This window comes from Staurois parvus, unplaced genomic scaffold, assembly GCF_062004578.1.
Source record: "Staurois parvus isolate SC_StPar_1 unplaced genomic scaffold, SC_StPar_1.0 ptg000087l, whole genome shotgun sequence".
Taxonomy (NCBI): Eukaryota; Metazoa; Chordata; class Amphibia; order Anura; family Ranidae; genus Staurois; species Staurois parvus.
The window spans coordinates 6,587,207-6,875,564 of record NW_028317883.1 but is presented as its reverse complement, the minus strand read 5'-3'; the positions used below and the strand labels follow the sequence as shown (position 1 = coordinate 6,875,564).

The 288,358-nt window shown below is 42.3% G+C and overlaps 1 protein-coding gene, 1 long non-coding RNA gene and 1 pseudogene across 2 annotated transcripts; 1 reads left to right on the top strand and 2 right to left on the bottom strand.

Annotated features, from left to right (window-relative positions):
• Positions 1-38,009: 38,009 nt before the first annotated feature.
• On the bottom strand, positions 38,010-38,103 carry LOC149468411 (U6 spliceosomal RNA; annotated as a pseudogene).
• A 101,622-nt stretch (positions 38,104-139,725) lies between these two features.
• On the bottom strand, positions 139,726-244,609 carry LOC149468410 (alpha-2-macroglobulin-like protein 1). The gene is made up of 4 exons (XM_089670231.1): positions 243,991-244,609; positions 160,830-160,904; positions 159,450-159,612; positions 139,726-139,882 (listed from the first exon to the last, which is right to left on the bottom strand). The coding sequence occupies exons 1-4, from the start codon at positions 244,090-244,092 to the stop codon at positions 139,803-139,805; spliced, it is 420 nt and encodes a 139-aa protein (XP_089526357.1). The 5' UTR covers positions 244,093-244,609; the 3' UTR covers positions 139,726-139,802.
• Positions 244,610-258,198: 13,589 nt separating this feature from the next.
• Positions 258,199-264,923, top strand: LOC149468409 (uncharacterized). The gene is made up of 2 exons (XR_016311723.1): positions 258,199-258,488; positions 264,434-264,923. It is a non-coding gene; the product is annotated as an uncharacterized LOC149468409 (long non-coding RNA).
• The last annotated feature ends 23,435 nt before the right edge of the window (positions 264,924-288,358 follow it).

Below are 288,358 nucleotides of genomic sequence, written 5' to 3'. Positions count from 1 at the left end.
AGATATGGTTTGGGTGCTGCCTGTGAATGCTGCCAGCAGCCAGGCATGTATGATGTGTTTAGAAAAATGGGTTATAGCAGTAATAAAACCAAAAGCAATCATTTATTATATTGCAGCTTACATATTCTTAGATATACTGGCAGTATTAGTTTTATTTTTTAGGCTTTATTTTCTTTGTTTTTACCTTGTTATCCAGCCAGAAGGTTTACAGCTTTTTTTCAACAGAACAAGCTACATCTGCAGATGTAGCAGTAGGAGGCAAACCATTTACCACTAAGAGGGGTACTTACAGAGATCAGCTTTTATTCATTTATGTAAAACCTTTATCCCAAAAGGAAAAAAAACTGTTGCTGTAACTGCTTTAAAAACATAAGCTGGAGTGTGGCTTCAATTTTTTAGTATACCAAAATCTGATTGTGCATCTATCACTCTTTCAAGCCCCCCTAATTAACAATGCTGTTGTCCAAAGTTTTCTTTGTTGCATCCAAAATGTAAGCACCCTAAGAACCTGGCTGCCCAGAGCCTGTCCTCATCCTGTAGTCACACAAATACTCATTGATGGTCTACTGCTGCAAGTGCAGCTACTGAAGCATAGTCAACGACAAGTTCCAGCGCAGTATATATATAAAATATCTCACAGTTGGCTGGCACCTTGTGTTGCTGCATTTAAATGAACCCTTACTTGGTATGAACTCTTAAAGAGGCAGCAAAATATTTTGGCCTGTACAGTGCATTCTGGATATCAGGGTAGCTAACAAGGAAATGTGTCACCACCAATTTCAGGATGCATGCCAGGCAAGCGAAGTGTGTGAACTTTACCTGCCGAAGAAAGTACAGCATGTTGGTGCCCAGTCACTGATCACTTTCTTTGACACAGGATGACATGGGATCAGCTACCTCTCTGCCTTCCCCTGAAGAGCTGCCAGAATATTTCACATGGTATGGCTCTTATTGACAAGGCATTCCAGCTGCTATACAGAATGCCAGCATTTTTCTTGGGCCATTGCCGTTTTGGGGGGAAGGGGCTGGTGGGTTTGAGGAGTCATTAAATGAGGCCTGTACGAAGGAGGGGATAGAGGTGGCTGTCACCATCATCAAGGTGCGGGACCATTAGTGCCAATGTTATGCCCCGCTCTTCTCAGCTGCCAGTAAATTTACCCAATGGACTGTTGAGGAGATGCAACATCCCTGCCTACATTTTCTAGACCAATGGGGGTTTATTTACTAAAGCTGGAGAGTCCAATATCAGACTCCCTTCTGCATAGAAACCAATCAGCTTCTAACCTCAGCTTGTTCAATGAAGCTTTGGCAATGAAACCTGGAAGCTGATTGGTTTCTATGCAGAAGGGAGTCTGATTTTGGACTCTCTAGCTTTAGTAAATAAACCCCATGGTGTCTGCAGTCATGTGGACCATAGTAGGTGTCTATTTTGCATCTTCTGGTGTGCAAGAAGTTGTTGCCCACCAATAATTGCCATGCCAAGAAGTTGGATGACAGTGTGGAAAAACTGCTGGCTTTACAGCTGCTGATATTTCGCAGGGTGTAAGACCTGTGCCACTAACTGTGTGGTCTAGCAACAGAAAGACATTACCTTCCACATGTTGATGGAAGGTAAGGATGACCTCCTGGGCAAAAAAATGGCAGCTGTGTATTTACCACTGGGGTTCAGCACAGGCCATAAACCCACTGAACTAGGAGCAGCTGTAAACCCAGTAATTTTGCCATGCTGGCATTAAGCTGCTAGGTATGAGAACGATTGATAAACAACATGTTCTTCCATCCCAGCAGCTGCTAAACAGACACCTGGCTGGTCAAGAATGCTATTAGAGATGGTGGGAGGGAGTTGGGAGACTTACGGTGAGATTCCGGCCTATGCTATGCCCTACCTAGCCTGGCCCCATGCTGACCATTTTCCCTGTCACCTTCTCACCAAGCTGCTTGGCGATAGTTTTGTAGCCCAGTCCAGCCTTGTGTAGGTCTACAATCTTGTCCCTGACATCCTTGGACAGCTCTTTGATCTTTGCCATTGTGGAGAGTTTGGAATCTGATTGTTTGATTGCTCCTGTGGACAGGTGTCTTTTATACAGGTAACAAAATGAGATTATCAGCACTCCCTTTAAGAGACTGCTTCTAATCTCAGCTTGTTATCTGTATGAAAGACACCTGGTAGCCAGAAATCCTGCTGAATGATAGGGGATCAAAAACTTATTTCCCCTATGAACATGCAATTCAGTGCAAAATTTGTTAGACATGCATTTCTTTTGAATTTTTTGTTGCTATTCTGTCTCTCAGTGTTACAATACACCCACCATTCAATTTTTAGACTGATCATTTCTTTGTGAGTGGGCAAACATTTAAAATCAGCAGGGGATCAAATACTTATTTCCTTCACTGTAAAGGAAACCTCTCAAACCCTTTCTCAGACTTCCCTCCCTATCACTTGAAGCTGCAAAGGTTGTAGCAGATGCAAACTGAGAATCTTTTGAAGGAGAGGAATGAGAAGGAAGAATGCAGGTCTTTTGCAGCCAACTAGGTTCATTGATGTGCTGTTCCCACTGAGCTTTGTGGTGAACAATCATTTGTCTACTCATACAAGTGGTGCTCAAAAGAATGGCAGATTTGTCAAGCTTAATGCACTGCAGGCAGAGGCTGCAAACCAGTACGGCACTCTCAGCAAGCCTCTACAGTGCTCTCAGGAGCAGTTGTGTGAAAAAGTATCACACGCCACTGTTGTGCCTCTCCCCCACCTTCCTTCTGTACAATTTCTGGAACTCAGGTATGAATAGCCATCTCATTTTCCTCACCCTCCTCATAGCTTGAGCCCACTTGTCAGTAAGCTGCATCTGCATGAACATGATTGGCAATTGCTGCTCCCTGCCTGTTGCTCCTATACTCCTGGTGTTCTAATCGTCAACCTCTGATAACAACATTCTTGAGCATCTTCCTGCATCTAGTTACTGATTCTGTGTTGAAAAAATTCAGATGTCTCTTCTATGCTAGTTTGTAGAGAAAACGACAAAAGAAGCTGCATTTGTAGCTGCCAGGGAAAACACGTTGCTCTGTGTCTGGGAGGGGAAGGATGAGGAAGTCTTGGTTAGTCACTCCACGATCTCCTCTGAGTACACTGGTTGCTAGAAGGAAAAGACAAACATACTTTGCATATGTATATGCATATGAAGAACCTACTTGCCCCCTAATAACTGCACATAAAGAACCTCTGCCTCTCCCTTTAGGCTTTCAAAACAATATGAATACAGGGGATTGCTTAAAGAGGAACTTCAATCACTCCTCAGAAAAAATACAAGCAGCATCTATAAATTGCGATGATGTGAATTAGTTACTTGGTTTTCTTAATGTTTCTATCTGCAATGTAAAAACAGCTTGTTACTCCACTGGACATGTATGTGTTGGTGGCCATTTTAACTGGGGGTAGCTGAAGTCAGTTCCCTCAGTTTCTGAAGAATTCTTGTTGCTTCTCTGCTGTCCACAATATGAGTCTACACATGCACAATAGATAGCAAGTCTGTGCATGCGCAGTACAGCAGCACACAGTGAGTCCGTGCATGCACATTATACATCAGAGTCCATCCTCAGCCAGTCTCTGCCTATCCCTGCCCATCTCTGCCTGTCCTCTGCCCTCTTACAGTTCTTCTCTGCCCTCATTCAGCTATTCTTTACCCACCTTCAGCTCACAATAAAAAAAAAAGCCTGAAGACTAACAGGAGAAAATATCCCAGGAGTCAATAGGAGCAGATGTTTGACGTCACTCACCTAAAGGGAGGAAGCAGGAAGTGGACAGCAACTGCAGAGAAAAAAGGTATTTGCCGCTAGAAATTTTCATTCTTGTCATCCTTTTCATTTTTAAAGAGGGGGAGACAATGCTGTTTGAAGGAAGTTAAAAAAAAGACTGAAGCGCCACTTTAACATTACTAGCAGCTTTGGCAATAAGGGGTATTAGAATTTTTGGAACATTCAACAATGTGGTGATTTGGCATACTAAACTGTACCACACTAGTATGCGATGATCTGCAGCAGAAAAAACTTTGAACAGAAGAAGTTCATGCTGCTGATACCAATTTAAAAAAAAACCCTAGTAAAATAAAGATTTTCAATCTTTTTTTTATTGAGTTTTATGTAACAAAGAAAGCCCCCTTTAATGGGGGGGGGGGGGGTAAAGAGAAAAACAGTCACTTGGGTATAATCAACAATAGTAATACAACAGATTGTCATAGTAAAACATTTGGCTTAAGCAAGCTCTGTCTATCGTCTTTCTTGCACCAGCAGTCTATAGGAAATCAAAACACAAGAAATGTGAAGTTTGACATCATCACCATAAGAGGGGAAAAAAGGAAAAAGAGAAGTAAATGTAGACAAAGTCCTAGGATCACACTATACCCTTTCGAGATATCAGATCCATGGCTGCCAGGTTTGTTGACTTTCAGCTGTGTGTTGTTATGGGTACATGAAAGTTTTTTCGTTAATCATTTTCAAATTAAATTTTTGCATAATGTAATCAAACAATATCACCAACTGGTTTCAACACCTAGCAATAGTGATTCTAGCTGCATAAATATTATAATATACCAATTTTGTTTTAGGTATTTGGAAGTCTTGATGTCCAATTTTAGGTGTTCTTGGAATATCTACCTTGGTTACCATATGTTTTAAGGTGAAGGTTCTAATCTAGAATCTGCTCTTTTTGGGGTATTGCCACCAAATATGGAACATAGTTCCTGCCTGACCACAGCACCTAAAACAAGAAGGGGAAGCTTGTGAACATATTTTGTCAACTTTGATAGGAAACATATACTACCAAAACAATGTGTTGGATTTTATCAGATGTGGAGGGACACTTTTGCCAAATTATTGGCCACTGTCTGTCATTTTTCAAGATCAACAGTAGATCCCAAGTCCCATTCCCAGTGGGTCATAAAGAGAAATTTGTGCACTGGAGTGATTAAGAGCTCATAGAGAGTGAATATGTAACCTTTAATAGGTGTGGTAGCCCTGCGGGAAAGCTCGAAAGATGTGAGTGTGAGCAGGTGAGTGGCCTGTTTCAATTTAGCCCACAAGAAGTACATAAATTGATGACAGTGAAACATTTCATTAGGGATATGTTTAACTTAGTTTGAAAATGCTTAAAGGGATATGACTCATTTCCATACAGAAGATTCCTTATCCACAGCAATCCCTTATTTTCCCACCATTGAAATAAATTTGCTTGGAGTCCTGGAGGAAATTCCTCATTGTTGAATAGAGAAGCAAGAGCTGTATGTGGGGAGGGTAACCTTTTGGTATGTCTAATGTACATCTATCCAAGACAGCAAGTGGTATAGGAAAGTGACAGGCATAAGATGGAAGGTCTCAACTTGCTATGAAGCCATATCAATGTCTTTATTGGAATTCTGTAGCAAGATAATTCTCTTATTTCTACCCATTGGAGTATTTCCCACAAATTACCAGGGCTAGATGTGCTATTAGTGTGACATGTTGCCCTCCATTGATCTTTGGTGTGTACGATGTGGATTTATTGATTTTAGGTTTTGTTGTTCCAGATAAGCAAAGGATTTTGAATTGAATGAGTGAGTTTTAGAACTAGTCCAGGAATTACCAAGGGTAACATCATTAAATAATATAGGATTCTGGGGAGTGGGTTCATTTTGACGGCATGTATTCTGCCAAACCACAATAGGGGCATGATAGGCCATTTTTGAAGATCAGCCACAGTAAAATCATTATAAAGTAAAATATACCTCCTTAAAAAAAAAAAAGCCTAAAAAAGCCTAGCCATAAACACTAAACCTTGACCTTAAAACACCAAACCCTAATGCTATTTTTTTGAACCTAACTAAAAGTAAAATAGAAATGGGAAAACACTAAATAACAGAAATATAGAAACAAAAAACTGCAAGGGGAGCAGCAGCTGAGCAGCAACTGAAATTGACACACAAAAAGCACTGCTGGGTCTATGCACTATAAACACAAAGGGGGTGCACAATAGTATGCATTCCACTACACTGCAATTCACAGTAATGCAGCACAGTATATCAAAGTGGCTATAAAGGGTATGCACTGTGTATACCACCACACTGCTATTCACTGTAATGTAGCATGATACAGTACTGTGTAATGCACTCTATACCTCTGAATTTAGCATTGTATAGCAGCAATTATCTGCTAGCCATTAATCTGAAATCCTCCTGCGCTATGAGAATGGAACTCCTAAACCTCTTCTCTAGCTGCCAGCACTCAGAACTGATACCAAAAAAACAGTGTGAATAAATTATAAGTGAATAGTGCAGCGCTCAAAACAACTACAACTCAATATAATAAAAATGACAAAAATATCAATAGTGATATAAATAATAGTGCCAACCCTTAATAAAAATAAAAAATATAAAATATAAAGTGCCAAACCATGACCATAAACATAGTGTACACACAGTTAAATATAATAAATGACACTCCAAAAACAATGTCCAATGAGGAAAAACTTTAGCAGTGCTCACACAGTGCCACAAAAATAAATCAACATTTGTGTATAAATTGGGGACAATGTCCTTTTAGTGAAAAAATAATCATGCGGTGTGCAACTGTGATATTGAATGAAAACGTGACTGTGCAAACTCCTTCCGAAAATGGCTAGATTGCCCCCTCACCTCCTCCTACTGACCCCGAAGGGCCAACAGGCTTGCAGGATCACCCTGGATCCTTAGTTTGAAAAGGCCAGCAGCTTCCTTCCTTCCCTGGATCTCCTCTGCAGGGTTCCAAAAGCCCCTATTCAGTCAGGGCAGTCCTGAAGGGTAATAGCTCACCAATCCAGTGAGCCAAAGAAAACTCTCTAAGTGTAGTGTTAAATCAACTTAATTTATTTCCAAAAGAGTAAAAAAGGTTAACACTCACATTGCAGACAATCTTCCCTCCTCACTGATGTGTGGGTGTACTGCATGTGAATGGGACCTCTTGGGTGTGGCAAAATGGCGTCTCACGCCGGAAATGCGTCACCACGCACCGGAACTACGGACTCGCGTACCTACGCGTTACATCACCGTCTGCTCGTGACTTCATCTGGGTGAAGTCATCCAGATGAAGTCACGAGCAGACGGTGACGTAACGCGTAGGTACGCGAGTCCGTAGTTCCGGTGCGTGGTGACGCATTTCCGGCGTGAGACGCCATTTTGCCACACCCAAGAGGTCCCATTCACATGCAGTACACCCACACATCAGTGAGGAGGGAAGATTGTCTGCAATGTGAGTGTTAACCTTTTTTACTCTTTTGGAAATAAATTAAGTTGATTTAACACTACACTTAGAGAGTTTTCTTTGGCTCACTGGATTGGTGAGCTATTACCCTTCAGGACTGCCCTGACTGAATAGGGGCTTTTGGAACCCTGCAGAGGAGATCCAGGGAAGGAAGGAAGCTGCTGGCCTTTTCAAACTAAGGATCCAGGGTGATCCTGCAAGCCTGTTGGCCCTTCGGGGTCAGTAGGAGGAGGTGAGGGGGCAATCTAGCCATTTTCGGAAGGAGTTTGCACAGTCACGTTTTCATTCAATATCACAGTTGCACACCGCATGATTATTTTTTCACTAAAAGGACATTGTCCCCAATTTATACACAAATGTTGATTTATTTTTGTGGCACTGTGTGAGCACTGCTAAAGTTTTTCCTCATTGGACATTGTTTTTGGAGTGTCATTTATTATATTTAACTGTGTGTACACTATGTTTATGGTCATGGTTTGGCACTTTATATTTTATATTTTTTATTTTTATTAAGGGTTGGCACTATTATTTATATCACCATTGATATTTTTGTCATTTTTATTATATTGAGTTGTAGTTGTTTTGAGCGCTGCACTATTCACTTATAATCTGCTAGCCATTGCCATCTAGTCTAATTCTCCTCACACAAAGGAGGAAATCCTGCTGGGAATCATGACTTTTACAGGGAGGGGGCTGGAACTTATGAAAATCCCCATTATCAGGTCAGGAAGTGCACTGTCCATTGCTACAGCAGTGAATGGCCACTTCATTTCACATTTTCACCACACTGTGAACAACTTGCATTCAGGTTGAACTCATGTTCAACCCAAACCCCAAGCTCATCAATAATATCTATTTTTTATGACTCTCTGGTTACATAGTTAGTCTGGCTGAAAAAAAGTCCATCTAGTTCAGCCATAAAAAAAAAAGTTATAATCCTATACACACAGTTGATCCAGAGGAAGAAAAAAAACCCTGCAAAGCATGATCCAATTTACTCCTGCAGGGAAAAAAATCCTTCCTGAACCCCCAAGAGGCAGTCAGATATTCCCTGGGTTAACTTTACCTATCAATGTTAGAGTTTTATTGCCTTTGATGCAGTATTGTATAAAATCTTCATTTTTCAAATACATATTTCTTACAAGGTACATCCATGATACCAATTATTTCAACGTATTCTAGGCTTTCTTCACAGAAAGCCCAACATTAGCTGCTGTGTTTGCCCAAATAAAAAGAAAATCCAGATGGTGCTGTGTTTACAGAGCGCAGAGAGAGATATATGTGTACTTCCTCTGCATGTGAATCAATGAAGGTCTGTTTAAAGGGAAGCAAGTGGTATACAAAGTATGTCCAGAAAATGATGAGAATGAAGTCCCTATGCTCGAGAAGGACTCTGTGAAGGGAAAAGCTGGCCAAGGTCACTTGGGATGGGATGCCAGGTATGTTAGAACACTTATCAGTTGCATTCCAGCCTTGTCAGAGTCAGGACATTCTTTTTTGTTACACCGTGTTCAAGTGCCTTGTATTAAGAAAAATGCAAGCGAGTTTGGAATGGCAGTACACAGTACAATTTTGTGTGAAATTGCATAAAAGTACATTTGAAAATGGTGAGGAAAACTTATGGAGAAGCTGCGCTTTCATCTGCACAAGTGTACCGATAGCACAAGGCCTTCAAGGAAAGTGTTGAAGATGAACAAGGACCAGGAAACCCCTCTTCATCTAAAATGGTACAGAATGTGGATGTAGTGAGGTCTGTTCTTAACCATGACTGATGTCTCCCTATCAGAATGTTTGCAGAGGAAACCGGAATCAATTGTTCATTATTTATTTATTTATTTCAGGTACTTATATAGCGCCGTCAATTTTACGCAGCGCTTTACATATATATTGTACATTCACATCAGTCCCTAATCCTCAAGAGGCGACCAATCTAAGGTCTCTAACTCACATTCATACATAAACATACTAGGGCCAATTTAGACAGGGGCCAATTCACCTACCAGCATGTCTTTGGAGTGTGGGAGGAAATCGGAGTACCCGGAGTAAACCCACGCAGGCACAGGAAGAACATGCAAACTCCAGGTAGATGGTGCCGTGGCTGGGATTCGAACCAACGACCCTAGTACTGACAGGCGGAAGTGATCATAAAATCATAACATAGGATTTGAACATGATAAAACTGTGCGCAAAACTTGTTCCAAAGAACTTGTCACCTGATCAGAAGGAACACTGTCAACTTATTTGCCAAGACCTGTTGGCCCGTTTGGAAAAAGAGCCTGAATTTTTGAGTCGAGTGATCAACTTGGATCCTTCATCATGACAACGTACCGAGTCACAATGCTGTCAGAGAGTTTTTGGCTGAAAAACGCATCACAGTGCTTTCCCATCCACCCTACAACCAAGATTTGGCCCCTTGAAACTTTTTCATATTTCCAAAGATTAAGAAGGGTTTGAAAGGACACCATTTTGGTAGTGGGGATAATGTCCAAAGAGCCACTATGCAGGCTCTGAACACCATCCCACTTGAAAACTTCCAGCAATGCTATGAAGAATGGAAAAATCACTGGGAGTGTTGTGTAAACATACAAGGTGCATGTTTTGAAGGAGACAATGTTTAATTGTAAATTTTTTCATTAAAGGAATTTTTAAAATATCATTCTCATTACTTTCTGGAAAGACTTTGTATATGGAATAATCAGAAGAAAATCCTTCATATTAATGGCCAATTCACAACTAAATTGCACAGGAATGATCTCGAAATGTGCTAAAGTCACAATGGACCATAGCAAAGGTAGTGCATGCGCTACTTTTAAAAAATGCACTGCATTGGATCCCAATAACTGACTCTCTCTTTATTGGTTGTCAGCAACTGACATATTTAGCCTATAGAAGCACATGTATTTCAATTGAAAATTAGCTCAGAACGTTTATTATTGAATCATTTATTTCAAGAAGGGTGAAAAAGTGTTCATGTTTTGTAAGCCTTTGTGGCAGGGAAGGTGACCAGATGTAAATTACATTTGGTCTACTAGAAATGGAATCCAAGCTATGACTACTATTAGATTAGCATCATATGGTAAAGATCATTTACTGATAGGCATCCACCTTTTATTAAAGTGTATGCCTAGCCAAAGCTTTTTCTTATTTTTTGATAGAGCAAGGAAGGATTAGAACCCCTGTTAGGTTCTTCTGCTATCCATAGCACCTTTAAAGAAATGTATCCTCACTTCCTGTCCTACTGACAATGAGCTATCAGAGAGGATGTTAGAGTAAATGTTCAACCGCAACACAAACACACTGTCAGATTTAGATGCCAAAGAAAGCTTTAAAAAAGTGTGTCAATTAAAGAAATGTTTACCCTAAAAATTACTGCACTCTGAAGGCAACATACACTGCATCTATTACTAGCTATTGTACCATCTGAGGCTGTTAGTTACTGTATTTATGCAATATACAGTATATAAAAGTTATTAATGGAATTATCTAGGCATCCTGTGTTACATTCAATAACATTTGTATGTTATATTACCAGAGGACATATGTATTTATTTATTTATCTGTTTTAAGTCACTATTTGAATCTGAATATTTTTATCTCATAATATAATATTTGCTTTTCCATTTGATGTTCACTAAACATAGCTCTAAATACATTTTTGTTTAAACTGACACTAACAACTTGTTCCAGGGATCTTTATTGCCATAACTCATTACCTAGCTGGCACCACAACTAACAGTTTCACTCAGTGTCCTCTTCATTCTGCCAAGTATAGTTGTCTGACTATGATTGCGTCTGTGTTTTCAGCTAACAGATAGATGTAATTAAAAGCTACTGTTTATGTTTTAGTCCTTTAACATCAGCTTTTTTGACACAAGACTAAAAAAGTGCTTCTGCTTTTTAAAAGCCAGTCTACACTCCCCATGATTCAAACACAGATTATTGAGGTTGCATGGAAACAAAATATTATAAATCAGAGGCATAACTAGAACCTTCAGGGCCCAGGTACAAGAAATCATGAAGGGCCTCCCTGTTCCCCCCAGCCAGGGCCCTTCCCTCCAAGCCCAATGGCGAAATGTCAGGCCCCATCTCGAGTGCAACCTTTGCAACCCTGGTAGCTCTGCCACTTGTGTCAGTAGTTTTTTATTTTTGCTATTTTATTTTTTTATAAACATACCTCTGATATTCCACCTTTGAGACAAAGAAAGGAGATTAGGGACACAGCCCGCAACCTTAATCTCTGCAGTCTCAACAACACAGAATGAATGGACAGGAATAGCTCTGTACAGAGCTTCCTGTTCATTCACAAGCTGAAGCATAGTAAACACAGTTTGCTATGCTTCATTTATGAATGGAATGAGTCAGTGATCAGTACAGATTACTGACTCTGTCCATTCAGAGAAAAAGGGGTCATTAAATTACATATTTGCAGGCCTTTTCCCGCACTCTCCATCCTGACACATTTCCTGGCAGGGGAGGGAGGAACCCAGAAAAGCTGCAGGGGATAAGGGGAGCCAGGAGAGATCACAGGGCCTGGAGACAGCAGAAAGAAGGTGGATAGGAGGGGTGGTGGGGGTGGCATATAGAGGACCCAAGCCCCTTCATTTCCCTCCTTCAGCTGCTGAATGCCTGTGGGAGAGAGAGAAGGAAAAGGGGCATTCACCAGCTCTATGAGGAAAATGGAAGGGATAGGGTACTCTCTACGCTGCCCCCACCGCCCCTTCTATCCAGGTGTACAGGGGAGCCACACAAGCCCCCTGGAGCATGGGACTGGGTATCAATTGTGTTGATAGAGTTCAATATTTCTACGAAAAAATCTCTCAGAATCCTTTAGGGAGTTAAAGCTGAACTGAAAGCTGGAGAAAAGGCTAGACCCACAGTGAGACCCCCGCCACACTGTAAATGCTCATTTTGTCAAGGGAAGTGGTTGTCAACTTACAAGCTAAAGGGGGCCTCAAATGCAGCCCCTGACATGATAATGTTCAATGTATATAATGCTTAAGAGGACTGTTAGAAATTGCAGACCTAATAGAGGAAATGAGAGTCAGAGTGTAGACATGCTACATTTTTGGGTGAAGATATAAAAAACTGGGAACATGTTACATGAAGCTAGTAGAGATCAATACTATTACCCTAATCAATGTTCTCACTACAGACTGAGGTCTGTACATCATATACTAAAGAGACACATGTTGGAGACCAGGGGTCTAGGGGGATAGGAATAAGGTAAGACACTTACCTTATTTCTCACTCTTACAGTATTCCTTTTCTCTTTAAGAATGATATTCTTTCTTTTTTGCTGTTTGACTGGTGGCAGGCCTGCAATGTCATAACATGCAATGGAGGGCCAGTGATCCCTCATGATACATGAGAATGCCAAAGGCCCACCCACATCCTGATAGCATCAGAGAGTGGAAGAAAAGGTCAGGATTCTGGGGTAATGAACCACATATTGTGTTTATTCCTATCCCCTAGCCTAGACAAAACATACATTTAAACCTTGCAGTGCAGAGGGGGTGGGTCATTACAAGGGTTACATGTTTCCAGTCCAGAGAAAGTTTTAGGAAAGCATGCAAAACACATTAACTTGTTCAAGGAAGATAAAAATCAGCAGTCATGCATAGCCAGTAGAAATCAGGGGCGGACTGACCATTTGGAAACTCGAACACTGCCCGAGGGCCCGGGGTCAGTAGGGGGCCCCATGAGATGCTCCTGGTACCTTTTTCATAGGCTTTTTTGAGTTTGGGCAAGGACACAGGGGCCCCATCAGTTGTCAGTCCGCCGCTGGTAGAAATCATGCATTTAAAGAAAAATCAAATAAACCATGTTCATGCTTCAAAAGCCAGTACAGAAATGCAATTAATCTATGATTAAACAATAAATATAAACTGAAGACTGGGTAGACATAAGCACAATTTATAATATTTCGAATTCCTTTTTTTCCTTATTTTGTGAGCTTCATCACACTTTATTTTCACGCTAGACTTCTATGGGGCTAAAAGTAGTTTTGAGAGAGAGCATTTCATTTTTTGGATTATTGACTGTGTAGAATGGATATGCACAATGTGAACCTCCTATACCTTTATAAAGCTAGACTTGTCAGCACTTCAGCCAAAGACCAGGCATAAAAAGGTGTTTTTATTTTTCACCATTTTTATTGATCATAGGCTATGTGCCTCTCCTTTCCACCTCAGAGGCTCACAATGCAAAAAAAAAAGTTTTTTGGCTTTCACTCCAACTTTTAGCTCTGCCATATATCCCTGCCATCACACAAATGAATTGACATCAGCTTTTCAATGCATTTTGGGATGCTGGTGGAGCAATGACGCATATGTGAATTTGGGGGAAAAAGTTGCAACATCTACAGTATACAGCATGCATCTGAGGGATCTACAAAAGATTATTTTGTGAATAGTAAATGCTTGTGGTGTCTACACTTGGGTTATGTTAGTTCAAAATATATGGGAGCCAAAAGTATTTCTTTTGCAGAGAACTTTTTGGGAGTAGAAACATTAAAGCATATCTATTGTATAGCAGCTTACAAGGCCTTAGACGCGAACATTACACTCATTTCCTTTCTTGAATAATTTTTTTCCTTTTTTTCACTTGGTGATTTTGCCAATAACATACTCCCAGTTCTAGTATGACAACACATTTTCACTGTTTTGTACTGGGACAACAAAAAAAAGATATTATTGTGGAAACCCGCCCTTCTCCTATTACCCATAGCATAGAGGATTATGGTTCTGTAGTACTCAGAGCTAATTAACAACATTATCAGCACAGGCAGAGTGCACATGAGTCAGCTCATAAGATTTTTTCCAAGATCAATGGGTATTTTTGTAAACCTACAGTATCAAACAGATATAACACAAGGCTGTCAATGGTACATTTAACAGAACAAAAGGAACCACATAAAAGAAGTACATTGTTAGATTTTAGATGCGTTTTAAGCAGGGGCGAACTGACAACTCATGGGGCCCCTGGGAAATAGGGGATCATGGGGCCCCTTTATCCTTGCCCAAACTCAAAAAAGTCTATGAAAAAAAAATAAAACCTCTCTAGCAATACACACCAAACTGAACATGTGCAGAGTGTCTCCACACAATATGTCTTATCAGGAGATAACGGGGGGGCACTGGAAGAAGGGGAGTATCAGAGAAGTCAGGATCAAACAGCGTTTTTACACAGTGCAGAGGATTAACCCCTTAGGTTCCACAGTGAGTATAAAAGCAAGCTTTACTGTATATACAGACTGATTTTACAGTTGTGGGTTTAGTAAAACTTCAATTCTGTTCCTATATTCAACACTGCACACTGACCCAAGTGTAAATAATTTATACATTGGAAGTATTTATGATAGTTTCCTGATCATAGCAGTAATTAAATGCTGTTGATAATAATGAGGATTATTATAATAAGAAATAATAGCAAATCTTCTCTTCAGAGAGCAGTGCTTTGTGAGTATAAACCGTGTTTTGACTTTCTATAAGATTTGGAGGTAGTTACATTTGATGATGTCTGCCTAGGGACAAGTTGTTGCAAAACTACATATTGCTCATCACCCTTGTTTAATGCAGCTGGAGCAGCATTGCACTGTGCACAATGAATAGTTGTTAAACATGTTTAAACTAATTTGTGAATAATCTGTCACTGGGCCTACTGTGCTGGCTAATGCTGTGCACTGTGGCTATCAAGCTAAAGGCAGGGATAGTGGAGTGAGTGGAAAGGGGAAAAGTGATAAGGCCGCTTAGTAATAGGGTAAGTTAAAGCAAAAATTGAATATAGATATATAAATGTACTTTTAATCATTCATTATTCACATTACTTTTGTGGGCTGAAAACAAAAAAACAACTGCCCCATATCTTTTTTAATTTTTTTTACACATAAGTATAATAAAGTTGTTAAATTATATTGTGCATGTTTAAAAAATGTAATTCAGTATTATACTTGTTTATGTTAGGCAAGTGAAACAGTTAGGGGGAGATTTACTAAAACGGTAGCACTCAGAATCCGGTGCAGCTCTGCATGGTAGCCAATCAGCTTCTATCTTCAGCTGTTAAAGCAAATAAACTTTGGCAATAAAACCTTTAAGCTGATTGGTTTCCATGCAGAATTGCACCAATTTTGCACTCTCCAGTTTAGTAAAAATAAATATCATACTTGTTGAGTCCATAATGGCTTACCAAAATACGCAAAGCTGGTCATAAATGATTCATCTTTTTTCATTCAACCAGGGAGCTGAACAAATAAAATGAACATATTCCTCCATCTACACAAGCGAGATGGATGGAGCAACCCCCCTCTATCAGAACATACTGTTGTTTATTTACTAAACCTAGAGAGTGCAAAATCAGGCTCACTTCTACAGAGAAACCAATCAGCTTCTAACCACAGCTTGTTCAATTAACCTTTGGAAAAAAAACCTGGAAGCTGGTTTCTGTGCAGAAGTGAACCTGACTTTGCACTCTCCAGCTTTAGTAAATAAACCCCTGTGTTCTGACAGCAGGACTTTCCTCTATCAGAATACACGGATTAGTAGCTGCATCCACTGATCAACAATCACTTTCCAACATCCCTTTTAGATTGACACCCGTTGAACAGGAACGGCTACACATTGATCAAAAAATAACAAACATGCCCAAACCTCTTCTTCTTGGGTCTCCCCGCTGGCTCTCCGACACCTCCCCCTGCTAAATTCCCCCAAGCCGCTTGCTATGGGGACACTCATGCTTGATCACTCCCAAGCCTTAATCCGTGTGTGACAGAAGTGGGATCCAGTGGCTCCTGCAGATGTCTCTGAACCAATGAGGAGGGAGAGAGCTGGGAGAGCCTCTGCTCTTGTGAACATCGCTGGATCAAGATCAGGCTCAGATAAGTGGGGGGGGGGGGCTGAGGGGGGAGCACACAAAAGTTTTTATTACCTTCATGCATGAGGAGGTCATGATGAGATTTGAGGACTATTCCGTGGTTTAACCACCACCCGCCAGCCATATAAGTTAATGACGGGTGCAAGGTGGTTCTCTCGTTCTGGGAGGACGTCATATGACATTCTCCCATTCTAACCGCGCATGTGCAGCTCCGGGGGCGCGCGGCGATTGGTGGTGCGCTGTGTCCCTCAGACACAGTGGATCACCGATCAACGCAAAGAGCCGAAGATGTCGGCTCGGTCATGTGATCAGCTGTGTCCAATCACAGCTGATCTCATGTAAATAGGGAAATGCCAGTTATCTGCATTTCTCTCCTTAAGAGCTGTCACGCTGACGGCTCGAGAGGAGAGCCGGTAATTGGCATCCCTCAGAGGGGACATGTGCACTATTCATGAGGGCACTGATGATCAGTGTGCCCTGATGATCAGTGTAGCCCCAGCAGTGCCATCTGTCAGTGCCTATTTCAATGGTAACTGATTATCAAGATAATTTGGTAAATATGTTTAACTATTTCATTCTATATATTTTGGGATGTCTTGCTTCTATGGTCTGCTTTTGATCATGTGATAGCATTATTAAGGTCAGGACTACGATGTTTACTTTATTTTGTTGGTGATTTACTAATATGTTGTGAATCACATAGAAACTACCTTTAACATGTTTCACATTTTAGACGAGGTTGTGGGGTTGATATGTTGTGTTTACACAAGGGTGGCTTTTAACTGTTTCCCGCCTGCCAATTGCCTATAGACGGCAGTAGGAAAGCAGCGCTAATGCGGGTAAAATACTGTACCTGTATGTGAGCCCACATCGGAGGTTCCTGCGCAGCTCACAGAGTGCACACCCAGGACCCAGGTGATCCGTGTGTCACCCAGACACATCAGATCACATGACTGCTGTGTCCAGGTGGTCACCTGGTATTGTTCCATGAGATTGTTGTGTCCAACAACAGTACCAAGTGAACGTAAAGGTTGGTTCTCTCTGAGAGCATAGAGAAGCAATGCTGCAGCCTCAATGTCTTCCAGTATACTTCCCCAGTGTTATCATAACAAAAATGCAGCTTGCCCCTGTCACCTATCCCAGTGCTCACAAAAACACTGCCATACACCATACCAATGTCCTGATCACTGCCATTCCAGCATCCTGATCACCAACATACGCCAACCCAGCACTTTGATCACCACCATGTGTCATACCAGCATCCTGATCACCACCATACGCCATACCAGCGCCATGATCACAACCATACACAATACCAGTGCCCTGATCACCACCATAACCCATACCAGTATACTGATCACAGCCATAGCCCATACCAGCGTTCCCAGTGTTCTGATCACCTCAAATGACATACCAGCATCCTGATCACAGCCATACCTCATACCTGCGTCTTGATCACCGCCATACCGCATACCAGCATTCGGATCACTCTGTATGCCATACCAGTGTCCAGATCACCATCATACACCATACCAATATTCAGATCACCGCCATACCCTATACCAGCATCCTCATCAATGCTATACCTCATATTAGCGTCGTGATCACCGCCATACCAGCATCCTGACCATCGCCATACCTCATGCCAATGTCCTGATCACTGCCATACCTCATACCAACGTCCTGATCACTGCCATACCTCATACCAGCGTTTGGCATTTTAGGGTCTCAACTGATCAATTTTCATATATATATCCCATAGTGTGTAGACTCTATAACTTTCACACATATTAAATAATATCCACTGTTTTGGGTTAATCTAACTAAAACAAAGTAGCATAATACATTTTAGGCTCCATTTATGAAGAACGATTATTTATTTGCAAAATTTAAAAAAAAAACTAGGCAAAAAAAAAATTTTTCTTCAAAATTTCCAGTATTTTTTCATTTATATATCAAAAAATAAAAAACCCAGTGGTGATCAAATACCACAAAAAGAAATCTGTATCTGTGTGAAAAAAAATACAAATTTCATCTGGGTACAATGTTGCATGACAGCGCAATTGTCATTTAAAATGCGACAGTGCTGAAAGCTGAAAATTGGGCTGGATTGGAAGGGGGTGAAAGTGTCCAGACTTGAAGTGGTTAAAAGGTAAAGAAACTTTCTGAGATTTGTTACCCTTTTGTCCCCAACCCCCCTGTGCTACGCACCCTCATGACCCAATGCTGCATGCTTGCTAACTACTGAGACCAGGAATGTTTACATCCAGGGGCGGACTGACCATTTGGAAACCCGGGCACTGCCCGAGGGCCCGGGGTCAGTAGGGGGCCCTATGCGATGCCCCTGGTACCTTTTTCATAGGCTTTCTTCAGTTTGGGCAAGGACACAGGGGCCCCATGATCCCCTATTGCCCGGGGCCCCATGAGTTGTCAGTCCGCCCCTGTTTACATCCTTAGGTCATACTTCTTCACGCAATGTATGTTTGTGTTCTGTAGAACTCCAGGGACTTTCATGGGTCCAGGAAACAAATTGAATCCTTTGGAAGAAATCCAGTAGCCAACAACAATAAAAATAGTCCTCCTACTTCTCACAATCATTCCCATACTCAAATAACATCATCTTCATTATTTTTTAAAATTGCTGTTGCCCGCATTTTCCAGTCATCTTTTGCCCAGGAATTATTTGTCATACAATGCAGTGACGATGGAATAAGCATGTTCCTCCTGTAAAAAGTTCATAAATTTGTTTCAACAGGGAGAAAAAATTATATGATTCATGCCTGAATGGAACACAGATTGAGTCAAATATATATTGATGGTGGACTGGGTTTTGAAAAGTTTGCCCATCTCTGAAATAAAGAAAAAGAACAAACAACATAGTTGAATGTGAATGCACCAAGGAGGTGACCTTCAGACAATTGCATAACTCCAGAGTAAGCTGAAGTTGATTTTATACTTGTTATATGTAGATACCAATATGACCTCTCCAAACGTCCTGAAGGTACAAATATCTAGTTTCATTTATTTTTCCAGTGCTTCGTTTTTTCATAGTTACAGTCTGACTCCAGGTGCTTAGTTTCAAGTTTCCTAACAACCTTTGAACCTTGAAATTGTACGAAGTGTGAGCACCTGATCTTTCCACAGGAATTAAAGAAGCATATATTAACACTGGTAATCACCTTGCTTTGTACATTCCACAGCTTTAATATATTTAGTAAAATAGATGAAAATATACGTTTCACTTCTACCTGAATTTTGAGTTCCTGTAACATGGATTAAAGTGGTTGTAAAGGCAGAATTTTTTTTACCTAATGCGTTCTATGCATTAAGGTAAAAAAAAAACTTCTGCATGCAGTTTCCCCCACCCAGCCCCGCTAAATAATTACGTGAGCCCGATCACAATCCAGTGATGTACACAAGAGCAAAGTCTCTCCTCTCTCTCTCTCACGCGCCTCATTAGCTCGCGCCGCTGTCAATTGCAGCCAGTAAGTGGCGGTGGGGCGGAACCGTGCTCTGTGTTTCAGTGGACACACAGAGCTGGCTCAGGAGCAACTGGATCAACTCTGGGTATAGGGTTATAACTTTTTTTTTCTTTTTAATGGTTGAACTGGATGGACTTTTTGTTGGGAATGCAACAGCATGTACTATATAGTATTGTGTGTTAATATCACTTGACCAGTAGATGGCACTGTACACTAAGGTTACCAGTTGTGCATATGTGTAAAACTTGTTGGTTCTCTCTCTTCCTATTCCTCTCTTCCTCTCTTCAAAACCAAGATGTCTGCTGAAATGTGTTCTGTATGTTTGCAACGTAAGCCACACAAGTAAAACAGAGCTCTGCCTCATCACAAGCTACCAGTGTCTTCTCTAATACATAACCAACTCTTTTGTCTTTTTTTAGCCAGACTAACTATATAACTATGTAAGGAGCGAGCCCGCATGAGTGCCCCATAGCAATTGGCTTGCTATAGGGCACTCAGCAGGGGGGAAAGAGGAGGATTGGGGCTGCTATGTGCAAAACCATTGCACACAACAGGTAACTTATTTTTTTTACCTTTTACCAATTACTGTAGCGGTAAATAGAAATGTTTGTAAACTTGAACTACTTGGAATGACTGGCTCTATTGTTTATATAAAATGTTCTGAATAGCAGTGGCTCCAAAAGTTCTACAGCAACATATACGTCCTCTCTATATATATATAGTATGGTATCACTCCTGGTCTATATATACTGTATAACTGACAGCAGGCCATTGAATGACAAATCACTGAAATTTTGTAATCAGGAAGTGGTTATTATTTTGATCAATGTGTCAGAACTGCTTTGAAGAGTATTTATATTTAATGAAGCCTTCCAGCATACAATATATAGAATCCAACTAAACTATAAAAATCAGGATGCTATCATTGAACACAAGGGAAAGGGGGATATAAAGTCACCATTTTCCCCCTCAGCTTCTTGCTTGTTCCCAGATAATATGTAAAAATGAATATTTTGTATTCCAAACCAATCCTGATCTGTCACATTATTAGGACACAAATGAACATTTATACCAGTGACAAGGGGGTACGTAGCCTGTGAACCACAAGAGATAGCCTGCATACATCACTCATTTTTGGCTGCTCGAAAAATTTGGCAATAAAAAATGAAACTGAAAGCCCAGGCAAATATAAATTACACATATTGATGTAGTTCTTTGTGAAATAATACAACATTAAATATATTTTATTTTTCATAAAAGCAGTTTTGTACTTAAATTTGACCTGGTATCAGCCTTTTGCAATGCCCTATATAGCAAAGCTTAGAATGGTAGAGGGGAACGCAACTTAAGGAGTCAGTAAGTTCTGCTGCAATGCTTGTGTTTTAAGAAAAGATATGATGATTGAGAGAGAAGAGTAACAGAGATGAGCTCATCAGACTTCTGCTTCTCTTTTATGTCTCCTTTCATAGGTTAGGGAGAAGACCTGTAAGTGTTACTTATAGTGGAAAAAAAACTAGTACTAACTATTCCTAAAAACATTCTCTCCCCCAAATCTACGTATCATTCATAGCCAGTGTGAAAAAAAAAATCTGTGTACTTACCTTTTTTTAATCTGGTCCGGTCCAGTCCAGTCACGTGATCCTACTGCTTTGGCTCTCCAGTGTAAAAAAGTACTCGACAACCGATGTGAATTTTGGGAGCCATGACGTTACCGGTAGGCTCCCATGACCCAGCCATTTTCAACACTCCCTCCTCTCCCCTGCAGCAGCTGGTCACTAACACAGGGGAGCTGAAAATGAAGCCAGAAATTATCACGTGACCGTACCAGACTGAATTAAAAATGGTATGCACACAGATCTTTTTTTCACAGGGCATGGAGGATACGTAGGATTGGGAGGAGAGAATGTTTTTAAGAATAGTTAGTACTAGGGTTTTCTTCCACTTCAGCAGATTAGCCCCTTCGCATCTAAGGGTAAAAAATCTTAATTCCTAAGCACAATTTTGCAACTTTGACATTTGTTCGTAAAACCGTACATATCACCACAACTATTTTGTGCATCCAGGTAGATAATAACTTATTTTTATCAGGACAAATTGGGCTTTCATTTGGTGGTGAATGGTAATGAATATTTCCTGAGTTTTTTTTTATTATGAAAGAAAAACTGGCCCAAAATAATAAAATAGATATATTTTTTAACTGTAGCTGTATATTTCTTGCTACTACCATAACCTACCACCAAAGTACAACCCAAAATTGCTGATGATCGCAGCAATACCACATATGTGTATGTTAGTTGTTGTTTGTACCCATAGTACGGCCCAGAAACAATAGTGCTTTTGCTTTTTTTTATCGTGCCTAAACTTACACTAACTGGTACAGATACTAATTTTTATTAAAAAAAACTGACCCTGACCCTTACCTTTGACCTTGACCTTGACCCAAACACTAACCCTGGAACTGACCTAGATCAAACCTTGATCTAGGTAATTTTAAAATTTTGTTATTATTATTTTTTTACACACACTTTTTTTTCTCTCTGAAAGGACAGAGAGAGATACAATGTATCTTTCTCCTCCATTCAGAGAAAACACAGGGGGCGGGCTTCAAAGTAATTGATCACTGTGATAGCCAATTCCGGATCCCAATCATTACCAGGGGACCCTAGGCACCGTGCAGCGTGCTCTCAGCACAAAGACAGGTACACAAATATGCAGCCCAGCGGAAAAAAGGCCCGGTTTAGTGGGGACGCGTATTTGCGTACGATCGGTATGAAGGGGTTAAGATCAGGTCTTCTGCCAAGTCAGATTGAGTTGTGCTTTGTGGAATAGCCATGTAAATCTTAAGAGTGGATGGATAGAAATACAAATCCTTTGGCATATATGTATGCAGTTTATCTGTTTTTGTGTGTATTTTTTCTCAACAGATCCAAATCTTACCTTACCCCTTATATCACACTACATTATGTGAAAGAAACAGACAAATAAAAATAGGCTGGCATTTCAAGGACCCATGCCTCTGTTTTAAATGATTTATTTTGTTCAACTGCTTTTTTATGTGGTCACCACCTCCTCCCTGGCAGTAGGCCCTGCATACGGTTCCCTCTGCAAATGAATTATGTTTCTGACTCTCCTTGGTGAACTTTCAATTGTTGTCTAGAGAAATCTCTGAGACCACATTAAAAAAAGAAAAGAAAACCTCTTTCCAAGGTACACAAAGAAGAGCCTCCAGGGGCAGGGAGATAATTAATCTCACTTTGGCCTGGGTACTTTTAATTAAATGCCGCTGTATATTCTTTAAAACTAAATCAAAGGCACAGACGAAACTTTTTTTTTCAAAGCTCTGCAAAGAAGGACAGTGAAAAATGAAAGAAAATGGCAAAATAAAAAAAAGAGGATCTGCGTGAAATATTAAGTCTCTTTTCTGCTAGCTCGAGCTTCCTACAGTGATGGTTTGGAAACACGCAGTACAACCAGACGTGCTCTTAATGCAGGTCATTTGAAGGTCACTGATGCCTTGTGAATAAAGGTGTTGCATACTCAACCCACTTCTCTGCAATATTTCCAATGACATCTACTCTTAATTGTTTGCTCCGTACATTTATCTTAAGGGAACCCAGGCATGTAGCTTACCTACTGCTTTCTTTCACTTTATTTGCTAAATGTTTGTATTCCAGGAGTGAAATGGAGTCAACCTGTAATAGTTCATTTACACCATAGTATGCATCAATTTTACTCTTATCAATAGCTTGAAAGATTCTTCGTACTCGTTCACACCAGCTGGGGTGCACTATGCTCTGTATATTGTGCCCCCACTTGTGTGTATTGCATATGGTTGGAGTGATGCATTGTTGCAACGTCCTTTATATAGTACACAGTCTTCAGTAACTCAACATGAATGATGTGTGTGAAATTTTGTACCTGCTAAAGAATTTGTAACTCTGTTCGACCAATCTTATGGTCTAGGCTTTACTGTAAGTTAGTATAACCAGTTCCTGGGTCTCCTTGCGGATTACAGTACACTTAAAAGTGGATTCCAAGCAGGTATTAGAACATTTCAAGGGGTTTTTAAAACATATTTTTGAGGTATAGCTCTAAACTTACCTATATCTTCTTTGAAATCAGCCTCCTGTAATCTCTTCCACAGCAAAGCCTTACACTATGGATGGTAGGATCAATACTTGGAGCCAGCCATGTGCCAACAAGGAAAGAGCAGAGTGATGATCTTATGAGTTTGCTGTTGTGCCTTAACTAGTGAACATCAATTTACAGTTTGCAAAGAGATGTGAAGTGTTCAGGATCAGACTGTGTTTTCTGCCTGGAGTATCTGGAACATTGGTTGTACAAAATGACAAATCATTTGACAGGTAAAACTGTTCATGTTCAGTCTTTCATATTTTACCTTTGAACAAAGCAATCCAGTTCAGGAACCGCCTTAGCGTATGACTTGACAATTACAGTGACCCTGATATGGTCATCCCCATATTCTCCCCTTCTGTACAAACTGGCTCATTATGCTGTCACTCCTACTCCAGTTGATCGAGGTGAGGTAGAGGTGTACACTCTAGCAGTTTTTTTTTTTTTACAGTGATGAAGTGTTACAATTTCTGTTAGGTTCTTATTTCTGGCTGTTACCCCATATGAGAGATGTTCTCCCACTTTCTGTTCCTGTGATGCCCACACTGGAAATGGTTGTCACTAGTACATGAAGGGAGAAACAGCGATAAAAGCATTGTCAGAAATTCTAACCCTCCCCTTGTACCCAGGTGCCTACATGTTTTTTCTGCTTTGTCTCAGGGATTAACTTTTAAGAGATGTGGTATGCACGTGTCATTTTCTGCATTTCTGAGAGATAATAAATTCAGGAGAAGATCAGACCTTGTGGTCAGATGGTCATGGGAAGTGAGCAGTGAGGACCATACATGTAAGATGTGATCAATAGTGTATCCATGGAATGACTCCAGAGTGGAACTATGGCATGGGTCAGAGGACTGAGTTGCTATATTTCATCCTGTGGGGACACTAATGCATTGGAAGGTATTAGCAGCACAGCACTGACAGTATAAATTTCTTTCTGTAACACGACCTGTCCTCGATTAACTCTGAAAATTTAATGCAAGACAAGAAATGTTATACAGGAACTCAACAGGCCTTTCCAGTCAGGATAACCAATGAAACATTATACTCTTATCAATGTAGATACGTGAAGAACAGAAACTACAAATGGCCAAGGAGTACCTTATGAGGTGAATCCGTTTACACAGATATGAAACTACAGTCAAGAAATGAGAGTACAGTTAAGAAACAAAACGTAAGAATGAAACTGTTTGCTTACATATCCAGAAATGGAGGGATTGTACAAAATGGTTGCCAGATAAAAAGATATATCTCCTTACAAGTACATTTATATAAGGAAGGGAACATGGGAGAGTGTTCTGTAACTAAATGTTCCATTGAATTATCATCTGTTCTGCTGGAAATACTTAAACACAGCCACAGTCTTGTACAGCATGTCAGGGCTGGGCTCCTGCTACTTAACAAGCAGCTCTTTTCTTTCAGTGCTCAGAAGCTGCTCAGTTGTTGATTATTTACCAGCCACTCATTGTCTCCACAGTGACTCACCTGGATACCAATACCTGCCTCATTAGTCTAGCCTACAGCCAGCCATTTTTGCTATTTTAGCAGCTTAGCTCATTTCCTCCTTGCCCTCGGGTGGTCTGTGGTCCCCAGTGTGTTCCTGCCTCTGTTCTTGTGTACAACTCGGTCTGGCACATCATTTTTGCATGAAGAGTGGAGTGTGAAGCTCATCATTTAGCACATCATCATCAGTATCATTACGAATTTTGGACTTTTTTTGTATTTGAATTTTCGTTCATCCTTTGTGCACTTTAAGTGTGGCACCATTTATTATTATTATATATGATACTTTATTATATATAACTTATTTTTCACTTTTTGCACGAGATATTCCCCATGAGGGAATATATGCATGACACTGTATATGTATTGAGTTTTTTTGGGGATTGAGTTTATATTGTATTATGTTTTATTAGATATTAATCAGTGCTGCACTTATATATTTTTAACTCGGTCTGGCTGACTTCTCTTGTGATTCCCATTCCTGGTTTTTGGCTCCTGACTATGCTGACTTCTGGTTTATTGACTCTGGCTTGTCTGATAACCCGCTCTGGCATCCAAACCCTTGCTTTTTTTTTTACTACGTTGCTGTACTGTTATATTTTCTATTTCATTAGGTGTGATTTTAACTGCACTTTCTGTCTCAGCCTGGTTCATGGTTCCTGACACAGCATCAAAGAATGGAAGGGTGATGATTATGTTACCACAAATTCATGTACTTGTCTGGACCGGGTACTTGATTTTGGCACTATACTTTTTTATTTGTCTCGTATTGTATATCTTCTGAGTAAGACTGGTGCTCTGCTCTTATCACCACTATGGTGCAAATGCAGTTCGATTTGTCCCAAGTCTCTTCTGAGGGAAACTGGCACATTAAGCTTGCTATTGTATTTGGAGCATTGACTTTAAAATTTTGCATGGCTCTTCCACTCTAACCTTCATATGGCACTTTGGAGCAATGCTGGTATGACTGTCACACACCTCTTTCTTGGGGAAATTGGTGCTCTAATCCTCCTATCACAATTTGGTATGATGCTGTTCTAACCATTGTATGCATCTCTGAGGAGAACTGGAGCTACAATTTTGAGCTATGCTGCTCTAACTGGCATACACATCTCTGAGGAGAATTGGCGTTGGCTCTTCATTATGGAGTGATGCTGCTATAACTAGCATACTGTATGCATCTCTGAGGAGAACTGGCATTTCTTCTTTTGGAGAAAATCTATCAAGGTAACATCTTCCATGGAGGCTTACCAAATTGCAGTACTAGAGTCATTAGCATCCTTATTTGAAGAATTTCTTCAAAAGAATATTATCAACTCCAATAGTAGTGAAATTATTCCTATTGATGATATTCCTGAGTCTCAAGCCTAATAAAAGACTTCCTAATATATTGTCAACTTAACAAATTGGAAGGAAAAAATGTTAAAGAAAATATTGAAAATCCTTTTTTTTTTCTTACACACTGGTTCTAGTCAGTATCCCTGATCATCGCCACTCCAGTCATATGATGATGCTGTGCTGCACTGGTGACAGCATGTAAAAAATATATACTGTATTTAATTTTTTCATTTTCCAAAAAATTGTGACAAAAAAATGACAACATAAAAAAACTTGCCATGCTTCTTACTAATAACTTTGTGGTGTCTACTTTTCTAAAAGGAGTCATTTGGGGGTATTTGTACTGTCCTGACATTATAGGACTCAAAAATAAGATAGGCCATCAGTACATCAAGACTGATCAATTTTAAAATATATACAGTATATACTATAGGTTGTTGACTGTATACTTTCACGTAGACTAAATAATATACACTGATTTGGGTTATATTTACCAAAGAAATATAGCATAATACATTTTTTCCTACTGTTATGAGAAAGATTATTTATTTGCAAAATTGAATAACAGAAACTAAGAAAAATTTGCTTTTTTACAATTTATGGTATTTTTTCATTTATAAAGCAAAAAACCCAGTGATGATTAAATAAATTAAATTAAGAAAGCATCATCTGTCAAAAAAAATGATATAAGCACAAGGGTTAAAGTGTCTAGTATTGAAGTAGTTAAACAAGCATACAGAATGAGGGTTCAGACTTCACTGTCTACACAACTTCCAAAGTCCATGACATAATAATGGATATGGTATACTAGATCCTACAGCTGGCTTAAAATTGCCAGCAACAGGATTGCAAAATAACTACTCACTTGGTGCTACTGCATCACTCAATTACTAGATAAAACGTGGCAGAAACTAGCTAGTTAGCAAGGACAAAGAAATGGGGTGACATCATTGGATTAGGCAAGTCTTCCCACTGCTCACTTAGCAATTCTGACAATGGCAAGTTACTGCCAGGGACAGAAGTAGTAGTGTGTCTGGGGCCTATGTGGTAAATCTAGAATCAGGATAATGGTATCAGAACATGCTTTAAAAACAGTATGTATTCAACTGCTCTCAATAATACCTGACACCCCAGTAACACCAAACCTTGCCCTGGCACTCCTCCACATAGGAATTGACAAATTCCCCAGGGATTCTCGCACTATTATTATTCATACATTGGCAGCTGCTAAGACCAACCTTACTTAATTATGGAATTCTACCAAAATTCCCTCCCTTTCTTCTCGTGTCAGACCTTAACTTCCAATGCAATATGAAAAGAAGAACAGCCCTCAATAATTCTTCCTACCACAAGTTCAAACACTAATGGTCTCGATGGCTACAAAACCCTAACTGCATCGTAAAAGACTGAAAACTAACTCTATAATATTTAGATCCTTTGCCCACGACTGGTGCATCCCCCCCTCTATCCCCCCCTTCCCTTCCTCCCCCCTTTCTCCCTGCCCTCACCTCTTATCCATGTTCTTTATCCTCTCTATATAACATCACCTCCCTCGTACGGTTCACACCTAACCAAGCATACCTCTCAGGTCAATGCAACTCAGATATATAAAATCCCCAGCCAAATGGTGGGGAATTTACTTCACACATTGTATTGTGATACCTGACTGTGAACTGTATTTAGTACCATGTTTTACTATCGTACGCTGTCTTTACACTGAAATCTTTCAATAAAAATATTGAAATATAAAAACAGTATGTACCTCCCTTCCTTCTATACTCATGGCTTCACTTTAATCTGGCCATCTATGTTTCAGCCTGATTGTAGTTAGGTTGAAAAGAAAAATTCATTGCGTTTTACGAAAATTAAATAAATATTGGGGGAAAAAAACACCTTGCACCCTCAAAACTAAACCTGCTACTCATTGAAAGGCGAAAACCCAATGTGGTCCAGTTTGCACAAAGCAGCCCCAATCCTCTTCTTTATAGGCCTCCCACCAATGGTCCTTGCCCATCCCATCCCCCCTGTCGAGTGCCTCCAATAGCAAGCCTTGTTCTATGGGGGCATTCAAGCAGGCTAGGTCCCGTGCCGCGCTCCTGTGAATGGACATCATCCATTCACACACAGAGTGTGGTTTAGCTCCACCCCTGCTCTCTCCTTATTGGTTCATTGGCTGTGATTGACAGCAGGAAGAGCCAATTGCTCCCTAAATACCTTGTGGTGTCCACTTTTCAAAAAGGGGTCATTTGGGGGTATTTGTTCTGTTCTGACATTTTAGGGCCTCAAGAAATTAGGCCATCAGTATATCAGGACTGAAAATTTTTTAAATATATACTGTATATACCATAGGTTGTAGAATGTATACTGGGTTGATCACATGATGTGGTAAAAGACCAATCATAGCAGCCTTTTACCACATGATCAGCTGTGCTAAAGAAATGTAGTATAATACATTTTGTCCTAAATTTATTAAGAAAGATTATTTATTTGCAAAATGTTATAACAGAAACGAAGAAAAATGTGCCTTTTTTTATTTTTCGGTATTTCTTTGTTTATACAGCAAAAAAAACCCAGTGCTGATTAAATAAATTTAATTAAGAAAGCTCTATCTGTCTCAGAGCAGGAGGGGGGTGAAAGTGTCCAGTATTTCACACTAAAAAGATTACAAACTAATTAAATAATTAAGTAAATAATTACACCATCTAATTGACAATGACAATAACACTGCCACTAACTGATACTAACTAAGACTGACACTCAGGAGACAAGATCAAGTCCTAATCTGAGTAATCCTTATTTTTTTCAACCTTTACATGTGTACCCATCTTTGATCTTTGTGGATCCATTCCGACCTCAATCTCTCTGTGCACCAAAAGAGAGTTGGTCTTAATTAGCTCCAGTTTTGCAAAAGACAAACTGTCATTATTTTATTTTGAATTTGGCACAATCAATGCGATAAAATGAAAAAGTGTTTCAAATAAGAACTAGCTGAATATCTACGGTTTATAGATAGGAAGAAACATAGCGCAAGTGGTTATTGAATTTGGCGCAATGCTTAGACAAAGGTTATTAACTCCGGAGACTGGACTGATGCGGGTGTGTATGTTAACCCGTTGCAACCCACCCTATAGCCAGATGGCGGCCAGGCGAACAGCTTGTCCCTCCGGGTGGGCGCCATATGGCATCCTTTCCAAAGCGTGCAGGGCAGCGATGCAGTGCGATCTGTCTCCGGTCGTGTACCTCGGACACGGCCGTTGACAGATCTGTGCACCGGCCCCGTTGCCAGTACCATTTGACCTGCTGTGACCAATCACAGCAGGTCACATGACAGTTGTATACAATGGATGGCTTCCTTTCATGCCATCCATTGTACACATGTGTGTCTAGCTGTGAATGGTCACAGCGATCACATGCACAAGCTGGGCCAATCACAGCCCATCTGTGTCATGTGATTAGCTGTGGCCAAATCACAGCTAATCACAAAAAAAAACCCTGAATGAATCCATTTCATTCAGGTGAATGCTTGCTTATAGCAAAGTAATTTGCTATAAGCAAATTGTGTACAAAAAACAATACTGATCACTTCCCCAAAGTAGTACAATGTTACTATGGTAACATTATACTACTTTGGTCATAGTGAAATATGAAAAAAAAATCTTAAAAAGAAAAAAATTTAATAAAAAATTAAAAGTAATAAAAAATGTTGAAAAAAATGTAAAACAGATTATCAAATTTTTCTTTTTTCGTACTGTCACCAGTCAGTGTTCCTGATCACCGACATGCCAGTTATATGATGATGCTGTACTGCACTCGTGACAGTATGTAAAAAATTAATTTAATTTAATTTCTTCATTTTCAGAAAAATTATGTCAAAAAAGTTACAACTTCAAAAAACTTGCCATGCCTCTTATGAAATACGTCAGACTGTCTACTCTGAAAAAAGGGGTCATTTGGGGATATCTGTACTGTTCTGACATTCTTGGACCTTAAGAAATTAGATTGGCTGTCAGTACTTTAGGATTGATCAATTTTCAGATATATCCCATAGTTTGTGAACTCTATAACTTTCCTACAGACTGAATAATAAATACTGATTTGGGTTATTTTCATCAAAGAAATGTAGCAAAATACATCTTGGCCTAAATTTATGAAGAACAATTATTTATTTTCAGACTTTTATAACAGAAACAAAGAAAAACATGTTTTTTTTCAAAGTTTTCGGTCTTTTTTTGTTAATTTAGCAAAAAATAAAAACCCCAGTGGTGATTAAATACCACCAAAAGAAAGCTTTAGTCGTGTGAAGAAAATGATAAAATTTTAGTTTGGGTACAGTGTTGCATGAATTAATCAGTATTCGGCATCCCAAATTACTACAAATTATATATAAACCAAACTTGTGTAAGAATCAAATAATTCAAAAAAGTCACACTTTCACACTTGAAAGTTAATAATAATATTATAAACCTTTTTTGTGTCAGTCTATGCGTATAACATAATAAATAATGTCCAAAAATCAATCCTCTGTGTCCAACTTCAGTGTTCCCATAAATCCAGATCAGGTGAGTACCTCAAAAAAATATAAAACTAAAATAGTGTACTACCTCAAAAACATTGGTATATACTTTACCACTTTATACTTACAATAAATTATTGTAAAGTATATGCTTTACAATAAGTATATACTTAAAACAAATACGTGCAAAACAAGATTCAAAAACGTGAGTAACGTGTGAATCGTGAGATCACTCTGTGCACACTATAAGATAAATAATGAATCAATGTGGCAAACAGTGTGCACTCATAAACCAAAATTAAACCAAAAAAAAAAAATATATATATATATATATATATATATACCAAAAATAAAATAAATAAATAGTTCAGCTAAATGAAAAGAAAATAAAAAATATACAAAATAAAAAATAAAAAAATAAATGAATTATATAAAAGGTGAACACTCCGTGAGCACTCCTATAGGGCAAAAATGCATACAATTACCCTCTCAAGTGTAATTTCAAGCCTTAACAGAGAACACTCAGTTGTTGTAGTTACTTCTCAGACTCCTCCAGAATGCTGTGTATGGGGTTCCAATCTTTTAAGGGAAGCACTTATCACTCCATCACCCTCATGCAATAAGAGAGAAAAGACCATGTAGCACAATATAGTGGATAAATAAACATTTAATATACATGCTTACATTAGGGATAGTAAAAACCGGTAATCAGTTCCCATGACTTAGCCTGAGCAGCTTCCAGGAACACGATTTTACAATAGTCAAAATGGCTGCTCCGCCACTTCCGGTTTGCCGAATTACGTCAGATGTCACGTCCACTGACGCGTTTCGTCACTTCCAGACTTCTAAAGGGATACAGAGGTCTGGACGGCAGTCCTCTTATCGTGACCTGCCTCATTGGCAGGAAGTCAGAAACGCCATGTTCTTTAAGGGCATACTGGACACACAGGCGCACGGCGCTGCATACATCTTCAACAACTCTTATAAATAATAACTACGGCAACAATATAGGACCATGTTCTTAATAATAATACCTAGTCACCACGGATATTATTACATTCTGGTAACGGTGACAAGAGCCTGCATTTTGGGGACACATTCCATCAACATAAGACAATTACACAAACAATAAATAAATAAATATATGAATACACGAAGCATGATAAACATAATACCCCCATATATACATTAATTATATAATACTTATTATTACCTACACATCCTAAACCAATATTATATATAAACAATATCCTCTCTAAATCACCCCTAAATGAGTTATGGAATTCCTTAAAGTGTCTGAATAAACTGTTGTCTGTTTTGCCCTTCCTAATGTTGGCTACATGTTCTCTTAGCCTTTCATAAAGGGGTGTTTTAGTCCTTCCTACATATTGGAGCTTGCAAGGACATTCCATCAGATATGTAACATACTTAGTAGAACATGTGATACATTTCTTTATCATGAATTCCTCTCCTGTAGTGTAAGATCTCAATTTAAAAATTACTCTTTTGTCTATGCCAGTAGTTCTGCATATTCTAAAATTTTTACAGGGGTAAAATCCTTTAAAATCAAACATTTGAAATTTATTCTTACTGGGAGGTGAGATGACACCTTTTACTAGGGTATTTCTTAAATTCTTCATTTTCCTGTATGTAAAAGATGGTTTATCTGGTAAAACAGAACCCAAAATTGTATCCTTCTTAATAATCGGCCAATACCTTTTAAAGATCGTCTCCAAATCTTTATATTGACAGTTATAACGTGAAATAAAAGCAAATTCCATTTTCTTATTTTTTTGTACTTTTTCTACACAATTTACCTTAATTTTTCCAAATAATTCTGGCTGATTTCGTATCTAATTTTTTCTAAAGTTTTGGGGTCATATGCCTTTTGAACAAACCTTTCTTTAATAAGATCAGACTGTTCAATGTAATCTACTAATCTTGAACAGTTCCTCATAATCCTAGTGAACTGTCCTTTTGGTATACCCTGGATCCATTGTGGATGGTGACAGCTATTAGAGATATACCAATTTCTGTCTGTTTCTTTAAAAAACGTTTTGGAAAATAATTTATTTTCATGCTTAAAAATATTTAAATCCAAGAAATTTACCAATTTCATACTGATACTATGAGTAAATCCAAGATCATACTCATTCTTTTCTATATGCTTTAAAAAATATATCTAAAGTTTCCGCAGTACCTTCCCAGATCATCAAGATGTCATCTATAAATCTTTTCCACAGTCTTAGACCCTTCCAATTCCTACCAAAGATCTCTTTATGCTCCCATTTTGCTAGAAAAATATTGGCTAAGCTGGGCACAGATTTTGCGCCCATTGCTACGCCCTTTCTTTGTTCATAATAATTACCTTTATACCAAAAGTAATTTTTATTCATACTAAACTCTAGCAATTGTAAAATAAATTTCCTTTGTTTAATTTGCAGATTGGTATATTCCATTAAAGCCCATTTAATGGCTTTAATACCATCGTTATGTCTAATGCTGGTATACATTGAATTCACATCTATCATCACTAGATAGATTTCCTGTGGAACCACTATATCCTCGATGAGATTAATAACATTCTGGCTGTCCTTCAAGTAGGAAGGCATTTCTTTAACTACCGGCTGTAGAAAGAAGTCCACATATTCTCCCACCCTGGAGTGTAAGGACTCTATTCCATTGATAATTGGTCTTCTAGGGGGTCTAGTTAGACTCCTATGAATTTTTGGTAAAATATACATATAAGGCACTTAACAATGTAAGGGGATAAGATATTTTGCTTCCTTTTCATTTAAAATTTTATATTGCGTAGCTCTTTCTATCAATTTTAGGAGCTGTTTTTTGTACGTACCATGTGGGGTTCTTCAAGGTAGGTTGGGTTCTTGATTTTAAGTGATAGGGATACGTATGTCAAAATTTTGAAGAACCCCACATGTACATACAAAAAACAGCTCCTAAAAGTGATAGAAAGAGCTAAGCAAGGTATTAATAAGAGTGCAAAGTAGACTTGGTTAGCAACATTGAGGGAGGAATTGTATTTTAAGAAAGCAAATTTATATAGGGTGAATGCTTGCTGGGATTTGGTTTAATGCCACAGTCACTCCAATGCACGACTATGTCTCAAGATCTCTGGTGTCATCAGTCTGCCACGGTTGTATTGATCGGGGCCTGATGCTTTGTGTAGTCAGAGGAGCAAGTGAGTCTAGTGTGGATGAAAGCAAACTGTTGTAGACAGAAGTGGCCAGGTCAGGGCAGGACAGGGGAGAGATTCTGTCATAGAGTTGGTCAGTTGCAGAGTGGAAAAGAGAAGGGTTAAAGTTGTGAAGGTTTCTGCAGGTAATTGTTTGCTGCTTGGAGGGATAGGTGTTTGAAGATGAGGATACTGTGAAAGTTATGACATTGTGATCAGAGAGAGGAAAGGGGGCATTTGTGAGGTTGTAGGGAGTGCAAAGATGGGAGAAAACAAGTTCTAATGTATTCCCATTGTGTGAGTGGAGGACTGTGTTCATTGTGTTAAGGCAAAAAGCTGAGGTTAGGTTGAAGAGTTGGGATGTAGCTGGGTTGTTCACATTGATGGGGATTTTAAAACCTCGAAGAATGATAGTGGGTATTTCAGAGGAGAGAAAGTAGAGTAGCCAGGCAGAGAAGCCCTCAAGAAAGCGCAACACCAGTCCAGGAGGATGATAAATCACTGCAATCCTCAGAGAAATGGGAGAAAACAGTTGAATGCAGTGAGTCTCGAAAGAAGAGAAGGATTGAGAGGAAGGGGTAGAGAGGACCTGAAAGGTGCTCAGTGGGGATAGAAGCAAACCAACTCCACCTCCTTTCTGACCACTGGGTCTAGGTGAGTGAGTCCAGTGGTGACTTCCATGGGAAAGTGCTGCGGAAGAAGCAGAATCTGATGCTTTAAGCCAGTTTTCTGTAATTGCTGGTAAGTTATGGGAGTGGGAGACAAAAAGGTAATGAACAGAGGTGAGCTTATTACAGATAGAGCGGGCATTCCAGAGTGCACATGAAAAGGGAAGGTGTTTTTTAGGAGCATGGGGATTGAGACTAAATTGAGTGGATTGCGGCTCCTGGAAGAAGGAGGGTACCTAGTGTGGGGGTGAGATACTGGAGGACCAGGTTTTGGGGAGGTATTTTCAGAGGATAGGAGAAGAAGGAAGGTGAGGAAAGTAACCTGGGAGCAGGATGTACACGAGTGTACATGCCTTCCTGTCCTGGTGTTTGAGTCAGCAGGTGAGTTAAGTATTAGCAGGAGGTGATGAGAGCAGTAGTAGGGAGACGGTAGAATTGAGGGTGATATGTATAAGCTTTGGGGTGGAGCAGAAGGGTAAAGAAATTAAATTTTGAGAACAGAAGATAGTAATATGAAAAGGAGGAATAGAGGGGGCATATTAAAAGTAGATGGAGTGGGAATCAGACTTGTAGGAGATGTTTCCCAGGGTGTTTTGCTTGCAGTCCATCCAGAGTGCAGTAGAACTCTTTGTTGTATCTCTTCTTGCTGCTTTAGTTAAACTACTGTGTTCAACTACTGTTTCACACTCCACCAGAAAAAGCACTCACCCAGGAAAATGCCCCATCTTTGACTTTGACCCCCCCAGTCTGTGACCTCCCCCATAAACTGGTCTAAATTTATAGGGAAATGATCAAATGAGCAATTCTTCTCCGCCCCCCCCCCTTAGGAACTGATAAGGAACACATGAAAGTGTGGGGGGGGGGATTGGTCAAAGACAGAGCAGCCACAGACACAGGCCAGCATCATAAAAGATGAATGATTCTCTGATCACAGGCAAAAGGAAGTGAGAATCAATCACCACAAACAGACAAAAAGATATAGACTAATTATCCTGAGTTTTTCAGAAAGTCAGTGCATAACAGTGAGACAGTGTAAGGTGGAGATGAGACAGCAGCATTTACCCTAAGTTTGTAGAAAGTCAATGCGTAGCAGTGAAAGAGTTTAAGGTGGAGATGAGACAGCAGCATTTACCTATGAAAAAGCAGAGAGGACATGATCAGAGGGCTGTATTCAACTGCTGTTTCACACCAAAAGAAAATGCACTCATGCAGGAAAATGCCCCATCTGTGACTGTACCCCCCGTATTGAACAACTGGGGAACAAAGTGTATAACACCAGTTAACCCTTGAGGTTATTAAATGAGGAGTGAGAAAAAGGTGAAGCAGCCAGTTCATGAAGGAGAGTGCTGGTGACCGGTGATGGAGGTTCTGAAGGTAGGAGTGGCTTGGTACCTCACTGAGCACCTGGGTCTCTATCTTATAAATGGAACAAAGCAGAAAATAATCCTCCTAGGGACTAGGCCTGGCACTACGCGTATGAAAGGAATTGACAATTAAGTGCCTTCTGGGTTAACCATAAGGAGCAATTGCAAAGAGCTGGTGGAAGACAATCAGCGCTTAGTGCTGTTCCCTTCAAAATATAGTCAGTGTTGGGACAGATGTCACTAGCTAGGTAAAGCATGTTATCCTTATGTGGGGTCCTGGTGAAGTCGTTTGCACTTGCTTTGGCCTGTGTCTTCACTGGAGAGATATTTCCATCACTTGCTTACAGAATGTGCTGTTCAACATCAAAATACAAGGCAATAAAAACATGACAAAAACTCTATTCTTTCTCCAAACAATGCAATATAAAATATAAAGTTTTGGTTGGCATTTGGCTTTAATACATTTTTAAATGAAGCTGAACCTCAATTCTTTAGTAGCTGCAAACGAAAAAATCCATTTAACTGCCTTTGCAAACCCACTGACTTCTTTGTAAAAGTACCAGTGACATCATGGTTACATAAAGTTTCATACTGCAGGGATCTGAAAGGAATACACAAAGCTTATGAGGATCCATGTGAGAATAAAGTTGGCTCTTGAATTTAGACAATATTAGTTTAGTCCAGATGTCAGCTTTAATACCTGACTGGGTTAAACAAGGTGCTCAGTCCGAGGCGAATATATACCACTAAAAGTATAATTTTAGAAAGTAACCTGTCACAGAATTATTTGAGTTGCCATTAAAAACTTCTGGTCCTCAGAGCTGTCATCCTTACCTTTACTTCACTGCTTAATGAGATACTGACCTGGAACTCAGTAGCGCTTGATGGGCGTGTGTCTTTTTTTAACCTTACTAATCATGTAACTAAGAAATGAGTTGTGAAATGTGTACATGCTTGCTCTTGGACAATGACACAGTCCGTATGCACTTTCAAAAGTGGCCTTTATGACTCCTAGATTCCCTTTCGGTTTGGTTTTCGTATCTAAAAATACAATTGTACAGATAAATCTGCAAGAAAATCATTTGAACTAAACCCTGACCAGTTATTTAAAAAATTATGCATATTCATGATTGAATTAATGCTTGCTTAGTCTAGGAAGCTGAACAAGAGTGTTTACCTTTTTCCTCATTCTCACATCAGCCAGAACTCTTCCTCGATCCTGCTTCAGGCGGGAAGTGGACATGCTTTAACATTATTATGTGCAATGTGGGACCATCAGTGGCTTCTGACTTTTTTCCTACTTTACTTATCTGCATACTTTTTCTAAATAGGTGTCTATTTGTTTTGGGTTGTAACTTTTAGCTCAGGTTATAAAGGCTTCACGATCTCTGTAGGTACCAAAGGCTCTAGCCTCTACACCACAACCGACTGCAAGAAATTGGGCGCTAGCATTATCCACAAGGAAAGTTTCTTCTGCACAGACTTTAGTTCCATAAAGCGTGTATTGAGTTTTACCGAGAACAAAAAAATTACAAATCAGCAATTCACAAACAAATTCCAGGTACAAAAGATAGATGTACACTGAATGTGTATGTAAAGTAATGGACATAAAAGTATACAGTGGCACACTCAAATATTGAAAAACAAAAAAAAACATTGCATATAGAGAAGGTAACCATACAAAAAAATATGGAACACTTTAAGAATTTGACCAGGGGCCATGCTAATCTTCTCTGTAATGTTCCAATTTTAGTATATGTGCTGCTGAAGCAAGCACTTCTGGCACAGACTTTCCTTTGTTGATATGGAGTCCTTCCTTCAGCTTATGCTGTTGGCCTTTGATTTAAAAGTTTAATCATTCCCACATGAGTGTGACCCCTTTCTAACTCCTTTACATTATTTCCAACTCAAACTCTAAAAGACACTGTATGGCATAGGTCTAATATGTCAAAAGGTCAAGCTATTGGTGAACCTTATTTACATAGACAGTTTGGTTGCATAAAGACACCGATCCATCCAGTTCACCCTGTATGTGTGTGTATGTGTTTATGCTATTATCATTTCCGATTTCCCTGAATATTGTGTTCGCTAAGATGCCCATCTAAAAGTTTTTCTAAGTTATTCATACTTCCCACATACACCACCAACTATGGAAAGGAGTTCCACATTCTTACCGCTCTGACAATAAAGAATCCCTTGCACAGTTTAAGGTCAAACTACTTCCCATGCAACTTCATTGAGTGGCCACGTGTCTTGTTAAGCGGCCTAAGATGGAGTTTCCTCCCTATGCTAGAATCACCATTAAGATATTTGTATATCATTATCATATCTCCTCTTAACTGTCTCTTCTCCAGGGAGAATAAGTTAAATGTTTGTAGTCATTCCTCGTAACCAAGGCCTTTCAGCGCCCTTATTGGCTTTGTTGTCCTTCTCTGGACTCTTTTCAGTTCCAACAAATCCTTCCTGAGGACTGGTGACCAGAACTAGACAGCATACTAAAGATGTGGCTGGACCAGAGTTTTGTACAGTGGTAGAAATATAGTTTTATCTCTTGAATAAATATTGTTTTTAATGTACACTTATAGTGTGCTAGCTTTGCTTGCTACAGCCTGGCATTGCAAGCTATTGCTGAGCCTATGATCTACTTGGACCCCACTTATTTTTTTCATCATGGATTCCCTCAAATGTTCTCCTCCTAGCAAGTAACTTGCTTTCATATTTTTAACCCCCAAGTGTATTACCTTACATTTTTCAACATTAAACCTCATTTGTCATTTAGTCATTCATCCCTTTATTTTATTGAGGTCTTCTTGTAAAGTTTCTACATCCTGCTGTGATTTGCCCTGCTTAGCTTTGTATTATCAGCAAACACTGGGATTTAACTATTTACACCATCCTCTATATCATTTATGAATAAACTAAATAGAATTTGATCCAGAACAGAGTTTTGGGGTACCCTGCTCACAACTCCAAATCATTCTGAGTACTCGCTATTTATCACCACCCTTTGGACATGCCACTGCAACCAGTTTTCTATCCAGGTACATATGACATGTGACAATCTAATTCCTGAAATGCTCACAGCATAGCACTATAGTGGAGATTCGCACAGCCATTTGCATTCAAGCGTGTTCTGACTTGCACTTGCCTGGGTTGCAGACCAGTTGTCTTTAACCACCTCAATTCTGAGCACTTTTACTCCCTTCATGACCAGACCAAATTTCAGTGCTCTCACACTTTGAATGACAATTACTCATTAGTCATGCTACACTGTACCCAAATGAAATTTGTATTATATTTTTTTAGATAGATAGAGCTTTCTTTTGGATGTATTTAATCACCGCTGGGTTTCTTTATTTTTGTGGTATAAGGAAAAAAAAATTTAAAAAAACACTTTTTTTTTAGTTTCTATTATAACATTTTGCAAATTAGTCATTTTTCCTCAAAAAATTAAACCAAAATGTATACTGCTACATAACTTTGGTAAATATAAACAAAATCCGTGTATATTATTTAGTTTGTGTGAAAGGTATAGAGTCTACAAGCTATGCTACATTTCATTGAACATTTATCAATCCTGATGTACTGACTGCATATCTCATTTCCTGAGGCCCTAAAATGTGAGGCCCTAAAATGTCAGGACAGTAAAAATACCCCCAAAATTACTCTTTTTTTGGAATGTAGACAGTCTAAGGTATTTAGTAGGAGGCATAGCGAGTTTTTTTACATTGTACTTTTTCCCACAATTCTTTGGAAAATGAAGAATTTTTTTTTTTTTTCACAAAATTGTCATATTAAGTTACTTCTCACACATACCATATGCATACAGTACTTGCAATTACACCACAAAACACATTCTGCTACTCCTCCTGAGTATGGTGATGCCACATGTGTGAGACTTTTTTACAGCCTAGCCACATAGGGAGGCCCAACATCCAAGAAGCACTTTTAGGTGTTCTAGGGGCATGAATTGCACGTCTAATTTCTTGACTACTTATCACATTTTTGAAGGCCCTGGAGCACCATGACAATGAAAACACCGAAAAAATGATCACGTTTTGGAAAACAAATACCCCAATGTATTTTCTATAAGGCATAATGAGTCTTTTGACCATGTCATTTTTTTACACAATTTTTTGGAAAATGTGGAAAGAAAATGAAAAATTTTTTTTTTTTTTACAAAAAGATATTTCTAACACATAGCATGTACACACCGAGAATTACACCCCAAAATACATTTTGCTTCTCCTTATGAGTATGGCGATACCACATGTGTAATCTTTTACAGCCTGGCCGCATACAGAGGCCCAACATACAAGGAACACCTTCAGGCGTTCTAGGGGTATAAACCACATCTAATTTCCTGTCTACCTATCACATTTTTGAAGGCCCTGGAGAACCAGGACAATTGAATTACCCACAAAATGAACACATATTGGAAAGGAAACACCCATCTCTGGTTTTAGTAGTATAGTTGTCAGCAGAGGATAAATGGGACTGGTGTCTCACTTGGTCAGTACAAAGGATTGGTCAAGGCAACAAGAAGGCACGTGGTCCATACAGTAAAGGCAGCAGGCTGATATGTAGGAGGCAAGCAGGAACATGGTCCATGAACAGTGCAGGGTCCAGGCAGCAGGCAGAGGCATGGTTGGCCAGAGTCAGGTGACAGCAGGAAGAAACATCAGGCTGGTTGGGACATAGGGGCAGAGGCTTCTTCCCACCCAAATCTCTTTGAAGCCTCCAGTCTCCTGACCCTAATCTGGGACTTAGAAAACCCAGACCAAAAACAGAGCAGAGCAAAATATCAATTCAGGTGGCAAGCAAAAAGCACATCCAATTTACAGGCCAAGGTCAGTTCACATGGAAGGCAAAAATGTGGTTGATAATTCAGTCAGCAAGCAGAGGCATCATCTATGAACAGTCCAGGGTCAATTCAGGCAGAAGGCAGAGACATTTTTGAATAACAGTCCAGGGTAAGCTCAGACAGCAGGCAGAGGCATGGTAGTACAGGGAAATAGCAGATAGCGGATACTAGAAAAATATGTTCACTTCACTTATACTTCACTAATAGTGCGTGATGTATGATAGATCCAGAGGCACTCTCCAATATAGAGGCCTGGCTGGGAGGGAGATTGGGGATAGTAGTATTGGGTGTCATGGCAAATTCTGTTACTGGAATATAAACATTTTAAGGGGGTTTGTGGGCTGTTTGGGTAGGAGGGAGGATATCGGTGAAATGTCTTTCATAAAGTCTGCTTACTGAATCAGAACAAATTTGTTGAGGGACATGGCTATCCAGATAGAGAAGGACTGTAACAATGTCCTCTTGGATTTCAGGTAGGATAGGGATCTTTGTGTACACTTAAATAAGATGACATAAGAATTGTACAGGGCTAACTGAAATAAGTAGATGGATACCTCTGTATACCAATAGATTGATCTCCTGGTGCTAAATAGGGCTGTAACATCTGGGCATTCATATCCGCTCCCCATGAACTGGTAATAGTCGTGCATGCACTTGAGTTTTTGGACAGGACCTTGTCTTGCATGATGTTCCACCAAGGTGTCATCATGGTTTGAGAAAAGAAGATAGACATCTCTGTTATCTCTCCACTTCAGGGCTAGTATCTCTTCATTTCACAAACTGACTGTCTCACCACTTTGGGTTGGTGGAATAGTGGGAGACTTGTGTAGAAATTATAGCTGTTCCATAAGTTGCCCCCTTATAGGTAGACCATCCAGGGGGGTCAAACTGACTGTCCTTTCCTTCATAAATTTTGAAGTTATATGTATATCCTGTGACCCTGCCGCATATCTTGTAGAACCTTACCCCATATTTGGCCCATTTATTAGGGATGTACTGTTTAATGCCCAGCCTTCCACTGAAATGAATGATGACTTATCCACAGAAATATTTTTGTCGTGAGTAAACATATCTAAAAACCTGAGGGAAAAAAAATGAATGAGTGGCCAAATTTTGAACAGCTTGTCGTAATTAGGATAATTCCAAGGAGGGCAATGGGTTTTATCGTTGAAGTGTAAAAACCTCATTATCATCTCAGAGTGTTCTGGGCATACAAGGCAAATAGACTGGTATGTGATGTATGAGCTGAGAGGACCAGAAGGCATTGATTTTATTTTTTGTCAGTCCCATATTTAATGTAATTGCAAGAAAAACTTTGAATTCCTCCATGGTGAAAGGTTACCACACAAACAGATGGGCATATGATGAATTGGGATTGTTGGCAATGTATTAGTTGGCATACAGATTACAGTGCTCCACAATACAATTCAGCAAATCATCGTCAAAAAATACAGCAAAAAAATAAATTGGCATAACATTTTCCATTTCTATTTGAGGACCTGACTGCACTGTAAAAGGGGAATTGTAGGTTCTACCAAATTAGCGGGCAGCCATTTGGGATTTAAAAACAAGTCTGGGAAGCTAGTATGAGCCCTACCTCGTTGTTGTGGACATGACATCGAGATACTAGTATCTGACCTATCATCTGGGAATGCTGTGCTGCTTTGCTTGCCACTGTACCAGGATTTACAGAACTACTGGTGGTTGCCTGCTCATCCTCAGATCGCCTGAATCTCTTTGTTGGGAATCTCTTCTCCTCAGAATCTGTTACTAACCCACTTCTTTCAACTGGCTCATACTTAGAACCTGAATCTGACAGACAGAGAACCCCGCTACTCTCATTTGTCATACTCAGTATCTGGAATGCTTTCTCAGTGATGTATTTTTTACATGGCGTTTGGATGTTTATTGCTGCACTGCTGATATTAGGAAATATGTTGATGTTGCACTGCTGAAACTGTCACAGATGCTGATGGTGCCCTGATGATATTATGACAGATGTTGATGCTGCACTGCTGACAGAGTGACAGATGTCAACAGTGCCCTTGTGATATTATGACAGATGTTGGTGCACTGGGACACTGTGACAAATGTTGGTGCACTGGTACACTGCGACAGATGTTGAAGGTCCACTACAGACACCGACAGATGTGGATGTTGCAATGGGACACTGTGACGGGAGTCACTTTGGGTGGGGGGCCCATGGAACACAGCTCACTTTAGAGAGGTGGGGAGACCCCTTTCTCAGCTCCCCATATCCCTTTTATGTGTAAGTCACCCTTTGCCTGTTAGGGGTGCAGGGTGAAATGTCTTGCTATTGTGTAGACATGTATAGGTGGGGGTTGTTCATTGTTTAATGCCATGTGGTTGTCCCATTGTTCTATTGTGTGTCTTGCTTGGGAGCAAACTATTATGGGATGTATGTGTTTGTGTATTGGCTTGGTGGGGGGTGTCTGCTGTGTGTCTCTTGTTACTAAATGTATTGCCCCACCCTGTGTATATATCTTGTATCTGTGTTAAAATAAAGCAGTCTATTTCCTGGTTTCCTTCAAGTCTGGTGGTCTCTAGTCTTGTTTGGTCAGCGGTGGGGCCCGTGGTCGGTGTTCGGACAGGGAAGCAGGAGTCTAACGGAAATACCCTAGTGCAGTTGGTTCCGTTATATTGGTGGCAAGCGGTGGGATTGTGCTTCCAAGCTGTGAACACGTCCAAACCACCATCGGGATTCAAGATAAGGAAAGCAGACATCGGTCACCCCAGTGGAGATATGGACCTGGCATCAGAGTTCCCAGGACTGCTGCGGATCGTTCTTGCAGCATACCCCAGGACTGTGTCTGCAGATCAGTACCTGGAGTTCAGGCAGCAGATTCGGGTGCTGCTGTTGAGTGGAACCCTCCAGGTTGCTGGTATGTACAAGGGCAAGTACTATCCAACCCCAAGGGAACGGGCCAGGGACCATCGGATGTTATTGATGCCATTTCTGGGAGAGAGACCCCAGGAGCAATGGGTGACTGAGTTGGACAGGCTGGTCCAGCAGGAGATAGAGCTGCACAACAGATATCGGGCTCTGCAATGGTATGCAGAGCAGAAATATTTAGGCGTGACAACAGAATGCTCTCCAGAGGCTTATGACTTTGGTGGCCCTGGATTGCCATACAGATCTTTTTGTGTTTGGCGATGAAAGAGAACCTACCCTTGAGTACCTGCGAGAAGACAGAGAGGCTATGTTCGGTCCCACAAGGGTCTCAGAGCTTGAACCAGATCTGGAATACCTGCTGATGAAAGAACAGCATCTGGAAAGGGCATACAGGCAACTGCTAAAACATGTCCAGCAGCATGCCCAAGAATCGGCAGTGGAAATTCCAGAGATTGCCGTCCCCAAACCTGAAGTGCTGACAAAAGGGCAGAGCTCTGATAGCCTCTGCCCAGCACTGGTAACATCTTCTGGGTTTCACAGACAGGAGATGGTGAACCCCTATCCCCAGACACCAGTTCCAGAGACTGGGGATTTGATTGACTTTTCTGCTGAGGAGGAATCAGCCGGCAAGCCTCCAGCAGAAGAGCTGGCAACAGGGCCAAACATTACTGAGCTCTACCCAGTACCAACAACAGCTTCAGTCTCCCTGAGAGAAGAGGTGGACGACCTTTCTCCTACACCACTGACAGGGACATGGGATTTCCTGCCAGCAGCATCTTTGGAGGTAGAAGAAACTTCTCCAGCTGAAGCGTTGACAACCGGACAGAGGGTCCAGGACCTCTGCCCCACACCTGTGGTAGTTTCAGAGGCCCAGGCGGAGAAGGGAAAGGAGGTTGTTGTCCTCCCTCCCCCACAGTCAGCTAGAGTGGAGGAAACTGTCTTCCCTCCCAAGCCAGGATTTGTGCACCAGGGGGACAGTGACAGGGGAATGCCATCCCAGCAGCAGATCCACAGCCTGGGAGTGGAGGAAGCCAGCCTCCCTCCCCTACAGTTAGCCGGAGCAGATGTGGGGTCCACAGCAGAAGTGCTGGCAACAGGACAGAGTGCTGCTGGCCTCTGCCTAGCAACTACAGTCACCACCTGGATACTCCAGGAATGCTGGGCAGTCGGCCCAGATTCTCAATGTCATGATGGAGTCGGCCCAGCCACCCTGTCCACTCTCCAGTGGCTAAGAGGATTTCAGGGAGAAGGACCAGCCCATACTTCTCTCCAGTGGCGGGTATGTTCTCCAAGAGAGGCAGAGGTTGGCTGGGTGAGTAATGCTTTGTTTTGGACAATTTGCTTGGGGTGCTTTGTGGGTGCCGGCATTGGGGGACTGGAAGTACAGACTAACTTCGGAGTCCACCCGTCTGGGGTTTACTCCTGCGTTAGTCTCCTGCTGAAGGGGGAGATATGTGACAGGAGTCACTTTGGGTGGGGGGGGGGGCCATGGAACACAGCTCACTTTAGAGAGGTGGGGAGACCCCTGTCTCAGCTCCCCATATCCCTCTTATGTGTAAGTCACCCTGTGCCTGTTAGAGGTGCAGGGTGAAATGTCCTGCTATTGTGTAGACATGTATAGGTGGGGGTTGTTCATTGTTTAATGCCATGTGGTTGTCCCATTGTTCTATTGTGTGTCTTGCTTGGGAGAAAATATTATGGGATGTGTGTGTTTGTGTATTGGTTTGGTGGGAGGTGTCTGCTGTGTGTCTCTTGTTACTAAATGTATTGCCCCGCCCTGTGTATATATATTGTTTCTGTGTTAAAATAAAGCAGTCTATTTCCTGGTTTCCTTCAAGTCTGGTGGTCTCTAGTCTTGTTTGGTCAGTGGTGGGGTCGGTGTTCGGACAGGGAAGCGGGAGTCTAACAGAAATACCCTAGTGCAGTTGGGGTCCGGTTCCGTTACTGACACTATTGCAGGTGTTATTTTGCACTGGGACACTGTGACAAATATTGATGGGACACTGACAGATATTGATTGTACACGAATACACTATAGCAGATGTTTATGATCCACTGGGACACTATGGCAGATGTTGTTGGTGCACTAGTACACCAACCGATGTTGGTGCACTAGTACACCAACAAATGTTGACAGTCCACTACAGGAACCAACAGATGTTGACGGTCCACTATGACACCAACAGATTGGATGTGATCAGATGGGCCAATCACGGAGCCCATCTCCTGATCGTGGATGCGCAGTGTCCAACAGACACAGGCACACTGGGAGCATGCAGCTGCATCTGCAGTGGCTGGGTGGGAAGCAGTTAAGGAGTAGTAGAAGAAATAACATGTGTGTGTGTTGTGCTGTTGGTGGAAAAAAGGCGACGGGAATCTGGAGCAGTGGATTAACATCAAATTTTGCATGACAACTGGCAAAACAGCTAGTGAAACTTTAGCTTTGTTACAGCAGGCTTGTGGTGAACACTCCATTAACAAATAAAGTGTTTCTGAATGGCATAGGCAGTTTAGGGAGGAAGATGTCCACATTGACACAAAAAGTGGGCAGCCAAAAATACAAGGACAGATGCAAATGTGGACAGAATGTGAATCCTCATATGCTCAGATCAAAAATTGAGTGTGCAAATGAGGGCAGAAGAATTGAACATGAACAGGAAAACAGTGCAACAGATTCTAGCTGAGTATTTGGGAATGAGAAAATTTTCCATAAAGATGATGCCTCCAATTTTGACAGAAGACCAGAAGGTCTTTAAATTTCACCTGATGTTTTGAAGAATGCAGATTTCTATTTTTTTTTTAATTCCAGGAATCAAATTGTTACACCTAATACATTATTATCCATGCCAACAGACCTCTGTTTGTAAATTAGGTGTTTATGGGGAACTGTATCTAATGGTTTGGCAAAATACAGATACAGCACAACCACCTACCTCTATCTAGATGACAGCTCACTTCCCCATAGAATGTTAACAGATTGGTCTAGCAAGAATTATCTTTCATAACTCCATGCTGATTACTACTAAATATACTGTTTTCATTGCAAATTCTTGGATATAGTCCCTTATCATTTCCTACAATAACATACTATCGATGTCAGACTGACTGTCCTGCAGTTCCCAGGTATATATCTTGGCACTTTTTTAAATATTATTACTACGTTGGCTTTTTGCCAATCAGCTAGTACCATTTCTGTCAATAAACTGTCCTTACAAATGAGGAATAACGGTCTGACTATAACCTGGCTAAGGTCCTTGAGGACTCTCGAGTGTCAGTTATCTGGTCCTGGTGATTTATTTACATTAAGTATTTCAAAACTTTTTTGGCCACTGGCTTCTGTTAGCCACAAGGGTACATTCCACACTGTGTTACTAACAATACAGTCTTGTCTATTATACCCCTTAATTTCCTTTATAAATCTGAGGAGAAGAATGCATTTAGAACAGTTGCCTTCTTCTTGTCTTTTGTAACCAACTTCCCCAATCATCCCTTACTGGGCCAATATGCTCCGACATTGCTCTCTTACTATTAGTATATTTAACAAATACAGTTTATGACAGCTTTGTTTGTCATAAACTCCACTAAAACAAAGAAAGCAGCCTAAAAATGTTTTCATAGTGTGACATGGGGTAGTACGCTTTCATGCTAAATGCATTTATACAGTGAGTCCACGGTAGACAGGAGTTTTAGTTGCATACAACATAAACAGGCAACAAGAATACCAAGCCACCTGGTTCTCTTCTGCAATACCTCTTCTCTTTACACTGGCCACAGAGTCTTCAATGCACACAGCTTACAGACCTTCAGAGCACACAGTTCCTCTTTAATGCACACAGCTAGCACACAGCCTAAAAACCTTCAGAGAACACAGCTCTTCATTGCAAACAGCAATCCTTCCTGGCTCTCGGGTGGAGCCATGTCTCCAAAATGGGAGCCCATCTCCCTTCTTGCTGGGGCCCTCTGACCTCTTAATGAGACCTTCTGTCTCCCACACATGAAGTGGTCTCCAAACTGGAAGCCCTGAACTATCCTCAGACCTGAGTACATAATGGCACTGCACACCTGTGTACTCTATGTGCCAGATTGCAGATGTCTAGCAAAACCTGGACACAGGATTGAATGTTCCAATCCAGAACTGCAGAATCCAGCGAAAGTCAGAGACACAGTTTTCTCTGCCCAGAAACACTAGCCTGGAACATCGTATTTACCTTAAATATGAATTCTGTGTCACATTTCCCTATATTCTCACAGTGACAGAGCCTTGTCCTGTCACAACGGCCATCGACTCATGGTCATAGCCCAATATATAACAATAGTATCTATTTTCTCATTATGTTAGAGGAAAGCTTGTGCAAATGTTCCAGTGACATTTGTTTGCGAAATGTCTACTAAAAGTAACCTGATGTTTACTTCTATATTAAACAGCGTTTCTATGTAAGGCTGGCCATAGATGGTGCAAATTTCTTTCCTGCACAGACAGTGTTGACAGGGGAATCCCCCCACCGAGCCATTGTGTTCTCCAGGTGGGGGGGGGGGGCATCCCAGCTGGGAGAAGGCAGTGATTATTGCTAGCAGCTAGAACAGCCGCTAGTGATATTCACGTGTACATTCCGGCAGGCTAGTTGTAGCCAAGTTGACTGGTACATTTAGCCTGCCCATACATGGTTCAAATCCTGGATGATTCCTGCTGAGCCGGCCGAGATTCAAGCCATTTATGACCAGCTTAAGACTAAAAAAAATCTAAATATATTTATATTCAGACGCAACACACTAATAAAGTATTGAAGCCAAAGGATTAGTGTAAGAGCCAGTAAACTATTATTTAAAAAAAAAGATCAGCAATGGCTACCTTTTAATTTAATTGGTGAGAGGTTTATTTTAAATTGGCCAGAAATTGTTTACTGTGTTGTTAACTGCATCCAAACAACAAAATCAGTTACAACCCAACTCTGAACTCAGGACCTTTTTTCCATTTGTGTTCCCAAGTAAAGCATCCCTGCACCCTTGACAAAATCTGTATACTTACCTCTTTTACAGGTGTCTGCGGCTTAGTCTATCGAAATCATGGGTCTTTTTTGCTCTCTTCTTTGTCTGATGGCAGGGGCAGACTGACCAATCAGGCATTAGGGCATTGCCCGGTGTCAGTAGGGGGCCCCATGAGAGTCGCCACAGATTTCATACAGGGGTAGCATATTTAGGTCTGTCTGAATAATGTGTCTGCCTCAAAACCCGAACACATTATTCATACAGGTATGTGGCTCTGAGCAGGACCTGGCAGGATGGACCAGATGGAGAGAAACATGTCAAAGTTCGGAGTCAAAGAGCAGAGGACTGCCGGTAACAGTGTGGGGAGCGGAGGAGGAGGCAGTCTCAGATCCTAGAAGTGCTCACATTTCACTTCATGTAGTGACAGAGTGAATCAGGGTCCTGGTCAGGGCCTTGTACACACTGCGGGTGTTGGAGGCGGTGGGCAGTGGGAAAGTGAGAGGAGTCCATAATAATAATAATGGCACACTGACTGACACTGACTCCTATACCACGGCTGATTATCAGGGAACACTGCACCCTGAAAAAAGGAATTTACAGACTACAGTATAAAATTTGAGGTTGGGTTGTGTTCACCCAGTTTAATAATGGCGGGATGGGGGGTCTTCTTGTGTAGTATAGGTTGATAGGGGAGCCCCCTCTCTCTCACTCCTCCTCTTGGTCCCCCCACTCTCTCTTACCTCCCTCTTTCTCACCCCCACTCTCTCCCTCACCCCCTCCCTCACTCTCACCCCCCTCTCTCTCCCACCCTTTTTCTCTCTCTCTCACCACCTCCCTCGCACCCTCCCACTATCTCTCTCCCTCACCCCCTTTTTTCTCTCTCACCCCCCCTCTTGCTCTCACTACTCTCCCTCTGTCATCTCCACCCCCCCTCTATCTCATTCCCCCTCTCTCACCTACCCCCCTCTCTCTCTCTGACTCCTCCTCCTCTCTTTCACCTCCTCTCTCTCTCTCACTCCCCCAACATGGCAGCCATCTTTAAACCTGGAAGTGCCCAGTGGCTTCTCTGGAAAGAAGCCAGAAACATTCCTGCAAGCTTTGCTGCAGTAAATATTAAATGCCCCTGCTATGCAGCTGAGCTGCAATAAATAGGTGGGGCATTGCGTTGGTGTGGCTTGAATGTGGGCAGGGACACAGAGGGCCCCATGATCTCATATTGTCTGGGAGCCCCATGAGTTGTCAGTCCTCCCCTTTCTGATGGCAAGTGAATCCTAAAGGTTGCAGAGTAGAACCATGTAATGATGTAGTGTCACTTTCTGCAGCATCCTCCTGTGAGTCAAGAGTGGGGAATGAAGAGGGTTAAATTAAGTTGGGCGTCATGCATCCAGGAAGTGCAGTGGATCAAAGAGTGTGCAGTGAACAGCATTAGAGATTGGTGAGTATAACAGCCAGAGCTGTTTTCTTATTTTTCCCACGGGGAGTCAAATGCTGGGTTGGAAGGCAAACAGGAGAGGAATTGCCACTCCCTTGAGCTAATCCAGATTGCCTACTCTATGGTTATTAGCATATATCCTCAAGGGTCTCCCTGAAGCAACACCTTGTCTTTACTTTAAGAAGTTAATCCAGTGAAAGATTTCCAGTACATCTAGTGTTTGTTTTGTAAAGTGAGAGTTAGATCCTTAATCTGTCTGGTGTACTATACTCTACGCAAAAATTGATGGGTAGAAAGGATCCCTCCAGCACAAAGGGGTACACAATTTTGTGGCATTTATTAGATGCCCAAGGAGGGATTTCTTGTACATTTTCATAGGAACAGCAGATAAAGTCAATTCATGTTTGTGATTATTTATATATTGGGTCATGACCAAAACATATGAAGGAGAGGGCCCTTATCTGGTTGGTCTCTACAGCATAAATCTGTGACATTGGGTTAAAATACTGTATATGTATTATAAGTGGAGTTCTGTACCATCTCAATAGTATAAAAATATATTTTTTTAAAAAGCTTGGTGGTGAATCCTGCAATATGTTTTACAGAGAATCATTACGAAACAACAAATATTGCCTCCCATGTGGCCATTCATTTAGTTTTTATACTCAATGACCATAGCTATTAAGTTTAGTCATCTATTATTTTGCCAGTTTGGCCACAGAAGTGTTTTTGGCAGTTATACCCAAAAAATGGATCACAGTCTAGGTTGGCACATTGAGTGATAAACTGCTGTTGACAATGTCTGCTTTACTGAAGCCAAAAGCATAAAAAATAAAGTTTTTACAGATTTTTTAAATCTACATACAGAAAACTTGAGACGTTTTAAAATAAAACATTAACTATTTTGAGATAATAAAACTTTTTCACCCATCAGCAGTACTTGCCTTGGTTGATCAGTTCTGTTTTCTTTTCATTTGGGCTTTATGGCATTATGCTTTGTTGGTTTCTCCTTAAAACTTGCTCATCTGTTTATGTACAAGTATATTGTACATAGGCCATTTACTTTGCTTCCTAGTCATTCATGTCCTTGAGTCCCATAAAGGTAAACTCTTGTGAATTTTTCTATGTATCAAGGATAAGGAAATACCATTTTTCTGTAAAATTATAATCTATCAGGTATATAGATGGCAGGATGTTTTTTTCTCAATACCGAAGGTTAAAAATATAACATTTCAATGAATCATAAATATTTTAAAGGACCCCAGGTTTGAAATATTTAGCTCCTACGTTAATATGTTTTGTTGCATGATCTTAATGTATTTCTTCTCTAATCAGTTTCGGACCATTTCAGGTTATCAACCTTATATAGCCTGCTGCAGCTTAAAAGGCAAAACAAAATGTGAAATTATTGTCTGGATCATTTTGTAATATTCTATGTACATCAATACAGCAATGTTTTTATTTATTGCAAACAACCAGTAAGCCTTGAAGCCTAACTCTGTTGGTTTTTTTTTACTGTCATTTGTCTCCCAAATAGAGAGATCTACTTTCACTTCTTGTTAGAGTAGGAAATCATAGGAAATATCTCCAATGATAGAGTAAGTGAGATGTCTCTGCTCAAATACTAATAGTTGATGCAGTTGCTCAGCTTGAATGTTTTTTTCTATAAATGCAAAGCCAGAATCCCTGTTTTCATGCAAACATTTGCTAAAAATATGTACGGTTATATAGCAGTGTCCAGAAGAATAATTCAGAATCTTCAGTATTAATATCTGGTGAAACCGCTTTAGCACCTCACGTACTTTATATGTACAGTATGTAAGCTATTTGAATTTGAGCACAGGCAATTCAGCAGTTCTACAATGTATTTAATAGTCCAGGTCAAAAGCATTACTAGTGCCAGGCACCTGGGGCACATGCTGTGCATCTACTGGTGAGTGACCCAGATTCTGGCACTGTGGCTTACCAAGTTTTTTTCTTTCAGTAGTCACCTATGTAGCTGCTGACCAATCCGCTGCCTGTCAAACCTGTACCACAGAGCTGAGGAAAAGTTTTAGAGCTCTTCCCTTAGCGATGTGTGTCAGGCATGTCAGGTCTGACAGTCTGACCAACAGGGACAGAAGCCAACAGCTGCATAAGTGACATACTAAATGTAGCACTAGCCCTGCAGGGGCTGCTTGATAATGCTTGTCCCCAGTGGTTGCCCTCATCTTGCAAGCCTTCTGCCACTTCTAAAACTGGGTTCAGACATCTTTCAACAGTATAAAAAGTACAAACAGGATAATAATGCAAGAAACACAATTCTTAGTAGCTCCTCTATATTACTCTTGTTCAAAAGAGTAGACCATAAGAATACTGGGTTTAGGATATACAACCACAGGTAATGCATTAAAACAGAACACTGATAAAATAGGAATAATCAATTAGCAATGTTTAACAAATTATACAGTCATGAGTAGTAAGCTTCAACTATTAAACTGCAACCTCAGCAGTAAGAGGGGGAGGAAAAGGCTAGTTGACTTATCAGCTCCTTCTAGGCCACTGGTGCCACAATGGTGGATGCAGAGAATTATGTAAAAATATACTCCAACATAAATAGATATACGTATCCTAGTTTGAATAACAATGGCCTTAGAAGAGAGGGGGTCCCTTTAACTAGAGATTGCAACTTGAGTTCTGTAATTATTAAAGTTCCTGATATGGTGGTGGCGGCCGTTGTCTTCTGCTAGCAATGGTGGGGCCCATAAACAGTAGTTAATACTGGTAATTTAATGAAGTTAAACAGACTGTGATACTGTTCAAAGCAAAGATCTCCAGATACTGAGGTGTTAAGGTGTCTGCATGCAGTGTCTCTAACCTGTGGCTCTCCAGCTGTTGTGGAACTACATTTCCCATGAGGCATTGCAAAGATGGGAAGTTACTGACTTGCAGAGGCATGATGGAACTTGTAGTCCTGCAGCAGCTGGAGAGCCGCAGGTTGGCCACCCCTGCTCTAGAGTGACGACAGAAAGAGGTTGGACATCCATCCACTCACCAATCCCATGGATAGTACAGCCTGCTAGGAATAAGAGTTTTTGCACAGGCTTTTGTCTTTTTGTAGGGATGTGCAGAGTTGCTGTCTGACGGTTTGTCAGTGCAGTGAGCAGAGATGTCTATATGAAGACCGGATAGTGACAGCACAGACCGTGTAATGGACCACCTGACAGCACCTCTATCAGTCCCCTGATAGAGCCTCCCCAGAGTGCGGAGTCTAAGTACCGGAGCACTTGTTCACCAGGGCCCCTGATGGTGGGGATGGACTTGGAGCGCTCCGGGACCAGGTCGCAGCTACCGGGTATCTCTACCAGAGGTAGAGGAGTCTGCCAGAGGCTCCTGTGGGTTAAGAGTCTGATGTGAGGGAGCCCGGGGATCCCTGAGGGATGGATGGATGAGCAAGATCAGAGTCAAACAGGCCATGTCGGTAACTAGCGGGTCGGTGCGGTACAAGACGGTAGGCAAGGGATAGTCGGGTCACACGCAGGGTCAATACCAGAAGATCAGATCTATAAGGGAGCATCCAGGAGCAGAGTCAGGCAAGCCAAGGGGTCAGGACAGGAGAAGGCAACAAGGCCAGACAATCCAGATCAGAGTACTCACAACACAGGCAACAGGATACGCAAAGACCATTCGGCAACAAGTGTCTGTTCAGGGCTGGTTTAAGTAACTTTTATGCTGGTTTATGTAGCCCACCCTGCACCTGACAGGGGCAGCCTAGGTCCTAGCACCTGCTCAGTACTGTCATAGACGACGGGTGCGCCTGGGTCCTAGTGCCCTGCTGCCTGCATGTCTTGACAGACACCTACGCATGTGTAGACCCATGCGTCGCGATGGTCCCTGACAGACCGGATAGTGCTGCAGAGAAGCTGATGTGATCTCGATGTGGCAATGAGCATCACTGCTCTCCTGAACCACAGTCCCACAGAGTCCCACAATAGTAAGACGACAATCTGTCTCTGGAGGAGAATGGCAGTCCCCCTGTATTCAGCTTTGAATCTCATACCAAGAGAGCAAGCCAGTTCCCTGCTGTAGAATACATCCGCTTTCTCAGCAGCCCTCTGGTTCCCCAGCTCTTTGGTAGCTGTAGTGCAATCAGCACTCAGAAATACAGTATGTAGTGGCTATAAGACTACAGGTCCCAGAAACCTCTGCTGTCAGAAGAACTGGAACCACTCTGCTAACAGTAAGTGATGTAGCAGTCTCAGTACTGGGCACTAGGGGGAAAATGATTAATCATAGTCTCATCTGTAAATGCCCCTGAAAGGTGTAATGATATAGCTGCCAACTGGCTACATAAAGAAAAAATAATTGCATGGTATTTGCCTGTTATTTAATTGAAAGGAACACTTGTCTATGATTGTCTGACATGTGATTAAACTGGCATTGAGTAGTTATTCCCAGAGCAAGAAGGACTCTTAACACATCAGAAGTTGCAGTCTATAATGAGCAAGCTTTAGAAGCATTATCCAAGTCTGTGATGGGAGAGCAGAGGCATTGAAGTAGAACACTGTTTTTGAATGGGTCAGTATATCAGCAATATCTGACTTCTTCCAGTATATTCATAGTCTCTTGTAATCTTTTGTAGCATGTTTACAGATCCTGTCTCCTGCAGCATAACCACAGTGCCTGATAATCTCCTAAAATGTGTCATCCATCACTGACAGACTTTTGGAATGTAGAAGTGGTCTTGTACGTAAGGGAATTATTTAAAAAAAGAAATATCACTGTATTTTTAATGAGAAAAACATTACTGAATATGATGTTTGTTGATTTAAAGGGTTGTGCTTTAGGTTTTAGGTTCCCTATTTAGTAAGTTGGTCTAAGATGCTTAATGGGTTTTACCACTGTCCCAACTTGGCAGTACATGAATGGTGACAACTATGAGCTCCAACCTTGGGTGTATTGAGTGCATGCTCTTCAAAAATCTCTTTGTTGGATTTGTTTTCATATTATTATAATCTATTGAGCTCTCTCCTCACCTCTCAGAACAGTTAAAAATCATCCATGCTATTCAGTAATGCTCTATCCTGTGTGAAGTATTCACTGAATGCTCCTTGCTTCTTGATGTTTAAGTAGTTATAAAGCTTTCAGAACTGAATTATAGATAGATATCCCCAGTACTATGTATTATATTGGCCTAAAATCCTCAACAAAAAAACAAAATAGGTAGGTTAACAAAGTCCATTCACTAGGGGATTCTGATGCCAGAGCAGCTCTGTATGCAAACAAGGAAATAAAATCGGAAGGGAAGCACCTCTAAGTGTAGCATTAAAAGAAAAGCCCAAGGGCCAATCACAATTTAAAGCAATATAAAGGTTCATCAAGATGAAAACCGCTATTGATGGTAGAAGTCATCACCGCTTGGCCCGCAGTTCTGGTCTCTGGGACAGCCGTTAGCTTGAAGATCTCTGGCATCCTGCTTCCTGGAACCACCATGAAGCACAGCGTGGATGTGATCATTTCATTGGGTTATGGGAGGTAACACGTTTTGGAGCAAGCATACTAGCAATAGCCACACACCTTTTTCAAGCTAGAAGGGCGATAGGGACAGCCGATATTTATACTGAAGTTGCCGTGGGACTACAACACCTAGTGTGACTTACAGAGTTATCAAAAATACTTACAACAGTTATTAAATATATATAAAACATTAATTTAAAAAAAATTATAAAAATATTATATCCAAAAGATAGCAAAAATTAGTAAGGAGTAAAAAAAAATTAAAATGAACAATTATAAAATGTATAACTTCCTTATCTGGTAATAATCAGTAAAGAAAACTTAATAAAATTGTAACTAGTAAATCAATCAGTGAATCAGTGAAATGATGCACAATTGTGTACCATAATGTAAATTAAGTACTTGCTATGACCACATACAAACTTTATGCCATAGATACAGTAAATACCTGCAGACAATTCTATGAAAAAAAAAAAAAACATTAATATAAAATAACAAAAATAGAAATAAATTAAGTATTACACAAGTCAAAAGTATTAGATGTATTTTAATCCCAACCAAAAAAGGGGGAAGACAAGTAAAATGATAACCCAAATAAGAGGCAGAAAAGATCCCTAAGGAACAAAAAATCCACATATAGAGAGGGGAGAGGGAGGAGGGGGAGAGGGACAAAAGGATGGAATTAACTCATCCAACTCTGAATGGTAATCAGACGTGTATGAACCTTTTTGTGGGTTATAAAGGTAATTATAGGATAGTATTCATTTCTATTTCTTCATTCAACTCACCAAGGGAGAGGGTGTCCAGTGTGTAAATCCTATAGGTCCTCTAATAGAGCCTATGAAAGCGATCGGCAGTGGGAAGACCTCTGGGCAATGCTTCAATTACCCAAACCCATATACCCTTTGTGGATTCTTTATGGTATTCTAAACAGTGACAAGAAACACTGTGCTTTTCCTTGCCATCCGCAATAAATTGACTGTGGTCACCGAATCGCTTTCTGGGTAGTTTAATTGTCCTGCCCACAAATGTAGTCCACAATGGCAGACAAGACAATAGACCACAATGTCAGAGGAGCGGTTAAGGAAGGCATTCATTTTGTATGTGTTCCATTTTCCTTTTATCTATGACATTCAAAACTGCAAGTCTTAGTCCCCATTCACACCTGAGCGCTTTGTAGCTTGAGGCTCCAAAATGCTCAGGGGGGAAAAAAAATCAATATTCCTCTATGGAGATGGCTCACATCTCCATTCCAAGTCACCTGAAGCAGAATGCTTAAAGTTCAAAAAGTTTTGTAGCTACTTTAGTAGCTCAAATTGGGCAGATTTGCACGTTTTTGCGCATTTTTATTCTCACAGAAGAAAATAGAAATGCGCAATTGGCAAGTTTTAATGAGCGTTTTGCATGATTTTCTGCTCAAATGAAAATATGTTTTAAAATAATAATAATAACTATATATGAATAAGTAAATGTAAAATAAATAATAATTAACCCCTAACCTTAAAAAAAAAGGTTTAGGGTTGTTGTTCTTATTTGTTTGGTTTTTGTTGGTTTGTTTGTTTGTTTGTTTGTTTGGTTGTTGGTTTTAGGGGGTTAAGGTTATGGGTTAATTATTATTAATTTATTATTTCAAGTATTTATTTATGATTATTTTTATTTATTTGTGTATTTTTTTATTATTATTATATTTTTTTTGTTTGGGTTTAGGTGTTTATTATTATTATTATCATCATCATCAAAATAAAAAAATAAATAATACATTAAATAATTATAATTTAATAATAAATTAATAATTATAATAATAATAATAAAAAATAAATAAAAGCTTATGCAAAAGCTAAAGCAGAAAAACCTAGCAACAAATGATGCAACAGCTGATATCTTTCGCTATTGGCATTTTTTTTATGCCAAAGCTGAAAAATGCTGTATGAAAATTCACAAAAACGTGCAAAAATTGTGGTAAAATATGCGTGAAAAAATGCTAAAAACCGCTACGTTCAGATGTGAATGGAGCCTTACAGAGTGGTTTTTAACACTGATACATGTCTTTGAGTGTAAAAAGGGACAGAGATAATGTTTTCTCTGTAGATTTCAGTTTACTAGGTGCCACTTTACTCTTCAAATTAGGGGCCTTTTTTATGTGACCTTTGGCTTATCCTGGGTGGTATTTTGTAAATTAGGATCCTGTGACAATATGGTCCAATGTTTGGCAAGCACTTGCTCCATTCTATGGTGTTAGTTATGGAACCTGCTAATGAATCTGATGGAGTAGTTACATCCATCAGAGGATTCATTTTTGGGTCTACCAGTAAGAAAAAAAGAGTATGCCTAGTCAGTTATGGATTCAGGATACCCCTTAAGCAACAGAACTGGCTTTTGGGAATGTTATTTACCCACCGTGGGTAGTGGCAACTTTGGAAGTGTAGAAATGTTTTACCTGTGGTGGGTTTGATATAAATCCTGGCAAAATCATATCATTATTATGACCCATTTCCAGATCCAAAAAAGCCAGTGTATCTCTGTCCTTCACCAAGGTCCACTGAGACCATGGGACCATACCAAATGATGATTATATTGTCAATGTAAGGAATTTAAGGACCATAGAATACATTATTGGCTTCAGATGGATTATTATGCCAAACATACAATGATTACCAAAAGCCCATGGTTAAATTATGAGGGCGCAAAATTGGCCCCATAACAAAAATAGATGTGTGTGAGCCACAAAGGCTCAAAATTGATATGGTCTAGAAATATTTAGACAGAATAAAGAACAATAAAGCACCTTGTCCTGGATGGTATACATCCACATGTCCTAAAAGAATTGAGCTCTGTCGTTTCAAAGCCATTGTTTCTAATTTTTAGGGACCTTTGAATGACTGGCAGAGTACCACTGGACTGGTGTAGGGCCAATGTGGTACCTATATTTAAAAAGGGATAAAAGTATTTACCAAGTAACTATAGACCTGTTAGTTTAACTTCTATAGTTGGGAAGATACTGTTTAATAAAAAAAAACACATGGATGAGTTCTTACTGGATAAAAATATTTTAAGCAACAGCATGGATTCATGAAAGACATAATTTGTCAAATAAATTTGATTTCTTTTTATGAGGAGGTGAGCAAAATCATGGGCATAGGGGAGGCTATGGATATGGTTTACTTGGATTTTGCATAAGCATTTGACACAGTTTCCCACACACGGCTAATGTGTAAGGTAAAGTCTACAGGTTTCGAATAATCTGTATGTAAATGGGTAGAAAACTGGCTAAAAGACTTAAATTCAGAGAGTAGTGGTTAATGATTCATACTCTGAATGGTCTAGGGTTGTTAGTGGTGTACCCCAAGATTCACTGTTGGGACCCTTACTTTTTAATATACAGTATTTATAAACGATATAGGGTCTGAGATTAAAAATCCCATTTCAATCTTTGCAGATGACACCAAACTGTGCAGTGGAATAATGTCCTTACAGGATGTCTCCAATTTACAAGCCAACCTCAATGCACTGTTTAATTGGGCAACTATGTGGCAAATGAGGTTTAATGTTGATAAATGTAAGGTTTATGCACTTGGGGGTAAGAATATGCATGCATCATACATACTGGGGGGGGGTACAACTGGGGGAATCAATGGTGGAGAAGGATCTGGGGGTTCTGGTAGATCACAAGCTTAATAATGTTATGCAATGCCAAGCTGCAGTTTCTAAAGTGAGCAAAATCCTCTCTTGTATTAAAAGAGGTATAGACTCCAGAGAGAGAGATATCATATTATCCCTGTACAAATCATTAGTAAGACCTCACCTAGAATATGCAGTTCAGTTTCGGGCACCAATTCACAAAAAGAACATTGGGGAACTGGAGAAAGTACAGAGAAGTGCAACTAAACTGATACGAGGCATGGAGAAGATCAGCTATGAGGAAAGAGTAAGGGAATGGAATTTATTTTCTCTTGAGAAAAGGAGATTAAGGGGGGATATGATCAACATGTATAAATACATCAGTGGTTCATATAGTGAACTCGGTGTAGAGTTATTCACCCTGAGGTCATCACACAGGTCAAGGGGGCACTCTTTACGTCTGGAGGAAAAGGTTTTTAATCTCCAAATACGGAAAGGTTTCTTCACCATAAGAGCTGTGAAAATGTGGAATAGACTCCCTGAAGAGCTTGTTCTGGACAGCTCAGTAGATTTCTTAAAAAAGGCCTGGATTCTTTCCTAGATACACAGAATATAAATGGATACTAACATTTATAGGTAAAGTTGATCCAGGGAATATCTGATTGCTTTTCGTGGGACCCACGTGGCACCGGCGGCGTGACGTCACTGCACTGTAGCTCCTCCCTGACATGTTTCGTGCAATAGCACATAATCATAGGGGGTGTGATTAAGAGCTACAGTGCAGTGACATCACGCCATCGGCGCCATGTGGGTCCCGGCGGCCATATTGGATTCATGATATCTGGTCAGTAACTGTCTTGCTTTACTGTTTACCTGCTTACTGGATGCAATAAACACATTATATTGGAAACAATATCACGCTATTGGCCTCCTCTTTCTGGGGCTCCTTGTGAGCTTTCCACCACCCACAGAGCCACCTGAAAGGAGATTAGAGCCATTGCTGACAGCTGAGTGAGCGGAGAGTGACAGCAGACCAGACCACACTCCAGAGGGATTTCCAGTTATAATTAAGAGTGTTATCTCTGAAATGCGCATACTGATTGCGCATCTGGTCAGTGCGCAGTCTTTTATCAATTTTGGATACACTATCATCTTTTGGATTAGCCCACCATTTTTTTGTGGAATCCTTGTGATCTTCCATGTACTTACCTACTGGGAGATTGAGGACTTTATGCTTTCATATATCACTTTATATGCATGTATAGTCACGACACAGTGACACGGATATTATCGTATATGTGAATTATATATTTTTGCACTTTATCTTATGCACCATGATGGGTCACATGGAGTAACATGTATCATTCACATACTGAGTCACAATACCTATTTATTCATTAAGCACTTTATTTATTGCATATATATGTTTTTTGTACATGTTTATATTGGATGCATTATTTGTGACAATTTTATTTCAAGCGCTGCACCCATTGTTTACAACAGATATTAAAGAAGCTTCCCAATTAGTCAGATTAATATGTGGGATGAAAGTGGAAAATGCATTACGAGGGATATAAATCTTACCCGACTTTTGGAGGGAATGTGATAGTAGGATTGAGCATGCATCCATGGAGGCCTTAATACAAGGATGTTTGATTGAATGTTTGTTGTCAATGGTACAGAGAAGGAGGTGGGTCTGTGGTGTGATGGGATGGAAGATTTGGAATTCTATGATGGACCAAATTTTTTCTATGGAAGGGTGCCACCAATAGTAATGTAGCTAAATAATATGTATGTAGATGGGGAAAGTTTGTTCCTGCTCTATGGTATGGGTGGATTAATGGGTTATTGGTGCACCTGGGGCATTTGAATTCCCATAGGAACTGGGAAAATTGTCTCTGTGCTGCATGGAAAAATTTCATATGGGGAGGGTCCTAAAGATATAGAGCAGTTTGGGCAGGATAAACATTTTCAGGGTGGCTATGTGACCTAGTTTGGAAAGACCATATGTTCGGAGCGAAGAAATCTCTTTGGGAAGATCTTGAAGGAATGGTTTATGGTTATGATTGTAGAGTTGGGATGTGGATGTGGTTAGATTGATTCCAAGGCACAGGATTGAGTGGTCAGCCCACTTATATGGAAAATCTTTGGAAAGAAGCATTTGGACTTTTTCGGTGTATACAGGTTTAGAATTATGTATTTGTTTTCATTGAGTTTGTAATACGATACAGCAGCATAGGAACTTAAGAGCTCCCTTATCTTGTAAAAAGATCGGGATGGGTGAGCGATCATTAGGATAATGTCCTAAGTGAAGATGGACGCCAGTACAGGAAGCCACACAGTCTCTGGGAAAAGCTACTTCAAATCAAAAGCTGCAAAGCAGGAGGCAGGGACCACAAGTTTGTAGGCAGCGGGAGTGCAATAAGGAAAGACGAGTTTAGAAAGCACCAAGATGGACACCTCAAAGTTGGGATCCATCCTGCTCATCTGACCATTAAGGATATTATAGGAGAGGTGGAATCAGTGTACTGGGGACATATCTTCAAGTCATCTACTCAAGAGGAAGGTTATCTTGATCCAGTGGTGATATTATATGCTCTGTGGCCCTGCAGGGTCGCAGATAGGAGGTGAGAGGCCATTTCAGCCGGTTTTGGATTGCACTTCGGGGTGTGTGGGATCATACACAGTCCATTGATTTTGCATGAGCGGAAGGAATGTGATACGGATCACTGGACTTTTTTATATGTGCACTGTGTGCAGTGGTTTCACATGCGTTTAAGATCTCACATATCTAGCTCCATTAAGCACTAATTTTTCCTTTCACATGCTAAGGAGTGTGTTGTTTTGTTGTACTGACCATGTGCTTAGTATGATGTATTAATTTTATCAGATCACTTATTTATTCCTTGTTTAGCGCTACATCATTTTTGTTTTATTTGTACACTTTATTAGATCTATTGGTACAGGATCAGATGTTAGCAGCTACAGGTGTATATTTACTGATCATTTAACATAAGAGCGCAAGTAGACTTTGTACATTATTACAGCAAGTGAGATAAGTAAGAAGAGCAGAGAAGGTGTTCGGTGGACTTGTAAATCATGTATTAAAGAGATTAAACGTCAGTGGCATCCAAAGCCTGTCGACCTGGTATGAAGCCTACTTGGTCTGGATGTACCAATAAGGGGAGGATAGGAAGTAGTCTAAGAGCTATTAATTTGGCAAATAATTTGACATCGGTGTTGATAAGAGAAATAGGTCTATAATTTTGCACCATTTGGAGGTCTTTTCCTGTTTTAGGAATAGTTGTTATAGTGGACTGTAGCATTTCTTTGGGTATAGAGCCCGTGGAGGCAGCAGAATTGAAGAGATTGGCTAAGCGCGGAGAGAGGATATTGGAAAATTGTTAGTAATATTCATTAGTATAGCCATCACAACCTGGAGATTTATGGAGCGGTAGTGATTGAATCGCTGATTCGATTTCGTTAGTATTGAAAGGTTCTGAAATATTTTGCAGTTGAGCTGCAGAGAACTACCCTATCGGTAGGGAAGGGTTGAGGTGTCTCTTTATCATCTTTAAGATTGTAGAGGGTTATGTAAAAGTCTGCAAATGCGTTAGCTATATCTAAAGGATTGGACATGGGTTCATTAGAGCTCGGATGGTGAATTGTCTGAATTTTGGTTTTAAGACGTTGGCGTTTAACTGGCCTGGTTAGGAGTGAACTCACTTTATTATTTAGAGAGTAGTAGTTGGTTTTCAGTTTTTTAAAATTAAGGTCATATTGGTATAGCAGAAGGGAAAGAAGCTTTTCCCTCTCAGTTGATTGGGCAGATGAATTCTGCTCAGAGGGGCTATTTTTATTTATGTCCTCTGGTTTTATAGAAGCTAAGAGCTCTTCAGTCTGGTGCCTCCTACGGGTGGACACTTGAGAGGATAGCTTCATAAGTATCCCTCGCATAAAAGCTATATAAGTAGATCATAGGGTGCTAATGGATATGTCAGCAGTATTGTTGGTTTCAATAAAGGGAGTATGAGCATCCACAATAGTTTTCCTGTGTTCGGGATCCATCAAGAGCATAGAGTTCAACCTTCACAGTTTAGGAATGAGTAGTCTACCAGATGTGGCTAGTGCAACGGTAATTAGTGCGTGGTCCAACCAGGTTATGGAACCTATTGAGGTGGAAATGCGCTGTAGAGTCCATTTATCCATGAGGAAGAAGTCTATTCTAGAGTACAAAAGTTGGGAGGGAGAATAATATGATCGCTGTCATGACTCCATTGGTTTTTTTGTAGTGGGATGCTAAGAATCTTGTTGAGATATTCTTGAGATGAAAGGAAGGTGTATTAGATAGAGCAAAGTGAGTCTCTTGAATAAAGATGATATCAGCGAAAAGGGCAGCAATTTCTTTATTTAGAGATCTCTTGAAGGGAGAATTGAGCCTTCTGACATTAAGTGACATTACACTAATCTTGTAGATGTATATTGGTTAGAGGAGAATGAGGTGAACCTTGTTGTCGTAGAATTCTTGAGTGGTAGGTTAGATGTGTGAGAGATGTTGTTTCAGCATCCTGGAAAGGTGATAGGCGTGTTCTGTGTCGTCGCTGAGGAACTATGCGTGAGGCAGAGTCACTTGTAAGTTGAACTTGTGAAGATGTTTGCCAAAAATACATAGCATAGAGGTGGAGTATTAATGACTGATAGAAACAATAAAGAACAACATAGGAACTTATATTTAAAAACATCTTTTGAAAAATGCAAGAAACATGTGTAGTCTGGAAAGGGCATACATCAATTTCCCTCTGATTGGTCAAGGGAGGGATAGAAGGCCGCTCAGGACGTGTATAATTGCTTGCTCTTTTCCACAGCTGAACAAAAACTGTTATTTTCTAGACAAGCTTTTTATGAGGAGGGGGGAGAAATGATCGCCTTTTGGCTAATTTAGCTTGGTTCCAACAAATATCACCTTCTTCTGGTGCATTAAAAGATACAATGGTCAACACCCCTGACCACATAATGGAGGGACTAGTGGAGTTTTACTCTGTAACTATACTGTTCCCAGCAAACATATACAGAGGATTCCTTGGTCAGTACTTGCATGGTATTACTCTTCACACTCTACATCTCATAGAGGTTTACTAGACTCTCCAATTACACTGGAGGAAGTACAACAGGCGGCCAGTTCTTACCCCAGAATATGGCATCTGGGTATGATAGTATACCCATGGACGTTTACACAGTATGCTGATGCTATATTACTATTTTTGCTCAATGTGTTAAAAAAATACTTAAATTACAGGTAAAAGCACAGAAAACCAAACATTTGAAATACTTACTTGTAGTGTTTTTACCACAGATTGTTTTTTATCCATTTGAAATGTGCATTTGAATACTTCAGGCAGAGTCATTTCCCTACCACAGCATCCCCCCTCTCTGAAAATCATAGCCCTCTCCTCTCCTGGGAGTGTCTAATTACTGTCTGCTGACATCACATCCATGATGGCAGCATCCAGCAGCAGTCTCTGGACTTTTGGATGTCTACATTGGGAGGCATTTACAGGTAAGAAACATACCTACATACAATATATGTACATATCATCTTGTGGGTAGATTTTTGTTGAAATAAATTGTCTCTTTAAGGATTTTCCCTCTCCTAGGAATAGGAACAACAAACACTCTGAGGTTGACTAACTAAATGAATAACAACTGTTAATTTAGCAAAATGTGACTGTCCCCCACAAATGGTGATATGGCACGTGACTGGATGAATAGAATCTATAGACCGAAACTGTTCCGTCTTGTCTTGCCTTTAAATATTATTTTTGAATTACCATTTGAACCTCACTTGCCAATGAGCCATAGCTATGTAAGTGTACAGCCGGGCATAGTCTGTTCAGATGGTCCATAGACACACACAGCGTGGCTTGTCCCCACCCTCTGCTCTCTGCTCACAGGATTTGACTGAGAACAGGAGTCAATGGCTCCCACTGCTGCTTCTATGTCCTGTGAGAGTAGGGAGAGAGCCATTGCAGAAGGGCACAGTGCTGTATCGATAAGCACACAGGCGAGTATTTAGGGATGGGTTGAAGGGGGAGGATATAAAACAACTGGGACATTTTTTACCTTAATAAAAGGGACTGCATTAAGGTAAAAAAAACTATTTGCCATTAGAACCACTTTAACAAACTTTACTATATTAACCTGTTAATGAGAAATATCAAATAGATTTGTTTATATACTACAGTTGCAAGAAAAAGTATGTGAACCCCTTGGGATTACGTGGAGTTTTGCATGAATTGGGCATAAAATGTGCTCTGAACGTCATCTAAGTCACAACAATAGAAGAACACAGTCTGCTGAACATAATACTACACAAACATTAGATGTTGCCATGGTTTAATTGTACATAACATGTAAACATTCACAGTGCAGGGAGGAAAAAGTATGTGAACCTTTGGACTTAATAACTGGTTGACCCTCCTTTGGCAGCAATAACCTCAACCAAACGTTTCCAGTAGTTGCAGATCAGACCTGCACAACGATCTGGAGTCATTTTGGACCACTCCTCTTCACAAAACTGTTTCAGTGTAGCAATATTCTTGGGGATGTCTGGTGTGAATCGCTCTCTTAAGGTCATGCCACAGCATTTCAATCGGGTTGAGGTCAGGACTCTGACTGGGCCACTCCAGAAGGCGTATTCTGTGCTGTTGCAGCCATTGTTTTGTTGAATTACTTGTATGCTTTGGGTCATTGTCCTGTTGCATCACCCATCCTCTGCGGAGCTTCAGTTGGCGGACAGATGGTCGTACGTTTTCCTGCAAAATGTCTTGATAAACTCTGGAATTCATTTTCCCATCAATGACAACAATCCGTCCAGGCCCTAAGGCAGCAAAGCAGCCCCAAACCATGATGCTCCCTCCGCCATGTTTCACAGTGGGGATGAGGTTTTGATGTTGGTGTGCTGTGCCTTTTTTTCTCCACACATAGTGTTGTGTGTTCTTCCCAAACAACTCCATCTTGGTTTCATCTGTCCACAGTATATTTTGCCAGTAGTGCTGTGGAACATCCAGGTGCTCTTTTGCAAACTTCAAACGTGCTTCAATATTCTTTTTGGCCAGCAATGGCTTCCTCCGTGGTGTCCTCCCATGTACTCAATTCTTGTTTAATGTTTTCCTTATTGTAGATGTGTCAACAAAAATGTTAGCATGTGCCAGAGATTTCTGTAGGTCTTTAGCTGACACTCTGGGATTCTTCTTTACCTCATGCAGCATTCTGCGCTGTGCTCTTGCAGTCATTTTTACAGGACGACAACGCCTAGGGAGAGTAGCAACAGTGCTAAACTTTCTCCATTTGTAGACAGTCTGTCTTACCATGGACACATGAACATCATCGCTTTTGGAGATACTTTTGTAACCCTTTCCAGCTTCATGCAAGTCAACAATTCTTGATCGTAGGTCTTCTGAGAACTCTTTTCTGCGAGGCATGGTTCACATCAGACAGTGCTTCTTGAAACCAGTAAACCCAAAACAGGTGTGTGTTTTTTAAGGGCAGGACAGCTGGCAGCAACACATCCAATATCATCACACTGATTGGAGTCAAGGTTGGCTCACTCCTGGCTCCAATTAGCTCTGGGAGAAGTCATTAAGCTAGGGCCTCACATACTTTTTCCTCCCTGCACTGTGAATGTTTACATGTTATGTGCAATTAAACCATGGCAACATCTAATGTTTGTGTAGTATTATGTTCAGCAGACTGTGTTCTTCTATTTTTGTGACTTAGAGGACGTTCAGAGCACATTTTATGCCCAATTCATGCAAAACTCCACGTAATCCCAAGGGGTTCACATACTTTTTCTTGCAACTGTATGTGACTGCTGATATTCCAGGTGCAACTGGAAATGGTTTTGTGTGCCCACAGCAGTACACCTATTCTGACCTCTTTTTCACATATACAGTATATACTTTATATATAGAAACATTCTCAAAGTACTCTCTTATCTATTGTGTTATAAAAAGATCCTTCATCAGTCTCACTCATTATTTATGAAAATCACTGTGATTTTAACCAAGGACATTTGTCATGATTGAGCATTTGTGATAATTTCTTTGTTAATATCTGCACATCACGTTTATTGGAAGCAGTGAAAGCACAAAGGTTCCAGTATATTCAGCAAGTACGCTAAATATGAAAACATTTCAACAGGACTATTTCCAGTTGTAATGTAAAAACTTGGATGGCACACAGTTTCCTTCAATTAAACTGTGACAAGACTGAAATCATGCTTATTGGCACCCCCACCAATTATGAAAGGCCAATCCTGGTAGTCTATCTTTTGATGGCACTGTACTGGAGCTCCAGTCTAAATAAAAAAAATCTAGGGGTGATATTCGATGCTAGTTTAACCTTTGATCCACATGTACAAAATGTTGTCAGAACATCTTTTTTCCACTTGAGAAACATTGCTCTGTTATGTCCTATGCTATCATACACTGTAACTGAAAAGTTGATCCATACATTTGTGTTCTCCTGACTTGACTACTGCAATTTGTACTACTCGCTGGTGCACCTAAATCCAATATTAATCGACTTCGATATGTACAAAATTCTGCAGCCAGAATCCTGAATAGGTCTGGTACAAGTGACCATATTACCCCTATCCTGGAGTCCTTGCACTGGCTACCTGTCAGGTTTCGCATAGACTTTAAGATCCTCTTGCTCACCTATAAGGCACTTCTTGGATGGACACCCCATTATCTCTCTAAACATTTATCAACTTGAGGACTATGGTGAGCTGGGAGGGAGGGTACTGTGCTAGGGAAGAAATGCTCCCTAAAGTAGTCACATTTTTTACCAGGCTTTGGAATGAACAAACACTTCATGTAAGCATTGAAAACGTGATTTAAGATGTGAAGAAGCATTTAAAACGTGCTATTTTAAGTTGGTCACAGGGTTTCTTTAAGCATACTTTAGCTAACAATATAGGCAAAATCATCCTGTTCCACAATATAGATACAGCAGCTACCGATACATGTTGTGAAACTTTTAAAGCTTATACTTGTGTGTGCACTCCATTCCTTCCAAAGGCAATATGAAGATGACCTGTCTGAGATAATGCTGGCAAATGTAAGAAGAAGATATTGACAATGGCTGAGGAGAGATGGAGGGTGCAGAGATGCTTAAGAACTGGTCAGAAGCAGTGAGGTGAACAATTTGGAAAAGAGGACATGAGATCTAGTGACTTTCAATGAGAATTATTTGTTCCCCCATCATGCGGCTTGGGAAGAGAGATGTGTGAGAATTTCCTGTCTGCAAATGTAGAGATATTAGTGGAATAAATAATGAGTCTGAGGGCTAGTAAGACCCTATCAATGACAGCAGAGGATGGCATTCAGAGAGAGTACACTGGCTAGAATTTGGCCAGAGAGCTTGTGATAGGCATCTTCCAGAGCTCTCAAGGATCTATACTGTAGTATGCCCTCTCATGTGTACCCATGTAACAGTCCCATACTTGTTTTCTCTATACCATCACAGCATTTATAATGGCATTTACCAGTTCAATAAGAGAGTTTTATTCTTTTTATTTCAGTAGGAAGGGAAAGACATATTGGAACAAGATTCCTTCCCTCCTATATTGGTATGAAATTAATATTTACTCCCATGTCATGGCAAATCACTTAATTAAAGTTTTACCTAAGTTAGCTCATACAAATCAGTCAGGCTTCATGGATGGTAAGAGAGTTGATGGTAATTTAAAATGATTGTTTAATATTCTTCTATGCAGCTATTATAACAGTAGGACTCGATTTATAGTCCTATATGATTATGAGAAAGCATTTCATTCTAATAAATAATGTTATTTATAGGGCATCTTGAAATCTTTGGCTTTGGCACCAATCTATTGTTTTAGAAGGAAATTACAGCCTTGGTAAGGACAAACTTAGATATTTCACAAGCTGTCCCTTTATTTATTGGCATAAATCAAGGCTGTCCCTTGTCCATAGACCTTTTGCCCTTAGCTTTAGAAACAGTGGATATCCCTTTTTGGTAATCCCAGGATTTGCTTCTATATACATAATTGTACAATGCACTCAATACACATCTTTTGTTTGAAGAAAACAGCAAATATATTTTTTAGACAAGAGACAATCCAAGCCCATAGGCTTCCCACATTGACAGACTTCCCAGCTTAGATATTTTAGGCTCCCAGTTTAGATATTTTAGGATTGCAATTGCCCCATGAACTGACTTGCATATTCATATACCATATTTATTCATATTTAAATATTAATGTTCAAATCAATAGGTGTGCATTTATAACAACTTGGCATTAAATCCCACTGTTCTTTTTAGATAGAATAAATCTTTTCAAAATGATTTTGCGAGCATCATAAAGGGTAACTCCATTTTCGTGGGAAAAAAAAATATATATAGTGTATACAATTGAAACGCAAGTCATATTGTAATTGAATGTTAATAAAATGACCTTTCCTTTTCAATCTGCAGCACTGTAATCTTTTGTAAAATACAATGTAATTTTACTACCTGGAGGCATTCTGTACACAGATGGTGTACAGAATGTCCCCCAGATATGTAATTTTCTGCTGGTGTGATTGTCTTACTGATTTTCCCAGACGTCTGTCCTAAGATACAAATCAGATTTTGGATATCCCCTGCAACAAAAATATCCTTTTTGGTGAGATACTTCCAAAGGAAAGTCATGTCTAAAGGGATGCAGACCCTGCAATTTTCCTCATTAAAGCCTTGCAGGTGCAGCAGCTGACTGATAATTATAACCTCACTCCCATACAGATTCACTTTGCACATGGATAAAGACAAAAAAAACCAGCTACTTCTCTAGAATAACAAAAAGTAGGAATCTGAAACAAAGTTCGTTAAAGAAGAATTCTGGGCAAATGTTTTATTTTCTCATGCAGTCGGGCCATGCTAGCACTGAATGGGTTAAATTCTCATTTTTGTCTAGGGGTTTGGATTAGTTCTGCTTTAAAATCCTTGCCATGTACATTGATCACTCAGAGGGGATTGTTTTTTACTTAAGAAAAGTGGAGTTACTCATTAAAGTCCAATTGAACTGTAGTTATTTATTACTGCAATGCAGCCAGGCTGCAAAAAAGAATGATAAACACGAATCACTTTTACTTTTTCAACTGCTACTTGCTGCAGCAAAGGTAAAATACTGAGGAGGAGAAGAGTGGTTCTCACACACAAAGCAGTGGTCCAGCTCTTTAGTGGTCCAACATGCTCCCCATCCTCTTCCTGAACACTGCTCTGATCAACAACACTCATAGTTCCTGAATTTAAAAGCATTGTTTTAAATTCATGATTTCTTTTGTATCAGCGGGGAGATTTCATACTAGTATCTGTCATGTGGTGTTTTAGTTCTTCTAAATAATAAATTATTTTTTAAGTGGTCATTTAGCTATATTGTGGATGACATATTCAATGGACAACTATAATCCATCTCTAACTACTAGGGTACCAGCTTGTAATACCTATTCATTACCAGGTCAGTTTTCAGCGCTGTGATAGTTTGACCGACAATTACTCTGCCGCGCAATGCAGTACCCCAATGAGATTTATACTTTATGTTTTGGAGACAGAGCTTTCTTTTGGTGGTATTTAATAACTTTTTTTTCTTTTTTTACTGTAAAAAGATAAAAAAGACCAAACATTTAAAAAAAAATGTTTCTCTTACTTTAAAAATGCCAGAATGCTACTTTTGGAATTCATATACCCCAAGGTGATCTACTTTTTTTGCCACAATTTTATTGGAAATGAAGAAACATTCTGGTACTGAGGGAGTTAAATACAAAGCTTGAAAGTGGTGCACTAGATGCATTATTTTACAGGTCACACAGAGAGAGAGTAGGCAGTGAAAGGGGGATAATGTTCTGGTCACATATACAGTAGTGGCAGGATGGAGATGAAGGGGTTAATATACAGTTCACATGGAGACAGCTTCAGTATATAGTTAATGTGTGTAGGAGAGAAAGGGAGACAGGTATTGGGTTATAAAAAAAGATCTTAGTTTAGCTGTAACAGGATTAATTAAATTGGCAGCTGCAGCCGATGATCCATTCATTCTGTGCCAATTGAAATGGACTGATCTCTCTCCTTCACCTGTTATAAGGGGACAGGATCAGCGTTGTGATGACCAATCTCAGCAATCACATGGTATCCAGCCATTAAGATTGCAAGCACAGGGGAAAGAGGGGGCGCTTTAACCACTTGCCTACTGGGCACTTTTACCCCCTTCATGTCCAGGCCAATTTTCAGCTTTCTGTGCTTGCAGACTTTGAATGACAATTTCACGGTAATGCAGCACTGTACCAATATGAAATTGTTTGAATTTTTTTCAAATAAATAGAGCTTTCTTTTGGTGGTATTAAATCAACACTGGGGTTTTTATTTTTTGTACTATACAAAAAAGAGCAAAACATTTTTTTTAAAAAAAGGTTTTCTTTGTTTCTATTATAAAATTTTGCAAACAGGTAATTTTTCTCCTTCACTGATGTGTGTTGATGAGGCTGCACTGATAGGCAGCACTGATGGGCACTGATGAGGCGGCACTAATAGGTAGCACTGATGGATAATGATAGGCTGCACTGATGAGGTGGCACTGATGAGGCAGCGCTGATAAGGCGGTGCTGGCGGGCATTGATGAGGAGGCACTAATATGCAGCAATGATGGGCACTGATAGGTGGCACTGATGGGTGGCACTCGGGGGCGTAGATAAGGGGGAAGTCAGGGGGGTCTGAACAACCCCAGAGGAAGTTGCCAACCATTCCCTGGCTGCAAGCTGCAGCCCTCGAAATTTGGGCTGGGCAGTGAGAAGAAAAGGGCGGCGGGAACACAGCGGCGGTGGAAGTGGGGACAGAAATAATACCATTCTGTGCAGCGGTGGAGGTGGTAAGCAGCGCTGGGGCTAGGGGTGTGTGGGAGGGGTGGTGGTATTTGTGGTGACAGGCAGCGATCTCCTGTATGACTTTCAATGAAGCAGCTGGAAGCCATGGAAGGGAGAGGAGGAGAATCAACTTCCAGCTGCTGCATTGAAAGTCATACAGGAGATCGCTGCCTGTCACTACAACCATCACAGCCCTTCCCACATACCCCTAGCCCCGGCACTGTCTCCCTCCTCCACCGCTGCACAGAACGGTTTTCTTTCGCCCCCCCCCTCCCACCGCCGCTGCATGCCAGCTGCTGTGTTCTTCTCACTGCCCAGCAGCCTAGCACCTCCCCCCATCCTCTGAACCAATAGGAGAAGAGGGAAGAGAGGCTGGATCTTCTCTGCCTCCCCCCTGTGCCCACCCACACTCCAGTCCATGCAGCTTCAGAGGAGCTGTGGGTGGGAAACTGAACACAGCAGCCGACAGTTACAACTCTGATGCCTCTGAAGTCATGGTGAATTTGACCTAACCTTCCATTCTTCCACCCCTCCTCCCTTCCATCCTTCCACCCCCCTCCCTTCCTTTCAACCCCCCTTCCTTCCATCCACCCCTACTTCCACCCACCCTTCCTTCTTTTCACCCACCCCTTCCTTCCTTCCACCCCTCCCTTCCTTCCTTCCACCCACCCCTCCTTTCCTTCCTTCCTTCCTTCCTTCCTTCCTTCCACCCACCCCTTCCTTCTACCTACCCCTCCCTTCTTTCAACCCAACCCTCCCTTCCTTCTTTCCACCCCTCCCTTCCTTCCACCCATCCACCTTTCCTTCCTTCCACCCACCTCTCCCTTCCTTTCACCCACCCTTCCTTCCATCCACCTCTTTTTTCCTTCCTTACATCCACCTACCCGTTCCTTCCACCCAACCCTTCTTTCTACCTACCTCTTCCTTCCTTCCACCCACACCTCCTTTCCTTCCTTCCATCCACCCCTTCCTTCCTTCCTTCCTTCCACTCACCATTTCCTTCCTTCCACCCACCATATACTTCCTTCCACCCACCCCTTCCTTCCTTCCTTCCACTCACCCCTTCCTTCCATCCACCCCTTCCTTCCTTCATTCCATCCTTCCACCCACCCCTTCCTTCCACCCTTCCCTTCCTTCATTCCTTCAAGGTGAAGTTGGTGGAGGGGGGCTGTAAAAATGCAGTTCAGCTGCGAGCTGAACCCCCCCAGAAGAAAAAATTATCTACAGCCCTGGTGGCACTAACTAACAGCACTGACAGCAGCACTGCTGGCCACTGATGGGTGGCACTTCTGGCCGGCATTGCTGAATACTGCTGGGCGGCACTGAAAATCAGGGCACAGATAATCAGTGCCATGATTATCAGTGCAGATCCCCTCTGTCACATTTGCCGGTTATCGGCAATACTTTCCTTGCGCCGTGACAGCATGAGGAAAATGCTGCCGATAACCGACAATTGAATTTACTTTGTGATCTGCTGTGTCATTGGACACAGCTGATCATGTGGTAAAAGGCCGCTGTGATTGACATGTGATCAGCTGTGTCTGTAGGGGGCATGTTTTGACATCCATGGACGCCCTCCCAGAACTGGGCAACTACGCTGTAGCCGTCAAGCAGCTGATGTCGATGGCATCGGATTGCTCAGGACAGGTTGGGGTGGTGGCAGAAGGGAAGTGGGACCCCTTTCTTCTGCCGGTAAAAGTAATCCAGCAGCTTCTTAGCCACTAGGATTAGTTTTCCGTGGAAGGGAATTGCCAGCTGAAAAAATTATATCTCAGTCACTGTCAGGTAGTTTAAACAATTGACTTTAGGCACCAAAGTAACATTTTATTTACTTTTTAATACGGTTTTCATGACCAGAGATAATTTATAAAAAAAAAATCACTTGACATGTTAACTTCTTTAACAAACTAAATATCATCCAGTTGCAGTTTAAATATAGCAATTTGATTGATTATATTTGAAGTATGGCTGAAATTTTGTTACTTTCACCGAAGACATATTACATATTCCCAAATTATAAACAATTGTGTGAAGAGTACTATCCAATCCGGAGCAACGTGAGCCCTGCCAAACACCTCCTATCATACAAGTAACTGATGTCTATACCAATGTGTATTTTGAATACTAGATAAACTGGCCATGTTGGGGAGAAAGGAAAATAATTATTTCTAATTAACAATGCACAATAAAATCCATATTTAAATTCTTCCACACAGCATACCACGATCTGTAAAAACTTCAATAAATGACCTTCATGTCAAGTGAAACCATGAGTTTTTCCATACATCCAGGGAATGTAAATATATGAATGTATTCTAGAATGAGGTCTTGAACTACATTAAGACTCAATTGGGATTATCAGTACCATTTGATCCTAGATCCCATGTATTGAGCTTTTGGTGCTCAAAGTCATGTTCTTTAGCAGATAAAACTCTGAATTCACCTCTTTTATAACTTTAGTAAATCTATGGTAATGTGTTTAAAATCTTTTAAACCACCTTCCTTGGACTCTTTTGATAATTTTGTTAATTCTGTGCTTCCCTATTACAATATTAATTTTCTCAACACAGAGCATTGTGTGAGCTCTGTAAAACACCCTCTATCATCTTTGTGTAAGTAACTGATATGTAAACCAATCTGTATTTCCAATACTAGATTCATATATTGGCAAAGTTGTAAAGAAGGGAAAAGAATACTTTCCAATCAACAATACACAAAAGAGAACATTTAATGAGGAGGGTCTTGAATGAACTTGTAGATATATTATTAACTTAAATGAATACACACACACATGCACATTGAACACATTATATGGTGTGGTCTAAGGCTCCCATTGAGATTGAGCATGTTTCCTGTAGTGCTGTGTAAAGTCTACTAGGATCCAGGTCTCTCTATACACAGGACTTGTCATGGCCCATTGTATCATAAGGGATGTGCTAGCAATACACATGACAAAAAAATGTAAAGGTACAAGTGTAAAAAATAATTTAAAAACATAATAATCATCATTTTTAAAGCGTCTCCCTTCCCCCGTGCTTGGTGCAAAGGTGAATGCATGATCCTGTCTTGTGCACATACGTGAATAGGAAATGCACCACACATGTGAGGTAAGTGGTGTTATATTATTCTCTTTTGCTAATAAAACTTAGTATATATTTTATTATTGCTGGAGTAAACTCAGGGGATCTGAAGATGAGATTTAGTCTTAAAGCCTGTACATCTCGGTTAACATCTCGGTTAGACAAAACTTTTTTTTTCATTTTGGATAGAGTAATGGAGGGTTATAACCTGTCATATTTTTTTTTCATCGTCTGTGTCCCATTCTGGACATTTCCATTTATTTCCTGTCCCATAATCAAACAGGAAGTGAAAGGAAAAACCTGCAAATTTAGAAAATCCCTTGAGGTCACCAGAACTAGTGTCCCCATTGGAATTTTTATTACTTTTCTGGGGACAACCCAATATTGTGGATTTTCTTTTACTTTCAATGATAATGGTAAACAGGACAAACAGAGAGGGAGAATCTCCTTAACTCGGGCAGAGATAGCAATAAAAAATTACAAAAGTTCTAATCCCTCTCCATTCTATCCAAAATGTAAACATTTTTTTAGTTCCCTGCATTAGGATTTAAAAAATCCCAACTTTTTTTATTTTAACCAGTTCAGTTCCAGAGCAATTTTGTTTATTTTTTGCATACATATCAAAATATTGATTTTTGGCAATAACATTACTTAAATCCCAAGAATACAAAATATTCAGGAACATTTTAATAAAATGGATTTTAGTGCAAAAACACACAATATAATACCCATTTTGGTTAAAGTATAAAAGATGAGGGTGCATCAAGTAAATAGATACCAAACATTCCATGTCTTAAAATTGCACGTGCCCGTTTTATCGACAAAAACTATGGTGCTCAAAAATCACCATACATGAAGCTTTAAAAGCCATTACAGCTCATCATTTTAGAGTTAAAGCGGAGTTCCACTTAAAAGTGGAAGCTCCGCTCATTTGCCTCCTCCCCCCCTGCACTGCCATATTTGGCACCTTTTGGGGGGGAGCAGGTACCTGGTTTTGACAGTTTGCCGGAAGTTCGACCCCCTCCTCCCTCCCGCAGTCTTCTGGGTACTTTAACAGGTCCCAGAAGACTACCAGACCAATTAGGAGGCGCAGCGCGACTCGCACATGCACAGTGGGCACCAGGCTGTGAAGCCACAAGCTGTCACAGCCTGGTGCCCACAGTTGAGATGCTGGCGCCGTGGAGGAGAGAATGGGAGAAGGGACTGTGAGGGTGAGAACATTGCTGGACTCTAGGACAGTTTTTGTAGCTGCTGACTTTTAATAAACACATATCTACCAGCACTCCTAGGCTGTGAAGTAGATTATATGTGTACTTTTATATGTAGTTGATTGTAACCTGTTAATTTAATGTGAGAATATGGAGAGGAGGGGGTTAATGTGCAAATGCCTAGAATAAAGGGAGGTGAAGGGGTTAATATTTGGCCACTGCAAAGACAGGCTAGAGCTGAGGTATACATTAGTTCTTCTTTCTAAGAGGAAACTAGAGGGCTTTCCAATGTAAACACTCGCCTGTATATAATCGCAATTGTTGTGAGTTGTCATCACAGCGATCACAAGGTACAGAGCCACTCAGATTAGCTCTGTACACTGTATCTGTCAACTGAGCCATCTGACGATGACTCACCTCGCAACCATTATTGGATGCACTTGCCATCTGATGCGGGATTCCTGCACTGCCATTTGTACCATTGCAGAAATGTGTTCATCAATTTGCCGTTTTTCTATGTAAGCCAGTAAGTGGTTAAAAACTATGTGCAGGTGCACCTTTGAGATCTGAAGCTATTGTAAAGGGTAGACAGTTTGTGAATTGATAAAAAAAAAATAATAATAATTTAACTATTTTTGAAAACTTTGCTGATTTACATAATTTTTTTTTTATTACACAAGCCTAAACCTTTTGCATATTACAACAACGTATCATATATAAAACTTACCTTTTTTTTAACAGTTTGAGTCCCTGATAAGATGTTATTGCCATATACATCCCTATTGCCAAGATTTACCCTCACGTGTTAGAAAGTGGTCAAAATGGAATCAAAAGCAAAAACAAAGTTTTCATAGTGGTCCATGCCTTTCTGTCTCAGTGCGGTCCACACCCCTATTTCTTGTATAGGTATCAGTGGGAAGTATGAAAAAATCTCTGTAACAACACATTACAGATTTAATTCTAATCAACTCTATCCTAAACTTTAAATCATTTTAGCTGCAATTAGGCTTTAAAAACAATGACAATTTTTGATCATCTGTTGAGTCCTTATTATTGGAATTGCAAAGTACTCCCTGTGTCTGTCTAAAATGAGTCTAAGCTGGTGTTTCTAGTGAAACTCTAATTCGATGGGAAAAAAAACTATATATATATATACACACACACACTCACCAGACACTTTATTAGGTACACCTGTTCAATTGCTTGGTAACACAAATTGCTAATCAGCCAATCACATGGCAGCAATTCAATGCATTTAGGCATCTAGATGTAGATCTTGATGAAGTTCAAATTGAGCATAAGAATGGGGAAGAAGGGGGGTTACAAGAATTTTAGAAAGAGTCATTGCATACCTATTCCACCTCTGTGAATAATGGCAGGTTCATTCTGGTCACTTCCCTGCATGCCCAGAAGGCGGGGTGAGGGGGTGGGATCTGCTCGCTATAACCATATGCTCAGCCCCAGTGTTGTTGGAAAGGGAAAAGCATTGAGCCAATCACATCAACAAGAAAATATATTTTAGGGTGCATTCTGTACCAAAACAAAACATCCCCAGTATCTAGAGTAAATTTTTTGCTCTTTCGCAAAATCCTCACTGGTTGCAGATTGAAATGGAGAGGTAATTTTTAATAGCACTGAACTGTAAAATGGCTCACGCAGCAATTATATGTTTTATAAATTATTTTATGAAAGTAGTGTTTTACTTTAAAAGTAATCTCTCTCAACCAGACTGATGATTTCAAAGAAATTGGCTCAGAATTTGTTTCTCATTTCTAACAGAATGCAGCAAATGAAAGTAGAAAATGTATAATTAAAATTATGTTTTATCACAGTCAGCAATATAAACTTTGGTTCTATGTTCTGACCTAGATACCAGAACTTTATTCTGACAGTACAGTAAGTGTACAAACTGTAGGCTGAGTTTAAACATTTTGTGTGCATAATCATGAGAAGCATGGAAAACTGTTACAATAACAAGACTCTATGAATGTCAGAATAAAATAATGTTTTCAGTGAATATATATATAAGGGTTGTGATAAAACTGAACATATAAAATTATGTACAAAAAAGATATGCAGATGGAAATGAAGGACACTTAGCTGGGAGTGAAGATTTACTTAAAGAGCTATACTGTAAGAATAAAAGCATTAGGTTTTCTCTAGTATAGATACAGTGCTTTAAGAATAAATAGTGTGGTAGGATAATTAACAGAAGAGGCAAACACTCCCTGGGGTCCTTGTATTTATGAATTTATTCAGAAGAGCTGTAATGATGGAAGTGCTATGGTATATTTTAACCTCAGAGTGCAGTTACTCTTCAAAGATAACTAATACTGAAAAAAGTAAGGATTTCCTCTTTTGTAGGGAATATCTACAAAGGTTAAAGTGTTATTAAAGCCAGGACCCTGTATTCACTATATACGGTCTCCCATAGTACACAGAACTTGTAATTATTTTAGTAAATATAAACTGCTAAATACTTTTTCCTCATCAGCAGTTAGAGCAGTCTTGTGACTTCTATCAGTGTCCAGCATAGCACATGTTAAAGCTTATAGGAGGAGTTTTCTTTCTGCTCTAAGAGGATGCAAAACTCCTCACCCTCTGTCTGGACAGTGCTGATTGGCCCTGTACTGATCACATGCACTCTCCCAAGAAAAAAAGAAAAACCTCTCTAGCAATACACATCAAACTGAGCATGTGCAAAATGCCTACAGTTCAGTCTGTCTTATCAGGAGATAAGAGATGGATGCTTGAACAAGGGGAGGAACAGAGCAGTCAGGATCAAATGGCCTTTTGACACAATGCAGATGATTAACCTATTAGGTTCCAAAGCATGCTTTATTGCATATACAGGCTGATTTTACTGTCGTGGGTTTAGTAATACTTTAATTGTGGATGTCCAGCACCCTGAAAAATCTACCACTTTCCTTGAATTGTAGCAGTGCATTTCCTGATGTGAGGTGATCTGAAGCTGCAGGTATGCAACTATAAGATTACAAGAGTGCATCAAAGGCATTGGTGGTCCACTTCCTAAATATTGAGGGACTCAAGTGTGAGCCCCCAACATATCCAAAGGGCAGCACAATTGAATCTGCACTTCAACAACCACAACCCTGGTGCATAAAAAACAGACCTGGGACATTTTTTCAAGGCTGCACACCACAATGCACAGACATGAAACATAAATACATTGAGGCGCACAAAAGATGCAAGTGTATTGCACTGCACTTATTTCTGTGTGTTGCAGCAATGAATGTTAACATGAATGTTAGCTAATCTGAAAAGGCATTTATACAGAAAGTAGTGTAAAGTGACTGTAAAACCTCACCTTGTTAAACAACCCATTCACTTTAAAATAGAAATGTAAGGTAACACATTTGTATCAGCAGGGTTCCCCACTGACAGCTGAATGTAAAAGAACTGATGACAATTAAACAATTAATTTAAAAAAACAGCATGGTGTCCCCCCTCCAAGCCCTTCAGGTCTTCGGGTGTGGACTTTGAGGGGAACCCCCACACCAAAATGTAACAAAAATATGGGGTGGGGGAACCCCCCAAAATCCATACCAGACCCTTATCCGAGCATGCAGCCCGGCATCCCAGGCCACATGCCCTCAACATGGGGGGGTGCTTTGGGGTGGTGGGACTCCCACCCAAAGCACCATGTCCCCATGTTGATGGAGACAAGGGCCTCTTCCCCACAACCCTGTGCTGTGGTTGTGGTGGTCTTCAGGTGGGGGGCTTATCAGAATCTGGAAGCAAAAGGGCCCCCAGATCCCACCCCACCATGTGAATGAGTATGGGGTACATGGTACTCATTTACAAAAAAAAAAGTGTAGTGTGAAAAAAGACAGGATACAGTCTTTGACAAGTCCTTTATTGAAAGAAGAAAAATAAAAGAATGTCCCCCGAAGTAGATCCAACATCAATCACGCTGCCCGCCGCCAACCCGAAAAAAGAAAAAAAAAGGCTCCACTCTCGATACTGGCTCCCGGCCGTCTGACTGTTCTGCTGGATTGACCGTTCTTAAATATGTAAGGGGTGGGGCCACCCAGTGACATCACGTGTGTGGACCCGCCTCCTTGTGACAACATTGACCCAGCATGCCCCAGTTGATGACGCCACAAGGGGTGGGGTCACACACATGATGTCCCCCGGGTGGCCCCGCCCCTTACATGTTTAAGAACTGTCAAGCCAGCGGAACAGTCAGACGGCTGGGAGCCAGCGTCGGGAGAGGAGCCTTTTTTTTTCGGGTAACGGAGGCAGCGTGCTTCATGATTGACGTTGGATCTATTTCAGGGAACACTCTTATTTTTCTTCTTTTAAAAAAGAACTTGTCAAAGACTGTCTGTCTTTTTTCACACTACACTTTTTTTTGTGAATGGGTAGCGGTACCATGTACCCCATACTCATTCACATTGGGGGGGATATGAGGGCCCCCAGGCATGTGGCCTGGTATGATTCAGGAGGTGGGGCCTCACTTGTCCCCCACTTTCCTGACCTGCATGCTCGGATAAGGGTCTGGTATGGATCTTGGGGGGGGGCCACCCATGTTTTTTAATTTTGGCATGGGAGTTCCCCTCAAAACCCATACCAAACCCAAAGGGCTTGGTATGAAAGGAGGGGGGACACCAGAACATTGTTTTATTATTTTTAAATGATTTTTAATGCCCTTTCTATGCAGTTAAGCTTTAATATGTAGGTGGGGTGTTGTGTAGGTGTGGCTTGAGTGTAGGCAGAGACACAGGGGGCCCCTTTATATCTTATTGTCCAGGGGCCCCATGAGTTGTCAGTCCACCCCTGAATCTGGGTCAGTTCTTCAAGCATGATCAGGGGTGGACTGACAACTCATGGGGCCCCCGGGGCAATAGGGGATCATGGGGCCCCTGTGTCCTTGCCCAAGCTCAAAAAAGCCTATGAAAAAGATACCGGGGCATCTCATGGAGCCCCCTACTGACCCCGGGCCCTTGGGCAGTGCCTGAGTTTCCAAATGGTCAGTCCGCCCCTGAGCATGATCTGCATTGACAGCCAGCTGACTCTGATCGAATAACCTCCTCATCAGTGGTCAGAAAGAGGAAATGATAGCGGGTGAGTAGGAATCCACACAATAGTTTTCCTTGACTAGGTTCTAACTCAGGCCAAAGAAAGAAAAATATCTTCGGATTGGAATTTCGTATTTAAATGTTTTTTGTTTTCCTTTAACACTGTTTTACCATTACTGTATGTGCTATTCATCCTTGTTCTGATTTTATGATTTTTTTCCTCTGATGTTTTATAAAGGATTTTGATAAGAGAAATATCTAATGAGGCATGAGTAATTTTGGGGGACTATAGGGACCAGAAATGTATAATAAATTTGCATACGTGTTATAATAGCAGTGTTTAATGTATTTGCAGTCTATGATTGACTCCTGAAGCATGTCCCCAGACCTCAACAATACTAATAGCATGTCTGCATTCTCTGACCATCTCATGTTGCAATTCTGCAGTTTCTGACCGCTTTCTGTAGCATTTAATGTATATTATGTGTAGCCCTGTGGTGACCCAAGGGGCAATGCCTCCCAATTGTCTCTCATTTGGAGGGACTGTCCCTCTTTTGGAAACAAATCCCTCTGTCCTGATGTGGAAATTAATGAAGATCATACTAGGCAGGAACTTCAAAAGAGTAGGTTTTAACAATAACACCTGCAACTACTGTCAGAACAAGAAACAGACTTGTTCAAGGAAATAGAGACTTGCAGGCCCTTTTTATAACAAATGTTCACAATAACATCATACAGGCTACAATATGATTGGTTGCTAAGACTTGTCTGGAGCTTTCGCAGAACTGAGCTATGTCCCAAGTTATAGTGTCTGTCTTAAAAAAAATACCAATATGAAGTAGAGGGGTCATAATTTTTCAATGTATACATTTTATTTAATGTATTAAACTGCCCAGCAGAACAGGCAGAATTTCAATCCATGTATGGGCAGGAAAGTTGTACAGAAGTCAATCTACCAATCGACTTCCGTACAACAGCCCTGTCGGATTTTCCTCCCTGGATCAGAATTGTCTGTAACCATCAGTGCTAAGTCTTCCCGCTGTCAAAATACAATAGCTCAGCAGGGAGGATTCCCTCATCCATATGAGTGCGTGGATGGGGAAATTATCTCTACAACTGAGCACTTTTATATTAAATAATAGGAAAAAAGTTATAGTTTGCAAAATTTTTGATGAGAATATAAAATGCACTTTATGTGGACTTTTCTAGCACTTTAAGTATTAGGAATTAGGTTTTAGGTTTACGTATTTGGATATGATTTGCTATAGGAGCACTGTACACTGTGAATAATATTGATGGGGAAATCAAGTCAGTTTTTTTTTGTTCAACTCTCTGGTTGAACAAAAAAAACCTGACTCATCTATGGGCTGCCTTTTTCTTCCAGTTTCTAGAAATAATATCTATTGCTTAATAGTAATTATTATTAGTTATTAAACGAGAAGTATATGGGTTAATGGGTTTCTATTTTTTCCCCCAGTTATACTTACCTAGGTGGATGCAACATGCAGTTCTGTCCCCTGCCAGCTGAAAATGGGTCACGGGAGTGCAGAACGAACTGCCCTCCTGTGATCCACAGGAGTAGTACAGCCAAAAAGGCTTTGGCTACACTTTTCCTTTAATACATATGCTAAATAATATCAACAATATAAAATATATGGGTAAACATTCTGCTACAATCCTTCTTTCCTCCTAAGTTGTTCCTCATTTTAGGCAGATGTGAAGGGTTATATGAAAAAATGCAATATTTAACCATCAAAAGCGACACACTGCACTAAACCTTTCACCCAAGCCTCATAATTATCACATCATTGTTTTTAAAAGCCAGAATAAAGGAAACATAATGATAAAAAAGCACTTTTGTTCAACCAATTTTTGCTCATTAATTTTTCACGGGCCATGCACCTGGGGGTATGGTAGAGAGTGTGTCCTTTACCCACACATTCTGTGCTAAAGAGTGTCCCTCTTTTCCCATCTAAGAAAGGTGGGATGTATTTCAGTGGCCAAACCTAGGTGACAATACACAAAGTCACAAAGCGTTATCTTACCGCATCCAAGTATGGGACATCACAGGGTGGCTCCTCCACTTAGTTATTTAAGAACTGTTAGTCAGTGGAGTCGTCAGATGCTGGGAGCCTTCTTCGAGAGCAGAGCACTTCTTTTTTTCTCTTTTTTTGGACCAGTGTTGGTGGCGGCGGGTATTGGGATTGACGATGGAACTACACTGGGTGACATTTTCTTTATTTTTGTTTATTTTTAATAAAAAGACTTGCCAAAAACTGTCTTCTGTGTTTTTTTTACACTACGCTTTTTTTGGCGAATGAGTAGGGGTGCCGTGTACCCTATACTTATTAAAATGGGGGGGCCGGGATCTGGGGCCCCTCTTGTTAAAGAAAGCTTCCAGATTCCAATGAGCCCCCCACCCACAGTCCCCCACAACCTCCAGCCGGGGTTGTGGGGAAGAGGCCCTTGACCCTGTCAACACAGGAACAGGATGCTTTGGGGGGCACCCCCCATATTGAGGGCACATGGCCTGGTATGGTTCAGGAGGAGGGTCATGCTTCCTCACCTGTCAGACTGCATGCTCGGATGAGGGTCTGGTATGGATTTTGGAGGACCTAATGCTATTTTTATTCTACTTTGGAGTGGGGAGTTCCCCTCAAAATCCAAACCAGTCCTGAAGGGCTTGGTATGGATTGGGGGGGGGGGGGGGGACTCCATGCCATTGTTTTTCTTATTTTTTTAATTGCTGGCAAATCTTTTTTTTAAATTCAGCGGTCAGCAGGGAATCCCACTGACAGCTGATGACTCATCGGTTGTTAAGGACACAGTGGCCGCCTGCTTCTTAACAACCATGACAGTTACTGGTTGTTATGGATGCTGGCAGCCACCCATACCTGAACAACAAATACAAGGTGCATGCCTCGACCACTACTTATTTACCACATGTATTTAATTTATTTCCTTCTGTGAATTGACTTTAAAATCTTTTTATGCAATATTTACCAAGTATTTTTGCTATTTGTGGTAAATACCGCATACTAAGAATAGTGAAATGACATTTTCAGCATTGCATGCAATATGTGACAACCTGACCGGCATAACGCATGCAATAATGTTAAGTGAATTCTCCTCTCAGTTACTATTATGCCATTCACCATTCTCCTTGTTGGAGAGGAAACTGTACCTTAGAACCTGAAGTGTAAGGATTTTCCTGCTTCAGTGGATCTGTATTTTCTACACCAGTCCTGCTGCTTCTTGATTATTACCCCCCAGCCATCAGGAAAGAGACACAGCAGAGAATGAGGCATGGTAAGTTAGTAATGAGGAAAATATTGGCTGCAGACAGCCTACAGACAATACTGGTAACTAGGCTTTTGCCATCCTCTTGCATTGTTTGACATGGCTTTCCCAGATTTCTTTAAAGGCCATTATACTGAGCAAAATGGAATCTGACCCATCACAGCCAGAACACTGACCACACTATGCTCTTCTGCGTAGTTTCATCAGTTTTTAATAGGAAAGCAGAGGGATTGGCAGGAACACCAGGGATTTCACACAAGGGAAGTAATACAAAGAGAACAGGATACTTTTTCATACAAGTACATGGCACAGCAGGCACATATCAGGAATATGAAATGTTGGGTTTGCATATTCTATAACGCCTAAGGGTAAAACAAATCTTAAAGCCTAAGTACAATTTTACAACTTTGAGAAGTATTAGTAAAACCGTACATATCATCACAACTACTTTGTACATCCAGATGTATTATACCTTGTTTTTTTCAGAACAAATTGGGCTTTTATTTAGTGGTAAATGGTAATGGATATCTCCTGTTTTTTTTATTACCAAAGGAAAACTGGCCCAAAATAGTAAAAAAATTATTTTTAAAAAATTTAGCTGTGTGTTTCTTGTTACTACCATAACCTACCACCAAAGAACACCCCAAAATAAATTTTTCAGCTGTTGACAACCGCAGTGATACCATATATGTGTATGTTATTGTTGTTTGTATCTGTGCTACAGCCCAGAAACAGTAGTGCGTATTTAAATTTTTTTTGGGGGGGTTTACCTAAAACACACTGATACTAACTGACACTGATACCAATTAAAAAGAAAAAAAATCCTGACCTTTGACCATGACCTTTGACCATAACCTTGACCCAAACACCCTAGCACTGAACTAGATCAAACCTTGATCTAGATATTTTTTCATTATTTTTATTCTATTTTTTTTTAATATTTATATTTTTGTTTTACAAACTGTTTATTTTTATATACAATGTATCTCTCTCCTCCATTCAGAGAGAAAAAAAAACCAAGTTACACTTACGGTAACGTCTTTTCCAGGAGTCTTTCAGGCCAGCACTCTGAGAGACCTTGGCTCCTCCCCATCTGAGGAAACACCTCCACCTACAATAAAAAAGCTCCACTCCCCTCTGACCTCAGTTCTCCAAGCATCCTCCGGTCATCTGGGGAGACACAATGCGAGACAACATAATCATAATAAGCCATCTTCACATAACCAATATCAACAGTGGGTGGGAAACCGGTGCTGGCCTGAAAGACTCCTGGAAAAGACGTTACCGTAAGTGTAACTTGGTTTTTCCCCTACCGTCTTTCAGGCCAGCACTCTGAGAGGATAAGCGAGTACTCACCCTTCGGGCGGGCTAACTGCTTGTAAGACCTTACGACCAAAGTCCTGCTCCTGCACCGAGACCAGGTCCAGTCTGTAATGCTTGGCAAATGTGTCATAGCTGGACCATGTTGCCGCTCTGCAAATCTGCCCTGGGGAAACCCCTGCTAACTCTGCCTGGGTAGCCGCCACAGCTCGGGTGGAATGTGCCTTGATACCCTCCGGGACCTCCAGGCCTTCTGCCTGATATGCTCCTGTAATCGCCAGCCGCAGCCAGCTGGCCAGCGTCCTTCTAGACGCCTTCTTGCCTCTTCTAGCCCCCTTAAAAAAAACAAAAAGGGATTCGGTGCTTCTGAACTCCCTAGATTTCTCTAGATACTGGAGAACGCACCTTCTGACATCTAAACAATGATACCTCTCCTGATCTACCCCCACCGGGTCAGGAAAAAATGAGGGAAGGACAATGTCCTGTTCCCTCTGGAAACTCCGAGCTACCTTCGGAATGAAGGACGGGTCTGGTCTGAAAACGATCCTGTCTGAAAAAATACGGAGATAGGGTGTTCTGATCGAGAGGGCCTCCATCTCACACACCCTCCTCGCCGTGGTAATCGCCACCAGAAAAGCCGTCTTAATGGTGAGCTCCCCTATCGGACAGGACTCCAAGGGCTCGAACGGAGCCCTAGTCATCCCCCCGAGCACCTTGGCCAAATCCCACACCGGAAATGGTCTGGACCTCGGAGGCCTCTGCCTCACCAGAGCTTTGAAAAACCTACTCACCAACGCCTCCCTGGCCAGGGGCGTCTCCAAGAACACACTGAGGGCCGAGACCTGGCCCTTGAGCGTGCTGACAGACAATCCCTTGTCCGCTCCCGCCTGCAGGAATTCCAACACAGAAACCAAACTATGGGTTGCCACAGCTGTCCGGTCACACCAGGCTGTAAAGCAACCCCAGACCCTACCATAAATGGCCTGGGTCTCCTCCTTCCTACTGGCCAGTAATGTCGCCACCACCCTAGGCGAGAACCCCTTCTCTAAGAGGAGCTGCTGCTCAGAAACCAGGCCGTTAACCGCAATCTTCCTACGCTGGGGCAAAGAACCGGCCCCTGTGTTAACAAATCCACTCTTGGTGGCAGCTCCCAGGGTGGACGAGAGGCCAAACTCTTCAGGGTCGCAAACCACGCCCGCCGCGGCCAGAAGGGAGCTATCAGGATTAACGAGGTCCCCTCTGTCCTGAATTTCCTCAGGACCAGGGGGAGCAAAGGAACCGGGGGAAAGGCGTAACAAAGCCGGTAGTCCCACCTCTGACCTAATGCGTCCACCGCTCTGGACCCGTCCCAGCGGGATAGAGAGAAGAAATTTGGGACCTTGTTGTTCCTTCCTGAGGCAAAAAGGTCCACATCCGGGGATCCCCACCTTCGCACAATCTCCTGAAAGACATCGGGGTTCAAGGCCCATTCCGACTCCCTGAGCCGAGTCCTGCTCAGGAAGTCTGCCTTCTGGTTCAGCTCCCCCTTTAAGTGTATCGCAGACAGGGACGCCAAATTCAGCTCTGCCCAGGACAACAGTGTCGCCGCTAAGGCCCCGAGGGCCTTGCTCCGCGTCCCTCCCTGCCTGTTTATATAAGCCACTGCCGTGGCATTGTCCGTCAGGACACGCACGTGCTGGCCCGTGACCCCCGCCTGGAAGGAGTGCAGAGCCTCCCACACTGCCCTCAATTCCTTCCAATTCGAGGATTTGTCCTTCTGCCCTAAGGACCATTCCCCCTGAGTCACCAAATTTCCCAGGTGGGCTCCCCAGCCCCTGGCGCTGGCATCCGTAGTGACCTCCGCGGAAATCGGAAAGCACCACAACAGCCCCTGAGTTATGCTGGACGATCTCCTCCACCACCATAGAGACCTTTTCACACTGGGGGGCACCAAGACCCTGCGTTCTAGGGAGTGACACTTCCTGTCCCAAACCCTCAGGATCCACAACTGGAGGGGACGCATATGCAGACCTGCCCACTGAACCGCCGGAATGGACGCTGTCAGCAATCCAAGTACCGACATGGCCTGTCTTATGGACATCGACCTGCTCCCCTGCAGTAATCTGACTCCGGCCTCCAACTTGGTGACTTTTTCCAAAGTCAGGCTGGTCTTTTGGTCTACCGAGTCTAGAGTGTAGCCCAAGTAAATCACCTTCTGAGAAGGCACCAGGCAGGACTTCTCCAGATTCAAAATCCACCCCAAGCTTTCCAGATGGTTCCTCACTATAACCAGGTCTTGCCGTAAGTGAGCCTCTGAATCCGCGAAGAGCAGCAAATCGTCCAGATAGGCCACCACTGAAATCCCCCTCAAGCGGATAGAAATCAGTGCCTCCGACAGAACCTTGGTGAATACTCTTGGCGAGGAGGAAAGGCCGAATGGAAGAGCCCTGAACTGCCAGTGTCGAATTCCTTCCTCCCCCCCCACTGCCAACCTGAGGAACCTCTGAGAGGCTTCCGCCACGGGCACGTGTAGGTAGGCGTCCTTCAAGTCTATGGATGCCATGAATGCACCTGGTGGGATTAGGGACCTGATCGTAAAAATGGAATCCATGCGGAACCTCCGGTAACGCACTGACTTGTTCAAGGGTTTCAGGTTCAAAATCAGTCTGAACGCCCCAGACGGCTTTTGAACCACAAACACATGGGAATAAACTCCCTTCCCTCGCTCCGCTACCGGAACCCTGGAGATGACCCCCTGGGACTCCAGAATCTCCAAAGCGCCCACCAGAGCCGCGTCCTTCGTCGGATCCCTTGGACGGGTCGTCACCAGAAAAGTCTCGGGTGGCGGTCTCAGAAATTCTAACCGGTAACCCCTTCGGATGACATCCAAAATGAAGGGGCTGGTGACCACGGCTTCCCACTGTGGGAGGAATGCCGCCAATCTTCCCCCCACAGGAGGAACCAAGTCACCTTGGTTTTTGGGGCTGCTCAGGAGGGCGAAAAATTGCTCCCCCTCTTCCCCTACCTCTCTGTCCAGCCGACCTACCCTGACCAGGCGGTCGCAGGCTCAGCCTCTTTGCCGGGCGGGCCTTCCGTGTCCCCCCCTCCTGCATTTTCCTCTTGAGGGGGAAGGACTTTTTCCTATCAGCTGTCCGGTCCAATAATTCCTCCAACCCCGGGCCGAACAGACAGTCTCCTGTGAGGGGGATGCCGCATAACCTAACTTTTGAAGTGATGTCCCCCTGCCATGTCTTTAGCCACAGCGCCCTTCTGGCTGAATTGGTCAGGGCAGCAGACCTGGCCCCCAATCTCACCGACTCTGCGGAAGCATCCGCAATATACCCCACTCCTTGCAAAAGGGTCTCAAAAGAGGCCAAGATTTTTTCCTTGGGAGAGTCTGCCACAATATGGGCCTGTAATTGCGTAAGCCAATACTCTAAGTTCCTGGCTACCACTGTCGTAGCCATGGCCGGCTTCAGGTTGTACAGGGTCGAGTCCCAGGCCTTCCTAAGGAGAGACTCTGCCCTTCTGTCCAATAAGTCTGGTAAGACCCCCATGTCCTCAAACGCTAGGTCAGTTCTCCTGGTTGTTTGGGAAAAGGCCGCGTCTAGCCTGGGGCTCTTGTTCCAGACCGCCTCCGGGTCTTCCGAAAACGGAAACCTCCTCCTCAATGCTTTTGAGAAGAACGGTTTCCTTTCCGGGTCTTGCCACTCCTTCTTAATCGTGTCTACCAAAATGTCATGCACAGGAAACATTCTGTGCTGGTGCTCCTCCAATCCCTGATACATTTGGTCGTGGAGAGATAAGGCCTTAACCTCCTCCTTAATGTCCAGGGTTTCGTATATAGCCCCCAGGAGCTCATCAACCTCCTCTAGGGTCAACTTATACCGGGAGGGGCCCCTCCCTTCCTCCGAGGGACCCTCACCCGCTGATTCCTCCTCAGACTGGGAGTCCCCCACTGGTTCCTCCCCAGTCATAAGGGGTTCCCGACGACTCACCGAAGCCACCTGGGGGGGGGGAAGTGTAGGTAATGGGAGGGAAAACCTCTCCATGAGGGACTTGAAGGAGTCGAAGGTGGTAGCCAACTCCTTCACTGACCTAGCTAGGTCCCCCTGTTCCGGCTTCTCCTCCCTCACCAACCCCTGTATACATGGGCCACAAAGAACCTTTCGCCAAGATTCTTTTAAAACTTCCTTACAGGAAGGGCATCTCCGCTTGGGCTCCTGGTGCCTAAGTTTAGCTCGGGCCTTGCCCTGCAAGACACAAAAGAAAAGGGGGGAGGAGGGAAGCTCAATCAGTCCGACACTAAACGCCCCCCCCCCCCCCCTGCTTCCCGGCAGAGCAACAAGGGCCTGAAAAACCGCAGACCCCTTGCCCTACCTTCTGCTAGGGGCCCACAGGTAGGGGAGGCCTCCACTGAGGCACCTTACCTGTGACTGGCTGGTGCTGGCATCTCCTGGTCCCGGTGCCTCCGACATCCCGTACCGGAGGGTGGTCGCCTGGTGCAGGTCTGTCCCCCAGACCGCTGTGCACCGCACCGCCATATTCGAATTTCGCGCCGCCGTGGTGTGAAGGCCGCGACCGGAAGCGGAAGTCGCGGCCCTGGGCGAAGCCCCGCCCCTTCCGCCGGAAACCGCCGTCTCCCGACGTCCGGCCCGGCAAAGCCCTCAGACCGCCAGCATGGGAAGGAGCGGAACTCCCCCCGATCCTCCCCAGACCTCACCACGGCCACCCCGACACCCCCCCTCGCCGGAGGGGGTCGGGGGGCGAAGAGCAGGTAAGTGCCCTGTCCCGTCCCCCGGGATGCACTCTCACTGCTGGCAGCCTGCCCTGGGAGGATATGCAGCCGGACACTCCGGCCTTCACTCCCGGCTGCGTCGGGCCTCACAGCCGGCTATCCGGCCCTCGGCACCCCTATCGTCCTCCTGCGCCTCCTCGTGTCTCCCCACCGGAGGAAACACCTGAACTGAGGTCAGAGGGGAGTGGAGCTTTTTTATTGTAGGTGGAGGTGTTTCCTCAGATGGGGAGGAGCCGAGGTCTCTCAGAGTGCTGGCCTGAAAGACGGTAGGGGAAAAAGGGGGCAGGCTTCACAATGACTGATCACTGTGATAGCCAATTAGAGGCTATCACAGTGATCATGTGTGACACCCCGATCTTTGTGCTGGGAGCGTGCTGTGCGGTGCAATCCCAGCACAAAAACAGGTCCGCAAATATGCAGTCCCACGAAAAAAAGCCCAGTTCTGTAAGGCCGCATATATGTGTGACTCTGGTGGGAAGGGGTTAAGCAAGCAATGGATTTATTATATAATCCATAGATTTTTAGCCATAGATTATATAATTGTTTGATTCCCCCATCAACACAGTCAGAATCCCTACTGCAGAGCTATTGTGTTCTGCCAGCAGGGAGCCTTCCCTGTTGGCAGAAAACAGGGATCAATGCTGGTGGCTATAGCCGACAGCTGTAATCGCATGCAAAAAATCCAGCAGGCTTGTTTTAGTGAAGTCAATCGATGGAACAACTTCAGTACAACCAGCCTGCCCATAAATGGATCGAATCATTGATTCGATCCATCTTTAGTATGCAGATTTGCTTTAATAACTGGATAACATTACTAACTTATAGAATCCTTCCCTTGTGACCTGATATTGTAAACTGCATCAACCCTCAACCCAGCAAAACCAATTAGCAAACACCCTTCTTTGCTCTGACAACTATAAAAGGATGAAAGTTGATATCTGCCGTTTTCCTTTATTCCTTGCCCATTGCCCTTTGCTCTCAGCAAATTATACAAGTGGCATCATTTTGGGAACTTTTATCCATCCATGAAAACTCCAGTGTAACACATTGTTGTTTGAAAATATTTCACTGTAAAAAAAAATCATTTGTATTCTTAGCCATAGCTGAAACATCCTCAGTTTCACTCTGGGCCTGATCATCTGCCCATTAAAGTTGTTTCTCTTGGTTATATTTATCTCAGCTGGACGCAAGCACCTTCTGTGTCAATGCACCAGGTATATATGTGTGCACTCAGAAGATAGCAAGCAGCCGGGGGCTTCCTCATAATTAGTAGGCAAATCATCCTGTTTATTTAGTTTGTATGTGTATTACACACCCCTTCCTCCCAGCTATATCTATCTAATAAATGTTCTGTGGAAACACTCATTCATCATAAACAGGGAATATCTGACAAACCTGATGAAAAAAAAAATGCAGAAAAACAGCTTGTTGTGGCGTGCGCTCCCTGCAGAGATGCTTTAGCGTTATCTCCCAAACTGTGCACAGGAGAGAGTTGTGAGGGTGTGCGATGAGAGGCAAGAAGCGATGTGACAGCGGGAAGCTGAAATTCTGCTCTATCACCTTCCCCGCGCACAATAATCACTTTCTACTGGGAAAAGTTTATTCATTTACTGAGATTCTTCCTCTGTGGAAAGTTTCAGCAGGCCCATGGTTGCCATTCGTTCAGGAATTCTGGCAGGGTAGTGGCCAAATGTTCGTGTTCTAACAATGTGGAATACTTTCAGGATGAAAGGCACTCTTCTTCAAGCAAGAAAGGGTTAATGGCGCACAGAGCAGCTTCGGAGGCAGTTGAGGATTCACAGGTAACAAGATGCTGACTATCAAAAAACCTGATAACTGCTCAATTATTTAATAGCTTGTAATTCAGTCGAAGGAGAGGAACAGCTGTTTGTGTTTGTCTTGTGAATTCCTGAGGCGGCTTTGGAAAAGCAGCAGGAGACAGCAAAACTGATTCATCTACTGGATCACCTAATTTGGGCTCTTGTTTCTGTTCATGTAGCCTAGTGCAGCGAGGGCAACTTTGGGATATTTTTTAGCAGGCTCAAAGGGCAATGCCCAGGTGCTGTGAGGTTTATGATTTATTGTGCTTCCCAATATACAAAAAATAAAGAAATAAAAGTGCACAAATTGTGCCGGTACTCTTAAAGTGGTAATAAACCCAACTTGTTTACTTGTGCCTATATTAACCACTTGCCCTCCTGAGGATTTAACCCCCCTTTCCTGACCAGGCCATTTTTTGCGTTACGGCGCTGCGGTACTTTAACTGACAATTGCACGGTCATGCAACGCTGCACCCAAATTAAATGTACATTCTTTTTTTCCCACGAATTGAGCTTTCTTTTGATGGTATTTGATAGCCTGTGAGTTTTTTATTTTTTTGAGCTATAAAAAAAGGCACAACAATTTTGAGAAAAAAAACAATATTTTTGACTTTTTGCTATTAAGCATGTCCAGTAAAAAAATTTTAAAAAATCAAATTTCATCATACATTTATGCCAAAATGCCACTACATATCTTTGCTAATAAAAATCCCAATACGTGTAAATTAATTGGTTTACATGAATGTTATAGTGTTTACAAATGGTGGTATATATACTGCAATTTTTTTTTTACTAGTAATGGCGGAAATCAGTGACTTATAGCGGGACTGCAGCAGGCATTCTGACACTGGGGGGAATTGATTGGTGTTACTGATATCCCCAGTGACACCAATACAGTGATCAGTGCTAAAAAAAAAAGCACTGACACTGTACTGATGGCACTGAGCATGAAGGGGTTAACATGAGGGGTGATCAAAGGGTTAACTGTGTGCTGGGAGTGTTTTACTAGGGGGCGGTGTGTTGGTGCTTCACTGTAAGCACCAGTGTTCCCGTTCACTGCCAGCACTAGCGGTTAGCCACAACGCTCCCCCCACCCCTAACAAGAAGTGCAATGTCAGTATAATTTCTCATCACTGTCACCTGTAATACATTGCACACAAAATTTCAGTGTTCACAGAATCAGGCCTGTTCTCTGTTAGCACTTGCCGGTAATTTTTTTTCTAGCGGTTCAAGCAGTCCCTGACAGCAAGGTGCTCTTTTTCCTCTGAGTCGCACTAGGTACCTATAAATTTAGTGGCCAAAATGTCCAGCCAAAGGTACACTAGTGAAGAGTCCTACAGGATTCTGAGCATGGCAGGTGAGAGTGAAGGGGAAGACTCCCTGACACAATCAGCCTAAGAATACGAACCTGTAGACAGCAGCAGCACCCTGACAGATACCTCGGACGAGGATCCCTGTTAAGATCAGACGTAACCGACCCCATGAAGCTGAAGTGCTAGGAATGCATGACTCGTCTCATATATAGCAGAGTGCCAGTACCAATGCCGCACTACCTTTTGGTGAACTGGCGAGCACCAGCGGCCTAGTACATCCTGGTCTTTTTTATACCATCACTGCAGTATCACTTGGTGATGTGGCGAGTCCCATAAGTGCAGTACAAATTGGTGCGGTAGCAAGCACAAGTATTGTCCCGCAGTCACCAAGAATTTGCACACAGGCCCATAGAGCCCCTAGTGTCCTTCCGGTCGTGCTTGCAAATCCTGATTGGCAGCCCACAGATTCTGCAGCACCCGTACTTCCCCCATTCACTGCCCAACCCAGAATTCAGGTGGAAACAGCAAATTTAACTACTCCCCTTGATTTTACGTAGCTGTTTTTCACAGAAGATTTGTACAATTTGATTGTGGGACAAAGCCATGTATTTGCTCAACAATATATCGCCGCAAACCCAAATTCAAACTTTCATTTGCATGGAAACCCATTACAGTTTCCGAATTTAAAACTTTTTGGGCCTAACCCTCAACATGGGCATTACAAAAAATGAGTTGCTGTTGGATTGGTCCACAGACCCAATTCTTCATATGCCCGTGTTCTCTGCTGCGATGACCAGGCATAGATATGAGACGATAATGCACTTCATGCATCCCAGTAATAACACACTCTGTCATCCTCGGGGTGACCCTGAACATGAAAGGCTCTACAAAATTCGGCCCCTCACTGAGAAATTTGCAGATGTGTATACGCCCCCACAAAACATCTGCGTAGATGAGTCCCTCATTCACTCTACTGGCCACCTTGCATTCAAACAGTACATCCCCAGCAAGTGTGCCAGATATGGGGTCAAATTGTATAAGGTCTGTGAGAGGGCCGCAGGCTATACGTACAAATTTAGGGTTTATGAGGGAAGAGACAGTGAAGTAGAGCCCCCTGACTGCCCAGACTAAATGGGGAGCAGTGGCAAAGTAGTTTAGGACTTGGAGTCGTCTTTGTTCTGTAAGGGGTACCACTTATACATGGACAATCACTATACAAGCGTGCCACTATTTAGACATTTGTACAATCTTGGAATTGGCTCATGTGGCACCGTGCGACTTAATCGCTGGGGATTCCCCCAATGGCTTGTAAATACCCGTCTTAGAAATGGGGAGAAAGCCTGCTTGAGGAATGATGAATTGCTTGCAGTGAAGTGGAAAGACAAACGGGATGTTTTTGTCCTGTCTTCCATTCACTTAGATGCGACAGTCCAAATTAACAAATTAATTATCTGGCGTTGTTGAGAAACCCATCTGTGTCCACGACTATAACCTTAACATGGGAAAGCTCAACACTGGTACAAAAAGGTGTCTATTTATTTATTTCAATTGGCTATATATAACGCTTTTGTAATTTACAAAGCAATTGGACAAAGTGAATGCTTCCTGAAATTCCAGGAAGAGATTATCATGGCCCTTTTGTATCCAGAAGGTGCTGTGGCCCAATCCTCAAATCCACACACTTTTTCTAGCAGAGATTTCTTCTCTTTTTTTCATTCAGCCCACAGACTGCATTAAAAAAAAAAGAACATAGCTTATACACTCAACAAGGACCAGCAACGTACTAGTATATCACTGGACTTTGAGTAGTTATACCAGGATGATGCCTGCAGCTGGCAGAAGATGCCCCCTCCCCCACTGCCTTCCACGGGCTTCTCGGGCAGTCTCGTGCCATCAGGGGGAACCTGAGAATGCAGCTGGTGTTTCTGCCAGCTGACCATAGAGCTAATTGGAGACCAGAATGGTGCCAATTATCTCTATAGTCTAGGAAATCGAAAGCTACGAGCATTTAATCACTTCTGTTTCACAGAATATAAACCGTGCCATTTGCAAATTGGGAAAGCATCTGATCACACCGATCTTGGTGAGATTAGATAATGTAAGGGCAGAGGAGATATATAGAGTCTGATAGACCCCAGATTTCTCAAAAAAAAAATATGACAATGCCCACTGAAGTTATAGGAGAAATGTTCATTCCCTGTGATAGCACTAAAAGTAATCAAAAAAGAAAGAATTAACTTAAAAAAAAACACCCTTGCCCCCCCACGTGCGCACACCTGCGTGCGCAAGCGTTGACCCTGTGCCAGTATGTAAACAGCAGTTGCACCATGCATGTGAGGTATCGCCGTGAACGTCAGATCAAGAACAGTAATTCTAACACTAGACCTCCTCTGTAAATCTAAAATGGTATCTTGTAAAGGCTTTTAAAGCGTTGCCTATGAATATTAAAAATGTATGCAGTTTGTCGCCATTGCATGGGGCATGCACAGTTTTACAGCATGTCATGTTTGGTATCCATTTACTCAGCATGCCATCATCTTTTATATTTTACCAAATAATTGGCCAATATATTGTGTTTTTGTGCATTAGAAGTAAAAAAATATATTTTGAAGAAAAAATATGCATCTGAAAAATTACTGCCCGAGTACAATGTGACATAAAAAATTGCAGCACCCACCATTTTATTTACTAGGGTGTCTCCTTTAAAAAGGCAGAAAAGGCTTGGTCTTCAGGTGGTTAGAAGAGTAAGTGAAGCGTGGCATAAACTTCTAATGCTGGGCATAAAATGCCCTCTGCCCCCAAAATGATGCCTTTTTGGAAAGTGTACACACCAAACTATTTGCTGAGAGGCATGTTGAATCAATAGAAGAATTTATTTTTTTACCACAAGTTTTTGGAAAATGAAAAAATAATTTTTTCACAAAATTGTCACTTATATTATTTATTGCTCACACATGCCATGGGTATATGTGGAATTACTCCCCAAAATACATTCTGCTACGTCTCTCAATATTGGGAATACCACATGGGAGAGGCTTTTTGGTAGTCTAGCCAAGTACAGGACCCCAAAATCCAATAAGCACCTTCAGCTTTTAAAGAGATTTATTTTCTCATTACACTTCCTGACTACCAATCACAGTTTCCCTTTTTGGAAAGTAGACACAACATGGAATTTGATAAGAAGCATGGTGAGTATTTTGCGATTTAGTTTGTTGCCACAAGTTTTTGGAAAATGAAGAAAAAAAACAAAAACATATTTTTTCTTTTCTTTTTTATATTTCAAAATCTTGTGATAAACAATGAGATCTGCAAAATACTCACCATTCCTCTTTTTAAATTCCTTGGGGTGTCTACTTTAAAAAAGGGGTTATTTGGAGGGTTTGGTGCTATCCTGGCATTTCAGGAGCTCTAAAACCATGATAGGTAGTGAAGAAGTGAAATGAGGAAGTTACGAACCTTCAGGCTTTCAAAGTAGTCATTGGATTTCAGGCTGCTGTATTTATCTAGGCTCCCAAAAAGTCTCACACATGTGGTATCCCCATACTCGGTAGAAGTAGCAGAATGTATTTTTGGGTGTAATTCCACATATACCTATGGCTTGTGTGAGAAACATAAAATTTAAATGACAACTTTGTATAAAAAAGAAAAAAAATGTTTTTGTCATTTTCCAAAAACTTGTGGAAAAAAATATATCTTCCATGGGCTCAATATGCCTCTCAGCAGATATCTTAGGGTGTCTACTTTCCGAAAAGAGGTAATTTGGGGGTGTTTGTATTGTCCTGGTATTTTAGCACCTCAAGAAATGTGGTGGGCAGTCAGAAAGTAAAAGCTATGTAAATTCCATTATCTATACCATAGTTTGTAGACGCTATAACTTTCCCACAAAGCAATCAATATACACTTATTAGGATTTGTTACCAAAAACATGTAGCAGAATACATTTTGGCCTACATTTTTGACAAAATTTGAGTTTGTTGGATATTTTTTATGACAGAAATGAGAAAATATACTTTTTTTCATAATTTTTGGTCTTTTTTTGTTTATAGCACAAAAAATAAAAAGCTCACAGGTGATCAAATACCACCAAAAGAAAGCTCTATTTGTGTGAAAAAAGGACATACATTTCATTTATGTACAGAATTGCATGACTACACAATTGTCAGTTAAACTAGCGCAGAGCTGTAGAGCAAAAGATGGTGTAAATTGCAGTATCTATACTATAGTTTGTAGACACTATAACTTTCACACAAAGCAATCAATATACACTTATTGGGATTTTTTACCAAAGACATGTAGCAGAATACATTTTGGCCTAAATTTATGACTAACTTCGAGTTTACTATATATTTTTTATAGCCGAAAGTAAAAATATATCGTTTTTTTTTTTTAATTTTCTGTTTATAGCGTGAAAAATATCACTACAGGTGATCAAATAGCACTGAAAGAAAGCTCTATTTGTGTGAAAAAAGGACATACATTTTGTTTGGGTACAGCATTGCATGACTGCGCAATTATCAGTTGAAATAGTGCAGCGCTGTATAGAAAAAAGAGGTCTGGTCAGGAAAGGGGGTAAATCCTCTAGAGGGCAAGTGGTTAATTAAGAACTGAAACAAAAACAACTGTGTGCGAGATCCCCAAAGACTACCCAGAAAGTTGGGTGTGGAGATCCTTGCAGTGTGATCCCCTCTCCCTGATCCCCATCTCCACCCAGATCCTTGTTTGTCCCTCTTCTTGCTCCCAACCTCTCCCCAGCTAAAGCATCAGACCTGGATTTCATCTCTGGCACAGAGCTGGCAAATCGAAGCCATGCCTATGCAAGAATTTCAGCTGTATGGCAACAGCCAGCAAATCAAACAAAAGCTTTACTCCTCCATAACTACACACTGAGTGATGTGAAGTTGGGAGTATGAAAGGGACCCCATAGACCTGCTGCAGCTGACAAAAGACCTGCTTTGTTTCAGGGGTTCCTGACAATTAAACATGTCAGGAGAGTTCAGCCTCTCTGGAACCCAAGGGACCATGCACTTTTCAGGGGGTTGAGGCTGGTTGCTCATCAACAGCCTGTGCATGGTCCTCCCATCTCATGTTTGCACCTCTTGGGGCCTTAGGTCTGTGGGAGGGTGTAATGCCTATGAAACGTGTTGGCCTTGGACCCTTTGTTTCTTGGGTAATTTTTACAATAAAGCATTGTTGCCCAAATGCCAGGAGCATGAGAAATGGCTGATGTCATTTCTCTAAGCTAAAGGAACAGAGTCTCAAGATATTAGACTGCTTATAGCAAGATAAGAACTTGTTTGTGGGATTGAACATGTTTATGACATCTAGTAATGTCATATTAGAAGATAAGAACCTGTTTAAAGATGTCTATTTGCTTGAGAAGTTAGAAATCTTTAAGTTTAGGGTAGATGAGAAGAAGTTTAGGGTAGATAACAAGCTGATCTGAAGCAAAAGTGTGACTTTTTAGATAACGATGTTGATTCAATATGGTGGCTGGGCATGACTCTGTTATCCTCATGGAACCTTTCTGCTAGCTCCTCCTAGAGTGGGTGTGGTGCCCGCCCACTTTGGGAAAGCTGACAGGAAAATGGTTTAAAAGCTGGGAGTTTAAACAGGATCAATTGGGAGCCTCCAATGACAGGGGATGCTCTGACGCTGGGACTCTCGCCAAGGCTATATGGGCTCATCGATTGGTCGCAATTAAGGCTTCCCCGTGATCCCCTGTGCAGTATGGTTCCGATGGGACCTGTTCCTCACTGTTTTCATGATCATTGACACTCCACGAGGTGAGATCTTGCATGGTGCACCAGACCTAGGGAGACTGACAGTTGTTTTGTGTTTCTTCCATTTGTGAATGATTGCACCAACTGTTGTCACCTTCTCACCAAGCTGCTTAGCGATAGATTTATAGCCCAGTCCAGCCTTGTGTAGGTCTACAATCTTGTCCCTGACATCCTTGGACAGCTCTTTGGTCTTTGCCATAGTGGAGAGTTTGGAATCTGATTGTTTCATTGCTCCTGTGGACAGGTGTCTTTTATACAGGTAACAAAATTAGATTAGCAGCACTCCCTATAAGAGACTACTTCTAATCTCAGCTTGTTACCTGTATGAAAGACACCTGGTAGCCAGAAATCCTGCTGAATGATAGGGGATCAAATACTTATTTCCCTCATGAACATGCAAATCAGTGTATAATTTGTTAGACATGCATTTCTTTTGAATTTTTTGTTGCTCTCAGTGTTACAATACACCTACCATTCGATTTTTAGAATGATAATTTCTTTGTGAGTGGGCAAACATTCAAAATCAGCAGGGGATCAAATACTTACAGTTGTGCTCAAAAGTTTACAAACCCTGGCAGAAATTGTGAAATTTTGGCATTGATATTGAATATATGACTGATCATGCCAAAAAATGCTCTATTATTGAAGGATCATGGTCATATGAAGCCATTTATTATCACATAGTTGTTTGGCTCCTTTTTAAATCATAATCACAAGACCTCCTCTAGTTCCCTGGTCTCCTCCTCCCATGCCTGCCTCCAGGACTTCTCCAGGGTGTCACCCATCCTCTGGAACTCCCTGCCCCAGCCCATCAGATTATCACCTACTCTCCTCTTCTTTAGGCGCACCCTGAAAACCCATCTCTTCAGGGAAGCCTACTCCACCCCCTGCTAACTTGCCAACCTCCTCCACTCTTCCTACCACTCCATCCCCCACAGCTATCTCCTCCTGTGCCACCATCCCCTCCCTCCTAGATTGTAAGCTCGAAAGAGCAGGGCCTTCAATCCCCTCATGTTTTGCATTGTATTGGTATTGTTCTGTCACATGTTCTGTCCCCCTTTGTAATGTACAGCGCTGAGCGAACTATTGGCGCTTTATAAATACTGTATAATAATAATAATAATAATGATAACAGAAATCACCCAAATGGCCATGATCAAAAGTTTACATACCCTGGAATGTTTGGCCTTGGTACAGATACACAAGGTGACACACATGGGTTAAAATGCCAATTAGAGGTTAATGTCCCACACCTGTGGCTTTTTAACCACTAGCCTACAGGGCACTTATACCCCCTTCCTGCCCAGGCCAATTTCCAGCTTTCAGCGCTGTTGCACTTTGAACGACAATTGCGCGGTCATGCAACACTGTACCCATATGAAATTTTTATCATTTTTTTGGGACAGATAGAGCTTTATTTTTGTGGTATTTAACCACCTTTGGGTTTTTAATTTTTTCTTAAACAAACCAAAAACCTCTGAAAATTTTGAAAAAAAAAACTTTTTTCTTAGTTTTTGTTATAAAATTTTGTAAATAAGTGATTTTTCTTCTTCACTGATGTGCGCTAATGAGGCTGCAGTGATGGGCACTGATAGGCTTCACTGATGGACACTGATAGGTGGCACTGATGGGCATTGGCAGGCATCACTGATGGGCACTGAAAGGCAGCACTCATATATGGCACTGATAGGTGGCACTGACTGGCACTGTTAGGTGGAGCTGACTGGCACTGTTAGGCAGCACTGATAGGCAACACTGACAGGCACTGATCGGCGGCACTGATGAACACTGATAGGCGGCACTGACTGGCACTGATAGGGGGCACTGATTAGCAGCACTGATAGGTGGCACTGACTGGCATTGATAGATGGCACTGACTGGCACTGATGGGTGACACTGAAAGGCAGTTCAGATGGGCACTGATATGTGGCATTGATGGGGCACTGATGTGGCATCGATGGGCACTGGCAGGTGGCATGGATGAGCACTGAGAGCTGGCACTGATGGACACTGACAGGTGGCACTGCTGGGGCTACACAGATCATCAGGGCACACTGATCATCAGTACTCTGATGATCTGTGTACATGTCCCCTCCGATTAATGCCGATTACCGGCTCTCCTCTCCTCTCGAGCTGTCAGCGTGACAGCTCGTGGGGAGAGAAATGCCGATAACCGGCATTTCCCTGTTTACATGTGATCAGCTGTGATTGGACACAGCTGATAACATGACTGAGCCGACATCTTCAACAATTCTTCTGGCAGTTGTAGCTGCAATCTTTCTTTGTCTACCTGACCTTGGCTTGGTATCAAGAGATCCCCGAACTTTCCACTTATTAATAGGTGATTTAACAGTACTGATTGGCATAGTCAAGGCTTTGGACATCTTTATATGTCCTTTTCCATCTTTATAAAGTTTCATTACCTTGTTACGCAGGACTTTTGACAGTCTTTTTCTGATCCCCATGGCTCAGTATCTAGCCTAGTCAGTGCTTCCACATAAGAGCTAACAAACTCATTGACTATTTATACACTGACACTAATTGCAATTTAAAAAGCCACAGATGTGGGACATTAACCTCTAATTGGCGTTTTAACCCGTGTGTGTCACCTTGTGTGTCTGTACCAAGCCCAAACATTCCAGGGTATGTAAACTTTTGATCCGGGCCATTTGGGTGATTTCTGTTATTATGATTTAAAAAGGAGTCAAACAACTATTTGATAATAAATGGCTTCATATGATCATCATCCTTCATAAAAGAGCATTTTTTAGCAAGGTCAGTCATATTTGCAATATCAATGCCAAAATTTCACAATTTCTGCCAGCGTATATAAACTTTTGAGCACAACTGTATTTCCTTCACTGTAGCTTTGGTAATGTATTCATTCTATGCTGTGACGCTGTCAAATAATGTGTCTATTTCATGCTGTAATGCTCACATTATTATTGGTGTATGTTATTATGCAGATTGTGATGACTATAAGATACAGTATATCCTCCTGTCTGTCATGTGATAATAAAAGTGGAGGTTTTGACAGTGGAAGAATATTGCAGTTGGATTATTTCTTGGAGTGCCAGGTGAATGCTATGATGTGCCAGGGCAGATGTTCATTTGGTAGAAGGTCTTTCACATGCATAGAATATGTACTGGTGTAAATGCTGGTTAATAGTACCTGTGTGTGACTACCTGTCAATTGTGTGAATATGACTTGCTTTTAGTTATTACATCCAGCATTATCATTACAGAGGGCCAAGCAGGGGTTCTTTACACTGACCGACAGACCAGAGCCTATGAGGAGACAAGGCTCTGCCTGTGCATTTGAAGGAACAGTGTAGCTGGCAATAGATGGAACTTTTTTTGCTCATCCAGAAGAGACAAAAAAGAGAAAAGGATTCCTCCATCCACACAATCAAAGTGGATAGAGGAATCCTCCTTGCTGAGACATTGTAGTCTGACAGCAGGGAGGATATGTCAGAACGCACTTGCTTAACCAGACAAAATTTGATTAATCTATGGACAACTTAATTCTCACCATTCAGTAGGGATACACTGATAAGTGCTTTTTACAGGCAAGTATGAGTAGCAATACTTGTACTCAAGTATTCGCAGATACCAATTACTAATACTTTTACAGTACGATCTCAGCCCATACAAAATGAATGGGCTCAAATCACACTGAAGAGAATTGCATGCAATTTCAATAGGAAAGTGGTGTGATGCCTACCCGAAACGCATGTGGTTCCCTCACCGCTCCTGTGTGAATCCAGGCTAAAGTCACTGTGACAAGCATGGGTTCGTTCACACAGGAGCAGTGCAGGAAAACGCATGAGATTAGTACAGGAATCGCAAAACATTCCTGTTCAAACTGTATGCAATTGTTTGCAGTGTGATTTGAGCCCATTCATTTTGTATGGGCTCAAATCGCACCACAAAGGTATCAGTTTTAGGTATCAGTGCATTTGATTAAGTGCAAGTACTCCTGCAAATGTTTGTTATCGGCACCGATACCAATATCATTATAGGTACAACCCTATTTTTCAGCTCACCAATTGTTATGAATATCGCTGGGATTTGTAATGCCCTCAACTGCTAAAGATTGATGCATGTAGTTCTTTCTCTGTCATGTGCTGATGAGGTCTGCTAAGACTTGTAGTTCCTTTCCTGTTGTGTGCTGTTGAGATTTACTTTATTCACCCCTTGCAAGACTGTGCCAGCTGTATTGTATTGCTGCTGCTGTGAACCCACCGAAGTGCCCCTGGCTGTACCTTGGTTTGCTGTCACTAGACTTAGCCCTTTTTTGTCCCATATTTCTACCCTGTGGTTCTTGCTGATTGCTACCACTGGAATTAACCCTTTTACTCTACCATAGTTACCCCATGATTCTTGCTGATTGTTCATTGCTTTAATCTGGATGGCTACAACTGGACTTAACCCTTTACTGTACCATATTTTCCCCCTGTGATCTTTGCTGATTGTCCCTGGCTGTAATATACAGTTAATAAATGCCCCACAAGTTGGATCCTGTAGTATTTTCTGCTATGTCCACTCTCTGGGTCCTTAGCTCATAACATTGGACACCAGGGCTCTAGATCAGCCAATATTAGAATTAAGGGTCTGTTAGGGCTGGATATGGATTGCTGAATAAGGAGCGCCTGTGCAAGGAGATTGTGTGAATTGTTATCCTTTGTATTGTAGCCTGCAGCAAGTACTTGGAGACAGACAGATTTGACAAGTGTCCACAGTGAACATAGAAGTCATTTTATGGAGTGCCTGGGAGCAGTGATACTCAGATTGTATTTCAAATTATTGGACTTGTTAAATAACATACTACAAATCACACAGTTTACAAAAAAAACAAAAAGTGCAGAATATTAATGCTAGTAAATGCAGACATCGAATGGACAGTATAATGTTTTTCCAGTGAGAACATACTGTATTTTCTGCAGTGTTAGCTTCAAATGAATCTGTGCCTTGTCAATGCAGGGCAAGTAACAGGTTCACTTAAAGGACAAGTTCACTTGCAGTGATGTTGTCCTTTAATGTTTCCCCTTACCCCCCCCCCCCTTCCCCAGTAAAATACATTCCATTATCCTCTCTTGGGACCTTCACTACGTAGCCCCACCAGGCAAAGATTCCAGACCATGTCCAGCTCCTAGTGCACATGCGTGCCACTTATCCAATTCATTTCTATGGCTGGTATGTACTCATAGCCTTGATTGAAGTATAGGCTGAGCAGCAAACATGGGCATTTGGAGCTGGATGGGCTGGGACAAAAAATAGGCCTGGGCATTTTGGACTGAGCTGCCCCAAGCCCGGGGACCCTTTCCTCGGAGTCCGGAGGTGGAACACCAGGGCCAGGTGGCAAGAGCGACCTTTGCAACCCTGGTAGTTCTGCTAATAGTGTCAGTAGGTTTTTATTTTTATTTTATTTTTTACAATTTTATATTTTATTCTTTTTTTACATTTTCAACAAAGCAGTGGTTAAAGCTTGTAGGAGGAGTTTTCTTTCTGCTTGAGGAGGATGCAGAACCCCTTGACTTCTGTCTGGACAGTGCTGATTGGCCCTGTGCTAATCACATGCACTCTCCCAAGAAAAAAAACCTCTCTTGATGATATGTCTTATCAGAAGGCAAAAGGGAGACACTGGAAGAAGGGGAGGATCAGAGAAGTCAGGATCAAATGGCATTTTTAAACAATGCAGAGGATTAACCCCTTCCGTTCCAAAGTGAGTATAACAAGCATGCTTTACTGCATATACAGACTGATTTTACTGTTGTGGGTTTGGTAACACTTGAAGGTCCCAGGAGAAGATGGCGGAAGGTATTTTAAAAAAAAAGTGTAGTGTAAAAAATGACAGTAGACAGTCTTTGACCAGTCCTTTATTAAAAACAAAAATTAAAAAATGCACTCCAAAGTAAATCCAACATCAATCACGATGCTGGCTGCCACCGCTGACCCCCCCCCACACAAAAAAAAGGCTCTACTCTCAACGCTGGCTCCTTGTCGTCTGACAGCTGCACCGGCCTGATAGTTCTTAAATATCTAAGGGGCAGAGCCACCTGGTGATGTCAACTGGGTGACCCCACTCCATTGTGACATCATTGTGTGCTGTGATTGGCCAAAGCATTGCACAGGTCAAGAGCGCAGTGCATTGCGTTTGCCAAACACACAAATGGTCGATGTTCGAATCTAACTTCCATTTGACACGAATATCAAGCCCAACACTAGTCACTAGTAGGGGGGCTAATCTTGTTTCCCACCAGAGTGATCCTTCCCCTAATTGCCCAGGGGGTGCAGGTGTACTCACTCAAATCCTCTCCTGTACCACCTGAAGATTGTTTGCTGCTAACAGGCCTATTAGCTGGGCTTCTCCTTTCCTGGCATACAAGTGGACCTCGCTTAGAGGGCCAGTGAGTTTTCCTCCTTTCCAGTTCCAGGCTCGCAGGCAGGCCTCATCTCACCTCCTGGCAGCCTCCTCCCTCCAACCTTACATCTTTCTCCAACTTTCTACACCTCTCCCACCACCACACTCTTGCTACTGATCAGGCTCAAACACTTTTAAGGGTGTCAAGCTCCTTGCCAAGTCTTTCTTGGGGATTGGCTAGGACCCCTCAAGAACGCAACCAGCCACTCCTCAGATCCACCCACTGCCTTCAAGGCCCTCCCCTGAAAGCCTCAGTGCAGGGGGAAATTCCAGAGGTGCTGGCCTGCAGAGTCTCTCAGCCCTGACCACAATTAGACCCCTCTGGCCTTTACATCCAAGCTCCTAACCAGCTCCTGACTAACCACTGGGATCTAGCTCCCCCTAGCTAAACTAGGAGGGTGAAGGGTGCTACACACCTTTTTTCCATTTTTTTTATAAGTGATCACATACCGTCTGTTCTCAGCTACACAAAAGCTGGGGGCGGGGGGGGGGGGCAGCAGCACACTGGACTTCCCAAGGAAAGGCTATGTGGAGGGGGGGTATCAGGACAAGCTTGATCATTGTAGGAGAGCACCGCTAGAGATCTGACTACACTGTGCTCTCCTGCCTACTGTGGTCAGTTCTTAACAGGCAAGCAGGGGGACTGGCAGGAACACCAGGGATTTCACACAAAGGAAGCAATACATAGAGAATAGGATACTTCTTCATACAAGCACATGGTACAGCAGGCACATATCAGGAATATGAAATGGGTTTACACACTCTTCCAGTTCTAGCCATGGTATATTTTTAAATAGTTACTTTGGTTCAGATTGTAATTGTGTACTGTATATACCATAACTGGCCAATGCATCTGGAAGCTGGAAATCACTGAAGAAGACACGGCTACTCCAGTGATCTCCACTTGTTTTGCGGTCTCGTGTTGAGCATCTGGCATGGTGCATTCTGAATATAAGAGGTCAGCTACTCAGCATGGGCTGCATTCAGAGAATGCTTTGCAATGGTTCCCATGCTGTGAGGCCAAACTCCTGTATTTAGAATGCATCAGGCTGCTCAGCATAGGACCCAGAGGCAAATGGAGATCATTGGAGTAGCTGTGTCTTCTTCACTGATCTGCAGCTTTCGGGAGTATCGCCAGGTATGGGGTATATAGTACATAGTTACATTGGTTCAAGCTAAACCAATGTAAGTATGTAAGAATATACTATGCCTGGAATTATTCTTTAAGGTATTCATAATTTACCCCCCCCCCCCCGCCATTCCCAAACCACTTATGTATAACAAATGAACATTTAATAGAGGGAGCACTCATGGCACAGGATTCATAGAACATTATGGGTTCTCTAAAGTGAGAGCACAATATAATCATATTGTCTTTAGAACTAATCTCTCCAGTTGAAACTCTATATGGCCTTTATAAATAGAAAAGTCAGGAACAGTGAATGAGTCACTCTGATAATTCAATTGTGCTTGTAAATTTTAGCTTCAACTCTTGAGCTCTGTAAACAACAGTTTACTAAGAGAACACAATATAAACTATTTGCCTTCAGAATTAATCTCTCTTACTGAAACTCTATATGGCTTTTCTAAACAAAACAGTCAGAGAAAAGGGGCAAGTCACTCCATCGACTAATTCAACTGTGCTTGTAAATTTTAGCCTGAACTATTGAATTCAGTAAACAACAGTGTTTTTCAGCAGAGGATTAAGAATCACTTGATAAGCATGTGAAAATGTACCTTGAGCACCACTTGCATGGTGGAAATGTAAAAATTAAATATGCATTTGCAATTTTTTTTTGCACCTGATTAAACGATCAAACAATGCTTTAACCTTTTTTTGGATAACTGTGAATATAAATATATATATTTATATTAAAAAATGCCATTCATTCCCTTTTTCATTAAACTGCACAACTTGTTCATGATAGGTCTAGTTCACAAAAGCATTACATATGTAGTATTTTCATTACCCAGAGTTATTTTCCTTTTTTTTTTATATTTGTAGAAAACTTTAGGTTTCCAAGAGGTGTTTATAGAGGAGATAAGGAAAGGGAGCTGTCTGAGGTGCTGATAAAATAACAGTTTGAGAGATAAAATTATTCATGAAAAAATTGGGGTTTTTTTTTAATTGAGAATGTAACTTATGGGGATAAAGGAGGCAATGGTTAAAACCTCTAGGTTTTTGTTTCTTTTTCCATCTGTTTTCATTGGGAGATTTCCCTTAACTTCATGTGATAAAGAAATCAAAGTGTGTGAAATCCTCTTAAAGAGGATTTCCCCATTTTTGTTGGGGAAAAAGCATTCCCTTCTTGGTGATCTATGTACATTATGAGGAATTTAACAAACTTTGCTGCAGATTCCTACCTTGTGGGTTTTCTGAAGAAGGAGCTGTTTGTTTGTCTGTGTCCATGTGGAAAGTGCATCTAATGGGGGTGGTTTCATAAATATCAATTAGCTGCTGCACTTGCAGGACTTTAATGAAGAAAATTGTAGAGCCTGCATCCCTTTGGACGTGGTTTCCCTTCAGGAGTATCTCACCAAAATGACATTTTTCTTGCCAAAATCTGACTTGTATCTTAGTGCGGACTTCTGGGAAAATCGGTGAGCCAATCACACAACCAGGAATTTATGCTTCTGGTGGGCGTTCTGTACACATGCTGTGTACAGAACACCTCCGGGAAGCCATATTGCTTTGTATTTTACAGAAAATTACAGTGCTGTAGATTGAAAAGGAAAGATCATTTTTAATAATCAATTACAATATGACTTGTATCACAATTGTAGGTGCTATATTCTATTTTTTTCTTTTGCTATTTTTTTTCCTCACGAAAGTGGAGTTACCCTTTAAGGAGTCTATAGACGAGTTGAAAACCTAACAGAATTTCTTGTGGATTGTCAGGTCTTTCTATTTTCTCATTAATGTGCCAGCTGCGACACACAATTTTCACACCACAACCGAATTTGCAATCAAAAGGTTAGCCTAACAATGTGTAATTTGTGTAAAATGTGCTGCTTTTACTAAGCAATATGACTGCAAAGCAGGGAGAAAAAAACAGCCACATCACTGCTGCTGTACAGAGCCCTGTGTTGTTTGTCAACGTAGGGCTCTGTACTGTCATTCACTAAGCCAACCAGCAGGTCCTGACCATAAATCATTAGCCAGGACCTTCTGACCAACTTGTGCTGTAGCAAATGGCAGCACAGGTCAGGCACGCACGTGCACATCTCCTACCTGGAAATCCCAGATCACGTACATGTACGTGATCCGGTGCAGCAGGGCCACCCTGTCACAGTAATGCTGCAGTCCAGAAGTGGTTAAAATTAGTTAGCCTGGAATTCTACTCACTTCCTGTTTTTTCTCTGGAACAGGAAGAGAATTAATCTCCCCAAAGGGACACAGGCAGGAAGAAAAAAAAAATTGTCAGACATTCAAACTACTCCCTACTCGGTTAAGAAAAAAATCTATCGATCAGATTATGATATTGCATGGAAACATAGATGTAATCCTTAATTTACCATTGTAAATTACAACTGTATCTTATCGGCTGATCAGAAAATAAACCAATTATTTTCAGAGTGTATGGCCACCATAAGTCCTCATTTTCTTGCTTTTTTTGCCCAAACAGGGGAAACCTGCTGGAAGAACTAGTGGATTCTTGTGGCTGCACTCAGTCTGTACAAAGTAATACCAGGCTGGCAGGAGCCACATGTCTGATGCTATTTGCATGTATCCACACATCCAGCAGTTATATGAGGCTAGGGACAGATAATCATCCATGGTTTGAATTTATAGTAGTGCACATGAAGAACAAACATTTTGAAGCATACTAAAAGATTTCTACCACAGGTGCTATAGAATTTAATTGCTTCTGAATCCTTCATCCTGGACCTGTATGTATTTACGCAATCGTACTACAATACATTACAGTATCAACATTTGACATATTTCTGCTGTCTCCAAGCTAGTCACAGCCCTGTACTGGAAGATTACGATGTAGTACATTCCTCTTGTGTCATATTTATTAAATTGGATAATAACACATATTTTCCTTTTTTGCATTTGAAATCCTATAAGTTAGATTTATTAAGGTAATTAAGGATAATTCATTAAAATTGAAAGCCATGCTTGGAAAAACATTGATTTGCACGATGCTAAGCAATTAGCAAAATGTAGGAATTTCTGAGTACAAAATTGCAGGAATCATTCTGTGAAGCTGGAGCACTACCTGTGGGCAGCTATACATGTGTGTGGAAAAGCTGCCGTAGTTTAGAGTTAATCCCAGCAGCTGCATTTTGACATACAAATCCTGCCATTCCTGAATTTCCCAATCCTCCCTCAGCACTATCTAATGTAAATGACAAGGTCAGGTCTTGATCTCCTGCACTGCAAGCTGCTGTAGTTAAATTGTGAACACATGGAAGAAACGAGGAATAGGAGATGATACAAAGGTGTGAGAATGACCCCTCTGATGCTGCTCTATAACTGTATTAAAGCTGTAAGAATTGCTATGGCTTCAAGTTTGTCTCTCTACACAAGTTCATTTTCCAATGTCATTGAATAGGATAACAGCCTGCCACCATTTTCCCTCACACCCATGCCGGAAGCCTGTAGAAACCATGAGGTTAGGAGCGTCAGTGATAGGTATCATATTATATGTTCCCTTTGATTCAGACCTGTAATTGTCATAGTGAGGGAAGCCTTTAATCCTGACCACCTTGAGACTCTACATCATGTAACATGTCACATAACAATATAATGAAGCCACAGGGGAATTTTTTTTCCATTTTGGAAAGAGAAAAGGAGGGTTGTAACCGCTGTGAGCTTTTGTTTGCCATTTGTGTCCCATTGGGGAGATTTACCTTCACTTTCCATTCCATATCCAAAACAGGAAGTGAAAGGAAATCCCTGCAAATTAACGAAATCCCTTGGGGCCTCCCAGGCCACCAGAACTAGTGTCCCCATCGGAAGATTTCCTATTATTTTTCTGGAGATGACTCAAAATCTGTTTTTTTTTACTTTCCCTTCGATGATAATTGTAAACAGAACATATACAGGTGAAACTCGAAAAATTAGAATATCGTGCAAAAGTTAATTTATTTCAGTAATGCAACTTAAAAGGTGAAACTAATATATGAGATAGACTCATTACATGCAAAGCAAGATAGTTCAAGCCGTGATTTGTCATAATTGTGATGATTATGGCTTACAGCTCATGAAAATCCCAAATCCACAATCTCAGAAAATTAGAATATTACATGCAATGAATAAAACAAGGATTGTACATAGAACAATATCGGACCTCTAAGTATAAGCATGCATATGTACTCAGTACTTGGTTTGGGCCCCTTTTGCAGCAATTACTGCCTCAATGCGGCGTGGCATGGAAGCTATCAGTCTGTGGCCCAGCTGAGCTGTTATGGAAGACCAGGATGCTTCAGCTCTTCTGTATTGTTCGGTCTCATGTCTCTCATCTTTCTTTTGGCAATGCCCCATAGATTCTCTGCAGTTCAGTTTTGGGCATCAATTCACATTGAAAATGAACATTGGGGAACTGGAGAAAGTGCATAGAAGGGCATCCAAACTGATAAGAGGCATGGAGGAGCTCAGCTATGAGGAAAGATTAGAGGAACTGAATTTATTCTTTCTTGAGAAGAGGAGATTAAGGGGGGATATGATCAACATGTATAAATACATCAGTCGTTCATATAGTTATTCACCCTGAGGGCATCACAGAGGACAAGGAGCACTCTTTATGTCTGGAGGAAAAGAGATTTAATCTCCAAATACGGAAAGGTTTCTTCACAGTAAAAGCTGTGGAATAGACTCCCTCAAGAGTTGGTTCTGGCCAGCTCAGTGGATTGCTTTAAAAAAGACCTGGATTATTTCTAAGATACACATAATATAACTGGATACTAACATTTATAGGTAAAGTTGATCCAGGGAGTATTTGATTGCCTCTCGGGGAACCAGGAAGGATTTTTTTCCCCTGCAGGAGCAAACTGGATCATGCTATGCTGTTTTTTTTTTTGCCTTCCTCTGGATCAACTGTGGGTATAGGATTATAACTTTTTTTTCTTTTTGATATAGATGAACTTTTGTCTTTTTTCATCCAGAATAATTGTGTATCTAATTAAAACCCTCTTGAATCAGTTCCTGACGGCCGAACGCATATATATGCTTGAGATTCCTGGCATTTTTGTGCAGGTGAAAGGCACAGATGCACCTTCCAGCCAGCAGTCTATATGAAGCTGAAAATGTGTCATCAGGACAGGGCATTTAGGGCCATATGTACCCAGGGAAGAATGTCCACAGCTCAAACCTCTTGCATTATGGTCATTCATCCCTGGGTGATCACAGCCTTAAAGCTTAGTAACATTTAATGCACTGTCCCATCCTTGTTACATGTTGTTGCCTCCATTGTTATATTAAATAAGTCTAGGCCAAGGGTAGGCAACCTGAGCACTCCAGCTGTGGTGAAACTGAAAATCCTATCATGCCTTTGCCTCTGGAAGTCATGTCTGGGGTGAGTTGCCATGCCTTGTACTGTAGTTTCAAAATAGCTGGAGTGCTTAGGTTGCCTACTCCTGCTCTTGGCCATTAAAATATGAAAGTATACTTTCCCTATAAAAATGGTTTGATTTTGCAGGAATTATCTACAACTTGTAAAAGCAGAGCTTGATTATAATTATTAGCAATCACATTAGATTGCACAACCTACAGGGCAGTTAAAGAATAGAAAGATACGGTGTTTAACTATAGGCATAGGGTTGTCAAGAATAATCATTCAACAAGTTTTTATCATATTTTGCGAATAGGTGTAGGTTGGGGGTGATCCCAAAGAATAAAAATAGGTTAATAAAAGGAAAAAGACATTTTAAGAAGTCATTCAGATGGATTTTTTTATCAATCAAATTGATTGCCGTAGAATGAATGGTACTCAAACTTAATACATCACTGTATGCACAAGCTACTCTGTCTTGAAATGTATCTCTACAAAGAAGCAAAATATTCCTGTCTATGTCTTGAATATATATAGTGAATTAGCATGCCAGCGTATCTGAGACAGTGAATGAATGATTGCAACAAGGCTAGTAAACTATTTTGGACTACTTCCCAGTAAATCATTCTGGAGCTCTGCCAGCTCAGACAGACCATACAAACTGAGGATTGTTTTCATAGATGAATTTACAGCAGTGACAGGTAAATGGTTAAAGGGAAAGAAAAGGTTATTGAAAGAATATGATAAAAAGAATACTTCCAGACAATGTAAAAGATTTAGTTACACTATTCAATATTTTGTTGAAGCCCAGCTCATGCCAAACTATCTCTATTTATCATTGATTGGATAGGAAATTCACCCAACATTCGCCCATTTTTGACCGAATTTTGATTTTGCACATCCATTGTATTTATCATAGCAGTTTCCATACAAAGGAGACTTTGCTAAACCTTTGAGGAGTCAAAATAAAATTTAACAGCATTCATCAATGTTTGCTCACTTCTGTTATTGAAATTTAAAAGTATTTTACTGTACTATTCATACTATTTATCAATCAGTGAATGGAGATTAATTCTGAAATTTATCCCACATTCACTCATTTTCTCCCTTGCACAAAATTCAGACAATCCCTGGTTTGAAGTTTGTGAGTGGGTGTATTTTAAAGTGCTTCGTGCTTTGGAAATGTGGATTTTTTTCCATAGGAAGTGCTGAATCTGTGTTTTTAAAAGAGCAGTATGTGCTTACTTTTTTAGCTTCATCCTATTGTTTGTGAGCTGCTAGCACATAAAAATCTTTCCAGCCCTCTAAGAAGTGCATCCTTTCTGCTAAAATACAGGTAATTACCTGTGGGAGGGGTTACATTCTCCCCTGCATTCTCATGTCGACAATCTTGTCAGGATTCACCCAGTGGCATCGCTATGGGGGTGAGGGGGGTGACGTCTACCAGGGGGGTTACACCCAGGGCCGATGCCAGCAAAAGGCGGCAGGGCGCCAACTTGGGGGTGGTAAAATCCCTGTCTGTTCCCTAACGCTCTTCACTACCATGAAAGATGAAATGTCCCTGCTGGAAAAACAAAAGGAGGGAGGAAAGAAATAACAGCAGATGTCTGATTATGATAATATTTGTTATTTTATTTAGCCTATACCATACTTCTCCTTTAATACAGGTTCAGCACTTTCATGATCATTTTTTTTCCTTTTTTATAATTAGAAAACAGCTTTGATGTGTTTTTCACATCCATGCTTACTCATAAGGCTCATCTGATATAGAATTTTAATTCATTTGAAGACTATTGCATGTTATTTATACGTGTTCACTATGCTTCTACCGTTCATAGACAAGGTATACATTCTGTATGTATTATAGATATATGTGAGAAGTCTAAACAATTTTGTTAAGTCTGTGCACTTCCCAATGGAAACCTTTCCATTGTTCCATTATTTTCTCGCATTCTGTTTTTGGTGGAGAAAAAAAAAAAATCTTGAATTCCAGTGCAGGCAGAAAACAGAGAACACGGTTTTCATATTAGGACACAGTGGTAACTCTGCAGTGCTGGCTATGTTTCAAACACAAACAACAAAAACACTAAGTTATATATCACATGGATATATATATATATATATATATATATATATATATATATAGTATTGGGACGTCTGCCTTTACATGCACATAAACACGCACATAAACTTTAATGGCATCCCAGTCTTAGTCCATAGGGTTTAATACTGAGTTAATTCTAGATCGTCCCAAGGGTGTTCTATTGGGTTGAGGTCAGGACTCAGTCATGTTGGAACAGGAAGGGGCCATCCCCAAACTGTTCCCACAAAGTTAGGAGCATGTAATTGTCCAAAATGTCTTGGTTATGCTGACGCCTAAAGAGTTCCCTTCAATGGAACCATGCCCAACCCCTGAAAAACAACCCCACACTATATTTCCCCATCCACCAAACTTTACACTTGTACAATGCAGTTAGGCAAGTAGCGTTCTCCTGGCACCTGCCAAACCCAGACATGTCCATCGGATTGCCAGACGGAGAAGTGTGAATCGTCATTCCAGAGAACATGTCTCCATTGCTCTAGAGTCCAGTGGTGGCATTCTTTACACCACTGCACCTGACACTTTGCATTGCACTTGGTGATCTAAGGCTTGAATGCAGCTGCTTGTCCATGGAAACCAATTCCATGAAGCTCTCTACATGCTGTTGTGCTAATCTGAAGGCCACATGATGTTTGGAGGTCTTTAGCTATTGCCTCTGCAGACAATTGGCGACTTCTGCGCACTGTGCGCTTCAGCATGCACTGACCCCGCTCTGTCATTTTACGTGGCCTACCACTTCGTGGATTAGTTTCTGTTGTTCCTAGTTGCTTCCACTTTGTTATAATACCACTAACAGTTGACCATGGAATATTTAGTAGCAAGGAAATGTCATGGATGTACTTATTGCACAGGTGGCAACCTATCACGGTACCACGCTTGAATTCACTGAGCTCCTGAGAGCGACCCATTCTTTCACAAATGTTTGTAGAAGTAGTCTGCGTGCCTAGGTGCTTGATTTTATATACCTGTGACCATGACGGTGATTGGAACACCTGAATCCAATTATTTGAAGGGGTGTCCCAATACTTTTGGCAATATAGTGTATATGAGTCCCAAGATACCTAAGGCAATCCAAACAGTCCTTAGTACTGGTATAGTAAAAAACCCTGTCAGCCAGAGAAACCCTCCACAGGCATTGGGTCAGTGCAGTAAGAGGAACAAGCTCTGTGTTGCTGATTAGCCTCTCTGGTGCAGTAACCCAATGTTTTTGCATGCCCTTTAAGTAGGGCATCAAGCAACGGATTTGCAGTCCCAGAATCACAGTACAAGTTCATCAGTACAGATATGCTACAAAAGTGGTTCTTTGGACCCACACTGGCCCATACGAAGTAGAGCCCCTGTTATGAACAGAGTTTTTTTTTTCCTTGCTGAATGATGTTTGCAGTGCTTGCATTAATCAAATCCTAGGTGGATCAGTTCAAGAGGGTGGCAGTGAAGACTAATATACACATAGTTAAACTTCTTTTGAGACCTTTTTAATATCAATAAAATAGATACAATTCACATGTAATGCAACCCAGATTTCTAAATTTATCTGTACACATCCCAATAAAGCAATAAAGATAGCACGGAGATTCTGAGATACTAAATCATCATCTTGTTATCAAATCCACGCATCCTGCAAATTCTCTCTTACAAACCCTCAAGAAAGACAAGAAAAAACATAGGAGGAAACCATTACACCCAGTCTTCTGGCTATGGTTTTTTTTATCAAACACCAATAAAGTGATCATTGTTAATCATCAGTTGGAGTTTCTATTCACTTTCTATTCACACACGGCACTCCTTACCCAGTTTCACATGTTCAAAGGAACCCACTCTGAGGACCCTTCATGAGTTGAGCTGCCCAGACCTACTCACCACCAACAAGTTCTAGTGCTACTTCACACATACACTACAAAGCTCTCAATAATCCTTAGAACATTACTCCAAAGGTAATGTAAAATATGGTCTTTACACAAGGGATGGGAGATGTTGCTTGTAGAACAACCTTTTTTTATAACATACCATGGACGCCTCCGATAGGTGTTTTGGTCATTTTGGTCTCTAGTTAGGTGATTGCATGATATACCCTTGCACTGATATCTGAAGGATACCTACTTCAAAGGGAAGTATTAGAAATGGTACACTTCTATTGAAAAAATATTTTGCTATCTGTAGACTACTGGAAACTCAAGTTGTTTTTCTTTTATAAGCCTTTCCATACCTAAAAGGTTCAACAAATTTTTTGTCTGAATTATGTTTAAAGAGCAAGTAAAAGGGTTGTTTTTCTTTTTAATAGGCCAAAACAGGTCAAACACATATCTGCATTGATTGGGACCCTCTGACTCACTGACTAGAATTCTTGACTCCAATTACCCTCCTTTCAAAAGGTCATTATATTAGATGCTCGCATGTATTTTCCATCAATGACATTGATTGCTTAAAGCATTTGCTACAAAACAGGAAAAAAAGATAAGGCAATGCAAATGTTTGTTACATAGTCAGTGAATTTTAAACAAAAATATATGCCCATCACGTTCAACCAAAATAGGAAAAAAATAAATGAAATCCTGCATTCTCAGCACTTCAAAGCCATGCTGATTCAGAAGAAGGCAAAAAATCCCTAAAATCTTCTCATAGCTAAGCACCATAGTAATTTTGTTACCCTTCTCTGTAATCTTTACAGTTCTATGACATCCTTTTGGTGAACTGGTGTCCAAAAATGAATTGAACAGTCAAGATGAGATTTTTTGGCTCTTTCATTAAATTTTTTATTTAACTTAACCACTTGTCCTCCAGAGGATTTATCCCCTTTCCTGACCAGGCCATTGTTTGCATTATGGCACCGCGTTACTTTAACTGACAATTGCGCAGTGATGCAATGCCGCACCACTAAAAGTCTCTGATTGCCGCCATTAGTAGAAGGATTTTTAAAAAAGTTTTCCTTCTACTAATGGCGGTGATCAGAGACTTTTAGCAGGACTGTGGGACTGCGGCGGGCATTCTGGCACTGGGGGGGAACTAACTTGATGTCACTGACATTCCCAGTGACACCAATACAGTGATCAGTGCTAAAAAAAAAAAGCAATGACACTGGGCAGGAAGGGGTTAATGTGATCGGCGAACAAAGGGTTAACTGTGTGTAGGGAGTGTTTTACTAGGGGGCGGGGGGGTGCTTCACTGTAAGCACACTAATTGGGATGAGCAGTGTGCCCAAGCTGACAGGGAGGAAGACTGTCTGAGGTGCAACCTGGCAATATTGGATGGAGGAAGACTGTCTGAGGTGCAATCTGGTGATGATGGATGGACCAAAACATGATATCCCAGAGATGTTCTATTGAATTTAGGTCAGGTGAGCATGGGGGCCATTCAATGGTATCAATTCCTTAATCCTCCAGGAGCAGTTCCAGCTGCATACTCTCCCCACATGAGGCCAGCATTGTCGTGCACCAGGAGGAACCCAGGACCCACTGCACAAGCGTAGGGTCTGACATTGGGTCCATTCCAGATTTCATTCTGATACCTAATGGCAGTCACACTGCCATTTTCTAGCCTGTAGAGGTCTGTGCGTCCCTCCATGGATATGCCTACCCAGACCATCACTGACCCACCACCAAACCGGTCATGCTGAACGATGTTACAGGCAGCATACCATTCTGCACAGCTTCTCCAGACCCTTTCACTTCTGTCACGTGCTCAGGAATAACCTTCTCTCATCTGTGAAAACCACAGGTTGCCAGTGGAGGACCTGTCAGTCTGGTGTTCAATAGCAAATGCCAATCAAGCTCTATGGTGCTGGGCAGGGAGCACAGGGCCCAATAGAGGATGTTGGGCCCTCAGGCTACCCTCATGAAGTCTGTTTCTGATTGTTTGGTCAGAGACATTCACACCAGTGGCCTGCTGGAGGTCATTTTGTAGGGCTCTGGCAGTGCTCATCCTGTTCCTCCTTGTGGCCCTATCCAGCTCTACTAGAGTACCTACCAGTTTATTATATGGAGACATCTTATAGAGACTTAAAGCGTTACTAAACCCAGGAACCGGCATTCTCTATATCTGGTCTCCTACAGTACACAGAACATGGAAATGCAATTATTTTGGTAAACATAAACTACTAAATACCTTTTCTCATCATCAGTTAGAACAGTCTTGTGACTTCTATCAGTGTCCAGCCGAGCACTGGCTAAAGCTTGCAGGAGCAGTTTTCATTTTGCTCTAGGAGGATGCAGAACCCCTGACCTCACAGGCACTCTCCCAAGAGAAAAAACCCTCTCTAGCAACACACACCAAACTTAGCATGTGCAAAGTGTCTCCACATGATATGTCTTATCAGAAGATAAGAGGGGGGCACTGGAAGAAGGGGAGGATCAGAGAAGACAGGATCAAACAGTGATTTTTCACAATGCAGAGGATTTACCCCTTAGGTTCCACAATGAGTATAACAAGCAAGCTTTAGTGCATATACATAATGATTTTACTGTTGTAGGTTTAATCCCACTACAAAGTATTGTATTTTCAGCAAACACAAACATTTTACTTTTATCCTGAAGTCTTTATCATTTATAAATAGGTTATAAAGTAACAGATCCAAAGCTGAACCTTGGGATACACCACTAAAAACCTTAGACTCTTCAGAGTATGAATTATTAATCACTATTCTCTGAACACAGTTTTTAAGCCAGTTTGCTATTCATTTACTGATCTCTGTTCATTTTCAGACTGAGTTTTCAACCTATAAACCCTAAAGCTGAATTTAAGGCAGATATAAAAGACACAAGTTAATGTATTCAACAGCACATCCTTATTTTTTAACAGAAGCAGTGTAAGTACCTGAATTTGACTTGGTGTCATCCTATCGCACTCCCTGTACAGGAGAATTCAGATTGCTTGAGGTTGTAGCAGCACAAGGAGACAATTGGTTGTACTGTATTGCAAGGTGCATGCTAGTGGGAGAGAGCAGAGTGGCAGATGAGCTCATCAGCTCATGCTGATTCTTCTTTCACTGTCCAGTCACAGGTTGAGATCGGACATGTAAGTGTTAAGACAGTTGTAGAAGCTAAAAATCAAGTCTCCTGCCCTGCACAGTGCAAGGTGTATGCTGATAAAAAGAGCAAGCAGAGTGGCAGAGAGATGAGCTCATTGGTCTGCTGCTTCTCCTTTCACTGTCCAGTCACAGATTGGAGTGGAGAGGAGATATGTAACTCTGAAATTAAAATTACTCTCTTGCCCTGCAAGGCCTGTGATGAATTTCAGGACTGGATGGAGAGAAATAAAATCCTTTGGCAGGGTAAAACATCTCTCACATATTTCAGCTGTGTATTTAGCTGTTTTGTAGCAGTTCAGCTTTACTTTAAGGTTTCTGGCTTAAAAATTTGTTTGGCAACTTTGTTCTTTCATGATATTCATACTATAAGAGGTTAAACTTACAGGTCTGTAGTTACTGTTAAAGACCTTGATTCATTTTTAATTATAGGCACAGAATTTTAACTTGCATCCATCCATTGGCACCAAGCGCATCATTAACCACTTCAGTACTGAGAACTTTTACCCTCTTGCTGCTCAGGCCAATTTTTAGCTTTCAGTGTTGTCGCACTGTGAATGACAATTGTGTGGTTATGCAGCACTGTACTCATAAATGTTTTTCTTTTTTTTTCACACAAATAGAGCTTTCTTTTATTTAATTCCCAATTGTTAAATAAACAAAACAAAAAACTTTAAAAAGAAATGCATTTTCTTCGTTTCTGTTATACATTTTGCAAATAAATAACCTTTCTTCATAAATTTAGGTCAAAAAATATATTCTGCTACATTTCTTTGGTGAAAATAACCCAAATCTGTGTATATTATTTAGTCTGTAGGAAAGTTTTAGAGTCCACAAACTATGGTATATATATTTCTGACAATTGATCAATCCTGATGCACAGATGGCCAACACATTTCTTGCGGCCTGAAAACGCCGGGATAGTACAGATACCCCCCCAAATTATTCATTTTTTTTGACAAATAGACAGTTCAAGGTATTTCGTACGAGGCATAGCAAGTATTTTGAAGTTGTAGTTTTTTGTCCCAATTTTTTGGAAAATAAAGAAATTTAAAAAAAAATTCACAATTTTTTTTTACATATTGTCACCAGTCCAGTACAAATTTATCATATAACTGGTTTGGTGTAAGAAAAAAAATGAATTTTTTTTCCAATTGTTTTTATTTTTTTTTTGTTTACACATTATGATTACTTATACCAAAGCATTTCCTTGATATTAGCAACCATTTTTACTGAATGAAACTGATTCATTCAGTGTCTTTTGTTTTGGTTAGTTAAATCTCATCACATGCTACAGATGGGCTGTGACTGGCCCTGTCTGTACCATGTGACCGCTGTGACTAATCACAGCTAACAACACAATTGTATACAATGGATGACATGATAGGAAGCCATCCATTGTATACAATTGTCATGTGATCTGCTGTGATTGGTGTAGTGATCAGTCATCGGCTGTGTCCAGTGCTGACGACACGCAAATCTATCTCTCTATCCCTCACCTCACCCCTTCAGTCTCCGCCCGTATCACAAGCCTACTGAGCGACATATCGGATTGGATGTCACTTCACTTCCTCAAACTAAATCTCTCCAAAACTGAGCTCCTAGTTTTCCCACCAGCTGGCGCCCCCCCCGACTTCTCCATCAAGACCAACAACACCACCATAAATCCCTCCCCTCAAGCCAGAATACTAGGTGTCATCCTAGACTCCAATCTGTCCTTCCAGCCCCAGGTCCATTCGCTGGCAAACTCATGTAGACTTCACCTCCGCAACATCTCCAAAATACGTCCGTTCCTAACCCCGGACACCACTAAGCAACTCATTCACTCATTATATCATGCCTTGACTACTGTACCCCCCTCCTCATCAACTTACCCCACCGCAGGCTTTCCCCGCTTCAGTCTATCTTGAACGCTGCGGCCAGACCCATCCACCTTACAAACAGCTCCGTATCTGTCACCCCTCTCTGCCAATCCCTCCACTGACTCCCGATTGCCCAACGGATAAAATTCAAAATGCTAACATTGACATATAAAGCTGTTCATAATACTGCCCCAAACTACATCACCGATCTGGTATCCAAATACCACCCAAAACATACTCTCCGCTCCCCACAAGACCTCCTGCTCTCTAGTTCCTTGGTCTCCTCCTCCCATGCTCATCTCCAGGACTTCTCCAGGGCTTCCCCCATCCTCTGGAACTCCCTACCCCAGTCCATCAGATTATCACCTACTCTACTTGCCTTTAGGCGCACTCTGAAAACCTATCTCTTCAGGGAAGCCTACCCCGCCCTCAGCTAATTACTGAACTCCTCCACTCTTCCTACCACTCCATCCCCCACAGCTATTTCCTCCTGTACCACTATCCCCTCCCTCCTAGATTGTAAGCTCCAAGGAGCAGGGCCCTCGAACCCCTCATATATTGAATTGTATTGTTACTGTACTGTTTCGTGTACTGTCTCCCATTATAATGTACAGCGCTCAGAAAACTGTTTACGCTATATAAATCCTGTACAATAATAATAATAGCCGGTGACAGATTGCGGCTGCATGAGTGACACCTTCTGACAGGATACCATATGACTTCCACTCAAAAGGAGGATCATCCTGCCTGACCTATAGTAGTTAGGCAGGAAGGTGTTATAAGGGTTTCATTAAAACAAAACTGCTTGCAGCAAGCCAACTGAGTGACTCTTTTTTGTCCACTGCATTCTTTCATACTTATGATCGCAATGGCAACCATGAACTTATAGAAAAATGTTCCTTAGACTCTTCGTGAATAGCTGTGATTGACAGCTGACAGGCTAGCAATTGCATTGGTTCATAAAAAATGTGACCACCCTCCTCCCCACCACTGGATCCCGCAGTGTGCCTCCCTCCACTACTGTGTATCCTCCCCTGCTCATTGTCTATCCCATTGCTTCCCGCAGCTTCCTTTGTGTGTCCTCCTGCAGTGGTGCTTCCCCTTCACCCAGATCTTTGATGCTTGAATCCCATGTTGCTGTACCATATGTTATGCTGTTGTCAACGCCTATGGTAGTGAGCACTATAGATGCACAGCTTGGGGTTTCCCAGGGAGCGGAATCTAAGCCCCAGCCTGCTTGTTTACCAGGGCCCCTGATGGTGGGGATGGACTTGCAGCAGGCTGGGACCAGGTCGCAGCCCCCAGGTACACCCAGCTAAGGTGGAGGAGACCGCTAGTGGGAGCAGGGTGCAAGGGAGAAGACACAGGGAATTCAATGGGCAAGCCGAGGTCAGGACAGGTGAAAAACTAGCAAGGTCAGGAATGAAGCCGGGGTTGGTACACAGATAGACAATACAGGATTCACAGCAGGAACACACGGGAGCTCTAACAACATGAAGTTGCTCAGGCAAAGTGGGACAGACTGAGCATGTCTTAACCACCTCCCGCCCGCCATATAGTCCAATGACGGGCGCAAGGTGGTTCTCTCGTTCTGGGAGGACATCATATGATGTCCTCCCATTCTCACCGCACATGCGCACCTCAGGGAGTGCGCAGCACGGCGATCGGCGGTGCGCTGTGTCCCTCGGACACAGCAGATCCCCGATCCACGGAAAGAGCCGAAGATGTCCGCTCGGTCATGTTATCAGCTGTGTCCAATCACAGCTGATCACATGTAAACAGGGAAATGCTGGTTATCGGCATTTCTCTCCTCTCGAGCTGTCACGCTGCCTCATCAGTGCCCCTCAGTGCCACCTATCAGTGCCAATCACTGCAGCCTCATTAGCGCACATCAGTGAAGGAGACAAATCACTCATTTACAAAATTTTATAACAACATTTTCGGTGGTTTTTGGTTTGTTTAAGAAAAAATAAAAAACCCAGAGGTGATTAAATACCACCAAAATAAAGCTCTATCTTCTCAAAAAATGCTAAAAATTTCATATGGGTACAATGTTGCATGGCCGCGCAATTGTCATTCAAAGTGCAACAGCGCTGAAAGCTGAAAATTGGCCTGGGCAGGAAGGGGGTATAATTGCCCTGTAGGCTTGTGGTTAAATAGACAAGCCAGCTAGGAGGAGGCCCAGGAAGTGATGAAAGGGAAGGACATAAAACCCAGGGAATAGCAGATGACACCCACAGGTGAGCACAGACAAACACACATGTGAAGGAATCAAGAGCAGCAAGGAGGTAAGAATGAACACACAAGAGGCTGCAAGCTAACTTGTGACAGCTGTGTTACTTCTGGGTGTTTGTAAGTGATTAGACTTAATACATTCCTTTTTATGGGTGGTTCTAAGCTATATGGAATGTCTCTTTTATCATATGTGCATTGGTCCTGCTGAGCTAAGTGCCATAGGTGCAGAGGTTCCCTGCAATTTGTGGATGTATATGGTCACAAATGATAGCAAAATTTCTGTAACTGAGGGGAGACTGGAGAGAGCGTCCTTTCCCTGGGGGAATTTCACTATGCACATGTGACCAACAACCCATAGAAGACTTTATAAGTGTTTTGGTGATGGCCTGAGGAGCTCATCCTATTTTCTTATCACAGTTCGTGGGACACTTTTCATTCTGTCCCACTATATTTTTCAGTGTATTTTCCAGTCTCTATATGAATACATGGATTTAGGCACTTTGTTGATTTTGTTTTATATAATGTCACGGTTTATGTAAAGCATTTTGATTGCACATATTGACGCTAAGGATAGAAATTGGGGGTAGGGTCCACAGCCGCACCATCCTGAATGCACTCAATCTCATCTAATCTCAGAATCTAAGCAGGGTTGAGCCTGGTTGGTACTAGAATAGGATTTTAAGATTTTAGTTACTCATACGATTTATTTTCCATTACTATTTCTTTTTACCATTTTAGTTCTGGGTTTGTGAGCGCTGTACTTGTTATATACCTATATCTGTTATGCCGAGTATCTAGTCATAGTGTCAGCAGCTAATATACGCATAGATTCACCTAAGTGCAGATATTTCACTTCTATTTTTATTTGCTAAGAATTTGCATATGTTTGGGAATATCATTCCTAGGCTCATTGAGAAGTGCTACATCAGCTTTTTTTTTAGGGATGTTGAATAATTTTAGTGTATTTTTATCAAAAATATAATTTTGTTAAACATTTGCACATTTATCATGGGCCACACAAAAACAATAGGACAATTATTTTATGTTATTGGTCCTGTGCTTTCAGTAAATTTATTGTTTGGAAAGGGGGGGTGGTCATTTGCAAACTCTGAAAACTTTACATACGAAATTGCGAGGAGGAAGAGGTCCAGTTCGCTATTATATTTGACATTAAAAAGTATTGCGGTTGCAACAATGTATTTTATCCGAAAAAAATCTGTAACCGAAATGGATACAAATAGATACAATGCTGCAACCGCGACACTTTTTAATGTCAAATATAATAGCGGGGATCTCTGCAGGGACAGAAGTAATTAAATGCCGGCCATATTTTTATTTTTTTTTCTGTTGGTGGTAACGTCGGCCTATTGAACGGACAATTTTTCGTTTTTTTTTTTTTAAAAAACGCCCGGTTTTCTCCCCATCTATGGCCTGCATTAGGCTTTCAAATAGCTGAGTTCATTTCTTTCAGGACAAGCTGGTGTATGCTATCTGCTGCAGGTACTTAATTTTGTCTTTATTTTGTTTAACTGTTTATGGACCATATACATTTTGAGCCATTGTGGTGCAATTGTGATTGCTTTATTTGTTCTCATTATGTGCATCAGCTCCACCATTTTGTAAGCACAGAGCTGAAGAATGTATTTGGTACCTAATAGATTTGCTTTCCACTTGTCGCATGAAACTGACTCACAGGGCCTACATATTTAGACATAGTATTTTTACTATTAATATCTTTAAAGATTTTTTTTGTTAGGATTTGTCTTAGTCTGTTTAACAACCTGACATCATATTTTACTTTTTACAGATTTTGCTGTATTTGTTGTAACATTCAAATTATGCTGTTTTAATTTTTTTTATTCTATAAGACTATATGTACTCTCTTTAAATTATTTTTATGACTTACTTGAAAAGTAGCAAATGTTTTTGGAGCCACTCATGTAGAATTCCAAAAAATATCTATAGCTTATAAAAATTCTTCATCTGACCGTAATCAATTGTAGCCAGATTCTGATGGATTTTCTGATTGCTTCTGGACAAACAAAAAATCTCCTTCCATATGATTCTTCTGTGCTGTTTTAAGACATGTTCACATTAAAATTCATCAACAATAAGATATGCTGGTAACCACACCAATTTAGTGAGCTGGGCAGCCAGGTACACAGGATTCTATTCAGCATGTAGATTGTATCCCATGAGCTGGCACATTTAAATGCACATTTCCCATTTTTGAAAAATTGTACCTTTAAATAATCAACAATAAATTAGACAAAAACACCAGGACGTTAATTTTTACCCTACCTTTGCATATTGTCTTATGCTATTACACATGAAGATAAGAAATCAGGATAACAGAAGTCCACCAGGGTTGGCACGATAACAACAAAAACAATTTTAAAGCATACAGTACTTGAAAATGAATACATGCTGCAAATCACATAAAAAATGTAGGTTTTAGAGAAGGCGTGAAAGCTAGGGGTGTACAATCAATCAAGTGATTGATCTTCATCCATTAGTATTCTGCCATAAATTGTAAGGGCTGTTCTCAAGGTCTGAATGTTGTTGTAACCCTGACAGTGCTGATGACTTCAAGGGCAAGCGTAACCCTATCGCTGCTGAATAATTCAGTTGCTTAACAAGCCAATAACTAGCAACTTTGGTTGCTCAAAATATGCCTTTTAAATGATGCCCTTTTAGTGCTCTCAGCCCTGTGACTGTGTATTTATTGCCTACAGTGTAATTAACCCTGACGTTGGAAGTCCAGTTATATATTTATCTGTAGAGCAGAAATTGATATATTCAAGATAAGATGGCCATCACTTAGCATCATTACAGAGAGGGTCATTTATCAGTGAAAGAATAAGTTTTGATGGTGTCATTTTAATGCTGTCTATGAAAGACAGCTGCTTGAGATATAGTTAGTATAAATTATATTTTAATCAGAGCTAGTATACTGGTTGCCTTAACCGAGTCCTACAATCTTCCTTCTGTGATTACAGTCCTGTGATTGCCTTATAGCTTCTAAATCACTGTCTGTAAAAGTAATTGTTTTCACATTTTTGCACATAATGGTAACAGCTAATTCAAATGCTGATATCGGACCTCAGCAAGAATAGATGTAGCAGAGAGCAATAATGGCTGTGCCCAGGTGGAGTAGGGGATCCACACTGCAACTATTGTTTCTACACTACTGACAAGATGCATTGCACTTTATCAGCTGGGCTCACCTGCTCCTTTTTTTTGTCTTCTTGTCATACCAAAACAATAAAGGCACTGGTGCTATGAGTAACATACTACATTGCATTCTATGCATGAAGGTGACAAATCTTTGTGTGCAGCAGGGCCCTAGCCCCCCTGGTGCTTGAGCCCCATCGCTATCCAGCCATGTGCACAAGATCCTTGGCTCTCATGGGACTCAAAAGCAGAGACATCAGTGGGAGCAATTGGCTCCTTCTGCTGTCAATCACAGCCAGTGAGTTAATGAGGAGAGAGGGGGGCAGGGCCGAGCTACAGCTCTGTGTGTGAATGGACACGCAGAGCAGCACTCAGGAGCAAGCCTGCTTGCTCTGGGGCCACTCGGCAGGAGGGAGGGGCCAGGAGTGCAGGTGGGGGGCCCAAGAAGAGGAGGCTGCTTTGTGCAAAACCACTCCACAGAGCAGGAAAGTATAACATGGTTATTTTATTTTTATTTTGTAATGCCTTTAATACCACTTTAATACCAAAACATGTAAAATCATGAGATATTTTGGCTTAAAGCGGAGTTCCACCTGAAAAAAGAATAAAAGTCAGCAGCTACAAAAACTGTAGCTGCTGACTTTTAAAATGCAGACACTTTCCTGTCCCTCGGTCCAACGATGTCCTCACCACCACTGGTTTCACCGGCAGTCTTCTCTCCCTGGCGCAGGCATCTTCAGTGTGGGCACCCGGCTGTGACAGCTTGCGGCTTCACAGCCAGGTGCCCACTGCGTATGCACGAGAAGCGCTGCACTTTGTGAATGGCCCTGTAGTCTTCTGGGACCTGTCTCATGTCCCAGATGACTACGGGGAGGGAGGGGGGAGACCAACTTCCGCTTACGAGCACAGCGGAAGTGGGAGCGGGTACCTGTCAAATTCGGGTACCCGCTCCCCAAAGGTGCCAATCTTTAATGGGGAGCTGGGGACAAAGGCTTAAAGCAGAACTTCCCCTTTTCGGTGGAGCTCCGCTTTAAATATGTAAGCTCACTACCCATGCATAGTGTAATGATGCCATGACTGCCAAGCATTTTTTAAATTGACCACTTCCTGACCGTGTTATAGCTGAATGATAACTACAGCACAGTTGTCCAGTTTTGGGAGGGTGTCATTTGATGACCACACCACCCGTACGCCCCCAGCGGCATGCACTTGGTGCTCTCTGTGATCACTGTGTCCTTTTGGACACAGCTGATCATGTGGCAAAAGGCCTTTGTGATTGGCCCTTTACCATCTGATCAGCTGTGTCCAAAGGACACAATGATCAGAGAGCACCAAGTGCAAGCCACTGGGGGCGTATGGGTGGTGTGGTCATATGTGTAAAAACTAAAATGCCCAGTGATGATTAAATATCAACAAAAGAAAGCTCTAAAAAAAAAAAAAAAAAAAAAAAAAAAAAAAGTCATATGGGTACAGTGGTGCATGGCTGTGCAGATGTCATTCAAAATGCGACAGGGCTGAAAATTGGCCTGATCAGAAAGGGGTAAAAGTGCCCAGTAGGGAAGTGGTTAAATGTGCCCCCAAGCAGAGAACAAAAATACAGCTTAAGCTGCAATACTCATCTTGAAACTAGAGCTGTCTCCCCTAGTACTTCTGCAAAGTAACCTCATTCTTCTTGATTCAATGATGCATCATGGCTCCATCCCCTGAAGGGCTTCACCACAGCACCCTTCATTCATAGTGTACTGATGCAGATAGTGGCACTTTCATCATCATGCTATTGGCCCTTTGCATCCCCAAGAATCACCCACCATTGGAGAAGATAAAGAGGAAAACCCAGTATGTGATGGGACAGAAAAATATTGCAAATGATTTTTTAAAAATCATATATACTGGGAGAAGGTCCGGAAGAAAGCAGTGTCACTTGCTGGTGGGTCCATAACCCAGAGTTGGGCTTAATTCACAAATGTAAAGTACAGAAGGAGCAGAGATCCTGTGAAGTGGATGTTGGAAAGCAATAATTTTATCTTGAGTCTTGTTATGTGGTGGATTCCAAAGGTGGTGAGTCTGATGGAGCATTCTTCCATAGTTCTAGCATCTGTGAAAACAACCGGTAATTCTTACAAACATACCAAAGACACATGAGGGGTGGCAGCAGCAAATAATACATTACTGCTAGTTTTTCAGGTAAGCAACGTGATACAGCTCGATCTTTCTGCAAAATAGCCTCACAAAATAATGGACCCCCCAGGGAAATCTGGGAAGACAAAGTGCAACTAGGATAGGCAAAGTTAGATTAACATTCTGCAGCAATCACCTCCCTTGTTTGTGTTCCGTCCAAGCACACAGAAGAGGCCATCAGTCACTGCAGAGCTGAGCTCCCAACACACAGCACTGCCTTTTTATTGCTCATTTTATTAGATGCCTCTTTAGTCAGCGCTCTGTTTAACAAGAGAAATGGAGGAAAGGTAGCTGAGCCTGTGAAATCTACATGCCTACACCAAATTGATTTTCTTTTGCTTAGTGAGGAAAGCGGCACTAAGCAGACTCTGCATCACTTTTGAAGTCACACTTTATAGGAAACTCCTCAATAATTGCAAGGATTTTTTTCCAGCCCTGTGTATATATATTTATATATTTTTTTTTTTTCATACAGGTGCTGACTGACTGTATGGAGAATATAGGCACAGTTTTTTTTCAACAAAGTACAGATGGAGTAAAGAATTTCATAGGGTTAGAATTGCAGGCATGTTGGGAGAACAAAGCCAAAAATCACCTGATATCAAAGTTTAATATGAAGTCAATAGCAGGCAAATTTTGACAATCAGTTCTCAAGTTTATTAAGCAAGGGAATGTTACAAATGACATTGGATGCTGGGCACTGCTGGGAGGAACATGTACCAATGCAAAAAAGGAAAAATACATTAAAAATGCTGTTTGATGAGGAGCAGCTGTTTTAATAAGACTTAACGTGAAACATAAAAATATAATAACATGCTTGGGGGATGTCTTAGATCCTTTACTGCCAACAACATATGCCATACTTCGGCAAGTTGACAATCGGCTTCCTGATGGAAGTAATTTCCACTAGCACTGGAAAGTGTCATTCCTCCCTCCACCTTCACCGTGAGTCTCCCTGTAGAGATACCCCCGAAGGGGCTGCTTAAGTTTGTTCACTCCGCCATTCTGTCTCTCAACCCCAAGAACTGTCACAGCCCAACTGGTACACCTGGCAATAGTGGAAGTGCAAGGACCAATGAAAAGCACACACTTTATAATAAAACAGATCAGCTTTACTGTAAGACCTCTATGGGAAAGTAATAAACATTAACAACAGGTATACATTAGGGGAATCAAGAGCAGCAAATACTGTGACCGCAAGCAATATAGCTTTTACACTCGGGCTGCTTTCAGGGGATTCCAACTGTGAATAACCCCAAGAGCAGAGGCAAACACTTAATTAGCAACCTTAAAGTGAGTCTAAACCCCTTTAAATAAATTTGGCTCTATGATGTCCAAGCAGGAGGAGAGCAGAAGAATGACTCTCTGTTGTGTCAGACTTCTCCCTTCTAACCCCCGACACCACAAGCCCAGTAGGCAAACACTGTGTCCAACTGATGCTTAACCGCTTGCCTACCGGGCACTTGTACCCCCTTCTTTACCAGGCCAATTTTCAGCTTTCAGCGCTGTCGCACTTTGACAATTGCGCAGTCATGCAACATTGTACCCATACAAAAAATTTTTTTCTCACAAATAGAGCTTTCTTTTGGTGGTATTTAGTCACCACTGGGCACTTTACTTTTTGTGCTATAAATGAAAAAAGTGCAAAAAATGTGAAAAAAAGTTTCTTTGTTTCCATTATAAAATGTTTCAAACAGGTAATTTTTCTCCACTGATGTGCGTTGATGAGACAGCACTGATAAGCGGCACTAATGAGGTGGCACGGATAGGCGGCACTGATAGGCAGCACTAATGAGGTGTCACGGATAGGCGGCACTGATAGGTGGCACTGACTGGCATCACTGCTGGGCACTGACTGGCACAACTACTGGGCACTGCTGGGTGGCACAGGTGGGCGGAACTGGTGGGTGGCAGTGCTGGGCACCGATCATCAGGGCACTGATCATCAGTGTCGTGATGATCGGTGCAGTACTTTCCTCATGCTCTGACAGCGTGAGGAAAGTGCAGTCGAGAACCGGCAATTGCATTTCCCTGTGATTAGCGTGTCATTGGACACGGCTGATCACGTGGTAAAAGGCCGCTGTGATTGGCCTTTTACCACATCACGTGATCAGCTATGTCCTTAGGACACAGCGATCATGGAGATCGCTGGGTGCGTGCCCCTGGGGGCGTGCAGGAGAGCATGTTCTGGGAGGACGTAATATGACGTCCACCCAGAACTGGCCGGCTGCAGTGTAGCCGTCATTCGGCTATCTGTGGTCGGCAAGTGGTTAATAGCTACTTTCCAAGGTAAAGCTATTCCCTCACACACCATGCAATATAGAGGCCTGAATGCGCATGCCCGTATGGCACCAGTAATTTCAGTCTCTTTGTAACAGGATGAATCTTGGGATCTTCAGCTAGCCACTTTCGTTGGTGCACTTAAACTCCTATGATAAAGTAGAATTGTAATCCCGTGGCAGTATTTGTATAGCAAAGCAAATTCTCTGTCTGTTTACCAAGGCCATCGACACAACCCAGTGCCTGGTGAGTATGAGGAAGTGTAATGTCTGTCTGTGTGCAGTGTTCCTGTCATCTGCCAATGGGCAAAATCCCTCTCACCAGATCCTGTGACTAAGGCCCAAACGATCGTCCTGGAAACAAGCTCCTCTGGTCAGCACACAATGAGTGCTTCACGCTGTCGGTGTAGGCACTGTACTGTAGGCCCACATCTCTGTTTGGGTGTCCCCTTGACTGATGCAGATCACTAAACATGCAGTGAACGGACCCTAAGCACTTCTCTGCCAGGTCCAGACTGTTACCTTGCCACACGCAGACTGCCTCCCCTCAGGGAAAACAAGATGGGGTCCTTCACTCTGCTCTCACTAAGCATGCTGGTCTCTGTAGTTCCATTGCTCATATAAGCCTATCAGGCTGTTTCTGTTCAAGACCGCATATTCCACAATGCTTTGTAGCTGCACCTCCTGCTTCAGAAAGTCCCTGTCATTGGCTTCTTTAATGGCTTCTGATTGGCTCTCTCTATTAGTCTGAGAGGAGAAGGGAGGCGCTTAAATCCCTGACTGTGCCAGTGTCAGGGTTCAGAGGAGATGCAAGTCAGCAAGATACAGCAGGCACAGATAGGATTCATTTCCTCCGCTACATCCCCGGTAGGTATTGTGTGCTCCTCTGTCCCACCTGCAGGCTTGGCATGTGTTTCTGGGTAGAGCAGAAGGAGCTCAGTGCACATTATTTTAATGATCCTCCCTCCGATGAATGAGCCCAAAAGCAAAATGTATTATATCTCTTTTGGGTTCAGCACTGTCATTCCCCAGCAGTGCTGGCCAGGAATAAAGATGATCAAGCATGATCTGGTTGCTATGGAATGTTTTTTATTTTATTTATTACAGGTACTTTTATAGCACCATAACTTTTATGCAGTACTTTACATATATATTGTACATTCACATCAATCACTTGCCTTCAAGGGGCATACAATGTAAAGTCCCTAACTTACATTCATACATACACATACTAGGGCCAATTTAGACAGTATCTAATTAACCGACCAACATGTCATTCTGTGTATGGTACCCCCTTAAAATCAATAACAGACACCAAGAGACCCAGTGCCTTTTTTGTGCATGGAGTCTCCCTTAACCATTTCCATACCGGGCACTTTTACCCCCTTCCTGCCCAGGCCATTTTTCAGGTTTCAGCGCTCTCACAATTTGAATGACAATTGTGTAATCATACAACATTGTACCCAAACTAAAATTTTATCATTTTCTTCACACAACTAGAGCTTACTTTTGGTGGTATTTAATTAACACTGGGATTTTTATTTTTTGCTAAATTAACAAAAAAGACCGAAGATTTTGAAAAAAAACCCACGTTTTTCTTTGTTTCTGTTATAAAAATTTGCAAATAAATAATTGTTCTTCATAAATTTTAGGCCGAGTTGTATTCTGCTACATGTCTTTGGTGAAAATAACCCAAATTAGGATGTATTATTTAGTTTGTAGGAAAGCTATAGAGTTCACAAACTATGGGATATATCTGAATATTGATCAATCCTGAAGTACTGATGGCCAATCTAATTTCTTGAGGTCCAAGAATGTCAGAACAGTACAGATATGCTCCAAATGACCACTTTTTGCAAAGTAGACAGTCCGCGTGCTTCATAAGAGGCATGGCGAGTTTTTTTTTAAGTTGTATTTTTTTGTCATAATTTTTCGGAAAATTAAAATATTTTCACTTTTTTTTTTTTTTTTTTTGTGCTTAGCTGTGATTTTGGCCATGGCTAATCACATGCCACAGCTGGGCTGTGATTGGCTCAGCTTGTGCATGTGATCGCTGTGATCAATCACAGCTAGACACACTAGTATACAATGGATGGCATTAATGAAGCCATCCATTGTATACAACTGTCATGTGACCTGCTGTGATTGGTCACATGGTACCGGCAACGGGGCCGGTACTCAGATCTGTCATCGGCCGTGTCCAAGGTACATGGTCAGTGACAGATTGCGCAGCTGCGTGGCTCTGCAAGTGCGCAAACTGCGTATGTCCAGGAGGACGCCATATGGCGTCCACCTGGAACACTGAGGGATTTTGCCGGCCGCCAAACGGCCATTGGCCGGGAGGCAAAAGGTTAAAGTTCATATTAGACCCCTACCTAGGATAAGGTCTGGTATGAATTTTTTGGGGGGAAACCTGTGTCAATTTTTTTTTTTTTTTTTGCACATTATTATTGGTTGTTAAGGTGCATTAACATGCAGTCACATTTAGTCATTTAGCTAGGGTAGTAATACCACCTCTAAATAAATAGCTTTCACATGCAACACAGTCAGAGTTTTGCATGGGTGAACAGGCCAAATTTGGTCTTTTAGCCAGCAAACTTGAACCTCATCCCAAAGATGGAGTTCCTCATATGTAATTCTCAGTGTACTAGAGGAAGTAAACTGGATGGACTAAAAGTTTCTGTAGAGTTGTATTCTGCAATCCTTTCATCCTTGCACTGCTACCACCATAGCCATTATGGAAGCTGCAGTATCAACTTGTAAACAAACTCCCAGCCACTACAGCAGCCAGGACTTTATTTACTTTTTTACTCCCAACAAATGGGTATCTATTAGCAGCAGGGAATGTACTGCATCCCCAACTGACCCCCCAACATTTGTCCCTTGCGCATTTGACCTCCTGGATGCCCAGCAGTCTGTGGCAGGAGGGAGACCAGTGGAAATCTGTGAATATCCATCTGCTGATCTCCCCTAGGTAATAAGATCATGGATGTACTCTGAAGAAGAGCTTGGTATGTGGTCTGTGAGTATTCACATAAAACATCTAGTTGTAATGAACCGTTGCAATGTCAACCTGTTAAATCTTACTGTGTTTTTGTCAAACAAATTTGGATAATATTTGTAATATATTTTTATACTGTACATTTAAGTGTGTGTTGCTTCAATATTGTTTGTGCTTATAAAGTCCCTCCTACAAATGTTTTTTTGGTATTGAGCATTTTGGGGATGTGGAACATCACAACAATTAATATTTCCCTTTAAATATGTATTAGTATGATCATAGGAGTGCTAAGCTGTGGTCACTTCTCATTTCAGAGTAAAACCCACCCTCTCTGGTAGAGAAGATGCTGAGTGAACACAGTCTGTGGTCAACCAACTATAACAGAGTGCAAAGGTGACATTCGCAGTCTAATAGACCACTATTATCCCCTTAAAGAGAACTTGTCACCTGCACTATGCTATCATAGGGGGCCCCTGCTTAAAAGCTCACTGGACCTCAAATCGATGTACCGGCAGCCTGAATGCGATTGTTACTGGGTCAGGTTAATTACACAATTAACCCTTCACACTGCCGCGACCTACTTTTTGTACAGAGAAAGAGGAAACTCTGCAATATTAGCAATACACTAGGCTGATTGGATAATCGTCTGTGTATACCACTATCACCGCAGACAGGTTATACAGAGGGTTAAACACTCATAGTAGCGCTCTTCAGCGGCAGGAATTTGTAAGTTGCATTAACGAGCTATAGAAACAGTTCAACACTTTCAGAAAGAAAGATTTATTACTAAAAGGTCAAAAGGGTGCATTAAAAAAATTTACAGAAAAAAGGCGTGTGTGTAATATATATATATACAGAGAACAATATCACAACAAAGAGATAACAGAGAGAAGTTGGAGGGTTAAAGTACTTGCCAAAGTCCTGGGTTTGCAGATCAAGTTTCAGAGTGAAAGGGCACGGTTTCCCAAGGTGGTCCTGATGTTAAAAGGGAGAATTCTTCAACTTCTCTTAGGCCTGACAGCCCATTTTGTAGTCCCTCAGCAGGGGGTGTCTCTGAAGCCAAGGACCAATGCCTCATTTAGGGAGGGATTGTCTGGGCGGAGACCCAAACTAGAAATAAAATCTCTTCACTCATATTTTGGCTCATAAGTTTTCCTAGGCACAAGTACCATTCCACCCGTGGGTAGATTAGTATGCAGACGCATCTGAAGATCGGGTACATATGAAATATGACATACAAATTTGAAGGGTTCAAGAGATGTAAGTTTCTGCTTTCCTAGGTATTCCAGTCAGGGAGTGTGACCTATCAAACAATTTGTCTAATCGTGGGCCATCTGAAGATAGGCCTGCTTTTTTTGTAAGCCTCTCATATTCCAAGATATGAGACATAGGGAAAAAATGGATTTTAAAAGTGTTATCTAGTTCCTTACTCCTCTGGAATGTCTTTGAACTCAGGGGAAGGCTTGGGTTATCTTTTTACGAGGTGCCAGATTACTCAGCTTCCCAGCCCGCCCGGCACCCAGCTCAAAAATGGTTTGTAGCTCGGAGCTGCCTGCTGTTCCCTGGCCGGCCTGTGACACTTCCAACACACACACACGGACCATATGTCACTGTGTATGAACAGAGGAAGGGGGGATGATGGGACAACATGGAGAATTCTTAACAAAATGGAGGACTGCGTCCTTCTCTGTGGGCATGATTGCTACACCCGCCTATTCAACAGCAACAAACAGTGTAAATTTTACTATCCATAGTTAATGCTTTAAAAACATTTTACTGGTAACTCTTTAGATTTACAAAGGAGCTCTGGTGCTAGAATTACTGCCCATAATCTGACATTCGCGTTGATACCTCACATTTGTGGAACGATCGCTGTTTGCCTGTGTAGCAAACCAACTTGTGCTTTCGCCTTTGTACGCAAGCACGGGGGAGCAGGGGCACTTTTTTTTTTTTTTTTTTTAATTAATTTTAAAGTTTATTTATGTATTTTTTTTACATTGTGTACTGTGAATGAACTGCCAGTCCTGAGAGCCTTTTGCAGCTGTCGGCTTCTCAATGAACTACAACTGTTGAGCACTGGGACATTGAGTCTTCTTGTCAGACTGTATCTGCTTGCCCATTAGAGATGACAGGGAAGCAGATAAACTGGCAGTTTGCAGGAGTCCTGCATGGCACCAATGATCTGCTGATTGCTTGTACAATGCTTTCTAGGCTCTAAAAAAGTTCACTTTTTTTAAAGTGAACTTATCCTTTAACTTAAACACTTGGGTGATTGTAAAAAAAAAAGTCTCACTTGATGATTTTATAGTTTATTGAAGATAAAAATAAACAAGTGGAGCCAACACCTTTCGGGGGAATTGCCTCCCCCTTCTTCAGGGCTGTATTTTTTGGAGAATGGTTAAGACTCAGAGGGTTAAATAATAATTGATCAGCAGCTCTGAAGTATTCCAATATTGTGAAACAGAGACAGGCTATTTCCTTTTTATCTCCAATAAACTATTGATTTTAATGGTTAGGTTATATTTATGTCTTAGTGGTTGATTTAAATATCAAAGGATAAGGGTTATGTTCAGGGTTGGAGCAGTTTCCTATTGTCACTGGTTCCTAAGGAAGCCACCAGTGCTTGTACCCATGACATCATGGGGAATTGATAATCTTTTTAAGTAAAGGAGTGGGGATAAGTGACATCATTGCCCATAGTGATGGCTATATTTGATCAATGATGTCACCACTATCCCCGCCCCTTATACAGCTGATAACAGCTTGGGAAGCTGTTATTCAGCTAGTGTCACTGTCTGTCAGGGCCTAGAATAAGGATTAGAATCCATTGGCTGTAGCAGTAGAGAGGTTGATGAGTAATCGGCAGGAAATACACCAGCAGATCTTCATAGTAAATGGCACAGGTTCACCTGCAGCACTAGGTCTAAGTATTAACTGGTATTTACTAGAGCTGCTGATGGTGGGGATGGGTTTTGCTGCATGCTAGTACCAGGTCGTGGTCCCTAGGATTGCCCCACCAGGAGCTGAACGAGATAGTGGCTGGTAGCAGATATAGCAGGTAGATACTAAGCAGAAGCATAGTCAGTCTTCAAGCCAAAGGTTGGTAACAAGTAGCTGAATGGGATCACATGGAAGCATAGTCGATGCACAAGCTAAAGGTCAATAGTGAGTTGTAGTGAAGATAAGAACAGCAGCAGGTGTGCAAGGAGCAAAATACTGGCTGGCGAAAACACGAGATTCTGGCAAACAGGAAGTGCAGAGACATGGCTTAAATCAGAAAGTGCATGGGAGGAGTAAAGGGTTCAAGATTCGCTAGAAACAAAATACAAAGCAAGGTTTTCCAATGAATCAAGCAGAGAGCTGTCCAGAATCTCTGGTGGCACAGTGAGAAGAGCCACAACCAAACACAATAGAGAGGTTCAGACCCAGATCCTAGCAGCACTCCACTCCCTCTAATATGGCTCTGGGACATCTTAGAGCCAGTTTTGTGATGAAACCTCTGGTGGAATTCTTTTGTCAATCTGGTGACATGAACTTTCTCCTCCAGGTTAACAAGAATTTTCCTCTGGTTCATATCCTTCCCATTGAACCAGATATTGTAATGTGTTCCTAAATCAATAATTCTTTCAAATACAAATTCTTCTTCACCCTACACCTCAACGAGTGGTGGGTGTGGGAGAATTCTCCTAGAAAGGATTTTCATAAAATGGGTTGAGTAGTGATATGTTAAAAACAGAGTGAATCTTCATACACTCAGGAAGTTTTAAGCGAAAGGTGACCAGATTGATTTGAGAAAAAAATCTGGAAAGGCCACACAAAATTTTCACAAAATTTAGCATTTGTCACCAACATGAAAAAAAGGAGTGATCTGCGATGTCTGTCAGCAGCCTTTTTGTAATATTCCTGAGCCTCCTTCAAAATATCAAGCAGTTTGTGCTGAATTTCTTGTAAAGTTGTTAACCTTTAATTTTAGCAGGTATTCAGACAGGGATATCAGAATAAATCCTGGATGGTGTAAGGGACCTGTTAGGTATAGTCTAAAGTGGTGCTTTGGCTGGGGCATAGTCAGGCATGCCAGGTCAGCAACAAATCTTGATGGCAAGGTACAAAGTCAGAATCCAGAAGCGTGGTCGGAGACAGGTAGGGTCATACACAGATTGGCAGAGTAATGCAGAATTGCCAGGCAAAGAGAGTAATCCAAGAATCAGGCAGACGTCAAAGTCCAGAAGTTCAGTAGCACAGCAGTATAGCACACCCAGGGAAACAGATCCAACAAATGGGCACATTCCATAGGAAGTCATGCAATTTAGGCTGATCTGATTGTGGATTCATTGCAGCTGGAAAACAGGTGGGGCTAGAGAGTACTAGGAGCAGAGGTACTATGCAAGGTGTATACTGCAAGACTCAGGTTCCCCAGTGGCAGAGTGAACTGACCTGCCCAAAGACAGAAGGACCCAAGTTCAGTCCCAGGCACATGACAGATGGTACCTGGTGTTTAAGAAAAAAGGGCATTGTTAAGTGTGGGACTATGTTTAGAATTGTTATAAGCAAATAGTTATATATAAAAGATAGTCCACCCAGTTATCCAGTGGTGTATTTAGGTGTCGTGCTGCCCTAGGCAAGTGTATGATCCAAACGCACACGTTCCTGCCTTAAAAATGGCTGTGTGTATAAGTGGGTGCTGCAGTGACCGTCGGCTGGAACTGAACAAAATCAGCAAGGAAAAAATGTCACCAGCACACCGAGGATCACCAATATGGGTCCAAAGGTTTTAATAAACCATCACATAGTTACAGCAAGGCAACATTTTGGAGTCTCGCAGGACCCCTTCATCAGGCATGTGACGGCGTCATAGAAACATATGGCGCCGACGCCACACAAACCAGTGGGTGGGCAGGGTTGCAGAGATGAGCTGTGAAGAAAAAAACACAAAGAAAACAGATTGAGGGCTAGTTCACACCACATGCATTTCAGTTACTTTTCATCTGCATCAAAGATAAAGTAGTATACTATACATAGTTGCCAATGTCATAGTTCACATCAGTGTTCGTAGTTCCAGTGCGTTCCAGCTGCAGATAAAAATCAGAACACGCCGCATCTCACTCGTACAGAGCTGCACTGGAATGCTGCAAAACGCATCAAAACGCACCGGAGTGCACCAAAAATGCGCCGTATCACACATGTCCCCATCTCAAATGAAAAAAGAGAGGGAGGAAAAAAACTGACTAGAAGGTATAAAAAATACTTTCGAATGCATAAAAAACACATCAAAAACGCACCAGATATGCCAAAAACCGTGTCAAAACGCACAGGCAAAGACGCATCCGGAACACATCTCGACTACGTATTCATAGTGCAAACCAGCCCTGAGAATGATGATAATCAGTCCAGGAATGGAGCTGGGGAGTAGTGAAAGAAAGGGAGTGATAAAATGGAAAAGAGGGGGGGCGCATGCGCGGCCGGCACCCGGATGGACGTGCATTGCTGACAGCTCCGTCCACCCGCCAGCATTAAGCGGCTCACACCGGCTCTGGGGACAACAAACGGCTCCCAGCCCTTACCGACAGGCACCCGCACCTCGATGACCATGCCCCGCAGGAGGAAAACCCCGGGGCAGCCGGGGAAACTCACTGATTTCTTCCCGGCCTTCGGGCCGGGAATCCCAGATGGCGCCCGCAACAGCCACAACAGCAGCATGCAGGGAGACAGAGGCAGCCATGAGGAGGACTACAGGGACCAGCACACGGATCCCAGGCTGAGACAGTCACTGTACCCAGGGGACCCTGGTGAGTTATCACCCCCACTGTCCCCTACATCCAGCAGCCCAGCCAAATCTCGGCCACGTCTAGATCATGACCTTGACCCCTCATATCAGGCCTTAAATACTCCGCCTCCACCACCTCATGCGTCCTTTCCTGACATAGATGTGTTCCCTGCATCAGATCAACCGCTGACAGAACTATGCATGAAAAACATGCTCTCATCACTACGGCAGACCCTGCACACAGATTTTTCCACATCACTCAACCAAATTACTTGCGCTATAAATCAGCAAGAACGCAGAATACAACACGTTGAAACAAATATGGGAGATATAATAAAGGCACATAATGATCTGATTGACGCTCATACAGATCACACTTCTGACATCGAACAAATCAATCTAAAATTAGCCGACTTAGAAAACAGATCACGCCGTAACAACATTAAATTTAGAGGGATACCTGAATCAGTAACCAATGAGACGCTGCTCCCTTATTTACAACAATACATGAAAATCCTCATCCCATCGATTCCTGACTTAGAGCTTGTGATCGATCGGGCCCACAGACTACCCAAACCTGCATTTCTACCAGCGGCCATTCCAAGAGACGTATTGGCACGTATACATTTTTACCATATCAAAGAGAGAATCATGAAAGTGGCTAGAAACCCGCCACCACTTCCACCAACGCATGCCAATCTTAGATTATATGCGGATCTCTCCAAGGCCACACTTCTCAACAGGAAAAAAATGATTTCCATTACCAAGGCCCTAAGAAATCATAACATAGCCTACCAATGGGGCTTCCCTACAAAGCTAACAGTTCGGCACCAAGGTAGAATTTTCACAATCAGATCCCTTGAAGCAGGCCTAGACCTACTCAAAGCATGGAATATCATTCCCGTAGACGCACAGGGAACTGCTCTCCCTCCTGTTCAACACATGGAGGCGTCATAACTAACTAACAAGGATAAACAAAATACACGAGGCAAAATTATACGGGAACTTGTCCCCAGAGAGACTTTCATTCAATACCGATCTACTGGCGATCGGCCTAGAATTGTTGAAACTCGATTTTCAAGTTTACACTTGGCCTGACCCCTTCGGCGGTCAAGAATTGTTCGCACCCCCCAGTTTTGAAGTAGCTATGGAAGCTATTCGATTTTCTTGCATTCTTTGCAAGTTCTTTTTTAGTGTTTTAGGTTTCCCTTTTCCCCCTCAAAGATGGCACCATCACTTATCTACCCTCAATCTAACAGCTATTTACTATGACTTTACATGGAAAACTACATACAGCTTACAAATCGCACCCAACCTACACCGCAGTGTTATAACTTTTAAATCTCGCAAAGGGACACTCATGGGACTACACCTCTATCAAATAACAAATCATTTAACTACACACCTCAGGAATGGACTATTAAATGATTAACATCACTTCCCTCAATGTACGAGGCCTTAACTCCCCCTTCAAGAGATCGATGCTCTCCAAAGAAATTAAGAAATCCCAAGCCGACATCATCTTCATACAAGAGACCCACTTAGTCACGGGAAAAATACCAAAATTACAACTTCACCACTTCTCCCACACATTTATGGCAACTGAAACCAAAAAGAAGAATGGAGTTCTCACCGCTATTAAAGACTCTATTTCACTTAGAACTATTTCGAGCATAGCCGACCCACATGGCCGATATCATATCTTAGTGTGTCAAATAAATGATATGACATATACCCTAGTGAATGTTTATGGCCCAAACAGCAAACAACTGTCCTTTTTCCGCAAGCTTTACAAAACCATATCGCGCCATAAACAAGGCAGACTCATTATTGGTGGCGATTTCAATGTTCTGGGTAATCCGCTCTTAGATTCATCTTCTACTAAACAACCTACCAAACTTGACTTTAACCATTTCCTACACGATCACGACCTATATGATATCTGGAGATGTCAACATGGCACCGAGAGAGATTACACCTACTACTCCCCTCCTCACCTCTCATATTCGAGAATCGACAATTTCATCACTGACAAGTGGACATTACAACACGTGAGATCATCCAAAATCGGAACCATAACTTGGTCAGACCACGCTCCGATCAGTATATCCTTGGAAGACGACACACGCTCTGCAATCCCACCTATTTGGAGATTGGATTCTTCACTTCTGAAAAGGCCAGAAAACCAGAAGCATATCCTAGACGCCCACAAACTCTTTTTCGAAACGAACTCTACCCCGGATATCTCAATCACTACACTTTGGCTGACATACAAAGCCTACATGAGAGGTATCCTCATACAATTGAAATCCCGCATAAATAGACAGAGATCCCAACAAATTGCCCAACTACTGACCTCAATCCGTTTACATGAAACAATAAACAAACAGACCCGAACCCTTCCACATCCGCGACCCTAACTTTAGAAAGAAACAAACTACGAACTATTTTACTCCAAAATTATGACACTAATCTTCAAAAAACTAAAACCAAATTCTATGCTCTAGGAAATAAGGCAAACTCACTCCTTGCTAAAATTGTCAAACAAAAAAGAATCAAAGCTAAAATCTCCACAATCCAACACCCTAGCACTCACACCACTTTAACTAATCCGCAAGATATAGCCAATGCTTTTGCAATATATTACCAAAACCTATACAATATAAAAGATGACTCAAGTACAATTCAGCCAACGACTCTCTCCATTGGCGACTTCCTACAGAACATATCTCTCCCATGCATCACCCCCTCCCAACTTGAATCGCTTTCGGTACCGATATCACTAGAGATGAGCGAATTATTCAAAAATTTGATTCGACTGATTCGGCGAATTCGTGAAAAAATTTTGATTCGAGTCGAATATATTGGCCGCGAATTTAACTTATAAAAGGGTGTTTCTAGGCTTCAGAGAGCCTTTATATTAGTGCAGAACACTGTACCTTTAATTTAAATGCCCTTGGAGTCTGCTGGGGAAGAGAAATAATACTGACAGTCAGTATGACATGCAGATGAGTGCCGTCGATCTTAGAATCACCGCACACTTCACTCATTTGGGCAGTCACGGGGCCAAAACCAGAGTGTGGAGCCACAGTGTGGCGGTGGAGGCAGCAGCAATGGGAGGCCATACAGCACCCTATGACAAAAATGGAAACCACCAGTAGTGTGAGGAGACCTGAAAGTGGCACATGGCAGAGTGTGGCGATGGAGACAGCAGCAATGGGAGGCCGTACAGGGACCCATGACACACTCTGGACCTGGCAGCAGCATGAGGAGGCGGTACAGGGGCCCATGACAGATTACGGGCCTGGCAGCAGCATGAGGAGTCGGTACGGGGGCCCATGGCAGATTACGGGCCTGGCAGCAGCAATGGGAGGCCGTACAGGGACCCATGACACACTCTGGACATGGAAGCAGCATGAGGAGGCGGTACAGGGGCCCATGACAGATTACGGGCCTGGCAGCAGCATGAGGAGTCGGTACGGGGGCCCATGACACACTCTGGACCTGGCAGCAGCATGAGGAGGCGGTACAGGGGCGCATGACAGATTACGAGCCTGGCAGCAGCAACTTGGACAGGAGGACGTTCAGCTTCTGCACCGTTGGGTGCGTGCTCGCAAACTGTTGTCTCTTGGAAACGGATTCCAAGAAAGACTGCTGACGGAATCCGTGAAGAGGAGTAGCAGGAGAAGGAGCATCTGAATGAGCGGAATATGCCAACAAGCGACAACAGGGGCCCATGACAGATTACGGGCCTGGCAGCAGCATGAGGAGTCGGTACGGGGGCCCATGGCAGATTACGGGCCTGGCAGCAGCAATGGGAGGCCCGTAATCTGCCAGCACCCTATGACAAAAAATGGAACACACCAGCAGTGTGTGAGGAGACATGAAAGTGGCACATGGCAGAGTGTGGCGATGGAGACAGCAGCAATGGGAGGCCTTACAGGGACCCATGAGAGACTCTGGACCTGGCAGCAGCATGAGGAGGCGGTATAGGGGCCCATGGCAGATTAGGGGCCTGGCAGCAGCTATGGGAGGCCCGTAATCTGCCAGCACCCTATGACAAAAAATGGAACACACCAGCAGTGTGAGGAGACCTGAAAGTGGCACATGTTTGGGGCATGATTCATGGCGGATTTAGTCAGTTGTGTCAGGAACTGGTGGTTTGAAATCCAGACTAATCCACGCCTGATTCATTTTCACAAACGTGAGTCTCTCCACACTTTGGGTGGACAGTCGTGTCCTCCGCGGAGTTACAATACCTCCTGCCGCACTAAACACGCGCTCCGATGCCACGCTACTGGCCGGGCATGACAGCCTTTCAAGGGCAAATTCAGCTAGTTGGGGCCAAAGGTCAAGTTTCGTTGCCCAGTAGTCAAGGGGATTGTCTACCTCGGTTGGCAGGGTGCTGTCCAAGTAGGCCCAAGCCTGTTGTTTGAGGTCCTGCTCCAGGTCCACCTGATGCTGCTGCTGCTGCGGCTGGTTAGTAGTTTCCTCACTGCGCTGGTGAAGAAAGCTACTCATCATCGACTGCAGACTGAGGCAGCCGCTGCTGGTGGAGCTGCCACTGCTCCTACCACCCCACCCCTCCCCTGCTGCCATGGCAGCGGAACACGAGCGCACAGGGCCCACAGTGTCTGAGGATGGACGTTGGCGCACAAAGGCAGAGACCAACTGACTACATAGGTGGTTTTTATAGTACGTTATTTTGGCCTCCCTCTCAGCAGGTGTGAAAAAGGCCACCATTTTCGAACGGTAGCGAGGGTCCAACAAGGTGGACAGCCAAAAGTCATCCCTCTGTCTGATGGTTATTATTCGGCTGTCGCTACGCAAGCAACCGAGCATGCTATGGGCCATTTTTGCCAAGGAATGCGAGGGACTCCCTGCCTCCATCTCCACAGCATACTGCCACGGTGCGTCTGGGTCCTCTGTCTCCTCCTCCTCCTCCTCTACCAGATGCTCCTGCTCCTCCACTCCTGTCCGCTGAGTGGAAAAAACACCCATTTCACTCAATAATTCCTGAGCACAAATGTCCTCCTCTACCTCCTCCTCTTCTTCCTGTCCTGCCCCCACAGGGGTCAGGTGGCGTTGAGATCTGTGCGCCACGTCTACCGCACCCTGACCAGCCATTGTTAACAGCATTTGTTCCAGGACGTGCAACAGAGGAATGACGTCGTTCATCCCATAGTCCTGCCGACTCACGAATAGCGTGGCCTCCTCAAAGGGCCTGAGCAAGCGGCAGGTGTCACGCATGAGCTGCCAATGGCTGACATCGAAGTTACACAGGGGAGTACCTTTATCCGCTTGTAACATCAGGAAATCGGTGATGGCCTTTCACTGTTCGTAAAGGCGGTCTAATATGTGTAGGGTTGAATTCCACCTTGTTGCAACGTCGCAGATCAGGCGATGCTGTGGAATTCCGTTCTGCCGCTGCAGCTCAAGGAGGGTGTGCTTTGCGGTGTAGGAATGGCTGAAATGCATGCAAAGTTTACGTGACATTTTAAGGATGTCTTGCAGTGGGATGGTGGATTTTAGGAACCGCTTGACAACCAGATTGAACACGTGAGCCGCGCATGGCACAACCTTCCTTGACGCAGAGCAGACACCATGTTCTTTCCGTTGTCGGTCAACATGGTTCCGATTTTCAGTTTGCGCGGAGACAGCCATCTGTCGATTTCTCTGTTCATTACACTCAGAAGTTCCTCCCCTGTGTGACTACGTTCGCCAAGGCATACCAGGTGCAGCACAGCGTGACACCGTTGCGCCCTGCACATGTGATATGCCGGTCGGGTAATGGGACTTGGCACAGGGGTGGCGGCTGAGGACACGGCGGAAGAAGAGGTGGTAGAGGCGGACATCTTTGCCGGACCAAGGACATGCAAACGTGGAGGCAAAAGCGGCGTGACCTGTCCAAGTTGCTGGTGCGGCTGTGACGGCACCACGTTCACCCAGTGGGCCGTAAATGACATGTACTGTCCCTGACCGTAGTTACAGCTCCACACGTCGGCGCTGCCGTGCACTTTGGCAGAGACCGACATGCTCAAAGACTGGCCCACCATCTCTTCTACATGTGAATGCAGGGCTGGCACTGCCTTTTTGGCGAAGAAATGCCGGCTTGGCACTCTCCACCGCGGCGCGGCACAAGCCATCATTTCTCGGAAAGGTGCTGAGTCCACCACTTGGAAAGGGAGGGACTGCAGCACCAGCAACTTGGACAGGAGGACGTTCAGCTTTTGCACCGTCGGGTGCGTGCTCGCAAACTGTTGTCTCTTGGAAACGGATTCCAAGAAAGACTGCTGACGGAATCCGTGAAGAGGAGTAGCAGGAGAAGGAGCATCTGAACGAGCGGAAGATGCCAACGAGCGACAACTCCCCTCAGCAGAGGTGTTGGAGCCTTGACTGGCTGATAGAGGGCGATTGACGTCGGGTGACGGAGCAAGTAACGGAGCAGGTGATGGAGCGGGGGCTGGGGCAGGCAGAACCGCCGTATCTTTATCACGGTTTTCCCAGGCCACCGAATGGCGACGCTGCATATGCTGACGCAACGCTGTAGTCCCAACATGGGCCCCCTGGCCACGCTTGACTTTCTGGCCACATAGTCAACATACGGCTACGTTTACTTCCTCGGGCGGCTTGACAAAAAATTGCCACACCGCCGAGTAGGAAACTTTGCCCCCGATACTCCTCACTGGCTGACTGCTGCTTCCTCCGTGCACACCGGCACCACTACTGGCCGTGGTGGTAGGCTGCAGTGGAGCTGATGCTGTACTCCGTGGCTGTTTGCCTCCACTGACACTGCTGCGACCCTGCTGCCTCCTGGGCAACCCACCGACTGTTTTGCTCACTGCCAAGCTGCCACCCTCTTCTCCTGATGATGCGGAAGCAATAGCCTGATGACGACGAGGCTGCCAAGTGCGATCAGCCTCATCATCATCAATTAGGGTCTCCGCGTCACTACTAGCCCCCTCGGCTGCGTGTGGGTCAGGAGACAGACCTGTCTCTAGACCGGCTACCGAGCCACTCTCCTCGCCAGTACTTCTTCGCCTGGCTGCTGAAGAGGCAGATGTCTCCCCCCGTTCCTGACCGCCCTCTGTTAGCTCTTCCTCACTGTACAGTGGGGCTGAGCCCACAGCATGCGATACTTCGCTTGGTGAGGGAACACCAAAGGACAGGGGCAGGTAGAGGACACGTGATTTCAGTGGGCTTGCTCCCGGGCCATGCCAACTAACGGTTGTGTCTGACGTACCCACCGACCGTTGGCTGTAGGTGTCAGAGGTGACCTGGGAAGAGGAAGACTACCGAGCCAACCAATCGATGACGGCAGGGTTGTCGGTGGAGACACGACCGCTGGATGACACCGGGAGCACTGGCCTCTGGCTGCGACTAGTGCTGCCTCGACCCCTTCCTCTGCTGCCACGTCTGCTCGCTCCTAAAACATTGCCTCCTCTGCCACTCCTCTGCATGTTATCTGACATACTCTTTAATTAAACGATTCTGTGTCTGTCCCTGAGTAACAATTCTGTGTCTGTCCCTGAGTAACAATTCTGTGTCCCTCAGTAACAATTCTGTGTCCCTCAGTAACAATTCTGTGTCCCTGAGTAACAATTCTGTGTCCCTCAGTAACAATTCTGTGTCTGTCCCTGAGTAACAATTCTGTGTCTGTCCCTGAGTAACAATTCTGTGTCTGTCCCTGAGTAACAATTCTGTGTCTGTCGCTGAGTAACAATTCTGTGTCCCTGAGTAACAATTCTGTGTCCCTCAGTAACAATTCTGTGTCCCTCAGTAACAATTCTGTGTCTGTCCCTGAGTAACAATTCTGTGTCTGTCCCTCAGTAACAATTCTGTGTCTGTCCCTCAGTAACAATTCTGTGTCTGTCCCTGAGTAACAATTCTGTGTCCCTGAGTAACAATTCTGTGTCTGTCCCTGAGTAACGTTTCTGTGGCCCTCAGTAACGTTTCTGTGGCCCTAACTCTCTCCCTGAATACAGCCAGGTCTGCCTCTGTTGAATGACTGGAGGCAAATGGAGAATTCTAAAATGGCCGCCATTTATAGCTCGACCATTACACAGTGCTGGCTGACTGGCTGCTGATTGACTAATGCGATCACATGTCATGAATGAATGCATTATGGGTCAGCGTGCCTTGTCTGCGCGCCTTCCCAGACATCCCCACTCCGTCGCCGCACATGTCGCCGCCATTTTAGGAAAAATTTCGATTCGCGCATCCGAAGTCTGCTAATTTTCGGATTCGGCAATCGAAATTTTCCTAATATTCGAAACGAATTCCACTTCGCCTAGTTCGATTCGCTCATCTCTAGATATCACCACCAGAAATTAAGAAAGCCATAAACACTCTCCCCTTAAACAAATCACCAGGGAATGACGGCTATACTAATGAATTTTACAAGTCACTAGAACCCAATCTTACCTCTCACCTATCTACACTTTATAACCATGCCGCAACGAATGGGGAATTCCCCTCTGACATGCTACAGTCCATAATAACTACTATCCCTAAACCGGGCAAAGACCCCCAGTTAATAAAAAATTACAGACCAATCTCTTTACTCAATACGGATATAAAAATTTACGCCAAAATAATTGCCCTATGATTACTTCCATATTTACCCACATTAATCCATCCAGATCAAGTGGGATTTATACCTGGTAGACAGGCTCCTGACGCTACAAGACAAATTATTTCCCTAATACACCATCTTGAGACCAAAAGACAACCCTCCATCCTCCTATCACTAGATGCGGAAAAAGCATTTGATCGAATCCACTGGCAATTTATGAACCTTACTTTACAAAAATTCGGAATAACAGACTGGATGCTTTCAGCAATTCTCTCTCTCTACTCCAAACCCACTGCCAGAGTACTGACCAACGGTACACTCTCACAGCCTTTCTGCATATCAAACGGCACCAGACAAGGATGCCCTCTGTCCCCCATAATTTTTGCCTTACTTATTGAACCATTAGCAACCAGTCTTAGAAGCGACCCAGCCTTGACGGGAATTAAACTTCACCAATACGAACACAAACTTAGTCTCTTTGCAGACGATATTATTAGAGATGAGCGAATCGAACATGGCGAAGTGGAATTCGTTTCGAAGATTAGGAAAAATTCAATTCACGCCGAATCCGAAAATTAGCAAACTTCGGATGCACGAATCGAATTTTCCCAAAAATGGCGGCGACAGAGCGGGGATCTCTGGGAAGGCGCGCAGACAAGGCGCGCTGACCCATAATGCATTCATTCATGACATGTGATCGCATTAGCCAATCAGCAGCCAGCCAGCCAGCACTGTGTAATGGTGGAGCTATAAATCGCGGCCATCTTAGAATTCTCCATTAGCCTCCGGTCATTCAAGAGAGACAGACCTGTCTGTATTAGGGACAGAGTTAGGGCCACAGAATCGTTACTCAGGGCCACAGAATCGTTACTCGGGGCCACAGAATCGTTACTCGGGGACACAGAATCGTTACTCGGGGCCACAGAATCGTTACTCGGGGACACAGAATCGTTACTCGGGGACACAGAATCGTTACTCAGGGACACAGAATCGTTACTCAGGGACACAGAATCGTTACTCGGGGACACAGAATCGTTACTCGGGGACACAGAATCGTTACTGAGGGACACAGAATCGTTACTGAGGGACAGACACAGAATCATTACTCAGGGACACAGAATCGTTACTGAGGGACAGACACAGAATTGTTACTGAGGGACACAGAATTGTTACTGAGGGACACAGAATCGTTACTGAGGGACACAGAATCGTTACTGAGGGACACAGAATCGTTACTGAGGGACACAGAATCGTTACTGAGGGACACAGAATCGTTACTGAGGGACACAGAATCGTTACTGAGGGACACAGAATCGTTACTGAGGGACACAGAATCGTTACTCAGGGACACAGAATCGTTACTCAGGGACACAGAATCGTTACTCAGGGACAGACACAGAATCGTTACTCGGGGACAGACACAGAATCGTTACTCAGGGACAGACACAGAATCGTTACTCGAGGACACAGAATCGTTACTCGAGGACACAGAATCGTTACTCGAGGACACAGAATCGTTACTCGGGGACACAGAATCGTTACTCGGGGACACAGAATTGTTACTCAGGGACACAGAATCGTTACTTTCTGCTTCACAACCACTATTGAATTAAAGAGTATGTCAGACAACACGCAGAGGAGTGGCAGAGGAGGCAATGTTTCAGGAGCGAGCAGACGTGGCAGCAGAGGAAGGGGTCGAGGCAGCACTAGTCGCAGCCAGAGGCCAGTGCTCCCGGTGTCATCCAGCGGTCGTGTCTCCACCGACAACCCTGCCGTCATCGATTGGTTGACTCGGTCGTCTTCCTCTTCCCAGGTCACCTCTGACACCTACAGCCAACGGTCGGTGGGTACGTCAGACACAACCGTTAGTTGGCATGGCCCGGGAGCAAGCTCACTGAAATCACGTGTCCTCTACCTGCCCCTGTCCTTTGGTGTTCCCTCACCAAGCGAAGTATCGCATGCTGTGGGCTCAGCCCCACTGTACAGTGAGGAAGAGCTAACAGAGTGCGGTCAGGAACGGGGGGAGACATCCGCCTCTTCAGCAGCCAGGCGAAGAAGTACTGGCGAGGAGAGTGGCTCGGTAGCCGGTCTAGAGACAGGTCTGTCTCCTGACCCACACGCAGCCGAGGGGGCTAGTAGTGACGCGGAGACCCTAATTGATGATGATGAGGCTGATCACACTTGGCAGCCTCGTCGTCATCAGGCTATTGCTTCCGCATCATCAGGAGAAGAGGGTGCCAGCTTGCCAGCGAGCAAAACAGTCGGTGGGTTGCCCAGGAGGCAGCAGGGTCGCAGCAGTGTCAGTGGAGGCAAACGGCCACGGAGTACAGCACCAGCTCCACTGCAGCCTACCACCACGGCCAGTAGTGGTGCCGGTGTGCACGGAGGAAGTAGCAGTCAGCCAGTGAGGAGTAGCGGGGGCAAAGTTTCCTACTCGGCGGTGTGACAATTTTTCGTCAAGCCGCCCGTGGAAGTAAACGTAGCCGTATGTCGACTATGTGGCCAGTAAGTCAAGCGTGGCCAGGGGGCCCATGTTGGGACTACAGCGTTGCGTCAGCATATGCAGCGTCGCCATTCGGTGGCCTGGGAAAACCGTGATAAAGATACGGCGGTTCTGCCTGCCCCAGCCCCCGCTCCATCACCTGCTCCGTTACTTGCTCCGTCACCCGACGTCAATCGCCCTCTATCAGCCAGTCAAGGCTCCAACACCTCTGCTGAGGGGAGTTGTCGCTCGTTGGCATCTTCCGCTCGTTCAGATGCTCCTTCTCCTGCTACTCCTCTTCACGGATTCCGTCAGCAGTCTTTCTTGGAATCCGTTTCCAAGAGACAACAGTTTGCGAGCACGCACCCGACGGTGCAGAAGCTGAACGTCCTCCTGTCCAAGTTGCTAGTGCTGCAGTCCCTCCCTTTCTAAGTGGTGGACTCAGCACCTTTCCGAGAAATGATGGCTTGTGCCGAGCCGCGGTGGAGAGTGCCAAGCCGGCATTTCTTCGCCAAAAAGGCAGTGCCAGCCCTGCATTCACATGTAGAAGAGATGGTGGGCCAGTCTTTGAGCATGTCGGTCTCTGCCAAAGTGCACGGCAGCGCCGACGTGTGGAGCTGTAACTACGGTCAGGGACAGTACATGTCATTTACGGCCCACTGGGTGAACGTGGTGCCGTCACAGCCGCACCAGCAACTTGGACAGGTCACGCCGCTTTTGCCTCCACGTTTGCACGTCCTTGGTCCGGCAAAGATGTCCGCCTCTACCACCTCTTCTTCCGCCGTGTCCTCAGCCGCCACCCCTGTGCTAAGTCCCATTACCCGACCGGCATATCACATGTGCAGGGCGCAACGGTGTCACGCTGTGCTGCACCTGGTATGCCTTGGCGAACGTAGTCACACAGGGGAGGAACTTCTGAGTGTAATGAACAGAGAAATCGACAGATGGCTGTCTCCGCGCAAACTGAAAATCGGAACCATGTTGACCGACAACGGAAAGAACATGGTGTCTGCTCTGCGTCAAGGAAGGTTGTGCCATGCGCCATGCATGGCTCACGTGTTCAATCTGGTTGTCAAGCGGTTCCTAAAATCCACCATCCCACTGCAAGACATCCTTAAAATGTCACGTAAACTTTGCATGCATTTCAGCCATTCCTACACCGCAAAGCACACCCTCCTTGAGCTGCAGCGGCAGAACGGAATTCCACAGCATCGCCTGATCTGCGACGTTGCAACAAGGTGGAATTCAACCCTACACATATTAGACCGCCTTTACGAACAGTGAAAGGCCATCACCGATTTCCTGATGTTACAAGCGGATAAAGGTACTCCCCTGTGTAACTTCGATGTCAGCCATTGGCAGCTCATGCGTGACACCTGCCGCTTGCTCAGGCCCTTTGAGGAGGCCACGCTATTCGTGAGTCGGCAGGACTATGGGATGAACGACGTCATTCCTCTGTTGCACGTCCTGGAACAAATGCTGTTAACAATGGCTGGTCAGGGTGCGGTAGACGTGGCGCACAGATCTCAACGCCACCTGACCCCTGTGGGGGCAGGACAGGAAGAAGAGGAGGAGGTAGAGGAGGACATTTGTGCTCAGGAATTATTGAGTGAAATGGGTGTTTTTTCCACTCAGCGGACAGGAGTGGAGGAGCAGGAGCATCTGGTAGAGGAGGAGGAGGAGGAGACAGAGGACCCAGACGCACCGTGGCAGTATGCTGTGGAGATGGAGGCAGGGAGTCCCTCGCATTCCTTGGCAAAAATGGCCCATAGCATGCTCGGTTGCTTGCGTAGCGACAGCCGAATAATAACCATCAGACAGAGGGATGACTTTTGGCTGTCCACCTTGTTGGACCCTCGCTACCGTTCAAAAATGGTGTCCTTTTTCACACCTGCTGAGAGGGAGGCCAAAATAACGTACTATAAAAACCACCTATGTAGTCAGTTGGTCTCTGCCTTTGTGCGCCAACGTCCATCCTCAGACACTGTGGGCCCTGTGCGCTCGCGTTCCGCTGCCATGGCAGCAGGGGAGGGGTGGGGTGGTAGGAGCAGTGGCAGCTCCACCAGCAGCGGCTGCCTCAGTCTGCAGTCGATGATGAGTAGCTTTCTTCACCAGCGCAGTGAGGAAACTACTAACCAGCCGCAGCAGCAGCAGCATCAGGTGGACCTGGAGCAGGACCTCAAACAACAGGCTTGGGCCTACTTGGACAGCACCCTGCCAACCGAGGTAGACAATCCCCTTGACTACTGGGCAACGAAACTTGACCTTTGGCCCCAACTAGCTGAATTTGCCCTTGAAAGGCTGTCATGCCCGGCCAGTATCGTGGCATCGGAGCGCGTGTTTAGTGCGGCAGGAGGTATTGTAACTCCGCGGAGGACACGACTGTCCACCCAAAGTGTGGAGAGACTCACGTTTGTGAAAATGAATCAGGAGTGGATTAGTCTGGATTTCAAACCACCAGTTCCTGACACAACTGACTAAATCCGCCATGAATCATGCCCCAAACATGTTATTATTTTTAACATAGGCCTCTGTATGGCCTTCAATTTAAGCTGCTTACGCTTCGCCACTCTGCCATGGGCCCCTGTACCGCCTCCTCTTGCTGCTGCCAGGTCCAGAGTGTGTCATGGGTCCCTGTACGGCCTCCCATTGCTGCTGACTTCATCGCCAGACTCTGCCATGTGCCACTTTCAGGTCTCCTTACACTGTTGGTGGGTTCCATTTTGTGATAGGGTGCTGTATGGCCTTCCATTGCTGCTGCCTCCACCGCCACCCTGCGCCATGTGCCTCTGTCGTCTCCCCACGCTGCTGCTGGGGGGACTTTTTAACATAGGCCTCTGTATGGCCTTCAATTTTAGCTGCTTACGCTCCGCCACTCTGCCATGGGCCCCTGTACCGCCTCCTCATGCTGCTGCCAGGCCCGTAATCTGCCATGGGCCCCCGTACCGACTCCTCATGCTGCTGCCAGGCCCGTAATCTGTCATGGGCCCCTGTACCGCCTCCTCATGCTGCTGCCAGGTCCAGAGTGTGTCATGGGTCCCTGTACGGCCTCCCATTGCTGCTGTCTCCATCGCCACACTCTGCCATGTGCCACTTTCAGGTCTCCTCACACTGCTGGTGGGTTCCATTTTGTCATAGGGTGCTGTATGGCCTCCCATTGCTGCTGCCTCCACCGCCACCCTTCGCCATGTGCCTGTCGTCTGCTCACGCTGCTGACGGCTTCCGCTTTTTAACCGAGGCCTGTGTTTGGCTTCCGAATACTGCTGCATCCACCACCACCCTGCGCCATGTGTCTGTCGTCTGCTCACGCTGCTGACGGCTTCCGCTTTTTAACCTAGGCCTGTGTATGGCTTCCGAATACTGCTGCCTCCACCGCCACCCTGCGCCATGTGCCTCTGTCGTCTGCTCACGCTGCTGACGGCTTCCGCTTTTTAACCGAGGCCTGTGTTTGGCTTCCGAATACTGCTGCATCCACCGCCACCCTGCGCCATGTGTCTCTGTCGTCTGCTCACGCTGCTGACGGCTTCCGCTTTTTAACCTAGGCCTGTGTATGGCTTCCGAATACTGCTGCCTCCACCGCCACCCTGCGCCATGTGTCTCTGTCGTCTGCTCACGCTGCTGACGGCTTCCGCTTTTTAACCTAGGCCTGTGTATGGCTTCCGAATACTGCTGCCTCCACCGCCACCCTGCGCCATGTGTCTCTGTCGTCTGCTCACGCTGCTGACGGCTTCCGCTTTTTAACCTAGGCCTGTGTATGGCTTCCGAATACTGCTGCCTCCACCGCCACCCTGCGCCATGTGTCTCTGTCATCTGCTCACGCTGCTGACTGCTTCCGCTTTTTAACCTAGGCCTGTGTATGGCTTCCGAATACTGCTGCCTCCACCGCCACCCTGCGCCATGTGTCTCTGTCGTCTGCTCACGCTGCTGACGGCTTCCGCTTTTTAACCTAGGCCTGTGTATGTCTTCCGAATACTGCTGCCTCCACCGCCACCCTGCGCCATGTGTCTCTGTCGTCTGCTCACGCTGCTGACTGCTTCCGCTTTTTAACCTAGGCCTGTGTATGGCTTCCGAATACTGCTGCCTCCACCGCCACCCTGCGCCATGTGTCTCTGTCGTCTGCTCACGCTGCTGACTGCTTCCGCTTTTTAACCTAGGCCTGTGTATGGCTTCCGAATACTGCTGCCTCCACCGCCACCCTGCGCCATGTGTCTCTGTCGTCTGCTCACGCTGCTGACGGCTTCCGCTTTTTAACCTAGGCCTGTGTATGGCTTCCGAATACTGCTGCCTCCACCGCCACCCTGCGCCATGTGTCTCTGTCGTCTGCTCACGCTGCTGACGGCTTCCGCTTTTTAACCTAGGCCTGTGTATGGCTTCCGAATACTGCTGCCTCCACCGCCACCCTGCGCCATGTGTCTGTCGTCTGCTCACGCTGCTGACGGCTTCCGCTTTTTAACCTAGGCCTGTGTATGGCTTCCGAATACTGCTGCCTCCACCGCCACCCTGCGCCATGAGCCTCTGTCGTCTGCTCACACTGCTGACGGCTTCCGCTTTTTAGCCTAGGCCTGTGTATGTCTTCCGAATACTGCTGCCTCCACCGCCACCCTGCGCCATGTGCCACTTTCAGGTCTCCTTACACTGTTGGTGGGTTCCATTTTGTGATAGGGTGCTGTATGGCCTTCCATTGCTACTGCCTCCACCGCCACCCTGCGCCATGTGCCTCTGTCGTCTGCTCACGCTGCTGACGGCTTCCGCTTTTTAACCGAGGCCTGTGTTTGGCTTCCGAATACTGCTGCATCCACCGCCCGCCCTCTGCTGCTGCCAGGCCCGTAATCTGTCATGGGCCCCTGTACCGCCTCCTCATGCTGCTGCCAGGTCCAGAGTGTGTCATGGGTCCCTGTACGGCCTCCCATTGCTGCTGTCTCCATCGCCACACTCTGCCATGTGCCACTTTCAGGTCTCCTCACACTGCTGGTGGGTTCCATTTTGTCATAGGGTGCTGTATGGCCTCCCATTGCTGCTGCCTCCACCGCCACACTGTGGCTCCACACTCTGGTTTTGGCCCCGTGAGTGCCCAAATGAGTGAAGTGTGCGGTGATTCTAAGATCGACGGCACTCATCTGCATGTCATACTGACTGACAGTATTAGTTCTCTTCCCCAGCAGACTCCAAGGGCATTTAAATTAAAGGTACAGTGTTCTGCACTAATATAAAGGCTCTCTGAAGCCTAGAAACACCCTTTTTATAAGTTAAATTCGCAGCGAATATATTCGCCTCGAATCGAATTTATTCCGCGAATCAGTCGAATCGAATTTTTGAACAATTCGCTCATCTCTAGATATTATCCTTATGATTACGAACCCCTACAATTCACTTCGCTCAATACGTACACATATACGCAGATACGCAGATGTTTCATACTACAAACTTAACGAACCTAAATCATCTATACTAAACCTACACACACCTATTGAAACCCAAGCCTTAATATCCACACATTTTCCCTTTACATGGGAAACACATAGCATACCCTATCTAGGGATCAAACTCACTGCAACTACTAACCAACTCTACACAACTAATTTCAAACCTTTACTGGAAACCATTCCTCAAGAACTAAAGTGCTTACGCACATCCTCACTATCGACTCTAGGCAGAGTAGCAATGGTGAAAATGTGCATATTACCTAAAATACTATATATATTTCGGACGCTTCCTATACCACTCACACACACCTTTTTCGCTAAACTTCAATCTCTAATAAACAAATTTCTATGGAACTCTAGCAGACCCAGATGCTCTGCGAATCTATTACTACACCCTCCCTCCAGAGGTGGAGCGGGTCTTCCTCACTTGAAATCATACTACCAAGCCGCTTTACTAGACCAGCTTTTCTTCTGGTGGCACCCTACCGAAGAGAAGATATGGACCAAAATGGAAACCTCCTTAAGCCTACCACACGCAATAACAGACATACTATTCATACCCAGAGCAGTTCTACCTAAAACCCTGCAAACACACCCCTGCATACAGGCTTCTGTAAATGCTTGGTTTGATTTCTCAACCCGCGCTCAAGGCAACACAAGTAATGTGAAAAGCCCCACTCCCCTGACGTCCTTACACTTCATCACTCCTCACCTAAATATATCATCATGGAAAAGCCGCGGTATACTTTACATAAAAGACATTCACACGAATCATAAATTAGACTCATTCTCTGTTATCCAGCGGAAATTTCATCTTCCTGATAGGGAACAATATACCTATATGCGCATAGCCCACTCCATTAACACAGCAAAAATACCAATCAAAATAGAGACTCCTGCTACTACACAGAATTTCTATCAAAGGAAACCGTATCCTAAGAAAGGAATTTCGACCTTCTATTCACTCATTACCGAGACACAATTTACTACACACACTTCTTCCTTAATCAATTGGGAGCAGAATCTTTGCCAAACAATAACCCCATACATTTGGGAAAAAACATTTGCCATCACCTTTAAAGCTTCCAAATGTAGTTCCCATTGGGAAACATACTTAAAAATACTACATCATTGGTATCTAACCCCAACTAAATTAGCCCTCTTTTACCCTCAACATACGAACACCTGCTGGAGACATTGCGGAGAAAAAGGAACACTTCTCCACATCCTTTGGGCATGTAAATCGCTCAAGTCGTACTGGAATAAAGTATTCCAGATAATTTCCTTACTCTCTGGAACTTTAGTAACTCCAAATCCCGCCTTGGCGCTTCTCCACATTGGAATAGACGCATTCCCGATAAACGTACGCACCATAATCATCCACATCTTAGCAGCTGCAAAAACTAACATCACTAGACTATGGAGATCCATCACCGTCCCATCAGTGTCCCGCCTCTTATCTGACCTTAACCTCCAATGTGCAATGGAGAGAAAAATAGCAATTTATAATTCCTCCCTCCACAAATTTACAAGTCAGTGGTCGCGATGGTTAAACAATCCCAGATGCGTAATAACATGATTACTATCTGTAATGGATATAATACTCCATAACAGTACTTCATTGGTGCTCTTCCTCTTCCCCCCCTTCCCCCTCTCCATGTTTTCTCTTATGTTCCACCCCTCCCTCAATTTCATATTCCCCCCAATATTTACACCTCACAAGTTTTCTTGAACGGTTCACAACAGACCGAGCATACCTCTCATGTAAATAAATTAAAGATACACAGGCTCCCCGGCCACTAGGTGGGGAACCTTCTCTTGTCTCTTAACTTTCCTTTCCATGTCTCAATTTCTCCAAATGTGAATTGAACAAGATTGATCATTGCATTTTACTATGTTCTTTTTCTTCTTTGTATGTTAAAATTTCAATAAAAACATTTGAATATAAAATATACGATGGGGTTGAAGGCAAATAGGAATTGGAAGTGCACTGCAAGTGCACTGAAAGAGCAGTTGCTCTAGATCTGAGAGGAACATGCAAGGAAAATAAAAAAATAGCATTTTTGCTTGTACATGATTGGATGAAATAAATCAGCAGAGCTTCTCTTCATTTCAGAGCTGCCTCTTGGATCTAAATCTAAAACAAATGCACCTGCAGTGCACAGCCTATTTGCCTTTAGTAAATCAACCCCAATGACTTCTGCCTGGAATCATTTTAGTAAATCTATTCCTTACCTCCTCGTACAGCTTTTTCTTCCAGTTTGTTTAATACAGCTGCCCTGAGCTCTGTCTCTCTGCACAATGTAAAGGTGTAGGCCAGCAGAGCCAAAGTGTATACATTGTTCACATCCACAGCAGCCTTCCGCAGACAGGACACTGCGTCTCTAACCAGAGGATCCTAGAAATAAATTGACTAGTATGAAATTTCAGTATTTGCTAAAATAACATTGGGAAGAGTAATCAAGAGGATAAAGATGCATGATACCTCTGATGTGATCTACGTATATGACTAAAATCTGCAATTTTTTAAATACATTTTAAGTAGAACTGCAGCCAAAATGTTTTTCTCAGTTTAGAAATAATGTCATCTGTGTCTCTTGTTGGAAAAAATTCTTATAATTGTCTGTGTCTGTGACACCCAGGGCATTGCTGTGAATTGGATTTTCTGTTTATCCTCCCTGGAATGTATTTTCTATACAATCCAATTGAGACGGTAATGGTGGCATTTATTCTCTATTTGATTCTGGTTTAAAAAGGATGGGCAAGGTTTTCCAGGGAGGGACAAGAGAGAGTTCAATTCACAACCCTGGTGGTCAAGGGAGCACAGAGTAAAGGGACATCCCAGCAACGGAGACACAGATACTAATAAAAAGCTGTAAGAGGTGCTAATTCTTCCCCTCTCTATACAAAACAAAAAAAAGGGATCTGGCTGAATACCACACAGGTAGAATCTTTGACCATCATCCAGGAACTGTTTGCTTTTGTTCGGGCTGCTGAAAATGATGATCTAGTGGTCGACAGGCAACCACCTGTCTCCTGGTAACCAGTAAAGCTGTGCAGCCCAACACCCTAGCAACTGACCAGTGGGACGTTGTCATTCAGTGGAGGTAGTGATACCAGCAGCTGGAGGTTTGGCAGGTGGGCAAACTGGCCAAATCTGTTTTTTTTTGTTTACCCATTTGTTGAACTGTAAACAGCTTTGGTTGAACTCATGGCTGACCCAAATCTAAAGCTCAAACCTAATTTCTGTTAAATAGTTAACAGTAGTTAACCACTTAAAAAACGCCTAATTTGTCATTACGTATAGTTGATCCTATTCTTATCCCACTAGTGGACATATCTGATTTCTTTCTTGGGCACAAATTGATTACATAAAAAAACATGGAAGGGAGCTGCTACAGGCCCAGTTGTCTACCCGTGCTCAGGGGTGATGTGATGTGACGGGGATGGAACACCAGTGGCCAACTGTATACCCATTCTAACAGCACCTACCATTAAGCAATTGATTGAAAAACAGTTGTTATGCTTGGAAGAAACATTGCAATATCACTTTTTCTCTTGGTTAGGTACAACATATACAGGTATGTAACAATATTTTTGCTGATGATCACTTACCTCCAGAGATGCACCAGCCTCTATTAGAGCCATTGTCACATAAGCAGAAAGGGAGACATCATCTTTCACTCCTCCCTGTAATGAAGATCAATGGTTATGTCTAACATGTACAGACTAAAAGTTTGCTGAACCAGCTTAATTAAAAGAACATATTATGGAATTGTAAAAGTATTTGCAGCTTTTGACGTAAAATTTTAAAAATTTTGTCAGATACATCAGGTACATTAACCCCCCCGATCCGGGCTTGGCCATACTAAACTTGGGAATAGACAAATTCCCCTTCTCTTATTGCAAGATTGTAGCAAACCTGTTGCTATCTGTTAATTTAACCATTACCAGACACTGGAAAAAGGAATTAACCCCCAATCTGTCAGAGGCTGTTTATACTACTCAACAACACTATTCTTATGAACGTTTGTTAGCTATCCAAAATGACACGTTACCTGCATTTGAAAAAAACTGGAAACCTTGGCTCATATGGTATAAAACTTGGTGATACTGAAATTTTACATGGGATTCAGGTCTCCTATACGTACACAAATGTACTATGCTGCCATTCTAGGTCATACTTTGTATGTGAATATCCCTGTATTTGCTCCCTTCTTTCTTTATCTTCTCCCCTCCTTCTGACGTGCTGGAGAACTTGTATTGATCATTTGACTCTGATTTCTGTAGGACCACCTGTATAATGTTTATGTTTTTTATGTTCCATGACAATTATTCTGTCCAACATGTTTACTAGTGGTTTATGTCATATCATACAACAATGACTACATCCGCATGTTATGTATGTAATTTGAAAAATTTTCAATAAAAATCTAACGTTAAAAAAAAAAAAAAAAAATGGAAAAGAGGCTAGACATGGCTAGACATGGAGAAAAAAAAAAAAAGGAATGTGTAGGGGGTGACACAGCTCACCTGCTTGCAGGGAGAAAGAAAGAAACCACTGTGAATAGTGCAAATGTGAAAAATCTAAACCAAAAGTTACCTACAAAACTATATACACTTCAATCATGAGGAATCATCATAACCAAAAAGCACAAATATGATGTGTTAGTATTAAGTTCCCTCGGTTGTGTTCTGTCAAGGGTATGGATCCAATAAGCTTCACGACGGAGGAGGAAGTTGTCACGATCTCTTCCTCTCGCCAATCGACTGACGTGTTCGATGGTCATGCCCCTCAATTCATGTACCTGGTGTCCTGTCGAAATAAAATGGACTGCTACGGGTTTGCTCAAATCAATGGGTTCACCTTTGGTACTCTTGACTAGAGCTGTCCTAATGTCACTCCTATGTTTCTGAAATCTTCGCTTAAAGGGACCTTTTTGTTTTGCACACATAAACTAGTGAGCATGGGCATTTCAGAATATAAACGCAGTGATCGGTGTTACAGTTCAGGTAACCCTATATCTGCTAACGTTTCCCACTGTGGGGATGTGTGAAATATTCCCCACAGATCAATGAGTTGCATACATTACAATTGTAACACTTATAGCAATCCTGTCTTTCTGAGAACTTAAATACTGCCTTAGCGTATTTGGTCCTAGGGTCCGCTTGAACTAATAAGTCACGTAGGGATCTACCTCGCTTATGCGCCATCAATGGTGGATTCTTTAAGTCGGGTGATAGTGTCATCAGCTCTAAGGATGTTCATGTTATGCATGACCGCTTGTTTAATACGCTCAGATGCCTGATTGAAGCAGTGTATAAAGAGCGGCCTGTTGGCTGCCCTAGGGCTGCCTTCAAAATCTGCCATAGCTCTGGCTAATGCCTGATCAAGTACTCAAGTAGGATAACCTCTTTCCACAAATTTTCTATACATGGCCTCAAGTATACACACTCATACAGGAACAAATGCGTAACACCCTCTTGAACTGTGAGATAGGCAGGCTATCACGGAGATGCTTGGGATGTGCGCTCTGGTAATGTAGTAGGGTGTTCCTGTCCGTTGGTTTTGAGAACACAGATGTCTGGAGTGTACCCTGATTGTCAGTGATCCTCACATCAAGATATGTAATGCTGTTGGGGGATATCTCGGGGTTGAAAATGATACCAGGAAAGATGCCATTAAGCTGGTCAACAAACTCATAAAAAATAGATGTTTCCCCTTTCCAGGTAAGGAAGATTACATCTATATATCTTTAGCCAGCATTTGACATGATCAATGAACAAAGGCATGACATAAATGTTGTGCTCCTCCATATACCCAACAAACAGATTTGCAAAGGAGGGGGCAGCAGAACTGCCCATGGCAGTGCCACGTATTTGGGCATAGATGGTCCCCTCAAATGCAAAAAAATTGCTTTCAAGTAGAAAACGTAAACAATCAATTAGATATTCACATGGGAGATTCTGGGCATTCGATCCAGACCAGAAATGTCTAACCTCCACCAAACCTGCTTCATTAGGTATACTTGTATACAAGGACGAAATGTCCATTGTTGGTGGGGCCAAGCTCATTTCACTTCACTCTGATTGGTGGATGGTTTTCTTAAATAGTTCTCCAGTTTCTATCACAACTTGTCACATGCCTGATGAAGGGGTCCTGCGAGACTCCGAAACGTTGCCTTACTGTAACTATGTGATGGTTTATTAAAACCTTTAGACCCATATTGGTGATCCTCGGTGTGCTGGTGACATGCGTCGCACCAACAACACCCAAGCCCTGCCCCCACCAGAGAGAGCCCTTCTGGATGCGTCTTTGCCTGTGCGTTTTGACACGGTTTTTGGCATATCTGGTGCATTTTTTATGCGTTTTTTATGCATTCGAAAGTATTTTTTTATACATTCTAGTCTGTTTTTTTTTGTTTTTTTCCCCCTCTCTTTTTTCATTTGAGATGGGGACATGTGTAATACGGCACAATTTTGGTGCACTCCGGTACGTTTTGATGTGTTTTGCAGCATTCCAGTGCAGCTCTGTACGAATGAGATGCGGCGTGTTCTGCTTTTTTTATCTGCAGCTGGAACGCACTGGAACTACGAACACTGATGTGAACTATGACATTGGCAACCATGTATAGTATACTACTTTATCTTTGGATGTAGATGAAAAGTAACTGAAATGCATGTGGTGTGAACTAGCCTTCAATCTGTTTTCTTTGTTTTTTTTTTCTTCACAGCTCATCTCTGCAACCCCGCCCACCCACTGGTTTGTGTGGCATCGGTGCCATATGTTTCTATGATGCCGGCGACTTGCCTCCGCCTTGTCCTTCCCGGCGCCGTCATCATGGGTTTCCATGATGATGGCCACCGGTGCAGGTATGTCTTTGAGCGCATGTGTGAGTAGTAAACTCTCATGGTGCATGCAGGTGACATGCGTCGCTATGAAACTGTCGGCCGCTGCACTAATAGGACCACTGTAGGTGTGTCCCCATTGCAGCTCACTTGGCAATCGGAGACAACCCTCCCATATTTCTAGGTAACAGTCTTTATCTTCTGTCAGGGACATATATGCTGCTGGTCGTTGTTTCCAGAACCCAGCGCTGCTTTCAGCTAGCACTTTATTACAATCCGGGGAGTACCATGATACACATGTGACCACAATGTTTATATCCCCGGGAATGCAGTTTTTGTACATCTGATTATTGTTTTATTTATTTTTGCAGTTTGTATTGTTTCTGTTTACATTGATTTGAATACATTTTTGGAGGGAACATGACATCATGGGGTGGGGCCAAGCTCATTTCACTTCACTCTGATTGGTGGATGGTTTTCTGAAATAGTTCTCCAGTTTCTATCACAATTTGTCACATACCTGATGAAGGGGTCCTGCGAGACTCCGAAACGTTGCCTTGCTGTAACTATGTGATGGTTTATTAAAATCTTTGGACCCATTGGTGATCCTCGGTGTGCTGGTGACATTTTTTCTGTGCTGCCTTAGGCAACACAAAAATTGGCTCTACCCTCGACACCCCCCCCCCCCCCCCATGGCGAGAGCTTGACACAAGCCAACTTCCCCCTTCCGCACGAAGAGAGCCTGACCTTGACCAACAACACCCAAGCCCCGCCCCCACCCGAGAGAGCCCTCCACAATCCCCGCCCCAGTACACTGGCAATCCCCCCCCCTGGCAAAAGATAAGACGCATGACCTACTAAAGAAAAGGAGGAAGCGATGTGGCAATCTCAGATCAATGTATTATTTCCACATACAGCTAACCTGATAGAGGGAAACTGGTGAAAAATTAACCAAATGACAGAATACCTATTAGCAACCGAACTACAATATAAAATATACAAAAAAGGGGAACCATGGATAAACGGGGTAAGACAAGAGATGCAAAAAACAATCAGGACTGGGTCCAGAACTGGGATCAGGATCAAGGGGAGCAGATATATAGGATGAAAGGTATTGGGGTAAAGGATGCAGATACTGGACAGGAATGGGAAAAGGATCATGGAAGGAATCAGGATCAAGGTCAAAAGCAGGATCAGGAATCAATGCTCCTTGGTAGCTTGATAAAAAAAAAAAAAAGCTCTTCCGGGTGAGCACATATTGAGATCACCAACACGTTTCATTGTGTGACTTCTTCAGGATCTGCTCATCAGGATAATTACTGGGCACATGGTGGAAGAATCTCTATTACACAATTTTTTTTTAATTCATTATTGTGGACTTTCAGTTTATTATGGATATTTTATTTATCACAGACTATATTTCATTCACTTGTATGTGTTTTGATTCATTGCTGAATTTTGAAATGATGAAATATTTTTGTGTGTAGTTATAAGCTAGCGCTGATATTTATATTTACATGATAAATGGAAGTGGATTGTGCTGGCGATCAGCCAGTGTTTTCTTTTGGCAGCTTGGAGAATGTTGCTATACGTGATTGAGAAGGATTTGCATCGCTGGATGGCATGTTTGACGATACTTACATTGTGGGTGCTTTTTTCTTTTTTTTTTTTTTTTCCAAGGGATCCTTTGAGAACCTTTTTTTTATAACTAAATTACAAAATAAAGACTTTTAAATCTGTATTTGTGTTTAGTAGTTTTAACCATTTGCCAACCGCACTATAGCCGAAAGACAGTTACAGCTTGATAGTCTAGTTCTTCCCAGATCCCCCTCGTGCACCCACATAGTGCTCTTTAGGCTTGCTCTGTGATCTGTGTCCTTTGGACACAGCTGATCACAAAGCTAGGTAAAGGACCAATCACAGTGGCCTTTTACCATGTGATCAGCTGTGTCCAATCAATGTAAACAAATGCTAGTTATCACCATTTCTTTTCCTCTCGCGCTGTCGTTGTGTGAGGAAAGGAAAGCCAATAACCAGCAATCCTGTGACAGCATACATTTACACTGATAATCAGGGCACTGATCATCAGTGCAGCTTACTAGTGTCCATCAGTGCAGCCTCATCAGTTTTGCCTTATCCATGCCCATCAGTGCAGCCTTATCCATGCCCATCAGTGCAGCCTTATCCATGCCCATCAGTGCAGCCTTATCCATGCCCATCAGTGCAGCTTCATCAACGCACATTGAAGAAATATTTCTTATTTGCAAAATGTTACAACAGAAACAAAGAAAAACCTTTTTTTTATTTCCAAACTTTTCTGTCTTTTTTCGTTTGTTTAGCAAAAATGTAAAACACCCAGTGGTGATTAAATATCAAAATAAAGCTCTGTCTCAAAAAAGAATACAAACTTCATATAGATAAAGTGTTGCATGACTGCTCAATTGTCAAAGTGCGACAGCGCTAAAAATTGGCCTGGGCAGGAAGGGGAGGAAAGTGCCCGGTATTGAAGTGGTTAATTTGGAAAGAGCATAGTATTGTAAAAAGTCATGAGAACAGATATAACCAATTATATTCAGTTTCGACCTTTTCCAGTTAGGTGACCATACCCTGTCAACCACTTGTCTCTGGCCAACTAACATTACATAAATTCACTGCCTAAGTAATATGTAAAAGCAATATCCCTGCTGGAAATGATGAGCATGCCCCTGAATGAGATGTAGTCTGAAAGTGATTCTGTTTGATCGAAAACCATACAAGAGATTCCTGCTCCTTTCTTAAAATAACACAAATGAAACATGCTCTGTGTAGGGGTTTCTCATCTCATTACAGGTTTTTTTGGCTAGCAACTGCATCTAGCAATACTCTGTAGTATCAGGTAAACAAGCGTTACAGAAGGGAATGCATTCTGATGGCGCTTGAATTGAACAGTTTGTATAGGAATAGCCTTTTGTCAGCCGTATTTTATTTACAGCTTTCTGCTAACTTCTGTTCATTGCCACTAATTATACACTGAGAACATTTCTGTGGGTGGATTGCTCCCCTAGATCTTTATTCTTGGCTGTAATTTGGCCTCTTGCCCCAGGGACTGCAGGCTGTGGCTTTGGAACTGAACATAGTTTTGGACTAATCACACAGAATAGCCATATGAGCCTCCTCTCTGGGGTCTCACTGGGAGATACTTTTCATCCAACAAACAGTGCACTGTGTAGGAGGAGAAGCTGAGAGCTAACTAGATTCTGTGATTGGACCAGACTGTGCAAATAAAGCACCATGGTGTTGAACCCTATGGATTTATTTACTAACTGAAAGTCTGCTGCTGTAATCCACTCCATTCTTTATGTACAAATTCCTATATTTCTGCTATCAAAAAAACAAAACAATATTTTATTGGCTTCCATGAAAAGTACTTTTATTGCTTTAGGATTATTGAATGGTGTATGCATATATTAAGGCAAAAAGCTTCAAAGATTTCTCTCTGCTTTTGTGTCCAGCACATTTTTTTTCTCTAATTATATGTAGTAAAAGACCATATACACATTATAATATTGTCTGTCTATCCAAAATCATATTAATCAGGGAAGTACTGTATATGCAGGCAAAGCCAATTTGCTCCGGGTAAACCATGAGATAAAACATACAAAGGTACATTTTTCATTTAATGTTGATGGTCCACTGGGTCCCAATTTGCAAGTATTAAATGCAAAACAGAGAATTTAATTATGGTTGCACAACGCTCAGACACAGCCACTTAATGCAGGTCTGGAGAATTACTCATTGCTTATAATGTAGATGAATGTATACCTATTTGAGACCTTAACTCTTCCAATGCACACCAAACGATTTGCAAGTATTATGTTTACATTTAAAATGTTTTTGATAGTGTTTTTTCATGTTCCTTTTTATAGGGATGCTTTCCCTAAAGCCTGTTTGATATGTACTTATTTTACTGTTTGGCAGGGATGTTTCCAGTTTAATTGGGTGCCTATGTTGTAATATCATCCAGACCCTGTTGAGTGATTCCGATTGTTTTGTTAGAGGTGCATCATGGGTTAACTCTGCATATTGGTTAGCTGGCTATTGGACTTTGTTAGTTGAACCAGGCTTTAACAAATATGCTGAGAAAGCTTCTGGAATGGTCATTGCATGCAGGCTGTATCCCCAGTCTGGGATCCTGGGCTAAAGCCCAATCCCTGAGGACTTAGCCCCCTCTAGCTGACTAATAAAAGTATAGATACCTGAACCTAGGTCAAGCGTAGTTCCACCCAAAAAAAGGAAGCTTCGCTTTTCTGCCTTACCCCCCCCCCCCCCCCTCGCAGCCACATTTGGCACCTTTTGGAGGAGAGGGGGGGTGGGTACTTGATTTGGCAGGTGCCTGCTCCCACTTTTGGCTTAGTTGGCCATGGCAGACTGACCCGGACATTCGCCCCCCCCCTTCCCCTGCAGCCTTCTAGGACACTTCACAGGTCCAAGAAAACTGTGTCCCATTCACAAAGTAGTAGGAAATCGGCTGTGAAGCCACAAGGCTTCACTGCCGGTTTTCCTTATTTAAGATGGTGACTGCAGCACCCAAAAGACGATTGAAGGACACTGCTGGATGACTGGACAGGTAAGTGCCCTAATAACTCCTCTTTAAGTTCCCAACCCATGCAGTTCCTGCAGTGGGATACATGGGTTGGGCACAAAGGTGTCCCAATAGAACCTCCGCAAGAACCTATTTTGCATTGGAAGCTACTTCATCCTGCTATGCGAATCAGAAGTCCATCCTCAAACTGACAGGCAGAGAAAAAAAAACATGCTACTCCTTGTTGGGTATTCTAATAAAAGGTATGGTAACTCATGCAAAAAAAAATAAAATGTAGGTCCTCCTCCCTGCAAAGCTCTTGCCCCATGTTGATGGGGACAAGGGCCGCTTCTTAATTTCCCTGGCCCTTTTGAATGTAGGGTAGTTCAGGGATGGACGTATTATAATTTAGGTCTGGTTCACACTAGTATGGGCCATGTGGCCCACGTTTTCTTGGGCACAGCAGCCCATTCAAAACTGCATCCGTAAAAAGACTGTGCGGTTTCCCTGCAGTTCGTGCACCCGGGCTGAGATGCGTGGGCGTGCCATTCAGAATTTAAGAGCAATGCAATTCGGCTGAAGTGTGGGAACAAATGCGAACCAAGTGTGAACCAAGCCTTGGACTCCCATTTTAAAATAAGGGGCCTCCAGATATCTGCTCCCCTCCATAATTGAGTAACGAATAAAAAGTACCCCTGGTTACTCAATCACAAAAACAATACAATATAAGTAAATGCATTCCACATTTGACAAAATCTTTATTTTAAAAATGGTGTAAATCCATCAACCACATCCCCAGTGATGTAGATCTATGTAAATCTTGATCAATGACTCCAGTCGATCTATAGAAGGGAAACATGCTGACTGCTAACAAGATGCACTCCTAATGGAGGCTACTTGCACACTGCTCCATTGCAAAAATGTACCAAAAATGCATATGCATTTTTGTCACATTTCCTGTGCATTTTGCACCTGTGAAAAAGGACGTGATTACAAAAATGCACAACCACAGGTGCATTTTTTTAATGTATTTTTGCTGCATTTTTAATATGTGTTCTATTTGTTTACAGCACCAAAAAATGCAGTTTGCAGGACTTGCAACAGACCTGCAACTGACAAGTGTGAAGAGTTCCCTATGATTTAATGGTCATGCATTTTTCTTCAGTTTTTCTTCCATTTTTGTATTAAAAAAAAGCAGATCAGTGTGAAAGCAGCCTTTTGTCCTGAATGACATTTATCAGCTTGGTAGCTTAATGTAAACAAAGTTCAGCAGTAGGAGAATTCGGGTGGAAGATTAAGTGAAAGGCTGGAGAGCAGGAGCCTGGGTGCTGGCCCAGATGTGAAGGGGCTCACCTACAGGCAGAGGAGCTAGAAAGGAGGAAAGCTCAGGACCTCAGGTCCCCCAAAGTGAGGACCATCTGTGGAGCAGGGAAGGAGTGGTGCAGCAGAAGGCCTGAGAGCAGCCAACGACCCATCAGTTCACAGACAGAGGACTGGGTGAGTAGACCTACACCCCCTGGGCCAGTATGGGGAAGGATCACTCTAGTGGGAAACTGGATTAACTTGCTACCCAGGACTGTCTTATCTATTTAGAGTGACAGGCACTGGTCCCCTGCCCAGGGATTCACCCAGTACAGCTAGATAAAGGAGTATCTGGGGTCTGAGGTGGTACACCAGGAGATGCTGGCTAGCTTTCCAAAAGATAATTTTTCCTGTTAAAGAGACTTGTATATAGTTCCAGGAAGATTGTTAGTATTGTCAGTATTTCCTTGGGTATCCCATACACCATTTATCCCAAGTTCACATTCCCCTAATAAAATCCCAAAAAGGTTCAAGGACTGGTTACTGTCTCCTGGATGCAAGTCTGAATGGAAAATGCGTGTTGCCTGGCTATAGGGGGACCCAAATCTCTAGTAACTCCTAAGGGGGTAGTGCTACAGGTGATGGTGTTTTTTTTTTTTCTTTTCAGTAGAGACTTTATCTCTTCTAAAAACATCTCTTGTTGAACACATTTTGATAAGACCATTATCAAGATCTATTTGCAATAAAGCTGATGGACAGCATAAGTTTTTGCAACAGTGGCAACCTTTACATATATCTATTTGACTTCTGCTGGAAAAGGGTTTATTGATCTGAATAAGTGTTGCTATACCTTTCACCAAAGACTTCCAACTTGAAAATCTGAGAAATCTATGTGAGCCTAATCTGTGTTCGTGCACTTTAGTTACCAAGGCTGTCACTTCAGGACTTCTCACTGTCAAATTTTTGTTCAATAAGGTAAAATAACTCCGCTTTAGGTGACTCACTGGTATCTGCATGACACAAAAAATCTGAGCCTGAGAACCAGTTGGTGTGTTTCAGATGAGCTGCTTGAACTAGTCTGTTATCGTGATCTGCTGGGTCCTGACTAGTGGTAACATAATGTCACTTACCTGGCTCAGTGGATTTTCTGATGCAAATTACCCTGTTTAAGACCTACACCTAAAATCTTGAGGAGGAATTGTGAATACTGTATACCCTAACACAGTTCTGCTGTCAGTGTAATATTTAACTGCATCGGGCTCAAAGTCCGTTTTGCAAGAATCAGTTCTGATAGCTCAACTGACAAAATGACTTCACATAACTCTAAACATGGCACTGTGTAGGCTGGTCTTGGAGCTAGTTTAGATTTGCCCATAATAAAGCCTACATGACATTGACCATTACTGTCTATGACTTTGAGTTACACTACAGCTGCTGTTACAACAGTGGAAGCATCAGAAAAGACACATGCTTCTCTTAGTACTGGAGATGTCAGCGACACTGGCACATAGGGTATGGGAATACTGAGATCTTTGAGATGAATCAAGTCTTCTGCCCATGTTCTCCATTGAGTTTCTCTTTCTGGTAAGAGTGGAGAGTTCCAGTCACATTGACCTACTGACAGCTCTCTAACTAAGGCTTTGCCTTTCATAGTGATACTTCTCTGTGTGTATGGCTTCATCTCGCTGGACACCTGAAAGGTAAACTTGTTGGTTTGGAGATTCCAACTTGCTCCTAAACTCTGTTGAAGGTGCAGAGGATCAACACCTAGAACAAGGTCTGTTAACTCTTTAGCTCTGTCAATGGCCGAAAACGCTTGCTTTACTGAGCATCTACTGGACGCCACCTTGTGTACCTTAGGATTAGATCCTGCAAGCATCTCCCTAGCTCTCTGCAGGGGATTGACTGACTGCTTTGGCTTCAGTAGGCACCATCATCTACGTAGAAATGTCTTAAGATGAACTGTTTTACATCTTCACCATACTCACTTGCTTCCTGCTTAGCGATTTATCTTAGACCATAAATGGCTATGGAAGGCTTAGGACTATTTCCAAAGGCATGTACTTTCATTCTGAACTTTGTCATTTCATTCTTGAGGTCATTATCCTGAAAGCAAAGGAACCTCAAGTAGTTAGTGATCTTCTCTAACCACGAAACCACAAAACATTTGCTGCAAATCAGTAGTAACTGCAACTTGCTCTTTGCGGAAACATATAAGGACACCTAGCAGTGTTTTATTAAAAATCAGGGCCACTAAGAAGTATATGTAGCAGGCTCCTTGTACAAGAGGATTCAGAAGGAATGACACGTTCAGCCGTCAGTCCTTCCTCTCTCTCCCCTATTTGTAAAACCTGGGCATTCTGCCAAGTTGATGACTCATCCACTACACAGCAAAGAACGCTGGGAAGGGGAGGAAGCAGGAAGTGAAGGGGAGAACAGAGAGACACGAGGCTGGAGAAAAGACAGGGACATATGGAGCCCGTCCAAGGAGAGGAGGAGGCACTACAGCACTCAGCACGGATAGAGGGACCCTGCTGTGTGTTCAGAGTCTGGTGAGCTGTCCCCCTGGAGAGAGTAAGACACACCATTTACACTTTGCATATAGACTGGGACATCCGCACCCCACTGCTGGGATCTCACCCATCCGGGGCCCTGTGCAAGCCACAGATCCCTCTGCCTGCTTTGCCCCTCACCACCAGTGTAATTGAGACTGTCTGCCCCGGGGACTGACACATACTGGGAGATTGCATCCTGCGACTGCTCCTGGTCTTGGGGTGCTTTGTGTTGCTTTTAGACACTGAGGTTGGACCCTCTCAGCCCAGAAACCTAGTGAAATCTGATGTAACCCACACCATCTGAAACTCCAAAGAAGCCTTCAGCTGCTATTTACTTCATTGTAAGGACTAAACGTGCACCAACTAGAGCTCCACCATTACAAGGACTGAAGTGGGGGAATCTGGCTTAGTAGCCTTATTAGAGGTACCTCTTTATTGCATTCTGTTCTGACTCTGAGGTGATTTTTGGCTAACGCCCCTCAGAAGCAGAATCATACACCGGTGTGGGTAATACATTTCATTGCTAGAGTATAAGTACGTTTATTTGTTTGATATCAGTTGTATTCTGCTTAAAGTGCAACTCTGCCATCCGGAGACTCTTGGCTGTGAAGCCCTCTAGTGGCAGACCAAATTTACTGCATTGCATAAAAGAAGAAAAGTAAGTTTTGAAGTTGAAAGGGGAACCCCACCCCTCTACACTGCATTTCATTCTCCATAAAATTGTTCTTGTTTCATTTAACCCTGTGTCAGCAAATTTCTTGGCGGGGTATTTTCTATTCATTACCAGTTGTGCCAGAGGGATTGGGTTTGCTTAGGGTTGGATCTATTGAGCGCAGGACCCTTAATATATTCCAGCTTGTCCCAAGGGGCAGTGCTACATATATCATTCAATGAGATGCTGTCATACTGAGTGCTATCCCTGTGTGAACCAGCCCTAATAGGAAAATTGGACAATATTTGTCCCCATGCTGGCTAGGCAACTCCTCATATAATGGGTCCCAAGCAATTATCTACATTGCCTTGCCAGTAATCCAGCTCTGATTTAAGCTTGTTCATGCCATGCCCATAGAGCTGCATTTTTTCATAATAGTTATGAATAGGGCACATACAAAAATAGTTTTCTATGTTCCCTGTTCATGCCATACATGTGTGGTGGTGCACAGAAAAACACAGTTCAACAGATCCAATCATTAGACGTGGTGGCTGCATTAGTTTTCTTTTCAGGTGTTTTCCCTTTCTTTTGACCTGGTGATCCTGCTAGTAACACACCTTCTGTATTAGAGTTCCTCCACTGTGAATAAAGGAGCAACAGAGACACCTTTGGACAGCAGCATTGTTTGTTGGGGGGGGGGGGGGGAGGGGAGCATTAGATGTACTAGCAGATATAGATACACTAACAAATTGAAGTCACACTCCAGGTAACTTTTTTTAATAGTTACAGCAACATTTTTTTTTTTTTTATGTTTTTTGGGAGGTTTTAAAGGTTTAACATAAATAAAATCTAATCAATGTAAGCAAATGTGTCAGGGGTAAATGGTTTGTCTAAACCCTCTAATTGCTACATCTGCAGGATAGCATGTTTTGAAAAACAACAGATTTAATGGCAGAATCGCTTGGTGTAAAAATGGAAAGAGACTAAAAAATAAACCTAATGCAGCCACCATCTAAGAATTGGTAAGCTGCAGTATATTATACATTTGTTTTTATGTTTAATACCGCTTTAAGTCAAAATAAGGAACAGGAATGGCAATAGGAACTACAACTGCAAGCAAGAATTTGAAACTATATTACGGACTTGATTGTGATGTCTTTATTCTGCCAAATAGCTTGTAGCTATGGTAATCTTTAGAAAGAAAAACCTTCATTAGGAGGTCTTAAATCATAAGCATATTGCTCTGCCTTATCTCTTGAAGTGGCATCACTCTAAAGCTCATTTCTTTGGGATAAACACAGCTACAAATAGGAATCCTATTCGCTATGGCTTCTATATGCCATAACTCCCATTACGTACACAAAGCTAGAATTCAATAGATCAAACTGTAAAATAAAACAAGGGAATTTATTTAAGATGATGGTGGTAACAAGTTGCAGGGCATTCACCAAGCCTTGCTTGTAGCTTGCCTACTATTGTTTTGAGCTACCCATTGGTGCCTAATTAAAGCATAGTACAATATATAAATATTTAAGTCTGAACTACAGATATATACACAATTAACACACTTATACAGGTAATGTTTTATCTGCCAACCAGGGGCGGACTGACAACTCATGGGGCCCCCGGGCAATAGGGGATCATGGGCCCCTGTGTCCTTGCCCACACTCAAAGCACACCCAAATAAAAACTATAAAAGGTACCAGGGGCATTCATGGGGCCCCCTACTGACCCCGGGCCCTCAGGCAGTGCTCGAATGGTCAGTTCGCCCCTGCTGCCAACATATTTGTATTCTGTCTAGCCAGCTCTAAGATTTATACAGGGCAACCAGGCCAGTGACCAGACTTTTCTCTAGTGGCGATTATGCAGTACAGCCTGGTCAACCCCAAACTCCCTGCCTGTGAAGGTACACCCAAAAGATAAGTTCACCTTTTGCTAAAAAATAATAAATGCACATTTTTTGCAGGTAAAAAAAAGTGCATTTATTATTTTTTGTTCCAGTAGCCTGTAAAGCATTGCACCAGCGATCAGCAGATCACCGATGTCATGCAGGTCTCCTGAAAGTCAATATATCTGCTTGCATGTATGGGCATTTGAAAAGAAAAAACAGCTAGTGGGAGGAAACTATCTCCCACTAGCTGTCAAAGTGGGGGATTGGGGGGGCGATCTATTCATAACTACATGTTACACACTGAATAGGGATGTAACCTGTTATGAAAGGCGAACTTGTCCTTTAAACAACAGGAGGAGACAAGGTTAGGTCTTCCAGGTAGATACTTGGATACACACCATCTTGTTGGAACAAATCGTTGAAGGTAATGACATATCAAGCACTTGTTACTTTGAAGGATAAGTTCACCTTTCTCATGATTTTACACCCATATTTAGGGTGTAACATGTTAACATCCACCACATCAGCCCCCAATCCACCCTTTCCTTGTGACTTTGGGTGCAGGACCTTCTCCCTGTATCCGCTGTCACAATTTGAAAACAGAGCCGCCATATGGGGCTCGCCCACATGGCAACATCATTCATTCACACAGTTCGGTGAATGAATGCCTACAAGTACCATCAGCCATTGCAGCTGATGGTTTGTAGTCCTCAATGAACGTTCAGGGAGCTGGAAGAATGCTGTCATAGCAGGGTTTTCAGGGTTCTCACACTTTGAATGACAATTGCGCGGTCATGCAACTCATTACCCAAACTACATTTTCATCATTTTGTTCACACAAATAGAGATTTCTTTTGGTGGTATTTAATCACCACTGGGGTTTTATTTTTAGCTAAATTAATGAAAAAAACATGTTTGTTTGTTTTTTTGTTTGTTATAAAATTTTGCAAATAAATGTTCTTCATAAATTTAGGCCAAGATTTATTCTGCTACATTTCTTTGTGAACTTTCCTACTGATTTGGGTTATTTTCACCAAACTAAGGTATATATCTGAAAATTGACCAATCCTGAAGTATTGACAGCCAATCTAATTTCTTGAGGCTTAAAAATGTCAGGACAGTACAGATATCCCCCAAATTACCCCTTTTTGCAAAGTAGACAGTCCAAAGTATTTAGTAAGATTCATTTGTGAGTTTTATTAAGTTGTAATTTTGTCATAATTTTTTGGAAAATGAAGAAATTACTGAAAAAAAACAATTTTTACAATTTTTTTTTTTTTTTTTTTTTTACAGATCACTAGTGCAGTACAACATAGTTACATAGTCTGGCTGAAAAAAGACAAAAGTTTATCCAGTTCAACCATTAAAAAAATAAAGTTCTAATACTACACCCACAGTTGATCCAGAGAAAGGCAAAAAACCCAGCAAAGCATGATCCATGCTCCTGCAGGGGGAAAATTCCTTACTGATCCCCTGAGAGGCAATCGGATATTCCCTGGATCAACTGTATATTCTGCGTATCCAAGAAAGAATCCAGGCCTTTTTTAAAGCAATCCACTGAGCTGGCCAGAACCAACTCTTGAGGGAGTCTATTCCACATTTTCACAGCTCTCACAGTGAAGAAACCTTTCCATGTTTTGGAGATTAAATGTATTTTCCTCCAGACGTAAAGAGTGCCCCCTTGTCCTCTGTGATGACCTCAAGGTGAACATCGTCATATAACTGGTGTAGCTTTGATCAGGGATACTGCCTGGTGAAATTATTGGGGAAAAAAAGATATATATATATATATTTTTTTAATTTTATTTTTACATTCTGTAAAATTGTTTTTTATTTTTTAATTTTTTTATTACATTTTTTTTTCTTTTTTAAGATTTTTTTCATAATACATTGTAAAGAGAGTAGTATAATGTTACCATAGTTACATTGTACTACTTTGAGGAAGTGATCAGTATTTTTTATTTATTTTTTTGCACACTGATGGCTTATAGCAAAGATTTTCTTTGCTATAAGCAAGTATTTAACTGAACAAAATTGATTCATTCAAGTTTTTTTGTTGTGATTAGCTGTGATTGGCCATAGTGATCACATGTACTGTTTCATGTAATTAACCATGACCAATCAACTAGTGACACAATTGTATACAATAACTTACATGAAAGGAAGCCATCCTTTGTTTACAATTGTCATGTGACCTACTGTAATTGGTCACAGCAGGTCACATGATACTGGCAACGGGCCGATACACAGATTTGTCATCAGCTGTGTCTCAAGTACATGGCCGGTGACAGATCTCGCCACAATGCAGCCTGATTCCGAGAAGGAAGTCATATGACGCAAACCCGGATCAACGAGAGTCCCGCTCGGAAATCATTCTGCTGTGCTGGGTGGGAACAGGTTAATGTAGCTAATGTCAGCTTTAATGTACAATGAATGCTCCTATGACAATCAAAATCCAGTTTCTATCAGATGCACAAGGCACATAACGTAGGCCATCTACATTTGTGTTTTTAAATGTTTCCCCTCCCAGACACTGCAGGTCGCAGCGGGAGGGTTTCAACAACAGAGGATTGATCCTAATTCAGAAAGCACAATATTTTTACCCAATTTTTTAATTTATTAACATTTTATTTACACATTTTTCAATATTTATCTGTTCATTTGCTTAATTATACATGTAGTGCTTAGTAAGCAAGACCATATAAGGTATCTGATATGTTTTTAATGTTAGGCATATGCACGTGTGTAGTTACACAGATCACCAGTAGGGGGATCTGTGGGGCCTCTCACCTTTTTAACTCCATTCTATATTGTAGTGAAGTCCAGTTGGACTTCTACATGAGATAAAAGCTAGCCTGACATTGTAATGTAATTTAGAGTTTTTTTCAATTTATCAGTTTTTAAACTCAGATGTTTTGTAACAGACATCGGGGTATACACTCATTAGGGTACCAAGATGGGGGAGGACACTCTTCCGGTCCACATCACATTCAGTTCCCATATTGAAAGTAGCAAGATGGCTGAAGCCATACATCCAACTAAGCACAACAATAGTCGAGTGTCGTAGGCGGAGTTAGTGTATAAATTTGTCCGCCAATCACCACGGCCCTATGCCTCTGAGGACGCCCAGTGGGAGAGGTAAACGCGTTAGTTTGGGACTGTGGTAATGTCACTTCTGGTGTATGGAGCGTATGGCAGTGTGCTGCCTTCTAAACCGGCGTTTATGCTGTTTTTTCCCTGGAAATATGTGAGTGCAACATATGTTTATTTAATAAATGTAATTACACTATGTGGATGCCTTCCTGCATTCTCTGCATGTGCAAACTCCATATTCTGTTAACATATTGGCATGACTGAGGATGACAAGCACTATGAAAACCAGAAGAACTGCAAGACTCAGCAGAACTCCACAAAAGCGTGAATGACTTGTGTTTCATTATAAGAGTCCAATACAGTTGGTGAATTAGTGGTCACACAGGTGGGGAGCACAGATCATGAATCACGTATTGTCTGTAGAAGAAGCATGTGCACCAATTAACCTAAATATCCATCACACATAAATTCAATAAAGTATATAATCCTCGATATGAGTGTTATTTTTCATTCAATGTATTTGAGCAGCACTTTTATATGTATGTTGTTTCATTAGAGAAGGTTATACCTTTGTAGAAACAGCAGCCTACCAATTCACTTTTTAGTTGATTATATCACAAAGTTGCTAGGTGTACAATCTGCTTAATTGTCCTGGGCGTAGGTTAATTACTATATAGGACTACAATGTATGTGTGACCAGGTGCTGTTTGACAAGCTACAAGCTGAATCAGCAGTGACAATACTGATAGTCCCCACAAAATGTTTTCATCCCACTGTAGTGAAAGCAGACACAACCTACATGAGAGTGGCAACTGTGCTTTAAATTCAACAGCAGTGCAGCATTGTTGTCACAAGAAGCTGTATTAGGTGGACCTCACTGGCAGCTACAACAGAAAGTTCTCTTAACCCCCTGAAAAGCCTAAGAAAAATCTAAGAGCTTTTTCACACTCATGGTGAAGTGTGATATCCTCTGAAAAGCAACTCAGTTTGAGAGTTTGATAGGCAGTGATGCCTGTAAAATGTTGTACTCAGAGTTTAAAAAGCTGTAGCATTATTTTTCAGTTTGGGTGGGTGGCTTGGGAGGGGTAAAACTGTAACTCAGCCATCTGTTTTTTCTGTCCCCCCAACCACCTGTCTGAAAGAGGCCTAAATGCAGATGTACTTAAAAAATGATGTGCTGTAGCACTGAATTATATTTGGATGCCTTAGCTACTTCAATTTGTTTTTAACTAGCACAAAGAAAGCAAGAGATTTAACAGCTGTCCCAGTGCACACGTATTGGTCTCTGAAAGCTATGTCCATAACTGTACATGCCGTGCCTTTTAGATAATGGTTTTGTCTTTTAAAGGATAGGGTCACCTTTTGTTACATGTACAACTATATTCAGGGTGTAACGTAATATGTTACAATTGTATCGGACCCAGCTCCCCCCTTGTGACAGCTAGCAGGGAATCTTCTCTGGCTATATCATTCATTCATGGTGTTCTGTGAATGGAAAAACTACAAGTCCCGACCAGGAGCGGACTGATAACTCATGGGATCCTCGGGCAATAGGGATCATGGGGCCCCTGTGTCCTCGTCCACACTCAAACCACACCCACAAAAGCCTATTAAAAAGCTTATGAAAGGTACCAAGGGCATCTCATGGGGCCCCCTACTGACCCCGGGCCCTCGGGCAGTGCCAGAGTGCTCAAATGGTCAGTCCGCCCCTGGTCCTGACAGTGTTTGCAGCTGTCAGTTCGTAGTTCTCAATGAACTGCCACGGTGCTGTTGAGCTGTAGTTTATTGATTCTTCTGTCAGTTTAAAACTGTCTGCCCAAACAGCCTGCAATGCTTTCCAGGCTCCTAAAACAAAAAATTGTAAATGCACATTTATTTTACCTGCAAACAGAAAAAAATCATATCCTACTAAACTTGCCACATTCCACTAAAATTGTGGGGGTTTTTGTCTGTCTCTGTTGGAGAGACAAACACAGCAACAACGAACTGGAAGAGAATCTAACTCCTTACTGTTTTTTAAGTATACTATTAAGTGCATTTTGTTACATCTGTTAAGATAAAAAATACCCATTGATCCTGCCAAAAATCAAGTACTATGCTGGGACCTGTGCACTTTGCAGTGTAATCTCAAGCAGCTTTCTTAGTCCTTCTCAGTACATGTCAGTGAATTACAGGATAAGATGAGAAAAGGGGGACATCTTCTATAGCCCCTGAATTCAAGCACAATATTCCCAATGTACTCGTTCCTGGAAAGTGGCTGTAATAGTGAGTGGGTGCTGCAGCAACCACCAACTGGTGAGCAAAGACATTCGAAGTAGAAAGTATGTCATCAGCACACTTAGAATCTCCAGCGATCACATCATAGTTACAAGAGCAATGTTTGAAGCATCACAGGACCCCTTGTCACATGCCTGATGAATGGGTCCTGCAAGGCTCTGAAACATTGCTTCTGTAATGTTGTGATTGTTGAATAAAGCTTTTGGACCCATAATGGAGATCTTAGGTGTGCTAGTGGCATACTTTCTACTTTGAATGTATTCTGTAGCCCTAACACACTTCCTATCCTAAAGTGACAACCCTGTTCCTCCACAGATTTTAGTATAGGTAATAAGAAAGGAAACAAATGGAAAACTTGAAGACAAATCATGCAGGTGTGAGATGGGGAAACAGCTCTCATTGTTTGAACACTGTTTGTGTGGAAGTAAATTAATGTTTTGACTGACATTCTGTGGTTTAGCCACAAGATGTCACTGTTTTTCTAACACAGCCTCAGACTGCATAGATATTTGTATATTCATGAAGAGGTGGATTTTTGCACACAGAGGAGAGCGAGAAGCCATGTTTTGGAGCTTGGTGAATAAGGGGACATGTGAGCTGAGAATCTGACCACATCCAGGTGTGAAAGCGTCCCTCAGTAACCAGAGATTGCTGATGAGATTGCTGCCAGGAAGGCTGATGAGAGCAGAGGAACTAAGCAAAATATACGGCAAGACCTCATGCTGGTTGGAGAGACATTTGTTCTGTTCAGAGTCACCAGCGGATGAAAAGCAGACCCGGGTCGCTAAGACTGTGCACGCACCCCATTTCAGTGTTGGCGCCTTGAGACTGAGTCCAGGCCTATAGTTAGTTAGGGTCCCTGTTTGTGTCAGGCCACAAGTGTTGTTACTGATTATTGGAAGGACTCCACAACTTAAAGTGACATTTCACATTGGAGAGCTGATAAAATCCTACAAACTCAAGCCAGACTGGCGTTTTGCTCAGAAGGAATACTCAGGCACGTGCTACAGGACCAGTTATGGGAGGGGGAATACTGTAGATTTGTGTAAGATTGTAAGCTGTTGTGCTGCACCACTGGCATACACCGATTCCTGCTCTTTTAGGGTAATAACAGGTAAGGTGTGGCAGCTTAGTTGTGCCCGCCAGTATGTAAATTACTTCACTTTCTACCTTCATCCATCAGAAGGCGCCGTGCTGTGCAGCACAAGGGTCTCTGCCTTTGGGCTGCGTGTATGTAAATTTATTGTATGTTTCCAGTATTTGTGGTTGTGCTTATTTGCCACATCAAAGTAAAATTCTGTTGTGGCAAAAGCTGGTGTTGGGGTTGCTTTCCTCGTTTGTGACTTCACTGTATCCTGGGGAGCCCTCCCCAGTACACAGCTTACACAGGCACCATATCAAAAGATTAGTATGCTGCAAAATATTACATTCTTTGCTTCTGGGTTAAGATACCCTTTAATTAGTGGAACTGGTGAAGTCTATTTTCACTTTTTTGAATATTGATGTGTATGGCATGTAATTTTATTTTTTTTAATGTTCTGTTTCGTGAATTGGTAAAAGATTTAATGTACCCCTTTATCAATTCATTCTTTAATTTCCCAAAACACCTACCTATTAGAGCTAGCCTAAAAATAGACTACCTGCTAATTGAGGCTAAAATAGTTAACATTTTATATAATGGCTGCCTGCCTGTGCTGTATTAAAGAGCTAATTAAAGAGCAGTCACTTTATTGTGCAGTGCACCATATAAAAATGGTCCTAAATCTGCCCCAGTATTATTCTACGTGACAGTCTCTCAATTATCAATCTCATTCACAGTAACTGCATCTCCTTCTGCTTGACTGTGTGAAACTGTCCACTGGACTTTACAGAAATTTCATCTAAACTGGTTTCAGGTGTCACCATGTGAATTACTGAAGCAAAATTTGCCTTAAAACATCACATAGCTTTTGTTTTCCTACAAAGTCATGTGATCACTATGTCAAAACTGACACAGTAATTGCAAGGTTTTGTTAGGAAACCATGCCATGTAACTGGATTTCTTTCTAGGTACACTTTAAAAATTAACAAAGTTAAAAGAAGCTTCCATACCCCTCAGGAGCCATGTAAGGCTCTTTATACCTCTAGCACACCCACATAGGAGCCACTGGTGAATGCAGTCATATTTTTCTACTTAGAGCACACACACCCAGGCACACCACATTTTATGCATGCTTCCACTGGCTCCAAACAGGGGCAGGGTGGGCAACTGTGGCCTTCCTGCTCTTGTAGAACTACACGTCCCATGAGGCATTGCAAAACTGACAGTTACAAGCATGACTCGCAGAGGCATGATGGAACTTGTAGTTCGCCAACAGCTGTAGGGCCACAGTTGCCCACCCCTGGTCTAGGGTTTTTTTTTTTTATTGGGAACAATGAACATGGATAGGGATAGAGAGCATAGGGTACCCTGATAAAATGTAGAACTGAACAACTTGAGGACTCTTCAGCTTCTGGCTGCGCTGCACAAAATCAATGTCCCACAGGATCTCTATGCTGATGGTGACCTGTACTCCAAGAGTTAAAAGCTACACACAGTCACTATTATTCAGCTCTGGGGTCATCTACTTACATAGCCACAGGTTCATCGGTTTCCTCCTCCCAATATCCCCTAGACTATTCCTAGTGAGGGAGATGCAGACTCACACCACCAAAGGATAAATGGACTCTTTCCCACCAACTTCCTCCCGCATCTCTACAGTGAGCTTCTCCATATCGAACTTTGATTTATGGACTTGAATTTCCAAATAGGTCTCCAGCTAAGCCAAGCTGGGACCTTAGTGCTTTCCTAGAAGCTTCCTCTAAGGTCCTGCAGCAGGGGTATAGTCTCTGCACAGGTGTCTCCTCATGCAAGACTGGACCCAAGAACAATGCACCTTGCTGCTCAGGCCTCAGACTATTTATAGGCTCTCCCACCACCTACTGTGCACACCTCAGGGATTGGCTAGAGTCCCATAAATATTCAGGCTGCATGCCCTATCCTCCCTCTCACTACAATTCTCAAATTCTCTGGAAGACAGGGGGACAGAGCAGCAGTCTGTTAAACACTGCGCAGCAACCCTAAATAATCAACCGCTGCTCCTCTTATACCTGGGGAGCCCAACTAAATTTACCAAGCAGCCTACTCTACACTAGGAGGGTGCAATACCCAAAACACCTTATTTTCTCCTTCCCCACTGATTAATGCATTTAGGCATGATCTTGTGATTGTCACTGAAATTTCATCAAAGTAAGAATTTTCAGTGCATGTATCCCTACTAATGACAAAAATGTGTACATATATAAATCAAAGTAAAGGCAGGCTTAGGAGAGCCCAGGCAGATTTTCAAACAGGCATGGTAAAGCCTTCTAGACACTAAAACACATTAAACTGCAGCAAACTGTTTAGGAGCATACTTCCAAAAGTGTGGTGAATTGTACCGATCTGGTTTAGATCTGGACTGTTGGATTGTTTGACTGATCTCTTCATACATGGGTAGTAAAGAAACAGGGAAAATAAAGGCTGTGTGCAGCCCAATGCTGAGTATACATTTCCTCATCCCTTTAGACAGCAGTTTTGGCATAAAAGCCATGAAAGGAAAGTTAGGACTTTAAAATGGTTGTCATGGCAGCAGTCATATCCAGCCAATGAAGAAATTTTACAAAGAGCACCGGATAGGTAAGGTGTAATATATGCTGTTTTTTATAACCTTTGTGTCACCTTTTAAAGAATTAGTAGCATGTGTTAAAGTATGCTTATCCTTTAATAGTACTAACATTTTCACAAAGCCACGTTAAAAATTTAAAATAAGAAGCTTACTTTGCATAAAAGCTTAATGTGCCACAATTATGTGTGTAAAAAATCTGTAAATCTATCAGATTTGTACAGTTCCTTAAATTGCTCAACCTGTAAGTGAATGAGGTGAAAGAACAACTGATAATATATCCCATACATAAACTTTGTGGAAGAAAATTTCTGGAAAAGCATCAGAGTCCAAATCAATGACATTTTGATTTTCTGGACCAGGAAGCACATTTACATATAAAAGGTCTTATATGAAAAAAATAAGACCCAGTGACATTTATTAGGTTTTTACTTCTATTATTTCTTCCTATGACATACATAAATATACATCTTGAGATAGAAAAGTTCCACTGGCATTACTAAATTAAAAATTTAATTCGGTTGTTGTGAACCTCCAAAGCAGCTTGTGCTATTATCTCTCATTATTGCTTATGTTTATTGTACTTGACAAACAGGCAGACATTTGAATTGCAGCCCTGACAATTGTCCCTCCTATTTGCTCTGTCACTCTACAATGAAAATTCCAATTTATTTTCAGACTACCTGGAATAGTTCCCTCTCCAACTACCAGAAACCTAACAAAGGTTGTTTACAACTCAATGTAACTCAGTAACATGTAAAGGTGGCTGCGGAACTAGAATTTTGTACCTTTTTAAAAGTTTTCCAAAAATTATGTTTATCGCAATAAAAAACAAGTACCAAACTCACCAATACAAATGTAACCTGTTAAACATTTAGGCTGAAGGACGATCTCCTAATACTGTGACTTTTTTCTGTTCTATTTTTTGTGATATATACTTCTAAAGGTTATTATAACCTGTTCTGCCACCTTTTGGAGGTCCTGACGTTGTTTAACATCTGCACGGTGAACATTGACTGCTGGATAAACAATATTTCTCTGACCTAATTTAAGGAAAAGGTCGGGGGGGGAAAAATTGCCTATCAGATTGATGAGGAAATGGATGCTGAAATTAGACTTGCATTTACAAAGAACTTTGACTCTCAGATGGATGGGAGTGAGGGGGACATCAAAGCTAAGTTTAAATTACATAAGAAAGTAACCACTAAATATCAGAATAGAAAGTGGGATATTACATCCCTTGAATCTTATATAGAGAGAGGGATTGTTCCCAGGGGACTAAGGGAGAGAGTAATTCCAGCAGAACATCTTCACACCTCGATTTCTGGAGGGGTGGAAAGAGGTCTGCATAAAGCATGGCATCGAGATCATGCGACTAATTGTGGAAGAGGAGAAGGTTCAACTAAATGAACTCTCTAATGAAATTGATGAAAGTGCTAAATCACTTGATCCCCTGAAGAATAATCCAGAGTTCGAGAAATATAATGATTTCCTTAGAAAAGAGATAGCAAAAAATACAAAAAAACCTGAAATTTACTAAACAACAAAAATTCAGAAGAGACCTAGAAGACTGGGAGAAAGGTGAAATATTTGATCTGTCCAATAATAGAGGAAGGAGTCGCTCTAAACGTAAAAGATTTTTCTCTAGGAACAATAGACAATATTCGTCAATGAGTGAGGATGATGATGAAATTAACAAGAGATCTGTTAGTTTTTTAGAGGAAAAAACGGTAGGCAAAAATCAGGGTATATTAAAACAGACAAACAAGCAAGTAAATGGGACAAAGGAGGAAAGAAGTGCTACAACTGCCCTGAAACCGCTCAACCAAAATCGGACCAGAAGTCACAAAAGGTAAAAGATAATCCAGAGGAAGGGAGTAACGATTTGAAGGTAATAAATCTATCTAAGTTTGTGTTGGAAAAAAGACATTATGATCTATTACAAAAAGGCTTGACCTTTTCCCCAACGGATAAAATGGACCTTTTTGAGGTCTATAAAGATTTAAATCTATTTTTGAGAAAGATCCTTCTAAAAATCCCGTACTTGCTTAGAGCTGAACAGAATCCTCATGGCCTAGATTCAGAAAGGGAACAACAGGCACTAAGTGACCTCCTAAGCCTTTTGGAAGAGACCCCTATGGTGGGTGAGACTGGGGAATATGCTGTTTCTAATAAGTGGAAAAGACACACTAGACTTAAAACCCCATCCAGAAGGATGCCCAATATCAGAAAAATAAATGGCTAAGTACCTTTTTAGATCTGGTACATGAGGATCTTAGTAAAATTAACTGGACAATGAGGAACCCTGATAACCTCACTCAAGGTGAAAGAATAGCTCTTAGGGAACTTAAAAAGGCTAAAAACATTGTAATTAAAAAGAGCGATAAAGGGGGAAACGTAGTACTATTACAAAGCGATGAATATGAGAATGAGGTACTTAGATAGCTGAGGAATCCCAACACATATTGTAAACTTTATACGAATCCCTTCCCTAAACTGGTCGCTGCTCTAAATAAAAAAGTGGAATTGGCGCGTGAAGCAAACCTTCTAACTAAACAGGAAGGTGATATGTTGACAGTAGACGTTTACAATATTCCCACCTTCTATGTAATCCCAAAAATACATAAAAATCCTACCCAACCACCGGGACACCCGATAGTATCTGCCATTAAAGGCCCGTTGGAATTAATCGGTAGGTTTGTTGATGACCTTATTAAAGACTTGGTCCTTGAACTTAGATCTTATGTAAGGGATACGGGAGATGTGCTGAAAAAAACTGTAAACTTTAAAGTACCTGAGGGGGCACTTCTGGTGGGCATAGACATGGAATCACTGTATACCTCTATTCCACATATCTGGGGTTGAGAGCTGTGGCCTTTTTCCTGGAGATATATTTTCCTGAAATGAAAGTTCAGAATGAATTCATTCTGGACCTTCTGGAGTTTATGCTTACCCATAATTGCTTCCAGTTCCTGGGTTCCTTTTATCAGCAAATATGCGGTACCTCCATGGGAGCACCCTGGGCCCCGGCATTGGCATGTCTGCATTTAGGTCTATGGGAAGAAGAGCTGGTATATCCATCTACTCCCTTTAAGCAACATGCGGTGAAATGGCTGCGGTACATTGATGACATCCTTATGGTGTGGGATGGAGGTATCGATCAGTTGGTAAACTTTATGGGATCTTTAAATGAGAACGATAGAAATATCAGACTAACCTACACAGTAGATAGAGAGGTAATATCATTCTTGGACTTATCAATCTCAATATATGGAAATAGACTAGTTACTAAAACATTTAGAAAGGAAACGGCGGCTAATACACTCCTGCATGCTAGTAGCTATCATCCAAGGAGTTTAAAACAGGGCATACCTATTGGTCAGTTTCAGAGAATAAAAAGGAACTGTACAGATGAAGCTCAATATAGAAATGAATCTATTCAGCTCTATAAGAGATTTAGGGAAAGGGGGTACTCACATAGAACCCTAAGAAGAGCTAAAAGAAGAGCCTCGGGTAGAACGAGAGAGGAACTAATAAATAAGCCAAAATCAAAAACAGAGGCGGACCCCGTAAGCCAACCCATAAGATTCATAACTAAATTTGGACAACAATGGAGTGAAGTTAGGAAGGCCCTGGACTCTCACTGGCATCTATTAACACAAAATCCACAGATAGCAAGAATTGTAGGGGATAGCCCTCAAATGGTAGCAAAAAGAGCTCAGAATCTAAATGACATACTAGTACAGTCAGAATTTCAGAAGATTCCACAAACAAATTGGCTAACTAGGAAGACACGCCCGCGCGGTATGTTCCCTTGTGGCCACTGTCAAATCTGCCCATTTGTGCATAAGACTAACCGGTTTTCTAATAAAGATAACTCTCGGGCATTTCAGATATGGTGTTTTATTAACTGCTCTAGTAATAGAGTAATATATATGATAGAATGCCCATGCAAGAAGATATATATAGGAAAAACAAAAAGGAATCTTAGAACCAGGATTGGTGAACACCTGAGAGATATTAGAAATGAAAATAGAAATGGAGGTAAGGGGGAGAAAGAGAATCCCCTGGCACAACATTTTAAAGAAGTACATGGGGGTAGGACAGAAGGCCTGAAAGTCAAAGGGATCTTCCTGCTGAATATTTCAGCTAGACGGGGTGACTTTGATAAAGTTCTTCTCCAAAAAGAGAAATTTTGGATCTATACTCTGGGTGCACTTGTCCCATATGGACTAAATACAGAACTTAACTTTAAAGTCTTCCTGAATTAAGTTCCTCTGAATCCATATCTTTGCTTGTGTTATATTGCCCATACGGCTATCTTTCTAAATCAAGGAAATAAAGGCTCCCCCGGGTAAAATATAATCTCGGTATGACGAATCTGAGGGGACCAAATAGAGAACCCAACCTGAGGTGGGGTTCGCCCTACCTCCGATTGAATCTCTATAATAATAATAAAAACATTATTAAAACAGTGATTCTCTACTTGGCTTTGATGTTCCCTGTACCCCCTCCCCCTGTGCTGTTAGAATCATAATTATCCTCTCTGTTCCTCTATTCTGATTAAAGACAATTTGTTTATCTAAATAAGGCCTTTTTCTGTATTGCCAGCAGTCAATATATGTTTTTTAAACTCACTTTGGATTTTTCAATGTAGTGATATCTTTTCAACACAAGAGGGCGACATGGAGACTCTTTTGTATGCAATTAGCGTACTATATAAGGCAATGGAATGAAGTCCCCTCTCAGTTCTGACGAAGTCTGCGGTGATTGGCGGACGAAACGCGTCAACGTAATGACGTCACTACGCTCGGCGTCTTCATAGGGTGCGGTGCCCACGAGGAGGAAAGGAGCGGCGTTGTTACAGCTCCATGCTAGGAAGGCATGAGGCTTTGAAAAACTACCATAAAGCTACTATTACAGCAGTCCGCATATGGCAATCTCAAATAGGAGCATACCTTCCACCGGTGGCAAGTTATTTTTGCTTATTTGGCTCAGTTAGCGGCAGTTGCTGTTTAGACTCATAGAGCTTATATGGAGTTGAGAGGGAACGTTATATGTGCCTAGTACTCCTGTTTTTTCAGGGAATTTTTGGAAATCCCCCTAGGGGGAATATATATCTATATCTTCTATGTCACACACATGCTGTACGCTGTGATATAGTTATATCCTTAAGGAACCGCTTTACTATCTCAGTTTGAGCAATTTTTGGAAACCCTTTATTGGGTATATAGATTCAGGTATATAGTGCCTGCTATATACATAATACTCTTTTTTGAAATTTATGTATTGAGACTACCTGGCTCCCCACCTACTATATATGCACTACTGAACAAGCATTAAGGACCTGATCCTATTTCAAGTCGACGTGAGTCCTCTTGATCTTCACTGATGGTAATATATACCTTTTATTTTGTCGTTTTTCACTATTCAGGGACTCTGCTTGATGTGTATGATCTATATAATTTTTTATATATATCTCTAGAATCACTTGTTACTGTGGACTTTGTTTCACTTGGGGTGGTTACCCAGGAAGTCTCTACATTCATCATACTGGTATGACAGCCAAGTTACTGAGAAGGTAATGAAAGTACTAATTTATCTCTGGATGGGGCAGCTATGGTGTGATCTATGTGCTATTTAAGACTATATATTTTTTTGTTCCAGTTTCCACTTACCAGGAAGTTACTCTACATATCCTGGCCTATACCAAGAATACGTTTGAAGAATACATGGCTAATCTAAATACAAGCTTGAATTATATGGAAACCTAGGATCATATAGCTAGAAAATACCTCATTGCCTTATATGGTTCCCTATGTGCCAAAATCACCCAGATATGGGGCGTGTCCAAGATGGCGACCGGAGCGGCCGCATAATCCGGAGCTCCAGCGCCGTATTCCGGAATCCGCTGCCATCCGTGCAGCAGCGGATCACACTGGAGCAGCGGAGGGCCCTGGTATCATCCCAGATACCTGGGAGGTAGAATCCGGGCGATATTTCCGCCCTTCGTGGCGGCGGACGTTCGCGGCCTGGTGCGGCCGCGTGGGCCGGGGCTCCGGCACCTCCTATCCGCATCCGCTGCCATCCGGGCTGTGGGGGATCACCCGAGGACGTCTGCTGCGTCCTCTGCATCACAGAGGCTGAGAGAGGGACGTCGCTGAGTGTTGCTGCTCCCCGCGGCGGCGGCGACGTTTGCGGCCTACACCATCTGCCAGAGGCCTCTTTCTACCTGGTCACAGTGAGTGGGGGGTACAGGTGGCATCCTGTTATCATGATCTCCCCACAGTGATTTGGGGAGTGGGCCTCACATTAATAGCCCCAGAGCCCATCATCTTCTCTGTCTGTGGCCCTTGCTGGGCTCAGAGGCCTACTGGGGCCTTGATACTGCCCCAGGGGGTGTCTCACTGCGGGGCCCTGTGCTCAGAATCGGAGGTCCTCTGCTTCCCACCCATCCCTCTCGTGTCCTGAGTTGGGATCTGGTGCTATCATCCTGCCCCGGAGTGAAATTTTTGCTGGTTGCTGTGACTTATGTTCTATCTACCCTTTCAAGGCTTGCTGAATATTTTTACAATATAATGTTATCGCAGATGGGTTTGACAGCATCCATGTAACTACAACCCTGAACCTATTTTGGGCGCTATAGGTCCCCTGGGGTTATAGTCTCCATTCACTTTCCAATTTTCAGTTGATCACCCCCGGGAGATTCTTTGTATGCCGTCCACCAAGAAAAAAAAGGGACAAGCTCAGAAGTCCCTCACGACATACCTCCTCAAGGCTCACGAGATTTGCGGCATGTCTCCAGTCAATACAGAGCAAGCATCCCTGTCCGATCCCGCACGGGATACCGCCATTCCCTTATCGGCCTTGGTCAGCGAAAATACACAGCAACTCACAAAAGGGGACTTGGAGTCCTGCTTGGAATCTATGTACGCCAAACTAGCCGCCAAATTTCAATCAGAATTGCATAAAAGCACTAATGTTCTCTCTCAGGAAATAGCCACGCTGGGCTATAGGACAGACCGCTTGGAAACCAAACACGATGAACTTAGCCTGGCCTATGGTGAACTTTCCAGAGAGCATGATCATTTACAAACGGCCTTTTCACAACTGCAGGCGCAGGTTGAGGATCTTGATAATCGCAATCGCAGGAATAATCTGCGAATCAGGGGAATCCCGGAGTCTATGTCGGATCTTTCATTAATTATAATCAAGTTATTCAAGTCACTCCTTCCAGATCGTGACCCTGGATCTTTTGCTTGTGACCGCATCCACAGAGCCCTACGCCCTAAACCTCCTGCTGACAAGCCGCCTAGGGATATTGTCTTGTGCATGAAGGATTTTCTGACCAAGGAAGAAATACTCAGAGCTGCTCGCAATACTCCAACGATCTCCTTTGAAGGCTCGGTTTTACAAATCTATCCTGATGTTTCTCCGGCCACGTTGGAGAGGCGTAGAAAAATGAAAGAAGTTACAACTGCCCTGTTCTCTGCTCGTATCCGCTACAAGTGGGGCTTCCCTTTTAAGCTGATAGTTCCACACAATGGGAGCACATATATCGCTACATCCCCTCCCGAAGGTAGAGCAATCTTGGCCAAATTAGGCTTGGCGGATGCCCCATCACCTCAACGCCCACCCTCCACCCCTCGTATCTCTCCCATTTGGCATACCCCTTCCCCACGGAGGGATAGAAGGAGAGTCAGACAAGAACCGGGTTGACAGGCCCATTCTCACTTGCCTAATACTCATTGTCTTGATAGTCTTTGGTCTGGTCTATTGTTTTTTATGACTTTACTAAGATTTGGGACACAGGGATTTTGCTCTCTATTTCTTACATTGTCAGGTTGTATATTTCTGTGGTTGCTGCTGTGATATTTTTGCAATACTGAATATTTTGTATGCCTTGCATTGATACCTGGACGAGTTAAGGTATAACAAGGGTCATTGGACCCTTCTAATTGCGCCCATTAATTCATGGTTGTACTACTCTTTGACACGTTACCCCACCCTGCCTCCTGACATGGCCGGAGGTGTCGCTGCCCGATTGCGGGGTGGCAGCTCTGTTTTCCATGTTCTAAGGAGACAGGGTTTGGGCCCATGTGGCCCCTTAATGTTTGAACTTTTTGTTTTATCAGGTATGACGACTTTTCTGCCTGATCCATGTTCTTCAGTTACCCTTTCAAATATAGAAGATATTAAAGCTTCTTCTCCATTGTTTTTCGTTTTCTCTTCTCTCAAAACTTTAGTGTATGAGGATGGTATTGTGTCGGTCTGTGGACATCACGACCCCTATGTTGGGGTCTGGAGGTCCCCTAGGCTGGATCTGCCACCTGTATGTCTGTCTGATGCAGACCTGCGGGTTTCTATGTCTAGTCAAATAACTTTAGGGGATATCTTTGTAATGTGTACTTTTATGATGATAGTGGCAAGCTCTGTTTATTATGGCAATTCAATGTATTTCACATAATGTCCAGGGTTTCAATTCGCCAAATAAGCGCAAAACAGCCTTTCTTCAATATAAAAGATTAGGAGCAAAAATCATCTTATTACAGGAAACGCATTTTGCAGCCGCAAAACACCCGACCTTTTTTCATAGATCCTATAGGCAGGGGTATTATACCCTACATTCCTCCAAGAGTAGGGGAGTGGCCATTTTTCTACATAACTCATTTCCCTTTGAGGTTCAACATGTGTATCGTGATCCAGACAGTAGGTTTATTATTCTTAAGGGCACCCTTTCAGGTCGAGAACTTACAATTGCTAATGTCTATGCACCAAATTCGGCACAGGCTACCTTTTTTTTTAAATTTTTTGGTGCTCTGGATAAATTTTTGTCCCCCCATCTATTGGTGGGTGGGGATTTTAATCTGGTGGCAAATCCTCTTTTGGACCGTAGCTCCGCCTCGCACACTTCCCAAGCTTTCCCAAAATCCCTTACTAAGAAACTAGATGCCCTCCAGTTGGTGGATGCTTGGAGAGCGCACAACACGGGAGCCAGGGATTACACATTTTATTCCCACCCACATGACTCTTATGCTAGACTAGACTGTATCTTTTGTACCCCTATATTGCTAGCTAATTCTAGGATAGCTAGTATTCATTTGAGCCCCTGGTCGGATCACAGTATTATGGCCTTATCTATCACGTTTGTGGGATTGGCACCTACTCCCTTTTCATGGAGACTTAATGATTCTATGCTAACTGATACTGACTCTCGGCAGGAGGTGGTTACATCTCTTAAGGAATACTTTCAATCTAATTCAACCCCTGATATTTCCCCAGCCACACTCTGGGTAGCCCACAAGGCGGTCCTACGGGGCCGACTTATCTCTATGGCTTCGGCCAGAAATAAAAAACGTTGGCAGCAGATACTACTTTTAACCCGAGAATTAGAAGCACACAATAGAAGCCATGTAGCTGATCCATCTTTACTCAATAAACAGTTACTGTCCCAAAAACGCTTGGAACTGAATGCCCTACTTTCCCAAAAAACTGAAAAGGCCCTCCGCTGGTCGAAGGCCTCGTTCCTATTACATAGCAACTCAGCATCTACCATGTTTGCAAGGAAATTGAACCATTCTTTGCGCCCCCCACATGTGTATAAATTGCGTACTAATTCAGGTGCTATCTCATCTTTACCTCAGGAAGTTTTGGGTATTTTTGAAAATTTTTATTCTAAACTACTGGCTTCTCCACAGTCGAATTCTGTTTCTCTATCAGATTCATGGCTAGATTCTATACCCCTTCCTGCTCTCACACCTTCTCAGATTGCCTCTCTTAATGCTCCATGTACTTTAGAGGAAATAACATGTGCAATAGGAACGCTGAAACGCTCTACTGCACCGGGTCCTGATGGATTTACTGCTGGCTATTATAAAGATTTTACCTCTATATTGGCTCCATACTTGATAACACTATTTAATGATGTTTTACAGGGGGGTAAATTCCCAGAGGAGATGTTGTTAGCTAACATGTCTCTAATACCCAAGCCACAGAAAGACCACTGTTTGCCGCAAAACTATAGACCAATCTCAGTAATGAATAACGATCTGAAGATATTTAGCCGCATTTTGGCGAACAGGTTGGCTCCTATTATCTCCTCTTTGGTATCTCCAGACCAGTCGGGTTTTATTCCCGACAGATTTATTACTGATAACATTTGTCTCACTCTAAACGTTATTCAAGATGCCAATTTACATTCCAAAGAGGTTCTGTTGATGAGTTTAGACATAAACAAGGCCTTTGACAGTGTTCTTTGGCCCTACTTGTTCTCTTTGCTACAGAAAATGGGCTTCAGTGATGGGTTTTTGGCAGGCATACATGCCCTATACGACTCTCCTAAAACAAGAATAAGGCTTCCTGGCTGTAACTCTGACTTTTTTACATTGGGTAGAGGTACCCGTCAGGGTTGTCCTCTTTCGCCCCTTAAAAAAGTGTGTTTTTAAGCTGAAGTGCACTATTGGACCCATTTCTGCATTTTTATGTGGCAGAGCTTGTGAGTGCCGTGGAATGGAGGAGTTGTTTAGCAGAGAGGAGTGATGGGAATGCTGCCTTTGAAGGAGTAACATAAGTTGTTAAGACCTTGATATGCTTTATGGGGTACATGAGAACAGATGAGCAGCCAGTTTTCACTGTGGAGTGAAGATTGTTGATTTGCATACGTAAATTAGTATAATGTGAGTGCATTACTGAAGTATTTTGAATCTCTTGTTGTGCACAATGAGCACTATTGTGTGTTTTTTTTTTTTTGTTTTTTTGTGTTTGCATGTCTTCATACCTGTGAGAGTGGAGCTACAGCAGAAAGCGTAGAAGACAGAAGTTGAATGATTAAAATATCCCTCTGAATATGAGTACACACGCTCTTATGACTTTAATTGATATTGGGGTCCACTCTAGAAGGTGAGCGTATATATTGCACGGGGTGGTCAGAATAGTAAGAATACTGTCCGAGGACTACTGAAGATATCACACACTATTAATATTGGTGATGGACTAGTGACACTCTTATATAAAGGACTTTTTCTTTATTTTAATTTTTCTTTATTTAGATTGAGATTTTACGCTACATTCTATGCATGTTTACGATTTATGGTATAGTGAGAAGCACTATTGATGTTTAGCAGCAATTTGGACACACTGAAGGGTGACACTGTGCTGATTGCTTATTTGTATCTGAAGTAAAACTACTCCAAAGGTCCCCCAGGCATACACCTCCCAAAGAACAGAGTCCCCTCAAATGCCAGGACCCATAACCAGTAGGCAAGAGTCCCCTACAGTCCCCTCCAAAAGCCCCTGCCCCAGTTGGGTCTGTCACACTGGCACATAGAAGGTTTAAACTTTCACCCCTAATACCCATCTAGGATGTTACAAACTCCCAAGCTAGAATGAAAGACGTTATAATCCTGCTGTGTGGGTTCCATAAAATGTAGCACTTTTCATGAACTTCAGTCCAGCCAGTAAAGTAAATATCACTTTTTTATTCAAAAGTAAAGTTCAAAAACTCACACAGAAGGTTACCCTGTCAGGGGTTTTCAGCATCCCAACAGCAAACAGAAATTTTCGATCCTCCTGGTTATCTCAGGTGTAGTCCCTGAGTCTGTCTCCACACAAATACCACATTATCTCATTCAGCCTTGTGTCAAACCAACTGCACAACTTGGGCTGCATAAGCTACTTCCTAATTACACGCAGTCCCACAAGCGATGGCCTAGTCCGATCAGAACACCTCTTGGTGAGGTGAGAACAGACACTTACCCAGCTTCTGTAGCAGCTTTTCTCCAAGGGAAAGGGCCCTGCACCATGGACATCTCCTTGACTAAAAGGACTGTACAATAAGGACGTTGGTTTCCAGTAAAATATGAACACAGGATTAGAGGCTTCATTCCTTCCAAGTCTCTACAAAGCCTCTGGACTTCAGAACCCAAACCAAATCCAATCAAGCTTGGACAAATGTAACTATGCACATATCATACTTGTAGAGTACCTCTAGAAGCTGAAAATCTTTGTAGTAGCCACTGCCAGTAGAGTGATCTTCAATAGCCCCTGAGTCCTGTGCTGAGCATCTGCCCAGCTGCATTCCATGGCTGGATCAAGGGCGGCGCTAGGGGGGCTGTGCCCCCCCCCTAGATTTCAGTTGTTCGCCCTAGGTCAGCCCCCTATTGTGCCTGGCCAATTAACTCCTTCCCCCAGCCAGCACTCAGGCCCGGAACAAGTTTGGGGGGCAGCCTGGTGCAGTGAACTATAGTGAAAAAGCCCAGACAGAAGTAACAGTGGCAGAGATGAGAGAGCTGGGAGGAGGTGCAGGCTGTGCTGTGGTGACACAGCCCTCTGCCCTGATGACCCGTCTTCCACCCTATTAACTCCCCCTGTCCACATGTGCGGAAGCATAGGCAGGTCAGAATACGCAAAGAAGATTGGGAACACACAAAGCTTTATTGAACCATGAAAGATACACAGACAGGACTTTGAACTCAAAGCATTCCGTGACATGCGGCTTGTAGGGAAACCCACAGTAAGCGGGCTCACGGGGACTCAGTGGGACTTTAGCTGTGGAGTCTGGCCTTAGCACAGCTCCCACCCAGCTTTCTAGGGACATCAGGCTCACGGGGACTCAGAAGGTAGCGATGGCTCAAGCACTCAGGGGCATCACAGATAGCTATACTCCGGGCACGCCATAGGACGGTTCATGACACGGGTGGTCTGTGCGCACAATAGGGACAGTTCAGGGCACAGGTGGTCTGTGCGCACAACAGACAGTTCAGGGCATGGGGGGTCTGTGCGCACAATAGGGACAGTTCAGAACACGGGTGGTCTGTGCGCACAATAGGGGCAGCTCATGGCTTCTAGGGACACTCACGATAGGCGTCTTGCAGATGCTCAGCAGCAGGCGGCTTCCAGGGAGGTAGGCGACTTGCGGACTCTCAGCAGCAGGCAGGATGGCTGCCCAGGGCCCCAGCGATCGGCGGACAGGGTGGCCTCCCAGGGCCCCCCAGCGATCGGCAGACAGGGTGGCTTCCCAGGGCCCCCAGCGATCGGCAGACAGGACGGCTTCCCAGGGACCCAGCAATCAGCCGATAGGGACACAGCGGGCTTCTGCAGGTAGGGATACGGTAGGCTTGCAGGGACTCTGCGGGGTCTGCGCCTGGGATGGTTCTGACCTTTGGGGAAGGCTCATGCAGAGCGCTCAGCGGGGATGGCTGCAGAGGCCCGGTCCCCACCCGGACCTCCCATGACAGCAGTGGCCCCAGGGACAGCAGCAGGAGGAAGGGCTGTGGGGTCTGACCTTCTGAGAAGGGGGGCTCATGCAGAGCGCCCAGCGGGGATGGCTGCGGAGGCCCGGTCCCCACCCGGCGGACCGAGCGAGAGCGGCCGGACAGCGCAGGAGGAAGAGACTGGCCGGCTCTCGGGCCAGCCTTTTAAAGCTCCCCAGATGCTTCCGGGTTGCTACGGCTGGCCAAGCGCCGCGTTGCCCGGGCAACGAGGCACGCCCCCTTGACTCGGACCGCGCTGAGGGAGCGCGGCCTTTGTCTCCGGTGGGCACAGAGCATGGGAACGCCTCGTGCCCGTGCCGTGCCCGCCGGGGGCATGCGGAGACACCTTGGCGGCCTGCCGCTGGGGTCTCCTGGTGGGGGGTCCCCTCCCCCCATCCTGCACAGCCTGGCTTCCGAGGTTGTGTAGGATGAGGACGCAGCAAGGGGGGAGGAGGGGGGAGGATGAAGACACATTGTGACACACCATTTAGAGAATTTTCTTGATGATTGAATTCCTGATTGGATGAGGTAGGGATGTTGGGCAGCGATGTCACACTCTCCACCTGGTCCAATCAGAAAATGCTCCACATTTATTGAGAAAATGCAAAACATTCTCTCAATAAACTAAATTCCCCGATAAAGTTTATTCTCAATATGGTAACAAAACTGTATTGTATTAGATGCGAGCTCTGAGAGATGCTATATCTTCCACACACATACGCAGAGTCAAAAACAAAGAAATGACCACCCAATTTTATATTATTTTGCCCTGTATAACCTGCTTTCTCAATATAAAACCACTCATTTGGTAGGATCAAGAGCACATGCTGTGATCTTAAATTTCTTAGTGTTATTAAACCCACAACAGTAAAATAAGTCTGTATATGCAGTAAAGCTTGCTTGTTATACTCACTGTGGAACCTAAGGGGTTAATCCTCTGCATTTTGTATATAGTCCGTTTGATCCTGTCTTCCAGAATGCAGGGTCCTGGGTTTATAACACTTTAAATGATCACATACTGCCCACATTAACTAAGGAGGAGGCAACCTGTATAAAGAGATCTCTCTGTATCAACACTCAACAGTGAGAATCAAAATCAACGGATCCCTCTTCCTCCCCCCTGACCACTTATTTTAGACACTGAAAGCGTTTATCAGGACCATAAATCAAAATGAGGCACAACCTCTTCCTCCTGTCACAACCTCCCACGTTGATACCTAATTTACTCAAAATATTTGACTATATATTGAATCTTAAAATAAACTGTGCAAAGTCAGATGCCATGACGTTCACCAAAATTGTATTTCGAGTGACTTTCCCAAACAGGGAACTTTATGCCATCAAATACCTAGACATCTTTCTTTTGTCCTATACAGGAGATATCTATGACAGGAATTATTCACTGTCATCAAGGATGTTGAACAGACATCTGTGAAGATGGGATACCAATATTTTTGCTCTAAGGTCAGACAGAGCGATCCTTCAAATGAATATCTTGCCAAGCATTCTGTATATATTTCAGACCCTGCCCATTTAAACTACCTTCCACCTTCTTCAAGAAAATGCAGACCAAAAAAAAACTAGAATCAAATGCAACTACACTGGCACTTCTTCATGGGGGAAGGACAATGTCTGTCCTCCGAAGCAGCCTCAGTTGTCGCAGCAGAACCATTTCAGCAAAGCAGAGTTTTCTCCTCCCTACAGACCATGCTATTTTTTGTAATGCTTGAAGAACTTTTGAGATATCTGAGGCATATTGCTGGGATTTGCCACATATTAGCCATTTGTGAACTGAACTGTATTTCAGCTCTATCAGTGGTGATATTTAATATTTATCCCTTGGACATTTGAACTGCCAACTGCTACATATAGCACAGGTGAAACTCGAAAAATTAGAATATCGTGCAAAAGTTCATTTTATTTCAGTAATGCAACTAAAAAGTTGAAACTAATATGAGATAAACTCATTACATGCAAAGCAAGATAGTTCAAGCCGTGATTTGTCATAATTGTGATGATTATGGCTTACAGCTCATGAAAACCCCAAATCCTCTGTCAGGAATGGACTCGCCAATAGTGGTGGGACTCACCTGCCTTGTGGGTTGCAGTACCAGGACTGGCCAGCGGGTGCTCTCAGCAACCAGAGGCTCATTCCTGCAGTCAGCCAAAACACCTGAGGCTGATTGCAGGAGGTGCATATAAGGAATGGCCAGACTTGCAATCAGGGCCTTGGTGTATGTTTCCCAAGAGCCCCTGTACCTGCATCCTGTCTGCTTCCTGTCTGAACCTGCTTGATCCTTGACTCTGATTGAACTCCGCCTGTCCTGAACTCTGCTATTCCTGACCACTCTCCAGTCTGCTCCTTTGGTACCTTGTCTGCCTGATTGTTCCTGACCCGGCCTGTCTGACTACGCTTAGTATTGTTCTTTTGTTATCTGTTGGGGGTTTTGGTTTGGTTTGTTTGCACTGTGTTTATGTTTAGTCTTGCACTGCGTTTATGTATTGTTTAGTCTTAAATAAATTATATTGTTTATACTATATCTGAAGCCTGCGTTTCCCTGTGTCAGTCCACACACCTCTGGTCATACCCGGAGCCCTGACATCCACAATCTCAGAAAATTAGAATATTACATGCAATCAATAAAACAAGGATTGTACATAGAACAATATCGGATCTCTGAAAAGTATAAGCATGCATATGTACTCAGTACTTGGTTTGGGCCCCTTTAGCAGCAATTACTGCCTCAATGCGATGTGGCATGGAAGCTATCAGCCTGTGGCACTGCTGAGGTGTTATGGAAGACCAGGATGCTTCAATAGCGGCCTTCAGCTCTTCTGCATTGTTCGGTTTCATCTTTCTCTTGGCAATGCCCCATAGATTCTGTATGGGGTTCAGGTCAGGCGAGTTTGCTGGCCAATCAAGCACAGTAATCCCACAGTCATTGAACCAGGTTTTGGTGCTTTTGGCAGTGTGGGCAGGTGCCAAGTCCTGCTGGAAAATTAAGTCAGCATTCCCATAAGGCTCGTCTGCGGAAGGAAGCATGAAGTGCTCCAAAATCTCCTGGTAGACGGCTGCGTTGACCCTGGACTTAATGAAGCACGGTGGACCAACACCAGCAGATGACATGGCTCCCCAAATCAACACACACTATGGAAACTTCACATTGGACTTCAAGCATCTTGCAGTGTGTGCCTCTCAATTCTTCCTCCATACTCTGGATCCTTGGTTTCCAAATGAGATGCAAAAGTTTCTCTCATCAGAAAAGAGGACTTTGGACCACTGAGCAACAGACCAGGTCTGTTTTTCTTTAGCCCAGGTAAGACGCTTCTGACGTTTTTTGTTCAGGAGCGGCTTGACAAGAGGAATACGACATTTGATCCATCTGTGTGTGGTGGCTCTTGATGCACTGACTCAAGCCTCAGTGCACTTCTTGTGAAAGTCCCCAACACTTTTGAATGGCCTTTTCCTGACAATCCTCTCCAGGCTCCAGGTCATCCCTCCCTGCTAGTGCACCTTTTTTCTTCCACACTTTTCCCTTCCACATAACTTTCTATTAATGCGCTTTGATACAGCACTTTGGGAACATCCAACTTCTTTTGCAATTACCTTTTTTGAGGCTTTCCCTCCTTATGGAGGGTGTCAATGATGGTTTTCTGCACAACTGTCAAGTTAGCAGTCTTTCCCATGATTGTGATTCCTACTGAACCAGACTGAGAGACCATTTAAAGGCTCAGGAACCCTTTGCAGGTGTTATGGCTTAATTAGCTGATTAGAGTGGGACACTTTGAGCCTAGAATATTGCACCTTTTCACAATATTCTAATTTTCTAAGATTGTGGATTTGGGGTTTTCATGAGCTGTAAGCCATAATCATCACAATTATGACAAATCACGGCTTGAACTATCTTGCTTTGCATGTAATGAGTCTATCTCATATATTAGTTTCACCTTTTAAGTTGCATTACTGAAATGAACTTTTGCATGATATTCTAATTCTTTGAGTTTCACCTGTATGTGCATCTGAACTGCATCAATTTATTACAGTGTTTAGGTATAGTATTAGTATAGCTTTAGTTTAGCTTAGTATATTTTGGAGGAGCATTACTTTAGTTTTTTTGCACCTCGGTTTGGGGTTAAGTGGAATTGGTCACTGCTCTAGCACTGTACATCTCTATTTTGATTTGAGACCTCATTAAACAGATCATGGACTCTAAAATGTTTTTTTTTTTCTCCTTTGCCACCTTCCTTCTACACATTTCTAATGTCTCACTTAAGAAATCTTATTTGACCATACATCTTCTCTATTCAGCTAAAGCCTTGATGCATCCCCACTGGAAGCCCACAACTCCACCCTCACTCTAGGAATGGACACACAAGGTCAACTCTGTATTGCTGTGGAAGAGGCCAGAGCAATTGCAGCAACTACCATCACCTCATTTCAGTTGACCTGGAGCCATTTAATATATAAATTCTCAGTAATTTACCAGTTGATAAAAAAAAAAAATCCTTAGCTGGACAATAAACATGCAAAGGATTGATCACTTACACCTGTCATACCATATTAGACACAACTTCAGCTAACCCCATCTGACACCCCATGTCACTTTATTTTACTGTAGAGGTTCTCCTCCCCACCCCTCCTTTTATTCCAATGCTATTTCACCATCTCTCTCATTCCTTCTAGACTAGACATACTAAATTTTATTATCCCTCCTATACCTATATGTATTACCCTTTTCTTCTTCCTCGACCCTATATTATTCTATAGACAAGTATGTAGAATGCCCTAAGCCTATCTAAATGAGCAAATATGCTACAGTTTATTCACAACATGTTAAACTAAAAGGCACAAATGTCTTTTTTACTCTTTCAATGAACACATCTTAAAAATAATTTAAACTTTATAGAACAATGTAAGACACTGGGATTCTTTGCACGTTGCTTGACCATAAGGGTGGTGATATTAGTGGAAGACTGTAAATGTATTATTATGGATATGAGGACATGAGTCATGCAGCATCTCATCTCTGTACAGTACATATGCAATTATGTTTTTAGCATGTTCCCTCTCTTGTTGGTGTCAGTTGTTTAACGGGGGCAGTGGGAAGAGGAAAATGCCCAACATCAGTAGCTAGCAGGAGGCAAAATGTCCAGAGTTTGTAGTCAGTGCAAGCATAAAAATGCCTAGTGTCACTGTCTATTGGAGGAATAATGCCCTGATATTGGTGGTCAGAGGGAGCAGTGGAGGGGGGAGATAAAAGTGACCTGGCTTGAAGGATATATTGGAAGTTGGCAGGGGCCAAGGAGGTACCATAGTGATCAGAAGGGGCAACATGGGTACACTGGAGATTAGTGTGGGGGGGAGGGGGCAGTAGGGTATCCTGGCGATCAGTGAGGGCCAAAGAGTAATAGTAGTGGTCTGTGGGGGATGGAGGGGTACTTGGGTGGTCAGTGGTGGCTGTAGATAGTACATTGGTGGTCAGTGCAGGCTGATGGAGTATGTAATTTGTCAATAGGGGCTAGAGGAGTAATTTGACATTTAATCAGGACTGATGGGGTACATTGGTGGGCACTTATCTTATAGTACTGTGTCCCATACCACTGCTCTCTCCATCAGCCTCTTCATCTCCGCCGAGACTATGCAGAGTCTGTTGGAAGGAGATCACCCAGCCCACAGTTTCTGCACAGTGCACAAGTATTCCTGCACTTGGTTCTGGGACGGATCCTGGGATGTCCAACAGAATCCAGGCTAGTTCACTGTATGCAAAAACACTGCATTGTCTTAAAAGTTTGTGAAAATGTTAAAACAGAGTGCACAAAAATCACATCCCCACATTTCCTGCATATTTATGAAATGACATTGAAAATGTATTAAAATCATACTCACAATATCATGAAATCCTTAGCATACAATGTAATATCACAGCATGTCCTCTTGAAAAGGACTTCTGTGTAGAAAACCACTACATAGTATATTCCATGTACATTTAATGTTTAAAGATAAACTCTTTCAGGGTAATGCAATGATAAACAGATCAGTATACAGTCTCATGGACAGGGCTAAATTACAAATGTGCTGAGAGCCCTATTTCAGTATGCACCTTTATTCAGACTAAGATCAGCCTTTTCCATGCCCTCTTCAGTGCTATGAGGTTATCAAGCTTCAAAAAGGCACAGCAGTTATACATTGTACAAAGCTTTATATTTCTATGTTTCTAGAGGTACTCGTCGCTTTCAGAAGGAGGTCGGAAAGGGTGGGTCTAAGTAAGGGGTTACATATGGTGACAGATGACAAGGGAGAGCTACAGGAGGTCCAGTTCCAGCAATTCATTTAAACACACCAAAATTTGGAGACCTTTATAAAAGTTTAAACATTTAAAAAAAGAGAACACTGATGTCCTGCTTAGACAATTTTTCTGTCACTTCTGGCCCTCCTGCTTCTGTATACAGTGTGTGTGCTTATGCATTCAGCTTTGTTGGCTTGCTACACAGATGAGCACATTAAAGCATGTCTGACTCTCCACCAAAAGTGGGATCCCTTTTACTGCAGCTTATGATCGGTGGTATCACCTCTCTAAGTGCAGCTATCACTCTCATACTGGCTCAGTCACTACAGTCACTAGGCCTCCCCCATATTCCTTCCTTTGTCCACATGTCTTTGGGTTTCTATCACTTAGTCCACAGACTGATAGCTGCTGCAGTTTTAAAATCTAATAAAAAACAGCAGTGGAGAGTATTGCATTATAATAAAAATAAAATGAGTGTATATTTTTACTTTAGCACAACTGCAGCAATTGGATAGCATGTGTGTAGCACTACCGCCTTAGGAGTTGCTAGAAGATTTGGGTCCCCCAATAGTCCTGCACAGCCAGGCATCATTCATCTTCACACAGGCTTTCAGTCAGAAATCAGTCCTTTGATCTTTGTTTTATTTAGGGGTATTTTGAACTGGGATATGGTTAGGGGTGCACAGGATGCCCAAGGGTACTGATAAACTGAGCACAACTTCCTGGAACTATTTATAAGCCTTCTCTGCAGCACAGTCTCTGTTTGAGAGCTACCCAGTGTCTCCTTATGGTTCCACCCCAGCCCCTAAATGAACTTCTTCTCTTCACCCAGCAATCTGCAGGTATCCCTGAACAGGGGATTCGGTTCCTGTCACTTTAAGAGATGAACAGTCACTGGTAGGTGGATAATCTGGTTTTCCACCAGAGTGCTCCTTCCCCTATCTGTCCAGGGGGTGTAAGCGTACTCATTCATAACCTCTCTTGTACCGCTTGTGGGTCCATGGCTGCTACCAGGCCAGGCTGGGCAGCTCCTTCCCTGCCATACAGGTGGTCCTCTCTCAGGAGGCCGGTGAGCTATGAGCTATCCTCCTTTCCAGATCTAGGTCTGCAGGTAGGCCCCAACTAATCTCTACAGGTAGGCCTCCTTGCAGCCTCCTTCCATCAACCTCAATTATTCCAACTGAACACACCTTCCAACTCTACTGCAACTCATCAGGCTCCAACACTTTTAAGGGTATCCAGCCCCTTGTCAACCTCTTATTGGGGATTGACTAGGATCCCTCAAAATTGCAACCAGTCACTCCTCAGAACCACCCACTGCCTCCAGGGCCCTCCTCCAAAAGCCCCAGAGCAGAAGGAAATCCTAGAGCAGCTGGCCTGCAGCGCCTCTCAGCCCTGACCACAATTTGACCCCTTTTTGACTATTACGCCTGGGCTGCTGCTCAGCTCCTGTCTAACCATTGGAGACTAGCTCCCCCTAGCTAAACTAGGAGGGTGCTACATGTACATGGTGCTTTGACTTCAGCTGTTGCTAGAACATGCTTTTTCAAGTGCAAATTTTACCTCTGCAACAAATCGGGGAATCTGTAGGCCTATGTTATTCCCTTTGCAGACTACTGGTAACTAAGCAGAACCTTAACTGTATCAGAGAAGAGAACAAAATCTCTAATAAGCATAAGTGTCTTTACTGAATCTGGCCTTTTGGATAACAAGTTCAGTAGGGCTGAAATAATTAATCGATTATGAAAATAGTTGTCAACTATTTTCCTAATCGATTAGCTGGTCAGCCGATTTGTTGGCATGCATACAGAATGCATTATTTGTTTACAAACCATAAAATACAGTGTAGAACACGTACAACTCAGTGCACCGTCCATATATGTCAGTATACTCAGTGCAGCACACATACAGCTCAGTACACCATCCATATATGTCAGTAAGTGCCTGAGAATTTGTGAATGTGTGAGGAGCAATGCATTAATCCTGGGCAGGAGAAGAAAGTGAGTGATTCTAAGGGCAGACTTTTTTTTTTTTTTACCTTGCTATAGGGGCACTCTGTACTATACTTTGTGGCTTGCTATTGGGGTTGTCGGGACTTGTGTCATTACCTGGGTCACCTGATAGTGGCAATGCTGTTCCTGGAGTCAAAAGTTCCGATGAGCAACAGCGGGTGTCTCTCAGGTGCAGCCTAATAACTTGGAAAGCCTGGCTGCTGACATAGGCTGCTGGGAGGTATTTAAGGCCGTCCTTAACCGAGGTTCAGTGTTTCAGGGTTCTTCCTGCAAGCCGTGTCCCTGCCTGAGTCTGATCCTTGTACCTGACCCAGAGACCTGCTCCTTGTGTTCCCTCCATTTTGTGTCCATACTGTACTTAGGTTTTATTTGTGGTCTTGCACGATCACGTTTATTTTCCACTTGCATTATTTATGGTTTACTGGTGTTTGGACTTGTGTCATTTGTCCAATTTTTTTTTTTTTTTTTTTTGCTTTATTGAACTTTAATGCAGAACACTAACCATTTGAATGGAAATAATTAACAGCATATAAACATACAGTGTATAAACACTCATTACATACACTTTTTTCATACAATTTTTTTTTTTCAGTGCTTCTGAAAGAATCAAAGGCACATTTTCACAACCAAAAACTAATGACAACACGAAATGCTATTGTATTGCTAGAACATATAATGGGATTTTATTTTATAGTAACTCTTGGAACCCCTGAACTACAATGCATGTTGTATTACTTTATTGTCTTACTCCGTTCCTTGCCAGCCAGCCATTTCATTTCCTTCATGGCCAGCATGTCCTGGGACATGGCTCCATGTGACATCAACTTTTTTACAGAGCTTGTCCAATTTCTGAAAGTCCTCCTTGTTGACAACATCCCCACCAGTGTAAGTTTTTTCCTTCCATTTTGATTCCACACAGAGCAGGTAAGTATGACAAGGATGTTATTTTAAAAAAAATTGAATGTTAGAATCACTTTAAGGGCTCTGTGCAAGAAAGATCAGCATTTGAACCCAGAGAAGCTGGAGGCTGGTAGACTGGAGGCAATATAAGGCATTACAATGACATTTAAAGTAAAAGTTTACCAGTATTGTGCATTATATTTACAACGATTATATCCATGAAAAAAAGTATCCGCCGTTAGTATTACTTTAATATAAAATATTAACCGTATTTTTCGCTCCATAAGACGCACTTTTTTTCCCCAAAAAAAAAAGAGGGAAAATGTCATTGCGTCTTATGGAGCGAATATAAAGCAGCCGGTCCGGTATTTCCACCGCCACCATGTCAGAATACCGGGCAGGCCGCTCAGCTGTTCTCTGCGGCAGGAACTCACCTGTTCCTCGGTCCAGCACTGTAGTCTTCCCGCGCCGGCTTCTTCCCGCCCCGGCATCTGTGACAACCGGGTGCCCACTGCGCATGCACAAGAAGCGCTGCTCTTTGTGAATGGTCCAGCTCCTTTTGGGACACATGACAGGTCCCAGGAGACGACTGGGCCATTCACAAAGCGCAGCGCTTCTCGCGCATGCGCAGTGGGCACCCGGCGCCCATAGTATGGGAAGGAGAGCTCCGGAAGTGTCAAAGTCAGGTACCTGCTCCCCCTCCCTCCCTAAAGGTCTGCAGTGTCTGGTCATGCCCTGTACTGTCTGCAGTCTCTGGTCATCCCCTGTGCCGTGTCCGCAGTCTCTGGTCATCCCCTGTGCCGTGTCCGCAGTCTCTGGTCATCCCCTGTGCCGTGTCCGCAGTCTCTGGTCATCCCCTGTGCCGTGTCCGCAGTCTCTGGTCATCCCCTGTGCCGTGTCCACGGTCATTTGGATATCCTCCAAATGACCACTTTTTGCAAAGTAGACAGTCCGACGTATTTCATAAGAGGCATGGCGAGTTTTTTGAAGTTTTAATTTTTTCATTTTCCGAAAAATTTGACAAAAAAAAAAAATAAAATTTTCACTATTTATTTTTTTTTTACATACTGTCACCAGTGCAGTACAGCATCATTATATAACTGGCATTGCGGTGATCAGGGACACTGACTGGTGACAGTATGGAAAAAATATATATAATTTTTTTTATTTTTTATTTTTTTTTATAACTTTTTTTTCTTTCTAAAATTTTTTTTTTTTTTTTTTTGATATTTCACTATGACCAAAGTAGTCAGTATTTTTTATTTTTTTTCTACACAATTTGCTTATAGCAAAGAATTACTTTGCTATACGCAAGCATTTACCTGAATGACATCGATTCATTCAGGGTTTATTTTTTTTTGGGGGGGGGGTTTGTGCTTTTAGCTGTGATTTGGCCATGGCTAATCACATGACACAGCTGAGCTGTGATTGGCCCAGCTTGTGCATGTGATCGCTGTGACCATTCACAGCTAGACACAAGTATACAATGGATGGCATGAATAAAGCCATCCATTGTATACAACTGCCATGTGACCTGCTCTGATTGGTCACATGACATGGTACCGACAACGGGGCGGTACTCAGATCTGTCATCGGCCGTGTCCGAGGTATATGGCCGGTGACAGATCGTGCGGCTCTGCAGGCACGCAAACTGCGCATGCCCGGGAGGACGCCATATGGCATCCACCCGGAATGCTGAAGGATTTTGCCAGCTGCCAAACGGCCATTGGCAGGGCGGCTAATGGTTAAAGAATGAATTGTCGTGTGTTGTGTTTTTTTTTTGTGCTAGCGTTTTTTTGTCTGCTAGAAAAACACTCCAAAAAAGAGAATTTCTTTCATACCTCTAAACGCTGTTTAAAAAACCCTTCTAGACTTCCTAATGTGCATGAACACATAACATTTAGTTGCTTCTACAGGCAAAACACTAAACTTCTCCAAGAGCAGTTTTTTTTAAGCCAGTGTGCATAGAACCTTAACATTACACACTGCAGTTGATTTACCAAAGGTAAATATACAGTGCACTTTTGCTAGTGCAGTTGCTCCAGAGCTTAGTAAACGCATGGAAAATAAAAAAAACTAAGTTTTTGCTTGCACATGATTGGATGATGGAAGTCACCAGAGCTCCCCCTCATTTACTAAGCTCTGGAGCAACTGCACTTTTAAAGTGCACAGTCTATTTGCCTTTAGTAAATCAACTAAATTGCATTGTAGTTTAAAGTCCATCTCTGCAGATGAAACACATCCTTACTCAGGGGCAGCAGTCAGAAATGTACATTCCTATCAGAGAAGTTGCTAGGTTCCTGGTCATTTAGATTTAAATGTTGCAGGGGGGGGGGCGCATGCACGGCCGGCATCTAGATGGACGCGCTTTGATTGCAGCTCCGTCCATCCGCCGACACTAAACCGGCACACTCCAGCCCTGGGGATTGTAAAAGGCATACCGACCTCGCTGACAGGTGCCCGCTCCAGTACACATATGCCCCGCAGAAGAAAAACCCCGGGACAGCCGGGGAAACTAACAAACTTCTTCCCGGCCGTCGGGCCGGGAATCCAAAATGGCGCCCGCAACAGCAGACAGGGAGAGAGAGGCGGCACTGTGGTGGACTACAGGGACCAGCAGACGGATCCCAGACTGAAGCAGTCGTTATACCCAGGGGACCCTGGTGAGTTGTCACCTCCACTGTCCCCCACAACCAGTAGTCCAGCCAAATCTCGGCCATGACTAGATGATGACCCAGGCCCTGCATATCAGGCATTGAATTTTTCACCACACACTTCAAACGCAGCCTTTACTGAAATAGATGCGTTCCCTGCATCAGACCAACCGCTGACAGAGATCTGCATGAGAAACATGCTCTCATCACTACGTCAAACCCTGCACATTGATATCTCCGCATCGCTCAACCAAATTACTAGTATTATAAAACAGCAAGAATGCAGAATACATCACATTGAAACTAATATGGGAGATATCATACAAGCACATAACGATTTGATTGACGCTCACGTGGATCACACTTCAGAAACTGAACAACTCAATTTAAAAATAGCCGATCTAGAAGATAGATTGCGCCGTAACAACATTAAATTTAGAGGGATACCTGAATCAGTTACCAACGAGACACTACTACCTTACCTACAACAATACATCAGGATCCTCATCCCAACAATTCCCGACCTAGAGCTGGCGATTGATCGGGCCCATAGATTGCCCAAACCTTCATTTCTATCTGCGGCTATCCCGAGAGATGTATTAACCCGTATACATTTCTACCATATCAAAGAGAGAATCATGACAGTGGCAAGAAACCCGCCGCCACTTCCACCATCTCATGCAAATCTTAGGTTATATGCGGATTTGTCAAAAGCCACACTTTACAACAGAAAAAAAATGGTTTCTATTACCAAGGCCCTAAGAAACCACAACATAGCTTACCAATGGGGCTTCCCCACAAAACTAACAGTAAGACACCAAGGCAGAGTTTTCACGATCAAATCTCTTGAAGCTGGCCTAGATCTACTTAAAATCTGGAACATCATACCCGTAAATGCGCAGGAGACCGCACTACCTCCCGTCCAACATATGGAGGCAACATGACTAACAACACAGATCAAGATAAGTTGAGGTACACTTCTATTTACGCCCTTCCCCAGAGGCTCCAGTTCAACATCGATTCTCTGGCGATCGGCCTAGAACAGATGGAAATCGCTCTACACGTTTACATTTGGCTTGACCTCATAGACGGTCAAGGTTTGTTTAAAACCCCCAGTTTAAAAGTAGCTAATGAAGCTGCATGGTTTGCTTGCATTTTGCGCAAGTGTTTTTTTATTATTGTTCTCTATGCCCTTCCCCTCCTTCCAAGGTGGCACCACCAAATACCTACCCTCAACCCAAGATCTACTCACTTGGACTATATATGGAAAACTGACTTTAATTCACTAATCGAATTTACCCTGTATAACAAGGACGCAAATCCTTTTTCTCGCATATGGCCATACAATGGGCTACGATTCTCTCAAACAACATACCACTTAGATACACACCTCAAGAAAGGACTATTACATGATTAAAATCACATCCCTCAATGTACGAGGCCTTAATTCTCCCTTCAAGAGATCGATGCTATCCAAAGAAATCCGGAAATCTCAAGCTGACATCATTTTTGTACAAGAAACCCACTTCGCCACAGGGAAAATTCCCAAACTACAGCTGCACCGATTCTCTCAAATATTTTTAGCAACTGATGCTAAAAAGAAGAATGGAGTTCTCACAGCCATTAAAGATACTACCTCATTTCGAGTTATCTCAAGCACAGCCGACCCACATGGTCGTTACCATATCCTAGTGTGCCAATTGAATGACATCACCTATACCCTAGTGAACGTATATGGGCCAAACAACAAACAACTGTCTTTTTTCCGCAAACTCCACAAACTCATAACACAACATAAACAAGGCAGACTTATCATTGGTGGTGACTTCAACGTTATGAGCAATCCGCTTTTAGATTCGTCCTCCAACAAAAAATCCACCAAGCCTGACTTTAATCACTTCTTACATGACCACGATCTGTATGACATCTGGAGATGTCAGCACGGCACCGAGAGAGATTACACCTACTATTCCCCTCCCCATCTCTCATATTCAAGAATAGACAACTTTGTCACCGACAAATGGACATTACAGCACGTGAGATCATCTAACATTGGTACCATAACTTGGTCAGATCACGCTCCAATCAGTATATCCTTGGACGACAACCTTCGCTCAGCGATTCCTCCCATCTGGAGATTGAACTCTTCACTTCTGAGAAACCCAGAAAACCAGAAACATATCCTAGAAGCTCACAACCTTTTTTTTGATACGAACTCTACTCCTGATATTTCTATTACTACACTCTGGCTAACATACAAGGCCTACATGAGAGGTATCCTCATTCAATTAAATTCCCGCACGAATAGAAAGAGATCCCAACAAATTGACCAACTAATGACCTCTATCCACGCGCATGAAGAGATAAACAAAAAGAACCCAAATCCCTCCACATCCGCGGCCCTAACCCTAGATAGAAACAGACTACGGACCATTTTACTCCATAATTACGATAATAACCTTCAAAAAACAAAAACCATATTTTACGCTCTAGGAAATAAAGCAAACTCACTCCTTGCTAGAATTGTCAAACAAAAACGACTTAAAACTAAAATCTCCACAATTCATCACCCTAATACTCGCACTCTATTAACAAACCCACAGGATATAGCAAACGCGTTTGCGATATATTACCAGAATCTATATAATATAAAGGATGACCCAAATACAACCCAACCAACAACTCTCTCCATTAGACACTTTCTACAGAACACAAATCTTCCCCGCATTACTCCACATCAACTTGAATCTCTATCCGTGCCGATAACACCCTTAGAAATTAAACAAAGCATAAATACTCTCCCCCTAAATAAATCACCAGGGAACGACGGCTTTGTTAATGAATTTTATAAATCACTAGCACCTAACCTCACTACTCATCTATCTGCCTTATATAATTATGTTGCAACAAATGGGGAATTTCCCCCTGACATGTTACAGTCCATAATCACTACCATCCCAAAACCGGGTAAAGACCCCCAATTAATCCAAAACTATAGACCGATTTCCTTACTCAATACAGATATAAAAATATATGCCAAAATAATTGCCCTAAGACTACTTCCATATCTACCTACATTAATCCATCCAGATCAAGTGGGATTTATACCTGGTAGACAGGCCCCAGACGCTACAAGACGAATTATATCCCTACTACATCACCTCGAGACCGTAAAACAACCATCCCTCCTCCTATCATTAGACGCGGAAAAAGCGTTTGACCGAATCCATTGGCAATTTATGACCCTTACATTAAAAAAATATGGAATAACGGACTGGATGTTCTCAGCAATTTTATCCCTCTACTCCAAACCCACCGCCAGAGTACTGAACAACGGTACACTATCCCATCCTTTCTGTATATCAAACGGTACCAGACAAGGATGCCCTCTATCCCCCATAATCTTTGCTTTACTTATCGAACCATTAGCAACCAATCTCAGAAATGACCCAGACTTTACGGGAATTAAACTTTATCAACGCGAGCACAAACTCAGTCTCTTCACAGATGATATTATCCTTATGATTACGAACCCCTATAAATCACTCCAATCGATACGTTCACATATCCGTTGTTACGCGGAAGTCTCATATTACAAACTTAATGAACCCAAATCATCCATACTCAACCTACATACACCTGTAGGAACCAGATCTCTAATCTCCAAACATTTTCCCTTTACCTGGGAAACACATAACATACCCTATCTAGGGATCAAACTCACTGCAACCACTAGCCAAGTTTACGCAACTAATTACAAACCATTATTAGAAACCATTCCTCAAGAACTCAAAAGCTTACGCACAACCACATTATCGACTCTAGGTAGAGTGGCAACCATAAAAATGTGCATATTGCCTAAAATACTATACATTTTTCGGACTCTCCCTATACCAGTCAATCATACCTTCTTCTCTAAGCTTCAAGCTACGCTAAATAAATTTTTATGCAACTCTAAAAGACCCCGATGCTCTATGAACCTATTACTACGCCCACCCTCCAAAGGGGGGACAGGTCTCCCCCACCTAAAATCATATTATCAAGCGGTCCTATTGGACCAAATCTTCTTCTGGTGGCATCCTACTGACGAGAAGATTTGGACCAAATTAGAAAACTCTTTATGCTGGCCACACACAATAACAGACATACTGTTCATACCAAAAGCAACCCAACCTAAAAACCTACAAACACACCCCTGTATCCAGGCTTCTTTAAATGCTTGGTTTGACTTTTCCATTCACAACCAAGCAAACAAAAGCAATGTGAAAATTCTCACTCCCATTTCATCCCTGCACTTCCTCACTCCTCATTTAAACATATTACCATGGTGCAGCCTTGGTATACTCCACTTCCAAGATATCCACACAAACCTTAAACTGGACTCATTCTCCGCTATTCAAAAGAAATGTCATCTTCCCGACAAAGAACAATATACTTATATGAGAATAGCCCACGCCATTTCCAAAACACGTATACCATTCGAAATAGGAATTCCTGCAACTGCACAACAATTCTTCCAAAAAAACACAGTACCCTAAGAAAGGAATTTCAACTTTCTATTCACTTATTGCCGAAATACAATTCACTACATACACTTCTTCTTTAATCAATTGGGAAAAGAATCTATCCCAACCAATAACCCTAAACACTTGGGAAAAAACATTCATTATCACATTTAAAGCCTCTAAATGTAGCTCCCATTGGGAAACATACTTGAAAATCCTGCACCAATGGTACTTGACCCCAACTAAATTATCCTTATTCTACCCTCAACACTCACAACTCTGCTGGAGACACTGTGGAGAAAAGGGAACACTCCTCCATATACTTTGGGCATGTAAATCCCTCAAATCTTATTGGAATAAGGTTTTCCAGATTATCTCATCGCTCATAGGAACTTTAGTCCCTCCAAATCCTGCCCTTGCTCTTCTCCACATTGGAATAGACATGTTCCCTGTCACCATACGTACTATTATCATCCACATCCTAGCAGCCGCAAAAACTAATATCACCAAACTATGGAGATCCACCACAATCCCTTCTTTGTCACGCCTCATAGCCGATCTTAACCTTCAATGCGAGATGGAAAGACGCACCGCACTTTATAATTCCTCCTACCACAAATTTAAAACCCAATGGTCACAATGGTTTAATAACCCTAATTGCTCAATAATATGATTACTACTAGAAATAAGTACAATACTCTCTGTCCAAACCAAATTGGTACCTACCCTTCCTTCCCCCACCCTATTCCCTTGTTTCTCCACTATCCTGATGTTCTCCCCATTCTTATGTTTCACTAGTTTCCTAAAGTGGTTCATGACATACGAAACATACCTCTCATGTAGCCAACTTATGGAAGTGTAGGTTTCCCGGCCACCTGGTGGGGAACCTCCTATTCCCTTTCATTTTTATTTTTATATACTACTATCCTCAAATGTGAACCATATATGATTGATTACCAAATACCACTTTTGTATGTTGAAACTTCAATAAAAATATTTGAATATAAATGTTGCAGGGATTGCATTTTACAAAAAAGTTGTTTTTTTATCTTTCCTCCAATGTGTTCTCTTCTGTCTCCCTTCATCTTTTAATTTTGTTTCTTTTTTTTTGTTCTCTTTCTTGCTGTACCCAACTAGAAATGAGCCACGATTGCTCTAGCAGTTTGTGAAATTCTAGGCTAGAGCAGGTCCATCAAAAGGCTGCCCAAAATGATCTTGCAATACTACGAATTTAACCACACCTTATATTACATACCCCCTAATTACTCCATGTAAAACTGATTCTTAAGAGGGCTTTTTATTGTATTAAAAAATCTTTGTATAGGATCTGGGTCTATGATTACTATATATATATATATTTTTTTTTTTTTACTGAAAACAAAATTGTTGGTCATGAACAGTAATGCCTATAATTTCCTTAAATACAATGAGAGGTCTGCAATTAAAAATCAAATGTTCAGTCATTACTTAAGGGATAAAAATAAATTCAAGAGTAGATAAATTTACTTCACAAGGTCTTTGTACCCTGTCTCTCATTCTTTTTTCCTCTTCAGAGAAACTTACCTCACATTGATCCCAGGATTTACCTATAATTCTACTGGTATTCAATAGGCAGTCTCCTATTCAGTGATTAAAAATACATATGACAAAGTACACGATAAAAGAAACACAGTGGAGAAAATTTAGTGAAATGGGAGAGTGCAAAATCTAGTGCAGCTCTGCATAGAAACCAATGAGCTTCCAGGTATTATTGTCAAAGTTTAATTGAACAAGCTGAAGTTAAAACCTGATTGGCTGCCATGTACAGCTGCACCAGATTCTGAGTGCTCCAGTTTTAGTAAATTTCACCCAGTAATTAATTAAAAATGTCAGATCCTCAAATTCACTAAAAGACCAAAAGACCTTGATTCTAAGAATTGTGAGGGAAACATAGATGTAAACTGTAAGTTATGTGGCACTTGTTCCTTTATGCAGTTGCATAACTGTTGACATGTTGACAGATTTGGTGACTCTGTTGAAGTAGCTCTGAGAGTGAATAAGTGAAGACCAGGGATTGCAAATATTTAAAAAAAAGGAAACCCTGAAAGAAAACCAAAGTAGATGCAAGCTTTTGAGGCCTGCATATCATCCAACCAAAGCAATCAAATACCAATCCTACAGGTCAAAGCTTGGCATAAGTAAGCCTTTGCCAGAAAAACTGAATTCTCTAGAAACCAGTACATTATAAAACCGACAGAAAAATGACAATCTAGGCATGGTCGTGGTATGTTGCTTCAAACATGGAATCTACTTCTGAAAAGGTTAGAACCATTGAGAAAATTAAAGAAATGAAGATGAAAGATAAAAAAAGCATTTATTAAAGTATATTTTATTACATTTCCTGGATAAGCAATAAATTTGATTTAACAGAGCGAAAGGGTAACAAAGGATTTTAATATATACTCCATGTCAGAGCAACATATCATAGAGTACAATTATAAATCAAATTGCAATACCAATAGAGAAAAAGGAAGCTGGAAGATAGATGGAGGTCTTTCACAGGAGTCATCTTCGGCCCAAGGAGTTGGAAGGATTCTCTGAGACCCCAAAAACTTTGTCCATAAGAGCAGTGTATTCAAAATATATTAGGCATAATGAGTAATATAAACATACAACAGCCAAAAGATTGGGACCTCAAATTGGAAGAACAATACTAAGGAACTACTATATACACTATATTGCCAAACGTATTGGGACACCCCTCCAAATCATTGGATTCAGGTCTTCCAATCACCTCCATAGCCATAAGTGTATAAAATCAAGCACCTAGGCATGCAAACTGCTTCTACAAACATTTGTGAAAGAATAGGTCGCTCTCAGTAGCTCAGTGAATTCAAGCGTGGTACCTTGATAGGTTGCCAGCTGTGCAGTAAGTCCATCCATGACATTTCCTTGCTACTAAATATTTTACAGTCAATTGTTAGTGGTATTGTAACAAAGTGGAAGCAACGGAACAACAGCAACTCAGCCACGAAGTGGTAGGCCACGTAAAATGACAGAGCAGAGGCAGCGAATGCTGAAGTTTACAGTGTGCAGAAGTTGCCAACTGGCTTCTAAAGACCTCCAAACTTCATGTGGCCTTCAGATTAGCACAAAAACAGCACGTAGAGAGCTTCATGGAATGGGTTTCCATGGCCAAGAATCTGCATCCAAGCCTTACATCACCAAGAGCAATGCAAAGCATTGGATGCAATAGCATAAAGCACATTGTCACTGGACTCTAGTGAAGTGGAGATTTGTTCTGTCTGGCAATCTGATGGACGTGTTTGAGTTTGGCGGTTGCCAGGAGAATGGTACTTGTCTGACTGCATTGTGCTAGGTGTAAAGTTTGATGAACGGGGGATTGTGCTGTGGGGTTGTTTTCCAGGTGTTGGGTTTAGCCCCTTAGTTCCAGTGAAGAGAACTCTTAAGTTGTTAGCATACCAAGACATTTTGGACAATTTCATGCTTCCAACTTTGTGGTAACAGTTTGGGGATGGCCCCTTCCTGTTCCAACATGACTGCGCACCAGTGCACAAAGCAAGGTCCATAAAGACATGGATTTGCGGGTTTGGGGTGGAGGAACTTGACTGGCCTGCACAGAGTCCTGACCTCAACCCTATAGAACACCTTTGGGATGAATTAGCGTGAAGACAGCGCAAGCCAGGCCTTCTTGTCTGACATCAGTGCCTGACTTCTACTCTTCTGGAAGAATAGTCAAGCATTCCCATAGACACACTCCTAAACCTTGTGGACAGACAGCCTTCCCAGAAGAGTTGAAGCTATTATAGCTGCAAAGGGTGGGCCAACTCAATATTGAACCTTACAGACTAAGACTGGGATGCCATTAAAGTTCATGTGCATGTAAAGGCAGGCATCCCAATACTTTTGGCAATATAGTGTATATGGTGAAGATGTGAGAATAGATTTAAAAAATATAAAACCATTTCAAAACAAAGGTTTAGACAAAGACAGTATGTTTGTCTAGAAGATACTACTTCAGATGATGGCAACAGTTCTTTAAAAGAGAATGGGGGCACCCAGCAGATGATCCAGTGCTAAGGTCTAGAAATGCCCCTGACAGCTAAACCTTGGTGGTCTAGGGATGTTGGGTAATTAAAGTTTGCCTTTGATTCCCTGGTCTGTTTTCTTGACACAGTTTGCAGATTTAACAAAGCCAACACTATCATTGTAGCACTTTGGAGTTCTGCAAGCTTTGATTGGCTGCATATGGCTTCTTTAGCTTTTTTAGTCCAACAACCTTCTATGGGTATAATTGTTACCTGACATCTGAGACTGGGGTACTTAAACATTTTACTTCAAGGACCCCCAAAAAAAAGGTTACTGTTTTTGGACACAAGAAGAAAATTATTACCAAAACATCAGCAAAGCCAAGCAAAAACCACACTATCCGTATAACACAATTTGGATATTTTCCATTTCTGCATTCTTTAGTAAAGCTGAGAAGATTCTTTTGTAAATTTTGTTTGTTACATTTTCATATAACACACAGTCTCACAATTTTTCCTGTGTAATTCCCTCTGCCCCCCTCCCCTAGTTTGCAACTGTGCTGCCAATCATATTAGTTTTGTTAATTTACAGGGGGTGGTGGTGCCATGGGTAGGAATATTTAATGTGTTTATTCCCATAGAAACAAAACTTGATTTACAAAAGGCAAATAGGCTGTTTACTTTGTAAGGGAATAATCCCCAGAGGTTAGTGAATACCCAATCATGTGCAAGGAAAGTAAAAAAAAAAATAAAAAAAACCACAGCACTTTTGAGTGCGCATATTTAAATGTTGGAAGTCGGCAGCTTCACCTCATTCACGAAACTCTGAATAAAATTCAATTGCATTCTTTTTGCCTTTAATAAATTAACACCAATTTATGTAGTTTATAGGCTACATGTCAGATCAAAGTAGTATGAAACCTAATAAACCTAATAAAGTGTGCTATATCACTCGCACCTAGTTTCTTGGACAAGCTAGGTTATGTTTACTCACACAGTCATGTTCGGTCCCAACTCATAGTTTAAAAAACATTATGATAGACCAGGGCTTGAAATTTCCGCTCGCCCGCTCGCCAAATACGAGGGGAAATCCCTTTGTGGCGAGCACAGATGGAGCGGGTGGCTTGCAATGGAGCGGGTGGCTTGCAATGCGATCCCCAGGCCCGAGGATCGTTTTGAGCTCCAAGCCTTATTGTGAAACCGACTTACGGTTTCCGACTTACGGTTTCTTCTTCGCATGTACTCCATAAACATTGCCAGGATTAGTGGTATACGGAGCAGCTGACCTAGACCGGGTGAGAGACGTCAGTCAGTGACCGTGATCTCAGACAGCTGGGTAGTGGGGCACAATTGTATACCCAGCCAACAGGCAAGAAAAGGGAACAGTTAGACGTGATGAAAGCAAAAGAGAAGTTCCAAAATCAGGCAATGTATGTGGAAGGTGGGATATATGTAGTGGTGTATACAGTGTTGGTACAGCACCTAATCATGTGAGTGGTATTTTTTTTCTTAATTTCACACTTCTCTAAGGTTTCTGCTGGAGATAAAAAATACAACATGTTTACAGTAACTATTAAACTAAAACTTAGAGTTTACTACTCTGTAAACTAAACTTACATCTTTTAAAAGAGACTTTAATTACTAAAGTCTCTTTTTAACGATGCAGGAGAACAAAAAACTATAAAATGTTTACTACAGGTTGAAAACTGTAAAACTTGATATTTTGATTGCACCCTATTGCTATTAAGCTATTGCTGTTATGTTTAAATTGACATAATAAAGCTATGTTATAACTGCAGTTTTTTATATTTTGGACTCTTTATTCTAAAGAAAAATGTAATTTCATAAGCTTTAAGGGGGCTGGTTGGGGGCGAGGTTGGGGGATGGGCTGGGGGTGGGGTTGGAGGCGGACCTGGGCAAGGTTGGGTGGGGCAACTGGTGGAGAGTAAGGTTTGTGCCTGGCTAGTAGTTCTAGACTCGAAATTTTAAGCTCTATGATAGACCTCTGGCATTTTTAAAATGAGTGGATTTTAGCTATTGTAAGTTATGTGGCACTTGTTTCTTTTTTATGCAGTTGCATAACTGTTGACAGATCTGGTGACCCTGTTGAAGTAGCTCTGAGAGTGAATAAGTGCTCAACCTACTGCCTTACAGGTTAGACCAGGAATTGTTAAAGTGTTACTAAACCCACAACAGTAAAATCAGCCTGTATATACAGTAAAGCATGCTTGTTATACTCACTGTAGCACCTAAGGGGTTAATCCTCTGCATTGTGTAAAAATCCAGTTTGATCCTTCTCTGTTCCTCCCCTTTTTCAAGTGACTACCTCTTATCTCCTGATCAGACAGACTGAACTATAGGCATTTTGCACATGCTCAGTTTGGTGAGTATTACTAGAGGGTTTTTTTTTCTGCATGTGATCAGGACATTGCCAATCAGCACTGGTCAGAAATAGGTCAGGGGTTTTGCATCCTCCTGCTCTAACTTTTGATGAGAAAAGGTATTTAGCAGTTTACTAAAATAATTGAATGTCCATGTTCTGTGTACTGTGGAAGACCAGATATAATGGATGCAGGGCCCTGGGTTTAGTAACACTTTAATGTCTAAAAAAGGAAACCGTGAAAGAAAACCAAAACAAATGCAAGCCTTTGAGGCCTGCATATCATCCAACCTAAACGACCAAATACCAATCCTACAGGTCAAAGCTTGGCATAAGTAAGCCTATGCCAGAAAAACTGAATTCTCTAGAAACCAGTACATTATAAAACCAACAGAAAAATAATGACAATCTAGGCATGGCCGTGGTATGTTGCTTCAAACATGGAATCTACTTCTGAAAAGGTTAGAATCATTGAGAAATAAAAGAAATGAAGATAGAAGATAAAAAGCATTTATTTAAAATATATTTTATTAGATTTCCTGAATAAGCAATAAATGACTCGACAGAGCAAAAGGGTTAACAAAGGATTTTAATATATACTCCAGTATATCAGAGCAACATATCATAGAGTATAATTGCAAATCAAGTTGCAATACCAATAGAGAAAAAGGTAGCTGGAAGATGGAAGATTCTCACAGGAGTCATCTTCAGCCCAAGGAGTTGGAAGGATCCTATGAGACCCCAAAAACCTTGTCCATAAGGGCAGTGTATTCAAAATATATTAACCATAATGAGTAATATAAACCTACAAAAAACAAAAGATTGGAAGAACAATGCTAAGGGACAGAGGGCAGTAGTCCACTGGATATTCAGCTTGAGCATAGTAGGCTGTGAGGAGACAGGATCGACCAGTGCCATGGGGGCTTTGCACAGAGTGTTTTCTCAGAAATGGGAGGAGGATAGTAAAGTTGACAAGACGGTGGAAGAGAATGTTCTATAAAAGCCTACCATACCTTGACATGGAACGTTTCCATATCAAGTTTTTCTCTGTCCATGAGAATTTGGAGTTCATTTTTAACATCTGATATTGTAGGCCCAGAAGACGAGGTCTACTTTTGAATATGGCTCTGCGAGCAACTATGAGGCAGATTAGGATCCACTGAAGACTATTAGATCGTTTACTCGGTTGTGTTGTTGCAGGTTGGCCTGCCTGGAGGGGTACAGTAACCAAACAGCAGGAGAAAGGGGAAAGACTTTTAAGTATACAGAAAATATGATGGAAAGGAGATAAACACAACACCGTACAATGAAGCCCAATAAGAAAATATTGGACAATGTTTTGTAGTACACAAGGGTTGTAAACCATCAGCTAGATATTTCAGTCCTGTCAGTGATAGAAATGATTGTCAGGTAATGATTACATGAGAAGCAATTTATAAGGATTGTACATAAATACACAAAGCTCACACAAAGAAAGTAATGCTAATGGGCAAAGTGTAATTATATTCACCATGAAAATGGTAATGAAAATGAGTATCAATTATTCTAAAAAAAAAAAAAATTACATATATAAAGCTAAACAAAACAAATAATGTGATGACAGACTGAAGACACATTAGTGTCATACAACGAGTAACAGAGGTGAACTGAAACACTAATCACTTCATGAATAATATGATAAAAAAAAGGAGAAAACATGAGGAAAAAATAGAGTGAGGAGACACTACAAGTGAGCAATACAGGCTGGGGAAAGGAGATTCAAATGTAGATGAGGAATGGAAGGAAATTAAGAAAGCAGTTAGAGAGCCAGGAGGTCAGAGGTTGTAAACTGAAAGATAGGCAGGAAGAGAGAACTGGTATGATGCAGAATATCAGATAGTAATGGAGGAGAACAAAACAAAATGAGAAATGTTGGGATACGAGCAAATACAAAATGAATATCATAATGGAGAATTCAAATGAAGCAAAATGAGAATGACCTGTAACCAGGACTGAAACAGAGGCTCTCTACTTACCTTTTTGATGGTCCATCAACTCCACCACATTGCCATTCCCGATCCAACTCTCCATCTCTATGTGACTATTGTCAAAAGAAAATTTGTGTGGCTTAGGGTGCGGTTGCCACATCTCTAAATATAAACCAAATACAATTTATCCAACCCTTAATGGGACTATAAAGGTAACCATTAGACTTACAGTTAAAAAATATCATGTTTTCTTTATTTTTTATTCTCACATCATAAAAACATTGTTTGATAAAAACGTAATCATTATAGTATGGAGACACAGTTGTGTATAAATTACACAAGGGTAAACATGGTAATACAAGTCATATACAAAGTGGTATCCCCAATTGTTCATTTCCAAACCATACAACCATCAATCTTGATTGTCAGTTTATTCAGCCTGGGATATCCAACGTGCTTCGAATTTTTCAAGGCCAGATGTCCCCTCATATATACTATATTGCCAAAAGTATTGGGACACTCCTCCAAAATCATTGGATTCAGGTGTTCCAATCACCTCCATTGCCACAGGTGTATAAAATCAAGCACCTAGGCATGCAGACTGCTTCTACAAACATTTGTGAAAGAATAGGTCACTCTCAGGAGCTCAGTGAATTCAAGCTTGGTACCATGACAGGTTGAAAGCTGTGCAATAAGTCCATCCATGACATTTCCTTGCTACTAAATATTCCACAGTCAACTGTTAGTGGTATTATAACAAAGTGGAAGCATTTGGGAACAACAACTCATCCACAAAGCAGTGAGCCACGTAAAATGACAGAGCGAGGTCAGCGCACGCTGAAATGTACAGTGCACAAAAGTCATCAACTGTCTGCAGAGTCAATAGCTAAATACCTCCAAACTTTGTGTGGCCTTCAGATTAGCACAACAACAGTGCATAGAGAGCTTCATGGAATGGGTTTCCATGGCCAAGCAGCTGCATCCAAGCCTTACATCACCAAGTGCAATGCAAAGCGTTGGATGCAGTGGTATAAAGCACAGTGCCACTGGACTGTAGAGCAGTGGAGACGTGTTCTCTGGAGTGATGAATCACACTTCTCTGTTCTCTGGACGTGTCTGGGTTTGGCGGTTGTCAGGAGCACGGTACTTACCTGACTGCATTGTGCAAAGTTTGCTGGAGGAGGATTATGGTGTGGGGTTGTTTTTCAGGGGTTGGGCTTGGCCCCTTAGTTCCAGTGAAAGGAAATCTTAAGGCATCAGCATACCAAGACATTTTGGACAATTTCATGCTCCCAACTTTATGGGAACAGTTTGGGGATGGCCCCTTCCTGTTCCAACATGACTGCGCACCAGTGCACAAAGCAAGATCCATAAAGACTAATGGATGAATGAGCTTGGGGTGGAGGAACTTGACTGGCCTGCCCTGCCCTCAACCCTATAGAACACCTTCAGGATGAATTAGAGAGGAGACTACGAGCCAGGCCTTTTCATCTGACATCAGTGCCTGAGTTCACAAATGTGCTTCTGGAATTATGGTCACTTCTGGAATTATAGATACACTCCTAAACCTTGTGGACAGCCTTCCCAGAAGAGTTGAAGCTGTTGTAGCTGCAAAGGGTGGGCCAACTCAATATTGAACCCTACAGACGAAGACTGGGATGCCATTAAATATTGTGTATATGTCTGAGGGGACATCTGGTCAAGAGTTATATTTTGTATATGTAAGTTTTTTTTTCTTTTGAAATTGTACGTGTTGAAATGCCTCTTGAAACTTCATTGTAACAGAATCTTTGTACTTAGAGTGGTATCATATCCATGAAGAAAATATTGTTTTGAAAATTTCAAAAGGCGCTAATTATCCCAGGCTGAATAAACCGACAAGACTGATAGCTCTGGTTTGGAAATCCACAATTGGGGATACCACTTTATACAGGTGAAACTCGAAAAATTAGAATATTGTGCAAAATTTAATTTATTTCAGTAATGCAACTTAAAAAGTGAAACTAATATATGAGAGAGACTCATTACATGCAAAGCAAGATAGTTCAAGCCGTGATTTGTCATAATTGTGATGATTATGGCTTACAGCTCATGAAAACCCCAAATCCTCAATCTCAGAAAATTAGAATATTACATGCAATCAATAAAACAAGGATTGTACATAGAACAATATCGGACCTCTGAAAAGTATAAGCATGCATATGTACTCAGTACTTGGTTTGGGTCCCTTTTGCAGCAATTATTGCCTCAATGCCATGTGGCATGGAAGCTATCAGCCTGTGGCTCTGCTGAGGTGTTATGGAAGACCAGGATGCTTCAATAGCGACCTTCAGCACTTCTGCATTGTTCGGTCTCATGTCTCATCTTTCCCTTGGCAATGGGGTTCAGATCAGGCCAGTTTGCTGGCCAATCAAGCACAGTAATCCCACGGTCATTGAACCAGGTTTTGGTGCTTTTGGCAGTGTGGGCAGGTGCCAAGTCCTGCTGGAAAATGAAGTCCGCATCCCCATAAAGCTCGTCTGTGGAAGGAAGCATGAAGTACTCCAAAATCTCCTGGTAGACGGCTGCATTGACCCTGGACTTAATGAAGCACAGTGGACCAACACCAGCAGATGACATGGCTCCCCAAATCAACACAGACTGTGGAAACTTCACACTGGACTTCAAGCATCTTGCAGTGTGTGCCTCTCCATTCTTCCTCCATACTCTGGGTCCTTGGTTTCCAAACGAGATGCAAAAGTTGCTCTCATCAGAAAAGAGGACTTTGGCCCACTGAGCAACAGACCAGGTCTGTTTTTCTTTAGCCCAGGTAAGACGCTTCTGATGTTGTTTGTTGTTCAGGAGTGGCTTGACAAGAGGAATATGACATTTGAAGCCCATGTCCAGGATCCATCTGTGTGTGGTGGCTCTTGATGCACTGACTCCAGCCTCAGTCCACTCCTTGTGAAAGTCCCTTTCAGGGAAGATCGCCGCAGCTGTTGTGGACTGTAGGAAAAGGAGGGGTCAGACACAGTACCTTATTAAGTGGAAGGGGTATGGTCTGGAGGAAAACTCATGGGAACCAGCTCAGAATGTTCATGCCACAGACCTAGTGCAGGAATTTTTTCGCAGTCACCTGCAAAAGAGGAGCCAATTGAGCATCCAGAGGCTGCCCATAGGCGGGGGGCAATGTCAGGGAAGATCGCCATGGTGAACGAATCTGCGCCTGCGCAGGATCCCGACAAGGCATACAGGTAGGCGGGCACTAGGACCCAGGTGCGCCTGTCGGCGCTGGGTGGGCTATTTTAAATGGGCCACTGCAGGATCCAAATTGCCATATGGTCTTATTCCTTTGCCTGTGATTCCTGACTCTGAGTTGTTTCCTGTTGCCGAACCCAGCCTGCTCCTGACTACCGTTGTCCTTCTCCTGCCCTGACCCCTGGTTTGTCTCTGGATATTCTTCTGCCTGCTCCTGATCATTCTGACCTCCTGTTGCTGAACCTGGCCTGTGACACGACTATCCTTCTGCCTGCTGCTCTGGTCTGCTCTGCCTTCTCAGATACCAAACCCGGCCCGCCTGACTCTGCTACCTGCCGCGTGGATCCATTCGCATCCTGCTCTGGTCTGCTCTGCCTCTTCACGTCGGGCTCACTACTAAAGTACGTGACACTAGCGGTCTCCTCTACCACAGCTGGGCATACCTGGAGGCCGTGACCTGGTCTCAGCCTGCTCCAAGTCCATCCCCACCATCAGGGGCTCTGGTGAACAAGCAGACTGGGGCTTAGACCCTGCGCCCTGGGGAACCCCAACCTTTGGACCTATAGAGCTACCGCTAGAGTCGTGACAGTCCCCAACACTTTTGAATGGCCTTTTCCTGACAATCCTCTTCAGGCTGCGGTCATCCATGCTGCTTGCGCACCTTTTTCTTCCACACTTTTCCCTTCCACATAACTTTCTATTATTGTGCTTTGATACAGCACTTTGGGAACATCCAACTTCTTTTGCAATTACCTTTTGAGGCTTTCCCTCCTTATGGAGGGTGTCAATGATGGTTTTCTGCACAACTGTCAGGTCAGCAGTCTGTCCCATGATTGTGATTCCTACTGAACCAGACTGAGAGACCATTTAAAGGCTCAGGAACCCTTTGCAGGTGTTATGGCTTAATTAGCTGATTAGAGTGGGACACTTTGAGCCTAGAATATTGCACCTTTTCACAATATTCTAATTTTCTGAGATTGTGGATTTGGGGTTTTCATGAGCTGTAAGCCGTAATAATCACAATTATGACAAATCACGGTTGGACTATCTTGCTTTGCATGTAATGAGTCTATCTCATAAATTAGTTTCACCTTTTAGTTGCATTACTGAAATAAATGAACTTTTGCACGATATTCTAATTTTTCGAGTTTCACCTGTATATGACTTTTACACAACTGTGTTTCCCTGCTATGAAAACGTTTTTATCAAACAACATTTTGATGATGTGAGAAGAAATAAAGAAAAGATTGTTTGTTTTTTAACTATATACAGTACTAGTCTACTAGTTGCCTTTAAAATCCCACTAAAGGGTAAATAAGTTGTATTTGGTCGCTATGTCACTACAGGAAATATGTGCTTGCATGTGAACCTGTGCAAGAAACCACAGCATGTTACAGGGGTAGAAGGTATTTAACAAACAGAAGTGTTGGACACCATTATCAACTAAGGATTGGCAACACAATGGACTTTGAACATGGGGCTGACAAAAAGATACATATAGAGCATTTGGTTTTACAGGCTCCCTTCAGTTTTAACTCTGTAGTGACAGGACCACTGTAAAGATCCGAAGAGAGAAGCTCTTCCATTTAATAAAGTAAATGTATAAATATAACAAAGACTTAACTTTTTTTATGGATGTAGAAGAGAACAGTTAAAATCCCTTTATTCCTATATTCCTGTCTGTTAGCATTTTCACCAAGACAGAAAAGTACAAATAGCAATAAACCTTTAGTCAAATGTTCTATCACTTCCTCACTCTATTAGAAATGTGTTTTTGTCTGCACCTGACGGAAAATCCGGGGGGAAAAAACTTGACACAAGCTTTACACCCCGGTCACATCAAGCCCGACTTTGAAATCGTGCGACTTACAGTGAAGTAACATGATTTCAAAGTTGGGGGGACATGCCAATTTCAGGTACGATTTGCAAGACATCTGACACAGATGTCTATGCAAATCGCACCAAAAGTAGTGCATGTACTACTTTAGAAATTGGTGCGGCTCTGACCAAGTTGGAACCGCACCAATATGACTGATGTAATTGCGGACAATAGGGTGTGACTTGCCATGCGATTTGCAAGTCGCATGGCATGCCAATCGCATGCTAAGTCACACCCAGTGCGACCAAGGTCTTAACCCTTCACCATTGCATACAAAATGAAAACAAAGTTTTGGCTGTAGTTAAGCTTTAAAGCAGAGGGAAAGAGCAGTTTGTTTAAATACAGTATAAAGATACATCAGAGGGACATATACAATATGTATAAACGTTTTGCCTTGTTCGAGGTAATATACAAGTTTGTTATACAAAAATACAAACCAAGTGTGAAGCCTTATATAGAGGAGAAAACGCGTTACTACCAATGCAAATTCATGGAAAAAAAAGATCAACCATGTTTGAAATGCAACAAACAATTGAAAAAAAGCTATGGATATGTGGCTGTCCATATTATAGTTGTAGATTTTAAGTAAGCTTATAGCAAGCATTAAAATAGGGTTCTCATCTTATGGAATATAGGAATACCAGTGAAAATGATAAGTTGTTGAAGTAAACCTTAACTACTTAAGACTGGCACTTGTTCACATGTAACAATCATTTTATTTTGCTAGAAAAGTACTTAGAACCCCCAAACATTATATATTTTTTTTAATACAAAGGCGCTGGAGAATAAATTAGTGGGTGTTGCAATTTAATTTTTTTTTATGTCAAACCGTATTTGCTTAGCAGTTTTTCAAATGCATTTTTTTGGGAAAAAATACACTTTTTTTGAATTTTAAAAAACACAATACATAACCCATTTTTGTAACATATAAAAGATGATGTTATACCGAGTAAATAGATAGCAAACATGTCACTGTGCAACGGTGACAAACTATATACATTTTACTATCCATAGGCGATGCTTCAAAAGCCTTTTACAGGTTACCACTTTAGATTTACAGAGGAGGTCTGGTGCTAGAATTACTGCCCATGTTCTGGCATTCGCAGTGATACCTCACATATGTGGGACGATTGCACATGTGCGGGACTGATGAGTGTGCTCGCCTTTGTGCGCAAGCATGAAGCAGCCGGGGCACTTTATTTTATTACACTCTTTTGAATCCTAAAAAGGAGTAAAAATAGGGGACTTTTGAGGCACTGTGCTAAAGAACAAAGCATGAATTGAATATAAAATTACATTTATTAAAGTCCATTAAAACGATAGACCATCTATTCCGCCAATTCGTAGACAGATATAGTACAACATAAAATGAAAAACCAAGGAGAAAGTAGGCTACAGACCTAAAGTGCTAACCTCAAAAATATGTTAAGTATCTCACTGAACCATACAAAGTAAAAACACATTGCATCTGGGATCTATAAACCGACCATAAAACCCTCCACTCTGGTACAAGAGAAAGTGTCCAATGTGCCCCAGCATATCCACAGCACTTGCACCTCCCCTGGAGACCAACCCCCTCCCCAACACCACAACCACCTCTCAACAACCCCCAGAAAAATCCCCTAAAGTGCCTCCCAAGGTTCCCCAACACCCCTCCTACAAAGACCCTCCTCAAATCCCCCCCAAAAAAGGAAAGAAGGGAGCTGAAGTGTAACACTCACCCACTAAAACCCCCCTACCCCCAAGACCCCGCCTGATCTAATAGCCCATCTACCAACACACTGCATAAGCAAGACAATTATGAAAGAATCCTCTGGATAATGATTGACTGAAGTCCAGGGGCCAACCTCAATACCAGATGAATACATTTTAGAGTATACTAATCAAAGACCTGAAAGAAGATACCAAATGTAAAGGGATATAGCCTCTGAAGTTCATCCTGAACAATCAGGTCAATAGTGCACAAAAAAAAGGTTGTGAGCGTATATAGCCAATCCAAAGGAATAAAAAGAGTCCTAACAGTCCACTGTGATAAAGTCCATGAATATGCACGATGTCAGATGATCCACATACAACCTGCAAATATGGAGACAGGCTGATGACTAGGCATTAGCAGACTGCAGCAGTCTGCAATGGAACGCCTCCAAAATCAAATCCAATCAATGTATAGATAGTGAGGACATGGATGATAATATAGCCAGTGGAACTAGATACAAAGATGTGATACGAGTACCTACCATAGCAATCTTGATGTGTGTAACCAGTCCAGGCTGTACAAGCCTGCACAGCTGATATGACCTATCTATAGCAACACCGGGTCACCAGTACTCGCTGTGTGATGGGACCAGCAAGGTCCTGTAAGTCAAGCCGTAGCTTGTAGGCTCAATGGTGAGGCCATGTCCTGTAGGGGCTCCGCTAATCGTCCAACTGTGGCTGTCAGCCATGCATCATGGAGGAAGATGCAGTGTCCATGCAGATAGAGTCCTATAGAGACACCATGCAGTGTGTGTGTAACGTGCGGGAAATGGAGGGAGGGGCATGAGACCATGCTGATGCATTTCATCCTGCCTACTTCCAGGACTTCTTCAGAGCATTTGGTTAGACAGGTTGTCAATCAATACTTATATATCATCATAGGTATCCGCCCTCAAGTCAGTTAAAGAGATCTCTCTTTCCATGTCTCTTCTCTCTGATAGTTCTAATTTGTAAATCACAAGACATTAAAATCCCTGAGTGGATGCACAATGTTCATCTCTAAAATGTATAGCCACCGGTGATTTATCACCAGTGTAGATGCTAGTCAGATGTTCACCCATCCGCTTCCTAAGGTGCCGCTGCTGTGGATACGCTGGAGCATATTGGACACTTTCTCTGGTACCATCGTTAGAGTACCCATTGTGGGAGGTCCCCCCCTATGCGAGGGATGGGGGGTTTTATAGTTGGGAGTGGTTTCTAGATCCCTTATGCAATGTGTTTTTACTTTGTATGGTTCAATGAGATAATCAACATGTTTTTGAGGTTATCCTTTTAGGTGTGTAACAATAAATATGTCCTCCTGCGCTTATATTGATGTCCCTATCAAATGATAATGAGCTGCTATCACCCAACCTGGCCTAATAGGTGAAATACAGTAAATAAATAAATGGTGAAGCGCTAAACAAATAAATATAAATGTGATCAATAATGATGAATAATGCTATACATTGAATATACAAAGTGTTATTGATACACACAGTGCTCTGATCCAATCGAATCCAATCAGGTGCAACATTAGTGAAACTCACAGGATCGCCTGTTTCAACACTCAGTGAAACCCTTTTTCTTAACAGAAAAAATCCAACCTCCCCCAGTCCCTATAGGGACTAAAGTGATAAATATGTGATCCCTTATAGTAAAGGAAAAAACAATGCATCAGTGATCAGTGCCTATATATATATATGTATATATATATATATATATATATATATATATATATATATATATATATAGTATAATGGCAAACTAAAAAATTGCAAATGGAAAAAAACTCACATATACACATATATGAATCAAGATTGAATGACAAAAAATGCCCAAATAATGTCCAATAACATATAGCTGTGGTCTTTAAACAAAAACCGTGCACGTGATCAGGTGGTCTTCACTCTTGTGAAAAAAAACCTTAAAATGGCAGAAATGCCCCCTCACCTCCAAACCGTGACCACAAGGGCCAATTCGCCTTTTAGGATCACACCACGATCCTTATGAGTACTATCTCATCCCAGGTGGAGATGCCGCATATGCTCCTTTCGTCAATACCACTGTCTGGGTCTTTCTGATAAACAGCTCACTTTCCCCTCAGGACCATGTTATTAAGACACAAGAAGAAACATCCTCCATAGTGCAATAACGTTTATTTAGCAAATATAAAAAGATAAGAAGTCAATTAGCCAACTCACATTTCCTCCTTCAGAAAACGCTTTTAAACCTCATGCTATGGGTGTAGTGCATGGGTTTGTTTGGTGTACCAATATGGTGTCCACGCCCAGAAGTGCGTTACCACGTCACCGGAAGTTGCGTACAAACACGTTGCGTCACGCTACCACGTGACTTCATCAGGGTAACGCCCTCTGTTGATCGTGATTGGATTTTATTGACGGGCGGGTGTCAATCAAATTGCCGGGGGTGGACTTACGGCGGGCATTTTGCCGAAGTCCAAAACTGCCTCCTACTATACAATACACTTCCATGGATATGACAAACTACAACTAATCACCAATTAAATATATACTATATAAATACATTTATTAAGCTCTAATTAAGAAGGGGATAAATAAGATAACCAAAAAGGGGGCAAATTTTATCCAAAAACACAAGGAAATAAAAAACATATGAGACCTTAAAAAACGTTTATGTATTTAGCTGTGGTCAAAGACCTCCAGTAATAAAACACTACTAATCTTTATTTAAACCAATAAAAATTGTGAGTAATTTATAAAAAATGAGTAATTATAAAAAAATTAGTTTATTAAAAAAAATTTAATTATAAAAAATTATAAGAAAAGGGGGAAGAAAGTACAAAATTATTATATAATGGACATAAGCTGACCTAAAAGGAATATATACTAAATGGATGCCCTAGAATCAGTATGCATGTAAGTAAGCATGCATATATCTATAATTGCGAATAAAAAACTATAAATATATAAATAAAAATGTTAAATTAAAAAAAAATTATATATATATTATGGGATGTTAATAGAATAGTTTTTTGTGAGCCACCAGGAGTTAACTTACTCTATTATTAGTGTTAATTGTGTGCTTAAGTGAATATTTATTAAATATTAGATCGCTAGGCACTAATTACACCCTCTCTAGGTGTATAAATATAAACTATGAATTCTTGTACTGTACCGCGCTCCAATATTATCAACCTTTGTGATTGACCTTTTTTGATTGTGTGAATTTCTTAATATACCACCTATTATCCAATCATTACTTACTTCTATGGTGCTTAAATATACAATTAACAAATTCATTTATAAATGTGAATTAAAAAATTATATGTGATTATAACAAATATTAATAAAAAATTAATGAAAAATTGGAATGTCAATTCTATGTGAATAAAATTAATAAAAAATTAATAAAACATTAATAAAAAATGGGAATGTCAATTATTTTCTTTGAATTTGAGATGGTGTTGTTATTCAATTTAGTTAATGTGATGAGTCTGTGTTCGCAGCTTGAACCTCTCCCTCCTGTCTCCTCTCCTCTCTCCTCAGCTCAGCCTTCTCAATTGTGCTTTCTTCACTGGCTGCTTTGTTTATTCCTCCATATACGGAACATGCAGAGAAGGGAAAAGAAACATAGTGTCTTATCCGGGATATAAGTGATTTATTGCTCTTTGATCTCCCACTCACATTGTGTAAATGTAAATAGAGCTTTGCATACAATGTATCCAGATCGTGCTTCAGACAGCCTGGCTGGTGTGTTTCCTTTCAGTAAATATACTCGCCGTTCCTCTGTGGATGCGCGATAACGTCACCGCCCCTCCCCTACGCGTTACGCTACAGGGACTCGTAGCTTCCTCTGGGGGATGTGGATTCTGGGGGATGTGGAAATCCACATCCCCCAGAGGAAGCTATGAGTCCCTGTAGCGTAACGCGTAGGGGAGGGGCGGTGACGTTATCACGCATCCACAGAGGAACGGCGAGTATATTTACTGAAAGCAAACACACCAGCCAGGCTGTCTGAAGCACGATCTGGATACATTGTATGCAAAGCTCTATTTACATTTACACAATGTGAGTGGGAGATCAAAGAGCAATAAATCACTTATATCCCGGATAAGACACTATGTTTCTTTTCCCTTCTCTGCATGTTCCGTATATGGAGGAATAAACAAAGCAGCCAGTGAAGAAAGCACAATTGAGAAGGCTGAGCTGAGGAGAGAGGAGAGGAGACAGGAGGGAGAGGTTCAAGCTGCGAACACAGACTCATCACATTAACTAAATTGAATAACAACACCATCTCAAATTCAAAGAAAATAATTGACATTCCCATTTTTTATTAATGTTTTATTAATTTTATTCACATAGAATTGACATTCCAATTTTTCATAAATTTTTTATTAATATTTGTTATAATCACATATAATTTTTTAATTCACATTTATAAATGAATTTATGTTAATTGTATATTTAAGCACCATAGAAGTAAGTAATGATTGGATTATAGGTGGTATATTAAGAAATTCACACAATCAAAAAAGGTCAATCACAAAGGTTGATAATTAGAGATGAGCGAATTATTCAAAAATTCGATTCGGCTGATTCGCCGAATTTGAGGAAGAAATTTGATTCGATGCGAATTAATTCGCTACGAATTTAACTTATTAAAAGGGTTTCTAGGCTTCAGAGAGCCTTTAAATTAGTGCAGAACACTGTACCTTTAATTTAAATGCCCTTGGAGATGAGGAAGGACAAGGAGAAGGAGAAGGATGAGAAGAAGGAGAAGGAGAAGGATGAGAAGAAGGAGAAGGATGAGAAGAAGGAGAAGGATGAGAAGAAGGAGAAGGAGAAGGATGAGAAGAAGGAGAAGGAGAAGGATGAGAAGAAGGAGAAGGAGAAGGATGAGAAGAAGGAGAAGGAGAAGGATGAGAAGAAGGAGAAGGAGAAGGATGAGAAGAAGGAGAAGGAGAAGGATGAGAAGAAGGAGAAGGATGAGAAGAAGGAGAAGGAGAAGGATGAGAAGAAGGAGAAGGAGAAGGATGAGAAGAAGGAGAAGGAGAAGGATGAGAAGGAGAAGGAGAAGGATGAGAAGGAGAAGGAGAAGGATGAGAAGAAGGAGAAGGAGAAGGATGAGAAGGAGAAGGATGAGAAGGAGAAGGATGAGAAGAAGGAGAAGGATGAGAAGAAGGAGAAGGATGAGAAGAAGGAGAAGGATGAGAAGAAGGAGAAGGATGAGAAGAAGGATGAGAAGAAGGAGAAGGATGAGAAGCAGGAGAAGGATGAGAAGAAGGAGAAGGATGAGAAGAAGGATGAGAAGAAGAAGAAGGATGAGAAGAAGGAGAAGGATGAGAAGAAGGATGAGAAGAAGGAGAAGGATGAGAAGAAGGATGAGAAGAAGGAGAAGGATGAGGAGAAGGATGAGAAGAAGGAGAAGGAGAAGGATGAGAAGAAGGAGAAGGAGAAGGATGAGAAGATGGAGAAGGATGAGAAGAAGGAGAAGGAGAAGGATGAGAAGAAGGAGTTTCAACCGCTGTATGGAGGGAATGTCACAGAACTGTCAGAAATAGCCTATTTCTGACAGTTCTGTGACATTCCCTCCATACAGCGGTTGAAACATTGTATCTATTTGTTTCCATTTATGGAAACAAATAGATACAATGTTTCAACCGCTGTATGGAGGGAATGTCACAGAACTGTCAGAAATAGCGGAGCTCTGCAGATACACTTAGCGGAGCTCTGCAGATACACTTTTTGCCGGCTTGGAATTCTTCTTATTTTCATCCTACTTCTTCTTCTTCTTCTTCATCCTCATCCTCAGAAGAAGAAGAAGAGGATGAGGATGAAGAGGAAGAAGAAGAAGAAGAAGAAGTAGGATGAAAATAAGAAGAATTCCAAGCCGGCAAAAAGTGTATCTGCAGAGCTCCTCTATTCTGCAGATACACTTAGAGGAGCTCTGCAGATACACTTTTTGCCGGCTTGGAATTCTTCTTATTTTCATCCTACTTCTTCTTCTTCTTCTTCTTCATCCTCATCCTCAGAAGAAGAAGAAGAGGATGAGGATGAAGAGGAAGAAGAAGAAGTAGGATGAAAATAAGAAGAATTCCAAGCCGGCAAAAAGTGTATCTGCAGAGCTCCTCTAAGTGTACAGTTGTGGCCAAAATTATTCAACCCCCACTGAAATTGAGTGTTTTGGCCAGTTTGACATTGCTTTTGATCATTCAGTCATCTTGCTTACATTTACATTAAAGAGGCACTTGTAGGTCAGACAAATATAACATAACAGTTATAATGAAATAACCACAAATGTCTTTTCTGTGCTCACAGCATTATCAGTTTTATTCAACCCCCAAGTGACATTCAATCTTAGTACTTAGTACAGCATCCTTTTACAGTTATAACAGCTTTTAAACGTGAAGCATAGCTTGACACAAGTGTCTTGCAGCGATCTACGGGTATCTTCGCCCATTCTTCATGGGCAATGGCCTCCAGTTCAGTCACATTCTTAGGCTTGCGCACTGCAACTGCTTTCTTTAAGTCCCACCAGAGGTTCTCAATCGGATTTAAGTCTGGTGACTGCGATGGCCACTCCAAAATGTTCCAGCCTTTCCTCTGCAACCATGCTCTAGTGGACTTGGAGGTATGCTTGGGATCATTGTCCTGTTGAAAGGTCCAACGTCTCCCAAGCCTCAGGTGTGTGACGGACTGCATCACGTTTCCATCCAATATCTCCTGGTACTGAAGAGAATTCATGGTACCTTGCACACGCTGAAGCTTCCCTGTACCTGCAGAAGCAAAACAGCCCCAAAGCATGATTGACCCTCCACCATGCTTCACAGTAGGCAAGGTGTTCTTTTCATCATAGGCCTTGTTCTTCCTCCTCCAAACATAGCGTTGATCCATGGGCCCAAACAGTTCTAATTTTGTTTCATCAGTCCACAGAACACTATCCCACAACTTTTGTGGTTTGTCCACATGGCTTTTGGCATACTGCAGTCGACTCTTCTTATTCTTTGGAGACAGCAAGGGGGTACGCCTGGGAGTTCTGGCACGGAGGCCTTCATTACGCAGTGTGCGTCTTATTGTCTGGGCTGAAACTTCTGTACCCACATCTGACAAATCTTTTCTCAGTTCCTCAGCAGTCACACGGGGACTTCTCTCCACTCTACGCTTCAGGTAGCGCACAGCAGTCGAAGTCAGCATCTTCTTTCTGCCACGACCAGGTAGCGTTTCAACAGTGCCCTTTGCCTTGAATTTGCGAATGATGCTTCCTAAGGTGTCTCTTGGTATGTTTAACATCTTTGCAATCTTCTTATAGCCATTGCCCTTCCTGTGAAGAGAAATCACCTCTTCTCTTGTCTTCCTGGACCATTCTCTTGCCTTCACCATGTTTGTAACCACACCAGTAAATGTCTAGAAGGAGCTGAGTATCACAGTCATTTTAAAGCTGCCTAATTGGTGCTTATTATGCTTGATTGCTGCTCGGTGACATCCACAGGTGTTTTCAATACCTGATGGAAAGCACCTGTATGAACCTCTGTTCTTCAGAGTGGTAGTCTTTAAGGGGTTGAATAATTGTGGCAATGAAGAAACCACATAAGAACCATTTACTACTGTATTACATAAACAATTGATGTCATTTTAGTTGCATTTGGGTAGTTACAACGTCCTTGTAGGATTTGATTCTGAATACAATTCCAAATGTACACTATAGTCCCTAAACCCCTTTACAGCATTGGGGGTTGAATAATTTTGGCCACAACTGTATCTGCAGAATAGAGGAGCTCTGCAGATACACTTTTTGCCGGCTTGGAATTCTTATTTTCATCCTACTTCTTCTTCTTCTTCATCCTCATCCTCAGAAGAAGAAGAAGAGCATGAGGATGAGGATGAAGAGGAAGAAGAAGAAGAAGAAGAAGTAGGATGAAAATAAGAAGAATTCCAAGCCGGCAAAAAGTGTATCTGCAGAGCTCCTCTATTCTGCAGATACACTTAGAGGAGCTCTGCAGATACACTTTTTGCCGGCTTGGAATTCTTCTTATTTTCATCCTACTTCTTCTACTTCTTCTTCTTCTTCTTCATTATCCTCTTCTTCTTCTTCTGAGGATGAGGATGAAGAAGAAGAAGAAGAAGAAGTAGGATGAAAGTAAGAATAATTCCAAACCGGCAAAAAGTGTATCTGCAGAGTTCCTCTATTTCTGACAGTTCTCTGACTTTCACATTTACAGCGGTTGAAACATTGTATCTGTTTCCGAATAAAAACATCTGTATCCTAAATGGAAACAAATAGATACAATGTTTCAACCACTGTACATGTGAAGGAACTGTCAGAGAACTGTCAGAAATAGCGGAGCTCTCTGCAGGGACACTTTTGCCGGCTGATCGGGAAAAATCCGATTCGCGCACCCGAAGTAGGCTAATATTCGGATTCGACGCGAATCAAATTTTTCCTGAAATTCGAATCGAATTCCACTTCGCCTGGTTCGATTCGCTCATCTCTATTGATAATATTGGAGCGCGGTATATTATGGGATGCTTCCATAACAAATATAAAAATATTAATATTAAACTACGCCATGCAGATGCACCAATACCATGAGTTCACATATTGAATGAAATACAATAAAACCAGCTACAAATTCCGCTAAACAATCTTAAAATCACCAGGTGATAAACTAATCTATTGCACAATTAATTAACTGACCCCCTACATCATGAATCACTAATGAAGCAATTGAAGTCAAAATCTATATTTAGACCATTGGGTGCCTTTGTATGCATATTATAAATCCATTTTGACTCCGCTTTACTAAGGGACCTTATTTTGTGGTATTTTTTAATCCCCCAAAATTTTAAACCAGGGGGGTCTTTATGATGTATTGAAAAATGTCTTGGAACACTATGCTTTGGGAACCCCTTTTTTATATTTTGCATGTGTTCTCTTGGTCCTCCCTATATATTGTATTGAAGACCGCATCCACACTCCAATCCGTAGACTACCCCTTCGGTCCTGCAGGAGATGAAGTCCCTAATGGTAAACTCAGCTCCATCCCAGTGACCTTTGAAAGTTGTCCGTTTAGAATTACGTCCTTTTGTTTCCCTACATGCATAGCATGTTTTGCACGGAAAGAAACCTTTTTAGGTCAAGAAAAGTAACCTTTTGTTTTTTATTAGGTGGATCCAGTACATTTTTTACTAATTTAGTCCTAAGGGAAGGTGCTCTCCTATAAAAAAAATTTGGGTACTTGGTTAATATATTATTTAACATGGGGTCTGATTTTAAAATAGGCCAGTGCTTTCTGAATATCTTTTCTATTTTTTTATAATGACTATTAAAATCTAAAATGATGGCCATTTGGTTTTCAAAACCATCCTCTCTAATCTTATTTAAAAGTGACTTTCTCTCAACATTATCAACTTCTACTAATTTCTTGGTGATTTTCCTCTTCTGAATAACCTTTAATGAATCTATCACCAATAATTTTAACTTTCTCCTTGCATTCTTCTTTTAATGTACAATTTCTCTTAAGCCGTACAAATTTGTCCTTTAGGGATGTTACGCAACCAAGGTGGGTAATGACCACTATCAAGTGGTATGTATCCATTACGGTCTACCTCCGTGAAGTATGTTTTCGTAATAATGTTACCCTTCTCAGGCCCAATGTTTAAATCTAGGAAGTTGATACACTCCTTACTGTAAACCCATGTAAAACTAATATTCCGAGTATTATTATTCAATCTGTTGAGAGAACCAAGTACAGAGTCCACATCACCTCTCCTTATAACTATGACATCATCTATGTATCTTTTTATATAGCAACATATAGCCATATATAGGTTTGCAACACTAGGAGCAAATCTGGCCCCCATTGCTACGCCTTTGATTTGCTGGTAAAATAACTTATTGTGCCAGAAATAGTTGTGTGTAAGGCAGAAGTCTAAACAATCAAGTATAAATTTCCTTTGGGACCAAGTCAAGCCACTATGCTCTGAGGCCCTACCCAGTTGATTCCATAGCCCCATTATGGTCAATAATTGTATAGAGGGACGCCACATCCGCACTGGCTAAAACAATGTCAGAACTGCCCTTTATATTGTTTATATTTGTATCAGATGCTTCATGTCCCTTAGGTAGGATTTTGTGTTTTTCACTAACGGTTGTAAATAAATATCTATGTACTGACCCATTCTGGCTAAGACTAATTCAATCCGATTAACAATGGGTCTCCCTGGTGGTTCTTCCGCATTTTTATGTATCTTTGGTACAGTGTATATTACGGGTATCCGGCATGTCTCTGGTACCACATATTTTGACTCTCTTTTGTTTAATATCTTTTTTTCAACTCCCTTTACCAGTTTTTCAAGCTCATTTTTATAAGTCATAGTGGGATCTTTTGGGATGATGTGGTAGTGTCTGCTAATTGTTTACCAAATTCTCCCAGGTAATATTCCTTGGATAATACCACAATTCCACCCCCTTTTGTCTGTGGGTCTAATAACTATGTCATCCCTACTGGAAAGTCTTTTAATACCTGTTCTGATGCCTATATTAGATGTACTTTTTGGAATTTTACATTTTTCCAGATCCTGATTTACCATCTTCTTAAATGTTTCCACCTGACTATTATTGGATATTTGAGGATTGAAGAGTGACTTATTCCTCAATCTACTATGTACAATGTCACTAACATTGGCTAAAATGTTTTTGGCTCCTGGTAGCCCCATGAAGTATTTTTTATTATTTGGCTTCCTAATAAACTTTTGTGCATCTACAAATATATCGAATTTGCTTGCTGGTTTTGATTGTGCGTATTTCAAACCTTTGTCTAAAACCATACTTTCCTCTGGAGTTAAAATGCATCCACTAAGATTAAAAACTTCCTCCCCTAATATTCTCTTTTTCTTTTGTTTGTGGCGCCCAGCTCTGCACCCCCGGCCATCAATAAAATCCAATCACGATCACCAGAGGGCGTATACCCTGATGAAGACACATGGTAGCATGACTCAATGTGTTGGTACGCAACTTCCGGTGACGTGGCGATGCACTTATGGGCGTGGACGCCATATTGGTACACCAAACAAACCCATGCAGTACACCCATAGCATGAGGTTTAAAAGCGTTTTGTGAAGGAGGAAATGTGAGTGGGCTAATTGACTTCTTATCTTTTTATACTTGCAAAATAAACGTTATTGCACTATGGAGGATGTTTCTTCTGGTGTCTTAATAACATGGTCCTGAGGGGAAAGTGAGCTGTTTATCAGAAAAAACCCTGAGAGTGGTATTGATGAAAGGAGCATATGCGGCATCTCCACCTGGGATGAGATAGTACTCATAAGGATCGTGTTGTGATCCTAAAAGGCGAGTTGGCCCTTGTGGTCACGGTTTGGAGGTGAGGGGGCATTTCTGCCATTTTAAGGATTTTTTTCACAGGAGTAAAGACCACCTGATCACGTGCACATTTTTTGTTTAAAGACCACAGCTATATGTTATTGGACATTATTTTGGCATTTTTTGTCATTCAATCTTGATTCATATATATGTATATGTGGGGTTTTTTTCATTTGCAATTTTTTAGTTTACCGTTATACTCATATATATATATATATATATATATATATATATAACAAAGTTGGCACTGATCACTGATGGATTGTTTTTTCCTTTACTATAAGGGATCACATATTTATCACTTTAGTCCCTATAGGGACAGGGGGAGGTTGGATTTTTTCTGTTAAGAAAAAGGGTTTCACTGAGTGTTGAAACAGGCGATCCTGTGAGTTTCACTAATGTTGCACCTGATTGGATCCGATTGGATCAGAGCACTGTGTGTATCAATAACACTTTGTATATTCAAAGTATAGCATTATTCATCATTATTGATCACATTTATATTTATTTGTTTAGCGCTTCACTTTTAGGTGTGTAGCCTACTTTTTTTCTCCTTGGTTTTTCATTGTATGTTTTAGGCAACATTCTGCCAGGTATTTCTGGAGGCACCTCACTCTACATTTAATTCTGGTGGACTTCCCAGCTTTTCCTCCCCCCCCCCATTTTTTTGTACTATATTAAAACATAACCAACAGATCACATGGTAAGATTTGAGGATTCCATATCCCGCTCGTAATGCCAACGCATTTCGCTGTCCACATCTGCCTCTTCAAAGCCTTTCGGGGATCATCTACAAGGACATATACATAACTTCACAGTAACAAATATATATATATATATATATATATATATATATATTTATATCTACATACCTACATGAAGATATTGAAACCATCTTTCATAAATATTTTGTTGAAACTCGCACCACAATATTCACTTAAATAACAGGATTGCTATTAGTTCAAAGAGATAATATACACTGATGTCTGCTGCCAGGAGCATATGTCACATCACATGCCCATAATTCCACCCCCCCCCCTCCCCAAGGGGAAAAAAAGAGGAAAGCAGGCCAAACACTGGGCCACACAGAGGATAGGAGGGGAAAAATATCACCATTAGTCATCGGCTGTAAGCTGAAATGTGAAGAGAAGAAGGCTATATCATCTTTATATTAAAGTAACCAGAGACCATTATATCGGCTAATGTCCATATATAATATAGTATGACATATACTCCAATATTTCTAATAGGGGGCAAAGTGTTGCACTAAAGATAATTATTCCAAACCAACAGGGAATGAGCTCTTTATCAACAAACCCCTTCTAGAAACATGTATATTAAGTATTGGGTATATAGCAATATTCCTCCCCCCAAAACACCACATACAAAAAGGAGGATGCCCCTCACATTCACTTACCCCCCTAAAGATCTGCCACCAAGCTCCAAATCAGCAAATGGTCAGTATAAATGTTGGCAAGAGTGCTCAGATAGTAGCAGTGAAAATGGTTAAACCCAGCACCTTGTGTCCCATAACACGGTCAATTGTTCCAAAAATAGCAGCCCGGTATGCACATCTAACCCCACCACCACCTCTCCCCTATATGGCCCCAGAGGTAATTTTATATTCAATTCATGCTTTGTACTTTAGGCCAGTGACTCAGAAGTCCCCTATTTTTTGGAGGTTACTCCTTTTAGGATTCAATATTGTGGTTTGAGATGTGGCACCATGCGTTCAACCCCTGAGTGATGGACTATGTCTTCCCTATTTTACTTTTTTATTTTTACACTGTTGCTTTTATTTTTTTATCACTTTTATTGGTGTTACAAGGAATGTAAACATCCTTCTGACAGCAATAGGTACTCTTTATGGAGGGATCTATAAGATCCCAAATCCCTCCTCTGCATTTAAAAACAATCAAAACACCAAAATCAGTGTTTTCATATGCTTTTGAGTTTTTTAAAATGGTGCCATTGGTATCTGGATAAACCGGAAGTGATGACAGGTCATCACTTCTGGATCACCATAGCGGAGAGCCAATCAAAGGCAATCCCGGCCTTGCTGTCCCTGGTGGGACAGGAAAGACTGAGCAAATTGCGGAAGGTGGAAGGAGGGGGTGTCCCCTACCGCTACTTCTAATAGCAATCAAGCAACTAGTTAGCGGTTCTGATTGTTATTACAAGACAGCTGACCACCAGCTCTTAAAAATGGTACCAGGGTGATGCCTGCAGCTGTAGGCATCATCCCAGTACAACAACTTGAAGGCCAGTGAAGTACCAGGTATGTGACTAGGGTTGCCACCTCATCCCTTTAAAACCGAACACATATTAATTACACAGGTTCTGTGGCTGATTAAGGTGGTAATTAAATTCAGTACCTTATCTGCAATAAATTAGCACCAGAACCTGTGTAATTAATGTGTTCTGTTTTAAAGGGATGATGTGTCAACCCTATACGTGACTGGTGGGCAAGTAGGTTTAAACCCTAAGTGAATGACAATTAGTTTGCTAAACTATTGTGTAGTGTATAGATATGCTGTCCTCTACTGTTAGCCACTAATATCATAGTGTGATGTATAAATATGTTTTAGCTGTTTCTGTCTATGGGACACTAGCTGTTAAATCGCAGAAGGAGGAAGTGGAGAGAAAAAAAGTCTTAGCCACATGTCCTGTCCATGCTGCTAAATCCAGGTCCCAAGAGATTATTCTGTAAGTATTCCTATGTTCTAATATTTTAATTGCAGCTGCCCATAGCTTCTTGGGTGTGTAAGTAAATTCTAGTGACAGACAAATCTCTGTCGTATTGCCATTATTTCACATACACAGTAGCAGGTAGCAAGGTCTGTGCTACAATATGTGTGTAGTGATCACATTTCAGTATATTAGTAGGTGGACCTGTTACTTGCAATACAGTTTATATACAGCTCTTGGTATTTTGGTTAACCCTGTCCCTTCTGGTCTGCGAATCTATAGCTAGTTTTAGCTTAAGGCTTGATAGCCAGCATAGGCTAGAGCCAAGTTATTAGCCTGCCTGTTTGCTTATATGATGGCAGTGATTGGTAAGGATGTGGTCTTCCTTAGCAACCACTCAAAGATGAAACTTGTCCATGCAGAACACACAAAACATTTGATGTTCTGAGCTCATCCATATTGCTGATCATACTGCCTTTTTGCAGTCACTTCATGACTATATGCATGTACTACAAGGATGGCAGTACATTAGTATTCAGAGTAAGTTTCCTGATGGTGCCAACAGTAGGCCATGCCTGAGTAATGTGTGTAGAAATGGTCACTTTCCACTGGCAGTCATATAATGATAAAGCAGGAATACAATTCTGTTACAATTCTGAGACACAGATTCTGTCAAGCTTTAACAGAAAATATCTTATCAAGGACCTTCCTGACATGATCATGTAGCACACCCGTGGGTGTTAGCAATATATTGGTATATGATGTGGGTTTCACAGCTCTTACCTGGACTGACGACACAGCAGAATCCAATGAAACACACACTGGCTTTAAGAGATAAAATTTCCCTGCAGGATTTTTTCCATCTAGAAAGAGGGTGCAAATATCACCTATGACTCTAAGCGTAGTGAATCGTAGTAACCGTATTGGATAATCATGTATATTAACTTATGGACATAAGATGTCCTATACCAAACACATATATTAACAAGCATAAACATTACTGCATAAAATAGTTACCAGCACTTAACTGTAATGAGTTCCAAACGCTCCCCTTGTCTCCTGATATCTGACCAGAACAAAAGTTCCAAACTGCAGTCTCTAGATGGGCCCGTTGGAGCTCTTTTTAACATAGATGAACTGTTAAACAGAATGTGGCTGATTTCATCAGCAAATCCTACAAAAATGTCTTTGAAAAATATAGTAGCAATCCTGGGTAAATAGCTTGTTCTCACTTCAGCACATATCTCTCATTTAGGGATTACTCTGTAATTTCACTGTCTCCAATATATGTATTCAGACTTTGCAGACAACCGAGGGAGACGACACACACTTTGCTAGTCTCTGGTGCTGGTAAAATCAGTACAGCGACTTGGCGGGAAATTCCACTGGGTATCTCTCTCTGTGTCAGTGTGTCTCTAAAATGGCGACTCAGCAGAGTCACGCCGACCTCATGGAGGGAGTTGCAGACAGCAGTACTCCCGTCCTATATATTTCACTCAGTTCAACATCCTCTCAGTCCTCTAAGGTCCTGCAGCGCTGTCTCTGGTGTCCAACAATGACAACGGGTTCCTCTTTTCTCCAGCCCTTCCGAACTGACCTTCACCTCCCCTCTCCAAATCGTCTCTCCCCTTCTTTTTCCTGTGTCCTCCCTCCTAGACTTCCTGTGCCAAACCGATCATAGAGCTGGATCTGGAACTGTTGCTAGTGGCATCTTGTGGCTGAATAAGATATTGCATCACATTCACATACGGTACTATAATGTCTGCAGTTCTATTATTAGTAATAAGAGGTTGTTACAATCACAATATATTGTTTAAATGAAACCTGAAAATTAAAAAATAATGAAAAGTACAATAAAAGTTTTAAGATTATATGAGATTTTTTGATTGGGTTCACATCTTCTTTAAAGGCATGAGAACGATTTTTTTGGTTTGAGTTACTAAAATCAAATAGACTGTTTATTTTGCAAGAGAAGTTGCACTTTGCATGGGGGTTTGAATGTTATGAAATTTCACACTGCAAATAATACCCATGTATTATGCACATGAAAAATGAGCATCCAAAATTTAACAAATGGCATTTTTGCTCAAACATGATTGGAGCAGTGCTGCACCTCAATCACTGAGCTCAGTGGAAAATGTCCATGCAAATTACAACTCCTCTTGCAAAGGGAACAGACTATTTGCCTTTAGTATATTCGTATATTAACCACATTGTCTATACCAGCCCTTGAAATTTCCACTCACATTGGGTGAGTGAAAATAAGGAGCGGGCAAGCAGCGCTGGGACTAGAAGTGTTTGGGAGGGGTAGCAATAACAAGCAGCGATCTCCTGTATGGCTGTCAATGAAGCAGCTGAACGCTGCGGGAGGAAGAGGAGAATCAGCTTCCAGCTGCTTCATTGAAAGACGTACAAGAGATTGTTGCTTGTCACTCCCCCATTGCTGCACAGAACATACCTGATCATTGTGGTTCTTTGCTGCCCCCCCCCTGCTCCTCAGTGCCCAGTCCCCTATTGGTGTGGTGGATAGGGGGAGTAAGGGGAGCGGCTGGGCACTGAGGAGCACACAGCGGGCGGGGGGGGGGGGGCAGGAAAGAAATGGAACAATTAGGTATGATCTGTGCAGCAGTGACAAGAGGCTATCTCCCTGTATGTTTTTCAATGAAGCAGCTGGAATCCACAGCTCCTCCTTTCCCTCCTAAGGCTTCCAGCTGCTTCATTGAAGAAGGAGGGAGGCGAAGGAGAGGCTGGATCTGCCCTGCTCCCCCTCTACCCTTCAACACTCCAGTCCATGCAGCTTCAGAGGATGTGTGAGCGGGAAATCGAACACAGAGCAGCTGACAGCTCTAATGCTTCTGAATGAGCATGTGAGTGAGTCCGATCGACCTTCCTTCCACCCACCCCTTCCTTCCACCCCTCCCTTCCTTCCTTCCACCCACCCCTTCCTTCCTTCCGTCCACCCCTCCCTTTCACCCTCCCTCCCTTCCTTGCTTCCTTCCACCCACCCCTCTCTTCCCTCGATCCTTCCTTGCACCCCTTCCTTCCTTCTCTCTCTTCTTTACTTCCAATGCTACCTTCTTTCCACCCACCCTTCCTTCCTTTCACCCAACCCTCCCTTCACTCCGATCCTTCCTTCCACCCCTCCCTTCATTCCACCCACCCCTCCCTTCCTTTCATCTCTTCCTTTCCTTTCACCATTCCCTTCCTTCCACACCTCCTTTCCTTCCTTCCACTAACCCCTTCCCTCCTTCCACCTACCCCTCCCTTTCCTCCTTCCATCCACCCCTCCCTTCCTTCCACCCTTCCTTCCTTCCACCCACCCTTCCTTCCACCCCTTAATTCCTTCCACCCACCCCTCCTTTCCCTCTGATCCTTCCTGTCTTCCACCCCTTCCTTCCTTTCACCACCCCCTTCCTTCCACCCCTCCCTTCCACCTCTTCCTTCATTCCTTCCAGCCACCCTTCCCTTCCTTCGTTCCTTCCTTCAGCCCACCCATTCCTTCCTTCCCTTTCATCCTTTCCTCCCTCCCTTGCACTCATCCCATCCATCCTCCCTCCCTTCTTTCCACACTTCCCTTCCTTGCACCCCTCCATCCCTTCCACCCCTCCCTCCCTCTCTTTCTTCCTTCCACCCCTCTCTCCCTTCCAACCCTTTCTCCCTTTCTTTTACCCCTCCCTCCCTTTCTCCCTTCCTTCCTGCCTCCCCTCACTTCCTTCCATTTACTTTCTTCCTTCCTTCCCTGCCTTCATTCTGCATAAAACATTTAACAGTGCCATTTCATGAGCTAATTTACGAGAGTGTGTTTAGGGGCGGGGAAGGTTAGGAGTTGGGTGGGGTAAATGGTAGCGAGTAACTCTTAAGTCCTTGCTAGTAGCTCTTGATCCCTGGTCTATACAGACCATCATAACAGACAAATTTCAGTAGCATACTGAAACACTGGAAAATATTTTTGCAAGATCTTTGTAATGAAAAGCAAAAATAAACTGAACAGGAAAGTACATAGCATACAATATTACGCTAATGGGGAGAAATCAGGACTGGGAATGTAAAGGATGAACAAACGTGTAGGAAGCAGAAAAGGCCTGAATAATAGTGACTTTAAAAAAAACTGAGTACTTGATAATAGCTAGGAAACAAAACAAATAAAAAAACCTGCTGTGAAGAGAATAGATGTAAAAGAAAAAAACATCCCACTATCAAAAATCCACATAAACTAAAAACAACGTGTCCCAGGAAAAAATGAAAACAGAGTAGCTGCTGTTATTATTTAATGATGAAAGCTATAAGATCAAGAATTTTGTTTCAAAAATCAGATTTGTAGACTTATTCTCAAATCTGCTGTTACATTTGCAGTACTAATGAAAGCAGAGGTTATCAGAAAAAAAAGGTGTAAAAGAAAGGCTTAAGGAGGAATCTTGAAGGCAAGCTGCTAAACTGAGAATAAAATATGATGACAAATAAAGAATTATACAAAACCTCTAAACATCTAGATGTAGTGGCAAATATACAGTAAGAAAGCAGCATTTTAGATGTGTGAACAAGAAAACTTAAGAGATGAAGGGAAAAACCAAACCAGAAATGGATTTGTAATGTAAAGAGGATGAGAGAGAGAGAGAGAAAGAGAGAGAGAGAGAGAGAGAGAGAGAGAGAGAGAGAGCTAGGAATCAGAGGGTGGAGAATAGTAACGTATGGTGTGAAATAGACTGAACCTAAGCCAAAGATCTTCAAAGTCTTCAATTCTATACAGGGAGTTACATGGATCAGACACAGACCTATGTCTTTTGAATCTAAAGCCTATAATGAGATAATTGTTTTGTGCTCTCAATGACTCATCCCCAACGTCCTTCCAAACACCCATTAAAAAAAAACAAAAAAAATCAGGAGGAAGGCAAAAAAAAACAAAACTTGGTGCAATTAATTCCAGTGGGGAAATAAAAATCCTTTCTGATCCCCCAGGAGGCAATAGGATATTCCCTGCATCTACCCATGGCATTATTACCTCTAAAAATTAGATACACAGATACACAGATCTGAATAAGATATTTAATAAAATTTGCCTTCTCTATGTCCCCAGTCCCCAACTTAAAATTATCTAGTAAAGGGGCTACATATTCAACCTGACCTTGTTACAGTTAATATATATTTTTAAGAATTTTTGGAGCTTTGTGCTACTCTCTTATGCAATCTGACGTTCATTTTCAATTTTTGCCAGGGATCGTGTTACTAAATTGGAGACTGATGATCCAGTACTGCAAGCTAAACCTGCATCCCACCGATCCTGTTGCTACCCCTTGTCAGAGAGGACCCTGGCCCTGGATAGCCAATGGGAATTATCCACATCACCCAGGCAGTGAGGGCACCTGAAAAAGAACCCACCCCCTATACAGTCCAAAAGAGAGAAGAGTCAGGGCCTAGCGCATCATGTGACTACAGATTTAGGTAAATAAAAAGAAGCTTTTAGCTATTTTTTTTAACCCAACAATTAATTAGAGGGTGCTGTGGCTTAAAGGGTAGCAGGGAGGAAAGGGATCCTTCAACTGAAATTACTTATGGAAAATAACTTGCATCCTCACAGCAAAGTGTTTTTTTTTTAATGTAAGTAGCAATTTATATTTTGTGCTTTCAGGTTATCTACTCAGTTTTTATGGGATTATAGTTCAAACTTTTAAAGAATTTACAGTCAAAACGCTCCCTACTTCTTTGAATTGTTAAAGCCCAGCTCCAGCCTAAACATTTTATTTTGTTTTACCATTTGTTGGAGAGACTTTCCCTCATACAGTATACTTTAAGGACAAGAAGCGATAGGAAACATGAAGAACACAAACACGTTTGTAATAATAAAGGGTCAAGGGTCAGAATTTAGGAATAAGGAATTTAATTATAATCTCCCCAATAGGGTCACAGATGGAGACACAGACAGAGATAAAAATCTTCCCAACTGTACTCAAAACTTCAGAAAAAAGCTTTATATTTGCTTTCTCCCAGTTAAAAAAAGTGCTTTTGTGTCATCCAGCTGGATGAAAAAAAAGCTGAACTGATTTCCCCAGCCACACATTCAGTTGGTTGTGGGAATTTGTTGTGGGTGTCATTGTAATCTGCTAATGGGACTCCCCCCACCCCATCAGAATACACCGATCAGCACTGCAGCTGATTGCATGCACTGATTGAGCAAAATGTAACCAACAAGCCGGTTCATGGAAGTTAAGTCAATGGATATATGAACTTCTTATGAACGGCAAAAGCCATATACATGGTTCTAAATTCAGCCACATCCTTCTGAACCGACCACATTTTGATCCATGCATGACCAGCTTAAAGTGGTTGTAAAGGTTTTTTGTACTTTAAAATGACAAACATGTCATACTTACCTGCTCTGCTGTGCAATGGTTTTGCACACAACAGCCCAATCCTTCTCTTCTTGGGTCTCTCGCCAGCTCTTGTGGCCCCTTCCAATTGCCCCCAGCACAAGCGGCTTGTGCTGGGCACACTCACACATGCTTGCTCCCCAGCCAGCTCTGTGTTTTTATGAACAAGGACGGTCCCTCAGAAACAGCAAGGGGGCCCTCTGTAAGGCTTTGGACCTCAGCAGTTGTTTCCTTGCATCTTTAGAATTGAAGCTAGCTGTTGTAGGTAAGCATCCGGTCGTTCACTGGAGCCCACTGAAGTCTCTTGCTGGCTTTCTGGGTATCAGCTTCTGTAACACCTTCAGAACTTCCAGATAACAGCATCTTGGAAGACTTTTTCTGTAGTGTCAGGCAGAGTTCTTCTTCTTGGCCATTGTGCTTTGAAGTGCCCGACCTCTATCTGAAACCAAAATAATCACTGTCTGTTGCACTTAAAGGATTCCTGCAAACCTTGCTCAACCATATTCTGAACCTCAGAGAAAGCTTGCTCTAAAGTAGACTGTGTTTGAGCCATCTGCACTATGGCCTGTGTGAATGCCTCAAATACAGGGTATTCCAGTTGCCTCCCGTTCTGGTGCATCCAGGACAGTCTGAACTGAGTATATAAAAGCTTCACTGTCGCCTTGCCCATGTCCCTTAGAAGTGTTGGGTTTCTGGGTCTTGGATGAAATCAGATCCTCTATCCTGATTTATTTTCATCATTTTGGAATGAGCCAATTGGTTACTCTGGTCTCTTGCCTGGAGTTCAAGCATTATCAGATCTAGAGATTGTGCCCCTTTAAAAGCTCGAGCCAACAGAGTTTTGCTTGTGGTATCGGTCTCCACTTAACACTTTAGTATAACCTGGTAGAGGATATTATCCAGGCATATGACAAATGCCAACAATTTATCTCCTTCTCCTTGATAGGTGTGCTCAAAGAGGTAGATTAATTCTGCTCTCCACTTTCCTTTAGACTTCTCAAAGAGCTTCCAGACACTCTGCAGCAGTGCAACCTGGCTTATCTTGCTTTAAGTTCCAAATAATATGAGAAACATATGCTTGTAGACTTTTGATTATTCTCTGTCTCTACATGGTGTCTGCCACCTCCCATTCTTCCACAGCTTGCACTGCTTCATCTATCCAAGTGTCAAAGTCTTTTTCCTCTGAGGGTACAGGGACCTTCCTGGAGTAAACTAACAGCTATTTGTACCCATGTTTGATGAGCATTGATGAACTCTTCACAAAATTATCTACCAGCCTCCCTACATCTTTGACGTGAGGGTGTCAGAGGTCACGGCGATCACTTCTGTGTCCATGATGACTCTCTGGCTCATTGTAGCTGTCATTCAATCACAGAACAGGAATCCCAGGCAAGCCTCCACATGTATGGCTACCCCTGCAGGAGCAGCTTTGTAGACTTGGTCCTCTGTTCTTCTGCCTCAACTCTGAGAACAACCTCAGTCCCACTCACACACCAGCTTAAGCAAATGGATACCGCACTGCTACTGGGAGCACAAATATTGATAGTCTGCACAGTTTCAGTAAGAAAAATCAAACATTGGGCTGGTTAATGGTAAATTAACCCAATGTATTGTCACTGGTTACAGTACATAGCAGTATTCACATGAATAAGTAAAGGATTAGGTCAATCACACTTTACTAGACAATACGTTCACTAGACTATAGTTGCATATGTATCACCCTTCTAGTTAGGTGCTAGGATTTGTATATTTAGGATAAGTATAGCTGTGTTTCTCTGCTTAACAGAGAGACTGTTAGGAAAATCTCATTGGGCTCTCTGCTTAACAGAGTGCTGTAATGGATTAGTAAGGCCTGCTCATGATGCTCTGGTGCTGCTGCATTTGTCTGAGTTCTGCCCGCCTTCTGAAAGCAACTAGAGTCTTCCAGAACCTGGGAGGGAGCTAGGCAGAGGAGCAGCATGAAAATGGATACAGCCCTGGCCAATTGCAGGGGAAGGTGGCCCCATTGCATGCTGGGAGTGGTATTTATGTTCTGTGAACACATGGGTTCAGTGTCTTTCCCTGGAGAGGATTGCACCAAGCTAAGCTGGAGGCAGACTTGTTTCACCTGGCATCCGCTAGATGTCCTCAGTTGTGAATAGTTCTAATTTTGGAGTATCCTACTTAAATCCACATCCCCCCCAGTTCTACAATAAAACTCCAAAAACAAACATCCCCTACACTGGTCCTTGAAGACAACGAGCGAAAGAGTTTGTGTACCTGGCTGTGGAAAATACTTTGTGCCTGGCTGAGGGAAGAAGCAAGGGGATAAAATACAAGTGGCTCCTCCAAGGGTAGCGCTACACATAGAATGGAAAGAGATGGAATAGAAGAGTTCTATGAAAATTCTAAATTAGAGTAAACCTGATAATCCACAAAATCAGCAATAAATAATGGTATTAGAAAACAGTAACAGCAATTATAATCAGTTCTGCAATAATTCTATATGAATGGCAGCAATTAAATTCTGGATCTCCTAAAGAGGTACCTATTGCTATGGCCATTAGTCAATTTTCCTGTGAAGCAGCTATCTGAGTGAGCAGTCTTTAGCCCTAATTCTTCAGCCAGACACTGGGGCCCAGTCTTTAGGGTAGTGCACAGTCCCAGTAAAGTTTGCCTGCAGTAAATAATGCTGCTAGTTAGATGGCCAATCCCTATGTACTCAGTCTGTGATAGCAGTAACAGGTTAATGGCAGCAGTGTCCTCTCACTAGTCCCAGTGATACAGCAACAAGGATTTCACTGTTCAAACGTCAGCTCATGTTCTTCTGTATTCAGCTTGAGAAAATACAATTTGCTTTTCCCTTACACCTGGCTTGCATTGGGAATTGTCGTCTGATCATCCATAGACTGCCATAATAAAGTTTCTTTCTCGAACTTCATCTCTCATGGTTCACTGCTGCCAACCATTAAGTCTCTTGAGCTCCTTCTGGTTGTAAAGGCTAAAGGATTTTTACCTTCATACCTTCATGTTTGTATGTAGTCTCTTCATTCTTTATAGCCATACAGCTGTTTAATAATGGTGTAGATGAAGAATGTGCCAGGCTTGCCCTTAGAAAATGTAACTCTAGTAAGAAATGAGCTGGTGACCTCCTTTCAGTCATCTTCTGACAGGAAAAGTTTGGACTCCCCCTTCTATTGTTCCACAGATTATCAAAAGTAAAAATCTTTGTATTTAACAGTGTGGAGTATTCAGGTGGAAATGAAAGGGAATGTGAAATTGTTATGTTCATATTTCCCTTCCTTATATTGTTAAGATTTAAAAATGTTTTTTATAATAATATAAATAAGATAAATATGAAATGTTACATATTAATATGTTTTCTCTTTTTAACTCAGTAGGTGGAGCTTCAGAGTATTTTAATAAAGCTATTCTTATATACTGTAGATAGAATACTTTCTACAAAGTGTTATACAATTTTTGTGGTTTTTTTTGTTCTTTATTTAGAGAGGTCACACCCAACAGAGGTTTCAGAGGCCTCTTTTGTAGAGGTTAAAATTAAAAAGTTACTGTGGTTAATAGAAGTTTGTAAATGGTAATGGGTAGTGACTATATCTGCATCCAGAGTCCAGTAAATGGCATTTGGAAGTGGCTATATCTGCATCTAGAGCCATAAAAGCATTATCTGTTAGCAAATATACTGTATATACCTGTTATCAAGCAAAGGGACTAAAGGGACATGGTCACGTAGGTCGCTCCCCCTCTTAGAGGCCATCCACAACCCAAAAGGCCCCCATACAATCCCAATAAAGGTGCTAGGGGCCTGGGCATGCCTGGTAGTGAAATTAAATAATGGCAAGAGGGGGACCACCTCCCAAAAACACAGCATCATCCAGCGGCCCGGCAACACACAGCAACTCCACAGCAATAAAACAAATATGCAAAAAACAGTGATGAGGAAATATATATGCATAGCTCAAACAGTACCGTAAGTAACAGAAGTATCAATGTAACACATGTAGATGCAAAAGAAAAGACAGTGGAATGAGACAACTGCTGAAAATTGTACACTACAGTTTAGGTATATCTATACTCTAATCCAAAAAAGTTTAAGTGGACTGTTGGACATTCATCCTACACCTGATCAACAAGTTAAACCAGCCATACATAAAGTCATTTTCTTTCCTCTGAAAATTACTTGATTCCTCCATGATGGGGGAATCCCTTCCGTGGAGCTATTGTGTTCTCCTGGCGAGAGAAGCTGTCCCCACCAGGAGAGCACAGTGAATAGTGCTAGAGGCTTTAATACCAGCTAGCAATAACCGCATATAAAATCCGACAGGCTGGTTGTACCAAAGTTGAACGATCGATCAACTTGAGTATATTCAGCCTATTCATGCATAGTTCAAATCTCAGCCAGTTCCTACTGAACCGGCTGAGATTCAAACCATCTATGGTTGGCTTTAGTCTGTGGCTCTTTCCGTGGATGAAGGACTGTCTGATGGTTTGTATCTTGGATTATCCATACTGTATGTATTGCTCAAACTGCACTTTTACTCAGCAATGCTAATCCTGATCATCTACCTGTTACTTTTTCTATTGTCTGTGGCTGCTCTGTTTATATATATATGTAGGTATAAGCAGATCTGTTCATGTTTTGTTTTTGCTCAAAGGTAGAAATTAGCAAAATTTGCAGTAAAACTCATTAAAGTCTAATAGAGGCAAATCTTTTTACTCAATTCTGTGCCATTCTTGGGCTAAAAAGCAAGCTTTTGTCCAATAAAAAGCATGGGAGGCCAGGCATTGCCACTGGGGAAATAACTTCTAATACAAAAAGCATAGCATGTTCTAGTATGGCACATTGTTTCTCCATATACTGATTTGTCAACTTTCCCTAAAAACAACATACATTGACAATGTGGTTGCTGTGATCCCACCCATTTATAGTGTTAGTCTAAGTTATCCATTCCTTCAGATTATTGGCCCTTATAACTTAGCTAACCAGGGGAAAAGACAATGCACTGCATTTTGGGTTGTTCCCTATTTCTGGCAGTGAACCCCCTCAGTGTTCGAAGGCTAAAAGTTCATGATTCCCAAACCTCAGAGATTTACAGCAAACCTTACCAACCACTAAGTGTCTCTACCCCTCTGTCAATCCTTCCACTGGCTTCTGCTCACCCAACATATTAAATTTAAAATACTAACAATGACTTACAAAGCCATCCACAACTCTTCCCCAGCTACATTACTAACCTAGTCTTAAAATACCAACCAAATAATTCTCTATGTTCCTCCCATGACCTCCTGCTCTCTAGCTCCCTTGTCACCTCCTCTGCCTCCAGGACTTCTCCTGAGCCTCTTCCAACCTCTGGAACTCCCTACCCTAATATGTCTGACTATCTCCTACTCTGTCCGCTTTTAGAAAATCCCTGAAAACCCTTCTTCTATTGAGAGAAGCCTATACTGCCTCCACCTTATTGGAGGTAACTTGTTTTTACTGTGCAGAAGTGCAAAAATTGTTTTTCCTATACATCAGCTTTAAGGGCAATATTCACTTTACTTCCAGAATTTGTGTGTCTTTTTAGTAGGTTAGTAAATAGTCTGCTCATATTATTGTTGGTCGCCCTACCACAGTATTTCTCAATCTTTTTTCAGTCAAGGCACCCTTTAAAATTCTGTACAGTCTCAAGGCACCCCATTCTAAAATGTAAACAAACTAAACTAATAGTTTTACATAACACAGCAACATCCACACATTTAAGACACCCAACGTTAGAGGTGGTTTGTTCTTCCAAAGCAAATACACTGTTGCACACTGGTACAGACAAGTATTAAGTGCCGCATAAACTGTTGGCGCTATATAAATACTGTGTAATAATAATAACAATATTCCAATGTTTCTCTTCTCCATCACTCTGCTAATGTGACCCCAGTGCTAATGGAGAGGGACAGGGGTGGGGCATTCAAGGGTGCTGTACATGCCCCCAACGTCCTCCTTACCAACCAATTATGTCATTGGTTGTTAGGATGCCAGCAGCTAGAAGTTCGTAATGGTGCACAATAAAAACCTGTGACCTTGTATAATTAATAGGCAAGCTTAATCCACCTTCTGACTTGTATACAATTATTTAGCAATTTTTAGGCATTTTGCCAAAGTACCCCCGAAAACACCTGATGGCACCCTGGTTGAAACCCATCTGGTCACCTTTTAAAATTATTAAGTGTTCTTGCATGGCAAGAGCACTTATTGTTATCTGACATATATATTCTTATTATAGCCAAATTTACCACCCTAACTCCTCCCACAGTTTTTACACTACATAGACAAGTAATATACGGAAACGTGCGGATTGTTCCCGATTGGTGTGCTATTACTTTGTGGAACGTTTCGCCAAATGGTTCACGAAATATCACCGTTTTTGTGGTGAAATTTTCCCATATGAATGAATGGCAGAATGTTCAAAACTAGAGTGGGAGCTGACAAAAGCTAGAGTGTGAGATGAAAAATCAGAACATGATTTCTAAACTGCCATCACTCCCTCATTTTCAAGCCCACCTACACAAATCTTATATCAAAATGTTCAGCTATCCCTGCTGCCACTAAAAAATGTCCACGGCTAAGCCATAGTCCTGATAGTTTTCACAATATGACCATTTGTTTGCAACTCATGCCGCCCATTGACATTCATTGAAACTCCACTCTAGACACCTGAAATTTGAAGGGCAATATCTAAACTGTGACTGTGCTTTCATTGTTTATATTTCAGAGACATACTATGCATCAAAATGTAGGTCTGGGTCTTGTGATTCTCACAATATAAAGCTCTTCACTGTAGGATTTATATTTTTGAAACTACAACCGTTTGAAGATGGCAACTGCCAGTGAAGTGAGCAAGTTGGAGCAGTTTGTTTTTAACCGCTCCTCTGCCCTTGCTGTAGAGTGAGTTGCCATAGGAATCCAGGTGTGTGAGCAGGCAGCAGAGTGACAAAAGCCACTCCGCCCACTACAGTTGTAGACTACTGGTGGAGGCAAGAACACTTCACACAATTTCCCCAGAAATTGTAGCTTTTCTAGTTTTAATAGTTTTGCTCAGCTTGGCGGCTGATACTTTGATTTGCAAATGATGATATAGGGCTACTGTATCTCTCTAATACATTTACATGTTAAAATTCTAGCCAGAGTCTTTTCCTGGTTTTATTATGAAAATGATCAAAGCGTTTCTCTTGAATTTATATAAGAAAACCCCTGCACTTAATATTAACATGCCTATCTAAATTCAGTTGTTGCATTGAGTGATAAATCGTATTCAATATGTACAATATAATGTTATAGCAAGTGCAGTGACAGTGCTTCATACTTCAAATACCAATTACCAATATATAAGAAATATTATAAAACAGCTATGGCCAAACATTTTGAGAATTACACAAATTTTAATTTTCACAGTCTTCACCTTCAGTGTTTTTAGATTTTTTTTCAGGTGTTACTATGGAATACTGCAGTATAAATACAAGCATTTCATAAGTGTCAAAGGCTTTTATTGGCAATTACATTATGTTTATGCAAAGAGTCCATTTTTGCAGTGTTGACCCTTCTTTTTCAAGACCTCTGCAATTCGCCCTGGCATGCTGTCAATCAACTTCTGGGCCACATCCTGACTGATGGCAGCCCATTCTTGCATGCTCAAGGCTTGGAGTTTGTCAGAATTTGTGGGGGGCTCTTTGTTCACCCACCTCTTGAGGATTGACTACAAGTTGAAATGCAGTGGAAAAATGTTTTTTTCAGGAACTGAGTTCATTTTTATGGCAAATAGGGACTTTGTATTAATTGCAATTCATCTGATCACTCTTCATAACATTCTGGAGTATATGAAAATTGCCATTATAAAAACTGAAGCAGCAGAATTTGTGAAAATAATATTTGTGTCATTCTGAAAACGTATGGCCACGGTTGTGCACAGTGTCTAAAAATATAACATTGTGAATTACACAATACATTAATACAAACCTCTGTGTAGCACACTGCAAAAAAAATAGTTGTTTGATGTGCAGTCTTAGAGTGGTCACCAGCAGAAGGAAGTAGGTCCTGATTCCCCTATACAGATCTTTAATTAGACCTCATTTAGAACACTGTGTCCAGTTCTGGAGACCTCGCTTACAATAAGATATTGATAAGATAGAACGAGTCCAGAAAAGGGTAACAAAAATGGTGAAAGGTCTGGAGGATAAAACATATCAGGAGAGACTTCAGGAACTTGAAATGTACAGTCTGCAGGACAGAAGGGAAAGGGGAGACATGATTGAAACCTTTAAATACATCAAGGGGGTGAATAAGGTTCAGGAGAGCAGTATTTTCAATATGAAACCAAGATCAAGAACACAGGGACATCACCTCAAACTAACTGGAGGAAAGTTCAAAACTAATCCTATAAAGTATTATTTTACTGAAAGACTAGTTGATGCTTGGAGTAAACTTTCAGCAGGGGTAGTGAGTCAGTCAACAGTAAGTGCTTTCAAACATGTGTGGGACAAGCATAGATCTGTACTCAAAGGAAAAAGTTAATGAGAAAAAAATTACAAAACATGTATGTAGCCCAGTGTTGGCTCGTCTGCCAGTGTCATCGTGAAACATTCTTAACAAAGACTACCTTGAGTTTGTTTCTCTTTAGGGTTCAGCCTCATTATTACATCACTTGCTGGAAGCAGAAGGAGAGAGAGACTACTTCTGAGAGCAGGGGATTGTGGGACATCTAGTCCAGAGAGCCAGGTTTTACATGGAGCCAGTGTGGCCGTAAACTACAAGTTCCAGCGGGCTGGGGAGAGGAGGAATGCTGGGAGAAGATATAAATAGCCCAGCCTGAGAAACGTTTGCTCTCTTGGAACCACGGCCTTTAGCTGAGAGGAGGGGTCCGGCTGCTCTAGAGAGTGTGAGCAGGCCTTGCGGCACAGACAGTGGGGAGAGTCTTCAGTGAGTGTGTCATACTCCTGCAGGCAGATCCTCCATCTCCAGCTCCCTGTCACTGACTGACTGTCAGAGGTTACTCTCATCATCATTGTCACAGACCCAGCAGAATCCCAATGTCACCAGGTGCACAGTTCAGGCACCCTTCACTGGTTATAGATTCTTCAAGAGCCTGTTCCATGACATCCCATTCTCTTGAGCCTGGGTATCATCAAGATTGGTGAGCGTGCAGAAGCCCACACTGTGTACCTTCTACAAAAGACACCGCATGCACACATCTTTACCCCATCTCTTTACACAAAGGAAACCTTTGCATATGCAATTCACTATTGCTGATCGCCATTGCACAGCAATCTTTACAGGCCCAGCTTGAGCTAGCTTACGATTCTAGACATTCTATGCCACCAGGACTTCTCTCTTCTTCCTTTACCCTCCCTCACATAAAAGACTCAGTGTATTACATCTGTGTGTATTAAGGGGAACTCCTACGCAGAATTTGCTTTTTGCTCTGTTCTCATATTGAGTTCTTATAAATTGTGCTGATACTTTCTGGACCTGTGGCATCAGGACTTTAAGGGAGCAGCTTGACCCAAAAAGGTCTTTCTTTTCCCTTTTATGCCTGAGGTCATAGGCTCTTTCAGGACCTATTGGTAATCATTATTTGGCTCACTGTGGTATACTTTACAATGCATACCTGTGTTCTATACTCGCAGAGACTAAAACGTTCATATTGAGCGATATCTGCATCAACGTACCTTTCTGACTGTTGACCTAAGAACCCTCAGTAAATACTCAGTTGCTTTACTATAGTCTGGTGTCTGCGATTGTGATCTTTTGTGAACTGTATATGAAAACAGTGTGTCAGAGGTGTCAGGGGTCTTGCAAGGTCAGAGCAAACTTTGGGGACTGTCATCTTCCAGCGGCCTCTGCGGGGGGGGAGTGGCGCTACATGTTTAGAAACAATAGAAAAAGATCAAGTGGTCCATCGAGTCTCCCCGTCTTTTTTTAAAGTAACTGACCAGCCCTGCATATTGTATAGGAAAGCAGATGACTACAAATGTAGCTCTTTGTGTCAGATGCTGATGTCAGTGGTTCCAAACCTGTGCAATCTGCGGAGGTTGAGCTGTCTTCTTGGCAGCCAGTCCTGTCCTTTATCTAAGGAGCCCTGCAGAGCTAGGCTGTCAGATTTAGAGCTGGTTACACCCTGTATATCAGCAGCCTCTGTCGATGATCCTGCTCCTATGCAATCTGCAAGGTTGAGCTGTCAGCCCAACACCAGGTCCTACTCTTTGTAACAGGAGCTCTGCAGGGCTGATCTGTAGGTCAGACTGTTGGCAAATAAGATACAGATGAAAACTGAAACACTGTCAGAGGTTCTTACCCTTGTCTACACTACAAAAAATAAGTTTTAATTGGGCTTTAAAAAATAGTACCAGTGGTCATGTCCACTTTGGGGTCAGAAGGGCAGGACTATACTGACAAACAAGACACATAGGAAGGAATTTACTAAAACTGGAGCAGAAAGAATCTGGAGCAGCTATGCATAGTAACCAATCAGCTTCTAGCTTCAGCTTGTTCAGTTAGGCCTCGTATGCATGGGGTGTTTTTAATCCATGCCCTGTGCAGGGCCATGTTTTAACAGCAGAGGTATGCACAGGTGTTGCATGCATCTCTGTGCCAGCAGACCCATTGCTGTATTTTGGGACACGGGACTGTTACTGATCCAGTTTCTTTCTGCTTGCAATATGACATCTGTGCAGGTGCGGAAGGGTGGGTTCAGGGCCATGCACCGCACCATATGAATGACACATTGGGATCAGTGGCTGTGCCCATGCAGCCTCTGCATCCCAATTGACAGCTAAGGGACTGCTACCACAGGCAACATCTGTGCATTCTCATGTTGGGAAACATCTTCCTGCACATGGCACAGAATAAAATGCCCTTTAGGCTTTGAAAATAAAAGGTAGAAACTGGTTGGTTGTCATGCAATTTCCGTCTGCTCCAGTCTTAGGAAATCCCCCCTATGGAAATTATTGTTTCATCATTGCACTGGGAACTTTTCAGTGATACACTGATGTAGTGATGTGATAATTTCTTTGCCCATTTTCCAGTGTATACTTCTATTATGCAGTGTTTGTTTTGCCCTTTTCCAATATGGCTGCTATGCTCTCTGGGCACTGAGGATGAGGTCATCAGAGAGATCACTTGTGAAAAAAGAAGGAAGTGTGCATTTTCCTGAGAGAGAGCTCAGACTGCAAGTGTTGCAGCCTCCCCTCACTGAGACATGCAAAAAAGACTGTTAATGCTTTAATGTTCCTGTTTGGAAGATACTTTATGTTGGATGGTTCACTGAATGTGATTTCTTCAATACATGGACTTTTATATACAATGCTGTGTGGATTACTGTCTATGTGGATGATACATTTCTCAGTTGGGATTTCACTTGTTATCCACAAGCTCCAATTGAGTGGAGGCACTAGCGCTTGTTAGAGATCTTGTCCTGATCACACAGATTCTAAGAACTCTGCTCTTAAATACTATACAGGTGACGCCATCATACCCCAATAGCCGCAAAGAGTGTACAAATAGCGCTGCACACACATATTAACAACACAGACCACAAGCCAGAAATGAGTTGTATGAGAACTTTACATGAAAGGACTTCTTAGAGAAGCCAGGAACTATGCATAATACACCCCATTACCCCCTATACCCTTCACTTTTTTAATACAAATTGAAACCATAAGAATTACTGTATAATCAAGATGTTTTTTCTTCTTAGATTATCCTTTGTGACTCATTTACTACAGCATTACCTGGCAGGCAGTTAGATCTCCTACTACTGATACATTTTTAGAATCCATTTACCCTGCATGATACAGAGAAACTGTTATTTTTAAATCCCGTATTCCCAGTGCAAAACAGAACATCGGCTAATAACAGCAATTTGCAAATAATTTTATAATTGATGGGGCAGAATGAAAACATGTGACTGGAGTTCCTCTTTACTTTAAAAAAGGTTAAAGGATTTAAAATCAAGTATCTGCAAAGTAATAATTCTTATATTTAAAACTGGACAACGCACAAACATTTGTAGACTCCCTATAATGAAGGAGCTATTATTTTCATTTTAATCATGGCATTTTGAAGAACACCTTATTGTAAAAAAGGTATAAAACAGCAACAATAAGTTGGACAGTACAGTAACCTGTAATAACCAATACATTTTATGCCTATTTTTTTGTCAGATTTGGATAGTGTGATTAAAGGTGCATTCCATGCGCATTTCCCACACTGCACATGAATAGGATGCCCTTGCACACATGCCAATTCAATGTTAATGGCACTCTAAATGTAGCTTGCAAATGCAGCATGTTTACAGCCGCCATACCTCACAGTACCGCATTTTCATATGGTTTGGTGTGGTGCGATTTGCAAGCACCACTAATGCATGCACTACTTTTTGTATGTTCCAGTGCATTTTGTAGCCCATTCAAATGAATGGACTGTCAAAACCGGAATGTGAGGGACCACACAGGAACGCATGTGTTCCAGGGTGAATTGGCTCTTAGGGTTAAGGTGTCCTCTTATCATGCAGCGGTAAATGACAACTGCTCAGTTCTCCAGCATTCCCAGAGGAAAGAGTTCTCCTCTGAATGCCTTTTTATGAAGTGGTGTAGATCGCTTCTCTGAATGAAGGGAGAAGCGATCTACAAACCCTTTGAACGCTGGAAAACGGCTGCTGTTACTATAATCTCGTGAGATTGCCGCTGCTTTGTTTGCGGTTCCTCCGATTCTTCACCTCTGGGATGGAGAATCTGGAGGGAGAACACAGATAACCAGTGAAGGGCTGACATCACTCCTTCATACACTGGCTATCTGTGTGCTGAGATGATCAGCGGAGAACATGTTTGCTGATCATCTCTGTTTCCTAAACCACTAATGATCAGAGATCAGCAACAATCCTCAGGATCGCCGCTGATCTGAGTTTCACAAAAGGACACCTATAACTCCTGCCAGTTTACACTGCTGTCCTGGGCTATTTTCAATAGATTTCCCCACAGTTTCTCTCACGGTGACAACTATCTGAGAAAACAGAATCTGAGGATAACTCTCTAAAAGCAACACTGAGAAAAAAGCATTTTGTTTTTAGTAGATTATGGTAAGACTAGAACTCTTTTCATCTTTTATTGTGGTTCATGTCCCTGATGTAGATTTTACCTCACTTCCTGAAAGTTTTCATCCTCTGAACATTCATTAATTTTTAATGGTTAGCAGGGTAAATTAAATGTTCATTTTTAACCATATTTATGAAAAAATGTGAGGAAGCAGCTTGGAAAATGTTGCTTGAACACATGAAATTCTAACCAGGAATGTGTTTTTTGTTATATGTAGGAAAAATCCTATATACAGTACTGTAATGAAAACGGTTTATATGAGCTTTCAAGTGAAATTAGTTGATTCAATGATGGCAAGAAAGAAAGAACATTCTAAACGATTTTTTTATGACCCTTAGCACAAAAATCTAATACATGGCCACCTGAAGGGGAATTTCCACTTTTTTAGCCTAATTGGGATAACATCTACTTTATATTTATTGTATGCTATTATTAACATAACATAAATATATATAAATATAAATTGCTGGTTACATTTTTAAGTGCCGTTTACTTGCTTAGAATCTTTACATGCTCTCCCTGCTTTTTATATTTAGGAGAAGGCTGTGTTGTAAAGCCAACCATAGATGGATCGAATCTCAGCCTGTTCAGTAAGGACCAGATGAGATTTGACCATCTATGGGCAGACCTTCTCAAAGCCCTATTTTTGTTTCATTAAAAAAATCGGAATGGACGAAAAACGGATGTAAACGGACAAATGATCCATTTTTGCATTGCTAGTGGATGTAAACAAACCGATGTAAACAAACTGATGGAAATGAATGAAAACCTGATGAAAATTGATGTTAAACTGATGAAAAACTGATGTAAACTGATCCATTTTTACTTTGAAAAAAAGTGACTGAACTGGTGAAGTGAACAAGTGTGAAAGGGGCCTTAGGATTCTCTACATCGTCAACCTTTACTGGTATGCCCTATGTATTCGCCAGCACAAATATACAAAGGCTAATTTAGCAACATACTTCAATTTACAAGTTACAGTTTTCTTAGGTAAATTTAGAAAGCTATGTTGATTGATTAATTCATTTCATCTGATCGGAATACACACGCAGCAATTGGCATCGCAGTTTTCTCTAGTGTGAGGCAGAGGAAAAAACAATTGTTTTTGCCTACACAGATGGAAGAAAAACTTGTTTTGGAATAATTCTTGCAACTGAGAAGAGTTGCAACTGATTTTTTTTGCTATTTTCTAGAGTGTTTAGGGGACACACACTGTGGTTAACCTTTAAGTGATTGGAACGGTTTAAAAATGTTGTTATACTTACCTGCATAGTGCAATGGTATTGCACAGAGCAGTCCCTTACCTCCTCTTCTGGAGTCCTCCCTCCAGCAGTGCCCTCCACTCCTTCTTCCTGCAGGTGCCCCCTCAGCAAACTATGTTCTGTGGAGGCACCCGTGTGGGCATGCTTTTGAATCAGGCTCTGTGCATCCATAGACCTGAATAGTGCCAGTAAGCCCCACCCCTCTCACTCCTTACAGGAGTTTGACTGACAACAGCAGGAGCCTATGGATCCCCCTGCTGCCCTTGTCTCCTGTGAGACAAAGTAGAGCGGTGCTGCAGCAAGGACAGCGCTGGATCATGAGAGGAGTCACGTAAGTGTTTAGGGATTGGGGGAGAGAGGTAGTGGGGAGTTTGTTACCCTAAGGCAGAGAATGCATTACGATAAAAAAAAAAAAAGAGCTCTGACTTTACAACTTTAAAATTATGAGTTGGCAAGGCTGGTCATTTTACCAGAGCCTACATTTATATTTGACCACTATGAAAATAATGGAAGCCATTCAGTTCATAGTATTATAATTATTAGCTTGCTTGCCTTTTAGTGCAAATGGGTAAATTAGGCTTTAGCTTGCGGACTTTCTGAGTCAACTCTCAGTCACAGCTAGTAATGGGCAAATCTGCTTGAGTTCAATTTGAGCAAACATTCATCAAACAGGTAAAAAAAAAATCCTAAAACTTTAATCTCTATTATTTATTTATTTATTACAGGTACTTCTTCCCTCAGCCAGGGCATTGATAATGGGTTGTAGATGGGTGTTCCAGCATGACAATGACCCAAAACACACGGCCAAGGCAACAAAGGAGTGGCTCAAGAAGAAGCACATTAAGGTCCTGGAGTGGCCTAGCCAGTCTCCAGACCTTAATCCAATTGAAAATCTGTGGAGGGAGCTGAAAGTTCGAGTTGCCAAACGTTTGCCACCAATTCCGAATGACTTGGAGAGGATTTGCCAAGAGGAGTGGGCCAAAATCCCTCCTGAGATGTGTGTAAACCTGGTGGCCAACTACAGGAAACGTCTGACCTCTGTGATTGACAACAAGGGATTTGCCACCAAGTACTAAGTCATGTTTTGTGAAGGGGATCAAATACTTATTTTCCTCATGAACATGCAAATCAGTGTATAATTTGTTAGACATGCATCTCTTTTGAATTTTTTGTTGCTAGTCTGTCTCTCAGTGTTACAATACACCTTCCATTCGATTTTTAGACTGATCATTTCTTTGTGAGTGGGCAAACATTCAAAATCAGCAGGGGATCAAATGCTTACTTCCTTCACTGTATATAGAGCTGTCAATTTACTTAGCATACATTACATACATAGCTTTACATATATACATTTTATAAAATACTTGAGTCCCTAACCCTCAGGGGGCGTACAATCTAAAGTCCCTAAATTACATTCATACATACACATCCTAGGGCCAATTTAGACAGGATCCAATTAACCTACCAGCATGTCTTTTGAATGTGGGAGGAAACCAGAGTACCCAGAGGAAACTCACGCAGGCACAGGGAGAACATGCAAACTCCAAACAAGTGGTGCTGTGGTTGGGATTCAAACCAACAATCCTAGTACTGCCAGGCAGAAGTGCTAACCATTTAGCCACTGTGAACCCCATTGATGGCAGGCAATCCTTGAATACTAATTCCTCTATTTCAAAGGCTAATAGGAAAGGGATTTAAAAAAAAAAAACTTGGTCACTATTTTTTTTTTAATATTAGCTGACAGGGATAGAGCAGCTCTTTTATCTAGGTTTAAATTGAAACAATAAAAATGCCCTAAACCTGCCTATGAAGTAGTACACCTGTATGAAGTACTATAGTAAAAGTGACATTTAGGAAAACAATACCACTTTAATACCAGCAATATCATTGGTCATAACCATATTTGGTTAATGATATCCCCCATTTCCCTTCTGCTTTGTTTACATTAATTAAGCACTTGCCCTCCTGAGGATTTACCCTTCTTCCTGAGCAGGCCATTTTTTTATGTTACGGTGCTGCGTTACTTTAGCTGATGATTGCACGGTCATGCAAAGCTGCACCCAAATTAAATTTCCTTCTTTTTTTCCCCCACTAATTGAGCTTTCTTTCGTTGGTATTTGATTGCCTGTGTGTTTTTTATTTTTTGCGCTATAAAAAAAAAAGACTGACAACTTTGAGAAAAAAAAACTATATTTTTGACTTTTTGCTATTAAACATGTCTAGTAAACAAATTTTAAAAATCATATCGTCATAAATTTACTCCAAAATGTATTCTGGGACATGTTTTTGCTAAAAGAAAATCCTAATACGTGTAAATTAATTGGTTTACATGAACGTTATAGCGTTTACAAATGGAGGTATATTTACTGGGATTTTTTTTTATTTTTACTAGTAATGGCAGCGATCAGCGACTTATAGAGTCCCTCAGAGACTGTGGTGGACATTCTGACACTGGGGGGAACTGACTTGGTGTCACTGACATCCTCAGTGAGACCAATACAGTGATCAGTGCTAAAAAAAAGCACTGACACTGTACTAATGGCACTGGGCAGGAAGGGGTTAACATGAGGGGCAATCAAAGGGTTAACTGTGTGCTGGGAGTGTTTTACTAGGGGGTGGTGTGTGTGTGTGTGTTTCACTGTAATCACGCTGCTCTGGATGGCTGTGCTGTGCATAGCCATCCAGAGCAGTGTTCCTGAGCTGACAGGGAGGAGGACTGTTAGTAAACAAAACAGTCCTCCTCCCCGTCGGTGATCGTTGGAAATCACCAGGCGCTGGCGAGTAATTACCAGCCGGGACCCGGTGATTGACAACCACAGCCGCGAATGGCGGCATGGGTAGGGCGCTCACACCCTACCCAGAAATACAAAATCATGTATATATACATGATTTTGCGCACCCCTGCAGTTAAGCTGGGCAATGGCATTCTCAGTTAGGAGTCCATTGTGAGCAGATCATATCCATGGGTCTGCAGGTGTTGTTCATCATGATTAACATGTACCTACTTCACTGGAGGACATAACTGATGACAGATTTACACTATTAGACATTTTTAAAGGGCCTTGTTAAATGTGTCTTTTTTTTCTTTTCTGTGAATGAGAAGCCAAGTGTCTTATGTGCTTCTTACTCATTCAGCTGGAGGTAGCATATATTTGAGGGCCCCCCTTATTTTAAAGAAGGCTTCCAGATCTTGATAAGTCCCCCTTCAAAAACCTCTACATCCACTAGGCCAGGGATGTGAGGGAGAGGCTCTTGTCCTCATCACACAGGAACAAGTTGCATTTCCAGGGCCCCAACAGCAAGGCCCCCTCCCCATGTTAGGGACATATGGTCTGGCATGGTTCAGGAGGAGGCCACATGCTTTCTACCCCTCCCTTTGTTGACCAGCCAGGCTAAGGGTCTGGTGTGAAATTTGGGGGGAATGGCATGTGTTCCATTCTTTTTTTTTTGCATGAGAGGCCCCTTAAAACCATACCAGACACCTATTTATGATACATTTCTGGTATTAATTTTGGGTGGAAACGCCATTTCTTTTGGTGCACCAGAGTCATAGCAAACATTGATGTCCTCAGTGGCTAGGAAGCAGACGGCCGGCATAGGGGCCACAAAAGGAAGTTATCATGTAGTGGTGGCAGTAATACTGTCACTAAATGAATAACTTTCTGCTGCAGTAGCAGTTAGTTGCAGTTAGTGCAGACGAACAGGTCAAATCTAGCTATTTAGTTTGACCAGTCTGCGAATTGCGACTACGCATTTCAGAGCATGTTATATTTCTTAAACAAAAAAAATGCTGTCCCAACAAAAACTCTGCTGTACAGTGAGGAATTCCCTGTTAAGAAACCAAATCTACACACATTAGAATCTTTCAGCAGATCCATATTGTCTGTAAATGGCAATGCAGAACTGACAGGCATATGTCACTATGCAGTTTTTTGCTACCATTGCAGATATTCCTGCTGAGATAACCATCCCTTGTTACATAAACCTATTAATATATCTGTCCTATGGCAAGTACCTTTTGCCCACACTGACAAATCTAATCATAATGTGCGCTTATCTTTATGCTTATTGGCTAAGCTACTAAGTTTGTGAGATAAAATCCTTTGGCTACCTTGCCAGCGCTTTTACTTTATATACTTGACATCAAGGTAAATATCTTCTGCTTTGAAGAGGGATATTCAGTAAAGATTTATCCAATCTAAAGGCTTAAACCTTCTATATAGATTGTGCTTGCTTTCTGTCGACTCCAGCTTTTAAATATGTTGTTGCAGTTCTTTCCTGGCTGGCATTGCAGACATTTTGGAAAATATGGATGGTTAAATGAGAGCTACATAGTTAATCTTAAAAAAGACTCATCTAGTTCAACGTTTAAAAAAAAAAAAAGTTATAATCCTACACCCACAGTTGATCCAGAGGAAGGTAAAAAAAAACCTAGCAAAACATGATCCAATTTGCTCCTGCAGTTAAAAAAATTCCTTCCTGATCCCCTGAGAGGCAATCAGATATTCCCTGGATAAACTTTACCTATAAATGTTAGTATCCAGTTATATTCTGTGTATCTAGGGAAGAATCCAGGCCTTTTTTAAAGCAATTCACTGAGCTGGCCAGAACCAACTCTTGAGGGAGTCTATTCCACATTTTCACAGCTCTCACTGTGAAGAAACCTTTCCGTGTTTGGAGACTACATTTATTTTCCTCCAGACATAAAAAGTGCCCCCTTGTCCTCTGTGATGACCTCAGGGTGAATAACTCTACACCGAGTTCACTATATGAACCACTGGTGTATTTATACATGTTGATCATATCCCCCCTTAATCTCCTCTTCTCAAGAGAATAAATTCAGTTCCTCTAATCTTTCCTCATAGCTGAGCTCCTCCATGCCTCTTACCAGTTTGGTTGCCCTTCTCTGTACTTTCTCCAGTTCCCCAATGTTCTTTTTGTGAATTGGTGCCCAAAACTGAACTGCATATTCCAGATGAGGTGTTACTAATGATTTGTACAGGGGTAATATGATATCTCTCTCTCTGGAATCTATGGGCTATGTAGCTGTAGGCTATGGTGTCCCTGTGCAGGATGGCACTGTTATACTCTAGGTAATGCTTTCTACACGGTTATAAAAAAAAATTACCAAAAAATAGTTATATCATTAACAGAGATATTTACAGGACATCACACACATTGGTAATGTTATCATTGCCTTAACCGCTTCCCCTCCACCCAATAGTAGAACTACTGGGGTGCACAGAATCACACATATACATGATTTGCAGTTCCGGGTAGAGGGAACCCGGTGATCGCTGAGTATTACCGATGGGGGAGAGAACTATATGTAAACAATACAGTTCTCTCCCCTGTCAGCTCCTGCACACTGCTTTGTATGGCTCTGCATAGCAGAGCCATACAAAGCAGTGTGCTTACAGTGGAGAGCACACACACAACATACTGTAAAACAACACACAGTTAACCCTTTGATCGTCCCAGATGGTAACCCCTTCCTGCCCAGTGTCATTAGTACAGTGTCAGTGCTGTTTATTAGCACTGATCACTGTACTGGTGTCACTGGGGATGTCAGTGACACCAAGTCAGCTCCCCCCAGTGTCAGAATGCCCGCTGCAGTTCCGCTACAAGGAGCTAATTACTGCCATTACTAGTATAAAAAAAAATTCCAGTATATATACTGCCATTTATAAACGCTATAACCTTCACGTAAACCAATTAATTTACACGTACTGGGATTTTTTTTTTTAGCAAAGACATGTAGCAGAATACATTTTGCCCTAAATTTATGATGAAATTTGATTTTTTTACATTTTTTTATTGGCACACATTTAATAGCAAAAAGTCAAAAATATTGGTTTTTTTTTTCAAAATTGTCAGTCATTTTTTGTTTATAGCGCAAAAAATAAAAAATGCACAGGCAATCAAATTCCACTGAAAGAAAGCTCTATTTGTGGGAAAAATAGGATGTAAATTTAATTTAGTTGGAGCGTTGCATGACCGCACAATTGTCAGTAAAATAATGCAGTGGCATAAGACAAAAATGTCCTGGTCAGGAAAGGGGTAAATCCTCTGGAGGGCAAGTGGTTAAAGTTGAGCTGTCGGCATTACATGTATTTTTTATGTAGGCAGTGTAAGTATGTGAATTTGACCTGGTATTAGCCTCTGTCAGTCCATGTACAGCAGGGTTGAAGTATGAGGGGAAGAAACAGTACAAAAAAACAAAACTGTTAACATTTCCTCCCCCTTCCCCTGCTTACCGGGTGGTCCAGTGCACATTTCCAATACTCACCCACACAGAGGATCCAGCATTGTCCTAGTGAGATCTCGTATTATGCCACCACTTGGTCCTACGCCAGCATGTTGATTGTGACATCATCAGCTCTTCCTAGTTCAGCCGGTGCGCCTCCTGATGATGCAGTGCTAAATACATCCCCCTGCGGCACTCACATCCCAGGAGGCAAAGAGAGGACAGCGTAAGTCATTCACCTAGGGACATCTTTCCTGAAGGTGAAGATCTGCTTTAATGTGTTGATAAGTAGCACAATGATAGGAAGAGGAGGAAGAGGAAGATGAGCTCATCGCTGGGCTGCCTCTTTCACTGTCCAATAACAGGATGGGGCAGATCTAGGATGGCCTGTGCTGAGACAAAGTGGGTTGAATGAGCCTCGCCATCAGACTGAGGACAACTAGCAGCAGAAAAAATACTGCAGAAAAACCACTGGACTGAAATGGAATATTGTGGCAATAGGTGGTTTTATTATGTTATCTTTTAATAGGCTCTTCATGTTTATCGTGTTATTTTTTGTTGTTTTTCTGCTTTCAGACGAACAATTGACTACTGTTCATGATACTTTTTTATTTGCACTAACATCCAAATTTTCAGGACCAACTTTCAGGGTGTGTCCCCTGCTTCAAGCTCCAAGCAGTACTCTTGGACCTTGAAGAAAGGGGGCACCCCCCGAACGCTGGTCCTGAAAATGTAGATGTTAGTGCAAATAAAAAAGTATCATGAACAGCAGTCAATTGTTCTTGTTGCAACTTGTTTATACTAGTAATGGCAGTGATCAGCTCCTTGTAGCGGAACTGCGGTGGGCATTCTGACACTGGGGGGAGCTGACTTGGTGTCACTGACATCCCCAGTGACACCAGTACAGTGATCAGTGCTAATAAAAAGCACTGACACTGTACTAATGGCACTGGGCAGGAAGGGGTTACCATCTGGGACGATCAAAGGGTTAACTGTGTGTTGTTTTACAGTATGTTGTGTGTGTGCTCTCCAGTGTAAGCACGCTGCTTTGTATGGCTCTGCTATACAGAGCCATACAAAGTAGTGTGCAGGAGCTGACAGAGGAGAGAACTGTATTGTTTACATACAGTTCTCTCCCCCGTCGGTAATACTCAGCGATCACCGAGTGCCCCCTACCCGGAACTGCAAAATCACGTATATATGTGTGATTTTGTGCACCCCTGCCGCTCTGTAGCAGTATTTCTACTATTGGGTGGAGGGGAAGCGGTTAAGGCAATGATAACATTACCAATGTGTGTGATGTCCTGTAAATCTCTCAGTTAATAATGATATAACTATTTTTTGGTAATTTTTTTTTATAACCGTGTATAATGCATTACCTAGAGTATAACAGTGCCATTCTGCACAGGGACACCTTGGCCTACAGCTACATAGCCCATAGATTCTAGAGAGAGAGATATCATAATACCCCTGTACAAATCATTAGTAACACCTCATCTGGAATATGCAGTTCAGTTGTGGACACCAATTCACAAAAAGAACATTGGGGAACTGGAGAAAGTACAGAGAAGGACAACTAAACTGATACGAGGCATGGAGGAGCTCAGCTATGAGGAAAAATTAGAGGAACTGCATTTATTCTCTCTTGAGAAGAGGAGATTAAGGGGGATATGATCAACATGTATAAATACATCAGTGGTTCATATAGTGAACTCGGTGTAGAGTTATTCACCCTGAGGTCATCACTAATACGACTACAATCACCTCAAGCATGGTGGAAGATACTGCTTTCAGACACAAATTATTGTCCAGAGACAGCAGTCTTTCTGCTGTTCTTTAAATTCCTGCATTAAAGAAGAGGAATTGTATGTCCCGGCTTAGCAGACGCTATGTAAAATCTGTCAAAACCATAAACAAAGGACTTGAAACTCACTAGCTATTTTTTTAGGTTTGAATATAGTAGGAAAGGAGTTAACAATTCCACTGTTTTTTATTTCTGTCCCATTGTGAAGATATTCCCTCACTGTCCTCGTGACCCCAGTAAAAAAAAATATGGAATACATGGTTCTCAATGGGAAGGCACAGACAGCAATAAAATCAGTGAAAAGTCCTATGTTTTCTTCACTCCACTGAAACTGTTTTTGATCTCGTTACTGTCCACATTGAAGAGATAACTCATCAACGCCTTGTTCTGACAGGAAGTGAGGAGAAATCTCCCCAACAGGTCCAGAGAAAAAAATTAAAGATGCTCTAACCTCCCTGCTCTATCCAAAACTAAATAAAATGTTCTGGCAGGAGTCTGGATATATTTAAACAGAACTCAAGTATCAAATTAAATATGTATGTGCTCTAGCACAGTGCACCCTGTGGAGAAGAAGAGGAATGGTCCTGTGGTTACAACTTTTAATTCATTTTTAGAAGATAAACAGCAATCTTTAAACAAAGGCAGGGGAGAGGCAGGAAGTAGTATTTCATTTCATAACTGGAGTTCTGCTTTATAGCAGTATTAAACCCAAAAGCAAACATTTATTATATTGCAGCTTAGCAATTCTTACATGTGATGGCTGCATAGTTTTCTTTTTTAGACTTGCTTTCTTCTATTGTCACCTGGTGATCTGGGCAGTAAGTCTGTTGTTTTTTAAAGGAATAAGTTCTCCAGCATAAAGACAGTCCAACATTTCATGTTCCTGATATGTGCCTGCTGTACCATGTACTTGTAGGAAAAAAGTATCCCGTTCTCTTTGTACTGCTTGTGCTGGTGATCCTGTTAGTGCCTCTGCTTTCCTATTAAAAACTGACCACACTAGGCAGGAGAGCACAGTATGGTCAGTTTTCTGGCTGTGCTGGAGCTCAGCCTGCTCTCCTCCAATGATTAAGCTTGTGGTGACACACCCCCTCTGCACAGCCATTCACTGGGAAGTTCAGATTCCCCTCCCCTAGCTCTTTGAGCTTTTTATGCAGTTGAGAACAGAATGTATGTGATCACTTATAAAAAAAAAAAAAAAAAAAAAAAGAGTATTGGTAATTTTTTTTTTTTTAGGTATACACAAATGTTTTGTTTTTCATTTCGATTTTATAATGAATGGGTTGTTTTACAAGGTGAGGGCTTGTATATACTTTAATCCGCTAGTACATTGAACACTTCCCTCCTCCCAGACTGACAGTGTTGCTGTCTGCTGTGCCCCCTGTGCGCCTTCATCCAAAGTGGAGGCATCCTAATACAGGTGTTGCGTTACTGGTCAGATCACCAGGTGAAAACAGAGGGGAAAAAAAAACTTAAAAAAAGTAAAACTAATGCAGTCACCGCATCTAAGGATTGGTAAGCTGTAGTACATCACATTTTTTAATTTGAGGTTTAATACCGCTTTTAAGACCCTGTTCCAATCATAAAAATGACACCCTCTCGAATTTTGTATTTGTAGACACCCTACATAGCATCAAGAAATTTAGCAGCAAAGCTCACAGTGGAAAAATAATTTACTGTATATTATCTACCCTTTCAAATGTGTCAATTAGCATCTAATTAAAATGACTGTCTAATTACTAATGATTGCAAAAGTGGAAGCATGATCATGAAACATAGTATATTACCATCCCCCAACCCACCACATACAGTATGTATGGATTAGGAATGATTTGTTTCCTGTGTTTGTTTGTATTGCGTATTTTTGGAATGTTTTCCTATCACTCTAGTTCCAGTTCCTAAACTATGAAAGTCATAAAGGGAACCACAGACTAAACTATATGGAATATAAAACATTGGTCTGATGCTTTCTTAGCAAAAGGTAACCAGAGTTATGCCCAAGTTTAACCAAAATGCTTTATTTTATTCTGGGTAGAATGGACAAAGGTTGAAGTGTTACTGAAGCCACAACAGTAAAATCTCTCTGTATATGCAGTAAAGCATGCTTGTTATACTCACTGTAGAACCTAAGGGGTTAATCCTCCACATTGTTTAAAAAGGATGTTTGATCCTGTCTTCTCTGATCCTCCCCTTCTTCCAGTGTCTCCTAAATATCTCCTGATAGAACAGAGGCTCGGAGGCAAGCTGCACATATTCAGTTTGGTGTGAATTGCTAGACTTTTTTTTTTTCTTGGGAGAGTGCATGTGATCAGTACAGGGCCAATCAGGTCAGGGATCCTGCATCCTCCTAAAGCAGAAAGAAAACTCCTCCAACAAGCTGTAACCAGTGCTCTGCTGGACACGGATAGAAGTTACAAGACTGCTCTAACTGCTAATAAGAAAAGGTATTTAGCAGTTTATATTTACTAAAATAATTGCACTTCCATGTTCTGTGTACTGTGCGAGGTTAGATATAGAGAATGCAGGGTCCTGGGTTTAGTAACACTTTAAAACCTCTATCAGGCTTTTATTATTGGGGAGATTTCCTGCCCTGCCAGGACAAAAAATCATGGAAAATGTTAGTTGCAGCACATTTTGTTACATGACATCTCACTGTGTTAGCACTGATGGGTCTCACTCCATTTCTCAGGACAGCCCCATTGCTGTCACATCCTTATCCAACCTTATGGTAAAACTAAAGGCAAAGCTTTTTTTTCATTGTGGATAAGTGGAGAGATTTAAACATCTGTTCGGTTTCTGTCAAGGTCCTACCTTTTCCCTGAGGTTATGTTACTCCATGTGCTGGCATCCATCTTGGATTCTGCTGTGCATGATGGGAATCCTTTTTATGCCTTCAGGTCTCTGAGGTCCACCCCCCAGAGGGGCGTGGCTGATGACATATAAGCCTGTGGCCCGCACATGCTCTTTGCACTTGTGTCTTTGTGTTACTATTACTCTGTTCTGACTCTCGTGACTCTCCTGGTATTCTGATTCGGCTTGTGACTTGACTATTCTTTGTATTCTCCTTTGATCTGACCCTCTGTTGCTGAACCCGGCTTGTGACCTGTGATTCTCGTCTGCTGTCCTGTACTGTTTTGTCCTGTTGTTGTTGACCCCGGCTTGTCTGACTACTCTTTTGTTTCTTCCACCAGCTACACGCCATTGGCGGCGGCCATTACCGCAGCTGAGGTGTCTCGGGGGCCGCGACCTGGTTCCTGGCTGCGTCAAGTCCATCCCCACCATCAGGGGCCCTGGTGAAGAGCAGCCTGGGACTTACACTCCGCGCCCTGAGGGACTTCGGTCTGTAGGTGGTGGTTGTCGTCAGCCAGTACGTTACATTGTTAGGCCTGCCTGTCCGTTCCTCGGCTCCTGCCCTGACATTACACAAGTGCCATGAACCCTGACGGTGCAGGCACGCCTTCGCTCCCAACGCTAGTCGCCAGACTCGATCAACAGGATCACCTGTTGGATCAGTTCGCTCAGGCGTTGCAAACTCTGCTTGCACGCACTGCACACCTTGCTCCTGGTGCTATTAGGCCGGTAGTCACTCCGGTGGTCTCTCCCGCTGCTTCTCTGCCTATTGCGTCCACCACCTCGGTGGCTGCATCAGCGGCACCCAGAGGTATGACTGGCTCTGCCCCTCTTCCACAGCGCTTTGGGGGTGAGCCGAGTCAATGTCGTGGGTTCCTCAACCAGGTGGGTATTTATTTTGAATTAATACCCCACGCCTTCCCGTCTGAGAGGTCAAAGGTTGGGTTCCTAATTTCACTACTCGCAGACAAGGCCTTGGCCTGGGCAAATCCCTTATGGGAGAGGAACGACCCGGTTATTCAAGATTTTTCCGGTTTTGTCGATGCCTTCCGTAGGGTATTCGATGTACCGGCTCGTTCCGCCTCGGCGGCCAAGCTGCTCATGACCATGCATCAGGGTTCACGGACCGTGGCCGAGTACGCCATAGAGTTTCGTACCCTGGTGGCAGAGGTCGGTTGGAACAATGAGGCTCTGGTGGCTGCGTTTTCCCATGGTCTTTCTGACACACTGAAGGACGAGATTGCAGCTAAGGAACTGCCTGTGGTGTTGGAGGAGCTCATCTCTTTCCTGATCCTGATTGACACCAGGCTCAGGGAGAGGCCTTCACTCAAGAAATGCCTGCGGAGGCCTTCCAATCGACTGGCACCTGCGTTCTGTCCCACCCGTTCCTCCCTCTCCTCCCACGCCTCCTGGGGATGGATTGTCTGGTGGTGAGCCCATGCAGCTGGGGTTTGCTCGCCTTTCCGAGGGGGAGCGGGCCGCTCGGCGTCGGGAGGGTCGCTGCCTGTACTGTGGTCTTGGTGGGCACTTTCGGCAGTCCTGTCCGGTCCGTCCAGGAAACGCTCGCACCTGAGATCCTGTCGGGGACAGATCTTGGGTGGAGTCTCCTCGTCCCCGGCGTTCCACAGAGATAAGCCACTGATCACCGTTGTCCTCTCTTGGGCGGAGGGCTCGGTGACGGCCCAGGCGTTGGTAGATTCTGGGGCCAGCGGGTTGTTTATGGACAGCTCTTTTGCTGCCCAGCACTCCATTCCCCTGCAGGCTCGAGTTACTGCATTGGTTCTCGAGGCAATAGATGGCAGGCCCCTGCAACCACCGCAGGTTACCCACGAGACTGTGCCAGTGGAAGTAGCTATTGGGGCTGTTCACAGGGAGTTGGCCTGTTTCCAGGTGATTTCTTCTCCGCACTAATCGGTGGTTTTGGGGTATCCCTGGCTCCAGATGCACAATCCAACCTTCAATTGGCAAACAGCCGAGATTCTCACGTGGTCTCCACAGTGTGGGGCCGGGTGCATCCGTGGGCCGGTTATGGTGTTGTGTGCCTCCTCGGACTCTGCGTTGCCCTCTGATTATGGGGAGTACCAGGACGTGTTTGATAAGGTACGTGCTGGTGCCTTACCTGCTCATCGTCCTTACGACTGAGCCATATCCTTGCAACCCGGTGCCACTCCTCCGCGTGGCAGGGTGTATCCTCTCTCGGTTGCGGAGAATAAGGCCATGGAGGAGTACGTTGCGGATGTGCTTTCCCTGGGGCACATTCGTAAGTCTACTTCCCCAGCAGGAGCGGGTTTTTTCTTTGTAAAGAAGAAGGGTGGTGAATTGAGGCCTTGCATCGATTATAGGGGTCTTAATCGAATCACCACTAAGAATGCCTACCCGATTCCCTTGATTACTGAGTTGTTCGACCGTCTTAAGGGGGCAACAGTCTTTACCAAACTTGACCTTAGGGCGGCGTACAACCTCGTACGGATCAAACAGGGGGATGAGTGGAAGACCGCGTTTAACACCAGAACCGGTCACTACGAATACCTGGTGATGCCCTTCGGGTTGTGTAACGCGCCCGCAGTTTTTCAGGAATTCATAAATGATGTCCTTCGTGACTTGTTGCAGCAGTGCGTGGTAGTTTACTTGGATGACATCCTGGTTTACTCTGCCTCCATGGAGTCCCATATCCAGGATGTCAAGCAGGTGCTGCAACGATTACGTGAGAACGAACTTTTTTGTAAACTTGAGAAGTGCGAATTCCATCGATCCTTTTTAGGCTACATCATTTCTGCGGAGGGATTCTCCATGGACCCTCAGAAGGTTTCGGCGGTTCTGCAGTGGCCTCGTCCCAATGGTCTTCGGCCCATTCAGCGCTTTTTGGGTTTTGCCAACTACTATCGGAAGTTCATCCGGAACTTCTCCACGCTGGCAAAGCCTCTCTCAGACCTAACCAAGAAGGGCAGTAATCCTCACGAGTGGCCACCCGAGGCCATCGTAGAGTTCGAGGCTCTGAAATCCGCCTTCGCGTCGGCTCCGATACTGTCTCATCCCAATCCTGGATTGCCCTTCGTCCTTGAGGTTGATGCATCCGAGACGGGAGTAGGCGCTCTCCTGTCTCAACGTCGGTCGCCCGATGGACCCCTACTTCCCTGTGGGTTCTACTCCAGGAAGCTTTCCTCTGCAGAGTGCAACTACCAGATTGGAGATAGGGAGTTGTTGGCAATCATTCTGGCTCTCAAGGAATGGAGGCACCTGCTCGAGGGCTCCGCGGTTCCGGTCCTCATTCTTACCGATCATAAGAACCTGACTTATCTTTCGGAGGCCAAAAGATTGACACCCCACCAGGCCAGATGGGCTCTATTCTTGTCACGCTTCAACTATGTGGTTTCATATTTGCCTGGTTCCAAGAATGTCAGGGCTGATGCGTTATCACGGCAATACTCTGAGTTGTCCAGGGAAGACTCTGAGCCAATCTCAGTTATTCCTCCAGATCAGATCCTGGCTGCCATTCGCACCAGTCTGACCTCTCCTCTTGGGGAGCAGATTTTGGCGGCTCAATCTGATGCTCCCCCCGGGAAGCCGGAGGGTAGATGTTTTGTACCCGAGGGATTGCGCACCCGCCTGCTGCGTACCTACCATAACGCCAAAACTGCCGGGCATCCGGGGAAGAACCAGCTGTGTTGGGTCGTCTCTCGCTTATTCTGGTGGCCAACCCTCCGTGCCGACATTGCCTCTTATGTAGCGGCATGTTCGATCTGTGCCCAGAATAAGTCTCCACGGCATCTCCCTTTGGGTCTTCTGCAACCCATTCCCAATGGGGAGCGTCCTTGGTCACACCTAGGTATGGACTTTATTGTAGACCTCCCGGTGTCTCGGGGTCATAAGGTCATCCTCATGATCGTCGATCGGTTTTCCAAGATGTGCCATTGCATTCCACTCAGGAAATTACCAACAGCGCAAGAACTGGCCACGGTCTTTTCCAGGGAGATTTTTCGCCTGCATGGGTTGCCTAAGGTGATTGTCTCAGACCGCGGGAGTCAGTTCGTGTCCAGATTCTGGCGCGCCTTCTGCTCCCAGTTGGGTATTAGTCTCTCCTTTTCCTCAGCCTACCACCCGCAGTCCAATGGGGCTGCGGAGCGTTCCAATCAGGCCTTAGAACAATTCCTTCGATGTTTCAGACCATCAGGACGATTGGGCCGATCTCCTGCCTTGGGCAGAGTTTGCCAGGAACTCGGCGGTCAACTCCTCCTCCGGGATGTCGCCCTTCATGGCCAACTATGGGTTCCAACCCGCAGTATTACCTGAGAGGTTCTCACCACAGGACATTCCGGCTGTGGAGAACCATCTTGCTGCCCTGCGTTCTTCATGGGGGCAGATCCAGAGGGCCTTGAGGGACTCAGCTCAGCGCCAAAAGTTCCAGGCTGATCTCAGACGGTTGCCCGCTCCTTCATACCAGGTCGGCGATCGGGTGTGGTTGTCTACTCGCAACCTCAATCTTCGGGTGCCCACACCCAAACTAACTCCCCGTTTTGTCGGTCCTTTCCGCATTCTCCGCAAAGTGAATCCGGTGGCCTATGCCCTTGCCCTTCCGTCTGGGATGCGGATCTCCAATATCTTTCATGTTTCCCTGTTGAAACCTCTGATCTGCAATCGCTTCACTACCTCTCTGCCTCGGCCCCGTCCTGTCCGGGTTGACGGTCATGAGGAGTATGAGGTGAGCCGGATCCTGGACTCTCGATTGGTGCACGGTCGATTACAGTTCCTGGTTCATTGGCGCGGTTATGGTCCTGAGGAGCGTTCCTGGGTTCCTTCCGCAGATGTCCATGCTCCTGCCCTCCTCCACGCTTTTCATACCCGCTTTCCTCAGAAACCTTTTGTTGAGCCGCGGAGGGGGAGGGGCCCTTGAGGAGGAGGTACTGTCAAGGTCCTACCTTTTCCCTGAGGTTATGTTACTCCATGTGCTGGCATCCATCTTGGATTCTGCTGTGCATGATGGGAATCCTTTTTATGCCTTCAGGTCTCTGAGGTCCACCCCCCAGAGGGGCGTGGCTGATGACATATAAGCCTGTGGCCCGCACATGCTCTTTGCACTTGTGTCTTGTGTCTTTGTGTTACTATTACTCTGTTCTGACTCTCGTGACTCTCCTGGTATTCTGATTCGGCTTGTGACTTGACTATTCTTTGTATTCTCCTTTGATCTGACCCTCTGTTGCTGAACCCGGCTTGTGACCTGTGATTCTCGTCTGCTGCCCTGTACTGTTTTGTCCTGTTGTTGTTGACCCCGGCTTGTCTGACTACTCTTTTTTGTTTCTTCCACCAGCTACACGCCATTGGCGGCGGCCATTACCGCAGCTGAGGTGTCTCGGGGGCCGCGACCTGGTTCCTGGCTGCGTCAAGTCCATCCCCACCATCAGGGGCCCTGGTGAAGGGCAGCCTGGGACTTACACTCCGCGCCCTGAGGGACTTCGGTCTGTGGGTGGTGGTTGTCGTCAGCCAGTGTGTTACATTGTTAGGCCTGCCTGTCCGTTCCTCGGCTCCTGCCCTGACAGTTTCCCTTGTTATCTGTGTTCCTGTTACGGAGCGTCACCTTCTCTATTTGGCCTGTTTACTGTTATTATAAAAATGAAAGTAAAAGAAAATCCTAAAAAAGAAAAATAATAGAGGGGACATTTTCCAATGGGACACTAGTTCTGGAGACCTGGGGGGCTCCAAGGGATTCCCTTAATTTGCAGGGATTTCCTTTCACATCCTTTTTTGGCTTTGGGACAGGAAGTGAAAATAAATCTACCCAATAGGATACAGATAGCAAAAAAAAAAATCCTCACCGGCGTTATAACCCCCCTTTACTCTTTCCAAAGTGAAGAAAAAAATGCCTATAGTTCTACTTTAAGAAAAGGTGGAATTAGAAGGAAGACAAAAACCAACCGACAGTGTTAAAGAGAGCTATTCTGACAGTTGGAAGTTATGATTGGAAGCAAGTCAGCCACAGAAACCCCCTGATCTGCAAAATACTGTATGTAGATCTGGCAAACTGCTCTTCAAAAAATTGCACCTTAGGCTATCTGTTCCCCAATTCATGAAAAAAGACTTATCAAAGCCTTTTTAAATGAAGTAGAATTATAGTCTCCCAATAAAATATAATTTATTGCAGCACTTAATTATAGTTCTCTTAGTCCACCTAATGCAGCTTACTGAGGTGGTGTGGCAACAATGATGCACTGCTTATGAACACACAGAAGAGTTGCCACTCTCATCTCCATCATTCTAGGCTGTGCCTACTTGCACTACATTAGGATGAAAACATTTTTCCATTACCACGGATATCAGCATTGTCACTATTGATTCATTAGCCTGTAGACTGTCAATCAGCTTTCTGGATTGGCAGCACTGCCTCTGTTAGTGAAAGTGTACCACTGTGAGCTGCAGTGGCTGGGAGATATAAATAAAAGAGGAGTTACTGTAGCTCAGGGTAGTTATTAACCACTTAAGGACCGCCCTATAGTAGATATACTGCTACAGGGCAGGCCCTGTGCTCAAAATCACGTGTGTATATATATATATATATATATGTCATTTCGCATTTCCAGGTAGGGGGCGGGTGCACGCCCTACCAGTGCTGCCATTCGTGGCCGTGGGTGTCAATCATCGGGTCCTGGCCGATGATTACCCGCCTGCACCTGATGATTACCAGCAATCACCGACAGGGAGAAGGGCTGCTTTGTTTACCAACAGTCCTCTTCCCTTTGGGCACACTGCTCTGGATGGCTGAGCACAGTCATCCAGAGCAGTGTGCTTACAGTGAAGAACACACACACCACCCCCTAGTAAAACACTCCCATCACACAGTTAACTCTTTGATTGACCCTCATGTTAACCCCTTCCTGCCCAGTGCCATTAGTACAGTGTCAGTGCTTTTTTTTTTAGCACTGATCACTGTATTGGTGTCACTGGGGATGTCAGTGCCATCAAGACAGTTCCCCCCAGTGTCAGAATGCTTACCACAGTCCTGCAGTCCCGCTATAAGTTGCTGATCGCCGCCATAAGTCGCTGATCGCCGCCATTATTAGTATTTAAAAAAAATTCCAGTATTTATACCGCCATTTGTAAACGCTATAACTTTCACGTAAACCAATTAATTTACACATATTGGGCTTTTTTTTTTAGCAAAGACATGTAGCAGAATATATTTTGGCCTAAATTTATGACAAAATTTGATTTTTTTCATTTTTTTACAGGACATGTTTAATAGCAAAAAAAATCAAAAATATTGTTTTTTTTTTTAAAAATGTTGGTCTTTTTTTTATAGCGCAAAAAATTAAAACCACACAGGTGATCAAATACCACCGAAAGAAAGCTGTATTTGTGTGAAAAAAAAGGATGTAAATTTAGTTTGGGTACAGCATTGCATGACCGCGCAATTATCAGTTGAAATAGTACAGCGCTGAATAGCAAAAAGAGGCCTGGTCAGGAAGGGGGGTAAATCCTCAGGATGGCAAGTGGTTAAAGGAAGATTTTAGTTTACTTTATTAGGCTTGTGTATCACATAGTACCTGGATTTGGTACTTGTTTAGAATGTCATAAATGAACTTTTAGTTGTACTTTAAACCAGCTAATTTTGTATCATGCAGCATTCTTACCGTGAAATATTTTTCATCCTTGGTTATTTACACTTACAATAATAATTAAGGTTAAAAAAAAGACCAAAGTTCATCCAGGTTGACCTGTTCTAATTTTAAAAAATGCTAAGAAAAACCCCAATGAAGTAGTTGTCAATTTATCCTAACAGTAAAAAATAAAACTTCCTCCTTGACCCCTTCAATGGCAGTCAGATTAATTGCCTGAATCAATCACTCCACTGATGAATTCTACTAATTATAGCTTAAAATGCCATTTCTAATAAGACAGACATTTAATCCACATTTAAATTCACTTATTCTGTTGGCCATGTCCACAGTCTTTGGCAGAGAATTCCATAGACTGATCACTTTTAGTGAAAAACCCTTTTCTGTGTTGGTGATAAAATGGTTTCTCTATATTCTAAGTGGATGGCCGTTTGTCATTTGCTGAATGCTAGGTGTTAAAAGCTCATTAGACATTTGTTACAGTGACCTCTAACATGTAAACATACTGTATTAATTACATGTCCTTTAAGGCACCTTTTTTTGTAGAATAAATACAAGTAGTTTGTTGCATAAACTTTCTCCTGCTTTATCTAAAAACTGGTCTAACCCCTTTCAAGTTGTGTTTTCCACAGGTTGTACATGGGGGCCTACAACTGTGCAGCATGTTCTGTGTTATCCAACAATATCCACATTCTTTGGTGAAACTAGTCTTACTCCTCTGTAGTCTATTGCCCTTGCATGCTTTTGCAGAAGCCTCCTAGTGTTGTTATTCAGTTCCCTCCAAGTTTCAATGTTAATTTCAAATTTCCCCAATATGCATCCTATGTACTGTGTATCTATGATTAGTATTACCAAAGCTATGTAATTCTTTTGTCATGGCTACCCCATCCCTTGGTCCCCAACACCCAGCTTACAGGCCCCCCCCCCCCCCCCCAGAGCAAAGCTGCTCAGCTAGTCACCATCATGTTTCATGGCACCCACACGAAGTTCCTGCCACAACACCTACATTTGGAGAACCGGGTAGTTGGACCCCCTGCTGCAGCATGCACTTGAAATTACATCATGCTGCAAATTCCCTTCCCTGGAGCCACTTGATCTCTGTGGGCACGGTACGATGTGGTTTTCTAGTACTCAGCAGTGCCCATTAAAGACAAAGACTGTGCTCCCAGCTGTGTTCTGAATATGGGACAGGCTTGTTATCATTGTAGCCAATGCTAAACATTGGGCTGCCAAGCACCAGGTTTGTGTCCCAGATCATGTTTAAATACCTTACTGGTATTTAATACCAGGGACCAGTGAGAGATCTTGCCTTTTTAGCCCTCTTTTGCCTGTGTGGATCTGAAGCTAAGCCCAGGGCACACAGGACTTCCTCCTCTTCCCACTTTGAGCCAAGGAGCCTCTTCACTCAAGTCACTCTGCTTTCTTCACTGCTTGCCTGCCCATCAAGGATCCTAGTAACGAGATAGTCACTGTAGATTATCAGAGGCCTCTTGTGTGATGAATAGCCCCTGCTGCTCTATGTTGCTGTCTTGATGATTGTCCCTGGCCATACCCCTGAATGCTACCTCTAGAATTTGGATTTACCCCATTGTTGTACTGAGTTGCCAGCCCGGGTACTAATTGTTCCCTTCTGTATTTGGACTAGATATCACTGCGATACTAGATTTATTCTTTGTTGTGTCATATTGCTACCCTGTTATCCTATTGATCATCCCTGAACTTATTCCAGGTTCTACCACAGTGTTTCTGCTGTGCACCCTGTGAACTCACCCTTTGCCAGCAATAGTAACACATTTTCAGTTTGTTGAAAACCTTAATAAAGAACCCCATGGTCAAAGGTTCTGAACAAGACAAAAACCACTGTGAACAGGAATATCAGCACAAAAATGCAGGTACCCAACTCCTATATAAAAAGGGAACACATTAAAGACATAAAGTCCAATGTCGGGATAAAGTCCATATAGCACTAGGGCTAGTTCATAAGGATGGATTGCTGTGTCCTTGCTGTACTGGCCACATCCGCACTGCTCCAAGGTGCATTCCAGACGCCATCTTTAGAGACTTCACGTGCCGGACGGCAATCCTTCACATCCTCAGTGCGGACAATTCCAGTACAGCAAGGACACAGCGATCCATTTTACCCTTTTGAGCCTTTCTGATCTTACACAATGTTTTTTTACATTCTTTGCTAAATAAATATTGTCAATACTGGACTTAGAGGCTCTTCTCTCTCTTCTTTCTTCAAAGGTTCTGAACAGCCCTTGAAGTCTGTGTTTGTTATGTACACCTTTATTAAACTTAACATGCCATTCAATAGCACTATTTCTTTTTTCAATATGTGTCTAAGACATTAATACATTTTTGGTATTGTCAGCTTAAATCTCTTAAAGCTAAAAGCAGTTATGTATTAATTAAAACAGGGAGAACAGGAGGGGAGAGAAGAGGGACGGTTCATTAGTATTCTGCTACTCTTTTATTGACCATTCATAGGATAGTAGATGACCAATATGTATTGCTTAGCTTCAGTAGAAAAATCTCAGTTCAACTGCTGGGCTCCTCTATCTGGTAGCACTGTGTAAATCTCACAACTGGGTGGACAAAATTTGAAGTTTAACACAATTACAAGTGTCATCGGAATATATGGACACATCTTACTCAAAAATTAAGTGAACCCAAAGTTAGAAGCAAATCCCATTAATGTCTATTGGGCCAAATCTTGTAGTTAAATGGTGGCCATTTTTAGGGTGAATAAGAAAAATACTTAAATAAATAAATATAAAAGCATTTGAAATTGCCATGGGGAACATAAACCAAAGCAATTCTATGCGTCTTGGAGGGAAAAAATGAATATACACAAATCCTTTAACATGCTTGGCCTTAGCCAACGTACTCAGCAGCACGTATTTGGTTGTGGATTTTTTTGATATTGTAATTTGTAATTTTTTAATATTGTAAAAAACTTGCTCAGGTAGCTTTTGTAGCAACACATTTCATCAAATAGTAATAAACCCTGCAAATACAAATTGGCCAGTATTATGCCATTGCTGCCTCTGATCTCACTGATGCAAAAAACAAAACAAAAAACAGAACAGTTTTAATTAGAGATAGTAGACCTAACTAGTGTGTATTTATGGGGCTGTGGGGGGGGGGGGCTAGGGGTTATGGTGATAGTAAGGTAATTTAGGTGCACACTGTTTCTGTTCTGTTTTCATGAAAACAATGCATGAAACCCAAGCTGTTCACAGATTTCTAGACAGGTAAACTAAATGGTCAGATTTGGCCAGTTTACTGCTCAACGCAGGTTGTTTCAGCCATCATTATTATCACTACAGCCACTAAATGAATGACTTCCATGTCCTCTCCTCGGCTTGTTTAACATAGTATTTGGTAAATTACATTACCTACTGTAGGTTTCCTAGCATTGTGTTAACACAGCCTTGGGGAAATGTAATTTCAGATAGTAGTATCAATGGAAGATAATCATCATACCCTGGCAAGAAGAAGAAGGCAACAAAAGGATTGATTGCCCAAAGAGCTAGCAATAAGAATTAAAGTTTCCTACATGACCCCAATCTGGCTATGCAGGTTGTCAGGTTTCCCTGAATCTACTTCCATTTCACTAATGCTATAGTTGCTCTATGCTTCTGTGAGGGGGCTGGCTTTACCAAAAGCTCCCTTCTTGCCCATTTTTAGTCTGATGACAATATGGTTAAAAAAAATATCCCAGGCAAATCTGCACATTAATTAGCTGGGCCTGCAAAGCTCAAATTCATGGTAATGGCGAACTCAAACTTCATTGATAATAGACACCCTACAGTTTAGCCTACAACTAAATTGTAACTTGGATGCTACTTTGAAGTTGTTTGCATATTCTCTCCATCCAAAATCATGCTGGAAGTGCAACCAAAGTACAGGAACCTTTTCCAAAATCGCACTGTGCTGAGTTCATAGGCATGCGCACAGGGTGTGCCAGATGTGCCTGGGTACAACCTAATCACCCTGTGTGCATTACCATTATTGATTTGTGTGCCAATGAGGACATAGGAAAGATCTCCCATTGTGCATCTCTGCTTATAAGAGAAGTCTGGAAGCACTTCTCTTTCACTTTTAATCTTCAGGCAGGGAGATCAGAAAGTGTGTGTTTGAGATTTGGGGTGCACACCCTAAGGCAATAGACTGCACACAATTATGGCTGAGTTGCATTGATGTGAATGAGCATCGCTGAAAGCAATGTGATTTCCATCATCATGCAATTCTGTGTGACTCAAGTCAATTCTGAAATCACACAAATGTGAATGGAGCCTAAAAAAATAATCAGATTTACACTATATTGCCAAAAGTATTGGAACACCTACCTTTACACGCACATGAACGTTAATGGCATCCTAGTCTTAGTCTGTGTTCAATATTATGTTGGCCCACCCTTTGCAGCTATAACAGCTGCAACTGTTCTCAGAAGGCTGTCCACAAAGTTTAGGAGTGTGTTTATGGGAATGTTTGACCACTCTTCCAGAAGCGCATTTGTGAGGTCAGGCACTGATGTTGGACGAGAAGGGCTGGCTTTCAGTCTCCACTCTAATTTATCCCAAAGGTTTTCAGTCGGGTTGAGGTCAGGACTCTGTCCAGACCAGTAAAGTTCATCCACCCCAAAACTCGGGGGCCGTCCCCAAACTGTTCCCACAAAGTTGGGAGTATGAAATTGTCCAAAATGTCTTGGTAAGGGGCCAAGCCCAACCCCTGTAAAATGACCCCACACCATAATCTCCCCTCCACCAAACTTTACACTTGACACAATGCAGTCAGGCAAGTACCATTCTCCTGGTAACCGCCAAACCCGAACACATCCATCGGATTGCCAGACAGGGAAGCGTGATACATCACTCCGGAAAACACTTCTCCACTGCTCTAGAGTCCAGTGGCGGAGTGCTTTACACCACTGCATCTGAGGCTTTGCATCACACTTGGTGATGTAAGGCTTGGATGCAGCTGCTTGGCCATTCCATGAAGCTCTCTATGCTCTGTTCTGCTACTCTGAAGTCCACATGAAGATTGGAGGTCTTTAGCTATTGACTGCACACTGTGTGCTTCAGCATGTGCTGACCTCGCTCTGTCATTTTACATGGCGTACCACTACGTGGCTGAGTTGCTGTTGTTCCCAGTTGCTTCCACTTCCACAGTTGACCACAGAAAATTTAGTAGCAAGGAAATTTCACGGATGGATTTATTGCACAGGTGGCAACCTATCAGAGTACCACCCTTGAATTCACTGAGCTCCTGAGAGTGACCCATTCTTTCACAAATGGTTGTAGAAGAGATGCCAGCTGTAATGGGGGGTCTCTGTGTTTTTTGGCTTTTTTTACAGCCATGGACACTCCTCCCCACCCAAAAAAAACAAAAAAAAAAACACAGAGACCCCCCACAGCCAGCACCTTCCTCCCAGAGAAAAGACCCCATTACAGCCATTCACGTGAGAGGCACCCTATTAAAGCAACGGCTGCTCAGCTCCTCAAAAAAAAATACTCAGAAACCTGCAGTCATGATCATCCCCCACAGATCGAGATCATGCAGAGACCCCAATAGCAACACTAGCAATATACCTGCTGAGATTTTGAGTGCCTCAACTTCAACCCCAACACAACAAAGGGTTGTGCATATTATTTAGCGCTAAACATACTACAGGAGATGGTCAAAGACTGCAGACATGATACAGAAAATAGAGACTGAAGACATGATACAGGAGATAGTCAGAGAATGCAGACATACTACAGGAAATGGTCAGAGACTGCAGACATGATACAGAAGATGGTCAGAGACTGCAAGCATGCTACATGTGTATCCTTGTGGTGACAGGTGTTCGTCGTTGGAAGATATAACAAAGTGACATTAAAAATCAGCTGTCCAAGTTTCTGTCTTACAGTCTATTTGCCAAGCACAGTTAACAGGATAGTAAATGGTTAATAAGTCTGTGAAGTTCCTAGCCTGACCAGCCTAGGTCCTGCAAAGGCAACATAAAAGGAGAATAAACAAATCATGCAGACCACACTAGACTCTGGCACAGAGAGCTCTGCAGAAACAGCTGAAGATTGTCACAAACATTGTCTCACACAGTCCCATGTAACTGCAGCATTTTCCAGGAGTCCAA

Excerpts from the sequence above, each read along its gene's own strand:
- LOC149468410 (XM_089670231.1), bottom strand. The coding sequence starts at position 244,092 with ATGTTAAAAAGAGCTCCAACGGGCCCATCTAGAGACTGCAGTTTGGAA. Across the intron at positions 159,613-160,829 it reads AGGCTGGTGCATCTCTGGAG|GATCCTCTGGTTAGAGACGC; the intron begins GTAAGTGATCAT and ends ATTTATTTCTAG. Across the intron at positions 139,883-159,449 it reads AGAAAAAGCTGTACGAGGAG|CTCATCTCTGCAACCCTGCC; the intron begins GTAAGGAATAGA and ends TTTTCTTCACAG.